Source organism: Pangasianodon hypophthalmus, chromosome 13 (assembly GCF_027358585.1).
Source record: "Pangasianodon hypophthalmus isolate fPanHyp1 chromosome 13, fPanHyp1.pri, whole genome shotgun sequence".
Taxonomy (NCBI): domain Eukaryota; kingdom Metazoa; phylum Chordata; class Actinopteri; order Siluriformes; family Pangasiidae; genus Pangasianodon; species Pangasianodon hypophthalmus.
The window spans coordinates 13,350,764-13,573,263 of record NC_069722.1 but is presented as its reverse complement, the minus strand read 5'-3'; the positions used below and the strand labels follow the sequence as shown (position 1 = coordinate 13,573,263).

The following is a 222,500-nucleotide window of genomic DNA, read 5'->3' as shown; positions in this document are numbered from 1 at the left end:
TGCTCCGCCAAAGCAACGCCAAGCCTGGCATAGCCACCCGGTGTAAATGTCCACACCCTCCGACTCAGAGATCCTCTTCACTCAACGAAGAAAACTAACAAACCAGACCAAACAGTTAAAATGCATCAAAAACAGGCCAAAAGACCTTGCAGCATTTATACTGATGGCTGATCAGATTAAATACATGGTACGAGGCCTCGTCTGACGTTACCGAAGGCCCTTACCATTTTATCAAACAGATGCAACGAGACGCCATTTGGTCTGCGCCATTACAAGAGGCCTTCACTGTTTTCCCACAGATCTTGGTTCTGATCAGCTCTGATCGTTTACTTGCTTTCCATCCAAAAAAGAGGGAAAAAATACGTTCTGTGGCTTATGTATATGCAGCCTCAATTATGTAATTTGCGCTTGTGTTCGAGTGTGTGTTCCATAACCATGGCAACAGCACAACATATCAGCAACCGCAGAGCCGCAGTGGAGCTACGGGCACTGCCAGGGCTCTGCCAAGGCCTAATCCGTGCCAGGAGTGACATGAGCGAAGGGGAAGGGAGGAGGACACACACACTCACTCACACACACTCACTCACACACACACACACACACACACACACACACACACACTGGATATCCTCCTATTCTTCTTGGCTGGAGACTCCCATGGCAATAGCAGCAGGAATCCATTCTCCACGGATACTGGGACAGCTGTGCAGATAGCGAATAAGAAGCGATCGATTCGGCCTCTCTGCATACAGCTTGAGAGAAAAACACTAAATAGTCTTTAATCCTGATCTTTAATTCCCTTCAGCCAACACCATTCAGCCAAATTCAGGCCACACAGTTCCTGCAACCAGCACAGTGATAGCAAAACAACAAAAGGTCTTTAGGATTTATTACCCAATAAAAATAAAACCTTGTATTGCTCTCTGTAAATGTCCATTCAGATAGGTACATTTAAAAATGTCCCTGAGCAGTTTATTGACAGTACTAAGAGCAACTAAATCAAGTTAATGATTTATTTGAATGAAATGATGCAAATTAAAGAGCCATCTTTATAAATAGCTAGTCATTTCAAGACCAGGAGCACCAGAATACCTCAGATGTTGCTGTTAATAATCTGCATAAAGCGAGCAGGAGGAGAAGCCATTGGGTGTAGAAGACAACGGGGGCTCGAGAGGGATGAATAAGTAAAAGGAACACAGTGTCCTGTTGCACCACTGCCATTATAGTCATCCATTAGTCCCTTTACAGCAATGAGCCTAACTTAGTACTGCCAATATCTGCTCAAGTCCAATCACAATACCTTTCTGCATTTCACATAAAATCATAATGCTGTGTGCTTTTGGTAAACAGGACAATATTGGTAGATTTCCATTTGTGAATCAGTTTTACATTGTATTTGAGGAAAAAAATGGTTATGGAACACAGTGTATTATTATTATTATTATTATTATTATTATTATTATTACTATTGTTGTTGTACAAAACCTTATGTATTCCTTATGTAAAATGTGTGGTTCTCTTTCTGTTCAAAATTTGCTACCAATGTACTAATCAGTCGACAGGTTCTACTGAGTTGCTGAGGAAAAAAAAAAAACGATCAAATGTAAATTGCTGTTCCAGTCAAAAAACTAGCAAACTGCAATGCTGACCAATCCCGTGATAACGCCACATGGGCCTAATCTGCATTAAGGCACTGGTCCGCTGCTTTGCCATTGTGCCTGTATGCAGAAGAACTAAAAAGCAGCGAATGAGTGAATAAGTGCGATGTATAGCAATATTTGTGAATTTACAAGCGAACAGTGCTGAATGTGTGTGTATGTGTTTGTGACTTTAATTCGAAAATGTCCAACAATTCTGTTTGTTCAGACCGTGGTTTCATCAGATTTTAATCCCCTGAACAGCTGTTTCAAATCATTTTCCAGGCCTGGGAAGCGAGAGAGAGAGCGAGCAGGGATGCTGGAGATTGATTTAACATTCACCTCGGCAAATGTGACTAAATGTAGTTTTCAGAGGAAGTCTATAGGAGTTGGATGACCACAGTCAAGAATATCCATTTAAGCGCAGTTTATCATGCATCGGCCAACATTTCTTCCAGGTACTGACTAAATGACTCTATAAATCATTCTGCAGTGATCAATACTGAATCACAGGCTAAACAGCAATTGCAAAATTGCAAGGTATCATAAGTAGAACCTTACAGGACACAGTAATTGTAAATTATTATTTTAATTAGACCAGTACTGTAATTTAAGTTCTTCCTTAGTGGGAATGTTTACAATGTGTCATAGCCTTAGTGATACTAATTACAGAACTTTCTTTTGAACAGGAACATTAGCAGGCTGCGCCCTTTTAAAACAACTTAAATGGCATCAGAGTTGGACAACTGTGGTCTAATAATTTCAAGCCGAGACAGCTGTAAAAGTTTGTACAAGTAATTAGCAGGCCTTTACGAGATGTTCCTGAGACTCCTGAAGCCTAATTTTATTTTTGTGGTGTAAATCTCATCTGACATGGCCATCTTCTCAGCACTTAAACACTTCACAGTAGCAAAAAAAAAAAAATTCTAACTGAGGCTCATTTTATTGGAGTAAGAAAACTGTTTAAAAAGATTTGCTTAAAATTACAGTGAAAATAATATGCACAACTGCAAGAAAACTGGAAGAAAAAACAGCAAAATAGCCAACAAGAGTTTTATATAATATTATATATTATGTATTATTTGCATTATGCAACAATTGTACTAATCCAGGTTAAAAACATGTGACCTATGTAGGCTGACCTGTTGCTTAGGTCAGTATCCTACTTATGAGCCAAATTCCTACATATACAACTATAGAAATTACACTAATTATTACAAAGACCTTAAAACACAACCTATGCAAAAAAGTCAAGCACTGATAGTGTTAATATTAATAATTATAGTATAATATTAATGGTATTAATGAAGTGAGAAATGAGAATATGACTAATTTCCTTTGCAGCCTTGTTTAAGACCAAAGCAAATGCCAAGCTATTAAACACTGGAAAGATGTGAATGCACATTTTTTTAACTTTATTTATTTATTTACTTATGTTTGAAAGAAGGATGAAGGAGCCAATAGACGTTTAATTAATGCATAACAGAAATATACCGAGCTCTCTTATTTATATATTAAGTATAATTGTATAACAGGAGATTATTTAAAAGACTTCTGCAAAATTGCTGGAAATAAACGGGAGATTAAAATGAGAAGTATGCTCTACGCTGTAGCAACAATGGATCTTTTGTATACCCTGATTGCATTTTTTTTTAAATTATTATTATTATTCAGATATCTTCCAGCACCGCAGACGGAAGTTCATCTCGCCTCTAACCACTCAAGTGCATGCATGTGAATTTTGGCATTTCCTAATCTCCATCATGCGCAGATCCCCCGCAATCCTGACCGCACTGTAGTCCAGAAAAGCTTTTATCCCGGCCCCATTATTCACTCCACTGTTTACACCCGGTCATCTCTGGCTTTATTACAGATCGGATTTTTTTTTTTTTATTGTTAAGCAAACACGCAAAACGCAAAGCCTCTGAAAGTCCACAAGCAGAGCCGCACAGTCGCGAGCGCTTCTGCAGGGGTGGGGGGGAGAAGCGTGCACACACACACACACACACACACACACATGCACACAAACACGCGCACACACACTGAAGAAAAGTTTAGTGCCACTCCAAAATTCTTTCTCGCTTAGGATGCCTTCAGAAGTGCGTGTGTGCAGCACGTGCGCGTTTGGCCGCCGCCTCTGTTATCAATTACTGTATATAATTAATGGAAAGAGCGCGCGCTCTATAATGCCTTCAGACTGCAGCATAGCCGCGTTACACTATAATGATGATGAGTAGTGCTAATGATGGACATTTATTAAATCAAGAGCCTTTACATAAAGCTGGTTTACATTACACTGAGAAAACCTCAAGGCTACTAAATGTTAAAGGAGCAAGGGGAGAAAGAAATACAAAAAAAAAAAAAAAAAAAAAATGCATGCACAGCAGTTCTCTCTACATCCTTTAGAAAAGAAAAAAAAAAGTCTTGGTCTATGCCAGGAGAAGCTGGAGGCCATTTGGTAATGTTATAATATTGTATATTTATTTTTCCAGTTTGATTTCACTCACTAATGCCGCTTCACCTGGAGCAGAGGAACTTAAGGGTTCAATGAAACATAAGCTGGTAAATATGTGGATTTCAGGCACAGGAGATAAATCTGCCCTGATCCGCTTACAGAAACAAAACCCAAGCTAGAAAAACTCCCAAAACGAAACGTGTGCTAAATGTCCAGCCTGTGCACAGTTCGTCGGAATAAACGTGCGATGGAGCAAATGTATATGACCTTAATTTTCCTCTTATTTACCTATAGACATGCACCTCTGATTAAACACTGAGACTCTGTGCAGTTACCTCTAACTGCAAGTGCACCTATTACCCGTTTCAGCTGATCGTGGCCATAAAAAAAGGAATTATTCACTGCTGAATTACACTGTTTCACTCAATTGGTATGCTAACTATTGTTATACGTTTTGGAAATAGAAAACAGACCACAGCCTGCTAACCAAATGAACTGGCAACAGAGGCATGTGAGCAAAACTGTTTTAATAAAACCACTGTAAAATCAGGAAGAAATTACACATCATATGGACACAACGGTCCGTCTTTGCAGGAATAAACCAGCATCCCTAAAAATGACCTAAATTTGTGCAGTAAATCTTCATAAAGCTGTTGTGCATGTGCCGAAATGCAGCAATTTGTCCCACATGCTGTGCAGTAAAAAAAAATGCGGCAGCTCTGATAAATGCAAGCAGAACAGTTAAATACAAGTACAACCACTTGAGTTAGGCAGGAAAAACCCAAGCACGGTGACTCTGTTATTTCAGGTCTAAACCCAGACAAAGTGTATAAAAGTGTTTAGAAAAGTTGATGAAGGAGAGCGCTCGCTTTCTGCTTGACAGAAAAGAAGACGTTACATGGAGGTATTTGGATAACTGTGGCATTTCTCAGGAAAACAGACAGTTTGTGGTCTGTCCACGTGTAAACCTCAGCCGTCTGCCCTACACACACTTGCCTCGAAAATTCACAGTCATAACTCTAAGATCATTCTGTACACTTCAAGCATACTAAAATACAAATATGGGTCTATATTTTTTTTTAAAAAAAGGGAGGGAAAGTACATCTATGCTGCATTTTTGAAGAAAAGGAAATTACATTTTGGCAGTATTTGAATGGAGAGCGGAAAGCATCGTTAATAATCTGATGTTAATCTGCTGCAATAATAAATATCTTCTAGTTTTCAGATAATTTTGTGTAATGCTACTTGAATACAAAACAATAAACTGTAATAAATTACTAGACTATGTAATAACTAATAAATAAGTTAAACAATAAGTGCAAAATGGTATTAAATGACAGGGCTGAAGAAGAAGCCCAGTCCATTGACTAGACCTGTGAGAAGAATTAAAAAATTAGTTGTTAAAAATAATATATATATATATATATATATATATATATATATATATATATATATATATATATATATATATATTCCTTAAAACATTTTGTCTATGAACAAGTGCTTATCATCAACAATAATTGCAGTGTATCTTTTATACCTTGTGCGTATGGATTCATTTCCTTTCATAGAAATCAAATGCATTAATTGTGAAAAGTAAAAATAAAACACTGTGTGTGTCTTGGGGTAAGCTCAAGAACTTGCACCGCTTCACATTTTAGCTACACACATCAAAATATTCAAAGTCATAAATAAAATAAGCAGTTAGAAAGAACTTGGCACCATATAAGAGTAATCAGAATAAAGAGCACAGTTGTTCGTGCATGGACTACATATCATATATTTGTATATGTAATAGAGATGGATCCCACATTTTTCCAGCTCAAACCATAGAATTCTTTCTTTCTGTGTACAGACGCATTTAAATTTCATCCAAAACCTGATTTAAAAATTATGACATTATGGGAATGCATGGAAGCATGTAACAGTTCATTCATTTTGTATTTGCATAAAACAATAGCTGGTCATTACAAGTCATAAACAAAACTTTTCAATCACCTGAAATGCAATGCACCATTCATTATTTTGTGTGCCAAAAAAATAAAAATAATAATAATAATAAGCTGTCAGACTTTCCCGGTTATAGAGCGACAGTGACAGTGACCTTTGGCTTGTCCAAAAAAAAAAAAAAAAATACAGCAATGAGTTAGTTATCTAAGAGACTGACAATCCAGCACATTCGATCCCAGACTGATCTGAGATCTGCTAAAGCCTTGCGTTTTGACTCATTACACACTTTCTGCTGAAGTTAAACCCCTAAAAAACGAGCTGTAACTTTAAAGCCTGGTTGTACTCTCACTCTTCCTCATCCTCTTCTCCCTCCTTTTTTTAAAAATATGAAACAGAATCGAGCGACGCGCCATTTTCTCTCCCAGGCGCGTTACAGCGAAACGCCTCCCGAAACTTATTAAAGTGTTAGAAGTGGAAAAGAAGCGAGTCAGTTGAACCGAGTCAGTGCAAAACGACACCCGAGCTCGAGCGCCATAATCACGAAGAATAACCCAGTCGCAAAAAGGTACGAAGGGGAGACACAGGAGGGGAGGGGAGAAAAATAATAAAAAAAAAAAAGATCAACAGAAAGCCAGACAGATATATATATTAAAAAAAACAACAGTGAGCATGGTGTTTACCTGTGTTAAGCAGTACGGGGAGTACATGGTTATTGCGTTAGAGAGTGAATTCGCGGAGCTTATTGCAGATGGAAGGCAGTCGGCCGCGGTCGCTGCATTGCAAGTTCGCCGCGCTGCCTCGCTCCCTCCACGCCGCACTGCTAAAAACCCCGCCTAGGCGACTCAAAGTGAAAGCTACACACACACACACACACACACACACAGGCACCATGCACACGCACACACACACACCCGCGCGCGCGCACTCACACACACACGCACACACACTAAAGTTTGGAAGAGAGGGAACTTTTTCCTCTCCCTCCCTCCCTCCTTCCCTCCCTCCTCTGACTTCCTTTCTCCTTCTCTCTCTCTCTCTCTCTCTCTCCCCCATGCTTTCCCTGAGTACACAACAGCAAACGGTTAAATCAACGTCGTGCTGGAGCTGAAGTGACTTTATAAAGATACCTTACTGCAGCTTTTGTTCAAATGCTATGAGCACGAGTTGCTAACCAACCTCACCCGAGTTCACTAATCTACCTCTAGATCAGAAGTTCTCAAGCCCTTTAACTCTAATCCCACAGACTCCTCAGTACAAAAATAATCCAACTATTCAAATAGTATGTGTACAGTCATATTCTGGGTGTTTGTTGGAGGGAATGAGGGTTTTGAGGGTTTCCTGAACGGTTTATTTCCACTCAGAACAATTTTTATTTTTTTTTTAAATTGTCATTTGAGTCAAGTTGATATTATTGCATTCTACATGTTTGAGTTATTGAGGTTTGGATTAAACTCATTCGATTCAAGTGACCAGGCAAATAGGATAATAGCTATACAAACTCTAAAATAAATACAATATCTTTGATAAGGACAGTTTGTGATTTCAGTTACTGTAACAAAAGGGGGAAAATAAATGAATAAATAAATAAAGAATAAAACGCATGGCTCAAGACTACAGCATGCCAAAAAAAAAAAAAAAAAAACAGATTGGCCTGTAGGCTAATGTACCTGGATGTTATACAATGTGTAAACTCTGCTCTTTATTTAGTTCTGTTTCCAGCCATATAGAAGGAAATGATGTCTGAGGCAATTTTCATCTTTAAGAAGATGTCAAAAATGATGTGTCAATTAATAACACACTGCTTTTGTGTCATATTGTGTTCCATTTGTGCTAAAATGAAGGAGAAAAAGAGCAAAACTGGTCATCTAGTCAAGTGTTAAATCATGCTCCAGGCATATTGTGGGCTGCCATTTAATTTCACATAGATGTATATTACTGTTTTGTTTTTTTTTTTCAGTTAGATAAGAGTCATGCAAGTACGGTAAAGTTCTTGCTACATGTGTCGAGAGTGTAAGCATTGATCTTAATAACAGAACAGTTGTAGGCCATACTGTCTTAAACCTATACACCATGTGAATTTATTTAAATATACAAAAGGATATACAAAAGGTCATTATATGATACGTATCTGTGTATAATAGCTAGTAAAATGTGAGAAAGTTGTATAATGTCTACACAAAATGTGTTGACAAGATGCATAATATGAAAAAATAGAATGCGAAGAATCCCACTTTGCAAATGAGATTTAAGAGTATGACCCTGACAGATACATACACTTGGAAGTTATAGTAGAAAAAAAAAACTGTAGTATAGGCACACTTTCATCAGACGTTGAAAGACCCAAAACATGTCAGGTGTGCACAGACATACACACCTAATAATAGTATTGTGAGTGCTTCTAAAATCCTAAACTCCTCATTGCTCCATGCAGTACACATTAACACAGGCAGTAAAATGGAAAGAAAGTGAAGTTGGGGAGGCTGCGCCTGGGTGGGGAGGCTTAGTGGGGGTGAAGTCATTGTGGGGAAGCAGAGCTGAAGTTTGGAACTGACAGCCGAGGCCTCGGGATTTATGAGGCCTGCTGCCTGCACAGCACCACCACAAGCCACTGCAGGGGAAACAACGAGCAAAGCCAGCGCTGTGTGGCCAATTACCGCACACAGCCAAAGGAGAGAGGGAACGATGGAGGGAGCAGTCGGTCAACGGCAGAAGAAAGACTGAGAGGGTGTGTGAGTGTGTTGTGTGTGTGGCATGGGTTAGGTCAAACCACATCAGCTGTAGATAGTGTACTTGATTGAAAGTCGGTATTGGTGTGCGGTCACTGGCAACAACAGTGACCATGCTTGACCCTTGAGATTGCGTACATAAGTGGCCCTAAATAGGGCATATGTTCTATTGCGGATAACCATCTCAAAGCACTGAGATGTTCTAAACACACTAGAGACCGTGGGAGAATATTATTTCTTTTGCCACTTGTAAATAACGAAGCATTTTTGTGGCAAAAGACAAAACCAGGCTAAGGGAGATTAAGGAAGGAGATTTTCCTACATTTCACCCAACACTTAGGAGCGCTCATGTAGCATCACTTCCTAAATGAGCCCGATGTTTAGCGGTCAGAGAGAATGAAACACTCGTTTACTAACACATGGCTAAACCATATGCCGGGCCTCGATTAGGAGCAGTCAGCCATCTTTCTTACGAGGCAAAAACGCACACATTGTTGTGCATTAAACTGTGATTGCTCAGCAGTTATGTGCATGCTGCAGCCAGCATCTGCAAGGTGTTACATTTACTGAATTACAGTTAATCTCTTCACCTTAACTGTTAGAATAAGTCTTGCACACTATACTAAAAAAAGCTCCTGGTGATCTGAGAACAATGGGCCAATCATTATAGGGGGTTTCAGTAAAAGGGCTTGTCATACTGATAAAAGACGTGATAAAAGTGTAATATAGTGAACAGATCAGAATAGGGAAGATTAAATTATTTTCACAAATTTTCTCAGACTGTCAGCAAACTCGTGGCTATCTCTTGATATCCAATATGGCTTTTAAATGCCCCGCCTCTTCCCATTCTTCCCACCAATCATGTTTTCCTGTTTTCCCTCCGTTTTCAGCTAGTCTCTGCACCCCGAGACATTCGATACGTTGGAGCAAGCCAGATTTTCTTTGAGAAACTTGGCAAAAGCTGCCTGCTGGAAACAAAAAGAAACAAAGAGCAGAAAACCAGCTCCCAGCTCATTAACAATCTCATTTTCAGTCATCCACAGACTCCTAGCACCATCCCTCCTTCCCTCCATCTCTTTATACCATCCTTCTATTTTTATGGCCATTTTATTTTACTCTCATTGCCGTAAATCCAAATGAGCTTGCAGGGCGGAATTTTTAAAAGCTAAGCGCTGTTTTTTTTTTTTCTCGGCTGTATGTAGTAGTTTTTAGAACCCCCTCGTCTCTCATTCCCTCCCCTCTCTCACTGTGGGCTTCTCATTTTATACAAGTGCGCTGCACATTATCGTTATAATTTTCATTCCCACGAGAGAGCAGGGCTTCGGCAGAGTTGTAAGGTTTCTTTTTTTCCCCCGAAAGTGAGTGTGGAAATAATGACGGTAATGGCTTGCAGCTGAGGAGAGCTGTGAATGACATTATGATTGTGGCGCAATTAACAAGAGTATAAAAGTGCACTGTCCGTCACTGTAATTATGGCTGACACAAATAACAAATCAATAATAACAACAATAGGGATAATAAGAACTGCAGTAACAGGGAAAATAGTAATAATGAGGCATACCCGGTAGGAATCAGACACAACAAAGCATTCCGGCATCCCAGGACCTCTGGACGGGTCTTCATTCACCAGAAACGTTTCGGTAGCCTGAAATGTAAAAAAAAAAAAAAAAAAACAAAGTCACACATCATCATTACAACACTGTCATTATAACGTATTATCTTGAATATGATTGTGGTTTTGATTCCAAAGAAATTTGAGGAAAAAAGTTCAAGTTAAGCAAAACTTAACAGCATTTTTTCTATAATTATCTTGCAGTTACCAATGAAGACACTTCCTGCATTATTTCTCTGCATTTAAACAGCCACCCTGAATAGAACCACCCATTTAACAAGACATCACACTGCAAGCGGGCTTTGTGCTCTACAGCCCAGGTGCTTGAGTTTCTGTGCATGTCTGTCTCAGTTTGTTTCGAAATAGCCCCTCAATACCACCGTGTCTGCCACACTCAGCCAGACCAGAGATCCCGACTGGTCCCGGTCCACACCTGCTGACTTTCCAGTATGTCTGTGACTTATTGGGCACCCCAGCACTCACACAGCGGGCCCTTTCTTCCTAATCGACCGTCAAGGTGGTTTGTTTTCCCTGAGTGTTGATCCCATTCATGCCAGTTCATTTGTATGCTGGGGAAGAGCCTTGCTGGGACCAAGGGCTGAATACGCTCCCCATTCCCATTTTAGCCATTAGTGGAATCATGTTAAATCACACAGAAAAGCATGGAATAAAGCCACGACCAGGATATACGGTGTGTCTGTGAGCAGCAGTGAGTCTCAGGATTTGCCCACTGAATTACACTGTTATATGATCAGTGTGTGTAGCAGGAAAGTTGTCCCACATAAGTACACAGAATTGTGTGTAAGCACACACCCATACTTATTTCATTATACAAGAAAATCTCTGACGAAACTCAGCTTTAGACTGAGGCCATAAAATCACTGAATTTAACCAATCAAATGTGCATCAAAGTTGAACATACGCATATAGAAAAGTTTAGTGCTCGGGCATAAATAGACATAGCATTAAAATAACAGACATGCACGCGCACACTCATACACACACGCACACACACACAGCACTATAATAAGTCCCAGACACTGGCTAACCAAGCTGTGGCTGCAACACAAGCTATTCATATCCACAGCAATGAGTGGTTACAGGCACTTTCCCTTTCACTCTCTCAGGCCTCTACAGAGTTATGAATGTCTAAATACGCATTCAAAGGCAAACTGATTAAACTGCACGCCGACATTATAACACTCGAGTACTTCTCATCTACACAATAGAGCATTATTCAGAAATTAGGATGTATCCATACACATACCTCATTTTCTTGAGGAAGTATTGCTTTCTTTGCTAACTCAGTCATCTCTAATAGACTGAAAAATCCAGAGGACATGGCCCAGATCAACTTCTATTAATTAATTCTGTAAGCATTTTCATGCAGTCAACAAACAAACCAGAATTCATATCACCAGCATATTGCAGTGTCACTTCTTGAAGAACAAGTTATAAATTGGAAGGATGAAAACACAATTATATATGATGCTTTCCCCTGAATGAGTATCTAAGACAATTTGAGTATATATTTATTTTTGGGTTTATAATTATTTAGCAAAAATTTATTTATTAGGTATAGCTAATAAGCATTGCTTAATGTAAAAAACCAAAATTCATGTACTCCCCTTTTTGGAATGTTGGTGCACGTGTTACAGTTTTAGTAACTCATCCGGTAATTTTGAACCTCTACAGTGATTAAGAGACTAAATCATGAATGGTTGAAATATACTGGATATTACATTAATAAAGAAGATACAGTCAAGAAAACACAATATATTGTAATAAGACATCGAAATATTCAAATATATTAAAATTATCCACATTATTTAAATTTATAGTGCAGGACTGCAGAGAAGTGTTTCAGTAGAGAAAAAAGACAGGCCTACAAAAAAGGTAAGATTGCTAGCTAGACATAAACATCCAAGAATTTGACGTAGCCCATGGCTGTCCACAAACAGATTTTGCAATGTGCATCCAAGCTCGGTAATGAAGTTTGATTTATATTAATCCAGGAGACAATGAAATGAGTTTGGGTAGCCACGAATACTGTTATTATTAGCTAGATATTTGGCTAGGCACAGCTAAGAACAGCTAGGCACAGGTAAAGTGGTGTATTGGGAGATTATGAGTACCTGTATGGCAAAACAAACAAACAAAAAATTACAGGTTTTACTTGAAAGAGTAAAATATAGGAGCGCTGGTACTTCATACCGGTGAGTACTTCCTACTGCAGACATTGTTAATAAGTAGTAAATTTTAACATGATAAATCAATATTGAGGAAACCAGAGTGCCCAAAGGAAACCCTGAAGCACAGTGAGAACATGCAAACACCACACACACAAGGTAGAGGCAGGAATTGAGCCCCCAAACCCAGAGGTGCAAGGCAAACATGCTAACCACTAAGCCACCGTGCCCCCTAATGAAGGATTTATGTAAGGTTAATGTTAAAACAGGCGAGTTTATAAAGTATATTGCTTTGTCTATTGTCTGATGCTTTGTCGATTTTAGAAGAGAAAAAAATACTCAGATATAATTATGGGTTAATTCTTCCTCACCTTGGAAGTTACTATCTTTGTTTTTATGAACTGCACATTAATAAAGCATCTCTTGTCTTTTGGGAAGTACTGCATATATTTCTTACATGAGGCAAGGTTCAGCATGTTGTGCGTTCTGAGATGCTTTTCTGCTTATCACGGTTATAAATAATAGTTATTTACTGTAGTTAACATAGCTTTTCTGTCAGTTACGTAGCCTTTCTGTCAGCTAAAATCAATCTGGCAATTCTCCTCTGACCTCTCTCATCAACAAGGCGTTTTTTGCCCACAGAACTGCGGCTCACTGGATGTTTTTTGTTTTTCACACCATTCTGTGTGAACTCTAGAGACTGTTGTGTGTGAAAATCCCAGGAGATCAGCAGTTACTGAGATACACAAACCAGCCCATCTGGCACCAACAATAATGGCACGGTCAAAATATTTTCCCATTCTGATGTTTGCCATGAACATTATCTGTAGCTCTTGCCCTGTATCTGCATGATTTTATGCATTGTGCTGCTGCTACATGATTGGCTGTTTGGATAATTGCATGAATGAGTAGGTGTTCCTAATAAAGTGGCCAGTTAACTGCCATACAACAGTTTCTCTCTCTGTCTTTCCGTCCTAGATTGCCTTCACACTTAAAAGGCGCATCATTTGTTTGAGTCTCTGCTGATTGTTTGATGTTGTTCCCTCTAGTACTGTCCTGCTTTTCCCCTTCTGTACATTTTTATGGAGGATTGTATGAATTATATATGGTAGCCTTTTTTGTTATATATAATGGCCAATCCTTACAGCCTGAGCAAAACAGCCTCTCTAAATTCACGTTATGACCACAAAGATGCATTCAAATGGCTTACAACCTAAATAAGTCTTCAAAAGGATGGAGTCTGCCCCTTGGATCTCCACATGTTGTATGTCCTAGGGATTCAAACTGGGATTTTGCAGTGAATGCTGTAATTAAAATGTATTTAAATGTTGCAGATTAGTGATTATTCTCTTACTTCAGTATACTTTCACACACATTGATTCACGTTACACTATATAGATGTGGATTACAGCGAGGCCTACTGGGCACTCAGTGAGGGCACTGAATAAATCACAAATCTGTTCATAATCTCTTTACTACATCGGGCTTGCTACACACACAACAGCCCGTGAGACTAAAATACAGCAAAATGTTCCCCTTCCTTGTGAATATTTTCTCATAACATCTTCAACTTCAACATCGCCATCATGTTGAAAACAATCAGTACCACTGTGGTCCTCTTGTGCTTTTTTGCATATTTGAAGAGGTTGACTGGGAATCCACAGGATACCTACACACCCATTAACTCTCTCTAGACTTAACAGGTAATATGGCAAATACATCAAAGGCAAAGGGAGGGGGGCGAACTTGTTTATTAAAAATGGTGGAGTTGGGGGGAGTATATGAAAGGAGAAACGCATGCTGTGTGAACATTTGCCAGGGCCACTTCAGGGAAAAAATACTGGAAAAATATGATATTTCATACCTACATCTCTGGAGGAGAGGGCAAAAGGAAAATGAGCGGAGTGGGGGATATAATAGCAAAAGAAAGGGGGAGGTGTCGGTGGGAGACTGCTTATTGTTTGTTGGCAAGGCTGTTGAAGCAGGGAATGCTGTTACAATTGCCTTCTGTATAAGCATTGTGGTCTATATTGGCAGTAATTTCCGATCATGAAGTATTATGCACAATAAAAATTGCACTGGATATCCAAAAGCTTTCACGGAACACTATGGAACACACAAGCCTGAGTCTCTGAAAGACTGACAAGGCAATTGACTGGGATGAGACTTAGTACAGTTATTGGGAGGTTATCAGGAGAAGGGCTCGCGTGTGAACAGAAATCAGTATGTTACCCGAAAAGAGTATAAAAGTCTCAAGTCAAAAAAAAGAAGAAGATGAGAAATGGCTGAAAATTGAAGCAATTCCAAAATTAAGGAGATGGTGGAGGACATTTTTTTCCCTCAAATAAGTGAATCACCAGTAGACTTAAGAATGCTGTGTAGAGAGAGAAGAGAAGGAAGATGTAAGTGCTACAAAAACTCAAGTGTTTGAAACTTAGATTTCACAAAATCCACTGTATGTGAAATTTGTTATTTACATTTACTCATTTGGCTGATGCTTTTATCGAAAACGACAAACAGTTGACAACTCACAACTGTAGACTAAAGCTTTAATCACTGAGCCACCATTTCCTAGGTTGATATACATCATGTGCATGGAAAATGTGTACATGCAAATGAGGTTAAAAAAAAAACATTTGAAAGCTGCAATTTTAAATGACACAAAAAATTACCTGTCAAAATGGTCTGGGTTTTGAGTGTGAAAGTTTTACAGAATTGAAAGGAAAATTGCTAGGATGATCACCTGAGATTTGACCCCTAGAGCTGTCCATGTGGCTTCCCACTTTCCATATTTGGTCTTTGGTTACCCCATAATGTCATGCTTTTCATGGCCCCTTAGTATCACTTTTTGAAAACGTATTCCTTCACTAATCAAGCTGCTTGTTTTCCTTCTGCCCCTTACATAGTCTTGTATATTTCTACAGCAATTCCGAGTCATATTTCCTGGTACCTATAGTATAGTATTCTGGACCCAGGCTATGATCTCTGACAATGATTCTAGGAAATGTTTGAATACAATTTTGCAAGAGGACCCACGTCACTACCCAAAGCCTTCCATGTAACAGGAGACTACGCCAAACACAGTGGATCCAATGGCATGCAACACTGGCAAATCAAGGGATATTACCCTTCAGTGACTAGTATGATGGAACTTTTGGAAGTTTGGCAACTTAGCTCCTTAGTACATCACAAGTGTTTTGAACATCCCCTTATAGATTTAGTCCCCCTTTGCTGTTATAATAACTTCCACTCTTCTGGGAAGGCTTTCCACTAGATTTTGGAGTATGCCCATTCAGCCACAAAAGTATTAATGAGGCCTGGGGCACAATCAGCATTCCAATTCATTTCAATGGTGTTCAGTGGGTTTGAGGTCAGGGCTCTGTGCAGGCTACTGGAGTTCTTCCACTCCAACTTTGGCAAACCATGTCTTCATGGAGCTCGCTTTGTGTCATGCTGTCATGTTTGTGCCCCTTAGTTCCAGTCAAGAAAAATTGTAATGATAGAGCATGCAAAGACATTCTACACAATTGTGTGCTTCCAACTTTGTGGCAACAATTTGGGGAAAACCCTCATATGGGTGCCATGCTAAGGTGTCCAGACGATCTACTAGCTGTGATTATTCATATTTAGAAAACTAGAGTCGCTGAACTATGGCCATTTTTCATACATTTACCAGCTCTGTAACAGAGTTTTTTCAAGTACATGGAAATACTTTTATGGTTCCGCATTCGGAACCCAGTCAGCCAGTTGCTGACCCCTGGGCCAGACCCATATTTTACGTTCAGGTCCAGGACCTGATGCTATACTGTGCTTTAGCCAAAGTATATCCAATATGTCACAGGTCCTCTTCATTTCCATGTGTTGCTCACAGGTCTTGCTCCTTGTGCTGTTTCAATTACAAGCTTGTGCTCAACCAGCACCGCTCACATGCCCTGCTCCTTCTCTCAGACCCTGTGTCAGTAAAAATCTGTTTCCTCCCTTTCCTCACCACATCTATTCATTCTCCAGTGTTGGTCAAAGTCTTTATCCAGAATCAGTTCCAGGCTTTTTCACTACCTCTGTCTCAAATGCAAGTTTCAGGTCCTGTCCTTGTATCAGCTGTGGACCCTACTATGGACACTGGCTCCAAACCTCCACATTTCTACAGTACAATAAACTGAAAAAATTGCCTTTCACAGATTTCAGGACACACATCTGATGTTTGCGAGCATAAATACAGTTCCATGGTATCACCTCCTCAGGATATTGTGTGAATATTCAGGTACTTCAGTACTTCATATTTGCTATTCTGGGGATTTGGTTCTGTTGATCCTATGCCTGAGAGAGAGGAAGCATAATTTGGGAATCTGTAATGAGGATTGTACATGAAGTACACTATTGCTCACTCTAAGAAAGAGGAAAGGGCAGACTAAGAGTGAAAGAGGCTGTATCTGCACTCAAAGGGTTTAACATTAGCGATTATGGAGAGTAACCCATAGTTGTCTCCAAAATCAGACAGGAAAGCATTCACGCCATAGTTTATTAGGCAATATTTGATGTGCACAAGCAGCCTACACATCAGAAAGCCTCAGTCTGGATGTTCTCAAATAACAGCATTATCAGAATGCTAAGGACTAGCTGTCATTTGAAGAAGATCTAAGCTGTGTCAAATGATGTATTCTACATTCTTAGACCATACCCTAAGTGTGTGATTATCCAGTACCTGTTCTTTTTTTTAGGGTTGTAACATCTTGAATTAACACTAATATTCTGCACCAAAAGGAAACAAATTACTGTATATACCTAATATTATTGTACCAGAACAGCCTTTAAAGGAAAAACTTAAATGTTCCAAAATGTCTGGTCTAAGCTTTTGACCTCTAATTTGCATTTACAGTCATATTCTCTGTCAGTAAATAACAGAAATTCAAACTGCCACAGCTTCTGATGGCTCCACACATTTATAAGCAGTTCTCAACCTTATCTGGATTTAAAGGTTGGCAGTAATGAAAATCGTTTTTTATTCATTAAATTGCCACCGTACTGGCTGGCATATAGACATAAGTTTGCTTTAGACTGAGATTAGGACTAATTTATTGCTCTCAGTGTTTTAGACCTGTAATGGCATTGTTGCAAACAAATGTCAAACTAGAAAACTGAGAAAACTGAAAGGTTACTAATTCAAACTGCATCATTCCTTCCCCCATATAAACATTTTAATCCAAACAGTTCTTGTTTCTCAAAGGTTGTGAATCTCAGGAAACCTTAGAGCCCTATACAGGAACTTCAATCCACCTTCACATTTCCTCACATTCGGCTGAACATTCCTTTTCAATGACACCAGGAGAAACTTTCCCTTGAATCTTGGTCACCCTAATGAATCCGATGCAAAAATCCAATGATGGAAATATACTGAGGTTCCTTCTAGGGAGTATTCCCAGGATGTATTTAATCTTTGGACCATTAATCTATGGTCAATGGCAGTCCTAAGCGATGCCTTTGCTAAGCTTCATTGCCGTGTCCAGTTTTCATCCAATGAACCTAACACCATACAAGAGGAACCATTTGGAAATCGATGCCAGGGGAAGAACTAAGAGCCTCCAACGTCTGTGAGTTTAACTCCTACACCATGCAATCATGAATGTGAAGATGATTTGTAACAAGAAGTTTATATGTTCTTTCTGCAAAAATCAGTCGAGGATCATTCTGCAAAATTGGAGGATATGGAACTCTTCCATATGGCTGCCAGTCTTGAACTGGTGTATTGGTGAAGAGCAGCACACCATCAAGTATCTCCTCACTAAAAAAACAGAGTCTCTCACTCTCTCTCTCTCCAAACATAAATATCAGTTATAATCATAGCAGTGTTTAACCAAACATCCCAAACTTTTCCTACTTGAAAAGTCAGACCATCCCCACACCAGAGGCAAAAAACATCACAAGATCCCATTATACGTAAGTCTTCCAGACTACGCAGAGGATACTGACCAATTGTCTTGTGGGACTGAAGACATATCTCAACTTGCATGAACTAACTTGCTATACCTGCATCCTGTGCACCTGTTGTCTTGGGCCCATCTGTATACCAGGAAAGATATTCTTTTGTTAGTTAAATGTAACAACGTTAATCAATAAATGAATGGAAATAAATCATAATTACATTTAACATTGCAAGTTTTTGTTGTTTCATATAAAACCTATTCTGCATAATAGGGAATACATAGGAATAAACATTTCAAATAAATGGCAATTTTATATGCTGCCATGAAATGTATGTTAATTGCATTCCTCTGTGGTTCAGCATTTAATTATTTTGAAGTTCAGTGAAAAAAATTCCACTTCCTATTATTTCAATTCATATTTCATCTGACCATGCTGTGAAGTGGGACCATTTCAACTGAAATACTCACTCATGGACTGAATGTGAACGGGGAATTTTTGCGCAACCCTGACGTTAGTATGTTATCAGAAGGGAACATTCTTTCAGTGAAAACAGAAATATCAGAAAAAAACATCTTACTTGCACTGTAGGAGGAAAAGAGTCCATTAAACAACTGACAACACTCCCAAACCCAGTACTTCAAAATGGATTAAGTTACACTGTACAGCAGAGCAACTCATTTTAAATGCAGATAGCCATTTTTATATTTCTGTAGCAACCACATAATAAAGTCAATCATAAGCAAACTGTTTTAAGATCACACACACATAGATGAGATGCAAATTAAGTGTAAGACTGTTTGATGAAGATATATTGTCATGCCAACTCTAGGTTCATTCTGACATGTATCCAGTACTACAATAGTCTAAGCTGTCTGCTTTGAACTATCAAAAGTTTATAGCTTTGACTGTTGTTTGAAGACAAGTAATTAAAGGCATCTCTGTCCCTGATTTTTTTTTTTAAATGTTAATCCCAAGTGGAGAAAAATACTGAATATACTCCCTCCCTTCCTTTAAGATTGTCCTATTTGGCCTGGTGCCATTTATAAAAGCAAGTAAACAATTAATTATCCATATTAATGTGCCGATATACTGGCCCATCTGGAGGTCCTCTGCAGCTTCAAGGTTATATTTCAAAAGTAAACACAGTCGAATGTGGGCGATGCAATCACTCCTCACAGTTCCAGACAGATCCGGAGCCAAATGACACATAGTCAGTTCAAAATCATTAGGATTTAAAGACACTGAAGCACTGGCATGTAGACTTCAGCTTTTGTTTTCAGTGATAATAAATAGTGGGAATAATTCATACGGTTCTAACAGATTGAGTTGTTAATAATGAACACAGTTCTAAAAGAAACATTTTTTTATAGGTCTTGGGTCAGCTTGGTGACCTTCAAAAGCTGGCTATCTCTTCTGATATTCCAGTATGGAGGAAGCAATTTGTTGTAGGGGTCTGAGGAAGAGTATAAATAATTCGCTGAAGTGCTCTTTTTTTGCACTGTATGCACAAATATTTGCAATAATTCCATCAGCAGAAATTAATTTAAAGTGCAGTCAACATCCTACATTTTATGGTCTTGTTGGCATCTTTACACTAGTTGAAATGAACAAGTCCGTGATTTTCATGATAACCATTTTCTCCACAATAAACAGTCTAGAGTGATTATTAGAAAGAGAAATAAAATTTCAATAATAATAATAATAATAATAATAAGCTGCAGTATATTGACATTGAGACTGCACACACGTGACATGCAGAAATGTTTGTTCTGAATAGTGGCATGTGCGTTAATATTGTTTTCATAAAAAGTCCGTAACGCACGCGGCATCGAAATACAGCGCGGGCCTTTCAACTACGGCGGCTGACATGTGACACACTCGGCACTGCAGGAGCGTTTCAAATAATGGCAGGATACAAGTGCATGTGGCAGATCAGTCCATGTGATAGAGGAAAAATAGCCTGAAACAAAAAATGTTTCACAATTCAAGTAGCCATAGTATGATATGATGACATGAGCAGGCTTGAAGAAGACTGGGATTTTATGATGTACTTAGGCTTTTATACAAGCCCCTGTTTTTAACCATCTGATCTTGGTTAAGAGATCGAACTAAACAAACAAGACCACAAATGGATCAAGTAAAATACCACAGTGTAAGCTGTTTTTCCTGGTGGTTAGACAAGTCTTCAGTGACAACTTGGGGTGCTGTGTAGTTTACTTTGTAGATAAACTTATTATTACCAAACCCCAGGCATGCCAAGCCACTGACAGCGCGCGCTTTTGAAGTGCCAGCAGCTATCCTGCACACATTCACATGACTCAGACCTGCTGTAGTCGCACATTTGCCCATAAAACCGAAGCGAGAAAGTATTTTCTTCTGAACAAAAAAATAAATCACGCTCATTGTTGCGGAAATAAACCTGATTACACAACATTAACCAAGTCAACATCATGCATAGCCTAATTTGCATTAAAGAAAATATTTTCTGGACTGTTCTACAGAGAGCTTGGGAGTGTCTTAAAGCAAGTAGAATATTATTCGAGTATCAGTGGAATTGCGCAGTGACTTCGCCTTATTTTTACAGAATGTAAGCTACTAAAATTAAAATAGCTATTATAAAGAGAACAAAGTGTTAATTTACACAGCACGTACCATTGTGGAGCGGGGAATAGTGCCAACAGTCTCAAAGACCCATTTTCCTCCTTCAGACAAAAAAAAAAAAAGTTTCCAAAAAAGTGTGGGAGAGTGAGCGCGAGCGTGAGCGCGAGCGGCTCGGGTTTGTTCGGATGATACCGGAAGCGAAAGAAGCTTTATTGCGGGACGGCCTGGGGTACACGGAACATTTTAAAACTAAAGTAGCCTTCTAGTATGATACGCGAACTCCGAGTGAAGAATGGGATTTTACGGGAATTTATCCGAGCCAGTGTGTTTTTTTTTTTTCCGGTCTCGTTCCTGTTCTCTGGCGTTTTTGTTACTTTGCCTCAAACGGTGAAAAGCGGCGAGGTAAGTCCGCGTCCGGTCAGTCAGGCGAACACCGCGCCACAACTTTCCGCTTTGAGTCGATTACAAAAAAAAAAAACCCTGTCGCTCTGTGCCAGACTTCATCCGTTATCAGCGCTCGATCTCCATCCCTTTTCGCCGGACACTTTTCTCTTCAATTCCCTTCCTCTTCCTTTTGAATTCGCCGCACGGATGGAAAGTCAGAGACGAGGAGCGCGCGAGCGCGGCGGTGACGGCGGCGGCGCAGAAATCAGGGCGCGCGACGCGCAACGCACACGCGCTTTGACTGACGCTCTGATCGCGCGCAAACAAATTCAGTGAAATAATCGGAAATAAGAAGGAGTGCAGTTGCCCCAGAAAAAAAAAAAAGAAAGAAAGAAAAATAACGTGATAGCCGGTACAACAGTGATGGCGGCCGGAGACGCACAGGAGCTGGTGAATTATTAATAACCGAGAGCGGCTTCGCAGTCTGTCGCTTTCCGCGCGTGAGCCGGTCGACAGCTGGGGGGTTTAGAGGAATTAAATACGGGCTCGGAGTGAAGCATGGAGGGCAGGGGATTACCATTCACCGGCAATGGCAAGCACAACGAGAGCGAGAGGGGGGGTGAAGAGAGAGAGAGGAGAAGAGAGAGGGGGGCAAAGAGATGTGTGTAGCGAATGCAGTGCTCGGAGTTTAGTTTATGACAAAGATATTAAAGTGTGAACTCCAGGAACTATAGAGAGGTTAATGTATATACACGTCATCACCTCGACAGATCAGCGCATATGCGTGAATAATCAACTTTTGCTCTACTAATGATATAAAAATACCATCAGTGGACCAAAAGGTGGTGATTATTATGAGTCCAGTGTCCTGTGAAGTAAAGATCTGTAAAGTTAATCCGTGCAGAACGAAAAGTATACACAGAGTTTGCACGGGTCACAGGACGCTTCCTTTCAAATGCTCAGGAAGCTGTAAGGGCTGTATGTGTGCACGACACTCTGCTGAAGGGATTTAAGCAAATAAATTCAACTAAATAAATCTTTTCTAGATTTCTTCAACATTTGAAAAAAGTGTAGGAGAGAAGCTTTGGCCAGTGCAATATGATCAGCAGATGCAGCATTTGTCTTAAGATCAGTGATGGCCAGTGAAGTGTGCATTGCATGCTGCAAGTGTGCTCCAACGCAGGAGAGCCACTAAAATAAAGATTAAAAAAATATATACATATACCAAGAAGAACACATTTTAAAATGTGTAGTCAGTATTCTAAAAATATATATATATATTACTGAATGAATTAATGAAGAGGCTACACCAATGAGCTACCTTCCATCACAGGAGACGTGCTTATTAATAAATAAATCAATATCATTTAAATTAAAACTCAACTAAATAGTTGTTCAGTGACTGTAGGAGCAATAGTTAAAAACGAATAAAGAACATTTTGAAATGTTAATGTTTTATAAATCCCCTTCACAAGCACACCTGCTTAAAATCGGCACAATTCCACATAATTAATCAGGATAATAAATGTGTGAAACCATACACTATCTAATATCCATGAAGTTATTTCCTGAACGTTTCAGTTAAACTTTATTTTGAATAATTATCTAGCTCCTTCAGGCCGCATTTTGGCCACAGGTCACTTGATTTGGAGAAAATATCTCCTTTATAATACAAAAAGCATGAAAGCCTGCAACTGTAACACACACGAACCTCACAAAATCCTCTTCATTAGAATAAACAGAATAAGTCAATAACACAACACATCAAATCATCTTTTCATAAGCACGTGAGCTTGAGGAGAAAGAATTGCACATTTTAAATGTCAAAACAATATATCATATTATATATAAGATAACACTTTATTGATCCCAAGATGAAATTAGAGAAATATTGCATACAGATAGATATATACATACAGAAACAGGCTTTATTGATAACTGGTATGTCGATTAATCATCTACCAACGAATATTTTTAATGGAAATAATAATAATTAAAGCTTTTTTTGTTTTAAATAAATAATCTGGGTGCAGATGTGTACATGAAAAGATGTAACTGCGCCTAAAATAGTTTCATTCCCAACTTTATTTGTACTACATAGTAGACTAGACCACAATCTTTACTGTACAAGAGAAAACAACAAATAGTTAAAAGAGTAACAAATGAATTCCTACAGAACTGAAGAGACCTCCTCTAAATATATATCTGTAACAAGGGGGAAGAAACTTTGTTTTTCGTTTCACGTTGTTTATATTTCATAAACAATTCAATAATAAAGAGCAAATTACGATTATATTTTCTTTTTCCATTTTCTTATTTATAATGATATGGTATTTAGATGAATATTCGGCAGTGATTTAAGCTGCTGGAAAATGTTAACCCTTTTAGAGTTAGTAATCTTTTAGAATAAGCAATATTTCATTTTATTTACCTGCATCATCAGTTTTGCTAGTTTCTATCATCTCAGTAAAAATTATATTTACAACAACTGGCTCGAGAAAAGTATTTAAAAAAAGGAGGAGGGAATCTTTCTTTAAAATATGAAGGACATTATATATATATATATATATATATATATATATATATATATATATATATATAATTTAAAATTAATTAATGCATTAGGTTTTCAAACTGTCTTTATACTTTATATCAAATAAATTACTGAATCTTTTTAGGTTGTTATCCAATTACATGTCCAATTACCTGTCTTTTTAAATAAACGATTTTCTGTTTAAACACCTCTGTTCTCCATATAACCAAATCCTTTTTGTTGTTGTCTTCCCGCCGTGCAATATTACAGGAAGAGAGAAAATTGCGACTTTGTCACTTTGCAGCCCCAATTAGACAATCCTGCACAATTAAAGAGGAATTAATTAACTCTCCAGCGGAATTAGACAATACATTGTAAAGCCAACATGAAAATCTTGCTTTGTTTCTTTATTTATTTCTTTATTTCAAAATATATATATCTTGTCTTTGGATTAATGAAGCTCATTTTGTGAAGCTGGAACCTTGGTCATTTGAGGAAAAATGTACATGACGCAGAAATTCACCTTCACACAGCTTTTGCAACGTAATAAAAAAAATTGCAAACTTGTCTGATACAGACTCAATCATTTTGATGAAATTAATAATCAAGATAATTTTCTTTATCTTGTCCTATAATAGATTGACCTATCCTTTAATAGATTTTTTTAAATAAATATTTGAATATAAGAATGAGCAATAAATTTGTGTTTCCCTTTGCTTCTTTGCTAGTATTATATTATATATATTTATTTACACACCATTTCTGGTATTCTATTCCTATAGCTATATTTTCTTTTTAATTATGGATGTGTAAAGTGTGTATTTTGTTCATTGTGGTGATAATAGTACTATGTCTTTTCTTTTTTTTTTTAATTATTGCCTATGAAAATGAGGCCAAAATAAGACCCTCTCTTAATAAAATATATACCTAGCATAGTTGATAATACCACCTGAGGGAATCACTACATGCCTAATGTTAGACTTCACCTACACTGTCCACAAAATTTGCAAGATCTAAGTAAAAGTGAGCACTGTGTATGTGTTGATGTGTCATACAAAGTGTTCAAAGCTCAGAGAGCTGAGTTGGGCTTTAGGCCAGTCCAAATTATTGATATATCACTACCTTTAAAATGACTGCTCATTCTAAGCCCAAAACTACCATACACTTCTAAGTGATGCATTTCCTTATTCACTTATCCAGACAAATATAGGAAATGTAGGAAATATTTTAGAAACAAATCAGGGCAGGGTCAGGGCAGTTGATGTATTTGCCCTTTAAAGAAAGACAGCAGTGACCTTCCGCTCAAGGACAACCTGATATGATTTACTTAACATAGCCTCACGACAAAACTTTTTGGATATTTTTGAATATTCCAAATCCAGAATTTAATTTGGAAATTTGAGTAACCTGTTGGTCCACGCTTTAGAGGACAGAGGCTGTTTCGGTTAGGGCCTATAGCCTGGGCAGAGAGGGTCTTGTTTGTGCAGTTCATGCTAAATTAGCTACGGACCTCCTGAGTTTCTTGGCTGGCGTTTCGCCTCAGCTCTGGCCATCTTTCCTCCAAACAGGCCGAGCTGAAAAGAGAAACCGGGAAAAGGGGATTCAGCTAAGCAACCACACGTCCAGGAATGCCGAGCTTGGCCAGGGTGCCTTTTCTTTTTCTAAACTCTCGATGAAACTGTGCTGTGCAAATTATTTAGCCTATATATCTGTAACTTACCTTAAAGTGTCAATAACAGGGACGAGGAGCCAGGCGACGGTTTTAAAACATGTAGCCTAGACATAATGCCTCAAAAACTACATTTTCTTATGAAATATAGTCTCTGAACATTACCAAAAGGCTCTCGTCCATGTTTTGCCTCCTTCATAGCATACACTCATGGGGAAATGGTACTAAAATGTACCATTCTTTGTCATATACACCTTTTGTACCCTTAGCATGTAGGCCATCTTTTACCTACTCATGGGGAAATGGTACTAAAATGTACCATTCTTTGTCACATACACCTTTTGTACCCTTAGCATGTAGGCTATCTTTTGAGGTGCATAATAGCGTACATTTACCTTTACTTTACTCTAAAAGGTAATTATAGTCCAATTATGTACCTTAAATCTTTTTTAAATTTACAATATATCCACATTTCCACGCGAATATTAAAGGTACAGAAGATAAAAGTACCATCCCAGTAACAAGGTACTGTGTAGTACCCTTTATTTCTGAGTGTAGCGTTTAACAAACACGAAAGTGAGCTTTTGAAAACGAAGACTAATCAAACACGGCCTATTAAGAAGTGATAGCAGTCGCCTTGTGGAATTCATCATTTCATTTGGCTAAGCTTTTCTACATTTAATATTAATACTCCTTTTTAAAGGAGCTGCTAACCAATAGTTTACAGTTTACAGCCATGTTCTGTGTATTTATTGTTTTGTTCTGTGTATTTATTGTCCTGCACTCGTCTCACACTGTTGTGTATTTGCACTTTATGTAGTCCTGCGTAGCTTACTGTTATGTGTTTCACCATGGTCCTAGAGAAACGACATTTCATTCCAATGTATACAAGCTATATGGAGGAATGACAATAAGAGCCCACTTGACTTGACTAAAGGTTACAATTTATGCTTTATAGAGGTTGGTAAGTGACAGAGGTCCTCTGTGAGTGAGTTAACACAGGTGTCTGTCTAACATGGTCAGTCAGCAAGAACTCAAAGCTTAATCTGTCAGTGCACAGCTAATGCAGAATGAGAAAGAGATTATGACCACAATGCCATAACAAAGACATTTAGCCGCGCGTCAAGTACAGCGTTCCCGCGCAGCGATGAGTTAAACAACACAAGCTGAACTCTGATTGGTCGGTTGCGACGCCGCTCTATCGGGATTGGAGCAGAGAGCAGCGCGCCCGTCTTATCAGGCTCGCGCACAGCACCGCTCCAGGAGAGCGCGTGCCGCGAGGGAACGCCTGTGAGCGCTGGGCTTATCTTCCACCAGCAAGGAGCGCTTACACGTCTGACTGTGTGTGTGTGTGTGTGTGTGTGAGCGAGAGAGAGAGAGAGAGCATAGATGCGTTACACATCTGTTTACTTTCCATGTATGCCACGAGAGTGAACTGTGTGCCTGTATATTTAATTGCTTTAGGTTTCCAGATAAACCTGATAAAACAGACAGACACATGCCAGAATTATGTCTACTGCATAGTTGTGGGTTTTTTTTATTCAAGACTGACTTGAATTTATGACTTTAAGTATTTCTACAAAATGCAAACTAGTTTGCACAAAGGTATCTTTCAAATTTGACTTCTGATAAGATGACAAGATTAAGACATTATTAAAATGTCAGAAATGCTAGGTAACCTTGTGTGTGTGTCTGTGTATGTGTGTATGTGTGAGTGGGTGAATCTGGGCATGATCCAGCCAGATCTGGAGAGGATGTGGGGCTTAAAAGGCTGGGGGAGTGGGGTTGTCCTACCCTGGAGAGACAGCGAGGTTAGGCTTGCTGTAATCTGCTTTCCTGGATCCCCATGAAAGAGAGAAGCGGACACACCAGAGACTGACCCTGTCAGTCAGATCCACCATTCCCCCATCTCCAGCTATCCTCATCTGGTATCTCTCTCTACCTCTCTGTCTGTTTCTCCACCCTCGCATGCAGGTCAAAGTCTGCCCATCTCATGCTAATCAGTATAGCTCCCTTTACAGCTCTACTTTCCACATCTTGTCCATCTGTCCTGTCTTTGTTTCTAACCCTTTCTGTCCTCCACTCCTTTTCTTTTTAATTATTTTTTTTTAAATATATTTGCTTCTCCATGAACTCATGGAATTTCTTAGTAAGACCTCTCTGCCTCCATTGGTTCTGGGATAATCAAAAGTTCACACCTCTCTCTTTTCCAGTTCATAGGAAGGTGAATACTTTTCATATCAGTTGGCTCAGTCAAATTCTTACAAATACTCATCTTCCTAGTATTTACACTCTGCCTCGAGCTCTGCTCGTTTACAGACCCTATTATGTCAGTGTATGTGAGAACCATAAATTGAATTATTGAAAATGCTGTCATGGTGAATGAAGATTTTAGTTTGGATTCTTTGAGGATCTTCCAAATACCTCATGCTCTGGAGTAATCATGACACTTTATGGGACCATCATATTCATTTTCTCTTGGCTTTTCCAATCCTTTCATTCTTCCTCAGTTTCCTGCGCTCTTTCACACCTCAAAGATGAGACGCTTGTTTGGTGGAATTAAGCCATTGAATCTGCTCTGTCTCTCTGTCTCTCTGTCTCTCGATCTCTCTCTCTCTCCCTCCCCAACACACCCTGTTAAGGGGAGGGGCTTCCTTGGCACTTCTAGGCTCTGTTTGGTAGAATGGGTCCAAGTCAACATGAATATTCATGAGCCAGCCCCCTCCCCTTCGTTAATGCCACGGCAACACTTGGTAGCAGCACATGGCGGGACAGCTGTTGCAGGCTAAGCCAGGCATCTGTGCACAGAAAGAGCGAGAGAGAGAGAAACAGAGAGAGAGGCAGTGGTGTGGACTGACGGCTGGATGGATAGATGATTGAATCAGGAGAGGTGGAGAGAGTGCAAACAGGCGCAGGGCAGGTGAAGGGTAAGAGGAGCCTCCGAACAGTAAGGACGGTGTTTAGGTGTCATTACTGACTCTGAGGTCAGAGGATTAGAGAGTTTAAAGAAAGTTCAAAGTTAGTGAGCTTTAAAGTCGTAAAGAGAAAGGGTAACTAATAGTAACACTTCTCAATGTATAGCCACATGGTTGTATCAAGATTTTATGACCACAGAATCAGTGTTTCAATTCCATTTAAAATGCTGGCTTTTACATTAGCATTATTAGGCCGATGAGGTTCTCTAGTAGTAAAATTCAGTTCCTCTAGCAAGCTCTAGCCAATCCTGACATTTCTCCATTATACACATAAGAGGTTACTTTACAAGAGGGTTAGTTTTAGGGAGTAACACGCACGCACACACACACACACACACACAAACACACATGGGGCCAGCATCTGGGCTGCCCTATATAGTAGGTAGTCCAGGGGGTTTAAAGCATGTCAGTTCCCCTGACAGAACTGCATACTGAGTGAGGGCTGAAAGGGTTTAGAAGCTGTCTCGTGTACATCTTCCCTAATTAACTAGGCTTAAGAGAAAAGGGCGCTAAAAGACTGCAGGTATACATAGTGTATATATATACGGCACTGTTAATTTATGGCCAAAAGTTTACATTGCAGTATTATTACTCCGGCAGAGTTTGATATATTTGTTGCATTTACCATTGAAATGAGAATTGTATAACTTTAAAATAAACTGTAAATAAAGGGTAGTGAGTTAAATCTAAATCAAATACTAATTTAAAAGAAAAATGACTTTGTTTCAGTGGTCCTAGCAGACAAAAATGGTAAGTAATACTGTAATGGTGTATTTGATTTTATGCTAAAAAATGATTTATTTAAAAATGACTTTAATAATGATTTAATGTGATGATACCTGTGGTGATGGTGACCTCTTTTTACAAAGACCACAGACCCCCTCAGTACAAATTTATTTTACAAATGTAATCATTTTGCTTATCTAATTATTCAAATATCAGTTTTTGGCTATTTATTGAAGCGCTAGAGTTTTTATTCCTGAACTTTCCACTCACCGTACACATTTTTATGAAAAGTTGACATTATTTATAGGCCTTCCTGTTTTTGATTTAGGATTGTAACGTTTAGATTGACCAGTGACCAGTCACACAGGCTAAAAGAGAATATGGATAAAGAATCCCCTGGACCCCACTTTGAGGATCATGGCTATACAAAATATTAAATAAGGTCAATGAAGTTCATATTTGCTCTATTCAGAGTTCATAGACATAGGAACACATATATGATGCTGTCAGCTGTATCAGTCTGTAATACGATTTCACCTAATAATAAATTTTACCTAGAAACAGAAAAAAAAGAGGCAACAACTCTAAACCTTAAGTGAACATAGGAATTTACTCTTTATGTAACATGACAGCTCAGATGCTGTCACCCAGACTACTGTGGCTTTACAATGAGTTGAAAAGTGAGCGAAAGAGAAAGAGAAAGGAAAGGAAATAGAAAAGAGGAAAAGTGGACATACCATCAGCCATGACCTGGCAGAGAAGTCGTAGCACAGCTGCCACCTGAGCCCTGGGTCAGCCTGTCTGTTTGCCGTCATTCACTCGCTTTCCCCGCCAAAAATAGAGAGGGAAAAAATAGAATCCTCTTCCTTGGATGGCTGAAAATTAATAAATAAAGGAAAATCACAAGGCAAACACCAATCAGAAGGAGTACACTAACAGGATGCAGGCAGCATGCATGGCCGTGTTTGCACGCGTGGTGTGTTAGACGTGTAGGATGTGTGTGTAAGAGGGAGAGGGAAAGAGGACATTGACACAGAAAAATGCCAAGATGTGCAGTCCAAGCAGCTGCAGCCATACAGAGCCACTCCAAGAAGTCTGCCATGTTGAGGCTTACAGACATACCAGCAGCGGACAGCCAACCAACACAGAGCTGTGGGTGTGATGGGAGTTCTTCTGCCGACATCAAAATATTTACTTTGAGGGCTGCATTTGCAGTTGAGAATGAAACACTGCTGATGTGCTGATATATAAATGTGTATATGTGCAAGACAGAATTGCCCTCTGTACAGAGGAAGATGTTTTTAATACTCCTTTTTACACAATGATTCAGGCTCGAATGAGACAACTACTTCCCTTGGGGTTTTTACGAAGGATCTTCTGGGCTTGCAGGTGTTAAGGAAGATTTGAAAACTTAAACCTGACTAGATTCCATTCAGCAGAGAATTTGTTACATGTACTGTTATAAAAACCAAGCAATTAATTCTTTATTTTATTAATTTTGCTTGTTATTTGTTTTCTGATTCTCTGAGTAAGATTTTCTCTGAGTAAGATTTTTTTCTAGCCACCTGTCTGATGGTGCTCCTCCTAAAACATCTGTGTATTCAGATATTTTACAGTGGAAAACACTGTAAAATACACTCCTTGAAATGGTCACCATTTCAACTACACTAATTGCTAAAGGTAATTTAACTCTTTAACCTCCGTCACTCTCATACATACCTTTGTTGTTAGTTTCACTCACTAGTTACTGAATGTTATGCTTAGATATTAAATGGATATTTTTTAAAATAACATTCAAAAAAAACTTTTCACATTAATTTGTAGTTCAATTTCCTTGACTGAAGAGACCCTGAAGATAATCCTGATAGGAACAACGAAGGAAACAGCCAAAAAAAAGGTGTAAATCTCTCTTGACCAGATGGATGAGATAGATCAGTAATGTTCCTGTTTTTCTCATCTCTTGTTGAATTTTATAATACACTTTTAGAACATACTTTTAGCCAAGACAAAGCCTGCAATGCTGTATAGGCAATATATATATATATATATATATATATATATATATATATATATATATATCAAACAAAATGCTCTTAAACATGATAGTGAAGGAGTAATTGTCTATGATTTTCCCAGACTCATAGACAATTACATAAAACAAACAATTTCTGCTAAATAGATCAATGTCTAATTAGTATACTTCATGTTTATGCTAAAAAATAGTTGACTTTTTTAGATTATTTGTCAAAATCCTTTATATATTAACACTGCTGGAATGACGAGAGGTGGCACGGCTCCATGGTCCAGGGGTGGTTGATCATGAGCTCCAGCTATTCTCTGTGAGAAGTTTTGTGTGTTGTCCCTCTTCCTTTTTTTCTCCCACCTCAAAAAATGTCACTAGAAGGAGACAAATATGTGAAACCTAGAAAAATATGTCGAACCAAAATCTTTTCATGAGAGATACCTACATTTCCACAGCACTGTATTCCATTAGACATTAGCATGTATCACTTTTTGTAATCACATGGGTAGGACAGGCAAGAGCACCAGTAGCTGACAACGTTGCCAAAGTCTTCCACGGCTGTTTCTACAGTTGAATTTTTGACACAGGGCTAATCACCAGATGAAACAGTGTTGGATGTTAAAGTAAACATTTCAAGGGCAATTTTGATGTGCCTTAGCCAAGCTAAGCATAGTTAAACCAATAACAGACTATTATCTTGAGCTATAAGCTGCATTGTAAGACATTTCAAGTTGGTTAAACTTAGAAACAAAAGTTCACCTGCTGCTTTAAAAATGTGAGAAAACTCAACTTGAAGATAACATTTGGTTCAGCTCAAAGTCAAGTCAAGCCAATGACTCAAAGTCAAGACAATGGATTACATTAAGTTTAATTTTTAAAATCTTATAAACTAGAGTTCAATATTCAAAACTTGTCATGGCAATTGGAGTTAAAGAGAAGAAATAATTCACATAACTTCAGGGCTATCATGTTTTACAATGTACATTTTAGATACAGATGCACCTGTAAGATTTTCATTCTTTCATAACTTCTAAGGCCAGTGTCTAAATGCCTGTACCTTTATGGTTCAAACAAGTGTTGCAGGAACCTTCTAAAACAAAAGCCTCAATTAAACAAAAAAGCAAACATTTTTCAGCAGGGGACCAAATTAAACTTATTTTGCAGATATGATTTTCAGCAGAGTATATAGGAGTGTCATTAAGGGCCATTAAGGAACTACCAATCATGGGCAGAGACACGGAATGTCACATGAGGCGTAATTATAAGCCTAGATACGGTGCAATGCCTGTTCCTGGCAGTGGCACTTAATTTTAGGAAAATAAAATGTGCTAGACGGGATCCCTTTGTGAACTTCATGTCTAACACACATCTCAGTTGTGTTCAGAGCTGGCACTCGAACGAAGAAGGCCCTTACCAGTGAGAAGTCTCCCTATGTCTAGATGACCCTTAGTAATCAGTAGATGGGGAAGTTGAAGTGTACACACACACACACTATATATATATATATATATATATACACACACACACATATAACTGAGATGTGTGTTACACACACTGTATTTTATAGCTGCTCAGGATTTAAGACAGAATTCCTGTGCTGTTAAATACATTGTATTATATTACCACTCACATTTGCATGCTAACTTTAAATAAATGGCCTGAATATTCAAGAACCTTGAATTCAAGGTTTACAGTCAATAGCAGGATGACATGCAGTACCAGATTTAGGAATCATAATTGACAGTGATAGAGGTGATAGATGGTGCTGCACACATCTGTGTAAAATGTTCTTTGAATTGTTCCATCACTACTGTAGAACTCACCGAGGCTCTGCTCATTCAAAACTAAACTAAATTTGTGCATTGAAACATGATACACTGCAATTGTCCACTTTGTTCTCTCTCGGCTAGCCTCAAAAACTCTCTCCTGGCCTATTCTGTGTACCCACTGCTTATTAAGTTTCAAAGGTTTCTGGGCAACGTGAATGGGTTAATAAAAAAAAAAAAAAGTTGCCAGGCATTTTTTTGGCACACAACTGCTTGTTTTTTGCCCAGGACAAGAAGGTTACCATGGCATCAGTGGGCACCTCATAAAGCAAATCATTGTTGGGGGTTGGTGTGTGTGAGTGCCACGCTAAACGCCCAAATGCCATGCCAGCATCCTCTAAATACTAAAGGGCACCTGGTGATGCCAGTCTGGTTTTCATACACATAATCTCACTCTTCTCATTCTTTCTTTCCCAAGCAAATTTTTCATCTGCCTGTCTATTGGCCTGTCAGCCTGTTGTCTATCGGTCTTCTGCAAAAATGTCACTGTCTGCCCTCTCACCTGCAATGCTGCAGAGGCTTGTCATTAAACTCACGTGATTGCTTTGCTATTAACACTTACACAGATAAGTCTGAGATATATGTATATAACTAAATTCTGCTGCATTTTTTTTAATCTTTCATTTCTGAGCTTGAAAAATAAGCTGTATGCTCTGTATATGAGGAAATTAGGTAAAGTAGTTGTGTTAGAAAAATATTGAGAGATTGAGACAAATATTGAGAGATTTTTTTGCTAGTGCATGGGAAAGTATGCTGTAATTATAATAATAATAATAATAATAATAATAATAATAATAATAATAATAAATTATTTATATTATTATATATTATATTATTTATAATAATAATAATAATAATAATAATAATAATATAGTATAGTAGCATACAGTAATAGTAGCATACATGAGCCTAAAATTTTATATCTATTTCGCACAGAGAACCTATAAATAACCACATTAAGGGGTAAACGTAGACTAGCATCAGTCAAAAAGCTGTACTCAAACTTCATTAAAATGAAATTGTATTGTTATAGCAATTTATCACCTGCCTATAAAATGATAAAGTAATATATACAAAAATCCAGCACACTGCACTAAACAATACTTGAACCTGTTATATTTAAACTTGTCTAGCAATATACATTGTCACTACCATCCACTACATTTTAATACATTACAAATGTCCATTTTTCAGTAATTCTTACATATTTCTTTTCATGATTCTGAAGAACATTAAATGTAAACTGATGAACAACGTTACAAGCATAAAAGATTTCAAATGGCCTCTCAGTATGCCAACATTACAGCTTTGAGAAACCATGTGTGCAAAAGCAGTCAATTCAAGAAAGGCTTAAAGGCTCAAAGGGCAAGTTGGTTGATTTATGTTATTATTATTATTTTTTTATTATTATTATAATTTAGTTTTATTTCTTTAAATCAGGCTATCTCAAAATAAACCAAAGAGAAATGTCTATTACTTAATAGGATACTAATACAGTTTCTGAAATGCAATCAGATCTGGAATTTGAAGTTGCAGACTGAATCTTGAAAAGAAAGTTTAAAAACAGGTTTAGGTTTTAAAACTATATTTTAGGACTGATTTTACATACTTGTGGTTTGTAGTTATTTGAATGCATGTTTCATTTTCAGACTGATCTAAATATTTCCTTAATGCTTAAAGTAATTGGGTTAAAATGCGCGTGCCTAAAATAGGCTTCATCAAAACACAATTTGTCCTATCTAAGTTTTCCTAAGAGTTAGGAAAATTATGGTTAGATTTTTTTCCGTGCACGTATACTATAAGTATAAGGGTTTAGTCTAAAACCACGCCCCCTTTTCACCTGACGTTATAGCGCAGAAAGTAAACATTTTGAGATTGCTGAGAAGTGAGCCATGTTAGTTCCCACAAACATTTAATTTTTTAGATATAAAGTTTCTGTTTCTGTAAAGAAATTAAAGTGTGGGTTTATTCGCCACATGATACGTTCGCTATGGTCAATATACCGGGCAGTCTCAGGTGTGAATGAATGGCTGCAGTTTATAGGAAGTGAATCCTCTCACGCCCTCTGCTGGCTGTCCATGAGCAGTAAAAGTCCGTCTTTTCACAGTGGACGCCACGTTCTCTGTCCTTATAAATCCTAAAAGATAGTCGAAAACATTTTTAGAATTGGATTTCTTACAACTCTCGGTTCCTGACTGTGTGCTAGGCTTTGCTATACAGATTACCTCGACCTGCAAAAGAGAAACGAGGCCTGCAGTTTGAGCTTTAGCTTGAGTTTAAAACATTTAAAGAAGAAGGGTTCAAACCATTATTATAGATGATGGGTTATTTCACGCGAGAGAGGTATCATATTCTGCTTAAAATAAGGGAAACCCCAGTGTGGTTTTTGGGGATTTGTGTCTGGCCTGTGAAATGTTATGCTTAGTTTTGGGCTTTTTGATAATAATACACAAGACACGTTTATATCATGCGCCTTAACAGCGTGTGGGGAACTCAGAGGATCACAGAGGAGACAACTAAAGCAGGCCAGAAATCGCGAATAGTGTGCAAAAACTAGGGCCCTATATGACTTCACATTAAATCTGTCAGTAAGGATAAAGCCAATCTGCTCCTATGGGTGTGAATACACACAGAAACACAGAGAAGCATGTTTTGAATAATCCCACACCATGTAAAGCCCAATTATAATGAGCGTCGACTGAGGGATAGGGAGATTTTAGCGGGTTAAACCTGAGATTGTTTTTGTCTTGGCACAAGAAGGTCTCGCCCGTTTTTTATACATGTGGAACACAGCTCCAAACAGATTTCAGAGCAAGACAGGTGCCAGCACAACCATCTGCTTTGAGTTTCACCCCCTCCTCGCGCGCTCGTAGGCCTATAAACACCGTCACCGCCTTCACAGCCAATCACATCTCCTCTCCTGCCCGCTCTCCACCAATCGGAACGCAGCGCGAGCTCTTGCGTTTAAGCACCTGGCTGAAGTTGAGATGAAATACAATAGTGAAAGGGAGCTAAAGTGCAACGCAGTGCTTATAGACTGCAAATGTCGAGGAAAAAAGTTGAGGGAAAAAAAAGGTACTAGGTTCTAGTACGTAGAAATAAATACACAAGCTATAGCTCGAGTGTGTGTGTGTGTTTGGTTTTTTTGTTTTGTTTTTGGGTTTTTTTAAAGGTAGAGGCAGGTTTAATAAGCTAGCGTGAATCTGCTGAGTGAGTTTGCTGCTGCTGTTGCTGTCCTAGAATGAACCGAGACGCTGCCTCCCATCCGAGGGAAAAGCAGCTCCATAAATCACCTATGGAAGTTATATGGGCCGTGCTGCAGCCAGCTCTCTGCACGGAGCCGCGGGAGTGCAGCCCAAACACAGGAAAAACAAGAGAAGATTCCAGCTTTATGTTCCATACCTAGTGCTTTCTGCTTGGCCCACAGCTTCACACCGGGTGAAGTGAGCACCAATCACATTTAAACACAGAACTACCCCAAAAAAAAAAAAAAAAAAAAAAAAAAACACCCTGCACTAGTTCCTCCTTGGGAATTTCAGCCTGAGCTGCGAATTCCAAAAGTGTGAGTTCAACGCCGAGCCTGAAGTCCAAAATATTTTTCATCAAAATAACCGTTTTCCGGGCAAGCTTTCCAGTGTGTTTTCGCTCAGACGAACCGGTGTTATATGCGAACGTGGTTAACGCGAGGTGACAGGGCTCATTTCGCGCACGGCGCCTGCCTTTATTAGCCCTCATTATGGCGGCCCGAGGCTCTCGTTTAGCAGAACCATGCTGTTCGTTAATGAGCTCATTCACACCAAAGGTGAGCTCACGAAGCGGGGAAGGAAAAAGAGAACTGCAAGGTGACAAAAACTGTTTGGGGGAAATGAGAAAATCCTATCGCTGGAGTGATCTGCTCAGGCTGTGTGTTTATTTTCTGTGCTTGGCACAATAGGTCAGGATTGCCAGTTCCATGGTCAGACACCCACTAAACCTGGTGTTTGCAAGACTTCACTTTCAGGAGAAAGTGACTCATGTACACTCAAACACGCGCTGGAAAAGTCACCGCATGACGTCACAAAGTGTATTTGCATATTCATTGTAATGATTATGCAAATACTAATATATTAATAATTGTCGTGATCATTTGCATATCTAAACTTTACTTGAAGAAGAAAGATTTTCTGAAGATACTTACAGTAGAATAGAATAATCAGAATAGAAATTATATAACATACTGTATTATAAAGAAGTTTTTGGTCATAGCAGTGCAAACTGTTAATTCCTCCACATGCTCAGGGGTCAGGGGCATGACACGGACCCTGTGAATGTGTTATAACTGCAAATATCTCTAGGCCTCAGATTTAACGCACAAAAAAAGTGTGTTAAAACAATAGAAGGACTACGCTTTGGACCCATGATTGCAGTCGATATTTTATTGCACTTTAAAGATGCAAAAATTTGAGAGAAACGCAAGAAAACACAAACTGAGAGACAAAACAGCAGGTGAGTGAGGCTGGCTAATACTGCGACAAAGAGCCTGGCCTCCACAAACAGAGTGCAGTCTGCAGTTCTGTAGTGCACTGAAATTTTTTTTTACAAAATTTACCTTTTTTAAATAAATTTGTGTATATATTTATGGTAATAAGTGATAAAAAGATTACTGTTTTATACCTATAGATTACTAATATATACCTATATTTTATGCATTTATGACTTACTAAACTTTACAAAACTCAAAATATTCCCATTTAATTATTGACGGTAAACTCGCAAATAATCAAATCCGTGAATGTGGAGGGCCAACTGTATATTTAGCTGCAAAATACAGTCTAACCAATTAGTTAAATATTTACAAAATACTATGATTTCTGTCCTGAATGCAGATGAAAAAGAAGCAGTGGTGGTCATTAGTTGGTGGTAATTAGAGTCAAGATTCAAGAAGTTTATTGTCATATGCACAGTGATAACACAACGGTTTAGACCATACAGTGAAATTCTTACTTGGCACGTCTCCCTAATAAAATATATACATAATGTATATAATATATAAAAATATAAAAATATACAGTCCCTGAGTTGGTAAGTAATTAAATTAGATATGAAAGAAATGGTTGTGGATGGAATAAGTCGCTTTTATTACTTGTAAATATAGCCATGAAGAGAATTTAAAACAGAATTAACAGGTGTGCAGATTGGTCAAACAAAGGTGATCAGTGATTGGTTGTTGGGAACATTGGTGATCAGTGATTGGTCATTGGGCACAATGGCTTGTGCAAGAGCAACTCAGTCAGGCTTTACACACTGGTGGAGATTCAGTGAACCTGCTCTCTCAACTCTTATACCAGCAACTGTGATGTGAGCTATATCAAGTGCAGAACAGTCACCAATGTTTTTTGTGTTGTTGTTTTTTTTTTTCTTTTTTTTTGAATTAAAGTTGCTAAAGGGGTCTAAAGACAAAGCCAGGGACTCCTGCCATTGAAAAATTTATTCCTGAATATTATTTCTGAACATAATCAAGCTATTAGCTACTTTGGGCCAATGTATTCCATTATATTTATTTTATTTATATGAACCATTAGAGATTTTTATTTCTGAATTTCCCACCCGTCGAACCTAAATCAGTTCCATGTTAAAATGAAAGAAAAAAAAATTGTATCAACAGCACTTTTTTAGTTTTATCAAATTTACATTAAATTCAAATGACAAGTCAATTAGGCTTATAACAAGTCCTACAATTAATTAGTAATAACTCTAAAAACCTTTATAATGATCGATGGGTGATGATGCTTCACGTCATGCCATATTCTTTAAAAAATACAGACCTCTGGCTGTGCTACACATAACCCACTTTGAGAACCGCGGTAAGAATGTACTAATGAGTTGAAGGTATATTTGTAGCATATTTGTAGCAGGGAAATCACAAAACCGGGCAGTGGTGTGTCCCAAATTGCATCTGTTTTACTCTTAATACTATGAAAAGGTAGTACTGTAGAATTTGAAAGCAAAATTTTAATCATTTATTAGATGAAAAGGCTACAGATGCCCTAATCTATTCAGTCCAAATATGAAGTCTGAAGAGGTTGGTCAAGTTTAAGATGTGTCCATGATTCTGTGAATATAGGTTCCTGTGTAAAGAGATTTTTTTTGAACAGCAGAATCACTGAAAAATGCCCCCATGGCTGTTGGGTAATAAAATAAATAAACCTGTTGTACAAACTGTAGGGGCTGTGAGGGTGACTAGCTGTGACATTGTATGATGTCTGAAAAATTCCACACTAACTTTAAGCCAACAGAAAAATATATTCGGTCATTGCAAATAAGCACGCTTTATGTTGTACTTGATTTAGGACGCAGCTCTGGACTCCTGGACAGAAGCTGGGCCCCCTGGCATAGACCATCAGCTCAGTATCTAAATCACAACTGACCAGCAGGGCTTTCAAAAGAGTGCCAAGGAAAAGAGTACGGATTCGCAGGTGCTTCTTTTAAAGACGGATTGTTCGCCAGGCCATATTGGCACAGCTCATCTAGCTCTAGGTGGCATTTGAAAATGTCCAGATTTATTTTACCTTTAGATTCACAACAGCCATCTTTTCAGGCTGTGAACAACTTTTCCTATAAAATGCTTCAGTTAAATCTTGTTCAGGATCATAACAACCATTTGGTGTTATTTAAAAAAAAAAAAAGCAAAATGAGCAAAACTGTGGGATTTTATGCAAAAAATTTAATATTTGGTATTTGCAAAATTGAAAGCTTGAAAGATTCTCTCTAAAAATTGTGCTTTTACATTTTGAAGCCTTAAAGTTATTTCCTCTCAGTATTTGTATTTAATTTTATATTTCTAAGTAATATGTTGGTGTAAAATATATTCAATGGCCTGTAACCTATTTATAATGGCAAAAAAGTGAGAGATAGAACCTTATAATTCAGAAGTATCAAAATTTCATACGAACATTTGCTACTGATAAAGACGTAAACAGATTTTGGCTGTTCCTAAGGCCACAGATATAACCAAAATATCTAGGTTATTTTGCTTAACTTTCACTGAGCAGTTTATGTCAAGAAGTAGTACTAAATAGTTGACTTTGTGTTGTATTATTTTTACATGTATATTTAGTACATACAGTCTATTATTTAAAGATTATTTACTGTGGTATCATGCAGTTTGGAACAAAGCCTATCCCCGGTAACCTATAAGCCAAGGGTTAGTATCCATATTTTTTCTCACAGAAAAATCCCAGCTGTCCAGTTGGACTTGTATGGATGCTGTAGGGGATAATTCAGCAATAGAAGCATTGCACTAGTTGAGTTAAATCCATTCCTGTGTCCTGTCTAGTACCGCTTTGTTGAATGGCTATTGAATTCATGTGATCAAACTTCCTAGAGGGTTTACTCAACACTGAACCTGATCTTATTATTCTGCTGCTACACAATCCCGCAGTACAGCAGAAAACAAAAGCGTGCTTTGTGTTCACATGGTTATGCACACATTGTGCAGCAAACCTGTACACGTTAAATTAAACATGCTCCTTGCTCTAATGCAATCAGTATATATAAACCGATTGCAGTGATTACATTTGTGCAAGAATCATACTTGATATAATGTGCCAGAGCTGCCAAGGCCTGCTGCAATCAGTCTATTTACATAAACTTTGTGTATTATTCCAGAATTTTTCCAACTGCAATATTTATCACTGAAGTACATAATGCAGGGGTTTATACACAGGACGAAACCACAGTGTGTATATAAATATATAATTTTCAGTGGTTGCAGTCAAATGAAATTGCATAATTTAAAAGGTTTATTTATTTAAATAAATTTGTTTAACATTTACAATTTGAAAAATTGAAAGGATTATACTTTCAGTTTTAGATCTGCATGTAAAAGGTACCTTATTATATAAGCAAAATTAGTCTACTGGTAGTCCAGAGCTGCATCCTAAATGAAGTACAACATATAGCATGCTTATTTGCAATGACTGAACATATTTTTCTGTTGGCATAAAAGCCAAAGTATCATGCATGCATATTATCTTCTTTTTCACCTAAATTTTATTAGATTTAATTTTCAAAATATTTCCATATAAGTAATAAAAAAATTTAAAAATAATAAAAAAAAGAAATAAAAAAATAAAATTAAAACAGAATAGCTAGCCAAGCAGAATACACTGCTGTTGCTTCCATCTAGCTGTCTTCTGTTACATGCTACTTGTTCCATGACATGCTATGGGCTACTCTTTTGATGTAATTCCTACATTGTAAACATTTGGTGTCACTTCGACAAAAAAATTTAGAAAAATTTAGAAATTTATAATAAATTAAAAATAATAATTTGATACATTCTGGGAGGTTTTTGTTGTTTCCTGCAAAATTTCATGCAGGATTGTAGGATTGATTTTCTGTTTTTGCCTGATTTGATTTTACAAGTGATGGCATGAACTAGAGTAAAATATTATATAGGGTGGAAAAACTACTTTATGGGACTCTGTTGTGCATGTTACTGAAAAGCCATGTATAGGCCAATGCCAACTAGTTTAGGAAGCTCATTTTCAATATGTTGCCTGGGATGGTGTACATGGAAATATAATTCAGAATCTCTTATCTTTATTATGTTATATTGTTGACTATGTTGATATATTTTATTTTGTTTTGATTTAGCTGTTTTCTATTGTTTTTTTTTAAGTTGTAGCTTGTAATTTTTTACAGTAGCTTGCCAGTAATTTACTGTAAAATCTACATTAAAAATGTTTACAGTGTTGTTATTTAATTTAAAAACAACTGTAACTTTGGTAGTGCTAAAATTATAATTCCTTGATGAGATGATGAAATAATATAATGCCTATAATTTTTTTTTTTTCTGAAACCTTCACATTTTTACTGATGAGAAAAAACAAATATTTAAATATTTTAACTGGTCATCACCATTTGTCTTAAACACTAATGCTTTATACATGTAAAAATACAATTTTTATGTAATTGTGTTGTTCTTGGTGACAAATATAGAGTGCACAGTGTGCAGAGGACGCAGGGAGAATCATCAAGGCCTCACTGGGATACGTCGCCTTGAATCTCATGGACGTTACCTGAGCATACTGCACACTCAATATTCAGTAATTCGCTTCATTCGAAATGACTCAAAGCGAACTGATGAAGGGAAGGGTGGGGGGTGGCCATCTGTCTGTAGTGAGATGTAGGAGAGGAGTGAAAAAAAAAAATCTGGAAACGGCACAGGAACCATAGCAACGCCGGAGAAGACCTAAAGCTTGTGAATGCCACTTTGTCTTAGGAAATGTGAACATTACTGCAGGTGTAGGACCTGCTTCTTATCACCTACTGCTGAAAGAGGATAATACTTTCAAAAAAAAAAAAGAAGGGAGCTGGTGAAAGTCATTTCCTAAACACCACAATTAAAATACGTTAAAGGGAAAGTGGTTTCAGATCAGCACAAAAGGAAGCTTTTGCCAACACAGTGACTCCGAAGACCCCTTGTGCCACTAGAGTATATGGATTAGTGTTCAGCCACGAGGTGAATTTGCTCTTTGGAGATGTGAAAGACCCAACACTTTACTGGTGGAGCCTTTGCCCGAGCGGCCTTCCAATAGAAACGCCAAGCGGCTCACAGTAACAGTGGGCGACAAGGGCACCTTGGGTTTGCAGATGTTCGGCCTGATGACAGATGGCTGTGGCACAGGCACGGGGAGCGGCGGGATGGCGTCTGCGCCAGCCTGGTGCCACCTGCACCCCTCTGCCAGTCCCCATCTCCATAATACCCTCCACAATGGAGCTGACAGAGTGGGCTATAGTGGGCATGGTGTGTGTGCACGTATGGGTGATGACTCAGCTCTAAGACATTTCTAGGTTCTACAGAAATCATCTCCTACGTCTGCATTCTCACTGAACCAAAACGATGGTGGGTATATGATCTGTTGCATAAGAGAGACTAATAAACACTAATACACATTTGAAATCTAATTATGTATTATATTAGAGGTCTTGTCTTACGAATTAAAGTGATGGTCATAAAGGGAAAGATTAAAGGGTCATGGACTGATTTCTAGACCTCTAGAGGGCACAGACCCAGACAATGGTGACATTTGAATTCACTTATTGACCATTAACAGTATTAAATGCCTTTGGCAATGCAGTTGTTCTCAGTGAACAGTGCTGCATCCGATTGGCTGACAATGCCTGCCAAATTCCCAGCGGTTGGACGCACAAGCGATGAAGGGCGAAGCAGACAGAACGCAGGAGGCAAGTTAGCGAAATGTCAAACTACTCATTAATGTGGACACACACAGACGGGACATGGTACAAAATTTGCTCTCAAAGGAGGAGGAAGCAAAGGAACATCATGATATTAACACTGCACAGATTATTAGGTATTAAAGTGGATGTTTCAGTGTCTAACTCACACAAAATGAACTTCTTTGGAGGTAAAGGTAAATTTAAGTAAACTTCTTACCAAATGGCTCATTATGCCTTCCTGAATGTAGTCTAAGGCATAAAGAATTCACACATAGCAGAATATGGTCATTCGAGAGAGAGGCACATTGGCAGTAATTACCCCATCCATCTTAATGGAGACTGGTGGGCACCCTCTTTCAGATCAGTCCTCACTAGGCCCAGCATTTTGATAAATCTCTGCTTAAATTAGCCACCCTTGAAGCCTAGGGCCTCCTTCACTCTCTCGGTTTCCATTCATCATCTCATTAAGGAGTTAGGGCAAGACTGGCTGTGGTTCTCCATGCCCAAGGGGAACTTTTGAGCCATTCTTGAGAAGACAGTGTGAGTAAGTGCTTTTAAATTCTATGGCTTCGGGGAGCTCTGACAATGAAGCAAATAGCGAAACCAATGCACACAGGATTGATTATGATTTGTTGGCATAGAGCGCAGTCACAAGAATATTTCTGGCTATTAGCAGTGACGGGTCTTCCTTTGAGATGTGTAATAACTGTAAGTAATTCATTTGATGACAGTGTGAGCACAGTGGCCTAAATGACGAAGCCGTGAACTTTGGACGGGATTTGCAGTGTGAGCCCATTCCTTTCTTTCTTCAGCCTAAAGCATAGAACCACCAGAGATTTGTTGTCTGAACATATGTATTTTTTTTGTACTGATGCCTGAAAGATGAAAGATAACGCCTTTATATCCTTTTCTCTTTCCTTCCCATGGATCGAGAATCCCAAACTGCGGCCAAAAATCTTTGTTATGTGGACATATTGTTTACTTTTACTTTATCAAGTGTGACATCTGTAATAAGGACAAGAGGACATCTTGGGTCTCACATCCTAGTTGTAGCTATTCTGAATCACCATGCAAAGAATTCCATTTCTTAAAAAAGTGATGAACTATAGTGGAAAAGAGCAATATTAAATCTTGAATGAGCAATGGCAAAAATATTGTGTCACCCTATAAACTTACTAACAAATCATTAGAAATATTAAACATTTTACTGGTGATTGTCATCATTTGATAAAATGAGTGATTAAAAAAAACTGGCAATTCAAATTGTAGTGATTTGCTAAATGATTGTTACACATATTTATGTCATGATTGAACATTAAATGAAAATTTTCAACCAGTATCTGCCATCATCGGTCATTATTCCTACACAAAACATAACTTTTTGTAATAGCAGTGGCTGGCCAGCATCTTGTATGTGTATTATTCTGAACATTAACTTGGTAAATCTTGCTTACATCTATGTTTATTCAGGTATATATTTATTTCTGTGCAATCTGCTTTTAGTTAGTCTGCTGCCTTCAAAAGAACCAAACTATGTACAAATCTCTTGCTCTTGCTAATGGCTTACTCTTGCTTTCCCTTTGAATCATGTTTTAAATGGCTCTCACTACCAAAATGGTTGCCAGAAGCACTAGCCAACAACATCCAGCTCATCCACTCCATAAATAAAGTACTAATTTATTGGCCTAAATGCTGTATGATCAGTATTTTTCAGTTGCCTAAGTTAAGTGAAAACAAAGTGTATATGTTTTTGTTAATTTGGTTAAATCATATCACTTGTTCCACAGGGAACAGTATGAAATGGCGGACATTGGACTCTATCTCTCAAACCACATGTAGCTGTGTTTTAGCAGCAAAGCAAGCAAAAATAAGCAATAAGCCTTCCTCTGGGCCCTTCTGGTCCTTATGAAAATCTACATTTTTCCATCTTTCTCTATATCTCCTCTGTCTCCTGCAGTGACAGAAACACACCACTAACTTCATCGCCATGTGTTACATCCATTACTGTAGAGCACTTCACTGCTCCCTGCTGAATTTTACCGTCCTGGAGAACATCATTTCTGTCTGTGGAGAACCTTTGGGCTTGTTCGATTTTTAACATTTAGTGGTGATGATTGTGTATGTGTGTATGTGTGTGTTAAAACTAGCCATCCACAAGGGCTATATCTCTGTAGTGACTGCCTAATCTGAGCAGACAGACACATGGAACACCCGTAACACATCAGCCTGAAACAGTGAACCCACAAACTATTTATCTTTTTAACTGACACGTCAGGTCAGTTAGAGGTGATTGTTATTGGAAGTAACACTTGTAGGATCTCAAGTTCTTCACAGTTTAAGCTTACTTCACACCCATTTGATTCTTCCAGCTGAATTCAAAACTGGACCACCTGTAGTGGCTGCGTCAGCACTAGTAAAGCTGCATAAAGCTAGTGAATGTGGCACGTACAGTATTATGGGTTATTTGTTGCTTTTTATGGCCCATTGTTACAGGAAATGCCTATTATTAGCATTCATAGATTAAACTCCTATATCTGCACACTGAACAAGCCTTTTTGTAGCCAAGTCCTTCTAATGATGCCAAGTCAAAAGCTTGTCTTTTCTTTGTTTATTAACAACATTTGAGAGCTATGTGCAATCTCATTTGATTGTAACACTGCAGGGAGAGTTTTAAAAAAAATGCTTACGCTTCCTGTTAAAATACCCAAACAGCTGCTAATGCACTGTTTACAGCTTGATCATGGTTTAATCTGTGATGGTGTAAGGGGAGAGGGATTGTGAACAATACTTCCTTCACTAATTCACATTTGTTATTCAATCAATTGAAGAAGCGGTTTTCATTTCTTCTAACAAAAATCGTTCTTATAAAAACTGTATTTTTAAAATAACAGTATCAAACTTGTCAAAAATGATCAAAAATGTGTGGTGAAATATTTTCAAAGTAAATGCAAACAAATTACCTTTCTTTGTGAATGCCATTTCTAATGGCATCATGAATTCTGCTACGTACCAGGGTATTTTAACTTAAATAATTGTTGCCTCTGCCAGGAGGTTAAGACTAGACTGTAAAGTGATCCACACATAAACAAGAAAGCAGATCACATGTGCAAACGTAAGAATACAAAGCATCTTGAAGTGTTCTGCATAGAGGAGTGTCTTCAGCATGTGTCTCCAGCCTTGTTAACATTTCAGGAAAAACTAATCATCTCTCCATTAATTATGGGAGACCCAATCATTTTGAAAACTATTTTTTGCTGGAGTTTGAAAGTAAAAAACTCCATGAAACTATACAGTGACTTCATATGTTTAAGTAGTCACCCATTGTGTGTTCATTTTATTTATTTATCTTTGAGGTGCCAATAATTCTGCACCCATAGAAAAAAGGTTTATTCTGAAAAGTTCTTCAGCTTCTCCATTTGGGGTCCGTACCACAGTGTTTCACTATAAAAGAGGGTTACAAGACTCCTTAAATATACGAAAAACCTGCAAGGAACCCTTTTTGTAAGTGTGTGGAGTTTGCAGAGTGTGGAATTTGAGTCTTCAGATGTCCACTACTTGATCAATCAACAATACTATTTTAGATTTATAGCTCTCCAATCATGTGCTTCATCCATTTCCACATTCTTTGGCATATTTCCTGCTTACTTGCTTTGATCTGCTATGAGTTTTCGACTAAAGTAAAATATTAGATTGGTGATCAATTAGAAGAATTTCCTTTGTTCATAAACACACAGTACGCCCTAGCTGGGGAAGAGAGCATTGAGGCGGAATATGACCATCCACATCGCAACTTTTTCCATAAATTTCTCATGAGTGTATAAAAAAATGTAGAGGCATGTAAATTTTTAATCACAGGGCCATATGGATGGCCTCAGATGGTATACACTAAGGAGTTCTGACACAGTGAAAGTCAGTCCACAGCTTGTATAATCCGACCTCTCCTCTTCACAGGAAGCCTGACTGAGGGCCTGAATGACTACCAGGCTGCCATGCCAGAGGACGATGCTGGGGAGCATCTGTTCAAATACTACAGTTTAAATATTATTTATATGCTGCATCTATCTATCTATCTATCTATCTATCTATCTATCTATCAGCTGACTGACAACCAGAAGCACATCAGTGCTTGATTTGAGCTAATAATATTAAAGTGTTAATAATATTCTATCAAAAGACCCTCATTATGCCTCACATGGTATGGGAATGACTCTCTATCTATACAACCTGTTATAAATGAGTATCTTTTTCTAACTTTTTCTTGGTATCTTCAGATAACTCAAGCAGAAGCAGGTCATTACCCAGACAGCACATCTCTTTAACACTCCTCAGTTGGCATGGGATCTCTTGTGCCAAAATTAAGCCCCATGTCATGCCCACCCTCACCGCCTCCTCTTTCCCCACCATGGGAACGTTACATGTTTAATGACGAGTGAGATCTCTCCTCTCTCCCCATGCCACAAAAGCCCTGACATCTGTCTCTCCAAGAGCCGCACTCCAAAAGCTGCACATTTGTTCCTATCTTCTCCTTCTTCTAAAGAAATCAAAAATAAAAGAAGAGAGGCGGAAGAGGGGAGGGGTGCTTAAAGAGGGAGGGATGCAGGGGTTAAAACAAAAGGCCTTTTTTTCTCTCTCCAAGTGTTAATTCCTCTATAAAGCATTCCGAAAATTCAAAGTAGGTGTTAAAGAGGCCCTTCCCTTCTCTGCGGCAGAGCTTATAGTACAGCTCATCTGCCCAGAGAAAGCAACATGTTTACATTAGAGGAAGGAAGTTGATAAAGTAAGCCATATTCTGGGTGTGACTATGGAAACACAGTCACAGGAATTTCTACAGGTTCAATTTAGACTTTATTCAGATGTGATTTAATTAATATATTTACACTATGAATATTACAGTGAATATTAATAGTTTTCAATAGCTCCTAAGATGTAGTCCCATCGTAGGCAGGTAAAAATTAATCAGAAAAATAGATACAACCATGAAGTATTGAAGTATTTAACGCCATTATGGATTAAAAATTGGGGTTATGGAATGTAATGTTAACATTTTTAGAATGATCCCACCGAGCTAAATCTGCCCACCTGCTCAAAACAAACAAACAAGCAAAAAAAAAAAAAAAAAAAATTATACCACAGCAGTAACAATAATGCAAAATAACAGCATCTGTAATTTCTAGTACACTGATAACCAACAGTGAGATCAAGTTTAGCACACCAAAGAAATCCTGTTTGTTTAAAAAGTAGACAAGATAGATAGATAGATAGATAGATAGATAGATAGATAGATAGATAGATAGATAGATATACTTTATTGATCCCATGAGGGAAATTCTTGTGTTACAGCAGCATGGTCAGTAGCAAGATATAACACGTACACATACAAAATATAAAAAATAAAAATACAATAAGTTAAATTAAATGTAGTAGTGCAGATATGGAACACAGTTGTAGATTTAACCAGATTTACATCAGTAAAAAATGCCAGCAATGTAATTAAAAATGTGTGAAACAGAACTGCACTTCCTTACAGAATGTTCAGAATTAAATTAAATATGGGAGGAAGCCTTTATAAAATAATTAGCACTCAATAGCCAGAACTGAAGCACCTCACAAATTCAGAGAAATGACTCTATCTGGTAGGAGTTAGCAGTGCTGTATGACTGGCAGACACACACACACACACACACACACACATTCTCTCATCATATCTACTAACCTATTTATCTCTCTGTTGTTTTGCTTTATTACATTGGTTTATCTACATAGAAACATCTATCTATCTATCTTTACAGTTCAGTACAAAATCTTGTATACCCTTTGGACAAAATAACCAACAACACATTTAGTGAGTTAGGCTTCACAGATTTTTCTCTTTTATTATTATTATTATTATTATTATTATTATTACTGTAAGTAACAAAAATGGTCAGAAAGGTTATGCTAAGATACTAATAATGATAAAATGTATGTGTAGTAAATATTCTCTAATAACATACCCTCACTATGCCTTTATAACTGTAATATCTTTGAGAGACTATTTCACAGACCTCCTTTTCTGTCATCATTGTTATGATGCTGCTAGATGAGCTCGCTAATAAAAAGCGGTGAATTGAATACCGGTGCCAGCAGTAACAGACTCCAGGCGACAGAGGGCGCTCTACATCTCTCACCGCATACTACAATACTACCATACTAAATAGTATGGGCAAAAACGTACGTCACCCATCACACAGAGCACACTATTTTGACACTAGTGCGCTAGTATCCTGTTTGAGACGTACAGACGCACTCTGAAGGACGCAATCAAACATGGCGGCCTCCTTGCTGAGCAGGAGGGGAGTTGCGCTTTTAGGCTTTTCTAGTTTAAAATCTTTTATCCCTGTTGTTTCTGGGAATAATGTCGTACAGTTGATAGCTGGTTATAACCCGAGACCTCTCAGGCTGAACTTAAAGGAGCCTTACATTCCGGACAGGAACAGTGAAAAGACCCCGGAGTGGCAGAAGACTGAGAAATATGAGCGCAAGCTTTTTGCACGTTATGGCTTTGCCTCCGGAGTGGATCCGGGTAAACTGTGGCCCACTGCCGCCCAGCTGGAGGAATTAATCCAGGAAGAGAAGCAATGGCACCCGCCGCTCGAAGAAATGCTGAAAAACATCGCGGCGAAGGAGAAGGAAAGAGCAGAAAAACGGCTGGCGAGGTAATTTAGCTGCTTGGTTAGCTCGCCGCGGTTGAAATCAATGTGCGCGTGTATACGGGGTTTTACGGCTACATGGCCACACGATGTGTCCTCTATGTTGTTGCTCTTGGTTAATTAACGTTAGCTTGACTTAGCGTAATTTATGTGGCGGTACAAAGTTGTTGAATAATATGAGTATGTGAACGTATGACCTTTATATACCACAGAGACCACATTAAATATATAATTTAGTGTTAATAGTTTGGCATGTTGAGTCACAACTCTCCATACATACACAGAATCCACACATGGGAGTCACAGGTGGAAATTAGAGATGCAGTTTGTAATTTTTTTTAAAGTCTTTCAAGGCCCATGGTAATCATGTGATTTCAAGCATGCCTTAGGAAACTGTGGTTTGCAATATTGCCAGATAGTGGATCTTGCTAGTTACTTTTTTTTTTCTTTTGCCTCAGACTTTTGTTTACATTTTTCTGGCCCATAAATGAGCTCCACCCAGAACAGACTGAAGACTATTGATGAAGCAGACATACACTACCGGTCAAATGGTGTATACCTGTCATACTTTCAGCATGATGGGTGTGTTCACACTGGGAAGCAAAAACCACTAAAATCACCTGAAGTAATTGGTTGTCATTTTTTTTTTTTTTTTAATTTAAACAAAAGGATATCATTATAATTTTTATATATATATATATATATATATATATATATATATATATATATATATATAATTGCCCAGCCCCCAATAAAGGATGAATTGTGGGCACAAACATTTAGTCCCAGAAAATTTCAGCTAGGTTACATTTGCTATTTTTATAAACAATAGTCTATTTATGATGAATTGTAGTATCGTTACTGGTTGATTTTTAAACAGGTACTCCCTGTCGGATGGCAGGTTTAAATTTTATATGGGCGTCGAGGTTACATTTCTTAACATACCACTAAATTCACATGCAGAATAGCAACTTTCTTAGTAGCTCTTTAAAAAGAAGCATTACACAGAGTGCAGACTGCGATGCCACATAATAGGTTCAAGGCTGTTGAGCTGTTTTGGCTGCTACGTAAGAAATAAATGTGACAGCACGTGCTGATAAACTTGCACATACTGCACACTATGACCATCTATCTGTTTCTCTGGACAATCCACACAGCACACACCTGAAACTTGCCGTGCTGTGCCTACCAGTGTGTGCTGTTGCCCCTTATGCGTCTTATGTCTTATTGTATTACACACATCTCGAGAATCATGTTTCCTGGTTCATGACTTTCTGTGCACCATTACCACTACGCACCACTCATGCGCTCAAATTCCTATTTGCACATATTGGATAGGGCTATGGTGCATAATCTTCTGTATAGTCTATGTGTACTGCTTTGTATATAGAACTTGTTTTCAGCCCAGCTCCCATGATTGGTGGTTGTCGTCATTGTTTGTAAGCACAGATCTGGAATTTGATACTAAGCATTTCACTACATTGAATATACTGTGTATACACTTGTATGTGACAAATAAAACTTGAGTTTGAATCGTTGTAGGCTAATCATCCATGATGGGGTGGTGTGATATGTCCTGACGTGAAGTTGAGTGTTTTTTTTTTTCCTCTTGTAGCTCAGCGATTTGCCAAGATTACAATTTTTCATTAGTTAGTCAGTGACACGTCATGATTTTAATCATTTCTAGTTACATGAAATTAAAAAACATACCTTGTCATGTTACCGAGAAACTGGAAAGTGTAAATTCCTCTGTCCTGAAGACTTTCCTGTGGTGGAAAACTTACTGATTGTTACAAAGCACTGACACGCAAGACTCCTTCTGTAAATGTTAAATATACATCGCCTTACGAAAAGCTTCAACTTGCGTGGCCTGTCCCTCTAAACAAAAAAGGCTATATTTTGACACATTTTGCTCATGTTAACTAAATCACTAAGAATATGACAATTCAAACTGATACTAAAATCCCACCTGTCTGTCCAATCGTGGGTGTCTGTGAGCTTGTGTATGTGGTAGATATCACTTTCCTTTTATTTTTTTCCCCCTCTTTTTCCCCCCCAATGAATTTTTGGTTATGTTAGCCTTGTGGCTTCAATTCAAACCTAAGCAAGTTTCTAACCTAAGTGGGAAAAGAAGTTACACAGCAAAGGAATAACTATATTTTGTGCTAATGATGGTTTTATTTCTTGTGCTAAGCTTTTAAGCACCTATTGGTGAATAGTCATACTCTCTGGAGTGGCTTTCTGTCTCATTGGATGCGTCTTTTTTTTTTTTTTTTTACAGAGAGAAGCTGATTGCTGCAAACATGGCTAAAATGCCCAAGATGATAGCAGACTGGAGGAAGGAGAAGCAGGAAGCAAAGAGAAAGGTGAAGGAGGAAAAGGCCAAAAAGGAGCGGTTGCTGGCTGAGGCTCGGGAGCGTTTCGGCTACGCACTGGACTCGCGCAGTTCCAAGTTCCAGGAGATGCTCGCAGAGATTGAAAAGGAGGAGAAGAAGAAGAGGAAGCTCCTGAAACGTCGAAAGAGAGAAGAGGAACAGGGGCTGACGACTCCTGCACCGGCTGCTGAATCCTCATAGAGACTCTGGCTGAGGGAATACACAGACTGTTGTATATACTGACATTGTAGTAACGTGTTTGACCATCGTAATGCATTTTGGAAAATCCATCATCATGTCATTAAAAGAACCGTAATTAAAATGTAAAGCCTGATTAATACTTGCAGTCAGTTGCATTTCCACTATTTACAGTGCTGCTTGAGATTATCCCACTGAAATACATTGATACTTTTGTCTCATTTCCTTTCTCCCCCAATCCCATTACGTCTGTCTTTTTAGTTGTCTTAATTATTGTTTTCTTTCTTTGATCTCTTAATCACTCCAGCTCCTTTCAATTACTGTGTATTTTTTCTTCAGGAAATGCAAATCATATTCAACATATGATTATGTATGACTAGATTTATGTATGACTCAGCCAGTGTCCCAATGACTGAAATACACTAGCCTTTACATAATGACTTTTATAAGTAATTGCTGTAAACATTTACAAACGACAATAACTACCGTCCATAAAAAAAAGTCATAAAAATGACCAATGGAAGTCCAGCCATAATGTATAGAACTGCCTTCAAATATGATTTACTGACTACCCTAAATTGCTAGGATTTATTTTTAATCAATGCCATATTAAAGAAAAAGGTATTAGTTTTAAGAGATGACAAAATGACATGAGTGTGAATGAGCAAATTCTTCCTCCAGTAGCATGAGTATTATCCATAATCCAATATTACTCCATAATCAGAATACTGTGTACATGGCATAGCAGATGCTGGTGCACAGTTTTAGACTGACATACAACCATACATACAACCAATCCCACAGCCACAAAAACTATTTTTATTTCATCAGTTATGAAAAGTTTGTCAAATTATATTTCTCAAACAAGATTTCTCAAGTTTTTCTTAAATGTTAAATGAATGGAAGTCAAAATGTGTCACTGACAGAAAGCATTATAGTGATTATAACGTGTAAAACAAAGGACCATACAAATTAAGTCAATATCCGGTGTTCTTTGTTAATACGTGGCCATTTTCAGTTCGTACTGGAATAAACTACACATACCAAAAAAGCAAACTGTGTGAACAGGGTATGAACAGGGTATGGGTGTGAACAGGTAACACGGTATGATTTCTAGGTTACAAGTATTGTGTCAAATGTATATTCATTTTTGATAACTGATGATATAAAAAGTAACTCTTGGTACTGGATTTATAATATATTTATTTTCTGCAGCTTATGCTGCATTCAAAAAGTGGCTCCACAAACCTTTGGTGCAACATTGTTAGTTTTACAAAATATCCTTTCAGCATAAACTCTGATAAGATATCTTAGAAATGTGTAGCCACTGCATCTTGGCTTTCACACAGAAATCAATTTAAAACAATTAGCAGTGTAAATTTGGCCTTCAGACCAAAGCTAGTCCTTCCTGGAATATATTGATCACCTTTTAGTGGAAGAATTAGCTCCTAGTCGAGAACAGTCATATGCTATATTTAGTCGTGAATTAGTATTTCTTTAACTTGGAAGATTGTACATGGTGTTTTTTGTAACTGAACAATAACTGCTTCATCTGATTTCTTAGAGAAAACGTCACCTCGCAATGCTTTCATAGTATACCATAGATGGCATACCTAATCATCTTCAATAAATCAAAAATAATTGGAAAAGCCTGAGAAATATTTCCTTCCTAAAAGTGCTGCTGTAGCTCAAGGTAGATTTATTACTATTTAATACTCTTTTCATGTGGAAATGTTTGGAAATCTCACCCACAATAAACTGTCTATTACTTATATATCTAAGCTATTTATCCTAAAATACACATATCATGTGAATTGGCTACGAATACAGTGTTTTAAATGTCCCTAAGATGTCCACAAGACTGTCTGAGTTGGGTCCTTTATATTTAACCTTCCACTGGACAGAATTAGGGAGTGAGGATGACAGTGTCTCTTTGGTATTGTAGTTCACTAGATGAATTAGTCCTCAACATGCCACTTCAGCTGGTAATAGTTACAGCGCTGTGATCTCGTCCTGGTCACTCGTGTCGGCCTTCAGTTTAGACAGAGCTGCGTGGATCCTGAACTGAGTGCGGGACTCCATTGAGTATTCTTTGTAGTTATTCCTGAGAGGGAAGGAAGAAATTGACAGTAAGGATTGTCTATAGCCTAGCTAAAGACATGCAGCCAGTGCAACATTGTTTTGCATTTAGATTTTACTTTAATGAATTAACACAGCCGTGGAAAGCAAGCCAATAAAAAAGGACTGATTTAAAGTGTTGTGCTGCATCCTGGCCTCTACTCACTTGGCTTTCTGCAGGAGTTTGATGGCTTGATCCCTCCTCCCTGTATCAGCGTAGAGCAGGCCCAGCTCCAACAGAGTGTTAGGAATCAGGTAGTGGTCATACTTCAACTTCTTCTCACTGTACCCCATAAGACACTTATTATTAACCTCCCTATTAACATACCACCACATGCCACCATACTTCAACAGGTATAGCTACATTCATGTTGCACTGAAATGCAACACCCATATAATGTAATTTTTCAAAATGAAAACTGAATTGGACAAGGACTTGTGATTGGGGACACTTATTACCTTTAAGTGGCATAAATGAAGCACTGTTTTGACTGGAGTGCATTGACGACTGTCACATTATTTACTGAAATGCAGTAATGTGCTTAGTGTGCACATTCACTGTCCACTTCATTAAGGAAGCCTGTACATGTGCAAATTCATGCATTTATCTAATCAATCATCCAGTCAAGGAGCAGTGCAATGCACAAAATCCTGCCAGATACACATACACATCAAATATCGGAATGTGGGAAAAATGTGATCTCGGTGACCTTGTGTCACGTTTGTTGGTGCCAGATGGGCTGGTTTTAATATTTCAGAAACTGCTTATCTCCTACAATTTTCACAATAGTCTCTAGAGTTCACATAGAACTGTGTGAAAAGTAAAAACATACAGTGAGAGGAAGTTCTGAGAGTGCAATGCTTTGGTGATGAGAGAGCTCAGAAGAGAATGGTCAGACTGGATCAAGCAAATGGAAAGGCTACGGGAACTCAAATATCAACTCTTTACAACCATAGTGAGCAGAAAAGCATCCCATGATGCAAAACATCTGGAACCTTGAGGCTACTACAGCAGAAGACCACAGTGGGTTCCACTCCTGTGAGCCAAGAACAGAGTCTGAGGCTACAGCGGACACAGGCTCACCAAAACTGGACAGTTTTGATTGATGATTTAATGATTAATTTAGGCTATGATCTTCAATCACCTGCAACCACATCATGGAGATACAGGTCAAAGTCACTGATTTTTTCCCGCATTAACTGAAGCGCTGGACCTGTACCTGCATGATGTTATATGCTGCGCTGCTGCCACACGATTGGCTGATTGGATGATTGCATGAATGTGCAGGTGTAATAAAGTGAGTCATTATACAGTAATCACATATACTGATAATAAGCTGGAGTCAAAAATCTATTAGAAATGGTTCGTTTTCTTACATTATGCCACCTTCTTTCTCATCTCATCAGCACTGTGCTAATTCAAGGTAAGTCTCTTGAGTCTGAATTTTTCATTAGATGTACAAACACTAAAGTTGATTGGCCACGTGTGTACGTGGACTGTATGTGGCAAGTACCACTTGCCTGCTGTAAACTTTGTTAAAACAATCTTCAGCAGCATGCAGTCGGTTTTGGTTCTTCAGACACAGTCCCTTCAACAGCAAAATCAGGCAGCTGTCATCCACACTGTACACATTCTCTTCAGGACACACAAACAGATCACATTTACTTAACACATCTGGTCCATTGCTTCCTGTTTTATATGTTTTCATACACAATGCCAGGATCTGTACACAGTCCATGGGCTGTATTTTTTCTGTTTTGTCACGCTTATAAACAGAAGAATTTTAACATTTACCTTTAATCCTGGTTAAAAAGTTTCTCGTTTAATATTTTTTTAACTTTTCAGAAATGAAACACATGTACACTTGCACATTCATGTAGTTATCTAATCAGCCAATCATGTGGCAGCAGCACAAAGCATAAAATCATGCAGATACAGGTCAAGAGCTTCAGTTAATTTTCACATCAAAAATCAGAATGGGAAGAAATGTGATTTCTGTGACTTTTTATCCATGGCATGGCTGCTGGTACCAGATGAGCTGGTTTGAGTATTTCAGAAACTGCTGATTTTCAGGGAATTTCACACACAACGGTCTCTAGATTTTACACAGAATGGTGGAAAAAAAAATCCTGGGAGCAGAAGGTCTGCAGGCTGAAACACCTTGTTGATGAGAGAGATCAGAGCAGATCATGACCAGACTGGGTGAGCAGAAAAGCATCTCAGAACACACAACAAACCTTGAGGTGGATGGGCTACAACAGCAGAAGACCACATCAGGTTCCACTCCTGTCAGCCAAGAACAAGAATATGAAGCTATCATGGGCAAAGACTCACCAAAACTGGACAGTTAAAGACCGGAAAAAGACCAGCTGATTTTTTTCTGATCTTCAACTGTCCAGTTTTTACTGTGTACCATTTTCCTCTGACCTCTCTTTTCAACAAGGCATTTCTGCCCACAGAACTGTTGCTCAATGTTTTTTGTTTTCTGCACCATTCTGTGTAAACTCTAGAGATTTTTGTGTGTAAAAATCCAAGAAAATCAGCAGTTTCTGACGTACTCAAACCAGCCCATCTGACACCAAAAACCATGCCACAGTTAAAGTCACAGAGATCACATTTTCCCCCAATTCTGATGCTTGATATAAGCATTAACTGAAGCCCATGACCTGTAGCTTCCTGATTTTATGCATTGTGCTGCTGTCACATGATTGGCTGATTAGATAACTGCATGAACATGCAGGTGTATAGGTGTTCCTAATAAAGTGAAGAAAAAAATAAATATCACACACACACACACACACACACACACACACACACACACACACACACACATATATATGTGTCCTTTCTAGTCACTGAATCTTAAAACATTTAAACACTTGTGGGAGATTTTGGACTATAGTGTTAGTGCTATCTATCACCTTAAATCAAAAGACTAATTAAGAGAACATATAGTTCCAGAGACGTATAGAACCTGTACTAAGGTGCACTGAAGCTGTTCCAGCAGCTTGTTATGGCTCATCACCTTACCCTGGAATACTACCAAACACCTCTATAAATTATATTTGCCTAGTGATGTGAAAATGCTATTGTAAAATCTATTGTAAACATGCTATTCAAAACATTGCTAAAATGTGGCAATAATTAAAACACATTGTGAAGTATGGAGTGTAGTACCGGGAGCAGCCTGCAGGGATTGCTCTGCCTCCAGCACAGTTTCCAGTATGCCTGCTGTGAGCTCCGGCTGCTTGCTTATCATGGAGAAGCCATTCCACATGTACATCATCTCCTGGAACAGGTAGAACAATCAGTCATCATATTTACTCACTGTAAATGCCATTTCTAACATTAGTTTGGAGGAAGTGTGTCACAGGAACAGTGTATCACAGATGCAGAATGTGCCTCTGCATGTGTGACTAAGCAATTATCTTTTGCTGACTTAGAATTTTCCAGGAATTGAGGGCATTATGTGAAATTAATAAGGTGCCTTACAAGCACAGGAACAGGGAGGGGTATGGGGTTGCTGGCTCTGTAGCGTCGGGCTTTGCGGATAGCAAACTTCTCTGTAGGAGGAGACTTCCCTGCTATCTTCTGTTTGAAGGTTGGCACCTGCCTGAGAGTGAGACAGAGAGAGAGAGTGAAAGAGACAGAGTGAGAAAGAGAACGCTTTTATGCAAAAGTGGAACAAACTGATTACAAAACAATGTTATTTTGTATATAACAGCACTTTGTAGGCTTAATGGGCCTCTTTTATCAATTTTTTCAGTAAAGTTGTGTGTAAATGTTTGCGTAAGCCAAACAAAACAAATGTCTGCTAAATTTACAAAAGTTTCGGTAATGCTGATTTTCTTCGTACACATGTTGATAAATGCTCATCACCCTTGAAACGCAAAGCACATTCACAGCATACTTAATTTGCAGTGTGACAGCACCTGAAAAGGCCAAAATCTGTAGACAAATTAGAGAAAGGTGAATTAGATGTGAATTAAGTGAGGTGAAAAGAAAATGGTCTGACATGGAAAGAGAGTAAAGATATCTACATTGTACCCAAGTGATCACTGTCACCAGACACATCACACAGGAAACCGCTATATTTAATTGTTTTAAGCGTCTTGGCAACTGTCCGACAGAAGTCTCTCACACTGTTCTGCACTTTGGTCTCTCGCGCACCAGTACACCGTCTTGGAAAAGCAGGAGGGCATGTGTCATAAGGAAACCTGATGTATTCGGGAAGCAGCCAATGATGGCATGCAGCACACTAGGGAGCATACGGCTCATTGCAGATTGAGACATACCAGATCAGTCACTTAGTGCCGGCTTTAAAGTGCTGCACAGCATTAAAAGAAGATGCAGTGGCAAACAAAACCGATTTGTACACCAGCTGAGCCCTTGTAGCCCATCTTCCTGTGTGTAATTGAAATAAATTACTTGACAATGTAATGTGGCAGTAACACATCACCAATTATATAATTTAAAGCAGATCAATCAATGTTTCACATTAGTGAGTTTCCTTATACATAAATTTACACAAAGTCAGGAGTTCTAGTAGAATATGAAAGTTGTTCTGAACTATTTCTTGTGCAAATGCTTCTTCAAATGATTTATATAAAAATTTGTTCATGCCCAGTTTGATAAATGAGGCCCCATGTTAGAAAAGTAAAAAAACTCTTAGACAGTGAATGCAAGTGTGTTTACCTGAAGAGCTCTCTCTCGTTCTCCCCAAATGGCCGAGGCTCCCCTTCTGGCAGCATACTGAGACAAGCAGCCTTCATGTACACGTACATAGCCTGAGAGAGAGAGAGAAAAATAGAGAGAGATGGCGCAAGCAGGAAAAACTATGTCAAAGCGATCCAACACACTCATTCAGCTTTTTAAATGAACAGTGTTCAACTTCAACTACCATTTCCACTTTTGGAATGGAAATAACTTTGAAGAGGTGTTGATTGGACAGATGGTCACTCATGGACATGTATCACTTATATAAAATCTTTCTCTTAACTCTGCTCTTCAGTCAGAATCTTAACTGCAACCTTAGACAGAAGTGCTGGCTGACCTTGGACCAGCGGCTTTCCTGGCTGAGCAGGTCGGCGTAGAAGTATGCCATCTTCCAGTGCCTCTTGTAGGTGAAGCACCACATCAGTTCCCAGTAGCACATGTGGTGAAACTGCTTCCAGGCCTGCTGCGCTTTACAGCCATCCTCAAACAGCAGCACTGCCTGGATATGGACACAAACTCAGTGATGCGAAGTTTTGTAATAAAACTAAAGAACTCTAGAAACCTTGGTCCACTCGCCTTGACATTCAAGTGAGAATCTTCACGTAGCATAGTTATTAGTTGCTTTGTTTACACTGCTGAAAAGCTTCAAACTGATAGATCAGTCTGTGTTTTGTCCTTGGATCAGTGTTGCTATAGTTTTTAAATGAACCTGGCTAATCATATTATTTCAAACAGAGGATGTTATCACAGAGAGTAAGTACTACATGCCTTATTTTATCCTCAAATACATTTATACTTAAAGTATATGGGACATGCCCAATGGTTTTGCAGATATGCCAAACAACCATGGAAATGTACAAGCTCTACAACACATAAAACAGAGGGGTTTAGCATGAAATTGCAGTGGAAATCACTTCCTGACACATAATTTTAATAACAGATTGCCTACACGAAGCCACTCTCAATTCACTCACCTCATCAATGTTGCCTTTTATTTCCTCCACTCTGCCTGCAAAGAAAAGAAATATCGCCCCCTGGAGAAGAGAGGCAGAGGGAAGAGGATAGTTTCATAAGTACAGCTATAGCATGTTTTTCAAGAATTTAAAAAGCCAGTTACAAATTTGTGAACGACAGAGAGAGAGAGGGGGAGAAACACCTACACGTGGGTATCGTAGCCGAAATGGTTTCAGCAGATTCTCAGCATCAGCTACTTCTCCCTCACCTGTCCCTGCACAGAAAAAAACCCCAACATTCCTATGCGAAATTTACTGGACATGTACAACCGTTGCTTCTCGGTCATCTCGGCACATAGAAATCACCTTTTCAACTTAAGCATTCTCTGGGGCACAAACATTTCTCCAGTAGTCATTTCTTGTCTTCTATTTCCACTCGGTGTCATGACTGTACTGTTACCATTACCTTACAGTACAGCTGACGTGTTTGCAGCTGCCTTGTCTATATGCTCCAAGACCAGTGACTAAGTAGGACCCCTCTCCATTTTGTAAAAATGTGCACTGTTACTACACATTCCCAAGAACAATTTTTGAAGACCCACTTTATCCTGTGGTGTTCTACATTTTGGCTAATGGTCAAACAGTGTATACCATTAATATGAAGGTAATGTACCACAACAGTAGGTGGGCGATATAACAAAAATATCATATCATGATACTTGTAGACATTTCTACCATTTTGACAACCATGACATGTACCATGATATAAATACATGAACTGAAAATGAGGAAAAATATAATTCTGTAAAAAAAATACTTAAATGATTTTAATTATTTAAATAAATTGGATTAAATAAAAAAATAATTAAACTTTTTTTTTTTAATCATTTTTTAATTTCAACATAATTTATCACAATATAGATATTATATAGTCATATAGCCCAACACTAAACAACAGTAGTTTACCTTTGAAGCACATCAGTAAGAAATAGTTAAGACCAGATATTCTAGGCTTTTTCATTTTGGTTTGTTTTATGCTGGTGCAGATCAGGTGCACCATGAAATCTGTCATTTTTTGTTTACTGTAAAATGTGAGTGCTTTACTACACAACAAAAATTTCAAGGTCTACATACAAATATATAGTGTATAGTTTAAGTATGTAGTGCACAGAACACCAATTGACATGCAATTACTGTTGTTAAGACCATTGTTATTTTAAAAGGAAATCACACTTACTATTGCGAATAGACTAAGTGTATGCAGCCACAACGCATTCTTGTGTAGCGAGAAGAGGTGGGAAGTAACAAGGTACAATTCTTACTGTACTTAAGTCTGTTCTTTACTTTTCTTTCACCTAATACATTTAACTTACTTAATTATTTATTATTATAATTGTTATTATTATTATTTAATTCTTTCACTCAATACATTTAACTTACTACATTTCAAAAGAAAATATCTGCGCTACATCACTACATTTCACTGTAATTATATATTTGTAAGTCATAAGACAGCTTCAAATCTAAACTTTACCAGATGTGACAGCAAAAATGACTCTAATCACTGGTGCTATGAACTCTTTGTATTTATCTAGGTCATCTAGCTAACATTTGAGACAATCGATATAAGGATATTGTTAAATAGCCTTAGTTAATGTAAACTACTTTACCTTCAGTAACAGAAATCAGTGTGTGATCTCTGGAAGATGTCTTTTTTTTGTGTCTTGTTTACACTTTTCTGCTTTAACTTTAGTGAAGAATTTGATGCTGTACTTCAAATTTTACCAGGTTATTGATTAATATGAGTAATTGGGATTTTACTTGAGTGAAGAATTTGGGTACTTGTGGTAGGAGGTATAAGAAGCAAGCAATGCTGTTACCTAAAATAAATGAGAGGAAGGTGTAGTAGCAGAGCAGCAGCAGGGCACATAGCATAGAACGCAGGTTATGGGAGATGGCCCCTTCATACAGCTGGGAAAGCCCATATTCCTACACACACACACACACACACACACACACACACACACACACACACAAAAGTGGCAAAAAATGCAACATGACGTCTTACAAAAACAAGTGTAAAAGATTTTGATTCTCTCATACATATAGTGCTGCTAAAAAGTTTGTGAACCCTTTACAATTTTCTGTTTTTCTGCATAAATTTGACCTGAAATGTGATCAGATCTTCATCTAAGTCGTAAAACTAGATAAAGAGAACCTAATTAAACAAATGATGCAAAAACATTATAGTTTTCACATTTATTTCAAATTATTTACATTTCACATTTTCACTAACCCTAACTCTGACCCATTAGAAATGTTGTGGAAAGACCTAAAAAGAGAAGTTCATGCAGGGATGCAGCAACATCACTGAGCTGAAGCAGCTTGTAAGGAGGAATGGGCCCAAATTCTTCTAATCCGTTGTGCAGGATTGATCACCAGTGACAGGAAAGGTTTGGTTGAAGTTAGTTTTGCTCAAGGGGGTCACACCAGTTACTGAAAGCAAAGGTTGACATACTTTTTCCCAACAAAAATATTTCATGTTGGATAATTTTTCTAAATAAATAAATGTAAAAACTATGTTTTTGTGTCATTTGTTTAATTGGTTTCTCTTTATCTAGTTTTAGGACATTTCAGGGTAAAGCGATCACAAACTTTCTAAAATTAAAATTACACACACACACACACACACACACACACACCATTCACTTTATTAGGAACACCTAATAAGGAATCTGATCATGGGCACAGGCTCACCCAAACTGGACAGTTGAATCACCTGGTCTTTTTCTAGTTTTCAACTGTCCAATTTGGGTGAGTCTGTGCCCATGATAGCCTCCGATTCTTGTTCTTGGCTGACACGAGTAGACCACATTTTTTTCCTCGTTCTGATGTTTGATGTGAACATTAACTGAAGCTCATGACCTGTATCTGCATGATTTTATGCATTGTGTTGCTGCCACATGATTGGATAACTGCCTGAATGTGCAGGTGTACAGGTGTTCATAATAAAGTCGATGGTGAGTATATCTATCATTTATTCATTTGAAGAAATTAATTTTGTTACCTTATCCCCAGAAAATCCAGCAAACTCCAAAACTTTGAGAATCCGTGCAGGGAACAAGGAAAGTGTCTGAAATAATGAGTGATAAACCAATGGGAAAATCAGTTTTACATAGTACGTCATTTAATCATTTATGAAGAGTGCCAAGCAACTTGTGGAACATACCAAGTTGAAAGCACCAATTCCAAACGCCACCCCTCCCTCCAGGTGCTTGTGATTTGGCCCTTTGAAGGAGCTATGTGACTCAATAAAAGAGTGGAGCTCCCTGTGTGTGGAATAACAGCATGATAACTTCCTGTAAGTGCACTATAATTGATCAGTGTGCTTTGGGCTTGACTGAATAGGAATTCATGGAAGGATATAGACATGTTTAAACCCTAAGCAGTTTGCCAGGCATCAATATGAGTAACGACAAACCCTTATGTACATGTGAGCCTCTTTATCTAAATTGCAGTCAGTACCGTCTCATTAGTTCCTTAAATACCTGTTCTGCTTTCTTTTACTAAAATTTTACATTCACCAATATTGGTTTGTAAAATTGTATTACTTTCCCCCCTTTGTCATATTTAATTCATCCCTAAAGAAAACATTGAACATCTTAAAGTTTAAAGGAATACTTCCATGTTTTCCAAACTTTATCTATGCCATAAGCAAAAACTGACACATTTCCCTGTACTGCAAAAATAACACATCCTCTAAAACTCACTTATTCAATAATTCTTCAGTCAAAGGTATTCGTAAATTGAGCTCTTGTTCTGTCAGACATGGGCCTGCAGAGTTTGTGGTTTACTAATGTCTTCAACCACTCAAAGTAAACATGGAAGTGCATCAGTTTTCACCTGATGGTGCAGAATTACTTCTTACTGTATTGCTCTAAGATATAACAATATATCTGCAGATCATCTGTCATCCATGCATTCTAAATTAATCCGCCTAATTAATAATTCTACCTTCACCTTGTTTTCACTTGGCCAATGTATGTAGTGCATCAGGAGGTGGGATCTGGAAGCACAAACACTTGGAATGTGCTTACACTATGTAGCGCATTCATTTTAAACATACATACCAAATGAAACCTTTTGTTTTGCAAAAGTCAAAGAGGAGTGTGATTTTTTTTTTCTGGTTGTTGAATCTACTTGCCCAACATGCAACTACGAACAATCTAATGGCCAAGATCTGAACTCTGCTCATTCCAGGTGCCCAGGCTTCTGATTTGTCCACCCCGATATAAGTGAGTTTTAAGTCAATGTGTCAAAATGAAATTCGTTTCTAAAATTCAGTGTGCCAAAATTGATTGCACATGTTCTGCAGATGTTGCTGACAGAGATTAGGCTGAAAAACTCTGGAGCATTCCTTTAATGATAATTAGGTCAAAAGCATACAAAGCTTACTTACTTGTATATGAGGTAGCTATTGCGTACTTTGATTCCACCTTTAATGAAACTCACCATGTTCTCATCCTGTCAGCAAAGGAATAGAGCAGAAAAGTTAGAGGAAAAAGGACAGAGAATGATAAAGCAAATCACTCTGAGAAAGCAAGAAAAAGGCCTGACTGGTTGAGGCATGTGCAGCATCACCAGTTCATCATGTAAATTGATAATTAGTGGAAATCCTATAAGATTTACTAGTAGGTAGGTGTGTGGAAGGTGGTTTTATGGACATTTAATTTAATAAAAAACAATGCACATATAGATAAAACCCAAAATCTAGGAGCAATGTTTATGGTGTACTTTTTATGAATTACAATTAGGAGGCTTGACAGTGTGTGGGTGAATGAGTGTAGGTGTAGTTTTCAGTAGAACTGTGTGTGTGTTATGTGGCTGTTTGTGTGTACACGATGGTTACTGCCTGAAATCTCTCTACCAACCTGTAAAAATGTGAGAGCAGCTCTTTGTAGCAAGCATTCGGCATAACACGCTTCAGCATGGAGCTCCTCTATAAACACACGTACACAATAAAAAGTAGACTTTGACTTTAAGCATACTTAAAAAGAAAGCATTTTTCTTGAAATGGAAAAGACATGCAGGATTTTTCACACATACATATGGAGCATAAAAGGTGCAACCATACAGGCTATTATTATAGATCTTTTACAATATTTCCAACACTTTCACAAATGGGAAGAGGCTCATATTACTTACCTTCAGACAACTCATCTCCTGCTGCTCTGGCTGCCAGACTGCCAGATCTCTTACGAAACCTATAGAGGGCACAAGCACAGACATTCTCACTGATCATTATCTCTAGATGTAATATACATATGATATTAAAACAAGCATGGGTTTATGTTGTCATGAAATGACAATGAAAAATGCTTCATGAAAGAGCAGTGGCCACTCTTCCACATAATTACACCCCAGTACGAGACAGAAAACAAAGACTGATCCTGGATCATCCTCATTCTTGTTCAGAGGCTTTGAAATCGCTTGACCGTACAATATATACCATAAACTGGATCAGAATGAATATAATTTTCTCCTGAAGCAGTATCTGTTGGAAGAACACAGACCCTACTCTAATCAAGAGCCTCTATACGACCACAGGGCAATTTTCATTATATCAGGCAGGGAATTATCAGATATGGTCAGCTGTCAGCCATTTAAAGCTATTGAGACAGGGCTGTGCTTTATCCCCATGCAAACACAGGCAAATCACTACTACTACCAAGTAACAGTTCTGTTTCAGCTCATGAAATTGTACCCATTTCCCTAAAGGTCAGAACAGCATGGGCTTTTTATACTGCTAACACGTGTGCATTGGGAAAGTTTGACAGGAAAAAAATAGCATATCTGCATGTGTGTGTATGCATACATGTGTATACCTCTGGCAAACCTCTTGAGCACTCTTCATTGTGTTTCCTGCGTTGACAATGTCGTCGTGTTGGAAGGTCATCATAGCCTGCATCTCCAACACTGTAGCGTAGATCAGAGCATGATACATACTCTCTTTACATCTGCAACATGACATCACATAGCATTATAGACAAACCCACACACCCACACCCAGCTTAAACCAACCTAGTCCCACATTGCTTCCTGATATATAAAGTTGAGGCCAAAAATGTACACATTTTCACATACACCAACTCCACACATTTCATGTTACCATACATGGTTACCATTAGGGTATCTACTTTATTTCTTTAAGAGGTCGTTTCAAAATAATTGCTAAGAGACATATTTCAGCTTTTATTTTCTATATCAGATTTTCAGAGGGTCAAAGGTTTACATACACTTATGCACGTATTTGGTGGCATTGCCTTTTAATTGCTTAACTTGAATCAAACTCTTGGGGCAGCCTTCCACAAGCTTCTCACAATACTGGAATTTTTGCTTATTCCTCCTGTTGTAACTCAGTGAGGTCTGTGGGCCTCCTTAATAGTTCAGACAGTACCCTTTTTTAGTTCATGGCTTCTTCATGCAGGTCTTGGAGTATGGGCTTCTTCCTTGCACAACAGCCTTTCAGGTCATGGTGATGTAGGACATTTTTAATGGTGGATATACATATTTTGGTACCTGATTTTTTTTCTACTATGGTACCTGATATTTTCACCAGTTTCTTTGTTGTTATCCTGGGGGTTAGTTGAACCTTTTGAACCCTTCATTCATCCTTGGGGGTTAATTTGTGCCTCTTTCCTGTCTGTGTGGTCCCAAGATTTTGCTGTTTGCATACAATTGTTTGTACAGATGCTTCTTGTACCTTGGAAATTTCTTCTTAGGTAGAACTCTTCTTGTGCAGAGCCACATTTTTTCTGATGTCTTGGCTGAGTTGCTTGGATTTTCCCCATGGTATCAAGGTCAAAAAGGCAATGTCTCTAAAGGTAGGCCCTTTCATAGCCACAGCTGTACTCCCAAATAACTCCTAAAGTTCTTCTAAATGTCAGTATGTCAGGTAGAATCTTCCGGACTTTTTAGAAAGAAAGTCAACTTGGTGTATGTAAACTTCTGACCCACTGGAATTCTGATATAGTGATTTAAAGCTGAAAGAAATCTGTCTCTAATTGATTGTTTTAAAATTACCTCTGATGTGAACAAAGTAGATGCTCTAATTAATTTGCCAAAAGAAATGTATGGTAATGTGAAATGTGTGGAGTTGTGAAAAACTGAAACACACACATACACACACACCAAATGCAGTGTAAAAGACACTCAAATCTTCCTGCTACAGTCATCCTGAGGACCACAAGCTCCCATCATCAGATCCATCATCCTGAGACCCACAAGCTCTCACCATCCCGAGGTCCACAAGCTCCCACCATCCACCAACTGACCCAATAGCTCCCATTACCCCATGGTCCAAAAAGCTCTTTTCATCCTGAGGTCCATAAGTCTCACCAGCCAAAGGTCCACAAGCTCCCACCATCCTGAGGACCAAAGGCTTCCACCAACCCAAGGTTCACAAGTTCCCACCATCCCAAAGCCCACAAGATCCCATCATCCTGAGCAGAGTGGAGAGTATGCAAGCTTGTAAACTTGCGTTGGTGATTTCAGCTTCTCACAACCCTTGTCAACTTTGTTTAGCTGAAAATATACCAAGGCCTTTAGGCCCATAAGGTCTCAATCCTGCCATGGTCACATACACACAGTCTTTTTCTGGTAGTGAGATCTACAAGGGCCTGCTTAGTTTGGCTAAAATGAATCCTTTAATCATCTCAAGGTATTATGAAATCAGTCTCTGTGTTCCCATTCACTTCCACTTTAAATACAATACAGGCATGCCCCTGTAGTGAAACCCTAAACCCAGTACACACCCACAGACTTTTGCAATCATGTATAATTCATTTGAATTCTAAACATTCTACAATAATGTACTCAGGAAGCAAGTATATTTCAGAACATACAAGCTGTACAATATGATCCAGATCTTTTAGAGGGTTGCTTTAGAATATTATTGTACTGTTTTAAAAAAGCTTTCTGCTTTACTGGAGAGAATTCTCTTTCAGTCAGGTTTAATTACAGTTATAGATTTGGTTTTATTACAAGCACAGAAACAAACAACCATTGCTATTTTCTCTGTAGTTAACTGTATTCCTCATTTGAGAACCCTGTGGTCCATATCATTTGGCAGCTTAGTTTAGCTCCAGTGTCAAAATGGCAGCCTCCAGCCGCTCATATCAAGTGCATTTAAAGCAATAATCATTGAAAGTAATAGACGGCCTATTCCACTGCCATCTCCAGTTATATATGAATCAGGATTTATTCAAGAGAAGAAAGTAGTTACACACATCTGTTAAAAATACTTTTCCCTGCACAAAACAGTGGCTGATAAGCAAGACATATACAAACTATCTTTGGGAGGAATTGAAGTATTCCTCATTTCCTGATCAAGGCAGTCTCTATTTAATGCAGGAGTGTGTGTCTTTGGGTGTGAACCTGGGTAAACACCTCACATCCTGGTCAAGGGAGTTGGCATTACGCACATAATCAAACAGACAGTGAAATGTTTCAGCAGAAAGCCATGTCACGGTTAAACCTAATCCCTATAGAAATCATTTTAGGCATTTAAAAGATTAAATGCACTTCACTACCATTGTAGTATTCGTACTTTAACACGTCTCTCTAATGGATTCTTGTATCAAGATCAACTGGACTATCATGTTTTTACCTGGGCATTGTGCCTGTGAGAATGACAGAACTGTAAAGAAGGGTAAAGGCAAAAGACAGGCAGAACTACTTGCTCTCACCGTGGCTGCAGTTTGTCCAGACTCTCGCTGAAGTGGTTGTTGAGGAACAGATCCAAGGCCTCCATACACTCTTCAAGACATGCCTTTAAGGACGTCTGTGTGGAGCTGAGTCAAGATAAGCACATAAAAACAGCACCAAATGATCAAATAATTTAGTTCTTGACAGAATGAAGGTTTGCCACCTGATGAAAACACTGAGCGTAAGAAGGTGATAAAAAATTAATAAGCAATGTCTTCCGCTTTGAAACATGCCCTTTATTAATTATAAATTATGCCTTATGACACAGTATACCTGGGGCTATAAAAAGCCCCCAGTGTAATAGGAGAAAGTCAAATGGTAGTGATTAGTGTAAGAGATTCAATAAAACATTTTAATATTTGTAGAGAGGAAGGATTTACTAAAGTGTAAGAGGATCCAGTGGGATTGTACCTGATATCAGTCCTGTACCATCTTTTAGAATACACACACACACATACATTTAACTGGTACACTTGCTCTTAGGGACACACAGAAATCTCATCACCATAGGATCACCATAGGATCAGCATGGTTGAAACACATGCGCGCACATACACACTCACACAGTTGCTGGGAAGTGCTGGGAATTTTGTCACATGTAGAGCTTTGTGAAACACCATGAAAAACACAAACACACACACACACTCTCTCTCTGTCTCACGTTCTCTCTCTCCCAGGTGTCTCATGTTTGCTCTGAGTAAGTAGCCTCCAGCTGATAATTACATTTCAGGTGCTTATGGGTCAAAAGTGCAAATAATAAATAAAAAATATATATATAATATTCCTAAATAAGTACTTTTTGTGTTGTACTTTAGAACTTATATAGGTTCTAAAGTGTGTGTGTATATATAAATAGATATATACACACACACACACACACACACACACACACACACACACATATGTGTGTGTATACACACACAGGCCACTTTAAAAGGAACACCACACCTGCACATTCATGTAATTATTCAAATCAGCCAATCACGTGTCAGCAGCACAACACATAAAATGCCATTCATCATGCAGATACAGGTCAGATGTTTTTCCCCACTCTGATGTTCACATCAAATGTCACAATGGGAAAAAAAAAATGTGATCTTAGTGACTTTGACCATGTCATGGTTGCTGGTTTGGGCAGGCTGGTTTGAGCATTTCAGAAATTGGTGATTTCCTGTGTTCTTCACACACAACAGTGTCCAGAGCTTACACAGAATTGTGCAAAAAAAAAAAAAAAAAAAAAAAAAACATCCAGTAAGCAGCAGTTCTGTGAACAAAAACACCTTTATGATGAGAGAGGTCAATAGGAGAATGGCCAGACTAGTTCGAGCTGACAGGAACGCTATGGCAAGTCAAATAAACACACTTTACAATTGTGGTAAGCAGAAAAGCATCTCAGAACACACAAAATGTCAAACTTTGAGGCAGATGGACTACAACAGCAGAACAGGAATTGGAGGCTACAGTGCGCACAGGCTCACTGATATACTCAAATCTGCGTCTGGTACCAACAACCATGCCATGGTCAAAGTCACTGAAATCACAATTTTCCCCCAGTTCTGATGTTTAATGTGAACTGAAGCTCTTGACCTGAATCTGTATCTGCATGAGTTTATACATTGAGCTACTGCCACATGATTGGCTGAACGGATAATTACATGAATTACATGAGCAGGTGTACAGGTGTTCCTAATAAGTTTATATTGGTGTTTTTATGTATATTAACATTACATTTGTGTACATGTACAGTCTTATTCAGATGCAAATCTTTGACGTTTATAATATAGGGAATAATAATAATAATAATAATAATAATAAACAGAACAATACTCTTAAGAGTGCCCACTTTGTGTTCCGGATAAAATAATCGACTCTCTCACACTCACACACACACAAACATAAGCACACACACTCACACACACAGCTCAGTGTGTACAAAAACCAATTACACAACGAGGAAGGAAGACTCGAGTAGCAGCAGGAGGGAGGGGTGTGAAAAAATGACCCAAGTAGGAAAGAAAAATTCTGAACAAACTGCAAAACTCACCACAAACCAACTGAATCAGCCGAAACGGAGCTCAGTACACGACAGTGAGGAGGCACTTTAACAGTCGCTAACACCTCCATCGCTGCTATAATGGCACAGGGTTGCTACGCTGCCAGTGTTAAGCATCACATCACGCTTATTTTTTTACGACAGAAAGCATTAAAGCCTTTAGTTTAATATATCTGTCACCCCACTGAAGAAAAGAGCTAATTAAGAGACCATACCATCCTGAGCTCTTATCAGTAGCGCGTGAGCGGCTGTTTCACACAGCAGCGCGTGAGCAGCTAACCCAAGAGCAGCTGTTGCTACTTACTTCGCGCTAACAGGTGCATCTTTCCCGTTGGACATGATTTCAGTATCGAGTCTCCTCTAAGTCCTGGGTGGAACCGAAACACCTGTCAGAAAGTGCTCCGGGCTCGGCTCGCTTCCAAATAGCCAGTGACTTGGGAGAACAGAGCCGACAATTGGTGCGGAGAAGCAGTTAGTCACATTGAGTTTAGGAATCCTGAGGACTTCAGCAGGAGCGTTCAGTCGTGTGAAAGAGGCGGCTCGCTTTTCTCCTGCGTGCTGGTGCTCCGGGAACACGAGCGCTTCTTGGCTCCTCCTCGTCACCGCCGGTTTGGCTTTCTGCCACGACTGCAAGAATTATCCACATCACCACCACTACCTTGTCTAGTTTAATTATTCAGCTGTGTAAGTTCTAAAAACTGATTGTCGAAGGCAAAATGTGCAGCAAAGCTTTAATACTACTGGGTTTGTTTAACTACTCTGTAGCAGGGGTCCTCAATTTTTTAGTCAGGAAGCCTTTATTTATTTCACAAATATTATTGCAGTTAGCATTATGTTGGCTATAGGCTTTATAACGTTTTTAATGGTGTGTGGTGATTTCCACCACTGTAATAAAAAAAAAAAAATCACCCCTGTGGTTCCCTAGACAGCACTTTATAGGACTATTTATTATTATTCATTCTAACATCTTTATTCTGGCCAAGTCTAGTGTGATAAATTGATACTAAAATGGATAGAAGAGCTGAAAGAATGTATAGCTGGGCAAAAAAAAAAAAAAAAAAAAAAAAAAGGGCCAAGCCCAAAATTGCAAACATTAAGCTTTTAATGGTCTTAACAACAACAAATCATTGGTCAGAAAATTAGCAAGAATTAAACAAATGTACTCCTGAGAGCTCCTGTGCCACCATTTGCTGGTTTACTTTTGCTGCAGTGAACTATTTAGGGAAAAGCCAGAAACAGGGAAATTCACTTAAATAGTCTTATGTAATCATTAACTAACATGTCTGGGTATAGAAAATCTTCCAAAAATATCTTGTTTATTTTTTCCTTAAATGATTAATCATTATTTGGTTATCTGCCACACTATACAGCCCATCAAGGGCCACAAGGCTTAAACATTTAAAGAAATCAAAGGGAAAAGCTCTCCCATACTAACTTCCTTTAGCTATTTGTTTAATTCTTGCTAATTTCTTGACCAGTGATTTGTTAAGACCATTAAAAGCTTAATATCTTGCCATTTGGGGCTTGGCCCAGGAGTGTTCATCCCCAAAAGCAAACATACAGTTCCTCTCAGTTCCCTTATGACCTCTTTCAATCTCCGCGCCTTTGTCATTTATCACTCCTTGACATGTTTTACATAACTTTTACGATTGTTGAGTTCAGTGACTAGTTCAGTGACAAGTTTTCTAAACATGAATCAACTCAGCTTCCATAGCAGATCGTCTATTGCATTTTAGCTGATCACACACATTTATGCAGCTTATTGGACCAGGGACTAGCTACAGGACTAAGTTGTTATTTTATATACCTTTTTTGGTCTGATTAGTGAACTGACAACATGGCTTGTTTAAAGAAAAATCTGACGATGAAAACAATGTTTAAAGAGTAACAAAGTGTACATTTCCCCCACATCAAATTTCAAACAAGTGTCTTCTTTATTCAGAGTCTGTTGCGCTAGTCAAAAGTGGTAGCATTAGATGTCACTAAACAAACCATAATCACTTTGAATTGTCTTTATAGTTTTATCTTTATAGCCATAAACTAGTTATTAATGGTCAAGCATTAAAAGGTAACTGCTCTACAAATTTTACTTGAATGCCCCTGCTCTAAAATATAGTGTTCTTGAGCTTCTGTGAGTCACCCTGCCAAGCCTGTATTAGTAATTCACATTAAGACCTGCTGAGGTACAGTTTGGCAGTAGCTTTGAGATGCATCAAGTCAGCACGTACTAGCCTTAGAAAGAAAGAGGGCTATGTTAGTTAAAATAGAGGCTGGAGAACTCAAATCAGATTGAATTACAAAACATACCAATCAAGTAACAAAATACATGGAGAGAACAGATCGGCTAATAAAATGCACACACCAAACATGACCAATCTTGTGAGTTTGGTTCTCCATGCTGTATTCTAACAAGTTAGCTGAAGTTAGGCAACTAGGGCACTACCATCAGCATCAGTATATAATAGGTGTGTAACGATATACTCTGGTCAAGATTCGATTCACGATACTGGATTCAATTCAGTTCGGTTCTCAGAATATTTTGACCAAAATTTGAATGAAAAAAAAAATTATGACTAAAAAAGACTCAGAACTTACTTTGGGTGGAATTGCTAAGAACAGAGGTTTAATATTGTCAATACAATGTATGACACCATATCTTAAAGATAAATAAATACATTTATAAATTCTCCTAAAAATTTGATTGAATAAACAAAGTCTGTGACCCAGGGAAAATCATTGATTGAAACACTCCGTAGCACTCCGTAGCAGTGCCTGAGGCGTCATTTTACCCGGAAATACAGCTCCACTGTCAGCTAAAATGACCGCTTCCATGGCCTCTTTATCAGGCACTGTAAATTTCAGTGGCGACTATGTCGTTTCAAAGCTAACAAAGAGTTCTTTTTAAGGGTTATAATGTGGTTGTGTATAATGCGTGTTGGTCATTGTGATCTGGAGCTATCGAGCACTTCACAAGTGCAGATGATTCCCGGTAATGGTGCTGGCTCTTCATGAACGAATGAGATCATGCGCCCAAAATGCTCTCTATATACACTCACTGAGCACTTTATTAGGAACACCTGTACACCTACTCATTCATGCATAAAATCATGCAGATATGGGCCAGCAGCTTCAGATAATGTTCCCATCAACCATCAGAATGGGGAAAAAAACATGATCTCAGTGATTTTGACTGTGGCATGATTGTTGGTGCCAGACGGGCTGGTTTGAGTATTTCTATAACTGCTGATCTCCTGGGACTTTAACACATAACAGTCTCTAGAGTTTACTCAGAATGGTGCAATAAAGAAAAAACATCCAGTGAGTGGCAGTTCTGTGGATGTAAACACCTTGTTGATGAGAGAGGTCTGTACAATTGTGGTGAGCAGAAAAACATCTCAGAATGCATAACCTGTTGAACCTTGCCGCGGATGGGCTACAACAGCAGAAGACCATGTCAGGTTCCACTTCTGTCAGCCAAGAACAGAAAGCTGAAGCTGCAGTGGGCACAGGCTCACCAAAACTGGACAGTTGAAAATTGGAAAAACCTAGACTGGTCTGATGAATCTCGATTTCTGCTGAGGCACACAGATGGCTGGGTCAGAATTTGGCACCAGCAGCATGAATCCATGGACCCAACCTGCCTTGTGTCAACAGTCCAGGCTGGTGGAGGTGGTGTAGTGTTGTGGGGAGTGGGGTGGTGTTTTCTTGGTACACTTTGGGCCCATTAATACCAATCGATCATTGCTTGAATGCCACAGCCTTTTTGAGTATTGCTGCTGACCATGTGCATCCCTTCATGGCCACAATTTACCCATCTTCTGATGGCTACTTCCAGCATGATAATGCACCATGTCACAAAGCAAAAGTCGTCTCAAACTGGTTTCATGAACATGACAACGAGTTCAGTGTTCTTCTGCGACCTTCTCAGTCATGGGATCTGAATCCAATAGAACAGATTTTAACTCTATGGGTTACACAGATTTGGACCTCTGGTGTTCAATCGGTGCAATTGCATTAGATGCATAATTAATAGAATGCTGATACGGTGTGAATCGCACATTCGTCACATTTTTGCATCACGCAGCATCGTGTCACAATGTATCGTTACACCGCTAGTATATAACTATAGTTCGGTTCAATTAAATCAGATTTTATGTGAACAGCACTTAACAATATACACTGACACTAAGCGGCTTTCTGCTGTTGAGAAATCTCAAAATATAGATTTATATCCCTAATGAGCAAGCCAGAGATGACAGTGGCAATGAAACCTCCCCGATGACATGAGGAAGAAACCTTGAGAAGAACCAGACTCAAAAGGGAACCCATCATCTTCTGGGTTAGACCAGATTGGGAGATTATAAATCATTACAGTATACAGTAGAAGAGTCAAGGCAAACAGTATTAAGTATGTTTACGAGATGTTCAGTAAAAGCATATTGTGAATAGAAGTCCTGGGATAAGCACAGGACAGTCAGCAGCAATTCTTAGATTTCAGATTAATTCATGAAACACAACCCATGTCAGAAAATGTTCTTACAAGAGTACATTACAGATAGCATTTTTCTACAAGAAACAGCTTTTAACTGCCACATTTTACATCCAGTAGCTTCAGAGAGTGATTACACCCTTGAATTTGGTTAGTCTTCACCCTCTATGCAGATTTTAGTGTGTGGATCACAAGTGTGTGACATGAATAATGGGGCAAGGAAGAAGGAAGGGTTGTCAACATTAGCAATCACACAAATAGCTTTATGCCAAAAAAAAAAAAAAAAAAAAATTGGAAGGGCGAGCAGAGATAGCAACACATCAGAGATCATTTGAAGTGGCACATTTCTCTTCACCAGACTCCCACTGATGTGATAATAATAATGAACTAGATAAGCAAACAGTCAGCTAGGAGCCTTATCAATTTGAGCCTCTGACTGAGAGAGCACATGCAGTTCCTAGAGATTTATATGGAGACTGAAGAGAGGCTCATAGTTGGTGAATGGTACAAACTATGTGTCGTCCTCAGCTTAGGTGTTTATACAGTAATATAATAATCAGCCTAATAATAAGTTTGTAGTATTTATAATATTGTCTATAAAAGTTACAGTGGTAAGTTACATATTGCACATTGACTGTATTAAATCATTCACAAGACCAGAAAGGTCTTCACCAGGGGGCAGTATAGCATTGCTTGACTGATTTGCCTTATGTGAAGTGTCTCAGTAATTGAGGGCAGAGACACATCATCCACAACTACAGCAGCTCAACCAGAGGGGTGCTACAGAAGCTGAACTCCAACCAATTTCACTTTTAATTAAATGGGGTGAAATTGCTCTTAAAAAGTGTTTATAGGCCTAGAATAAGCATATGCTTTAAATGATATCCTAGAAAAACTGCAATATTGCCATTCTGAGGATTTCACTAAAATGCAATGTTGCCATTTATTGCATATTGCTAGTTTCTTATCTTTATTATATTCTTCTGTCCAGGAAATTAGTTCCGTCCCCAGGCAGAACAGTGTTTCCATCTCTGTCCCTTTTACAGCTCTGCAAATCACAAGACATATGTAGTTTCAAAAGAGGGGTTGGTTGGAATGGAAAGCCTTGTTACCTTTTTCATTGTAATTGGAACTCTCATCAGAAGCAACACAGGGCTCAAGAATTGACAGGCTACTAGTTTAATATCACTGAATGACTCATACAGTGTAGGTGGTGCCATTCTGGATTTCAGTAATGTTAATTATATTTTTTGTTTGCTTTCTGCAACAGCTGTAAAGTGGACTAATATTTCAACACTAAACACACCAATAGATTAATTGCTGATAATCACAGATAGCCAGTTATGTGGATGAATCTGTAGTAAATGACAACAGACGCCAGGGTGGGGGGATTGAGGTCTATGCAGGCCCCTCTCAAACCTTTTTGACATTGAGGAGTCCTGCTAGACCTCCGAGGCAGACCACCTTAAAAATTAATTAATTAATTTTTTACTTTTTGTCAAATTAACAACATATATAGTGGTGAATAATGGAGTGCAGCAGAGCAGCATCAAAATACCAAATACTGGGGGGACAATTTGGCCATATCTGATTATTGGGGTATTATTGGGAATGTATCGGGTGGCTATGGTCCTGTATCTGTTGTTTGTAGGTTAATGAGGTTACAATTGATCTTGACGTAGGGAGGGGCGACATTAACCCGCCAGGTGTGCAGTGTGCTCTCAGTTGCCTGTTATTTTAAACCTCCGTCCAGTAACACTAGTAATTACTACTGTAGAAGTAATAACTATGGATTAATCGAATACATGCCTGGGATTGTATAAGATGTTTTAAAAATATAAATAAAAACCATTGAACAGAGGCCCCCTGATCACTGTGGGCCCCTAGGCTACAGCCTGTGTTAGCCTGTGCATTAATCTGCCCCTGGCGGACGCAACTCAGGAACACAACAGACTCAGGTTGAGATGGCTGGTGAATGTTTATTTTGGGCATGTGCCACTGCATGGTATTAAAAAGGAAAAACACAAAACAAGAAAACACAAGCTTTGTGACTTTTCAGGAGCTCTGTCTGTGCTCAGGTCACATGTCACGCACACTCCTACTCCTTGCTCACTGAATGGCAGAGAGTGAGAGAAACAGTTTTTTTAATAAACATTCACAATGCTTGTTCCCCCCGCTCCCGCTGCAGACATTCGCTAAACCATGCCCCCACCTGCCACAGTATCCCCACCACCCGATGCAGCCTGGGGAGCCATCCGGACTGTGGCCTACTCATCCCAAAGGGAAAGAAAGTCAGCTAGTCCCATTTGTGCCCCCAGCCTGTGGACCAGTAGATGGCTGTACCGGCTGATACCAACAAGTGATTCACATGCTGGCATACTGTATTTTACGTGGTGGAGCCACTGCAGGCAGTGTGGCTTGAACAGAGAGTGAGTGGGCATCCCAGCATGTAATATCAGAGAGTAAGCACTGCACATTTGATGGGCAGACATTCCTTCTCCATGGTGCTGTACTTTGACTCCCAGAGTGAGAGTTTTCTCCTGATGTACAGCACTGGGTTTTCCTCCCTCTCAGCCACCTGGGACAGAACGGCCTCTAGCCCCCTGTCTGACATGTGAGTCTGCAACACAAGAGGGAAAGAAATGTTAGGGAAGTGAAGCAATGGCCCCCCCACAGAGAGCCGCTTTAACCCTCACAAAGGGCCGCTGGCACTGCTCCGACCACAGGACCATGTCTGGTGCTCCCTTTTTAGTGAGATCAGTCAGCGGGCTGGTAAGGTCCGTATAACTAGGCACAAATCTGAAATAGTATCCCACCAGTCCCAGGAAATGTCTTGTCTCCTTTTAGGTCTTAGGTCTCAGGCAGGCCGCAATTGCTGTAGTCTTATTAATTTGGGGACACGCCTGCTCAAGACCCAAGTGAAAGCCCAGGAGGTGGGGCGGCTGCATCACGGAAAGGTGTGGGTGGTGTCAGTCACTTCCGCCATGGTGCTGGGGTGGGCAGAATTCTGGTAACCGGCAGTAAGGCGCACTGTCTCTCTGTGTCCGTGCTTATAGATATGTAGGCCTTGGCCAGTTGGACGGCATCGGTTAACGAGTCGAATTGACGCCAATGGATCGACTCAGATGTTCCCACCGGCAGCTGGGTGATGAACTGTTCCAGTGTCATTCACTTGATGACCTTCTCTGGGTGGGCAAGGTCCAGCTGCGTCCAGCATTTACAGGAGTTTAAGAGCTGCTGGGCATATGTGAACAGGTGATCCCCTCCCTGAGCACCATGGAACGGAACCACTGCCGATGTTCCTCTGGCAACAGTCCAATGTGCTCAAGCACGGCTGTCCACATGGCCATGTAATCCAGCTGGCACTCTGGTGGCAGCCTACGGGCTGCCATCAGGTCTTTTCCCATCAGGAGGGCATGGATGTGCAGCCCCCACTCTCCACTCTGCCACCCGCACACCGGGTTGGTACCTTCAAACATCTCCAGGTATGCTTCATCCTGGGGTGCCATCCTTGCCAGAGAGAAGGAGAATAAAGAGGGATTTGTGGGGGCTGAAGGGAGGTTATTAGGGTCTGGATGGCAGTGTGGTCTTCAGCTTGCTCGTTCACAACTTTTGCAAGATCTCCTATTGCTGCTGCTGCAGACTCACAAAAGGGCTGATGCTGTAGCTCCTGAATTTATGCTAGTGACTGGATCACCTGGGTGAGAGGACTGGAGTCCATGTCCACATGACAACATTGTCTGAGCTGCTTTCTCCCAGGTTTCGGCACCAGTCTAGCAAATTATAGCGGATACATCTCAGAAATACAGTGGACTCAGGTTGAGATGGATGGTGAGTGTTTATTCTAGGCATGTGTCACTGCACAGTATTAAAAAGGAAAAATAAAAAACAAGAAAATGCAAGCTTGGAGACTTTTCAGTGGCTCTGTTTCTGCTCAGGTCACACACCAAACACACACACTCCTCAGCGTCACTCACTGAGAGAGAAACACCTTGTTAAATATAGCTGCAAGCAGCAATTAAGGGGTCCAAGATCTTTCTGTCCCCACAGCAAACAGAGGAAGACCAGAAGCCACTGGGACCATCAGACCTTGATCCCAAGGAGATATACTAAATTTGAAAGCAAAACATCAATCTGTTGTTGAGATTCCACTTCACATCCTGTTTTTGGTAGCCTTTCCAAGCTGCAAATGAAGTCAAATCTTGTTTCTTAATTTTAGGTCATGTTGTTAAAAATATGACAGGTTTAATGTCAATATGTAAAAGAGTTGCTGTGATATCCCCTCACTTCCTGTTTGGTAGCTTAGCAATCAAATGCATTTGCAGGTTATAGTAAAAAATGTCTCAAACATCAAAAATCTGAATAACTGTTCACGATTAGACAAAATTTGTTGGAGAAGAAGAAAAAAAAAATGTTTTTATCAAATTTCAAAATGGCCAATTTCCTGTTCAGCAAATAACAATTTTTTTAAGTGACAAACTCCTGGCACCTTCCTGGGAATCAAGAGAATCTGGTTCAAATGTTATGAGAAGTTTCACTCATTTGTGAATTATAGCACCCCTTAGAGGGGATTTAGACAAAAATTATTTGAATAAGGTCATTTACTCGTCTACATAGTGTGGTCAAAATCTTTCACAGTGTCACTGAGAGACACCATTAATTCTTGTTTGGCGACTTTGTCATCAATTTGTTAGTGTGGACAAATCATCCATCATATCAAAAATCTGAGAAACAAGGTTTTTTTGGTTATGGGACATGGTTTCCATGGTTATAGGACAAAATTTGTAGGACAAGAAGTGAAAAAACAGCTTTTGTCAAAATTGAAATTGGCTGACTTCCTGATTGAGAAATCACAAATTCATTACATCAGTAAAAAAAAAACCTTGCACCCTCAAGGGAATCAAGACAACCAAGAACCTTCATTTGACGTTGATCAGTTATTAGCAATTTTATGCATTTGTGAATTATAGTGCCACAGATGTCTTTTAGTTGTCTACAAAGTTTGGTCAGAAAACGTCACACCATTGTTGAGATATGCCTTCACTGGCTGAAAGAGAGCATATTTAGACAAAACTTCTTGGAGACCTCTAGGATGAGGTCCTTAGACAAACCTTTTTGGAAACCCTTAGGGCAAGGTGCTTCAGTTATCTACAAAGTTTGGCCAGAATATGTTACACCCTTGCTGAGATATGCCTTCACATCCTGTTTGGTTGCTTCAACATCAAATTCATTTGCATGTTATGGACAACCCGTCCTGTATATCAAAAATGAAAGAAACAATTTTTTTTTGGGATAGTCTCACAATCCTGTGATTCAAAATTGGTGATGATTAGACAAAGGAGGAGAAGAAGCGAAAAACTGTTTTTGAATAAATTCAAAATGGCAATAGCCAATATGGCAAAAATTGACATCATGGTGTCTTGAACTTGGCTTGACCCAAAGAGTCAGAGGAAAGTAGAATTGCATTTCGATGAGATTGCGTTGTGGAGTTATTATTGTAAATGTATGTCCAAATTTGCCCTTTTGGTGCCACTAGAGGGCTTGAGTGGTGTACAGCACAATTGCTGTGAAGGTAGCTGAGACTGTCATCTATCACTGTGCAAAATTTTATAAAAAGCATACAAAGTGCAATAATAGTAATAAGAATAAGAAAAAGCAAACATACAATTCGTAAAGGGTGCCGCGCACATTCACAAATAAGCAACAGATGCGCCAGCGTAATTTGCTAGCTAGTTAGCCTTTTCTTGTGTGGCATGTTGATCTATTTATTTAAGCTAGAACTATGTGTTATATTACATTTATTTTTAACACAGATTATTTTTCACTAATTTTCTTACCATTTATGACCAGAAAGTCAAAGGTTTTGGTATTAGTCCTAAATAATATTATTTTTCATGCTGATTGCATAATTGCACATGTAATCGTGTCTTGTGTTACATTTGTGTTAGTTTTCTTTAATGTTTTTAATCTTTCTCTCTCCTTTTTAGTTGCTTGTCTTTCCTCAGGAAGCCTTCACTTATTAGAAATAGGCTGCCATGATTTCTGTCACTGCAACATGAAAACACAAGCTCTGCATAAACTAAATGTAAATTCAGTGTTTTAATGTATGCATATCAGTGTTGAGAAATTGGGTGCATATTACATTTTACTGTGTTAAGGGACAGTTTTATAGACAGAGGACCATTCAAGTGTCTTTATACTTTCTCCTGGCAAAATGGGTATACATGTAATAAGAGCTCTAGTAAAAACAATTTTATTCTCCCTTTACTTTTCACACATATCATATTTAAAGATTATGGTATATGGTATCTCTTCTCTCATGATACTATGTGCTATATGCCATACTATACGCTGTAATTCTACCAGGAGGTGGCAGCACAAGTCAATGAATTTGCATATTTGTCTCTAAACCAAGTCTTTTTATATTTTATTGGAAGGATAATGGATCTTTATGTGCTATAGTTTTTTTTTACAAACATAAAATAACTAAACTAAGATTAAATTAATCTAACCCTATCTTTGAAAGTCAACTGCTTTTTGTAGCCTTGTTGAATTACTGGAAAGCACACCAAAAATTTGGCTTTTTTTTTTTTGGTCACTATGCTACTCATGCTCATCCATATCCATCCTCCTATCAAGTTGTAGGGCAAGAATAAGAGCAAAACCCTGACATATATACAAACACAAAGTTTCTTTTCAGAAGTTTTCCCCATAACAGTGACATTTCTAGAAAGGTGGTTTAGACAATATGGACTCCACCCGCCTAAAGGCTCGACATGTGCAGGCCGAGATGCGTTTCTGCTCACAGTAGTTGTACAGAGTGGTTGTTTGATTTACCATAGACTTCCTGTTAGCTTGAACCAGTCTGGCCATTCTTCCCTGACTTCTCTTATCAACAAGGCATTTCTACCCACAGAACTGCTGCTCGATGAATGTTTTTGTATGTTTTTTGCACCATTCTGTGTAAACTTTAGAGACTGTTGTGTGGGAAAATCCTCGGAGATCAGCAGTTTCTGAAATACTTATGCCAGCCCTTCTGGAGCCAATAACCATACCATGGTCAAAGTCACTGAGATCACATTTTTGCCCCTCCTGATGTTTGACGTGAAAATTAACTGCGCATGAATGAGCAGGTGTACAGCCATTCTTATTAAACTGATCAGTGAGTATATATAATAAAATAACTAGACATAGAAGTGTTTTTTTTTTTTTTTTTTTGCATATGCAACACCTCACATTGTTCTTTCTCTCAGTTTTCTTTCAATCTTTCTCTCAATCCCTCTACACCATATTTTAAGGTGTGTATGATTTAGTGAGCAGGAAATGAAGCTCTAGGGAGATAAAGCAAACTGTAAGAAAACAATTTCACACCAGATTTAAGAGGTCATTATCCTCTTTCCAGGCAGCATAAAACTATTTAAGTTGATTAGAAAATGGCCGACATCCATGTTGAACCAGAGGTAGCCACTTACCTTATTCCTTTTCACCAGATTAAACATGACATTGGTAGAAATCTAGCAAAGACAGAAACAGAAACAGAGAAAGAGACAGACAGGGTTCTTATCACTTTTTATTGGGCTTAATCAATCAGAACATTGTTAAGTGTTGCTTAAATGTTGAGGTTTTTATCTTCTGTTCTATCATCAAGTGATTTTTCACATAAGCAAACACATTCTAATAAAGTTTGATCCATTTATTTTGTATTAAATTACTGTGATTTTGTATTTGCTGTTTTGGCAGCAGGGGGCGTGTTTGAGTGCCAGCTGTGATGCAGAGAGTGAGAAGGGGAAAATGAGTGAGTAATGAATCATTGTCCACACCTGTGTATGGTTAATGACAGCCAATTTATGTTCTACTTTTCCTCCACACTAGGCTGCCAGATGCCTAGCAGATGCTAGAGAGTGATGGAGCTGACCTTACCTGCCCTGACCCAGCTGAGCTAAACTTGAGCCGGATGCTGCAATTAATTTTAATTAATTTTGCTCATTTTTTATGTGCTAAAAAGGTGTAGAGCAGGAAAGTGCTGTTTAATAAAAAGAGGAAGAGCCCTGATCTGTCCATCCTCTGCCTCCTGTGTCCTTAATTCCCCTTCCCATTGACCAGGGGTATCACAGTACTATATGATATTTATTTTTTGTCAATCAAGACTCAAGATTTCTCTGTTATTTCTCTGCATTTCTGTACACAAAAATGAAATGCCAAACAGGGCAGAACAATTAAAGAATAATTTCTAGAATAGAGAAAGTCTATAAAAAGTTGCAGTGTAAAGGTTAAAAATATAGAAATATACAATAGAAATATCAAATTATATTATATCCAAATTGAATATGACTAAATAAATACAAAAAACTTTTCCATGTGGTAAAAGGGAGCAGCAGAGTAAGGGGGAAAAAAATTATAAAGGGCCAGCTGTAGAGTGTCAGATTGTACTACTGGTAGTCCAATGAGTCCAGTACTGGGGAGAGGTGGGGAGGGTTTGGGGTAGGTAAGGGAGTGGGTGTGCTTGTGAGGGGCACAGGGTGCTTATGATCTTAATCTTAATCATCTTACTGAGTTTGGCCATAAGACCAGCTCTAGGTCAGCTCTTCTTCCATTTCACAATGATGGAGCCCACTGTACTCCTGGAAACATTTTAAAGCTTCAGAAATGGTTTTGTACCCTTGCCCACGTCTATGTTTTGACACAATTTTTTAGCGGAGATCTACAGGGAGTTCCATGAACTTCATGGCCTGGTTTTTGGTCTGACATGCACTGTGTGTGTCTTTCTAAATCATGTCCAATCAAATGAATTTGCCACAGGTGGACTCCAGATGTCTAAAGACAGCTCAAGATAATCAAAGCAAACAGGATGCACCTGAACTCAATTTGAAGTGCCTTAGCCAAGGTTCTGATTACATATCTAAATAAGATTTCAGTTTTAGATTTTTAATCCCACTTATCCTCCACAGAGTTGCAGCAGAGCCTGGAGCCTATCCCAGGGAGTTTGGGGCATGAAGCAGGGCACACTTGCACGCACACTAGAAATGCCAATCAACCTACAGCACATATCTTTGGACTGGTGGAGGAAACCCCCAAAGCACAGGGAGAACATACAAATTCCATGCACACAGGGCAGAGGCAGGGCTTGATTAGGTTTTTTAATAAATTTGCAGAAATTTCTAAACTTGTTTTCACCTTATGCTCAGAGCTTTGCATAAATGAATGCCCTCAAACATCTATGAACTGAAGCAATTTTCTGAAGAAGAGTGGGCCAAAATTTATCCCAAACGATGTGAGAGACTGATAAACTCCCACAGAAAACGTTTACTTCAAGTTATTGTTGCTAAAGGGGGCTCTACATGTTACTGAACTTATATCTTAAACCTATTTCTGTACTTATTTTTTTCCACCTGGTTTCTGAATGTTGGTTTACTTTTTGGGACAAAATGACAACATCTTGAAATCTGTTTTTTTTTTTTTTTTTTTTTTTTTTTTTTTTGTCACCTGAGGTTGTTTGTTTGTTTGTTTCTAGAAGTTGGTGAGGACCACACAATTATTTGGCCCTGCTTAATAAAAATATAGAATTGCAGGAGGGTGTACTTTCTTTTTCCCATGACTGTAGATATTAATGCTTCATGTTTGCTGCTTTTTGTGATCTTCTGGCCTTAGTTATGTTAGTTACCTCATTTTGTTGCTCTTTTCACACCACAAGGAGCCACCAAGCAACTGCCTGATGCATAAAACTTTTTGTCAAGTGACAGTAGAGTGTGCTTTTTTTTTTTTTTTTTTTTTTTTTTGCATATCTATTTAAAAAAATAATGGGGCCCCTGCTGGTCCAGGGGCCTTAAGTGGCCGCTTATACCACTTATAGCAGGAAAGGTTCTGGCTTTCATCTCTGTGGAAGACTGTGTCAAATTTAGAAGCTAATAAGGGTGCAATGAGTATCTGTTTCAATAAAGCCAATGTAGTTACTAAGATTTTAAGCTGAGTTTTTTCGATTTGATTTATGCAAGATCAGCCAGATATATTCTGATGAAATAAATCAACAATGACAATGTGGCTGTCATAGCATAATTATTTCTATTAGTTTCATGCTGACTTGTCTACTGGGTGTTTAAGCATTATACACGGTATTGAAATTAACTAGGCGGAGTTTCCTAAATACATCACAAAATTAAGATCATCTTAACTGGGAGAATGAGTGCTCAATGTACGCTTGCTTTACCATTTAATGATGAATACAACCCCTGGCAAAAATTATGGAATCACCACACTTAGAGGATGTTCACCCAGCTTTTTTACTTTATAGCAAACAAACAAATCACAGATATGACACAAAAAAGGTTTTGTTCAATAGCTTAACATTCTGGTTTGTGAAATATACATAAAAAAAATTCAAGGACATTTTTTTTTATTAATGGCATGTCTTTTTCCAAATCAAGTAGAGGAAAAAATTATGGAATCACTCAATGTTGAGGAAAAAATTATGGAATCATCAACAAAAAAAACACAATTAATACTTTGTTGCTCCTCCTCTGGCTTTTATTCTTTGAGGCATAGACCTCAGTAATGAAAAACAATATTCCCCATCAATCTGGTTCCAACTTTCTCGAATAGCAGTTGACAGATCAGCTTTGCAGGGTGGAGCCTTATTATGGACCAGTTTTTTTTTAATATCCACCATAAATTTTCAATTGGATTGAGATCCGGACTGTTTGCTGGCCATGTCATTGAGTTGATATGCCTTTCCTGAAGAAATGCTTTACCACTGTGGCTCTGTGGCAAGATGCACTGTCATCCTGAAAAATTATTTCGTCATCACCAAACCTATTTTCTATGGATGGAATGAGAAAAGTGTCCAGAATTTCACTGTACAACTGTGCATTGACTGCTGAGGTAACGACTGCCATCTCCCCTGGTCCTTTACCTGACGTGGAACCCAATATCATAAATGAGTTGGGAAATTTGATTGATTCAGGCAGTCATCTTTATATGTTTCGTTAGAACAGCACCAGACAAAAGTTCCAGCATCATCTCCTTGGCCAATGCAGATTCCTGATTCATCACTGAATTTCACTTTCATCCAATCATCCATACTCCATGATTGCTTCTCCTTAGCCCACTGTAACCTTGTTTTCTTCTGTTTTGGTGTTAGTGCTGGTTTTCTTTTAGCTTTTCTATACGTAAATCTCATTTCATTCAGCCAGTTTCTTACAGTTCTGTCACAAACATTGACTCCTGTTTCCGCCCATTTGTTTTTCATTTGTTTTGTTGTGCATTTTCTATTTTCAAGGCTTAGTGCTTTGAGTTTTCTATCCTGATGCTTTGACATCTTCCTTAGTCTGCCTGTATATCTACCTTTCATAACCTTCCCATTAAGTTTATACTTGCAACAAATTTTAGACACAGCTGACTGGGAGCAACCAACTTCTTTGGCCACACTCCATGTTGAAATTCCTTGTTGAAGGAGTTTTATAATCCTTTCCATTGTTTCAACTGACAACTCTCTCATTGGAGCCATGTTTCCTTTCAATTAGCCAAGTCCAACAGCCCATTAAAGTGCGTAAGCACTCCCTTTTAACTGCTGACTTATTAGCATTTTTAGACTTGTCCCAGTATTTGTTTTAGAAATGGAAATTAAAAATTGATTCCATAATTTTTTCCTCAACATTGAGTGATTCCATAATTTTTTCCTCTACTTGATTTGGAAAATTACATGCCATTAATAAAAAAAATCTCCTTGATTTTTTTCAATGTATATTTCACAAACCAGAATGTTAAGCTATTGAACAAAACCTTTTTTGTGTCATATCTGTGATTTGTTTGTTTGCTATAAAGTAAAAAAGCTGTGGTGATTCCATAATTTTTGCCAGGGGTTGTATTATGCTGCGATGCTTTTGCGAAAGTTGACCCTGATCAGTATAGATAATATTGCTGACCACTTCATGTTTGGTGCTATTGAATCAAGTAATCCTGATCTAATATACAACATTTATTTGACTGAATTTAATTTTTGCAAGATAGTACTTACACTTTATTGCCAAACGTTTGTAGACACCTAACCAATTACACTCGTATGTGCTTGGGATAACATCCCATTCCAGATTTAGTCCCCCCTTTGCTGTTATAATAACCTCCACTCTTCTGGGAAAGCTTTCCATTAGATTTTGGAATGTGGCTGTTCCACTCGAGTTCTTCCACTCCAACCTTGGCATATGATGTCTTTATGGAGTTCACTTTGTGCACAGTGGCTTTGTCATGCTGGAACATGTTTGGGCTCCTTAATTCACCTAAAGGAGAATTCTTAATGCTACAGCATACGAAGACATTCTAGACAATTGTGTGCTTTGTGGCAACATTTCGGGGAAGACCCACATATGGGTGTCCTTATACTTTTGGCCATATAATGTATTTTGAGCAAATATATAGATCTAAGATCATGTAACAGGCTAGTGGTCAGCTGTGAAATGAAAAGGCCACTATGTTATCTTGACACTAGAGAGGAGTTGAAAGATGTGAAGAGAAAATAAAGGTAGAGAAGAAGAAAAGAGAGGCGGGTGAAGGGACTGAGGAGAGAAAAGAAAGGTAAAGATGACTGAAAAGAAGAGTGGAGGCTGAAGAGAGGTCTTAATGATTAAAGTGATTTAATGATTCCTTAGTTTTGTGAGAAATAAAATAATCCAACAGTATTACTTTGTATATAAGTACATACAGTACATTTCCTATTTAGTTTTTCACAATAGATACTGAATAATTCACAGGAGGTACTGAATAATATACTTTAGATAAACAACAGAATAATAAGCTGGAACTTTAATGGTTAAAAAAAGGACATTGTCTTTTAACCACAAATTACTGAATCATTTTTATAATGTATGTATTACTGCAATTATTGACTGATTTTTTTAATCTTAAAGGGAATTCATTATGAAAGTGCATATGTACACATATAAACAAGTAAATAAACATCTTTAAAATATTTAATATTGACATAAAATATACTGAACATTGTAGCATGACAACATAAAATATACTGTACATACAGTGTCATGCTAAAAATAGTCACTTAATTTGAAAGATTTATAGATTAGTTATTTTATTTGCTATTTATTTACACAGAACAATGTTTGTAAAGGTGCGTTTTAAGAAATATATAATTATCACAAAATATCATTAATATAATATTAATTGCAGATAATTTAATTGCAAAACTGGCTAAAAAGGCATTTTTAATTTTTATGTCATCTGTAACACAATGCCGGTAGACATTGAATTATCTGAAAATCACATTTCTGAATCAACATTAAAATAGTAAATCATTTATAGAATATAAATATATTATTGTGCATATATCAAGTGTTCCTATATTAAAAATAAACACAATTTAATAAAAAAATCTATAAAATCAATTCATTTATTTTTAAATGGTTTTCAGTAAATATGCTGTTGTAAATTTCAGATGTTTGGATGTGCTTTTGGTCAGGTTTCAGGCTTCTGTAGATTTTATTTGGCAATACAAGGTCATGGAGACAACCATGGCGAAGAGCTAATAGTTAAGAAAAACAGAAAGGAGAAACATTATTTCTGAGAAAATGACAAAATGACATGCTATAACCAATAACCCTCTCTTTACTCTAACACTAACTTTTGATACAATAATTCTTGTGATTTTGCATTATTTACTACTAGGCAGAGTTTAAAGATAGGGGAGTGGCTAAATTACCTCAAGCGCTGCGATTCCCAAGGCCACAGCTATGATGATAACTGAATTCGAGTCAAAAACTTTTATCAGTGCAGGGTAACATCCCTTAACATTCTGTGGAAGAAAAAGATAAAATCATATAATCAGATAGCAGACAAAAAAAGACTGGGATATTAGTCATTTTCACAGTCTAGCAAATTTGTTTTAGTTAAAGAAATGAAGAAGAGTTAATATGCAGTTATAAAATATGAGAATGCCAAAAACAAATGACAACACATGCTCTTCCTCCAGCTAAATAGTCCCTGTGTTTTCTTTGTTTTTAGGTCAGTTTGTGGAAATTGAGTCTTGCAGTACTTGCATCACTGTCAGCTCTTTTAGCAGCTAGATGAATAGATTGTCTCTGCTAACTGAAAGAAATAAAAATCAGTAGGCTTTACCGCAACTGTAGCATTGCTGTATTTACAGGGTTGAAGCTGACAGCACTGGTATGGATACAGATTGGTATTTTGGACGAAAGGGGAACCCGTGAAATCTGAATAGTTGTTGAATCCGCAGCACTTCAGCTACAAGAGACCCAGACAGAGGGGGTGTTAAACAAACACAAGACATAGATATTAGCATATCATTTAAATACGTTTATTTTAAGCAGGACTTTATGTCCTAGAAAGCATGTCTTTAATTACAGAGATTACTGACCAAACACAAGACATAACTACTCTTGGAATAGAAATATATCAGGCATGGCTTCGTTTACTGAAAATGTGTCTTTATTTCTTATCAACACAGGAAATGCAATCAAAAAAATGGTATCAAGATTTTCTGTAATTAACGACAAAGTTTACCAACCAAGTCCATAGTGGTGTTCCACAGACCCGTGACATCTGGATTAGCGCCGTAGTCTTTTCGAATGCCGTCCACTACAGCAACTCCCACTTGACTTATCAGAGATTGTATCTGAGAGAGACAGAATGTGCAGCAGACATCATCAAGCAACAGGTGGTCTAAAGCAGCTCTCTGCATCTATAAAGGCTGTGTTACTTACCAGTCCCTTGAAGACCACAATCACAATTGCTCCAGCAACCTCAGCAATGAAGACTATCAGGATAATGACAAAGAACTAAGGAGGAAAAGACCAAGCAGACAAAAATGGTTAAAAACAAAGCAAAGTGTGGGGACCATACCTTGAGATGTGCCTCACGTGTGATCTGTGACCACAACTGAGAAAATCGTCTCCCATAACTAAGGCCAGAAGATCACAAACCCCCCACCCCCAAACCCAAACCCCTCCCCATCCCCTCCCAGGAATATACATCTAGTGGGCTAGCTCAGCTTCATCATTCTTGAGCAACCCTCTGGTGCAGTACAAGTACAATTATTTTAGATCATTTAGTTTTGAGACCCAATCGAAATAAAGAGTTTCCTGCTGAAAGTCTACATTTCAGGTGCCAAATGCTTATTCAGCAGCAGCAATGTCTGAGACAGTCGAGACACATGAGCCTCCCTGGCCCAATTTATCAGGTATCTTCAGTTTTAAGTGAAATGCAAATTATACGAGCCAAATCCCTTGGAACTATTGACATTTTATAACTCATCATCCAACTGGAAAGATGTGCAGGTAAGCTGAGTGAGCTAGGCTAGCTAGAAAGATCTTTGGATGCTTTACAGGATTAAAGCTCTGTATTAAACTTAAGATATCATTTTTGATGTTCAGTATTATTGACTGCCGTGGTAATTATATTAGATGCTGCTACAGCCTATAGGTGATGCTCAGAATAATGTGTAAGAGCATCTTTGCTAGACAGCTAAGTAGCTAGAAACATGTATGAATTAACAAGCTAGTTAACTAGCTAGCTAACAAACCTAGCAAGCTACTGTTGATAATCGAGGTGGTTTTCACTTCAGCGTAGCTCATGTGGTTAGTTAACATAAGAACAGAGTAGAAAATAGAACATTTTCAGATTAGTTGTAGACATGAACAATTTTCACTAGATGAATTATTTACTTTTTTGAGTAATTTTTTTTAATGACTACTTTTACTTTTTTACTCAAGCGAATTATTTCTACAGTAGCAATACTTTTACTCAGTTAAGTATGTGTTGTATTCTTGTCACCAGGGTGGGAACATTAAGTTTGGAAGTGTGTGTGGGTGTGTGTGTGTGTGTGTGTGTGTGTGTGCGTGTATGTGTATCCTACTAAAATAATATAAAATTGTATTGTTAATTCACTATTATTAGCCTTTGTAGTACTTTCCGTCACTGCTTAATCCTCTTACAGGAACAAAGACAAGCATTTATAAGGATTAAAGTCTGCGTGAACAGAACGTAATGTCTGTGGTGAAGGTGATGTCATCTGTAGAGAATGAACAATTCCTTACGTCAAACTGTCACAGTATACTCAGTTGAAAGGTAGGATCTCTGAATGCCATTACTTGTTAAAAGAGTACTTTCTTTAATGAGTAATGAACGTCTGGGTATGTGATTGAATGTAAACAGTATTCTGTAGTTTCAAGCTTGAATATAAGCAAACACAGAATAAAACCTGACCCCAACCGTAAAGGACATTATTGATGGTGCTGTATTAGTGCAGTTACCTAGTAATAATATAACTACATGCCTAGAAAAAAAAAGTGTACCAAAGGTTTTTTTTGGATAGTTAAAGGTTGTCAGCTTCCTAATTCCTCTACGATACGATACTACAGAGTTTAAGTGTTCCCCCACAAGATGGACAAACAGATGAGCCCATAATAATGCTAGATGAAACCTTTGTTCTGAGACAGTAGCGGTATGAAAGTTTTCAGTTGTACTAAGAAGAGGCCATAATGAACAGTTTAACAGTTTTAGTCGTTCCATTCTCTTCAGAACTGAGAGTGGCAACATATCTTTAGGATTATAATACAATTCCATCCATCTGGACTTTCAAATTTGTGCTGAACACTGTAGCCAAGGCAGCACACCTACCATAAGCAGCATGCACCTGCTCTCGCGAACAGCGCCGCAGCAGCCCAGAAAGCCGAGCAGCAGCAGCACGCTGCCCACAGCAATCAGCAGGTAGCCTACATTCAGCACCTGCTTCAGCTCAGGTGGTGCCCCAGACAGGCCTTGTAGAACGGTCATGATAGAGTTATTATCTACCTTCACCCAGATACCTACAGCCAAGATACCTGCTCCGGCCAGCTGTGGAGGAGAGAGACAGAAGTAGATAGAGAGGCAAGAGTACATGAAACAGGGACACTAGATCAGATTTCTCCTTTTATTAAAATAAACATGACTACTTGATATATCATGTAGCTCTTTATTTCTGCATTATACACTATTTGTGGCATCCAGTGCACAATGGACCTCATTCATAAAGATGGATAAGAACTAATTTATTCGTACACTGTTCACAAGAGAGTTCATACAGCAGCTTTGCTATTCATGAAAATTCATTTAGTTCTGAAAATCATTCTTATCCAACGAGAGCTTATGAGTTTGGGTAAATTTCCACATAAGGAGACTCACTAATGTGAACCTCAATCGATAGGTGTCAGATCATATCATTTGGCTTGAGTTACTGTGCTTTTTTGGACAGTGACATAATTTCTTATATGTTCTTAAATGTCCGATGACTTCAACCCAATTAAGCATGCATTTCACTTACTGAAGACAAAACCGATGGCAGAAAGACCCAGAAAAAAGCAGCAGCTGAAAGCAGTTGCAGTAAAGGCCTGGCAAAGCATCTCAAGGGAGGAAACTCAGCATTTGGTGATGTCCATGGGTTCCAGATTTCAGGCAGTCATTGACTGCAAGGGATCCAAGTATTAAAATAATCCTAATATTTATGATTGTTAGTTGGTTTTTGCCAATTAAACGCCAATTGTTTTTGAGCCTGTGAAAATGCAATATTTTTGTTAAACCCCTTGAATTGAAGCTGAAAGTCTACACTTCAATCACATCTTGATTGCTTCATTTCAAATCCGCTGTGGTGGTTCACAGAGGCAAAATTACGAAAATTGTGTCATTGTCCAAAAACTTATGGAACTGACTATGTATGGATTACTGGGTCATTTAGGAGGCACTCTTTCACCTTTTAGTTATCATTGCCATTTTCGGTGAACATTGTTTTTAATAGAGATTTTGCATTCCATACGTCATGGAGCAACTAAATGTAAATGTAAATGTAGCTGTGTCACGAACACATTAATTACTCTAATTAATAATTTACGGGTAGTTGGCATTAATCAAAAACGCACATTTGTATGAAGAAAATCAGAGATACCAAAATTTTTGTATGTCTATTTTGTTTTTTTCCCCCGTTTTTTAAGAGATTGATAAATGACGCGCAATTAAGACACATTTTTAGCATTTCCCTTTAGTGAAATATGTTTGTTAACAACCATCATAAGAATAATAGTAGTAAGGTACATCATTAACCGTATCTGTCCACTGAGATGTGGTATTGAGAGACTGAACAATTTGCATGCATGAATAAAGGTCAGAAAACAAGGAAACAAATCTCTCACAACATAGATGACAGTGCAGGTTAATACAGTTACTTTGGTTACTAATTTGTGTAGTGATGCATTTCTAAACACAAAAACCCTCACACAGTTAATCCAAAATGGGGATATTTAAAGCTTTAGTAATGGGTTTGTAAATTCAGTTCAGTATCACCTTAAAGGTACAGGAGATGGTCTATGTAAGTATGAAAATTAGAGATCATAATAAGTAGTATATAATCATTCCATGGTAATAACAGACATGCATCATTTGTTATTAAAATAACATCATCCCCTTCCCATTCCCTTGGATGAATTTTAGGATAATAAGAACTGTTAACGTTGCGCTTTTTGTCTGTAGCCATGACTAAATATCATGACTAAACATGACGGAAAAAAACAAATGAGGTGGACAAACAAGCATCCAATCAGAACAAGTGGGCGTCTCTACCTGCCTGTCAATCATGTGTCCTGTCAATTGAGAAAGCTCTTCTAATGTGCTAGCACTCAGGCATTCTAGCCTAGGTATTGATTGGGTGTGTTTTAAGGGACTGGGCTTTGGAGACAAAGCGAAAGGGAGTTAAATTTGGTTGGAGTTTCAAAATCTGACTATACATTTACGTACACTTGGCAGATGCTTTTATCCAACAGGATCAACAAGCAAGACAAACTTCGACAGCCTTCTGTTCACTAGCATAAAACCTTCACAAAGCTACTCAAAAAAGTTCTGCCATTAATTATAAATCCATTGTACTTACAAAGATGATGCCATTGAAAAAAAACATCATTGTTTTCAAAAATCCAAAGCAGCCCATCTTCACAGTGTCTGATGTACCTGAAACAGACATGCATGAAGACATGAATGAACATAAAAAGAATTTACACTGAGTGCGAAATTGGTCACACACATATCCTACTGCTTAGTCTGTGTGTTTATTGTTTTATTAAATAGGATGAGGTTCTTGGTTTTAAGGATCTCCATCCAAAGGGCACTGAAGCAGGAAACAACTGTTATAGCTTACTGTGATAAGTTATTTAACTGAATTAACCTCAGTGAATCCTTCTCTGTCAAATATACACCACTAAGTTAATCTTCCTGTCCAGTATCTACCTAAGCAGAAGCAGCAAATTTCATAATGTTATGTTATCCTCAGTTACCAAGTTAGTGGTTACAGTATGGTCTGTTGCTAACTGGACAATGACAGCTTTAATTTGTGAATATCTACATTGAGTGAACCATATAGAAATCACTAACCATTTTATTCATAGGGTCTTGCATTACAGGAGATTCAGACAAGGCCTTTAATTGTTTGTTCACATGTAAACCATTTAGTTACTGAGATTATTGTTTATCACACTTAGACAACAGCAATGCAAAATTAACCTTTCCAACAACATCAAGATCTGTCATACCTTTGAACAATTACTGTAATTGTTGTGGGAACATTTTCACACGGTAGAGGGAAAGAAGACAAAGATGATGTCATGGAAAGAGAACGAGGGACACGGTGTAACAATGGTAGGAACTTGTGGTTATCAGCTTGTGTAGTCAGTGTTCACCTTTTGGTTGAATTCATTAAAGAGAAGACATTCAGGATTTTATGAAACTTTGACAAAAAGTAAATTACATTGACAAAATCAGGAGGTCTGATTTTGTTCACATACACACACACACACACACACACAATTTTCAGGCATGTAAGCAATTAATTTGTGTATGGGGGTGATAAACCTCTAGATTTTTCTGATAATAAAAATCCGGTCACACTATTTGTTTCCCAATATTACTTTATTATAACATTTGAAGTCAGAACAAACCATCTATTGCAGGCTTTCTAGGGCCGTGCACTATTAATCCACTAAAGAGTTGCAAAATGCTAATGAAGATTGCAATCCTTAGCTATAACTACAGAATACAAAAAACAAAGAAAACCCCTATTATTCAGTCCACGATACCTTTTGAAAGGCACCATTCTGAATACAGTTTATAATTGTAGGAGAATACTCTTCCTCTCTGCTTAATAAAATCCATTTAAGTAAAATGTTGACTGTGCAATTTTTGTCTGCCAATTTTCTCTTTGAGCACAAGATGAAGCTGAAAAGTCTAGCTTAGTCTGACCAGATGCCAGCTGCCTGAACACAGGCCGGGCTGATCAAACCTGGTAGACCATCTTTGCCAGCAGGTTAGTGCTGGTAGATGGAAAGAGTTTATGAATTACTGCTACTGAGGCTAAATCATAGTTATTTTTTAGTTATTTTTAAGAAAATACCACAACAGTAACACAAATATTCGATCATTTATTGATCACTTTAGTCATGTAACAAGAAAGTTGGTAAACAAATGAAAAGATGGCGTACCAGTTTGACCAGCTCGGCCTGTGTTCAGGCAGCGGGCATCTGGTCAGACTAAGCTGGACTTTTCAACTTCATCTTGTGCTCAAAGGGAAAATTGGACAAAAATTGCACAGTCAATATTTTACTTAAGAAATGACAATATAACCAAGGAACATCATGACCTAGGTGTTTTACATCGCTGTTGTTCTTTTGGCTCGCATTAAGGGTCATCACAGCAGACCACCTTCCATTGTCCACATATTCATATGACACAGGTGTTATGCTGGATGCCCTTCCTGACGCAACCCTCCCCATTTATCCGGGCTTGGGACCGGCAGGGAGAGTGCACTAGCCTCTGCACCCCCAGTGGCTGGGGTTAGCGCCCAGCATGGGGAGATCAAGAGTCCCATGCTCTATCAACTGAGCTAGCCGGGCACCACCTAGGTGTTGTACATGTCTTTTAGAAATATATTTTAAATGTATTCTAAATTCTAAATAATAATATAAAGTTACTGTATACATTTAATATAATGTATTTAGTATTCAGCCATCTTTACGTTTTCAAAGTATTCTGCTCCACCCTAAAAAATATTAGGTTATGCTGCCTTGTCTGATGTTTAGGTTCGTTGTTTTCCATTCATCATGCAAAGAGGTGGTTTTAAAAAACCTCGAACCAGGAATGTGCATTTAAATGCCTACCAGACGCATTGCAAGCATGCAAACAGTCAGTGCATATAATGAAAAGGGCTCTCATAATCTATTCAGCCTATACCACACCTATTAATTAGGCCTTATCCACAGTTCTTAATCCAATAAACTGAGATAAGTGTTCTACCAAATCATTTTACAAATTAATATCTGGTTTTTATATTTATGCTCTTTATATTTAATAAGTGCCTCTAAAGCAGGGGTGTCCAATCTTGTCCAGAAAGGGCCATTGTGAGCGCAGATTTTCATTCCAACCAAGCAGAAGCCAAACCTGAGTCTACACCCCTGCTCTAGAGTGTAATGGCAGTGATAATGTAATGTACTGATTTGTAAAAACACTTACTGTGTTCATAAGCAATACTATTAACAGAGAAATTATAGCTACACATTCCATCAGGTTACTCACTCACAAACTGCATCAGAATCATGATGCTATAATATTTCAGGCAACAACTTTAAGTAGATGTATGTTTGCTGTTTGGAATTTATGTTGACACAACAATTAAAAAAAGAGGGATTTTATTTGACACATCTGCTTTCACACTGGGATTGTGGTGAAGAACCATGAAGAACCATGAAGAATCATAGCGTGTGAGCCAAGAGACAAGGTTATGATGAAGAGCTTCCTCTCCCTTCTCATTTCCAATAAATGACAGTTTATATTGAATATTCTGAATTTGAGGCACTGATGTTTAGTATCACTAAAATTCTGACCAGAGTTATCACTTTCATCACAGTCAGCAGTTACTATCAGCTACTGTCGGAAAAATTCATCTGGTAATGTTAAACATCTTAAAAAGCATGTAATCATATGTTACTGAAGGATTCAAAACTTACTAGATTCCACTTATGGAAGTTTCTCTGCCAAATATGATCTTGTTCACTCCACCAGTTCACTCATCCTATGAGTCACAAAGCTCTCCAGAAAAAGATCATTACCTGATCATAATTTGTGTATGCCACAGGTCAAATGTCAGATGCAGAATAATACATTTTTTTGTACTTCCCTTCACAAAAGATAGCATGAATTACATGGGCTTGTTCTGGTTATGTCAATGTTTATCTAGTGTTAGGTTAATCAGGGCAACACTGAAATCTCAGGAGCTTTTAGTTGCAGAGGTGTTTTTTTTTTTCACTGTCTCCCTAACATGGCCTATATGCATAGAAACAGGAAACTCCCAGTGTCCACGGTCCGTTTCGGCATCACACTTGACCAGCTGGTGAGTTGCTTCAGTGACTTATTAAGTACCCAGTCATATGTAACCAGCCCGAATATCAAAAGACTCAGTGAAAACAGAAACTGGGAACTGGAGTTTTGCTTTATCAACAGCATTTGTTTTACTTTGTACATGGCATGATGGTCTTCCAGGTTTTGCATGAACATTTGAATTAGTGAGTAACCTGATGAGATCAGGAACATTCATGCTTCGTATAAACAAAGACAGCCGTCGAGATTCAGTTTCTATCCTATTTAAAAATGACAGTTCAGGAGCTGGATGTTTAATTGCAGTAGAACTGACACATATTATCCAATGCCACTGAGAAAACATGCTAATGAGGCTCTCCTTTCTTAATTGAGGTTTTTTTGGATTTATTTCCTGTTGTCCCTTTATTTAATCTCATTGTTATCGCTCTTTTTTTTCTGAGGAGCAATGAGCTGGAAGTCCTGGGCACACCTGGTGACGGACGTTTCCTGGAGATGGCTAAACCTGTGGAGAACCCTTGAGATCCCATAGATGGAAGCGCCAAGCCAATTACATAATGCCAGTTTTTAACTTTTTGTTAAAGACACCTCCATGATATACATTAAAAAAAACTAGACGATACTAAAAATAAACAAGAATCAGGGTCCACTGTGGTAAATGTTCACTGGAAATGTAGAGATAGGCTTCAAACTCAAAATAATGACAGAATGTCTATTTGGGGTAGTTTCTGGGTGAATTTCAGAGAAGAAGCTTAGTGCAAGTATAAACAAACCTGCTCCAGGGAAAGTCATGTAATACAGAGCGAGAGAAAGAGATTCTTACCTTTACTGAAGACTTGAAGAGATTGAAAAGAATGTAAGATCACAGGAGGCTGCGTTGGAGCTTAGAATTTCTGAGTGTCCACAGAAAACAGGGCTGAAAATACAAAACGCCGGCTAGTCTTTTCTATACTTCTGCCTCTATCATTCTGGCTCAACTGCAGCAGGTATACAATTGCCAGAGGGAGGGAGGGAGGGAGGAGAGAAGAGATGAAAGAAGTGAGTGGGAGTGACGGTTCTTTGTTCCCTGTGGAGAAAGTCCCACCTGAGAAGGGAGGGGGTGCATCGCAGTGGTGGCCATGACAATGGACGGGCTTGCCTGTATACACATCATACATCTCATGTTTACTGGTACAGAGTAGAATTTTATTAAATGAAGCAAAGCCAAACAGTATGATGTCACTGCCGGGCATGTGACTGCTATTGAGATACAGGAACTACAAAGAGATTATTTAATACGGGAATATACACACACACTATACTATTTCTAGGTCAGCCTGTTAATGTAAGCAAGTTTGTGATATTGATGATGTGATATTAATAACTCCTTTGTAGAAAAGATAAGATTTTCCTTGAGTCTTATCCCTTGCATTGAAGCACATGGGCCTATGCCCATGGTAGCCTCAGATTCCTGTTCTTGGGTGACAGGATTGGAGCAAGGATTGGTCTTCTGCTGTTGTAGACCATCAGTCTCATGGTTCAGCATGTTGTGCATGCTGAGATGTTTTTCTACTCACCGTGGATATAAAGAGTGTTTATTTTCAACCAGTGTCACTTTGAACCAGTCTGACCTCTCTCATCCTGTTGCTCACTGGATGTTTTTTGTGTACACCCTTCTGTGTATACTCTAGAGACTGTCATGCATGAAAATCCCAGGAGATCAGCAGTTTCTGAAATACTCAGACCAGCCTGTCTGGCACCAATAACCACACTGAGGTCAAAATCACGGAGATCAAATTTTTTGCCCATTCTGATTTTTTTTATGTGAATATTAACTGAAGGTCTTGACTTGATTTTATGCACTGCACCACTGCCTTATGATTTCCTGATTGGATAATTGCAAGGGTACAGGTGTATATAGTGTACTGAAAAGGATGAAATGTTCATCTGCTTTAAGTGTAAGTGAAATTCAGTACATAACATTATTGTTTCTATGCCCATCCAATGTCAATGCAGAATTAGATAAGGCTAATGGATTTACTATTTAATATTAGCTTAGGAAGACCTATGGGATAGCAGTGAGGTTTATTAGTCACGAAATTAAGTGCCACTGTTTATATCTGACATACAGTACAAAATATTTTACTCAGTTGTACCTGGACAAACAATAATGATTCAACTCTTCATGATGTATTCATTATAAAAGACTGATGGATATAGAATAAAGCATTATAATCCTGCAAATATCTTCATCATATTAATTATTTTCTACAAAGGCTCATCCAGTGTTTAACCTGGCAGCCAAGCCCACAACTAGAAAATCTGGTTTCACTATGATAAAGCCCACAAAGAGGTTTTAAGAAAAGCTGGTCAACAAAGCAAGGCTAAATCTGCTCGCCAGAATATCTTTTGTTATTCCACATTATATATATGCCCATTAAAAACTACACGTTCATTTAACTTGGAGGTGTGGCTGAAACTTTGACTTCAAAGTTGGTATAGAAAAGTGAATAGAACACAAGAGAACAGAGAAGTTTGCTATAAAAATAATGTGAAACAACATAGTGGACTAAATGGCATTTTGGCATTCAAAATAAAATAGCTCAAATGAAGTTCAAATCCCTGAGAAATGTTATGAAATGAACAATGACTTATGCTTTGTTAATCCATTACCTTTCAACACTCCTCACACAGATGTTTGAATCCATGCAAATTCTTGTGTATAATAATTTGCACACCCACACACAGTCTGGATAAATGCTGTATTTGGTGTAACAAATATTCAAGCTCTCTGTAAGAGTTTATGCGCATGTAAAGACAGAAGATCAAGATAAATGCAGTTCAGTTGTAGCTTATTCTGCCTGTTCAAAAAGGGCCACAGTTTCAGATAAAGCACAAGCAGAACATCATATAGTAGAAAAGGAGATGGTCATTTTTCCCCAGAATAAACTGCTATTTAATAAACAGTATTAATACTTTCCACCAACTTCAATATAATAAGATTGCTATCATAATGAATCTTACTGAAGAGAAACACCAGAAATAGAAGTGCTGAAATGTTATTCCTCATTTGGCCTTTAAACACAATGATTGTCAACTCAAAGTGCTTAGACGTAGCAGAAATAAATGAGCTGGACCATAAAAGCTAAAGGTTTCAGAGAAATATAATAGTTGGTGACTGTTTCCCCTGAGAATTGAAGTACTGTAATACAGTCACTTCCTTGTAAGAGCAACCATTCAGTTCTATTTCAGGATATTATGCACGTAAGTGAGAGGTTACATTTGAAACACTTCCTGCTTTCTGGTTGGAGAACAATTAAAATGGGCTGTAAACATTATATGCAAATGTATAACACTTTTAAGGGGCTACCAACTACAGTGTTTACACCTAATGAATGACTGGCAAAAGCATGAGACTTCAAACACCTTGAAAACACACATCTGCTCTTCTCAGTGTATCTAGGAGTATAAACTAATAAGGTACCACTGCTGAAGTGGTTTCATTCAAAAATGAGAAGAAAGATTGAGGGGAAAAAAAATAGACTTTTCTCCAGAAGCTAGAAATAATCAAAAAATGCCAGCATACACTGAAGATTGAATAAATCTGTTTAAAAACATATTGGATAACAGTCTCATGTAAAAATCTATTCTACAAAGAAGTATATTAATAAATAATACAGGTTCATAAAAGAACAAACAAGATCAGTTATGATAAAGCAAATGCAACCTCACTGACTGACTCTTACTTTCATTCACCGTTACACAGTATTGCAATAAAAGTCCTACATATTCCCACAATTCACTCAGCTGTGTGTGTCAAGCCTTTCAGTCACTAATTAAAAAGCAAAGTTCAACAGAATAGCTACATGTAGTCAGACTGTTACACAAATATTGGCACCCCTAATGAACAGCAACAACAATAACTGTATGACATGAACATGCAATTAGTGACATTGTGAGTTTAAACATACAGACATACTGTATGGTTATATTATAACATAATATTTATTTAAAAAAAAAAAAAAAAAAAAAAAAAAAAAGTACTACATATTCTGCAAAACAATGATTTCCAAATTATTGGCACTTCCACAAATTAATATTCCATAAAACCTTTCCTGGAAAGAATAACAGCTCTGAGCCTCTTCCTGTAATGGCAAACATGATTGGAGACATTTGTAGATGGATTTTAGATCCTCCATTCAGAACATGTCTTTATATTCTTAAGTTTGCATATGTGGACTATTCTCAGATACTGAGGTCACCACTGCAACTCACTGTGTTCCTGTGGATTTTGGATTTGGATATATGATTGGGGTCATTATCTAGCTTAAAGACCCTTATAAAGCCAGGCTTTAACTGCCTGGCAGAGGTAGCCAGGTTATGAATAACAAATGTTATGATACTTGGTGGAATCTTCAACAACCCCAAGAGCCACCACATTTATAGCAGCTATGGTGACTTTTCCCTTTTTCTTCTATTTTCCCCCAGATATACTGATGGTGTTCATGACCAAAAAGTTTAATTTTGGTCTCATTTGACTGTAACTGATTTCAGTTGTTGTCTTAATGACACTATTTTTTTTTACATCTATTACCTGACACATGGAGGTCAACAAGCATTCTCTTCTGTTGAGACTGCTTCAGTTCCTGAAGACTAAGGGCTATTAAAACGGAACGTTTTCAGTTTGACAATATATTTGCATCTATTTTAAATAGTTCAGCCCTAAACAGCTGAAATGCTTCTGTACACTTTAAAATGAAAACAGATCTGAGGTTGTGCTTGTGTAGTCAATCCAGATTCCATAAAACCACAAATGTGAAACACAGCCAATCTTTCAGTTTCCACTCTTTGCTATTGGTAAGCTGGTGTTGCAATAACCTGCATATGCATATTAGAACATTCATTCATCTTCAGTAATGTTGCTAACCAGGATGAAGTGTTGCTATCTGAAGCGTATCCTGGGAACACTGGGCACAAGGTGGTGCACCCTGGCTGAGACGTCAGTCCATCACAGTGGAACATAATTGGCCCTTGTATTTTATGACACAAAAAGATATTCACCTGTTACATGTTGAAAAATAACCATTCTCAGCTGCAATACTTCTTAAAAGAATTCAGAATAAATTCTGTAGTGGCAATTTCCACACTCTACCCCTTCTGTGCACTTAATTCCACCTAAAAGACGTTCATCATAAAAAATTTCACACATAAAATGTGTTTAAACACATGAATTAAACACATTTTATAAAGCTCAAGATGACGATTTAGAGTAGAATGTGAACATAAACACTTTGTAAACAATACACACAAACATTTAAGAATCATGCAACACCAAAAGCTGGTGAATGAAAGCTGTGACCAGCACAGCACACAAAATAATTATGCCTCACACATACAGGTTTAACTTCTGCTGCTATTGGCCTCTTTAGACCACTATTCTTTTTAGGTCTTTCCTTCATGCTTTGTTTCATTATCTCCTCCCCCCTTGTGCACTTACTCAGTGCCCGGACCACAAACAGTACAAGCCAAGATAAAACTGGTGTTAACAGAAGCCCATTATATTATATATATATATCTCCATCTTTCCTCCTCTCTACACACACTCTTTCAAGTGGTCTGTCTGTCTGGGTGGCTTTTGAGCTTGTGGAACTTGACACTGTCAAGTTTCTCGAAGCGCTTGCCGCAGTGCTCGCAGGTGTAGTTGTAGTGTGCCTCCGACGTGTGCTTCTTCATGTGCCAGTTGAGGGAAGCCCGCTGACGACACTGATAGCCACAGATTTCACACCTGCAAGGATGAAGCCACTATTTTTCATACAGGTTCAGAGGGATGGCATGCCAGGTGATTTAGTGATCTATTATTATTGACAAGTGCAGTCAGAAAAACCCTGCATTGATTAGAAATGCATAATTTAAACCAATGTGAAAGAATGTTAAACTCATGTGATGAACTGTAAGGGTGTTATCTATGCCGTCAAAGCACACGGCAGCCCCCTATGTGCTGATAAGACAGCACAGATAACTTTATAGCTGGTACAAATACAGCAGACTGTTTTGGTAAGGTCTATACGGGATGTTGGAATGACATCATAGCTTGCTGAACATGTTTCGTTTTTCTAAAAAAAAATAATAATTATGCAGCATATTGATATCAGAATAATGCTGGCCTGAACACTAGATCAGTATGAGATCAGATGTGACAAATTTAGATTTTATACCATCAATTACCATTATGTTGACTGACACAGCAGATCTTGTACAAGAACAGAGGACACAGCATACCATAAAGCCTGTCTTTTAAAGCTCAGTCACCTACAGATGTCAGAGATCAATTAGAATTGAGTATTAGCCAATATCCAGAGCTCTGATATCAGTAACTATTAGAAAACCAAAAAAGTGGGATTGATGCATCCCAAATAAAAAATTGTGTTGTTACGTTTTCACACAGGCCATTTCTCAGCTTTTCCATGGTACTTTCTGTTGATAGGGGTGGGATAAATTGAGCAGCAAGTGAACAGTCAGTTCTTGAAGTTGATGAGTTGGAAGCAGGAAAAAATGGGTAAGCGTAAGGATCTGAGTGACACTGACAAGGGACAAATTGTGATGGCTAGACGACTGGGTCAGAGCATCTCCAAAACGGAAGGTCTCGTGGGGTGTTCCCAGTACGCAGTGGTTACCTGTACCTACCAAAGGTGGTCCAAGGTGACAGGGTCATGGGCACCCAAAGCTCACTGATGCGTGTGGGGAGTGAAGGCTAGCCTATCTGGTCTGATCCCACAGAAGAGCCACTGTAGCACAAAAATGTTAATGCTGGCTATGATAGAAAGGTGTCAGAACACACAGTGCATCGCAGCATGCTGCGTATGGGGCTGTGTAGCCGCAGACCAGTCAGAGTGCCCATGCTGACCTCTGTCCACTGCCAAAAGTGCCTACAATGGGCACATGAGCATCAGAACTGGACCACAGAGCAATGGAAGAAGGTGGCCTGGTCCGATAAATCACATTTTCTTTTACATTGTGTGGACGGCCGGGTACATGTGCGTTGCTTACCTGGGGAAGAGATGGCACCAGGATGCATTATAGGAAGAAGACAAGCCATGGAGGCAGTGTGATGCTCTGGGCAATATTCTGCTGGGAAACCTTGGGTCCTAAATTCATGTGGATGTTGCTTTAAAATGTAAAGCAACCACCTACCTTAACATTCTTGCAGGCAAAGTACAACCCTTCATGGCAACGATATTCCCTAATGGTAGTGGCCTCTTTCAGCAGGATAATGCTTCCTACCACACTGCAAAAATTGTTCAGGAATGGTTCGAGGAACATGACAAAGTGTTCAAGGTGTTGACTTGGCCTCCAAATTCCCCAGATCTCAGTCTGATCGAGCAACTGTGGGATGTGCTGGACAAACAAGTCCGATCCATGGAGGCCCCACCTCACAACCTACAGGACTTAAAGGATCTGCTGCTAACGTCTTGGTGCCAGAAAACACAGCACACCTTCAGAGGTCATGTGGTGTCCATGCCTCGATGGATCAGAGCTGTTTTGGCAGCACAAGGAGGACCTACACAATATTAGGCAGGTGGTTTTAATGTTAGGGCTAATCGGTGTGTGTGTGTGTGCTTTTATTGCATTGGGACGTGAACAAATAATTCTGAACAATCTATGAACAATAAACCTAATAGGTTAAACCCACACAACAGGTCTTTGAATGAGATCAGGTTAAACTCACTGTAATGGCGTCTCTCCTGTGTGAGTGCGCCTGTGCACCTCTAAATGGTTCTTGCGTTTGAAAGACTTGCCACATGTCTCGCAGATGAAGTCTCGCACTCCTGGACACAACATAATGGACAATGGCCCTTATTCATCAAATAGTACAGTCAAATTTGGTCGTAAACCAAAGTATACGCAAATTCCACAGTGCTGCTTTTCATTTGTACGATCAGTCTCTGAATGAATTGCATGTAAATGAAATGCATGTAAATATGAGCATACTATTTTAACAACCCAAAAACTTCTTGTTAAATAATAAAAATGAATATATTATACATCATATATACTCAATATCAGTATAGCAAGATAAGTAGCATAAGTAACAACATTAAAAAAGCAAACAAATTGATAACCTTGAACAAAAGCATGCCTAAAAAAAAAATTTGTCCCCTCTTCTACTTAATTTTTCCACAGCTCTCCACAGCCTACTGAATGCTTTCGTTTAAGTGCCTCACCATTACTACACCTGCATAAATTAGGGCGTGTTTAATGCAAATTAAGTGTATATGAAGATAAACTGGGGTGAGTTATATGCATATGACATGTAAATTTTGGGCTAGGAGGTAGAAACCTGCAGCTGAAGCCGAGTTATTTCAGCTAAAAATCACCACTCATTTTGTTGATGTACAAAAGTGCAATGAAGATGCAGATTTGTTCATATGTTATTTTGTGTTCTATTTGATAAGTAGTGTAGGCAAGTGTCCAGCTTAAACACCTTTTTCAAAAGAATCTCATACACTCACTACTAGAAAAATAATTTTCATATGTGAACGCAACCATAAGCAGAAGAAGTGGAAGTGGGCTTACCCGAGTGAATAATCATATGCCGATGTAGATGGTTAGATAGGTAAAACTTCTTCCCGCAACCGGGGTGGGGACACACTTTTGTCCTGCCTTTTCTGTGTACCAGGTTCACATGGTTCTGTGACAGACAAACCCGAACATCAATTTACAGTTACAGTCCCTTCTTTTAGAAAGAAAACCAACAGAATCAGTGCATCTTATGTCTGTGGTACTGTTAATTATTCCTAAATTGAACTTATAAGAGCCAATTATCTCCTGTAGCAGGTTCACACCCAAGTGCTCATTAATGAGAGTGAACTAACACTTTTTGGTAAACATGTCGGGCTATTACACTTACGTTTCCAGTGAAATTAAACCAACATAATGACTTTAAGGATGTCTGCAAATTCAACTATGATGACCGAAAAAAAACTCCACAGTTATAGGTACAGGTAACAGAGACATTAAACAATAAATCAAACTACAATAAAATCCAAAATAATGTTTGTACACCATTTATGCTTGCCTTTAATGGTAAACCAAATTTCCATTTAAGTGTGGCAAAAACAATAACAACAACAACAACAACAACAACAAAAAACACATTACTTTATGAAGGCTAATGACCTTTGCTTTTTCCCCAGGCTACTTCCTATTCCTGTAAGCATCAGGAAGGCAACAATATAATTACAAACAAAACACCCCTTAGTGTGTATTAAAGTAAATTCCTTAGTGTAAATTCTTTAGTGTAAAGATTTGAGCAATTTAGCACATGACAAAAGCAGCTGTAACCAGTCATAGGAGTGTTCTTCAAGCAAGCTTTTAGTTGCCCATTTATGCAGTGTAGCACCAGAGTAGTGTTAGTTGTACCCACCTGGTAGCTGCTGAGGGCCACGTACACCTGGCTGCAGCCCTCATACGGACAGTGGAACATTTTCAGCATGCCATCTGCCTCGATAACTGGACCCTGACGACTTCTCTTAGACCTGAAGGTTGCATCCATGCACACACACAATTTTCATCCCTAAAACTTGCATCATCTCTATGAATAGGTTGATATCAAAAATCTTAACAATAAGGAAGACAGATAGTAAGTTTAAAGTACGCTTCATGATCATGAAGGCAGTGACTCAGAAATCTCACTTTGTTGTATAACAACCCAATTGTCCCTCTATAGATTCACACAGACCTGCTGAGAGAGCACTGAATATCTTTCTGACTGCGTGATTCTTCACTAGGCTCCAACGCCGGCTTCTCGCTCAGGTCTAGAAAACAACATATTAAATTACTGCTTTTTACAATGAACAAATGGATGTGTAGTATTTTGTAAGAGTTACATTTCAATCATATATTAAAAGGTACATTTAAGACCACAGGTGGCACAAGTGAACTGCTTTAATAGTCACTGGTGTGGCTTTGATCACAAGCTTAGCACAGTAAGTAAATAATATATTGAGCTACTAGACTGCAGCGCTACTCATGATGTGTATAAATTGATATGCAGCCTTTATAATGATGAAAACATAGTGCAGCTCCATCATACCCATCATGGTATCTGTAGGTGAGACGCTGTTCTGGATGATTGCTTCTGATTGGCACATCTGATTGTAAGACATCCCCTCTATCACGGTGCACGTGACCCCCTCGACGTCTCCGCCACCCACGTTGAGCTGAATGCCTTCAGACGTCATCGCTTCATAACTGGATCCTGTGATTATGATCAGCTAGAGAGAAGTGAATTTGAAACAGGAAGGAACCAATGGAGCAGGGTGGGTATGTATGTATGTATGTATGTATGTATGAATAAAAAAATAAATAAAATCTGACTTGCACTTAGACTTATAAATTAACTATCAACACTACAAAGATGCAAAGTAGGCTTTGTGTGCAGTGTAAAGTTGGCCTTACAATATATGATTTTCTGTAATTCAGCAATAACATATCTCCAGAGTGACCTACCTGTGAGCCCTGCAGTGTAGCATGCTGGTCTGGTAGCTCACAGCTTCCCACCATGCTCTGCAGTGCCTGTGTTTCATAGAGCTCTGCTTGTACTGGAGTGGCGGCTGTGGGCGTGTGGGTCATTCCTCCCGAAATTGGTCCGGCCCCATTCTCTTCAATGTCCCCCGTCAAATTACTGGCTCCGTCCGGTCCCTGCAGATTTTCCATCAAAGCCGCCGTGACCACCACGCATTCATAACCATCTGTCCCAGGACCATGATGACCTAAAACTTCAGACTTTGAGTCGCTTGCCTCCACCAAAGAAAAGTCATCTCTCACTTCATTTTCACAGTCAGCCATGGCCAGCTCCTGTTCTCGTTCTGCTTCCGTTTCCCACATGACCTGGTCCCCCAGGGAGGGTGAGGATGTGACAGCTTCGCTGTGGGATTCTGGGAGTTGACTGAAAGCTGTGCAGGACATCTGTTGAGCCACTTTAGAAACCTCTGCTGTGGCACTCTCCAGTTCATCTTCAGTATCTGGACAAATGATGGACATTATACAGTGCATTCAGAAAGTATTCAAACTGATTCTTTTTTTTCCCACATATGTTGCAGCCTTATGTTACAATGCTTTAAATTATTTTTTTTTCTACATCAATCTACACTCCATACTCCATAATGACAACACAAAAAGACAGATTTGTGATAACTTTGCAAATTTATTAAAAAGAAAACTGAAATATCACACTGACATAAGTATTCAGACCCTTTGCTATGACACTTGAAATTTAGCTCAGATGCATCCCATTTCTCTGGATCATCTTTGAGATGTTTCTACAGATTGGTTGGAGTCCACCTGTTGCATATTCAATTGACTGGACATGGTTTGGAAAGGCACACAGCTGACTATATAAGGTCTAAATGAGGAGACAAGACACACAATTTGCCACAGGTGGACTCCAATCAAAGTGTAGAAACATCTCAAAGAAATGGGATGCACCTGAGCTAAATTTCAAGTATAGCAAAGGGTCAGAATACTTGTGTCAATGTGATATTTCAGTTTTTTATTTTTAATAAATTTGCAAAGTTATCACAAATCTGGTTTTTGTGTTGTCATTATGGGGTATGGAGGGTAGACTGATGTGGGGGAAAACAAATTTAAGCATTTTAGCATAAGGCTGCAACTTAAAACGTGGAAAAAAAAAATGAAGGGGTCTGAATACATTCTGAATACACTGTATGTCCAAGCAATGACTGTAAAGCTACCACATTGTAATTATTTCTAAGATTCTACAAATTTTCATAATTCTAGTTTAAAACCATGCAATTATAAATAACTGCAGACATCTAAAAAAGTCACATATGCAAGCCAAATAAAACAATTTGTGAATACAAGTGTTAAAAAATGTTAAGTATTCTTCATTGTCTCACACACACATGCACACATTTTGCTATGTTTTAGAGAAAGTTGGGCTTTCTTTGATTTATGATTACTCATACAACCACACCTGCCAATGTCCTTTGGTTGCTCACAGCTGTTGCTGTAGTCTGGACAGCTGTCTTTTTCTTTGGCTCTGGATCACCACTGTTGTCCTCCTCATCAGACTCGCTACTGCCTCCCACAGGCCATGAAATGTGCTGTATGAATGAATGTTCAGCATCACACTGCCAGACCACAGTAGTGGACAGGCCCAGCGTTGGCTCTACAGACCGCAGCTCAGGCTCATGAGAGCACATCTGGCAGTGCTGCTGATACCAGCTCACCAAGCTGTGTAAGCTCGTGGCAGCCACCTTCTTCCCTACATGAAGGAAAAAAAGGGATGCTCTTCATGTACATTTACAGCATTTAACAGACGCCCTTATCCAGAGCGACTTACAGAAGCACTTTGTAGACTCCATCAGAAACATACTCTCATGCTAGTTCAATAGTTCAGGGTCTAAGAATGCCATCAAGCTAAAATACTGTTAGAGAGAAGTTAGTACAGATCAAAAAAGAAAAAAAAACACAATTCAATGGATATTGTTTACATTAGAGTTCATTTAAGTGCTTGGTGGTAGGTCTTCAGTCTTCAGTTGAAGACAGTCAGTGACTCAGTTGTTTGGACAGCCACAGGATGTTCTTTCTACCAATTGGTTACCTGCACACAGAACAGTCTTGATGCATGTCTTCCTTGTAGCTTGAGGGATGGTGGGTCAAATCGAGTCATGCTAAATGCTTGAAAGGAACATGGTGCAAAGCAGGGATTAATAAGTGCCTTCAAGTAGGCAAGCACTGGTTTGTTTTCGGCTTTGTATGCAAGCATCAGCAATTTAAGTCGATTTAAAGGCAGCTACATGAAGGCAGTGGAGAGAATGCAGAAGTAGAGTGATGTGGGAGAACTTGGGGAGACTGAAAACAAGTCTTGCAGCTGAATTCTGGATCAGTTGAAAGGGTCAGATGGCACACAGGGGAAGACCTGCAAGAAGCCAGTTACAGTAATGCAATCTCAAGATGACAAGAGACTGAACAAACATCTGAGTGGCCTCTGTAGATAGAAACTGCCAGATCATCCTGATGCTCTAAAGGAGAACCTTGCATGATGGAGTCAGGTTTGTAATGAGAAGAAAGAAGGACAGTTAGTTGTCCCAAACTACTCCGGGGTGGCATGTGTTGCCAAACGGTGTGATCCCAGAGTTGATTTTCTTCAAGGATTTTTACTGTTCATAAAGATGATCTCTGAACTGAGTTCTGTTGCACCTGCTGTGTGTGTGTGTGTGTGTGTGCGTGATTTTAATTAATCCTGGTTTAAAACTTCTTAAATCCATCTGACAGTGCCTAGATTTATGACACGCAATGAATGGCAAATAACTTTTTTCTGCATGAACCTTTAAGAATTATTACATTACCTTTTTTCTGATTTCTGCACAGTTCTGGAAAGTTCTTCCTGCCAGGATAAGAACAAAAGACAAGAGCGTTATTTTTGTGAATCAAACTTTAAATTGTTTCAGATCAGTCTGACATAATTTGTGTGGATAATTCTACACCGTTTTTAACAGTAAAAGACATTTTACGTGAGCTGTTAAGAGGGAAGAAATGTTGCACATACACGCAGTATTTCTGCTGGTATCTTTCTCCGTAAGCCGAGTTCAGCAGGATTAAATACTCGGCGAGTCCGGCGTCGCTCATGCAGGTTTTCTGTCGCAGGTCGCTCCAGACCTTGTGCGATTCTCCGAGGTACACTCGTCTAACATCGTACTTTTTCCGGGATTCGAGTCGTCTTCGAGCTCGGTCTGTGTCTGACAGCCTGGGTCGACCCCTGCACCGCCGTAAAATAGCATGAATTTCATTCCCCGGGTCTTTCGAGGCCAGACTAGCGGTCACTTCTGAGCACAGAGTCGCCATCTTTACATCAGCTGTTGAGTTGTTGTGGTTTTTCTTAAAGGGATTTGAGCTGAGCGGAAATACGAAAACACCTTTAAAGGAAGTGGATTTTTTTTGTGCAGAATATGAAATAATACAGTTCACACACGAACATGTTGGTGTTAATTGTTTGAGTTGTTTTTATTATGATATTAATATCGAAACTACATAAAACACCAATAACGCAAATAGATGACGTTGAAAAGCGGCGACACACCGCAGTGCATTGACACATTGACTATCCAATCGAAATAAAGAGAGTCCTTTTAACTGTCCAATCACAGTGAGGTGGGCGGTGCCCTCTCAGTTCGCGGGGGAAACAAGTACCAAACTTAGCCTGCTATAGCGTCAGGTTGTACCTTTCTGAAAACTGGCACACTGGCTTATTATCTCCTGTGGTCACAATAACCTATATATATTTGTGAAGTAAGCATGGTTGACATATTGAGTGTCGTTTTCCGACGGTTTGGTTCACAGCTACACGCATCAGGTGATATAAAACTCTCTTCTCACCCGGAGAGCAGCACTTTGGTGCTTGGGGATGAAAACATCAACAGGTCGCTGTTACTCCTGACAGCTATAACAGCAGCTTCAGAAATGGGATACAAAGTGCTGTTTTTCACACCAAATCAAATTCAGAGCCTTCCAGTGACTGTGCAGGATTCATCCGTATCTCTGAAGCCTGACAGTCTGAAGGTAACTTAAAATGTCATAATTTGATTTTCATAAATATGGTTGTTCAGTCTAAATTCATTAGTTTTGGAAGAACTTCATTGCTCTAAATGAACTTATTACGGTGTATTTTTCATAAACAACCCTAAGGGTAACTATTAGACAAAATGCTCAGTGTGATGCTAGGCCTACCATTTGTGCTTTTCTTTTGTGGTGTGATGCTTTTGGGAAACTGGCCCCTAAACTCAGCTTAGCTTTTTAATGTGAGAACGGCTCCGAGTGCTCGCCCTTTGAAGGCCATAAATGGAAATGTGGGCGTGTCTTTGTGTCCATATATGGAAGTTTTTAAGTATGAGGAACGCTACTGAAGTCACTGATGTATTCATTTATTTTGGATACAGCAACATGTCAGCCATACCGAAGAGTGGTTATTGTCACTGATTTTGTTAGCCAGTTGGCTAACGTGAATAACATTGCCAGGATTTTTTAAAATATTTTTTTTAAAGCACATTCACGAATATCCATTATCACCACTATATAGAAACTGCTTAGAAAGATATGAAGGACGCATCTTTGAGTTTATAGACGGACTCAGATGGACTCCTGCAGATCCTCCTGCCCAGATTGTTCCTTTTATTTAAAGGAAAATTCACCCATAGACATATTTAATGTGTTTCCGGGTGAATTTTCCTTTAAATAAAAGGAACAATCTGGGCAGGAGGATCTGCACGTCACGTTGTGACGTGTTTAGCTGTGATGTCATTATTATTTCTGAGAAGTTAGCGCTTATCTGTTGCACTGACGTCACAAGATCACGTTGCTAGGGCAGATACAATGGCATTTAATAGGAAAAAATATTTAAATGATCTCACATATAAGTGATTGTCAGGTTTCATTGTTGGTGCCTAAAAAAACAGAGCAAGAATTTCTTTTCTCACTCGCCATTCAATGCCACCCTAATAAGAAATTCAATGATTAAGTAGTGAAGACAACTAAAGTTGCAGTGCAGCTGGACAACGCAGTTGCTTACGCGTTATTGCTGCGACATGACTCAAGTAGTTAGCCATCTATGAGATAACAACCTTTCAAGAACAGTTGTATTAGCATCATTGGAAGGCTATTGGTTGAGGCTTTGGAAAGGGATCTGTTTGAGCAGAGTGTACAGATGAGGAAGTGAGAGAGCTGGACAGTCTAAAGGACTAAAGAGCTGCTGCATCGCTCTCGCTCTTTAGGTAGAGATGAATTCCCACTCGTATCGCTATCTGCAGGTAGTCAAATGCAGCACTGTGTGTAATTTAGGAAACCAGTAGCCAAAGTAAAAATAGACTAAATTCTTGATGAAAAAAAAATTTAAAGCAAAAAAGTCAACTCAGAATTTAATCATAATATAAACCTTTTTCACAGCTGAAGATCACTTATTGATATAGATAGAGAGATAGGTAGATAGATAGATTGATATTCAAGCCATTTATGGTGGATTTTCCTTTTCCTTGAAGAAAATCAGGTTCGTGTATCCCAAGACATTGGAGGAGCTGCTGGAGGACGTGGCGTCCCTTCATGAGCTGGTGCCTGAGACTGCACCGCTTCCTTCCTTGTTAATTGTAGATGGAGTGGAGCGGTATGTGCGTGTTCAGGACAGGCCACAGCAAGATTCTCAGAGCACAGCTGCTCACATCGTAGCCCTCCTGCACGACACGGCTGCCTTCCTCAAGGCCAGAAGTGAGAAAAGCCAACAACCTCCATGCAGGGTCATTGTCTCTTATCAGCCTGAGTGGGAAGGACGAGGAGGTGACATGTTTGCCCCGGATTCCATCCTCTTAGTCCTGGAGCGCTATCTGCAGGTGAGGTGCAACTTACACAAAGTGATAAATAGCGGAGAAGCGCAGAACGAGTGGCTGCTGTATCTCTCGGGTCCAGGACTGCAAGTTGATGGGTATGGTAATGGAGAGAAATGTCTGGGATTGCAGTGGCGTGTGGTCATGCAGCCTAATGGGGCACTGGAGTTCAGGCCAGAAAGTGCACAAAAAGAGGAGACCTTACAGGTACAACATTCTGATTGTGGAAATGAAGCATGAATAGTCACAGAGTTTATTGGACTTTATTTTAATAAATATACTTGAAGAAAAAAGACTTCTGTGCTGCACACTCAGACACAATGTAACAAACAAATCCTTGTAAATTGTAAAAATAAAATGTACATTTTCATGGTTTTACAATGAACCATCCTCTTGTGCTGAGATAAAGTTTTCAGTCAGTTAGGATTCAACTGGTTGTCCAGAAAACACAGGCTACAGCTGGGAGATATGATGATGTGATAAGTTGTCACAATGTGCTTTTCTGAGATATTGTGGATAACATGATATCTTTTTATGCATGTATATATTTTTTAAGTCATTTTTGTTACAGACTGGCTGGAAGCAGAGGATGGTTTGTTCAAATTCTGTACTTAATCTTTAAAGTTGTAAATTGTTAAATAAAGATAATAATACTTGTTCAAGTAAGATCCCCCTCCCCCTTTTTGGTACATAGACATGTTTGTATGAATAAAAAAACATACATTTTTAAATACAAAAATACATTTATTTTAATTTTTCTAGTATAAAGTATCATCAATTTATTTATTTTTTTTGTATCTAACACTACTGTAGGTGGTTTGTGAGCAAACCTATATATGGTGATACATACAGTGGATATAAAAAGTCTACACACTTCTGTTAAAATTGCAGAAGTAACAAACAAATCCTTGTAACAGGTTTTTGATAAATCATGTCAGATATTTTTCCACCATTAATGTCATATAGCAACCATCAAAATTCAAGTGAAAAACAAATAGAAACATTTTAGGAAAGAAAAAACTTACAATAACTTAATTGTGTAAGTGTGCACACCCCTGGGGCATTAACCATTAATTAACCAATCACGTTCACACTCATGTTCAAGGTACTTATATATACATACATACACACCTATAATCAGTGAAGTGATTCTGATTAACTCCAAATAAAGACTAGGGTGCAATATTGTGCAGCTCCATTATAATGTCAGATTTAAGAGATTAAATAATGTCAGAAACCTAAGATTTAACACTGGTAGCTGACTTTAACAGAAATCACATTGCTTTCTAGTAACACTTGTGTGTGTGTGTGTGTGTGTGTGTGTGTGTGTGTGTGTGTGTGTGTGTGTGTGTGTGTGTGAGTTTCCATTTAGGCACAATTCAGTGCAATAGAGCTATAGAACACTGATAGAGTGTGGGAACTGGAACAGAACTATCTATGTTGACTTTGGTCTGACTGTTTTATGAATCTTAATAAATTAAGACATTATGGCCTCAAAAATGACCTCAAACAAACATAAAACTTGCCTAAGAACATTTGAATCTTTATTTTATATGAAGATATAGGGATGCGTGCATTTAACAGTTTCAAAATATGACATTTTAGCAAAGGGGTTCTACAGGGTGTCCCAAAAGTCTGCATAGAGAGGAGACTATGTATGCTAGTACCATGTCAGTTGTGCCTTTGTCAGAGGATGTTCGCGGATGTCCCCTTCTCGGCTGGTCCGCAACACTTCCAGTCTTTTTGAATTTGCTAATAAGTTTGGCAACAGTGTCATGTGTGATGTGCTTGCCATGTTTCCTGTTAAAGTCCATCGCAACCTTGTGACAGCTTCCCAATGCAGCCATGAGCATGATTTAAATACATTCTTTTTTGTCAAAGGCTTTCTTAAAGGCTATCTGAAAAATATATATAATATAATATAAACTAAGTAAAAGTTTACTAAAAAGTGTTAATTTCCCCTTTTGGTCCTTTTGAGACACCCTGTATTTGGAAGAGCTAAGCAAGGTATAAATGCTCTTTTATTACACATAAATGTATTAGACTTACAAACGAAACAAAAAAGCTTAAAATACAAATATCTTTTTTAAATGTAGTTTTCACCATCAATGATTAAAACTGATTTCTCACACAAAACCTCAAACCTGAGAAGGTTTTAATAGTAAAACAATCATTCTTAATTATAGACTGTTTACTTAAAAACATGCCAAATGATTGGGTGCTACAGTAGTATTTACAGTAGGTTCTAATTAATCTATAAAATTATATTGTTTGACATTAAGCATTAATACATTTCTCAGACTTAATTAAATATAACATTGTGTAAGGTTGCAAATACTAATTAAAAAATTTGACTACGAATTGTATGAATTTATTTATTTACTTACATGACTTTATGACATAATTACTGTGTGTTACACAAAATACAGGGAATTTAAACAGTCACTTTCGTCCCTTTTTTGGATGGTGCATTGACTTGATAGAGCTGGGTTACTCAGTTAACCTTTAAGCTCTCTGGAAAGTAAAGACTCAGTAATTAATGAAATACACAACATATTTGTAATATTTAGTGCTGTTGTGTTTTTATTTATTTATTTATTGTCACAATCACAATATATATTTTTGGCTGTTTTCATTTATTTCATTTTTTAGTCCAAAAATGTCTCTATAGTTAGGTAGAGGTTACAGATCTTAAAATAGCATTTGACAGACTTATACATTTCAGCTGCTATAGTAAACAGTTTTAGAACTTGGATTTTTTTTTTTGTAGAAATAAATTGTAGATGAATGATATCTGTATTATGCACCATACGTATTGCAAATCTACAGAAAGCACAATATTTGGGGACAAGCAATTGAACTGACTGTTAGATTTTTAAGAAGACCAAGTCAGATGCACTGTTAGACACCCTTGCTTTTGGTATTTGCTGACATAACTGAAAAATATGATAGCACATGTGATCTATGTCAAAATCTTTTTTTTTTTTTTTTTTTTTTTTTACAACCCATATAATGCCAGCTGAAAAATTATCTACATATTTTACAACAGCTGAACCCTTTTAATATTATGGGTAACCAACAGACACAAAGTGGATGGACACACAGTCCTACAAACTCCAAAACAAAATATAGGAGTTGAAAACCAACCACTATTTACATTGGCAAAAAAAATTTAAATCTTTTCAAAGGCTATAGGTAGTATTTGGTGTTCTATACAAAAATATTTTAAACCTCAACAAACCTCATCAAAAATGTAGTACAGAAGAGAATGTAAGCTTATTTATTATTAATCGAGGTATGACTGTCTGTCTCCAGGAGATTCTTACATTCCACAACTGTTGCATTGTCATTCTGAAAGTGTCAGAAGGAAGCAGTGAAGATACCCTGGTTTGAACTCCATTACCATCTCCATGAGAATATAAAATCCAGTCTTTTGCATGACTCCCCAAAGGACATACTTGGACATCATTTTTCAACATTGGTTTTGAAATTGTTATTTTTTTTGTTTTTTCAGAAAGATTTTTGATCAATATCCATAGTGGATGGGACCAGTAAGTGGTCGCTTGTGTCCAGGAATATCATTTTTGTAATCATTGGCATAGATGGTGCCATTACCCATGTCTGTTATTCTGCTAAAGCTCATTGGACTGTAGTCCATGGAGACTCCAGAGTCTGCCACAGCCATGTAGGTATATCCTGGCCCTTTGGGAGGCCATGTGTGGTGTGGATATTCAAGGCTTGACTGTGATGAAAGTCTTCCTGACCCGGAACTTTGCGGGAGGGAGCCGATATCAGAATCTGAGGCAGCCATCAAGGAGGACCCTTTGCTAGCGAAGAGAACCTGCAGGGGCAATGACTCCTCAAAGCTATCATCCCTTTGCACTTCTCCCCGGGCACGCTGAGAGTTCTGGTTGAGGGTGACGTACGTGTCTTGTGACTCGAGTAGTGATGAATGGGAGAGGACTTCCGGGTGCTCTTGAAAAGCCCTCAGCTGCTCCATCAACCAGTGGCTGTTTGGAGGTTCTTGCCATCTGTCAGTCAAACCTGCATCCACATCCTGTGTCTCTATCTGATCGTCTGCTTCTTCTATAGCCTGTGGTTCTTCTCTCAGGAAGTCAGCTGCTCTGAGTGTTGTTTCTGGCCTCGGGGGAGATGTGCGACTTGTCAGTGGTGGCGCTAGACTGACTTCGGACAGCACCTCCAGAGAGGAAGGAAGCTCCTCAGTGCATATGTGAACTGGCCATCTGCTGCCACTACTGTGGCCAAGCCACTCCTGAGGGTACAAACAAAATGGTTACCGCAGAGTTCTCTGAAGGTCCCTTCTGAGACCAAGACTTTTGTTTTAACGAGAATGCTGTTCAGGCAGAGTTACTGGTTCTGCAATTTGCTGATATGACAATATGAAATGGAAAAATGTCCATGCTTCGTCTGAAAGAAATTTATTTCAAGCAAAACACAAGGCTTCTTTTGCTAGTTATAACTTAAAGGACCTGTCTGTGCTTGTATGTGAGTACTCAACAGCAATACTAATTCACTAAATTAGCTGTACCTGGAAGTCTCCTTTGTAGACTGTGAAGAGGCCTGGGAATTTGTGCTCAGGTGAAGGGATGTCAGGCCACAGTTTCTTTAGCAGGAATCTGTAATGGTTCACACAAACTCTACATAAGACTCCACTTGTTCGTCTTTAATATTGTCACTCAAATGTAGATTCTGTGCTGTGCTCTTATTATAAAATGGTACTACTTTTATTGTTCACAATAAAAATGTCATATTGTATATTATGTATTTACTGACTTGTGGTGGGACAGAAGCATAGTGAGAGACAGCAGGATGAGGATCAGAGAGATGATGAGAACCAGTACCACAATCAGGGGGTCTAGTGAGGAAGAAGAGCATTATGGTCATTATTGTGACACTAAATTGGATCCAGACTGATTAAACAGCACTTAAATAACATTTACCACTTGGGGATGTAGTCCCAAACTCCGGGTCTGACCAAGCACTCCAGTAACCATCATAGGTGATGCCGTCAGGTTTGACACGGACCAACACCTTGTATTTGCTGCTTGGTTGAAGTCCACGCAGGGTGAATTTTGTGCTGGCTTTCACTATTTCCTGAAACAGAACCAAATTTTACAATCTACTTCATATTAATGGAAGTGGTGTCTGTGGTTATACTAAACATCCATCCCTTTTCTGTACTGCATATCCTACACAGGGTCATGGGGAGCCTGGAGCATATCCCAGGGGACTCAGGGCACAAGTGTGTCCCATGGACGGGGTGCCAGCCCATCACAGGGCACAACTGTACACACTACAGAAAATTTAGAGATGCCAATCAGCCTACAATGCATGCCTTTGGACTGGGGGAGGAAACCGGAGTACCACGAGGAAGCACGTGCAAGCTCTGCGCACACAGGGCGGAGGTGGGAATTGAACCTCCAACTCTAGAGGTGCAAGGCAAACATGCTAACTACAAAGCCAACCACGAAGCCACCACGCCCCCTGATTAGTGGAAGTCCAGGTCAACTGGACATCCTAAGTTATAAGAAAGTATTAACAAACAGCTGTAGGTCCACTAAGATTTTGTTTGTTTTTAAGAAGGATAGCAGGTGCCATATTCTGAAATCTAGGGCTATAACAATCTGATGATTTGGACTAATGCATTGATTTAAAAGGCAGTGACTATTATCAACAACTAGTGTGTAAGAAATTATTCATATTTTTAAAATGATGTGTAATCAGTTTTAAAATAGTCCTTCTCTAGGTTATAATCTTTTGTGAATTATTGGTGGGTCTACCCCAAATTCTGAACAAAGCTGGTCACATATCAATCAGAGGCTACGTAATCAAATAGTATCATATTGTATCATAGCAAATTCAGTGATACTGTCAAATATCGAAATGTTCGTATGGTTTAGGCTCTGCCATGGCTCCAGATGTGACATCAGTGAATCCAACTAAATTACTAAGTTTTTAACACTTTCAATATCAGAATGTTTCAAGAATGTATTCTTGAGAGGAAACGTTCAAAAGGTGAGCACTTTTATGCTTACCTTCCTCATAGGACTCCCTTTCGCCACATATCTGATCTCGTACATCAAACTGTCATCAATGTACTTCACAGCAGGAGGCAGCCAGCTCACGATCAGTTCCCCTTGTTTTCCTGTGCTCACCACAGTCAGGTTAGCAGGAGGATCCAGCAGAACTGAGAAACAACAAGAGAAAAAAAATTAACCTGGTTACCTCCTGTAGAACAGAAAGTATCTACTTGAACTCTGTCGACTCACCAACATTGTCAATGAAGAGGCTGCGGTTGTAGAGTTCTTTCCCCCCCTGAAACACACGCAGCTGGAGAGGAGCGAAGTGTTGAGTTTTGGGGATACTGGAGAAGAACAGCCTTTTACCACTAGTCCCCTGTATAGGCAGTTCAGACACAGCACACGCACTGCTGTTCTCATTCCTAAACACAAAGGGCTTATTAGGTGATTGTTCTCATAGTCACACCAAACAGAATAGATTTTTTATAGATGGACTATAGGCCTATATACAGTCTGATACTACAATGACAATCTGGGATTTTTTTCATTTAAAATAAACAGAATAATTTTGAAAAAAAACAAAACAAAAGGTTTCAGAATTTTGAAATATTTTAAAACAAAGACAGTAAATGATCAATATCTTGAATATTTACTATTCAAGATTTTGCACTCTTTCTAGATCCCCATTTAAATGTAAACAAATTTGTGATATTAACCATGTTAACTGTTTTGTAAAAATATGGATGGCTTTGGATGGATTTGAGCTAAAATGGTTCATAAGGTTTTGCACAAACTTGTCGAGTCCATGCCAGCTCGAATGTACACTGTCATTAAAGCAAAAAGGGGATGCAACAAATACAAAAGAAACTCAGAAATTCATGTAAATATTTCAAAGATTCTATTTTTCATTCAAGTTGTGGTCAGTAATATAAATAATGAAATGATAGTAATGAAAACTGTTGTATTAAATAATCAAATAATGCAAAATAGAAGCAATTTCACTAGTGCTCTCAGACTTTTAGACCCCACTGTACATATATATGAGGTAATAGCCTGCATATAAAGTTAACGTACAGTATAGATCCCTCTTTTGCATTGCATAAACTGACACTTGGTTAGATATTATGAATTCTCAAATTCATAACATCAGTTACTTACTGGTATTGGTAAATGAAGGTGAATGTCTGTTGACCGACGTAACTGTTCTTGCTCTCCTCTTCCCAGAAACAGGTGAAGTCCCTCAGCGTCTCAGAAAAACATTTAATGTTCTCCGGCTCATCACGAAGCAACTGAGTAACTGTCAAATGCGATTTTATTTACATTATTGTGTCATAAACTGCTGAGGTCAAACATGTCCTACAGAGAACCATGATGCATAAAACTATGTACAGTTCCATGCAAAAGTCTTAGGCACCCTATTTTTTTTTAGTACAAACTTTGCTATAGATTTTTATTTTATGACTTCTACATTATTGATTCAGTACAAAAACATTTTAGATTTCCAAACATTAGTTTTCCAGCACAAAATTAAATTACAGAATTTTGAAAAACAATGAAGGCTGCTGGGTTTTGCTGCAAAAATTAGACGCAAGTGTGACAGTCAAAGTCTCCAGAAGAACTGTGGCTGCTTCTGCAAGATGCTCGTCACACCAAATATTGACTTTGTTTCATTTAGTACTGTTTACTGTTCTTTATGGTATTTTTTTTTTAATGTAGAAACATTTAATTTCATTATTTTTGAAGGCATCTTTGCCCTACAGCATTTTTTGCATGTGCCTAAGACTTTTGCACAGTACTGTATACACCCAGAACTGGAGATAAATAATGAATAGAAGACAGCACTGTTACTGAAGGAACAGATAAAATCGCGTCCTACCTTTGCTTTCAAAAGTTTGCCCTGCAGTCGCGACTAAAGCCAAGGAAAACGCGCACAACACCACTATACTTATCCCGTCATTGGACATTTTTTGGTCGTGTAGAACAAAAGCGGTGGCGCTTTCTGTTCCTCTGCATAATTACGCAGTTACAGTTGCCTTGTCGTGTTGTTTTCTGTACAGCTTGTGCCTCAGATACCGCTTATGCAGCGCGTCAGATAAAAACGCAAATACGCGACTGAAGTGTTTACTACTTTTTTTTTTATTTTTACACTAATAAGGAGGCGGGGCCTTAAAGTGAAGTTGTTTGTGGGCGTGGCTTAACTGGAGCCTATAAATTCTGTGATGGCGGTAAAACGAGTGTTTAGAAAGCGCGTGCTGGTCTCGCGCCTTGCTGTATTGAGAAAAACAATTTCATTTAAAAAATGTGTAGATATTAACGTATATATGAGCTATAAATAAAGTCGAAATGCACAGGTGTATAGGTGAATTAGTGAGTGTGGGCACTGGGAGGCTCAGATGCAGTGTTAGTACAGAGTGAAAGGGTCTCGCTGGTCTGTAACCGGTCTTCTTATCAGCAGGTATCAGGCGCGCTTGTTTTGCGCTCGCGCGCGTTATCGCCTGTCCGAGTGCGTCCTTACCGCGTAGATAAAGTCAGATGCAACCAACATCACCCGCCCCTGCACTGCCAGAATCCATCTTATTGTTCAACCACATCGCCATTTCTTTTCATTACTGACATCCAGACTGAACCGTAAACCTGCTGAGTTGGAACTACACACCATGCAGTTACTAGACCTATCCAAATTCCAACACAGTTTGTGTTTCTTTGTTCTAACACACCTCTGCTAAACCTGGTAATTAACTGCTGGGTTTTAGTTTCTGTCCAAGAGCAAGAAAATAACCAAACTATCTAAACTCTATAATGCTGCTTAATTTTATTGAAATGTGTTTGAGTAGTCTATATGGCTCCCCTACCAAAGATTTTCCTGCACTTTCATATTACAGATTAAAAAAGGCCTTTGCTAGGGATTGTCTCATGAATTATTAATTGATACTACTACTACTGTAACTACTACTACTACTAATAATAATAATAATTAACACAGCACTTAATATTAAGTTTATATAATCTCATTTTATATATAAACATTTAAAAGACGAGAACACAAGTATTTATATAATATAGCTTAGTCACATTAATGAACCAATTTATAATCACTAATTAATCACAAATCTATGATACACTATATGGCCAAAAGTATGTGGACACCTGACCATCACACCCATATGTGGTTCTTCCCCTAATTGTTGACACAAAGTTGGAAGCACACAATTGTCTAGGTTGTCTTCGTATGCTGTAGCATTACAATTTCCCTTCACTGTAACTAAGGGGCACAAACCTGTTCCAGCATGACAATGCCCCTGTGCACAAAGCAAGCTCTATGAAGACATGGTTGCTGTCAAAGAACTTGAGTGTCCTGCACAGAACCCTGACCGCAACCCCACTGAACACTTTTGGGATGAATTGGAACACTGAATGCATGCCAGGGCTCCTCACTTGACATCAGTACCTGATGTCACTAATGCTTTTGTGGTTGAATGGGCAGAAATTCCCACACCCATGCTCCAAAATCTAGTGGAAAGCTTTCCCTGAAGAGTGAAGGCTGTTAGAGCAGCAAAGGGGGACCAATTCCATGTTAATGCCCATGGTTTTGGAATGGGCACATATGGGTTTTGATGTCAGGTGTCCACACATTTTTAGCCACATAGTGTATTTACTACAAATCATAAAACGTATATTTGACAAGAACAAATTAATAGGTCATATTAAACAAGTATGTTTTTCACTGGGGCAATAGTTGATGGCTGAGTTTCTTCACAGATATTTTAATTCAGCAGAAGACCAGACTTTGTGTTCCAGCTACCTGATCGACAGAAATGTAGTTTCCATATTTATGGTGTGGAAAACAATTGAGTCTTGTGTTTATGTGCCTCAGGAGATTGTGGGTTACCGGTGGCAACCAAGAAAACATGCTGCAGGAAGCCCCATTTGTCATGTGCACTTCTCTGGATAGTTAGATAAAACACAGCATGGCAGCCATGTGGTGTACAGTCGTAAATCAGATGCTATCAGTGGCCCTCTGCACCCCAAAGTTCTTTACCAAAGGAGGAGAAAAACACAACAGCAAAGAGCTAATATTAATAAAAGGTGGACCAGCTTCCTTACCATGTGAGGAATTATAAGCTTTATTAAAGGTACAGTATGTATGAGACATTCCAGAGCCAAAAAATAAACAGCAGATTAAAGAAAAAAATTGAGACCAGAGTATCTCTGCTGAGTGGTGCCAACGGATCATAACAGTTAACTGTATGTTTGGCAATTGATAGAGAAAAGGGAGAGGGAAGGGGTGGAGGTTAGTTGAGATGCTGCAGAGAGTTTTCTCTAGTTTCTGTTATCACACTGACCAGGTCACATCTCAAGGATATAATTTAGGCCTGGAAAGCATTCTTGACACCAGAAAAGTTTATACAAGCCAATATGTCAGAGGTTTTGGTTGGCAATATGTACATTCTGTCACAATGATGGCACTAGCTGATCACATGAGAGTTTAGTACAAATATAAAGATGAGTAGAGCCTGAGTCATCACCATACTGCAGGTTTCAGAGCTGTCCCTGCATATATAAAGCATACAAGCCATATGATCTGCAAAATTTTCACTTACTGAATGATTCTGCCACACAACAGTACAGTTTCTCTTCTGTACTTCACAACTGTGACGAGTGATCTGGACACAGGTATGGGTGGTATGTTGTACAAAGAAACACTGGTAACAAATTAAAGAAAAACAAGGTTTACAAGTACAAAACATGTGACACACATGACCCTCTTTTTCACCTCCACAAGCCCTTAGCATATACATCTGATCTTTATCATACATTACAGCCTCAATGCATTGATGGTTTAAACACAAAAACAACACTTAAAAGCTTAAAAGTTTAAAGCATACTGAGTCCATAAGGTTCACCTCAGCAGATTGTACATTAATGTAATACTTAAAAATAGTGAGACTGGATTTATACTGAAATGAAATGTTGTGAAAAGAGCTGACATTTAACTGAGAGCTTTGTATGTGAAATACAAAAAGCAGGAAGAGTTCAAGGTATTCAATACTTAGTGTAACAGGTTTAGAACATTAATTCAATGGTTATGTGATGGTGCCCTATTTATTCCCACTGAGCCACATGCAGCATTTTACTAGAAATTTTTACTAGAATAAACATTTCCATCATTCCCATTAAGAAAAATATTTGACATGAAATGTAACATGATCATATTACTGTAAATTTTAACTTCCTCTTGTCTTCATTTGGGTTTCACGCTTGGTGCAATGACACGTGGTTCCTCCTAAAACTAAAGTTTTAAACAAGACAGACAGTACACTGGCCAAGTCTGGTACAGATTGGCAGTTGAAAATGGGGCTATCCACTTGCATGTGACACAAACACATCCATTGTGGGCTAAGCCACAGAGCTCTCCCAAGCTTTTTTTCAGAGGATAGGAGAGACACAACCAACAGAGAGTGTGAGGGCTAGAGGAAAATGGATGGGTGTGGATGGACAGATGTTTATCTCTGTAAGCTGCTAACACACAGCCTGTGCATTTCTTGGTGCAGTCGTGAGAGGAGTTAAAATGAGCTGCAACAAGGTTTAAGAAGATTTTAAGTGATTTAAGGCACTCTGCACCTTAGTTCAAGTTCAGAGAAAATGCTTCCACCTACTGTGAATTTATGATTAGCTAAATCACAAATCACCCCTTTTCTGATAGCAGGAATGCTTTAGAGACATCATGCATATAGACTGCTGTACAGACTAAAGACTTTCACTTGATTGGCTGAATGAATTTGAGTTAGAATACTGGTTTGACAGATATCGAAAAAATATGAGAAAGGTTTACAGAATCTGAATCAGAACACATCTTAATACAGAACAGTAAGTCTTAGTCAGAGAGCTAGTCTGAAGTCTTTGAAGACAAGTGTGTGGCAGGGGGACAGAGACAAGGGTGCAGTTTGTAGGGTGGAATGCAAGTAAGATGGTGTGTGGTTGGTATTTTAACAGGCACAGCTGCTATGTCCTTCAGTTGGAGAGTCCTGCAGGTTGGAGTCTTTGAGGCTGAGTGGACCACCATCTCCCTCCATAGTTTCGTTCATTTTCTCACAGATTACATCCACCAACCGCTCAAACACCTGCTTCACGTTGATGTTGTCTTTGGCACTGGCTTCAAAGAACTGGAAACCTGGAAGAAAGGAACGGTGGAAATAAAGTGTATATTATTGGAGTACAGCAAGTGAAATTGTGGAATTTAGTATGTTAACTTAGGCATTTGTGCAAAGATGTGAGTGTAGTCTATTTGCCATATGTACTGTAGTGTGTCGAGATGCAAATGTGTATTCTCACCTAGTTCATCAGCTAGTCTCTGGCTGTCTTCTGTTGGAATAAGTCGGTCATCCTCTAGGTCACACTTATTACCCACTAGAATCACCTGTGCATTGTCCCATGAGTATGTCTTAATCTGGGTAGCCCTAAAGGCAACACACACACACAGAGAGAGAGAGAGAGAGAGAGAGAGAGAGAGAGTGTGTAAAGAGACCAGCTTATTATGTGTTCTTCTATCACAATATACAGACTACTGTACAGAACTTTCAATACTCTTTTGGTTAAAACTCATTGAACCATATAGATTGACTGCTCTCTGTATATGAATTACTGAGTTGGATTGGATTATTGACAAATGTAACACTGGGCACGTGCTAAGAGGCTCTGGCCACTAGGGAGCCCTCAACAAGCAGAGATTTGAAGTGACCCATTAGGCCACTATGCTGTAACACATCTAATGAATGTAAAGTCACAGAATCTGAAATAAATTCAGAAATTAGTGTGTGGGCCTGAATTTCTCCCTCCATTTCTCTCCCCAATTTGGTCACATGCTAATTCCCACCCACTAGCCAGCTTCCCACATCATGCGACAGACAACCAGGAGGATGAAGGCTAAATGTGTGTCCTCTGTGCCACGTGAAGCCAGCCAATCTCAACTTTTTGAACTGCTGCTCATGCTGTGTCACAGGGCAGTGTAACATACTCAAAGGAAAGCAATATCTACCCTCTTCTGCATACATTACTACATAGATGTTCACTATTGGCTAGTGTTACTGTGATTGACAGGGGAGAGAGTATGCAATTCCTCCTACCCAGAGAGCAGGACCAATTTTGCATGACTGGGATTTTGTCACTGTCTGCTGACGACAGGGTGTGCCACTTCTTCTCTGCCACTCAGGAGCTGGGTCTGGATTTGTAGATTTTATGGTCAGTTAGGCCCTTTTTTTAATTAAAAAAAAAAAAAAAAAGGATTGTGTTGGGCTTTGGGGCAGGGTGGTCAGGTCTCCTGCTTAGGATCCTGGGGGGCCCTGCTTAGGATTCTGCCTAGGAGCCCAGGATTTACTAATCCATCCCTGATTTGTACAGGTATTCAATTCTGCTTCTTCCCTTTCCCCTCTGCCCCTCACTTACCAGTCCTGTACAGCATTGAACGAGTCCTGGTTGGTGATGTCATACATTAGCAGGAAGCCCATGGCTCCTCTGTAATATGCTGTAGTGATGGTTCGGTAGCGCTCCTGTCCTGCTGTGTCCTAGCGCAAAACAAACACAAGGTCATGGTCAAATATACAGCACAGTACAATGCAACTTTGCTCTGTTTTAACAAGACAGCTATGGGTTGATTAAGTAAAACTTGCTCCATTTTCATCATAAAGCCTTGCTTTGTTTACCTAGGTTCATTCAGGGTTTCAAACATGTTGTGGACACTTACTGCTGCTCGGGCTAATTTTGAACTGGAGGTTGGGTAGGGTATAGTGAGGTAAATGCTACTGTGAACCAGCAGAGGGCAGCCACTTCTAATTTTCCAGTGTTACATTGACAGAAACGATAGCAATAAGTGGTTCTCAAGTACTTAAATAGTGTAAACGTTATTGAAACTATTAAACATTCTATACCTTTATTCTGGGTGTGTTAATCAATGATTATACACTCATCATACACTCTAATAAGAACATCTATACACCTGCTCATTCATGCATGTGGATGCAGCACAATGCAAAAAAATCATGCAGATACAGGTCAAGAGCTACAGGTAATGTTCACATCAAATATCAGAATGGGGAAAAAATGTGACTTTAACCACTCTGTGACTTTAACCATGGTATGGTTGTTGGTGCCAGATGAACTGGTTTGAGTATTTCAGAAACTGCTGATTTTTTGGGAAATTTCCCACACAAGAGTCTCTAGAGTTTACACAGAATGGTGCGAAAAACCAAAAAACATATTGTGTGCAGAGTGTCTGCAGGCTGAAACATCTTGTTGATTAGAGAGATCAGAGAAGAATGACCAGACTGGTCTGAGCTGATAGAAAGTCTATAGTAACTCATATAAGCACTCTTTACAACTGTGGCGAGCAGAAAAGCATCTCAGAATGCACTACACATCAAACCTTGAGGTGGATGGGCTACAACAACAGAAGACCACATCAGGTTCCACTCCTGTCAGCCAAGAACAAGAATCTGAGGCTATCATGGGCACAGACTCACCAAAATTGGACAGCTGAAGACCAGAAAAAAAACAGGTGATTTTTTTCCCCCCTAATCTTCAACTGTCCAGTTTCTGTGAGTCTGTGCCCATAATAGCCTTGGCTGACAGGAGCGGAACCCAATGTGGTCTTCTGCTGTTGTAACCCTTCCACCTCAAGGTTCGATGTTTTGTGCATGCTGAGACGCTTTTCTGCTCATCATGGTTGTAAAGAGTGATAATTTGAGTTACTATATACTTCCTGGCAGCTAAAACCAATCTGGCCATTTTCCTCTGACCTCTCTTATCAACAAGGCATTTCTACCCACAGAACTATCACTTACTCAAAGTCTTTTTGCATTTTTTGCACTATTCTGTGTAAACTCTAGAGACTGATGTGTGTGTGGAAATCCCAGGATCAGCAGTATCTGAAAAACTCAAACTAGCTCATCTGGTTAACAACAGCGAGAGTATGAAAATATGCTATGGCCTTCTCAGTCACCATATCTCAACACAACTGAACATCTATAAGATTTTGGACTGGCATGTTAGCACTCTACACTGCCATCATAAAAACACCAACACCAAAACACCAATATCTTTTGGTGTTCATCTAACCAGAAATGTAGAATCTGTACTAAGGTGCATTGGAGCTGTTCTGGTGGCTTGGCGCATCACCTTACTATAATGGCTTTTTCCTTAATTTATCACCAGTGTGTACAAGTGACATGAATTTTATCATCTACTTTACTTATTCTACTTTATTTTAATACTTCTACTTTATCAGATCAGTGAACCACTGGTCACAAAAAAAAAAATAAAATAAAATAAAAAATAAATAAAATACTGACCTGTCTGTGTGCCTTTTTTTCATTTTCTTAAAAGCTGTAATGTGTCCAGCCAAGGATCATGTGTGTAATAGCATAATGTAGAGGCTTTGATTTCAGATGTGGCTTGGAGAGATGCAGCTCTGGCTAAAATGCATCTCATAAGTGAAGTGGTTAAATTAACTTAAATTATTGTATTTTACGTGAAGTTACACCCACAATTTATATAGTCCCTATCCAGATGTAATCATGAAATGACCAGGTGTAAACATGGTCACTGAATTATCAGCAGAAAACATTCAAATTTGACATCAGAGACTTTTGTGCCTAAAGTTTACCAAATAGAAGAGCTGAGCTCAGACAGGTAAAGGGTTGGCACGGCAACTATCCCACTGTCGCCTGGAAACCTGGTCTGGCACCCTTATTTGCATATGAAAGAGGGTTGCTCAGGTAACCGTAGTGTATCACTCAGGTTGGACATCAAGCCCCTGTATGTGTGTCACATTAATATTGTGTTGCAATAAACATATACATACATACATACACACATATAAAGTTGCCTATAGCACTACACATAGCTTAGTTTTCCAATAAAAAAGTGTTTGTAAATGTCCATGCCTTGTTCCTTTTGGTTAACTACTCACCTAAGAACAGATACAATCAATAAACAAAAAAAGGACATTGGCTTTCCCTGTGATAACGCTGTATGCTGACAGAGAAGTCAATAGCGTAAACGTCATCGTGGCCTTTACAAACGTGTCATATCCTGTTTTCTGTGGACAGTTCCAAGCAGCAGGCGTGGCACCATGCAGGAGAGACACCATGTTTGGATAAACACACACTTACTTTATGGAACTTTGCATAAAACTGTTCTTTCTTTATCATATCTATCTGTCCATCCATCTGTCTATCTATCTATCTATACACAGTTTTATCTCTCTCTCTAACACACACACAGGTGATGAAAGTGCTTAGATGTTTAAAGCATTGAATCCACATCTTATAAATTATCTGAAGCATTTGACTAGCAGAAACCTAGCAAGAGCAAAAGCAGTTTTAATAAGATGCCAAAGGAATTATATGTTTACTTTCTTGCAAATTACTATGTACACTACTGGGCAGTGAAGCAAAGTGAAAGTACTTGTTCTCTGTTCCTTGTTGAAAGGCTGTGAGTGAGTCATGGTTCAATCTCCTACATCTACTAAAGATTCCTGTGAAAATCAAAGAGGTGGTGGAGAAATATCGAGGCAACCTACAACCGCAGATAACTCGTGATGACCCTTGCCAGCTAAGCTTCCTGGCATTAGAAAAGAATGAACAGAGGCGTGGTTTGGTCAGGAAGCAATTCATGGCAACCATTCTGTGGGCCCCCTGGAAAAGGTAGCACAAGCAAATAACAGGCCATTTCAGCTTTGGATTGATGCCACTGAGCACATTAACAAGACTCTGGAGTCTGTGAGGGTCTGCAAGCAGTGCCACTTTATTTCATCTCCCTGCTATGAGAGTGCACATCAATTATCCTACCTGCTATTACCGCAATACTGTAATACACAGCTTTCTGGATAAGCTTAAAGTATACCTAATATTTCACATGGTAGGATTAAAAGGTACAGAGATTCAAATGTAGATGAGAAATTTACATCTTAGCAACTTATGAAGCAAATAGGGTTAACGTCGGGGTCTAGAATGTTGTACCATATTTCACAGAGTTAGTTGAAGAAAGGTCAATCATTTGCAGTTTGAAGGCACAGCAAATTAGAGATCCTTCCTTTCCAAGGGGACAAATGTGACTCCCACACCCTGATCATAAAGTAGTATTTGAGCAGCAAAGAAAGCTTGCTAAAGCACATGAGCTGTTTCAGTTAAGATTTGTGTATGATGGCCTTCAATAAATTATAATAATAAACTAAAAAAAGCAACAATTAGACAAAAGATCCGATTTTTGTCGTTATTGTTTTAGCATCAGATTTACTAGGAACAACAGGTTTCAGGTTTCTCATGAATGGGAAGAATTAAAATGCAACAGTACTGAAAAAACTATAAGTAAAATGATATAAATGTAATCACAGTTATATTGCTTAAATCAAATATGTTTGGAAGTTATTTTCTTTCTTTGTTGGTATTGGTCTTATATCATTATATGAACATGAATTAACTCATGTATTCACTCACCTCAATGCAAGCAATAATGCCGATTTATGAGAAGATTGCATTTTTTTTCTTCCAGTTATATGGACAATCGAGAATTCAGAACTAAAATCAGCCATATTAGTTTCATAAACCTGTACAAAGGCACAAGGCTGCACAAGTCCAGACAATCTGTTATATTTCTGGCTCTAAAATTGCTGTTTGAATGCATGAGCTAGCCAATAATAGGTTTAGTTGATGTATCTGAGCAAAAACAAACAAACAAACAAGCAACAATTAGCACCTGCTCAGTTGTCGCTTCTAAATAACCAGATTATAGAACTGAAAAAAACAAACCTGAACAGGCTGCCTCAGGATTATATATATATATATATATATATATAATGTACACACACAAAGAGCAAAAAACAACAACAAAAAAAAAAAAACAGAGTAATAGCAGCAATTTTGCCTACACTGTAATGCTAAATTGTGTGTACTTGGCACCACATTATAATTAGTATACAAAAACTGTATAACAAGTAGGCTAATGTTTGGATTGATTCATAGTTTTGCTAAGCAGTCATAAGGTTAGTGCCAGGTTTTATATTTCAACTTCACTGTAGCCAACAGGAAGAAAGCAGAAAGGCCTGAGTAAACAAAGTGCCAGTACTGATTTGATAGAAATGCTGATTTGTGGCTTGGAAAAAGAATTGTCTGCCGTCTGGTTTGGCATCTCTGCTACACAAAGTTAACACTGGCAAAAAAGGAAAGCTATGATGCATTACATTACAGATCATTTTGTTTTTGTAAGGTTGTCCAATCAGGAGCGTAACTGTATTATATAACTTTTTACATAACTGTTAAAAAACAGCTTCTATGTCAATTAGAGGTTTGATTGAAAATCACAATACCGTCCCTAATGACTGAACCTATGATTGTATTCTCTGATTTTTAGACACTGTAAGTCATTTTCCAGGTAAATTTCAGATCTTTGTATTTGTAATGATAAAACAATGAGGAGTATCAAACATGACATGAAAGAAACCTCTTCGGAGAGATATCGTTTGGTTTTGTACATTAGATCCTTTACTTGGTCTAAAACCATTTGCATTTGCAGGGATGCATTATAAATAGACTACACTGTAATTTCTCGCAGAAACCAGAGAAGGCCAATGAATTTTGCGGAATTCTAGTTGACTCTATAGCCAATAAAACAAAACATTGTCTTAGTCTCAGACTCTTGAAGCCCCAACAGAAACAAAAGACACTACAGATAATTGGAGCTTTATATAGATAGTATACGATAACAGTTTGAAGAAACGATAAATAAATGTTTACTCAAACATACCCAGATCTGTAGCTTGATCCGCTTGTTGTTGCGGAAGACAGTTTTGACTTTGAAGTCGATGCCTACGGTGCTGACGAAGGCTGAGGTGAAGGAGTCATCGGCGTAGCGGAACAGGAAGCTAGTTTTGCCCACGCTGCTGTTGCCAATAATCAGGAGCTTGAACATATAATCAAAGTTCTGATCAGCTGCGTCCTTCTGAGAGGGCTGCTGCAGCAGGCGCGAGTCGTTCACCGTCGCCATCTAGAGGACATGAGACACTGGAACGTTAAACAACAGATTATCATGACCAAGTTAAAAAAAAAAAAAAAAAACCCTATCAAGTTCTGCTAAACTGCATTTTATTCTCACATATAATTTGACTTTGTTCTAGTTAAACCACAATTACTCTGCACTAATTTTGCTCTAATCTTTAAACAGCAAGAGACATTTTCAAACCAGACATTTTCAGTTTTCGTTTGTGTTTCCTAAGCAACATAAAATATCCAGTTAATTCATCTAAACTGAATACTTTGTTACCCTCTGAGCATAACCTCCAGAGTCTATCATCTCCAGCATGCTAGACACCCCTACTAAAGCCAGAGCTTTATAGAGAGAAGAGGAAAACCTCTCATCCAGCCCTCCCTTATCCACCCTACTCCTCTCTCCACCCTTCTCCTCCTCCTTCCCTCCTGATCATTTAGGGCTATACAGTGCTCAGCTGGCCTCTGGCAAGGTGTGTCTCCATGGTGACAGGCCCCGAACAAAACATGCAGAGCCATTAGAGAGAGAGAGAGAGAGAGAGAGAGAGAGAGACGAGTGCACTGGGCACGACTCCCCTCCAGAGGTGCAGATATTATTACATAACAAAGAGCCAGGATGGACAGTCATTGTTCTGAATGGAAGAAGAGGTCTTGTTTAAATGCTAGCTCAATCTGAGCACATGCTTCTGGAAACAGATGAGTGTGTATGTAGGAGTTTGATGGCAGGCCCTTAGCACTGGAGTGTGCCTGCAAAAGTGAAGTTCAAAGAAGCAGCAGATTGCATTAAATATCACCTGCTTGTTGATGAAGCTTCTCATATGTGTCAAGTGTATTCATGGTTTTCTTAAGAAAACCAGTTCCTCATAAGCAGCCCGTTTTGACAGTTAGCTAACACTGCATGACAAGAGTGAAGTTTGCACGTGGGCTATATTGCAGGAGGTGTTGCAAATGTTTAAGGAAGAGGGCAGTAGTGTGAGGGAGGCTTTGAAATGTAAGCTAAAGAGAAGCTCTTCTTAACATTATCCAGTGGGTAGCTTCTACAAATACAAATATTGCAATAAGATCTCATCGGTATCCAGCGAAGAATTAAGCATTAAGATTTCATAACATGGAGTTGTTTTTTAACCAAACAATTACATTTGTTTCTTCTTGTGCTTCTTCCCAAGCCCATAAAAGATCGTAACTGGATCATAGGCAGCTTTTGTAAATCAGCAAAAAAAAAAAAGGTTACACATGCAGTGCACTGACCAATCTGCAACCAGCGGCCTCCAGCATTACCATGCACAAAAACAAGATAACAACAGTTGTTTCTATCCTGACTAATCAATAAACCTCAATACATCACTGACTTAATTGTCTGTTGTTCATTTAATTCCCTTTTGTCTGGCTAAATAAAACCAATAAAACTGGGTACCAATAAAAAAGGGTCAAATACTGGTTTCTTCATGCAAAACCTTCATTTTATTGCTTGGACCACTATAGTGGTGATCAGCTGATTGATAATTATCTCAGTGAAGTCCTTGATCTTCCAGGGGGCACATAAAAACAACTTTCAAAAAAAAAAAAGAAAAAAAAACCCACCCATTACACTGTATTTGTGGCTTATCTGAAAAACAGACTTGTCCATATTGCTCCATACAAACTGTCCTGATGGATTGGTGATGAATTTCAGAAGGAATGAAGAAGGAGGGCTTTTCTGAAAGCCTAGGTGCAAATTAGTACCTTCCATAGTTCACAAAGAAAAATTCAATTCACCTCAAACAACCCAAAGATGAACCGATGGGTTCTTGGTCTGTGCATCAGACTGAATAATTAACACCCAAGCACCAAGTCTGGATGGAAATGGCCTCAGTAAGGATTTACTTTATTGATTATTTGACAGATGGGGCATCTGTCCTGTAATTGAGCAGCTTGTAGGCAAGATATATCTCCAGAACAGCATAATACACCTTTAAAAGGGGTTTCTCATGGTTTTTTTGGATGGTTAATGGTTCTAGCTTTCTAAAGCAGATGGAACATTTTGGAACATTTTATAAAAGAACCCCTCTGCTGTAGGGTTCTGGACCTTTAAGGGTTCATAGAGACAAACTGCACAACCTTTTAAGATGCTACTTTTTCCCCCAAGTCTACAGTACAAACAATGTGCGGATTTGAATGTAGTCAGTTTTCATACACTGGCCAACATGGACGAGTAATACTTTAGTACAAAATGATAAACGTAGAAAGTTTTATAGCCCATGCAAACAGTTATACTATTTCACAAACTCTGTATTGAGTGCGTGCGTTTTTTTTAAATAGTCTCTGTATCTTTTGCTAGTGTTTTATTTACAAATGAGCTAATCCAGGCGGAAGTTTGGACCGGAATTCAAACGCCTCTCCTGGATACTCTTTGATGCGACAAAACAAAAACAAAAACGTGTGTATAACAAACGCTAGCTAGTGACTATCCCTAAAATGTAAACACAACTTGTGAAAATCATTCAGCCTCGAGGAGTTAACGCAGGAATTAGGCTAAAAACAAAGCGTTACGCAAGTCTTAGGTTGGTTTCATCTTCTGACTGCGCCAAACTGAAAATAAACATGACACGCTACCACAAAAAAACCCTAAAAGTTCCAGTGCCTACCTCCTCACAGTGAGAAACGGGAGAATCCGCCTTGTGCTGGTCTTACCGGATATTTACAGCTCAGCAGGGAGGGTGCTGTGCCGTTGCTAGGCTGCTGCGTGCACGCGGACCCCAGCAGAGCGCGCGGATCTGCGGTGTGTCAGACAGTTGCCCTGCTCCGAGCCTCCCACTCCACACTAATCCACCTTCCCTGCCTCGAGCCTCCCACTCCACACTGATCCACCTTCCCTGCCTCGAGCCTCCCAATCCACACTGATCCACCTTCCCTGCTCCGACCCTCCCAGTCCACACTGATCCACCTTCCCTGCTCCGACCCTCCCAGTCCACACTGATCCACCTTCCCTGCCCCGAGCCTCCCAGTCCACACTGATCCACCTTCCCTGCTCCGACCCTCCCAGTCCACACTGATCCACTTTCCCTGCCCCGAGCCTCCCAGTCCACACTGATCCACCTTCCCTGCCCCGAGCCTCCCAATCCACACTGATCCACTTTCCCTGCCCCCAGGCTCCCAGTCCACACTGATCCACTTTCCCTGCCCCCAGGCTCCCACTCCACACTGATCCACTTTCCCTGCCCCCAGGCTCCCACTCCACACTGATCCACTTTCCCTGCCCCCAGGCTCCCAGTCCACACTGATCCACTTTCCCTGCCCCCAGGCTCCCACTCCACACTGATCCACCTTCCCTGCCCCGAGCCTCCCAATCCACACTGATCCACTTTCCCTGCCCCCAGGCTCCCAATCCACACTGATCCACTTTCCCTGCCCCCAGGCTCCCAATCCACACTGATCCACCTTCCCTGCCCTGACCCTCCCAGTCCACACTGATCCACCTTCCCTGCCTCGAGCCTCCAAGTCCACACTGATCCACTTTCCCTGCCCCCAGGCTCCCAATCCACACTGATCCACTTTCCCTGCCCCTAGGCTCCCAATCCACACTTATCCACCTTCCCTGCCCCCAGCCTCCAAGTCCACACTGATCCACCTTCCCTGCCCCCAGGCTCCCAATCCATACTGATCCACCTGCTCTGCCCCGACCCTCGCAATCCACACCGATCCACCTTCCCTGCCCCGACCCTTCCGATCCACACTGATCCACCTTCCCTACCCCGAGCCTCCCGATCCACACCGATCCACCTTCCCTGCCCCGACCCTTCCAATCCACACTGATCCACCTTCCCTACCCCGAGCCTCCCAATCCACACCGATCCACCTTCCCTGCCCCGACCCTCCCAATCCACACCGATCCACCTTCCGTACCCCGACCTTCCCAATCCACACCGATCCACCTTCCCTACCCCGACCCTCCCAATCCACACCGATCCACCTTCCCTACCCAGAGCCTCCCAATCCACACCGATCCACCTTCCCTGCCCCAAGCCTCCCAATCCACACTGATCCAGCTTCAGCCACGCCCCTCTACTGAACTGTAGAATGCAAGTTTAGATGTAAATAAAATAAAACGGTAGGCAACTATTCGCCAGTTTATTAGGTACACTGAAAACGAGACATGTTTAATGTAGCTGCAGTGTTCAGTGTAGTGAAAACAACATCTCTTTTTCAACACAATGCAAACAACACAGCCATTCGCCAGATGTTTGTTTGTGTGTGTGAGTGTGTGAGTGTATGTCTTTTACAATATTCTGTGCAAATTCTAGAGACTGTTGTGTATGTGAAAATCCCACGAGATCAGCAGTTTCTGAAATATTCAACCCAGCCCATCTGGCACCAACAACCACGCCATGGTCTAAGTCACTGAAATCACATCCCCTGCCCTGCCATCCTTTTCATGTATGAAGTGAACATTATCTGAAGCTTCTGACCTTTATCAGCATTATTTTATGCAGTGCTCTGCTGCCACATGATTATCTGATTGGATCCTTACATGAATGAGCAGGTGCACAGTAGCTCCTTTTAAAGTGGCTGGTGAGTGATGGTCCATGGAGAAGGAGAATAAATCTGCACTAGTTCATTTGTAATGCATCCATAAGCACACTGACTTCATACATGATCTTAAATAAGAATACCATCTTTTTACTATACAACTACTGTATATGTGTACTTTGTATCTGACCACATAGGTCCTCTGTTGATCAGGGTCAGATATTATTTGCCTAGTGGACCATTCCGTGTTCATGGTAATGTGTGTTACCCTTAGCACTGATATTGGGATCTTTAAACACCAAATGTCACTGCTGGGGTACGAAACAGTCCACCAACCCAAAATATCCAGCCATCAGGATCCTGTGGTCAGAAACTGAGGCAGAAAAGGGGCAGTAAATAATAATAATAATAATAATGATAATAATAATAATAATAATAATAATAATAATAATAATAATACATTTTATTTATAAAGCACTTTACATTTTAAAGAAAATCTCAAAGTGCTACAGAAAAGAATCATAATAACATACAGCAATTAAAACCAGCTGCCAACTGAGATTAGCACAGAAATTTAAACTCTAAATATTAAAACACTTTTTAAAAAGGTACGTTTTTAGACCCCTTTTAAAACCATTGGTCTTTGAGTTTGTGGAGCCCTCAGATGCTCAGGAGGGCATTCCACAGGCGAGGAGCAGCGGCGCAAAAGGCTCGATCCCCAATGGTGCGGGTCTTAGTCCTAGGGGGAGGAGACGATGAGTGTTTGTAGAGTGGAGGGGACGTGCTGAAATCTTTGGGGTGAGGAGTTCTTTAAGGCAAGTGGGGGCATTGCCATAGATGCACTGATGTGTGAGGAGGGAGACCTTGTATTCAGTCCGAGCGGAAATGGGAAGCCAGTGTAATGATTGAAGAATTGGTGTGATATGTTCGTATTTACGCACCCTCATCAGGATCCTAGCGGCACTATTCTGTATGTGCTGGAGTTTCTGGATGCTCTTGCTAGGGATCCAGATGAGAAGAGAGTTGCAGTAGTCCAGTCTGGAGGAGACAAAGGCGTGGACGAGTTTCTCAGCATCATGTAGGGTGAGTGTAGGACGGAGTGACAAATGACACTGAGCATGGAAAACGTGGAATCAGTGTATTCTCTAACTGAACACCTACGAGTTGTGCTAAGAAAATAAAATTGCCTATAAATCTACAGTGTTTAAAAACTCCAAGGGATACACATGTACCAGGAGTGCACACACAGCCATGCAGGTATACCATATCAATGTCACTGCTTATCCACCATCCAAATAATACTGTATATGGCCAGTGCTGAATAAATAACTAAAAATAAATAAATAAAAAATTAAGAGTTACAAACAAAAAAATTCACCTAGTCCTAATGTAGATAGTTAATGTTTTGATGGTTGCTGATAAGGAACTGTTAGTTATATCACATTTGTCAAAGCTTTCTTAACTGGGAGTACTGCATCCCTTCACTTTCCTCCTCAAATCAAGTCCTGGGTATTACTGACTGATGTACAGCACTTTCTTGATGAACTGGAAAAGAAGGGGAAGAAATAAGCTTAGAATTCTTGGCTGATTACTAGGGGCAACATTTCCTGGAGATAAGTTTACACCACCTTTTTTTCTCAAAGGACTTTATCTTACACTTCCTCATGTTTTTGCTGAGATAGTCCTGAAATCAGAGGAGTTTAACAACAATATTTAGGTATGCAGATTGCCTACAGAGGGATTTTGTCAGAGGCATTTTAGTTGACTAGCTATTAAACTTTCTTAGAGACACATGTAATGCTCTCTCTCTCTCTCTCTATATATATATATATATATGTGTGTGTGTGTGTGTGTGTGTGTGTGCGTGTGTGTGTGTGTATATATATATATATATATATATATATATATATATATATATATATATATATATATATATATATATATGTAGAGAGAGAGAGAGAGAGAAATACATTGAGTATATGGACAAGGAACTTTCTTTTCTCTTTGTGCTTTCTAATCCAGATTTTCCATCTTGTTCAAGGTTTTGAAGTAGCAGCAACATTTGATTTAATGACAATATTTTATTTTGCATCATTTACTTTGCATAAGACTTCCTTTCTGTTCACTTTGTTTTAAAAGCTTAGCCTCTTCCCTTTGCCACTCTGTCTTGTGCAGTTTATCTCCCATTAGAGTATTCCCTCATCGTTGATGGAGATGAGAGCAGTATACAGTGAGCAGACTCTCCAGTCCACTCTCAGTTAGTGAGTGTGCAGTTTCAGACGTGAGCACTTCCAGCACCCCTGCACTCCAGGCTGCATCTGCATCACCACTAACCACATTAAATCCTGCATTTAGAAAGCTGGTCAGATCTGTTTTAGCTTCATGTACCCTATATTTAATGGACCTTCATATCCTTCTATCTAGCCAAGAAGCCACAGAACATACAGTTTGATATTATCTGATTTGAACCAAATGCATAGACTTAAAATAAAACAGTAGGTTTGGGTAAATGTCTTTAAAAAATACAATACCTGCATTTTGAAAGTCATAATCTGATTTAGGAATTATAATCTGTCGCCAAAGTGACACACTGGTTATCTGCTTTGGATTTGATTGAGAGATTGGAACATTAGACTATTTTTACAAAATGAATAAATATGGATTGTATTAAAATGAATTTCAACTCAAGATAACTCAAGATAACTGAATTGCAAAAGCAGAATGTCTTGATTAGGGTTACACATGTATCCAACCACCAACCCATGTAACACTGAAGGATAAATATACAAACTCTGATATTGGGCTTCTTTCCTGATGATGATAAGAATAGCCAGAAATATGAGTATAGCTGGATGCAGTGTAAAGCATTTTTTTTTTTAAATTTACTCTTTTAGGTTATTTTTCTGTTTTAGCTCCCTGATAAAACTACCCAATCAGTTTCACCAATGCTAATGCATTTACTTAAAGATATGTTTCTCAGATCTACAGTGCAGTTTGTGTAGAATAGATCCTGTATGTCTGAACTTAAAATGATCAAAATATACCCAGATCTATGTGAACCCTGCACTGGTCAATCATACCTATTAAGGGTTAGGGTTAGGGTTATACATGCCTGATCCTTTCACACCTCCTTCTGTGGCTCCTCTCACCCTCCTTGATTCATGCCTGATTCATGCTGATGCTCTACTTCTGCTTGGAGCTTCTGCACTTGTGACTCACTTTCTGCTGCTGTGGATAGCCCTGTACTTCACAAAAAACAATTTATGGCCAAGTCACACCCTTTCTTCAGTGAATAATCTGACTTTGGTTACAGTAGGCTTGTACTGAATAACTGCTGCTGTAAACATAACGACTATGGTGCTGCTGCATATGGGGCTGTGTAGCCGCAGACCAGTGAGAGTGCCTATGCTGACCCCTGTCCACCACTGCAAGCACCTACAATGGGCACGTGAGCGTCAGAATTGGACCATGGAGCAATGGAAGAAGGTGGCCTGGTCTGATGAATCACGTTTTCTTTTACATCATGTGGACGGCCGAGTGCATATGTTTCACTTACCTGGGGAAGAGATGGCACCAGGATGCAGTATTGGAAGAAGGCAAGCTGGCGGAGGCAGTGTGATGCTCTGGGCAATGTTCTGCCCATGAATGGATTCATGTGGATGTTCCTTTGACACGTACCACCTACCTAGACATTGCTGCAGACCAAGTGCACCCCGTCATGGCAACGGTATTCCCTAATGGCAGTGGCCTCTTTTAGCAGAATAACACACCCTGCCACACTGCAAAAATTGTTCAGGAATTGTTTGAGGAACATGACAAAGTGTTCAAGGTGTTGATTTGGCCTCCAATTTCCCCAGATCTCAATCACATCGAGCATCTGTGGGTTGTGCTGGACAAACAAGTCCGATCCATGGAGGCCCCACCTCGCAACTTAAAGGACTTAGAGGATCTGCTGCTAACTTCTTGGTGCCAGAAACCACAGCACACCTTCAGAGGTCTTGTAAAGTCCACACCTTGACAGATCAGAGCTGTTTTGGAGGCAGAATGGGGACCTACACAATATAAAGCAGGTGGTTTTAATATTATGGCTGATTGGTGTATAGTTATACAGTATTATAAAAGCATAATAATTTATAATCCCACTATCCTGCATTACTCAGAAGAGGATGGGTTCCCTTTTGAGTCTGGTTCCTTTTATTGTTTCTTCCTCATGTCTTCTCAAGGAGCTTTTCCTTGCCACTGTCACATCCGGATTCCTGTAAACCAAATTTGTGACCCTGTCTATTATTAAAAGTCCTAAATAAATGTAAATGAAAATGATATATATATATATAAATATAAATGAAAATTTGTATGAACTTTTGTATCATCATTAGCACATATACAATTTGCACATGTGTTACACCATACTATAAAAATGGGATCTAAAATACCTCCCTTCCCTTCCTGTATCCATCAACTAACAGGGTGTATAATTTGTTTATTCTAAAATTATAGTGCACCTTTAACAACCTAAAGCAAACTAGTTTTCGCCAAACACTTGCTCTGGTGACATCTGCAGCTCTTTTGAGACTTATAATTAGGGATGTGTTACTGAAATTAAGTTTGCTTTATGCTTTGCAAACAACACTGAAGGTAGCGTTGGAAATTCGATTCAGTTCAGAACACTCTGCCGCAAATATAAAGCCTTGAAAGTTAATTTTACAATGGAAAATCAGTGCATAGACACTGGTAGATTAATTAGAGCTCCTCTTCCTGAACTGTATGATTAATGGACATAGCTGAATCAACATGGTGGCTCATCATGGAACATTATGGAAAAGCTCAGGTCTTCAGGTTGCTCAGAGATTTTTACATGAAGGCAGACAGAGCCCTCTAGTGTAAAACACACGTACACAGAACATTGCACAAGTATTATTCTAATTTTTTTTTTTTTTTTTACAAACTACACAGATTGTTATAGACATATCAAACTTTACCAGCTAATCCTGAAACAGCCAGAATCTAATGTACACAAGCTAACAATACCAATTTAATTATACTTAAAAATCAATACCTTGAACTGTGACAAAGCAAATTTACTGTCTATTCATAAAAATAACACTTAATATGCACTTACAATACAAATGTGACTTATTGACAATTTTAAAATACTAAAAGGTATTTATAAATTTTATTTTGAATATATAAATGTATAAAATCATAAAATAAAATGTGCTAATTTCTCATAAAATGTGCTAATTTCTCAACATACAGTGACTTCAAACTGCAAAATGAATAGAATCAGGTTCTGTTTTCACATTAACTATACGCTTTCACATTAATGATAACCAATTATCAATTAGGGTAACTTTAATATTGCAGGCACTTGAGTCAGTATTAACAAGTTTTAGACACTGTAGCTGTATAATGCAAACCCATAGCTCTTAGCTATGCTATATTGAAAATCATCATAAAATAACACAATAAATGTAATAAATGTAAAACAAAACTTTGTAAAAGCCAAATTTGTGTATTCTGAACATTAATATGCTTAATTTTTAGGATTTAGCCACTTGTTATTATTGTACAATTATCTGAGCAGTGTTAATGTATAGTATGATATAGAATGTATATAATAGGATAATATAATATATAATATAGGATATAATAGTCGATGCAAGAAACTCGAACAGAAAAAAAACATCAGGATCACAGCTGCACGGTTTCACCGCGAAAATGACACCAACATTTTGAAAAAAATAAAAGTTACCTAATATTTCACATTATGAGATTATTACATGACAAATATAAAACAGTTATGCCTATTTCTAAACATATTTACTAGACATAAGCTTAAACCTGTCTTAAACAATTGGCAGATAATTTTGCTTATTTCTAGGAATAAGACATTTTGAAGCATGAAATTCAGAAATATGTTTGAAATGGGCTCAACAATCTTCAATTTATTTAAAAAGTCTAAAAAAGAGAAATATTCATATTTTACTTGCTAAGATATAATTTTTTTGCAGTGTTTGTATTTTCATACCAACTAATTCCCAAGCCTGTTCAAAACTGAATTAGGTGTGTTAAAATGACATAATTTTGTTGTGCTCTGGCCCTCAAAACCGGACATATGCGTAGCAGTACTTTTACAGGTCAAATCTGTTGTATGTTGTAGGCAGACAATATTATATCGAAGCCAGATGAAGTGCCAGGTAGATGAGATTGATGCTGGTGCAGGCGAAGCTGATGAGGTTGCTCAGGGTGGACAGGCCGTGGTAGCGGCTAAAGCTGTTCTTGTGGGTCTTGTATTTTGGATCCTGCTCACGGAGTTTGATGTAGCGCTCCCTGTTGGTGGAAAAGCCAATGTCTCCACCAAGACCATGTTCCTGCTCGATCTCCCTCATCACCTGCAAGTGCTCAATGACAGCTGGAGTGAACCACTGCACATTCAGCCCTGTCATGATCACAGCCACGAAGAACAGAGCCATCTGTCAAGGAAACAGAATCAGGTGTTAGGATCAAATTATCTAGGAAGAGAAGAGAGGGAGAGGGGGGAGAGAGAGAGAGACAGGGGAAGAGAGGGGGGAGAAAGGAAGGAAGAAAGAAAAAAATAAAGCTTTATTACAGTTTTATTACATTAATAATGTGATAGTAGATTGAGTTAAAAAAAACAACTACTAATGATAAAATTTAAATTTGTATTTAAGATCATTTAATTAGAGCCTTGAAACTGATCATTTCAGGAACAACTGATCATTGACTTTTTAAAGACCCACAGACATCCTGAAAGGACCACTGCTGAGCTCACCTGTATAGTCTCGTGCCAGTTCAGCAGCTCTCTGGGATGGTACACAGCATATATGGCCAGGCTGACTGTGTTACTGCCCAGCAGGCAGTAGAAATAGGTGGGGAAGAGTTTGCTCTGAACTAAGCCAAATGTGTGCACAGAGACCTTGGACAACAACACATACCCTGAAAGAATCATATCAAACCACTGTGAATTAGAACTGCACAATATATTTTGGCCTTTGCAATATTCATATTATAGAAGGCTGCAGTTCAAAAAATGTCCCTGTAAAATCACTCTTTATTGTGTACAGTGAACATCCTGATTAATTTCAGACCTGATAATCATTTCTCTGGGTGTTTTGGTGAATAACAGCTCCAACATGAAGCGGCAAGGTAAGTTTAAATATGTCACATCTTAATGTATTGCAAGGTAAATTCATTACGTGCAGCAATATAATCATAATCTAGTATGTTGTCCATATTATCTAGCCCTAGTATGTATGGACTGGTGTAGCTGCTAGTAACAGTGATGGAGGAGGAGGAGGATGGTGTTACCTGCAATGAATGACACCCACACCTGCATGCCCCATGAGAACGCCATGACCAACAGGTGAAGCACCTTCACAAAATCTGCTGGGTCTCCCTCAGTGGCCATTGTAAACTTCTGAAAGACAGATATTACACAGAATATTAATCAAAAGTATTATAGAATACATACACCCATATGTTATTATTTGGGCAGCACGGACATCATGGACATCAAATAAGTGGGTGCTATGAGATCTTGTGATATTTATTTATTTATTTTAATTTTGGTTGTGGTCAGTGGGAAACTGGGACTCACAATGCAGTTGAGTGATCAAGGGTTACAGAGCAACAACAAGAAGATATGCTGCTGTTGTCACACCTATAACCACATAGAGTATTTATTTGCCGGTAAATGATAGCCAAGTAATAATCAAGGAATAGCTACAATAAGTCAGTATTTTGTATGGCACTCTATGGCGAAGACGTATTTCTTCTCACATTAAGTGAAACTATGTAAAATCTGCTGTAGAAAATTGTATATAAAAGAAAAGAAATAAAAATCAGCCCTAAAGCAGAAATTCTCCAAGTTGTTTTAAGACAAATAAATCACCATTTGTTTTTACAGTGCCTCCATAAAGTATTCACAAATTTAAATATATTAGAATGAGGCTTTTTTGCTCATCACTTTTTTGAGTGTATACAAATATAAAATAAAAATATTTAGATTTCCTCAGAATTATTTAAGCATTTATTATTGATTAGTATTTACACCCCCCCCCCTTTCTTTTAGCAATCTAAATTAGGACTTTTATTTCATTTTTAAGAGCTCACACTAAATATGTTAAACAAGGTACAGCTACGTTAATTTTAAATCCACTGTGTCCAATTGTAAAGATAAAATGCTTGTAGACTTCACAGATGGCACAGTTAAAATGGTAGCTGTCATAAAGACCAAGGAACTGCCCGTGAAGCTTCAAGGTGAAGTACTTAGAAGTAAAAAAAAAGATGGAGAACATTGGCAATTTTTAAAATCTTATTAGGAGCCAGAGCACAGGGCAAAAACTACAAAGACATGGCTTGAAAAAGAAGAAGAAGAAGAAGAAGAAGAAGGTTTGTGTTTTGGAAAGGCCGAGTCAAAGCACAGACTTAAATCCAAACCACTGTGGAAAATCTGTGGCAAGTTACTGTAAACCAACATTATCCATTTAGTTTGGCAGTGTTGGAGAAAATTTGCATAAAAGAATGGAAGAAAATGCCAAAATCAAAAAAGCTCAAAGAGGAATGTCCGAGACAACTCAAATCTGTATGGGCTGCAAAAGGACAATTCACACCGAGGGGGTGAATACTTATCAAAGTATTCTTATTAAAACTACTTATTAAGCAGTTTTTAGATTTTATTTTTCAGATAATTCTGAGGATATCTACAGTGCATTCACAAATCTGATTTTTGCTTTGTCATTGCAGGGTGTGGAGCGTAGATTGACATGAAAAAAAAAATTTTTTTAAAGCATTTTAACATAAGGTTGCAAAATAACAAAACACGAAAAAAAAACAAGGGGTCAGAATACTTTCTGAATGCCCTGGAAATACTTTATTTAATTTTATTTCTGTAGAGACTCACTTTAAAAGGAGAAGAAAAAAACATTCGGATATGATAAAATGTAATGTTACTATATAGCAAAAAGAGAAATAATCATTGGGGGTGAATACTTTACTGTATATACTTTACTGTATATGTGAATACTGTAGGCACTGTATGTCTTTTCAGTAAAAACAGTATGTGAAAATCTCTTAACCTGACAAATACCACAACCTTGTAGTTTACATTTAAGGCAAGATTAAAGAATGAATTAGTGTTGTATAGATGTGTGTGTGGCACTCAAATAAAAAGCCATGCTCCCTTTCTCATGCTCACTGCACATGACTTTTTTTTCTTTATTTTTGGGACGAAGGAACAGTCAGATTAATAATAATAATAATAATAATAATAATAATAATAATACAGTTTGATACAAAGTTCAGATCATTTTTGTGAACCTGGTGCACTGATGTTGGTCTTTAAGTGGCTTTTGCTCAGAAGCCAGACAGCATACACCCAGTTACAGCTTACAGGAAGTACATTTACTCTGTTTGATGCTTTAATGTTTGCTTGTCAGTATTTTGCATTAGCATACAGGGCTTTATGTCGCGCGCGCAGGAGGAACAACATGCAGTCTGATCTAAACCCAGTCAATAACAGGCTTCCAGTAAAGATAACGCGCTGTTCCAGATAAGGCCTTGCTGCCTGTCAACATGCATGCTATCTCCAGAATTATGAATACCCTGTACTTCCTAGCGTATATATACAAACATACATACATACACAATCTGTCATGTAATCGTTATGTTTGTAATGTGAACGCTTAAACCCCTGTGCTCTGTCCAACCGCTGATCTCACCATGTTTACTGTTTCAAATAGACCAACTTCATTATGTGTGGCTCCACACAATTTTAAACCATACAATGCTATTACCTACTCTCACACCACTTTCTGCACCAGGTATTTACTAAAATTACTTACCTGTTTTGTTTATTTAGACCCACGTTTCTATGTTCAGTGCTTTCAGATTCAAACCTGATCATCTGGCAACCTCTCCTCTTAGTGTAACTCACCCTTTCGTTTAGACACGCCTCCAAATTCAGGACCGCCAATCAGACTCCTGTATTTAAATACAGACGACTCATATTGTTCAACCATAGGTTAGAAGAACTGAAGACTGTCCTTAGCTCCGCCCTTAATTGTGACATCGCGGAAATGCCAGAGTGTATTTGAGGTTAATATTTCGTCACAATGTTCACTCCAGATTAACAGCATGGTTGAATTTGGTGTCACTGTAAGTTCAGATAACGAGTATCTTTGTTTGTTTTCTGTTTAATGTAGCACACAATGGATATAAAAAGTCTACACACCCCTGTTAAAATGTTTTTTGTAAAAGAAAGTAAAAGAAAGAGACTAAAATAAATCATGGCAGATCTTTTCCCACCTTTAGTGTGCAATTCCAAAGTATATAAATAAAGTGAAAAACAATCAGAAACTGTTATAGGGAAAAAAAAGAAAAATAAAAAACTTACAATAACCCAGTTGCATAAGTGTGCACACCCCTAAACTAATACTTTGTTGAAGCACCTTTTGATTTTATTACATCACTCTTTTATAAACTTTTTGGCTAAGAGTCTATCAGCATGGCACATCTTAACTTGGCAAAGTTTTCCCACTCTTTTTTGCAAAAAAACATTCTAGATCCATCAGATTGTGAGGACATCTCCTGTGCACAGCCTGCTTCAGTTCACCCCACAGATTTTTAGTTGGATTCAGGTCTGAGCTCTGGCTAGGCCATTCAACAACACTGATCTTCTTTTGGTTAAGCCATTCCTTTGTGTATTTGGGGAAATTCTAAACTAAAATTGGCTAGTATTTGTAGCTATTCATGATTCACTCCACCTTGATAAAACCCACATTGCTGGCTGAAGAAATGCAGCTCTAAAGCATGATGCTGCCAACATCATGCTTCAATGTGAGTATGGTGTTCTTTTATTTATGTGCTTTTTTGTGCCAAACATAACTTTTGGAATTATGGAATTTTATACCTTTTGGAATTGGTCTCATCAAACCATAACACATTTTGCCACATGGTTTGGTTTGATTTAGTTGGACTTGGATGTTTTTTGTGAGAAAGGGCTTCTGTATAGCCACCCTACCCCATAGCCTTGACATGCGAAGAATACAAGAGATTGTTGTCACATGCAGAGAGTAATCAGTGCTTGTCATATGTTCCTGCAGCTCAGTTAATGTTGCTGTTGGTTTCTTAGCAGCCTCCCTGGTAAGTTTTTGTCTTGTCCTTTTGTCCTTGCCCTAGAGTAAAGACACCCATACACTATATGACGAAATACCTGACCATCACACCCATATATGGATCTTCCTCAAACTGTTGCTGCAAAGTCTGATGCACGCAGGAGTATAGGATGTCTCTGTATGCTGTAGCATTAAGATTTCCCTTCAGTGGAGCTAAGGGGCCCAAACTTGTTCCAGCATGACAATGCCCCTGTGCACAAAGCAAGGTCCCAGAAAAAAAATTGAGTCAGCAATAGTAACACTTGATGCAGATAATGCATTTGATAAAGTCAACATTGAATAAATTAGGCTTTGGAGAATTCATTCAATGGATTTTATTCAATGGATTAATATTCTCTACACTTCACACAAGACCACAGTTATTACTAATGGACTAATGTCACAAAGTTTCACAGTGTACAGAGGCACCAAACAAGAATGCCCACTCTGCCCATCGCTATTTGCTGTTGATACTGAACCATTAGTGTTCAACTACAACTACACAGCTCAGCCATACCCTACTTGGTTTAGGTCACATGACCCTATCATCAGGAAATTCTGCTGAAAACTCAAACCACCCAGAATCAATTATCCAGTAATTATCTCAGTAATCAAATACCACCCAGGTTCCAACCATTGCAGCAAATCTGACAGCTTGGTGAAGATTTTATGAAATCACAAACTCTCCACTTTTACTAACTGAACACACTCTTGTATTGCCCAATCCTGATTTCTTAACCACCACAAAAATACCAAATTTCTCCACAAGTGATTTGAGATTCTGGTCCATGCTGATATGATTGCATCACGCAGTTCCTGCAGATTTTTAAGTTGTACTATCATGCTGTGAATCTCCCATTCTACCACATTCTGAAGGTGTTCTATTGGATTCTATTGGTTACTGGGAAGGCCGATGATGAACATTGAACTCATTGTCATGTTCATGAAGCCAGTTTGAGATGACTTGTGCTTTGTGACATGATGTATTATCAGCAACAATACTCAAATATGCTGTGGCATTCAATCGATGATTGATTGGTATTAACGGGCCCAAAGTGTACCTAGAAAACATTCCCCACACCATTACACCACCTCCACTAGCATGAACTGCTGATACAAGGCAGGTTGGTCTATGGATTCATGCTGTTAGTGCCACATTTTGACCCTACCATCTGTAAAGAAATACTCAAAAACAGCCTGTCTGGCACCAACAATCATGCCATGGTCAAAATCACTAAAATCACATTTTTCTCCCATTCTGATTGTTGATGTGAACATATCTGCATGATTTTATCATGTTTGGCCCATATCTGCATGATTTTATCATGATTGGCCCATATCTGCATGATTTTATGCACTGCACTGCTGCCAGTTGACTGGCTGATTAGATACTTGCATGAGTGAGTAGGGGTACAGGTGTTCCTAATAAAGTGCTCCTTGAGTGTATATCATTCCCATATCTAACCCAGAATTATGGATTGTAGAATAAACATAATAATAAGCTCCACTCTTCTGGGAAGAATTTCCAATAGATTTTGGAGCGTGACTGTGAGTGAGTGAGGTCATTTTAGTGAGTTCAGGCAGTGATGTTGGTTGAGGAGGCCTGGGGCACTGTCAGTGGTCCAGTTCATCCCAAAAGTGTTCACTGGGGCTCAGGGCTCTGTGCAGGTCATTCGAGGTCTTCCACTTCAACCTTGGCAAAAATTGTCTTCATGGAGCTCGCTTTTTGTGCACAGGGGCATTGTCATGCTGGAACAGGTTTGGGCCTCTTAGTTCCAGTAAAGGGAAATTGTAATGCTACAGCATACAGAGACATTCTATACAATTGTGTGCTTCCAACTTCGGCTAACAGTTTGGGGAAGAACCGCATATGAGTGTTATGGTCAGGTGTCCACATACCTTTGGCCATATTCAAGATTCAAGATTCAAATAACTTTTTTAATCCCAGCTGGAAATTGTTTAGGTTTGTTTGCTTAATTGCTTATAGTGTGTTTAAGGATAATGCACACTCTATAAAATGTTACCTACTTACCATTTTACTGACTAAAGGTTAATCTCTATGATTTTTTTACGGGGGTTATGTACAGTATGAACATTTGTGCTTCATAGATGACTTGGCTATAATGAACTTTTTTTTTTTTTCTGACCATGTTCTCACTTCAAGTAAATTGTAGAGATGTTGCTTCCCACCTGAATTTATTATGAGCAGCTTAAAATACAACAGCTAAATAAAGGTCTCTGTTCAAATTTTATACATTTTTATGCAGTAGGAAATGAGTGATTTATCACAAAACAGGTTTTAACAGATTGTAAGTCAGCCTACTATACAGTTCCTCAGAAATCAACCAAAACAGAATACAACTGTAATAAATTTAGATTTTATTATTATACTTTTGTGATATTTTTATGAGCTCACTATTAAACACTAACAGATTTGTTATAGTTGTTATAACTATTATTTAGTTACAGTTGTGTTCATAAGTTTATACACACCTTGCAGAATCTGCAAAATGTTAATTAAAAAAAAAGTGGGATTATAAAAATTGCATTTTGTTTTGTTTTTTTATTAATTATTACTTATTTAGTTTCTTATTACTGCCCTGAATAAGCTATTTCACATAACAGATGTTTAGACGTAGTCCACAAGACAAAATAATAACTGAATTTACACACATGAACCAGTTCAAAAGTTTACGTACGTTTGATTCTTAATACTGTGTTGTTACCTGAATGATCAACAACTGTTTTTATGTTTTGTGATAGTTGTACATGAGTCCCTTGTTTGTCCTGAAAAGCATATTTGACCCCTTTCCAACAGTGGCTATGTGATGTTGAGATCCATCTTTTCACACTGAGGACAACTGAGGGACTCATACACAACTATTACAAAAGGTGCAAACATTCACTGATGCTCAAGAAGGCAACACGATACATTAAGAACCAGGGGGATGTAAACTTTTGAACAGGATGATTGGTGTAAATTGTTATTATTTTGTTTAAAGATCTTATTTTTTTTTTCATTTAGTACTGCCCTTCAGAAGCTACATAAGATATTAGCATGTTTCCCAGAAGACAAAATAATAATAATTTACACTGCGCCCAGGTTTAGAAACACATATAGAAAGTATTTGAATCTAAGTGCAGTTTTAATAAACGTGGAAAAATAGCTATGTTACAGAATTTAAATTTTAGCACAAAGTAACTTTTAGGTCAAAGTTCAGGAATTAAAAAAAAGTTCCAGTGACTCTAAGTATCTATTTGTCTAACATTTTTGTCTAACATATTTGCTTTAAATTTTGAATCGAGCAGTTTTGGATGAAGCCTCTGGCGGATGTGGCGATGGACACTAGATGGCGCTCTACAACACTGTAAACGTCTGCACACGCTTTATTAAACCGAGGAAGAATTTCTCCGGAAGTTTGTCTTGTGTTTATTCGCCGTGTTGTGTGCTCTTTGTGTATTCTTAACCGGTAAGAAATTATAAGTTGTTTATCTGGTTGTTAGAATGCAAATCCAATGGCACAGCATAAAACTCCTGTAGGCATAGATGATGTAAATGAAAAGGAAAGTTGACTGCTTTGCTAGCTAGCATTAGCCGGGGCTCCTGTTCTCTGGGGTCTAACCGGGCAGTTTGTCTGTGTGTTATGTAGTGTAGCTTAGCAGGCTAGCTAACTAACAGCCATGCATTTCATACCTCGCCAGTTAATGCAGAATGAAATTTAACCCATCAAATGAACCGACTAATGTAATTAAACATGTGCTTGTCAGTTTATTACAAGTTGTATTTAAAGTGTCATTATTAGCTAACCAATGGCGACTAACTTGTCTTGTACCTAAGTAGATACACAGCTACTACAACTGTACTCCAGCTCTGTGATATATATGTATGTGTGTGTGTGTGTGTGTGTGTGTGTGTGTGTGTGTATATATATATATATATGTATATATGTATGTATGTGTGTATATATATGTATATATGTATGTATGTATGTATGTGTGTGTGTGTGTGTGTGTGTGTATATATATATATCTCACACACACAGTACTGTGCAAAAGTCTTAGGCACATGCAAAGATGCCTTCAAAAATAATGAAATTAAATGTTTCTACATTAAAAAAAATACTATAAAGAGCAGTAAACAGTAATAAATGAAACAAAGTCAATATTTGGTGTGATGATCCTTCGCTTTAAAAAAAAATAGTAGTCTCAGGTACAATTTGTGCAGTTTTATAAGGAAATGAGCTGTAAGTGTTACTGAGGATCTTACAGAACCAGCTACAGTTCTTCTGGAGACTTTGACTGTCACACTTGCTTCTTATTTTTGCCTCAAAATCCAGCAGCCTTCATTATGATTTTTGTCTGAAAAGTGTCTCTTATGTAATCTGCTGCTTTCTTTACTGACATACAAACATTTTTCTGTAACATTTAATTTTGTGCTGGAAAACTAATGTTTGGAAATCTAAAATGTTTTTGTACTGACTCGATAATGTAGAAGTCATAAAATAAAAATCTATAACAAAGTTTGTACAAAAAAAAAAAAAAGGGTGCCTAAGACTTTTGCACAGGACTGTGTGTGTGTGTGTGTGTGTGTGTGTGTGTGTGTGTGTGTATATATATATATATATATATATATATACACACACACACACACACACACACACACACACACACACACACACAAAATAAAGGAATGGGGCCCTATTCAGTGTTTTAACACTGATATTTAAATTCTCAGCATGTATTACTTCGCATTAATAATTAAAAATATATATAATTTGCATTTTATGGGGCCCTCGGCTTCTGGGGGCCCAAAACGGTTGCCTTTCATATATATATATATATATATATATATATATATATATATATATATATATATATATATGTACACATATATATGAATGATAGTGGATCATACAGGGGCGGTTTACCTAGTACTAAGTCTGCCCCTGTATGATCCACTATCATTCACAGTCTCCAATGTTTCACCATTTTTCAGCAATTGTCTTGTAACTTCATCTAAAATGATATTTATTTTGAAGGCTTAATGCAGATGAATGGAGAGTTTACTGGGAAATTGAGGTCAAAGTTTCAAAAAAACAAATGTTTCGTAAACATTCACGTTAGATTTCTTCAGTCCAGCTCTGGCTGTGTTTACACTGAATGAATCTTAGGTTAAATGCACCTTGCGTGTAATCCGAGCCAAAGTTATGCGCCTGCGTGGAGCGAGGTGTCACGTCAATGTTACCATAACAACGAGGACCACGTGAGGGCAGTCAGCACGTTCAGCTTTCTAATCCCACTGCTTGTGTTTTTAATGAGGTTTCAGTCTCAGCAATATATAATCCATGTCTAATTATATGAACAAATTCTCTGGCTGTTGAAAATAACCTACAATGCACAGAGCACAGGTTTCATAAATGAGGCCTACACATTTGAAAAACAGCACTTGATCTTTTCGTAATCTCTAACTGTCCAGGTTTGGGTGAGTCTGTGCCCACTGTAGCTTCAGGTTCGTGTTTTTGGCTGACAGGAGGGGGACAGGAGTGGTCTGCTGTTGTAGCTCATTTGCCTCAAGGTTTGTGTGTTCTGACATGCTTTTCTCCTCACCACGGTTGTAGAGTGGTTATTTGAGTTACTGTAGCCTTCCTGTCAGCTCGGACCAGTCTAGCCATTCTCCTCTGACCTCTCACATCAAGAAGGTGTTTCCTCCTGCAGAACTGCTGCTCACTGGTTGTGTTTTGTTTTTCTCACACCATTCTGTGTAAACTCTAGAGACTGTTGTGTGTGAAACTCCCAGGAGATCAGCAGTTTCTGAAATACTCAAACCAACCCATTTGGCTCCAACAGCCACTAGATGTCAGAACTTGTAGTGACAATTAAATCATTATATTGCACAAGCCTAATCTGCCTCATGAGAAAACTGCCTGGAAAGCGAAACAAAGAACTTAAAAGGTTTTATGCTCACTAAAGACAGCTGTACAAATCTGTATGTCTTGTGGTGTTAGTAGTTCTGTTTAGTCTTACTCTACAGTATTCTTTATTCCAGAGTAATTTCATATCAATGGGTCGCAGAAAGTCGAAGCGAAAGCCTCCTCCCAAGAAGAAAATGACTGGAAACCTGGACACGCAGTTTACCTGCCCATTCTGTAACCACGAGAAGTCCTGCGATGTTAAAATGTAAGGCTACAAACCAACATTGAACATCAGCAACTGTTTTAACACTCATAGCAGTGACATTTAATACGTTTTGGCATAGTGTGTTTAATTGTGAGGCGAAGAAATAGTGTAATGAAGTTCAAACAAGTTATAGCTGAAGTTCCTTTGAAACCTGGTTCCTTTATCAGAAAACTGTCGTGCTGCATTTCCTCACTCTTGGTAAGAAAGCACAGAAATGAAGCTTCAGTCTCAGTAAATGTATTTGCAAGCAGTGTGAATTGAAAAGCCAGACCTGGAAGGATTTTTTTTCCCCCCATTGTTTGGCACTGAACTTTGGTTGATGTTAAATGTACTTGAAGGGGCTTTACTCAACACTTCCAGGTGCTGCATGCTGCAGTCAGGAAAACAAGATGAACCTATAAAAAACTACAGAAACAAAACCGAAAATGTGCTTCAGATACCATGGCTGCATGTGCAGCAGTTTTGTAAGAGGTTCAGATGCCTCTGTAGCTTTTTCCACAGTAGAAATGGGATTTGAAATTGAGGGGTTTCTCAGTTTATAGCCTGTTGCTGGCCAGGTAGATGAGTACATAGATGTGTTTTGGCAGTGTAGGAATGCCGAGGCCACAGTACATGTACGTGTTAAGCCACATCCAAGGCCAGCCCACAGTCTGTTTATTTTATGTAATTGATTTTTATTTTTGTAAAATCTGATTGTAACATGGCATTACTTTTGTTTAAAGTAAGAAAGGATCAAAAGGAGCAAATGCAGTATAAAATAATGTTTTTACTACATTTTTCATAAAATCTGCCAGTGTTTCTCTGTAAAAGACTCAGTGCACTTTCTCCCCCCTCTTTCTTAGGGAACGAAGTCGAAACACGGGTATAATATCTTGTACTGTGTGCTTGGAGGAGTTCCAGACTCCCATTACCTGTATCCTTTTAACCAACTATAAATCATGTTCCTTGTGATGCGGGTTTTAAGCCGATGTGTTTTGTAAAGTGACGTGTTTGTCATTAGAGTATCTTCGTATGTGATATTTAGAGTTTATCCCTAACACTAGGATTTGCTAGAAGATGCCAAGAAAACAAGCAAAAAAAAAAAAACATGAAGAAATAAAGTCTGGGGAAGAGATGGCATATATGAGTGCTTGAAGAGTGACTAGAAAATTAAAAATGTCGTAACTTTGTGTCATTCTAGCTGCTGAACTTGGCTAATGATGTACTAGCTAATAAGCTAATTGATCATGAGTTAGCCATAAATCCACATCCTCACCACAGACCTGACAGAAAGCTGTACAGTATATTATATATAAATATGACTAACCTTATGCTTTATTAAATATTTATTTTGTAAATCAATGTTAAAACGGATGTGCACTTACAGTGCATTATGGGTAATCCCATGGTCCTGCAGTGAAAAAGACTACACTGTATGAAGGACACACATCTTGTTAGAACTGTTTAAGAAAACTAGGCATCAGTTTAGACAGGAGCTCAAGTGTTACTCTTCCTTAAGCTCTGCCTCAGATCTCTCCGAACCCGTGGACGTCTACAGTGATTGGATCGATGCTTGCGAAGCAGCCAATCAGTAGCTCATCTCCTAGGATCAGAGGTCACCGAAGACGACACGGCCCTACAAGACTACAAGGTGTATTTTTATATCATGAAATGTATCCTGTAACATCCCATTTGTCTCCTGATGTAAAAGGAATCATTTTCAGTCACGCATAATCACTGTGTTCCCTTTTGTTAGTATTACACAATGTGAAGACACAAAGGAAACTGGGTGAATTCGAGAGTTGGTGCATTTGATAATTCCGGTTTAGACCCACACTTTTGAGAATTTGTGAACTTTTAGTTTGTGAACTTTTTGTTGGAGTTCAGGTTTTTATATGTTTAATGTTTGTTGGAGTACATGTCAATAAAAATGTGTGCATCTTCCTTGTTAGGAAGTTTGTGATGAAATGAGTGTGACTGTGCAGTTATTTCTACACATCAGTTATTTCTACAGTTATTTCTGTTATTTTCTGTTTTTCTGTTTTACATGTCGCTGCTCTTTATGAGCCTGAACACATAATGATGCATATGAATGAAGGGTAGATTGTAATTCAAATATCTAAAGCTATTTTTTTTTTTTTTTTTTTGGTCAAAAAAATATTCCATTTCAGTATCCAGAGCCTGTGCTGGCCGGGAACACACCCTGTATGGGACACCGGTAGCACACGATACACACACTACTTGATACCTAGGGTTAAGTTATCTTAGCCAATCCACCTACTGACATGTTTGTAGGAAGTGGGAGAAAACCAGAAGGAAACCCACATGGACGCAGGGAGAACACAGACAGTAACCTGAGCTCTGGATTGAAATAGGGACCCTGGAGCTGTGAGGCAGCAATGTTACCCACTGTGCCATTGCCGCTAGACAAAAAATACTAATGCAGTCATTAATTTGAAAAGTGGTTTAATAACTTGCAGGTGCTGCGCCACTAAAGAAAATCACATGAATAAACAGCATTGTTCCATTTAAGCATTGAGTCGAGAGATTGAATAATTCAGAATCATCAATCAGTCAGTTAATATCCACTTTTCATTGCTCTGGAGTCAGCTGATCATAGTTTCTTACAGAACCTTGACACAGAAATGTAGCTTCATTTTATAGTAATTTTATTGCAAAGCCTTGGCATAAATAAAGTTTCTGTCATTAGTAAGTAGCTGTGGTAGCTAGGCAACGCAAAGGGAAGTATGTAATAAATTAGGATTGTTCCAGTCCCATCACCAAGCTATGCTTCTTCCTATCAGAGTGAAATACAACCACAAGATGGCACTGATGAAACACTGGAATGAACACAAAGGGCCACGTGCTGCATGAGAGAAGTATTCATATTTTCAGCTGGAAATGCATTTCCTCATGGCAGTAAGCACAGCACAGTTCATAAGATTTCCTTGCTGAGTTATAGTGCTATCAGTGTGCATACTAGCTAGCAGAATAAAGTAATGAGGTCATGTGAGTTGTCATTACAGATTGAATATTGGGCTTAATATCCCTCCTTCCTCTAGAGCGTTGTAAGTCACATAAGTCAGCAATGACCTATTCAACCTGTCCTGGAGCATATGACTGTTGTGTGTTTGCACTTATCTGTGCTGCCTTTTCACAATCAGGGAAACACTGTACTTTATATCGCTGTTAAATGTTCCAATCTGATCCTTCTGATACTTCTGTAACGGCTCTGAGAGCAGTGCAGGTTGTAATTCAAATGATAAGTTTATATTAATGTGCCAGCTCTAATACCTTATCATGTCTGTAGAAACAACTCATTCAAAGCGACTCGGATGGCAGGCTGTCCACATAAAAAACAGATTTTAAAAATCAAGAGTTTATGAGGAGACAGTGTCAGCACTTTGTAACAGCCAGAAGTAAAGGTGTTCTGAGTCTTCAGGATGGAGGGCTTTTCAGGTTCTCTATAACATCACAAGCTGCATTTTTTTTGTCTTATTATCTTTAAGAGAGCTAAAAATAGATGTTGGTGAGAGAACGACTGTTTATAGCTGCTATAACGTAAGTGATAACAAGACCTTGTTTCATGAATGCTCTACAATATTAGATGTAACTATAAATGGATAAAAAGTACTATTTGCCATTCTTTAATAAATAAAAAAATGTTAGCCCTGACAAACAGCTGTGGTATATTATATTGTAAAATAATCAACTGCACGGTGGTAGCAGATGACTAATCATTGATTATTTTCTTATATCAGCATGCTGTTGTGTTTTATTTTTTACTTAAGGATGCTTTTCATGGTAGACAGCAATTATTAGCAAAGTGTCAGAGAAATTCAGTGCTGTTTGTTTTGGTACATTAAGCAATGATAAGCTTTGTTTTTTGTTTTTGTTTTTTTTTAAACATTTAAGTGTTTTAGAATGTCCCATGCAGTTTAATGAGCAGATGATTCACTGTAAGTCTATCAGCATCTTTTCTGAAAACATATATTTTTAATAATGGTCATAAATTGCCCAGCTGCAATCAGTCTTTTAGTATTTTTAGGTCCGGTCGTGATGGTCTAGGTTTAGTATTACCGTCTGCAAACCATCTTCCAATAATGACCTAGACTTCGTTGCTCTGAGTGCATGTGCTCATATTTAAGATCATCACAAACCCATGCATTTTTGCACTGACTTGCTGAATTCCAAGTGAACTTGATAAGTAGTGCAGCACTTCTGTAACTATGTGTAAGAATGTTGCTGTCTTCTCTCTTTGGATGGGATTTACTAATATGGACATAAGCACTTAGCAATTCTATGCTCAGTGAAACCCAATCTGCACCTGATCTTTCACTTAAGGTGCCGTCTGCCCAAATGTCATCTTCCATCTAATCAGGAATTCTTTTGTTGTGAAAGAGCCAGTTCACATGACTCCACTTAACTTTGTGCATTTTCATCTCATTCTCCTCAACCTTTGTGATGTTGGAGACTTACCCAACAGATAGTTAACATTACTATGCTAATGCACGCTTTGGTTTGTCCGTCTGGAGGTGGGAAAGTTTAAAGATTCTATGTAAAGACCAACTTCTTTGAAAAATGCTTCCACATGGAACCCCTTTAGAAACCTAGAACTTTTCACCATTTAAGGAATGCTTTTTTCCTAACAATGTATGTTAGGCAAAAATAATAAGTTCATCTATGGGCCAGAGTCCAGCACAGTTTCATCTCAGCCTCAGACGCGCTCTCTTTTGTGCACTTTTCTGGCCACAAGCTTCAGGACCTTGAAGGTTGCAATCTGCACTCGTGTATACAAACTTCCATGTGCTGATTTCTAACAGGAAAACAAACTTCTTAAATTCTGTGCAGGATATTATCACTCGAATGAAGAGATTCATGGAATGACATCTTTACTCTCGTGTGTTTGCCAACAGACTACAGGAAAAGCTCTACGGTGTCAGATTGCCTCTTTCTGTGAAAGTAGCTATTTTGTTGCCATATTTTGCACAAATAAACTCAGTCTGATTTTCCTGCTTGAAGTCATCTGATTTAGCTCTCCAGTTAAACACTAAGCAAGGAAATCACCACACACTGCTGGACTCTGGCCTTCTACTACTAGTTCTGAACCCTTGACCCAAGTCCTTTTTAAAATTCCCAAAAACTTACTTCATAGAAACTTACTTAACAAGTGAACTCTAGTTACTCTGTACTGTTGCACTGTGTTGTGTTTCTGCATGTGAACAGAAGTGATGCAGGAGGAATTTATTATTCAAGGCACAGAGTGTGTTTTAGCAATTAGCTGTAATGGAAACAATCTATCAAATTTTACACACTTCCAAAAGCCATGCAATACTGGAGTGGTGTACATTACATTCTTCGCGTCATGTTGTACTGCACCTGTAGATTTTAGCTTGATTTAAAGCCTCGCGGCTAAATGATATGTCCATCTGTGAGCCATCTTCTTATGTATCTATGGTGTAAAAGACAGAAGACAAGAGAGAACACAACACTGACTGCAAATTGCAAGAACCAAAAAAGGACAGAGTTGATTTTGGATGTCCGACTGGAATAACGTTGTGTTTTCTCAGGTGTCCTCTTAGGCAACAAAGCTTCTCTCATAAAGGTGGATAGAATTCTTAGATGTTAGTCAGTGTCCTCAGCTTCGCTGTGCTTGGTTAGTACCATAGCATCCTCGTGGAACCTTTTTTTTTTTTTTTTTTTTTTTTTTCTCGCTATTACTTCCTCTGAGCCAAATGCCATGTCTGAAGACTTGCGATGATCAGCAGCAATAGTGGATATTTGGGACTATTTCAAACCAAACCAAATTATAAGGCATCATAAATATTCTCGATTTTTTTTCACTGTCATATTTGAAGCATAGTTTTGTCCATTTGCTAAAACAGAATGTCATGCAAAGTGGTGACAAGAAGCTGCTGCACTCAAAAATAAAAATATAAATGATTCTGAGTGAGAAGCAGGGACAGCCCGTGGCAGAAGAAGATAACAAACTTCAATTTTTTTTTTAAAATTCCATCTTAAATTAGACCTAATGTTCTGGTTTGGTGGACGGCTGTTAACAGTTCGCGTGGTCTTGCGGGATGAGGTTTACATTCTTAAAAAAGTGGGCAAGAAATGAGTGAATTAAAAAAAAGCAGCGGTGCGCGGGGGTCTTAGTCAGAGTACTGGTATCCATCAATCTGCATGTCCTGGCCGTTATCCATGTAGTCTTCGGAGTAAGTGCAGTACTTTTTGTCGTAGACCTGACGCGGGAGCCCGTAGACAGTCATGCCTGACTGCGATGCCACCTTGTTAGTACCCATCTGCAGTGAGACGATGGAAGTGTCACAGTTTTCCATGTCCAGCTTCTTATCAAAGATCTGTCGCTTGGTGCCCGGTGCCGTCATACCAGACTGAGTAGCAAGAACAAAAAATAAAAGAAGAAGCTGGTAATACTCTTAATAAATGTTAGTTTAGGCCTGTACACTATATGGCCAAAAGTAAGTGGACACCTGACCATTACACCCATATGTGGTTCTTCACCAAACTCTTGGCACAAAGTTGGAAGCACACAATTGTATAGAATATCTTTGTATGCTGTAGCATTACAATTTCCCTTCACTGGAACTAAGGGGCCCAAACCTGTTCCAGCATGACAACGCCCCTGTGCACAAAGCGAGCTCTATGAAGACATGGTTTGCCAAAGTTGGAGTGGAAGACCTGCACAGAGCCCTGACCTCAACCCCACTGAACATCTTTGGGATGAACCGGATCACAGACTACATGCCAGGTCTCCTTACCCAACCTCTCTACTGCTCTTGTGGCTGAATGAGCACAAATCCCCAAAATCTGGTGGAAAACCTTCCAAGAAGTGTTGAGGCAGCAAAGGGGGGACCAACTCCATATTAATGCCCATAGTTTTGGAATGGGATATTCAGCAAGCACATACTGTATGTGTGTGATGGTCAGGTGTCCATACTTTTGGCCTTATAGTGTATATGAAGGTTTTAACAATAATGTAATGGAAATAAATTACAATGGATAATTTAACTGTTTCCTGCTGATCTTGAAAATAAAGCTTATCAACTTGTGATTGATAAGCTGTCAGCTAGTTAAACATGTGACCTAGCTGCTGAGTTAAATTACAACCAAACATTGCAAATTTTTTTGTTTGACTAGTCCACAATACCAGTGTGTAAACCTAATGTGTGTAAAATACTGCAAATAAACGCAGATTACATTAACTGTGTGAAACACTACCGAACAGATCATAGTTATAATAACATGAAGCAGTGATCCACACTTTATAAGCACCTGATTGGCTCCTTTGTTAGTTCCCATCTGCAGACTGATTGTTGACTGGTCCAGAGGATTCTCCATGCCAACTTTGGGGTCATAGAGGTGACGCCTTGTGCCATATGATGTCATCCCCTTCTGGCTGGCAAACTTGTTGGTCCCCATCTGAAAGAGTTCAAACAAGAAAACAACAAGCATTATCAGTCTTAATAAGAGTCAAAAAGTCAGTAACCAATAAGAGTAAAACTACATATGCTTAATTTTATAAAATTATTTACAACATATACTCTGCATGTTCACCCTTGCATAGTATGCTCTACACATTTTCTCAGACGCTGGATCATGTTTTTGACGATTTTGCTAAGCATATTTGGATTGAAATATTTGCTCAACATATTCCCATTGGTTTCTAACTTTTCAGACACCCTGTGTACAAAGAGAATATAAAGCCTTTAAAGTTTTATAGACAAAAGATAAGACGTACAAACACAGACTGACCTGTAGGCCGATAACATTGCGCCCCTCCTTCAGTTTCTCAGGGGCAAACCTACGCTGCTGTTTCTCTGCATACTTCACCCCGATGTCAGATTTAGTATGGACACCTTTAGATTTAGCCTGCACACAGTAAAAAGAAGTGAAATATGTAAAGGGAGCAATTCATGATCTGTATTACGGAATGTATTGGCAGTCCATTGAATCATATGAAGCTGCTATTGGGCCTTCTCATACAAACTAAGCTATTCTTTGGAACATTTTCAAGTGTGCTATAAGTACGTTATGTGCATATATCATGGTATACTGAAATCTACTTAAAGTTTACTCCTTTAACACATTATCCATGCATATTATCCTGTATGTCTATAATTACTTTAGACCAAGTTGCGGCTAAAATGATATTACTTGTAAGTAAAATTATACAGCACCACTTTTGAATTCTCAAATCTGATCTGGTCTGAAGGTGTTGATTAATTTTTCTATAACAGCAGCTCTGACAATAGTGCTGGCTGTAATTCAGATCACAGCTTTATATTAGTGCACTCAATCTAATACATCATTATTTCTATAGTAACAATTCATTCACAGGCACCTGTATGGCACATACTCCACATAACTAATAATAAATCAAAGGCAAGACACTACAAGTGAATAGGGTAGTTTTTTAAACAACAGACCAATCAGTTTATATTTTTTAAGCAAATCAGGCTTGTAAAAAAATTGTATATAATTTGCATACTTAATAAATAAAAAATGTAGTCTTTTGATGAGGTTAGGATTTATTATTTTATTTTTTTCACTGTGAAGATGCTGTCAAGACTTTTACAGGAAAGTTTGTTGAATTGTATGCCATTTTTCACTTTAAAATCTAACATAAATCCAACATTAGTCAACAGTTTGGGAAATTTCTCTGTAATACGTTTCTAAATAGTGATAAGAATGAATACATAAAATTCCGTGAATGCAAATCATCTAGATTTCTGGTTCTAAATATAGAAAAAATACAATACAATTTGGTTTAAAAGGTTTCCACTCTAGTTAGTGGGTTAGGGTTAGTAAGGTTAATTATGTCATAGTTGCACATAAATTGAAATATATCAGCAAACAAGCTTTCAGGCATATATGAGATATGGGTGAAGCTTAAGTCTTCTGCAAAGATCAAAGTTTCATATAATGCAGTGGTCGAGAGTGGACAAAACAGTGAAATAAATATTTTTACACATTTTTTTTCTGTGGAATTTTGATATTTTTATACAGCTTAAGACATTTATAGATGCAATTTATCAAATATCTGAAACATGATTGCTGTGACCTGTAGTATCTACAGTGACATGTTATTTAACAAAGAAAAATGTATAATATGTAACTGATATGGTGAAACTTTCTGTAAGGAGATATTTATTTAACTTTTATGTAAGGACTCTCCAGTTTTGGCACTTTGTAACAGTCAGTATGTTTTTCTGCCATAGATGAGATCCTCAAGTCCTCTATCCTCAAGAGGATTTTCCTTAGTAAAATGACAAGGTGAATATATTTTTTGTCTTATTAATTTCAAGAGTGAGAAAAAAAAGACGCTGGTGAGGGAATGACTACAAAAGTCCAGAAAGGCCATGAGTTATTTATTATTTTTTGTTATTTTGAGATCACAACTTTTTTTTTTGTGATTTCAAGTTAGCGAGGTCATAACTTATTTTCTCAATATGTATAAATGCATTTTTTTTTTTTGCTTTAATGAGGTCCTAATACAAAAAATACTGTAGCTGGTGTTGTGTAAAGTTTCTGCCTTGCAGCTCTGAGCTCCTGGGTTTGATCCTGAGTGTGGGTGACTGCATGGAGTAGCACTAAATTTTCCCCTAAATTCCCCTTTGGGACCAGTAAAGTATATCTATCTAGCCTTATGTTTATCAGTGCTAGACGATTTCCAAATTAATGTCTGTCACTTGAGAATGAGAGTCAGAAATCTGCAACTATACTGTCATGGACTCTATCGTGATCCTCAAAGTATGATCCTTATAGGTCATTGCCAGCCAGTTTGAGGGACCGGGACATCTCCATGGTTATCGCATGATGTTTGAGAGATGCCGCTTAAATGGTATGTAGCTCACAAGACAACCGGGGATCATAATGTTCAGAAATAGGATGTAATGACAGCGTATCACTGGCCACAATGATGGTAGTATGCTACGTGATCACGGCAAATAACTTTTGTTATCGCAAGATCACAAGAAAAATAACTTATGATCTCAAGAAAACATTGCAAAAAAGTTGTGATCAAGTAAACAACTTTTATTATCTTGAGATCACAAGAAAAATAAGTCATGCTCTCTAGATAACAGGACAGAAAAAAATATATATGGCCTTTCTGGACTTCTATAAACTACTGTTTATAGTTGCTGTAATATAAGTGATACAGGAAACTTACATTTTGCAGCCATCCCACACCATTAAATGTTACTATAAAAGAATAGAAAGTATGGCATGATATTCTTTAATAAATAATAAAAATAATTGTCGGCAAATTGATGTGGTATAAGAGGAATAAAACATGCTGCGTTTGGAAGATAATCAACCACCCTATCAATGAATACTTTCAAATATAAAAACATGCCCCCATTGTGTTTTCCTTCCTTATTACATGTTTTTGGTTTATTAAAATTTTTTTGTGACACTATTAGTACACTAGCCATATTCTTATTTATTTACTAGGAAGTACACTATGTGAAAAGAAAATCACGAAAGCCAGCTAGTTCACCACATAACACACAAAAGCCATCAATCTGTAAGAGTTCTCTGTGAATTGAAATATGAGAGTGCCCAGCCACAGGCTGTACACTACACCACTACACCACTGTCCCACTTGGCTCACAGACGGGTCTTTAAACCAGTTTTGTATTCATTCTGACATTTGCAATTTGTTCTGCATTTTGTTCCGTGGTTAGTTTCATGTGGTAATGGACATTTATTTATACACCACATTTAAAGACACGTTGGTCGAAGTTTTGCAAAGTAAAATTAAGTGAATATGATTTTGAAAAATCTATTTTACATTTACTATTTTACAATGACTTTATTTTATTTTACAATTCCTAATGCACACGATACATTGCTCACATGCAAACCTAACTAATAACACTCTACAGGGTGTCTCAAAAATCTCCATACATAGAGGAAATTAACAGTTTTTAGCAAAATGTCTTCCAAAATTTTTCATTATTTTTTTCATTATTTTTCATCATTATTATATTTTATATATATATATATATTTTTTTTTCAGATAGCTTTTAAGAATGCTTTGGACAAAAGGAGAACATATTGAAATCATTCTCATGGCTGGATCAGGAAGCTGTCGCAAGGTTGCGATGGACTTTAACAGGAAACGTGGCAAACACATCACACACAACACTATTGCCAAACTGGGAGCCAAAGCTGCGAGAGACAACTCCCTCTGTGTTTACAAAGAAATCACAATCATGTAGAGGAGGTTTTGTGAATAAAGTTACATTTTGCTAAAAAGTGTTAATTTCCCCTAAGAATGGAGATTTCTGGGACACGCTGTATTCTTAGAAATTCTAATATATCAAAAGTAAACTGTACATATACTTTACATTTCATGTACTTCTGTTACCTTAGTATACCAGTAAATATGTAGTAACTTGCAGCATAACTGAATGAACGTTTTTGCAAGGGATGTTAAAGGTTTGAGTTTGATAAACTTTTTTTTTTAAGGGAAATAAAGATTGAATAACTACAGGAGTTATAAAGAGCAAATAATTAGGTCATATTTCTCTGCTCTATGATTTGAATTTTCTGGTCATTATACCAGCTTTCAGTTGGTTAATGTCTTGAGAAATCTGTGGTAGCTGGTCTGCCAAAAGAATGTAAGCTTTGTTAATAAAGACACAGATCTGACTACTACAGAAACTTGTTTGTGTAATTAACCAGGCTCTTATACCAAAATTACTTGGATTAAAAATTCAATTTCATCATTTTTATTAATTGATTAATTATTCATTCCTCAATGTGTTTATTAACACTTTATAATCTATTTATGATGAATGATTTATCAACAGATTTATTGATTAATAAATGAGTTCTACAAACAGGCTCGGAGATACTGGGTCCTGCCAGCAGAAGGAATTAATATCTTCTCTTACAGTATATCGAAGAGTAAATTTTTATTGATATTGAAAATGATAAACACATGCACACAGTATAATGAAATCCAAGAACATTTTTCTTTTCTATACTTTCTTTGCTATAAGACTGTCAAAACGGTTCATTAACCAGAGTTTTACTGCGAAGTCTGTTTTCGTCTGGTCTTTCCATTATTTTGTCTACCTCACATAAACTTTAGCAAGAACTCTTGAGCACAGAAATGGAGGGATTCAGGAAGTCTCTGCTTCACATGCACAAAAGCACTTATACAAATAAAGCTATTATTAGCATCCAAAAACTGCCAAAAAAGCCCTTCAGCTCAGAGAGCTCTAAAAAGCCTGGATTTGTTTGGATCACGTGAAAGCAAATGATCACGAAAAAAAAAATTGTTACACACTTGCATTCTCCAGTACTGCCTATGAGATCACTGTTCATTCTTTACTCTATTCCCACAAGCATGTCTGCATAATGACTGAGAGTGGAGCAGAGCTTCTAGTTCATCATCATGCAAAAATGTTATGCACGTGTTGCACATGCGTACACATGCTGCAAAGTGAGCACGTTCACAGGAAATAGATCTGCATGAAAATACAATATACATGGAGGAAAAAAAATATGTCCAAAAGTAACTAAATATACTCAGGAATGCTCGTAGTTCACTTACCATCCCAGCCAGTGCGATCAGAGTGCTCTGAACCTGCGTGTGGTTGACGTTCTCAAACAGGTCGTTAGCCTCAAAGATGTCATGCGGCTTCAGACCGTAATCCTGAATGGCTCGGACAAAATTGCCTATGTTTTCCAGCTGCAAAAAGAGAAGCATTTATGTAAAAAAAAAAACACAGCTGTCTTTGAACAATGTACTCAATTATAAAGACAGAACAGTGCCACAAGACATTCTGTTCAAATCTGGAATTAATGAGCAGTGTCCTCTTTACTTTATGGAGGCAGAAACTGCACAATATGTGTTACAATCAGATCTGGTTTTCAGAAGATGAAAAACCAATAATACACTAATTGTCTGTTTAACTACTTAGAGAAAACATAATGCATTACAAGACAGAACTAAAATGACAAATATTTGAAATCTGGGATGTCTCAGATTATCTCCTTTGATTTTATAGACAGCTTTATTCAAGAGATATTAACTAAAGTTTCAGCAGAAATCATCAGACAGAATCATCACGTGTATCTACGGCTTATATGCATATCTAAGCCTCACAGCTTCAGGGGTCCCTGGTTCAATCCTGAGCTCGGGTTACTGTCTGTGTGGGATTTTGCATGTTCTCCCCGGGTCTGTGTGGGTTTCCTCTGGGTTCTCCACCTTCCACCCACCACCCAAAAAACAAACTGCCTCTAGGTGACAGACTTCATCTCAGGTGAAGTGGATTATTACCCCTTTCATCGTATTTTTTTTTTTTTGCTAAATGTGTTTGGAGGAGAAACTAAAAGTTGATAGGTTGAGCACACGTTGTCTAATCATAGTACAAATTACACAAAAGTACAGATGACAAAAAAGTAAGTTTAGTGGGTTTTTTTTTTAAATGAAAATGCTTACAGCTTTTACTGTGCCCAAAGTAATGTTTGCTATTCAGGGGAAATGCAGCATGTAAAAAAATGTATAAATCATTAATGTAACTTCCCATCAGCCTTTAAGTGTATATGTGTGTGTGTGTGTGTGTGTGTAATAATTTGCCCCATTTTTTTTTTTTAACTTAAAAGCATTTAACTCACACATACACGTCTAGAGGGACTGACAGATTATTATTATTATTATTATTATTAATTACTATTATTATTATTATTATTATTATTATTATTATTGTCCCCAATAGTTTAATTGCTGAGCTATTGATAGCTTAGCCCTCCCATCTAATATTACCACCAGCCACCACTGATCACACTCATATTTGCTTTTTGAACATCCCATTCCAGATTTAGTCCCCCTTTGCTGTTATAATAACCTCTTCTGGGAAGGCTTTCCACTAGATTTTGGAGTGTGATTGTGGGGATTTGCTCACTCAGCCACAAGAGCATTAGAGAGGTCAGGCACCAGTTTTTGAGGAGCTAGTCTTGTGCACAGACTGCATTCCAATTCATCCCAGAGGTGTTCAGTGGGGTTGAGTTCAGGGCTCTGTGCAGGACACTCAAGTTCCACTCCAACGTTGGCAGATCATGTCTTCATGGAGCTCGCTTTGTGCACAGGGCATTGTTATGCTGGAACAGGTTTGGGCCCCTTAGTTCCAGTGAAGGGAACTTGTAATGCTACAGTATACATAGACATCCTATACAATTGTGTGCTTCCAACTTTGTGGCAACAGTTTGGGAAAGAACCATATATGGGTGTAATGGTCAGGTGTCCACATACTTTTGGCCATATAGTGTATATACCGATATTGTGACCATTTTAAACTATACCATAATAGACATTTTTGGTCACACTGCCCACTACTAGTGCAACTATAATTATTATTAGCCGAAAATGTATAAAGGGTGTCAAACTAATTCAGTGCATAGAGTCCTTTAGGTTAGAGTTTATTGTGTTATGTACGGAGAAAACCTCCTCAGATGCAGATTTGACCCTGTTTTACAGCAATTACATCAAGATATTTGGCTTACCACTTGGCTTTACACTGAATTATTTTACAGAGGGCTGAATAGGCAGCGTGTGTTGAGCAGCCGTACCGTGTAATATAATCTTTGTAGGAATTATTATACACTCATAGGAAATCATAGAGTATGTTGATTTTTTTGCTGTTATTGGAAAAGAAATTCACCTGATGCCAATTCTGAGTGGAGTTGTTGATCTTTCTCACAGAGCCAGGCTGGAGAGCGTTGATGAGTCTGGTAAAAAAAAAAAAAAAAAAAAAAGGAGATTTATATTATTTATTCTACAAATGACTTTCAGAGCTGTTACATATAATCCCACAAATATGACTGGTCAGAAAGTGTTGGTTAATTTTCTATAACAGCATTTCAATAAATTATTGTTTCTGCTGTAACAGAACAGTGAATTCACAGGGACTTGTATGGCAGACGCTCTAAGACAAATAATGAATGGATTAAATATGAATTGCTATTTAATAAAGAGAATGTATAATCAGTGATACGATGAAGGGTTTTGTAAGGAGACGTTTATTTATTTTCAAATCTTCTGTGCTTTAACACAGAACCTCAGCTGTCGAGTTTTAGTTCTAACTTACAGAACTAAAATGAACATTTCTACAGCACATCTATGTGATCATCATAAACATACAGGTACGTGCTGTCCTGACAAATTCTGCACATCTCTTCTCTGATACCTTAAGACAAACCATACAATGTGCTCATTGTCTGTGATGATTATTATTCTGCAGCAATTCTGGAGCTGTTACTCACTCGCACAGGATGACTCCATCTTTCAGGCCCTCCATGAAGTTGTCTGGGACTTTGCGCCCTGTGAGCTCATGGATCCAAATCTTGAGCTCCTCCTCCTTCTGAAGGTCGTACTTCTGTGCAAGCTGGAGGTCAAATGTCGAACAAGGGTCATTGTAGCACCTTTAACACATTTCTATCAAATTTCTAGCTGCTTCTTCTAAAAGACAACAGGCATGGAGCTTCTCTCAAAATCTACCTTAGTTTCATGTTGTTATTACTGACTTATTACATCAGGATTAGCTGTAGGGTAGAACTGCACAAAGTGTTCATAAACAAAATATATACTATTTAACTTACAGCCCTTTAATTATAGCAATAATCAGTTGCATAAGGTCATCACAACACAAAAAATCATCACACCAGCCAACAGGATGACGAGTTTTACAGAGTGAAAGAGGACATAAACTGACAAGAGCTTCCCCGAGATAAATGTGTGTTAGACCTAGAACTGTGGGTTCTTCCAGACTTCACAAGACCATCTCAAGAACCATCATCCCATCTTCCTTTCTGGAAAATTCCAAATACTGTATTTCCAAGACATGAAAAATTCAGTTACACAATAGTGTTTAACTGTATTGATATTTATAGTGACCACAGTTTATAAACCAATATCCCATTAGGACGTTTCTGTCCATAAATGTCCACAAATGTCAACACCATTGTCTGTCCATAAATGATCTTCCTTTCCTTCTTTTTTTTCAAACAAGGAGCTTCTTAAAATACCAGTCATGAGATGGAGGGATATGAAAAAAGGCATTCCTGCATAAACAACTTCAAAATTTTGTTGTATTTTTGTGTCCTGTTTCTCCTTTTCTGAAATGTTTGTGCTCCCTGTGTCTGACAACTGAGAGAGAAAAAGAGAGAGAGGAGAAAAAGAAAGAGTGCCAACAATAACACTGATTTCAAAGCAGCAGGGGTTTGCTTGGCTTTCACTCCAGCACACCAAACTTGGGAGTAACATACTTCTCTCTCTCTCTCTCTCCCTCTCTCTGTCTCTCGCACACACAAAATTTCTCTGACTCTCAGTCTTTCATATACATACACACACACACATCTCTCTATGTCACACCCCACACAGCTGTCTATGCATCATTAGCTGACTATCCCACCATATCACTCTCTCTCTCTTTCTCTCTCTATTTGTTTATCTGTCTCTACCTCCAAGCTCTGCTGTCCTTTTAAAGTGAATCACTTACACACGCTAACCACGTCCGTTTAAGGGATGCAAGACGGACAGCCGTCGTCTCCGGCCAAAGAATTCTGCTCAGGCCTTCATTTGTTGTTTTTCTCCCTCACTGTGGACATGAGGAATGCAATCAAAACCGGCCTCTCTCCTGTGTTTCTCTTTCTAAACGGTGTGCATGCTGTTATGGGTTATCTGAACCGAGGACTGTTTAACTATCAGTCAGAAGAGCATGCTCCACTTTAAAAAGTGCATTTTTATAAATGTGTTTATAAAAAGTATGGCAGCCCATACTGAAATTACTGGAGTATCTCTCTCTGAGCTGCAAGCCTCTGTCAACTCATTTTCAGATTCTCTAAATGCTGAAGCAATGATGATCCAAAAAGCAGCAAATGCTCATTTGAGCTTAGGGCAAAAGTTTCTCTCTGGTATCAATCTCTCCTTTCTTAGGCTAGGCTGTTCTGCGGCGCTCCACCTAAATCACAAACTGTTTTACAATACGCCACTTTCCTGAGGCTGTGGACTCAGAGAGCACTCTGTTCTTCCTTATTTGGGGAACAGAAAGTCACAGGCCTGTCACTCAGATGGACACTAGAGATCTATATACCATGGATACACCCCACATCCACTGGGTCCATCAATATGATGGGTTAAAACCCCTGGAGCATTCTGGAAATATGGCAATGTGTATCCTGAATGTGTACCTATGTGTACCTCATCACAGTTTTCTGCAAGCTTCTTTGTTTATATATCCTTGTAATAGCCTCATTTGAGGATGGCTATTACTCTTTTCCAAAACTTCTTCCTGTTTGAAGACATCGTTATGATGTGCTAATAAACAGAAATAGTGAGGAGCAATTACAAGACACACATTATTATAGTTTGGGTCTCAAGAGGTTGGGGCATACCACGGACTTTACACTGTGTGTGGGTAATATTGTGATTTACACAGAAATATATAGAGAAACTCTTGACCATTAGCAGACTCCTGTTGACTATTTGATGTGTGTGTGGGTCGTGCCTGAGTATGCCGTGGGTCATAAAGTGTAGCTACGATACGATAAAATGGATTCTGTCAATTCTGCTTATTCAGGGCTAATGATGCTGATGTTGATTGGTGAAGTTTGCATTACCTGTGAGGTTTGTCAGATGTAGTTTATATAATGTATTATTTCAGGGACTACACTCACTCTAATCGACATGTGGAACATTTTGGCTTGAAGTGGTATAGTACAATTGGACATGAGTTCCATTCATTGTGCGAGCCTTAAAAAAAAATAAAAGTGCATAGACTCAAAGGTTCTAATGAACCTTTAATGATTCCCTCAGAGGAACTGAGCTGAAGGAGTCAAAGACCTCCTTTCATCCTTTTTAAAGGTGAATAAAATACGCTGAAATCCAATGCATCCAAATGTTTCATAAGCTCAAGGTGGGTTCTATATAGAACCTTGAATTTTTAATGAACATTTTACTTGAATTGATTCCCCATAGGTTCAAATCAAAAACCCAAACAAATATGAGTGTGTTTCGTCACTTTCTCACAAAACAATATAATAAACATAAAAAAACAGAATACAGGGACAGAAATCGGTGTTGTTTTAAAAGGAACCAACAATCACAATCACATTCACGCATGGCTTTCACACAGGCTTTGCACATATCCAAATATACACACACATAAACACACTCTCAGAAATAAAGGTACCAAATTGTACTTCTCCTTGTTGCTGGGGTGCTATCGTCAAGGGTACATTTGTACTTTTGTACCTTTGGTATGTGTAGTTTTAGTGTATTTATACCTGGGGTAGCGCAAGTACTGTTACTTTAATTATCTTTTAGAGTAAAGATTTAAAGGTAAATCAGTGGTCCAATTACGCATCTTACATCTGTATTTTTAAAAGATACACACTAAAGGTACAAAAAAAAAAAAAACCTTGATGGCACCAGACCAGCGACAAGGAAAACTACCTTTACTTCTGAGTGCACACACACACACACACTCACACACACACATATAATGATCACTGTAGCTAAAAAATTCCTAAACTTACACTTATCCCTAGCCTTAACCTCAGTAACTACATGGAAACATTTTGGCTTTTATAGTTTTTCAGATAAAAACATTAAAAACACCATATTGTTGTGAGGAGGCCTGAGTGACTGTGAGGACATTTGACACTCTCCTATCACTGTGACGACATATAGTCCTTTTACGTCCCCACAGAGGCCCAAACATGTGTAGAAACCAGAGATACACACATGTAAGGCATGGAAACACTTTTTTGTTGTTTTTTACACACAGGCTCAGTATAAATTAGGCCTGTCCTGAGGACGGAGTAACAGCGCCATGGTTTGGCACTCTGGCGCGTCAAAGCTAAAGCAGCCACCGCCTCCTGGTTTAAAGCCCCAGTGCGCCTCGCGCGCTCCCGCCACACACTGTACACACTGTTATCGCGAGAACACGGATCCTACCTTGCTTTTCACCTCCGCTGAAAGTCCGAAAGCTGGCCCGCTTCTGAAGTGCTGTGCCATTTTTTTTAATATTTATTGGAGTCGAGCTAAGTGGTGAAGAAATGCGTCAGTTGGAGACTTAGTTAAAAATCTGAAGAACAGTTATCCTGCTCCAGCAGCTATCGGTGGTAAAAGTTGAGCCTGGTGCTGATGTTGGGGGGATTTGCTTCCTCAGTTACTATCCCGTTTTTCCCCGCATGAGGAGAAGCGTCACAACGCCACACTTTTCCCCCAATCTTTTTTAAACTCTTCCCGTCTGCGCGTGTCCGTCGTGCGCGCTGATTGGCCAGGGCCGTCGTCCAATCCGCGCGTTACGGCTTCCTCTCGGTGATGTCAGCAGCATGGCATTAAAACTCGGCCGCTGTCATTTTTTCCGCTCTGACTAGAATTTACGGATGCCCCTTATTTGTCTTTAAATATGCTGCTCTCATACTTCTGTTTACATTAGCTGCTTTACACAGGCACAGGGTTCATTGGATTAAAAAAAAAAAAAAAAAGACTAAAGATATTTTGTTTGCTTTGGCAGACACACACTTGAGTAAAATCAGCATCCTTACAGACTAAGGATAATGTAAGCTTAAAGGGAAAATCTACTCTCATCAACTTGCATCCATCCATCCATCCATCCATCTGTACTGCTTATCCTACACAGGGTCACTGGGGAACCTGGAGCCTATCCCAGGGGACTCGGGGCACAAAGCAGGGGACACGCTGGACGGGGTGCCAACCCATCTCACAGTCTCACAACGCCTACTGGGACTGGGGGAGGAAACCAGAGTACCCCGAGGAAACCCTCAAAACACGGGGAGAACATACAAACTCTGCACACGCACGGCCGAGGTGGGATTCGAACTCCCAACCCCGGAGCTGTGAGGCAAACATGCCTTATTCAACTGAGTTTATGATGAAATTCTGCATTGACCTCCTTCATAGTCTATTTTCACTTTGGTTAACAGTTTTACCCACAATGCCCTTTGACTACCTGCTGAGGCAAACGTGGCACCAACAGGATTTGGCCGTTACTTCATCCTCTACCTACAGAACCTGATGCAGCAGCACTTTAGTCCTTGAGTCTTCCCAGCTTTCTCAACTCTTCATCTGTACGCTCTGCCTCTAACTTTTTAATGCTAATACTGCTGTCAGCATCAGTTGCTATTCTGTTATATAGCTGCATTGCATTCTGGATCTTTGAGTCCATGGTTTGCCGTTTCAACTACTTCTATGTTGGATTTCTCATTATTGACGTTGAACATCACTGGAAAATGGTGAGTGAGAAAAGAATCTATTGCTCATTTGTTTTTAGGAAGTTGCAGGAAAACGTGGCAGTTATCCCTTATGTCCGAGATTGCTGAAAATCTTTCTCCTATTAAACACCATTGTAAGTGCACTAGAAGTGTCCACCTGTGACATCAGCACAGCACACAACCATGCAATCCAGGCCTCCTCACCCAACATCAGTGCCTGACCTCACTAATGCACTTGTGGCTGAATGAGCACAAATCCACACAGTCACACTCCAAAATCTAGTGGAAAGCCTTCCCAGAAGAGTGGAGGTTATTATAAGATCAAAGGGGGACTAAATCTGGAACAGGATGTTCAAAAAGCATATATGAGTCTGAAGGTCATGTGTCCACAACCTTTGGCCATATAGTGTATGTTTACAATAAATAAATAAATAAATAACACGGAATGCATGGTAATACACCGGTTGTAATATTTTATTAGTGGACTATTCTATATGACAGTGGAAACCAGGTGGACAATCCAAAATAGAAACAGTAGGCTTAATCACACGGTCATTAATCCCTGCTGGACATGAGCTCCTTTTCAAAAATGGTTTGATAGTTGGTTTGGGCTACCTCCCTTGTGAGCTGGTTTTCCTCTTTTACTCTGATACGTCACCCAGTGAGCTGGAGCGCCCTGTAGTTGAGATATTCTCAAATAAATCCAGTGGGCTCACACACGTCACCTTGTACGAGGACTGTACAGTGCTCATGAGGTGTATGTGTGTTAGGAATTTCTCTTTATGGTCACAATAGTTGAAGCCAGAACAGGTGATAATATGGTTGTTTTTTGTCCAAGAAGTGAACAGTGATAGCCGGTCATGATTTTGTCATTTTGTTTTATTTGCTCCTTTTGTTGTAGAATGTTCTTATTCATGGATAGCTTGTGTTCCAGTGGATTTATTGTAAAAATCATTAAGGATCTTTGATCAATTGGGGGCACAAGGGTTAACATAAGGATTTGTGAACACCATTCTCTTTGAAATAGTGTTCGAAACACAGGTGATATGGAGAAGCAGGTGAAGACTAGAGTGTTCTGTTTCATTTTGTTCCAAAAAAAGAAAACTATGTAGACTTTTGTGGCAGTTAGATAAATGAATCATTTCCTCAACCCTGCTGAAGAAAGAGGTGTTTTATATCAAATTCTCACACATCACACACATCTGACAACTCTGAAAATGAACCCAGAGTCCTACAGTGGAGGAGAGTCTGATTAGTGTGCCTCAAGCCAAAGTCTGTCTGTAGCTCTGAATGTTTCCTAATATGTGCCACTGGATGCAAAGCAAGTGATACTGTGGATGTATGTCATAAGTAAAGAAAGTGGTACTGCTGTGGCACTGGATCAGTTAGAAACTGATATACTGCATATACTAGATGTGCAAGGGTGTCTTTAAAAGTACATTTTTATTACTTTTATGAAGGGTTCAGCAGAACATCAGAGGAAACAGCCCACTTCATGGCTCCTCTTTTTCCTTCACTTGACTCTGTATGAGAGGTAAGATAAATAAATAGCATACCATGAAAATTAATTTCCTCTGACTTATTTGCTTAAACTTTTGTTGGAATAATGTTCAGATAAAAACCTTCATCTCTTTGTTCCTTCATCAAAAAACACTGCTTTATGTACTAGGCCTAAGGCCTAGGTGATTTCTTTCTAAGACATTGTGCAGGCTTTTTGTGAAACCTAAATTGACCTTTGTTCTTATGGCAAAAGCAAACAAGTAAGGGGAAACAGTTTTTTTTGGTATTGTTGGTGTAATCGTGTGAAAATGCTGGTCTGGGATTTAAACTCACATCCTTCTAGTCAGTAGTGCAGAGCCTTAAATGAACACTCCAGCATTTTCAGCCCAATCTCTGATCTACTAGGAGTGTAAACCTCAGGCTTCCACACAATACAATATGATTTTGATCCTTAAGGGAATAATTCAATATTTGCTGATATCACTGATACATATAATTTGATTAAGTAGCCGCCGATCGATATGCGACATTCAGAATCTGGAGTAAGCCTACCATTAATTCAAGAATGATGATAACGAATCCACTATTAAATATTAGCGTTATGGGCAGATCACCTTGCTAGCCTATTAATGCATCAGTTAAATCCAAATTGTCTGATTGTTACGCTCCTATTTACTGCTACTGTTAATCTATCAGGGGACGCGGTGGCTCGGTGTTTAAGACTCTGGGTGACTGATCAGAAGGTCGGTGGCTCAAGCCCCAGCACTATCCATCTGCCACTGCTGGGCATATCATGTCTGACCCCAACTTCCTAACAAGCTGGGATACACAAAGAAAAGAATTTCACTGTGCTGTATTGTACAGTATATGTGAAATAAAGGCTTTCTCCTTTAATCAGAATAATTTGTGCTTTCTCAGGACAAACCTTTAGAAAGAAGATGATGATCCACAGATGCCAGAAGGAATAGTGTGAGTAACCAAAATTGACTCTTTTTACTGGACTGCTCCCGTGTACAGAAGGTTAAAACTACATTAAGGATAAAACTACATTACTGCAGCTTTGGTAAGGGATTCTATCATGTTTGTCTCATCAAAACAACTTTACTGTTATTGGAACACTGATTTTGAATTTCTGCTAAAGAGTCACATATTTAAAATGTTTATTGATGGAATTCCAGAATAAATTAGTTTTCAGTCAACAGGTTTTCTGTTTTTTTTCTCATTACAGGAAATCACATCCAGTTTATTGTGTCGTAATCATACAGTAGGTTGAAACAATATTGGAGTTGACCTTTAACATTTAGTTTCTTAAAACTGAAATGATGTTCAGTTTTAAGAAACTTTATAAAACCCAACTTTTTAAAAATGCTTCTAACATCAGTACTTAGAGTCTTCTCTGGTAGCTGTGACTGCCATCATCTGACATGTTATATGCTATTGCTTTGACATGTTGGGTGGGTTTTATTGTAGCACTTTGGGCCTAGAAAATAAATTAAAATGGAATTGAATCAAATAAAATTATTATTATTATTATTATTATTATTATTATTATTAGCTAATAAACACTGGGCTACAGTTGCTTCCTAATGCTGCAAATCAAACACAGTGGATATAAAGAGTCTACACACCTTTAATGTAATATAGCAATCAACAAAATTCAAGCAAAAAACTAATTTGGGGAATTTAGGTAAAAAAAAAAGAAAAAAATTACAATAACCTGATTTTATAAGTGTGCACATGCCTTAACTAATACTTTGCTAAAGCAGATTTTGCTTGTAATACAGCAAATGGAGCTATCCATGATTCCCTCTATCTTGACTGGAACCCCAGTCCCAGCTGAAGAGAAAAGAGAAGCTGCCCCATAGCACGATGCTGCCACCACCGTGCTTCACTGTGGGTATGGTGTTCTTTGGGAGGTAAGCTGTCTTGCTTTTGCACCAAACATATCTTTTAGAATTATGCCCAAAATGTTATATGCATGTAAGTATGGTTGTATGTATATTTTGGCAAAATTTAGGTGGACTTTCAAAATTTAGGTGGAATTTTTTTTTTTTTTGTGAGAAAGGGCTTCTGCCTATCCACCCTACCCCATAGCCTAGAAATGTGAAGAATATGAGAGATTGTTGTCACATGCAGGGAGTGACCAGTATTTGCCAGATATTCCTGCAGCTCCTTCAGTATTGCTGTAGGTCTCTTGACAGTCTCCATTTGTTCTTGGTAATGTCACTGTGGTGCCCCATTTTCTCTACTTGTTGATGATGGCCTTCACGGTGTTCCATCGTACATCTAATGTTTTGGAAATTCTTCTGTACTCCTCTCCCAGTTGATAAATTTAGACAGTGAGATCCTGTACATGCTTTGTAAGCTGTTTGTGGACCATAGCTTCAGCACTCAGATGAAACCAAGATGTCAAGAAAATCCGACAGAAACAGCTGATCTTTATTTGGGGCTAATCAGAATCACATCATTGATGACAGCTGTATGATAATTACTTTGAATGTGAGTTAGAATGTGATTGGTTAATTCTGAGCACAATCACATGCCCCATTATAAAAGGGTGTGCACACTTATGAAACCATGTTATTGTCATGTTCCTTTTTTTCACTTGGATTTTGTTGGTTGCTATATCTTAAATTCATTTTTTACCTCACAAAAACCTACGATTTTAACAGGGTTATGAAGACTTTTTATACCCACTGTAATATACAAAGACCTTTGAGAAGGGGAAAAGGTACACAAGATACACATCAGAAAAGAAAGAAAAGTATGAAAAAAAAGAACTTAGCTGTAACATTTAGAGATTCATTGCTCATGTCACCCATAGACATAGATTTGTTCACATTACAAAAGAATGTTTCCGATATTAGGCTACAGGAGAGCGTGAGCAGAGTATTACGTCACGTCTTTGGTACAGTAGCACCAGAGAGCAGTAGGATCTAGCCTTCTTGTAAACATTCTGAGGACGGAGATGAAGCAGCAGAGGAATTCGGTCGCTTTATTTGGTCATGGCTGAGGCTGAACCTTTGCTTGCTCTGGGAGGCAAAAAGAGACTGAAAGCTAGTTACATTGTGAACTTTGATATAAAGAATCCAGTCGGGAGGTTTAAAACAGATGTGGGTTTATTGGGTCAATGTGGCTAGGCTATGGTACACTGAACAGCCTAGGATGAGAGTTATGCAGCAATTTCAAAACTAGGACCAGCTCATCTGTAGGATTAAACTATGTAGGGTACTTATTTATTTATTTTAAAAAAATTTTACATTGCGAATTTCACAGTCTACCTAAATACATGACTGGAACACTGACATACTTCAGTTGGTACATCCAATTAAACTCATATAAACTAATATAGCACCATGTCCTAAAACTAAAAAAATAAAAACGCATAAAATAACAAACTGATGAGGCCAAGTAAATCCAGCATCACTCTATAGTTAAGCATATCTATCTTTAGTCAGTCTTTTCACATAGGAAATACCACAAACAAGAGCACTCAGCGAGCTTTTAAAATAAGTGTTAATCATTTTAATGAGTATCGTATAATCAACCTTTAAAATCACATCATTAGTCACAGTTTACACAGTCTTCAAAGGAATACTCTTTCTCTTTTTTTAAACAAACTTGCATTAAAGGCATCTTTATTGTATGTGCGATTACCACAGACAAGAATTTCTAAAGGTTTTCCTGTCCTGAGAAACTCAAAGGCAGTCAAAGCTCCAAATCTGTATAATTTACCCTTTGAGAGATGGGACTCAGTGAGACTGCTATTTCAAAGGGAACAATTTGTGAACATGATTTGCCAACACAGTTGGCTCTAATCACAGGTGGATACCTCATAATCCTGAGGAAATAATATAACCAGAATGAATTCTTACTGTAATGCTGTACTGTTACATATGGACAGTATTGGTTGGACATTGTCTCCCTGTCTGACTCATTTTAAGACAATTATTGTTAGAGTGTCGCTTTTGCAGCTTTGAATTCATGTTATATCATTACATGTTCAACAGCTGCCCTTAGATTTACTTATAAGTGAATTTCATATCAACAGGACTTCCATTTTCTCAGTTCAGGGAAACGTCTTGAAATTCTTGTCTAACCTGCACTACACACAAATGTGATAGAGAGTCTGTTGAAAATAGCTCTGGAATCTTCTTTTTTCATCCCCAATTCTTGTGAAATGTTGTAGTGTATTGTAGTTTATACACTGTCCACCATGAACTGAAAAGCTGAAGAGAGAATTATTTAGCTAATTTAGGAAATATAGAGAAAATTCCAGTTACGCTCATTTTGATGAAATTTTGTGTTGTAAAAGTGTTTGAAAATTGGCAGGGAATCTTAGCTGGTTTGCTTGCTGTGACAGTAAGCAGAGGAGTGTTTTTTTGGATATCATGGCGTTAGAGAAAGGTCATGAAAAATGGCGATTCGCCGAGAAAGTGAGAAATGCTGTGGCAGCATCTGAAGGGGGCCTTTCCAGAGATTCCCCCCTCCTCCCCTCTCTCTGTTCTGCACTTCTAGGCTGCTTGGCTATTTATGGTAGAAGGCTTCCTCAACCTTCGAAGCAGAGAGGAATTCAGTAGGTTGGTTCAAAGCTGCTAATCATCCGGCCCTAGTTTACTGTGTGCTCAGTAGGTGATAACAGCCACTCGTTACAGACGGATACACAATAATCAAATGTGCTCCATGCAAAATGAGCAGGTCTATACAATTTCACACTGGGACGACATAACTGCTGATTGGAAAATCATTTAAAGAGAAGAGCTTTTAAACATTTGTTTTCAGAATTTTAAACACTTCTTAGCTTCTTAGGACTTGATAGATTTCAGTGTAAGTTTGGGATCTGCTAACTTTATAGAACCAGTCTGTAATCTGGCATGATGAATAAATACGCTCTGGAAAATGTCTTCCAAGGTGGATATACATGCAATTCATGTGTTTATATCACGCACTGTAAGATATGTAAACAATACTGAGTAAAGCTCTGTTTGAGTAGACTGTCTGGAAGTTGAATTAGATTTGTTTAATGTAAGATATAATGAGATATACAGTTGAAGGCAAAAGTTTTCACCCCCCTCCTTAACCCCCCCCCCCCCCCCCCCCTTACCCCCCCCCCCCCCAATATTTTGAATGTACCTTTATTTTACAGTGTATCTTTAATAAAATAGACTTCCATAATGTTAAAAACACAAGGCAGGTGGATGCTGCAACAAAACAACCATCCAAAGCATAAGACAAAATCAACAGGAAAATGATTTTCTGAACAACAGCTGGACTCTCTCTATGACTAAGAGGGTCCAAAAGGTGCTCAGAGAAAAGGAAAAAGGTTGGATGTGTTTCTAAAGGCAAATTAAATAGGTACTGGATGGGATTCACCAAGCACTGGATTAAGATATTCTGTCATTGAGGGTCTTATCATCATCAAAAATGACCAGATGTAAAAAAATATTTTTTTTTCCATGACGATTTAAGCTTGATATGAGTGACAGAATAGAATAAAATAGAATCGAACAGATGCCTGGTGTTAGCAGTCTCATGCACTGTACAGATCTAATTAATCAGTTGTTTAATGACTTTACTTCATCCTTATGTGTGTGAATGAAGTTGTCATCAAATCTGTCTCCACTGAAAGCTTTACATAAGCGATTTATGGGTAAATCGTTGTTATGAAAACTACGGTGGAGTGTCTATGTAAGCAGCTACCAACTTCAGTATGTGTACAGATTTTTGCAACAGTTGTAACTGAAAAAGTATGATGGCATCTATGATGTGAGGGATTTAGTGGAGCTCTGTATATGCGTGTGTGTGTGTGTGTGTGTGTGCTGAGCAGGGCTGATTTTCATTGAGAATGTGATACAGTATGTGACCATGTTTGGTAAAAGCTGTGCAGACTCTGACCCAGCCCCATTGACCAGGACTGCACACGCAGGACTGGATTCAATCAGGGCCTGGTTCGCTACCTCACACATGCCTCTCCTCTACCTCTCCTTCTCTCTACCTATTCCCCCCCCCCCTTCCCCCCCCCTTTTTTTCTCTCCTGCTCTATTTCTGCCTCAGCATTCTTCTCATTCAGCCCAAAATCTTTAGGAGACCAGTTTGGCCTGTCTTTTTTCAGGTAGCTTACTGTGTAAAACCATTATAATGGTAAGTATGCTAAGGAATTTTATAGAGTATTCAGTCCACAACCAATGTTTAAGATGCAACTATCCAGGGGTTGTCCTCTTGGATTGGACCCAAGTGAAAGCATGATGTCACTGGGACCTTAATGGTCTTTCTGTATCTGTTCATTGTATCATTGTCTTCTTTTGATTCATAGACTAACAAGCGGTGCAAGGACACATATAAACAAAGGATAAAGCATTTGTCCTAAATAGGCTACAGTGTAGTTTCACTCTTAATATCACTGGTGTGAATCCCTGCAGTGCTGGAGGAAATCGGAGTGGCCATCATCAGCACTGCACCACACCATGAGTTGGAGATTTCCTGATGCAGTTTGCTCATCATCAGAATGCTCAGTCTGAGTCAGCATCTCTGGTCTACTTATAAATAATCTCCTCAATCTATTTTTTTCTCAAGCGGTGGTTTAACAAGTGCTTCATTTCAATCAAGCTTCCATTCATCTCAAGACTGAGTAAACAACAGATTTCTGCGTATGACTTGAGTACTGCTAAATCACTTTTAATGTGGAAATGGGTATTTATAGAGCCAAAGAGCAAATCATAATGGGCTTTAAAATCTATTTTATAGACTTATATAAAGTGAACAGACTGATAAATACAGTGTAAAAATGTATACAGATGTTTTATGAGAGTAGATTCCTCTTCTATTGCATTTAGGACAATGACTCAATTCATCAGCGTTTTAACTGTTGCTGAACTTTCTAGCAGGATTGGTTCTCCATAACATTCTTACAAATAAATACACATAGTTGACTATCAATCATTGTTAGTTCTAGCTAGTGTAATGTGGTATGACTCAGAGTCAGACTGAAGGGGAGAACTGTACATACGACCCACACGATCATGTCCCATTAGTGTTGATGTAAAATGAAGACAAAAAGCATCATCAACATTTTGAGTTTTCAATGCCCTTGGATTTATTGAAAAGCGACACTTTCAAGTAAGACAAAACTGCTGTTATGTCATAGTCATGCTATTTGAGTTTTGAGACAGAGTTTTGCAGTGCCCAGTTTAATTTACACTTTCATGTTAAAATCCCGAGACTCAAAACAAATGGGAAATATACATGTTGCAATAAAAGACAATAAAATCGATTTAAATGCAAAATGAAGTACAATCATTATCATTCTATTCTTACTTTTACTCACTTATTACTTTTTTCCATTTGTTATTGCTGGCTTAAGTCTATTTTTCCAGAAATACAGTTACTTTTCATTCACATTCCATATATAATCAGATTACTTGGGATGTGCCTGGCCAAACGATTGCACAACATGAAAATCATTGAGAGAAACTCAAGGTAATCAAGAATAATTCTTTGTATATTCTACGCATGCAGCATGACAGCATTTCATTGACTTTTCTTTCTAAAGGAATAAAAAACATCGGTAGCAGAGATGCTAAGGCTAATGCCCTGTGCTAAATTTACAGCTATAGGAGACTAGCTGTACCATATTTACCATTTAGATCTGGGACAAGGCAATGTTAGAATTATCCTAACATTATAATTGATGGAGAATCGTGATCATATTAGCTAATAAATTCCCCCCTCCCCAAACTGAAATGCATGCCTTGTGCAAATAACAACTTAAAATACTATCATCCAAATACTATAAGGTTTCATTTCATTAATGCATTGTCTATAGTTGTACAGAAAGGAACACAATCTCTAGCAGTAATTTCCAGTCAACTTGCTGTTCATTCTGAGCAGCTCCACACAGGTGCACTCAAGAGAAATCCTACAAATGCTACATATCACAGCGTGCAACAGTCGTTTGCACATTGTACCGCCAGTCATACGGAACCATCACCCATAGCTTATGTCAGACAGCATCACTGGATATAAATTGCACTATAATTCCATATTAAGACCCTGGAATTTGCTCTCACAGCTCAAAACAACTTTAATTGTAGTGATAGTCTGATTCTTGTCACAGCTTTAAATACTGAAGATCTGAGGAAGAATCTCTTTACTGACAGAGTAAATGTAAGGCAATAAACTACATTTTCCATGATTTCCACTCACGACCCACTTTATGGACTTTCTGGCCACATTTCTGAGTGCCTGGTTATATATAATTCCAAACAATCAAAAACTAACATTTGGGAGCTATACATGCATTTTTGTGGCAAAATAGTTACTCTCATATGGGTTATAGTATCTTGAAATACTAAGAAAAAAAAAGAACTGGATTGAACAATAAGACAATCAGAAACCCCATATAATTCAGTATAAATTCATTAAATCAAAATGAATTTAATGGAGGTACTCAGCTGAGCAGTGTTTAAATTCACAGGAAAAGTAGCAGTCATGCTTGGTGTTCAAATGTCTAACGATCTTAGTATATAATATGAAGCATATGTATTGCCATGTTTATGCATTATTGGACTTACGAATCAGTCCACATTATTGGTGAAGGGACACCCTAGTGCAGCAGTGCACAACTCCAGTCTTGAAAGGCCAGAATACTGCACAGTTTATTGATTCCCCTGCTTAAAGACATCTGATTCAACTTAACAGTTAATTACCAGGTTTAGGAGATGTGTTCAAGCAGGAAAATCCGTGCTGGACCCAGGCCCTTGAGGAGTTGTGCACTCCTGTGCTACAGCATGTGTCCTTTTGCATTAGTTAAATGTCATGATATCTGCGAATATAACATTTATGATTGATACATTTTTATACCCAAGGTGCTGAACTTAAATGGCTGCCATTACTTGTGCTTAAGTCAAAACGTGGACAAATGGGCTAAAACTGCACTATCAGCAAATACACACGGAAATAATAATTATATGTACATCCCGACTGAATACATTCTGAATAAAGGACACAGTCGGCTTTTACATGCTAGAGCCGTCAGTTCAGACAGCTGAAGCAGATGTACCATTTAGACGCACCGGCTGGTAAGTAGGAAGCACCATAGACTATGAGAAACAACAAAAATCTCACAAAGTCTGACATTTAAAAATGTCACCTACTGAGACCAATCCAGGGAAAAATGTAAAAAAAGAATACAGAAATCGTGGTAAAGGTGAAACTCGGGTCCTACAGAGGCTGCAACTTAAACAGAAGTACTAATCAAATTGAGGGCTTGTCAGCCAAGAAAGACGGGTTTGCCTGAAGCAGACTGAAAGAACCGATATACAGCACTGGGCTGAAAATCAAGCTTAAGTATCCACCTAATGGACGTGTATACAGGCTTTATATAAGCATGATGCTAATGTGCCTGAAGGAGGTGATGTTTAATGAGCATTCCACTGGCATTGGAGAAGGCACCTGCAGGACCTCTTATTTAGTTTCTCACACCCCACTAAGTGAAGACACAGCGACAGAGACATACTGTGTTGTGAAAGGTTCCCAGGGAGGCTTGGACGGTAATACTGAGCACAGGGAATCTATCAGATTATGACAGAACATGACTGAAGATCTTGCTGTGTCTATTTCAGTCAATAATAAGAGCCTTGGTGCCAAGAAAGAGAGGTAGAGATGACATTTTACCAACGGATGGATCAGATCTGAGGATACAGTGGTGACTGTAAATTACAAACATAGTGTGATATTAAGAGGTGTAGTAAGCCTTTAGTGCTTTTCAAAAAAAAGAGAGATGATGGGGTAGACACAACAAGATGAGCATTCAAAATAATAATAATAATAATAACAATAATTGGAGTTAGTTTCAAAGAAAAACGCTCCAAAACCTGTAGGTAAGAGGCACAGTGGTGTGTTTGAGTGAATGTTCACTGTGTCTAAAAACAGGAAGACCCCAAGAGGTGGTACATCTGTCAGACAACTGACAAGAAAATCTTTAGGTAGCTTTCATAATTCGGAGGTTGTCACATGTATATCTCGATGTTCCATTTCTGGTCCTTGGGTTTTGAGGCACTTGTGGCTGAAGCAATAGGGGTCTATACTGTATGCTTATTGATGTTCATTTCCACAATGCCTCTTGATGATCTCTAACCCAGGCAACCAGAGAACACTGCAGACTCCACTCTCTCTCCATTTTAGAGCAAGATAGCAAATAAGCAGCAGTTACCATGTTCCTGGTCTGGCAGGGAAGACTGAAATCTAAAACTGTGGTCCAGTATGCCACTTTCAATTCCGTCTCCTGCTTACAGCCTACACTGTTCAGTCCATATGATTGTTGACATGGTTGAACTCATCGGAACTTGCCTTGCCACCTTTTTTCTTGCCACTTGTTCCAGTGATGACCCTGTAGCAGCCACGGGCAATTTTATACATCCATACGACGTTGAGCACATCCAGACACACACAGGAGACAATCCAGGCCACCTGCGCGCCCAGGCCAAGCCTCTCGAAGGCGGGCGTACCAAACGTGCCAAACACTTTCGCCCAGTATGGCGGCATCACAGCGATGCGCACCAGGAAGAAGGCCACGGCCATAGCCACACCGTTAGCCACCACCAGCCGGTGAGAGCGAGGGTATGCCAGCGACTCAAAGAACCACCTGGAGAGAATGAATGTGTAAGTAAGGAACAGAAACCAAATATAATGACCACTGCAGCTCATATCAGAGAATTTCTCACCTTTGGTTCACAAATGGTGTTGATAATTCCGAAATAAGTCGGAAGTTTGCAAAATATGGAAGCACCCCACGTGTCTATAATGTTGGACCGAAATACAGAAATGAGCAATACGTATGAAAATAATAAAAGAAAAATACAGTTGGAAATTATTTCTAGTAAAAATAAACATTCATGTTATCATCAGTTTTGGAATTCCATACTGAATGACGATGCATACCAGCACATATCCATATGCATAGAGTGCCGCCAAGTGGTGACACACAAAAAAGCTGTCTCCCATGGTGCTCCAGTTGCAGGCTAGCAGCAGAAGGTCTGAGAAAGGGGAGGGGTGTGTGTATATCAGCAAACAGACATTATTTCCATCCATGTAATGGTAAAGCCTGAGTGAAATGCTTACCGTAAAGCAGGTAGCCACAGGTAATGGCGACATTGAGCTTTACCAAATTGGGATCTCCCCTATGAAGACAAAAAGAAAAGAGTAACACAAATAATACAGGAGTTAGAGACTAATATATATCTGTCAATTAAAATAAATACATCACCTTCAATAGCACAGATAAAATTATATCAAAATGTATATCAGTATAACAATATATCAGTCCACTGAGCGACACAAGCCTACTTCTTTGTTTCTATTACATTGCCTTTCAACTGACAAAATGTACTTTTGAATGCTCAGAGGGCTTAACATTGTAACCACCAGAAAAGCCATGTGAATATTAAATCTATTTGCAGAATGCACATAAAACCAAGCATAACTTAATCCCCACTCACAGACGTCAGAGTCTGACAAGCATTAGGCAGCACATGACTAGCTACTGGTGTGCTACTTGAGCTCCCTTCCAGCTCAAGCAGCTTGTTGACAGTCCTTTACTGGACAAAGACAGGGTGTGTGAGTGTATTGTGCCTTTGCCTGCCAGCTGCTCTTTGTGTTAGATTCAGTGCTCGCCCACGGAACTCTCTACAAAACAGATGATGTAATACCTGAGCTGATTTTATTGCTTTTACAGTGAGAAAGGATTTACCACACGTTGCATTTTCTCTATAAGATTTCCACACAACTAAAGGGAAAGAATACATTTGCTAACGCTGTTCTTTGAAATTATGAACAAATCAGCAGTGGCTCAAGAACATAGATTTTGATGCAGCTGGACAACATTAATAATGACACAGCCTCAAACAAAATTAAGTTGAGAGTCTATCACAATTGACTTACGCTACAGGCTAGTGAATTTTTAGAGGAATCCTGTAAAAGGCAGCTGAGAGACAATATATACAGTCATCATACAGTCTAGCAACTCGTTTTGAGTGGGTTCTTCAACTGTGTCTGATACAGCAAGTGTGTTTCCTGTGTGCAGGGCACACACAGAAGAACAAATATGCATCATTAACCTGGGTTGTCCAAACTGAAAAACACACCTAAAACTAGCTGAAACAGTCTGTGCATTAGAAAAGGGAGACACATTTTTCTTTTTTTTTTTTCTCAGCACTTACATGGGAAACAAGGTCCACTGTGGTGCACACGCATTTCTGATGTAGCCTTACTATCCACTCCATAATCCCTCTCACAATCTTTGCAATATCTTACAACAGAAATGGTTCTGTGCATCTTAGCAAAAACTATTTCAGACATCTTTTTGTATCAATTTCAAAATCTAATCAATGATATTTTCAAAATCTAGAATAATACTTGCACATAAATCCTACAAACATTCAATTACTTGTTCTTAAAATATTGTGCTAACAACTATCTTGGATGGACAAACACACAGATGGACATAAATAATGCCTCTACCAAGAAACCACGTCATTATCTGTTATGTTCGCTCCTCATTTTCCAACTGAAAACGTTCAACGAGCAATCATAGGGCAGCGTGATTCCTGCCCCAATGGGCTTTTATTAGTGCGTGTTGCAGTTCCTATTTTTAACCACTAGATGGAATAATAACTCTATGGAACTATATGGGGCCGTGAGCATTTCGCCCCACGTCAATGTCAATTTTATCATGTATCATGTATTTGTTGTCCAAAGTGCTTTACAACAATAATTACAGAAGCTAAAATAGAAATAAAATAATATCTGATTGCACAACATCAATGGAGATTCAATGGAACACTGGCTTACGGTATATCTGTCAATTACCAACATTTCTTTAAAGTTGTTGGCCACTCACAAGAGGTAATTTAAACTGAATTTATTTATGGAATTGTGAGTGAGGACTTTATAAAGTGTAACGTTTCTTAAAAGGCTGATCTAAATGGTGAAGCTCTGTTCATCTGCCCCATGGATGAGCCGCCACACCAACTAATACTACTTTATAATGTGTTAAGCAGTTACTAACCACTGTCACCTTCACGGATCCTTTTGCCCCAGTCAAAGAGGAAATCTCTTTCTGTCTGTGCTATATTACCTCCCCAAAAGAGTTTTTAGACTGATGGTATTCTTAGTCTGTGAACTAGTGACCCAGTATCAGGATGTATTTATTGATAGAGACCTCAAAGCACTTCTGTAAGTCGCTCTGGATAAGGGCATCTGCCAAAAGCCATAAATGTAAATGTAAATGTACTAAAGGGAGAAAGTGAAAGAGGAGTGTTCACAAACTGAATGCTTCTGCTTATCCTAGACAGGGTTGTGGGGAGCCTGGAGCCTATCCCAGGGAACTCGGGGCACAAGGCGGGGGACACCCTGGACAGGGTACCAACCCATCACAGGGTACAACTTCACACACATTCACACACTACGGACAATTTGGAAACACCAATCAGCCTTCAATGCATGTCTTTGGACAGGGGAAGGAAACCCCCAAAGCATGGGAAGAATATGCAGGCTCCGCACACACAGGGCAGAGGTACAAGGCAAACGTGCTAATCAATAAGCCACCATGTCCCCCTGATTTTATTATATACTAGATATAATTGAATTATGCTAATTCAATATGCTATATGCAATATGCTAATAAAATTTAAAGTCATTTGTAAACACTCCCCTATACATCATCTGTCCGTTTCTACTCTGCTGTTACTGGAGCACCGAGATTTCCTCACATACATACTACCGAATGCATGTAGGAGTGGTATTGTGCGAAACATGCGTCAGCCTGCCTGAGATTCGAGATCAAATAAATAATTGAACATTTCAGTCAAGTAAAAATGTTATTGTACAGTGACAATTATTAGGTTATTTCTTAAAATACATATTTTTCTTTATTTTTTCTGACTTCCTGTCTAAAGTCTGCTAGAACTGCTACACCTTTCTATATCCAAATTATGCACTTTATGGTAACAGTATTCTCTTGCTTCTTGGGTTGTTTTTGCATGCTGTGGCCCGTGTGTATAATGTGTAACATGCATTCTTAACAGTAAAGTGACTCTGCAATCGATATACAGTAAGTGGCAGGTGTCCAGTGGACGAGGTTGTGTGTGAAACCAGACACCACAGTGAACACCGGGCTCAGTTACACCTGTGAATGGTGCTGCTGTCACCTTCACTGACCTTTTCGCCCCAGTGAAAGAGGCAAACTCTTTCTGTCTGTGCTACACTAAATCTAAATCTCACCTGCTCTCTCTCTCTCTCTCTCTCATTCACTGTCTCATGCACACAAAGTTTCGAGCTCCATTTAGTCACCAGGCACCAGCAATAACAGACTATTTACATAAACAGCCATATTTACTATTTACATCTCCATGTCTCATCACCTTCCAAATCAATTTACTTCATCAGACGAACAATTCATGTCTGATGGCTTGATAATCTGATCTTTCCTTTCTCTCTATGTATGTATATGCACACATTTATTTAGATGTTTGTGAAGGACACACCCTAATCAGGCTACATACTATGTGACAACAACACACACAAGGCCCTATTATTTTTTTAGTCACCATGACGAAAACACAACAAATCCTGATAACCCTGTTCTGTCTGTAACCGATGTCACACATACTGTAGCTGTAGAACTCCTGGTAAATCTACATATACAGTCATGTCCATAAGTATTTGGACAGTGACACAACTTTCATAATTTTGCCTCTGTATGCCACCACAATGGATCTGAAATGAAGAAATCAAGATGTGAGTGAAGTGTAGACTTCCAGCTTTAATTCAAGGGGTTCAACAAAAAATATTGCATTAACGATTTAGGAATTACAGCCATTTTTTTTTTACATAGTACTTCCATTTCACAGGCTCAAAAGTAATTAGACAATTGAATTGATAAGCAGTTTAATGGCCAGGTGTGGCCTGTCTCCTTGTTATGTCATGACAAATTAAGGAGATAAAAGGTCTGGAGTTGATTCCAAGCGTCGAATTTGGTAGCTGTTCATGGGAACTCTCAATACGTGATCCAAAGAGGTGGCGATGCAAGTGAAGGAGGCCATCATTAGGCTGAAAAAACAAAACAGACCTATCGGAGAGATAGCAGAAACTTTAGGAGTGGCCATATCAACAACTTGGTACATTCTTAAAAAGAAGGAATGCACTGGTGATCTCAGCAACACCAAAAGGCTTGGAAGACCACGGAAGACAACTAAAGTGGATGATCCCCGAATTCTTTTCTTGCTGAAGAAAAACCACTTCACAACATCAACAGAAGTCAAGAACACTCTGGAGGAGGTAGGCCTACCATTGTCAAAGTCTACAATCAAGAGACACCTTCATGAATGTAAATACAGATGGTTTACCTCAAGATGCAAACCACTGTTAACACTCAAGAACAGGAAGGCCAGATTAGACTTTGCTAAAAACCTCTAAAAAAGCATGACCAGTTCTGATGCAAGATTAACTTACCAGAATGATGGGAAGAGAAGAGTATGGGGAAGGAAAGAAAGGCCTCGGGAGCCAAAGCATACCACAATTCTTAAGTGTATACTTTCTGCTCAGATTCAGTGAAATGCTGCAAAACTGATAGGACGGCACTTCACAGTACAGATAGATAATGACCCTACACCTATCACGAAAGCAACCCAAGAGCTTCTTAAGGCAAATTAAATGTTCTTAAATGTCCGACTTCAACTCAACTGAGCAAGCTTTTCACTTACTGAAGACAAAACTGAAGGCAGAAAGACCCACAAACAAGCAGCAACTACTGAAGGCAGCTGCAGTAAAAGCCTGGCAAAGCATTTCAAGGGAGGAAACTCAGCATTTGGTGATGTCCATGGGTTCCATATTTCAGGCAGTCATTGACTGCAAAGGATTTGCAGCCACATATTAAAAATACTCCTAATATTTATGATTATGTTAGTTTGTCCAATTACTTTTGAGCCTGTGAAAATGGAGGGACTCTGTAAAAACTGGTTAATACAATATTTTTGTTAAACCCCTTGAATTAAAGCTGAAAGTCTACACTTCAATTACATCTTGATTACTTCATTTCAAATCCATTGTGGTGGTGTACAAAATGATGAAAATTGTCACTGTCCAAATACTGCTGGACCTGACTGTATGCTAGTGTGCAAAACGATAACCCCATGGCTTCTCGGCCAGCAATATTTCAGACTTAGAACAAACCTGTATCTTTCACCTACCTAATGTACAGCATTTTATCACGTTCGAAAGTTCATCCCAAAGTCTATTTGGCCACGTACAAGGTCATCTTGCTTACACACATTATCTTCATTAGTACATGTTAAAGCATAATCTTCCTCCCAAGCCAGCCTCATGCTCATATAACTGAAAGTGTATTTTTGTGTGGGTGTGTGTTTGTGTGTCTTCTGTGTCTTCTGCAAACCATGGTGCCTCCTGCATAGAATAGATTAGGTTAATCTAAGTCAAAATACATAGCCACATGCTACTGAACTTTGTCATAAGTCAAATGTTCATAGTTGTTATCAGACTGTTTCTATCAGTGTGTTGCAACAGACATGATACAGAGCTCTACAAGGTAACTGGCCTTATGAACCTATTAACTAGTGTGTAAAAGGAAACCTACAGTACTCTAATACTGGTAGTATTTCCAAACTACCAGTGAAATACATTACAACTTCAGAATTAATAGCACCTTCATGAAAATGAGAAACAGATATTACAAAAAATAAAAAACAAACAAAAACAAAAATAATTATCATCAAAACTTATTTTTGTAAATAATATTTTCTGCTAAAATCATGTGTGGCAAAATTACTGGCTCTGTAATGAATATTAAAAAAAATGGAAACAAACTGTCATATTTTGGGAGGAAAAATTCTTTTCTTTCAGTCTCTTTAGGAATCTCTAAATTTCCATGGAAAATATTCACTATAAGGCCAGAAATTTATAGACACCTTTTATAGATTTATAGACCATTAGGCCCATATGTAAATTTTTGAACATTCCATTCCAGTAGTCCCCCTTTGCTGTTATAATAACCTCCACTCTTCAGGGAAGAGTTTGCACTAGATTTTGGAGTGTGATTGTGGGGATTTGTGCTCATTGAGCCACAACATCATTAGCGAGGTCAGGTACTGATGTCAGGTGAGGAGGCCTGGGGTGTATTCGGCATTCCAGTTCATCCCAAAGGTGTTCAGTGTGGTTGAGGTCAGGGCTATGTGCAGGCCAATCGAGTTCTTCCACTCCAACTTTGGCAAACCATGTCTTCATGGATCTTGCTTTGTGTACAGGGGCATTGTCATGCTGGAACAGGTTTGGGCCTCTTAGTTCCAGTGAAGGGAAATTGTAATGCTACAGCATACAAAGACATCCTATACAATTGTGTGCTTCCAACTTTCTGGCAACAGTTTGGGAAAGAGCCACATATGGGTGTGAGCAAACTCGCAACCCACTCAAACCCCACAAACTTTTGGCCATATAGTGTATATGTGGTTGCACACATCTAAAACCCCTTTATCATTCATTAGCACTGGGGAAAACCAAAAAGCTTTGTTGCTGATATGCACAAAAATACACAAGCATTTCATGAAGCAATGTATAATTCGAAAATGCAATTAAGCACAATCACAGCCATAATAAAAAGTTGTAAAAGTCTGTAAAAGCTGAAAATCTACCAGGAAGTGGACACATGCATTACTTTGGCTTCAGCAAATATTAATTGTTTCAATAAAAAAAAAAAACAGCATTTTCCAGAAACAAATGCACACCCTGAGATATAAATACAACTGTATATACAAAATGTGTTAATTATTTCTGCTCATTTTCTTAAAGGTGCCAATAATTCTGGAGTTGGCTGTAATGCGATATTCACCACAGGAAGCTACACAGTGGGCTTTTGCCCTTTACCAAAATTGTGCAGAAAGACATACAGAAAAGTGTGAAACCATGTCTAAAACTGACTGAGTGAATAAATGCTATGCTTTTAGTAAATCAGTGATGTGACATGTATTCACAGATTGTAGTCAAGGAGACAAAAGAAAAAGATATGAGAAAATCTCAGGAGACACAGAAAGGTGTGGGATTGTGAAGGGAACCTTTCTGACTTGTTCAAAGGAAAAAAAATGCACTTCAGAACATCACATAGAAACATACACGCCACAAGAAGCGTCATGACAAAAGCACAGACGCGCAGGCAGGCAGACAGACAGACAGCTGTTAGAAAGGAGCGTGCACATGCTTATGTGTGTAAAGGTTTTTCAAAAGCTCTGACAAGACAAGCTTCTTTCACTGAAGGTGTGGTGGTGATGGTGGGGGTTCACCGCAGCCTCCCTATTTCCTTCAGTCTCTCATTTTTGCCTCATAAGCATATGCTGGCTGAGGCAGCTCTGAGGCACAATGAGACAAAGAGTAGCGGGGGGCAAGTGAGGGTGTCACATGATGTGAGTGAGAGGGAGAGAGAGTCTGGGCATCTGAGAATGAGCCAGAGCCAGAGAAAGAGAAATGGGGAGGCTGTTGTGTGCTGTGAAAAGGCACGTTGTTGGGAGAACTAAGAGCTCTCTGATTCAGAGGGGGACAAAAAGTACAGAGACCAATATAGAGAGACAGCAAGATGACATACAGTAGCTGGAGGAAAAACAGTAATATGAGAGAGTAAATCAGAGGACTAGGAAGAGCAGAAGGATAGATAGCCAGATAGACAGACGGAGCATAAAGAACTAGATAGGCTGAAGGGTGGAAAAAAAGAAAAGGGACATGGAGAGATTGGGGAAAAGAGGGAGACCACAACGGAGACATTACCATTCTTCTCTCTCAGGATGCAAAGATGCAGACCAGACAGGCAGCAGGCAAAAAAGAACAGAACAGAAAGGAACAGAAGAACAGAAACAGAGAGAAAGACAAGAGGACAAACAGATATGAGAGAGCCGTTCTGTGCTTAGAGAGGTCAAGACACACCTCCAAAACTCCAGCCTCACAATGCAGGAGCACTCTAACATACCCATTAGGCGTGTTTCCACTGCAAGAACCTTTTCAGGAACCAAGGAACTTTAGGTGCATTTCCACCAGAGGAACCAGGGCCTATTTTAGTTCCTGGGCCATAGATTATTTTCAGCAGGTCCTTTTCTATAGATGGACACTAGCATACTGTTCTATTCGGGAAAAACTTCTGTGGTGAAGTTTGCTGTAGTAAACATCACTAATTGGTAAACTATTCCCTCTCAAGCTAATGACCGAGGCTAATGGTTTACAGAGTTAGAATGTTTTTATAGGAACAGTTAACAATCGTCCTCCATGCCTGTAACTGGTTTAAAAAACTCATTGATGCATCATTACAGATGTATCAATACCAATTTCTTCAGACTGTTTTTTGGTGCTCGTTGATAGTGGTAATGATACCAAAACTGAAATGAGGAACCTACTCAGTACGTAGAAATCTGGGTCATCATGGATGCTTTCCTGGCTTGAATAGCGGCTACAAAAAAAGCATATGTTAGCTAATAGGCGCTCATTATTTATACTGTTAGCTTTAATTTCCTTAAAGTGCTCATTTTACTTGATTTCATGATTTAGCTAGCTATGTTAGTTACCTTGGATCAAAGAAGGCTTGCAATGGAGAAGGGTGACTTTTGTTTCACTTAAGAAAAGCATTTATGTACAGCTGTAAAAAATAAATAAATAAATAAATAAATAAAAATAAAAATAAAAATAATGCTTCATTGTGCGGGAATTCCTCGTTGTCAAGGACCAATAATGGCTGACTGTCGATAACTGATTTTCATCACATTATTTTGTCTAGGCCTGTAGACATTTCACATGGATACCTGATACCATTATTGGTAATGATGCATCCCTAAACATCATCATATATCAACAAAGCAAATGTAATAAAGAACCACAAACACCTCCACGTTCTCTGTGTGGCTGTCATTTTGCTGTGTTCTCACACTTTGTCTCTCTAATTTTATATTATACATTACAGTCTCTGCAGTATGGTAGTGTAGTTCTCATTGAGCATAGCCCAATATCTGTTCCTCAGAAGGTTCCAGAATCTCAGTGGAAACACACCTACTGACGTAAAGGGGAACCTGTCTCACTGAATAGTCCATAGAAAGCTATGATCCATTCAGACTTTAGCAATCTTAACAGACATTGGTAAATTATCACAATTTAAATTTTGGAATCTTTTCCAACAATTTGAGTTTCCACAGAAAAGCAGTGCTCACTGGTAAAATTGACAAATGTTACATAACCAAATTAGTCTCAAGCTCTCACTAAATGCTTGGAGGGAGATGGTCAGTGTGGAGTGTGGAAGTGAATGAGCAGCATTCCCCTTTAAGCTCCTTGTCTTCCTCTTACCAGACTGGATCTGCGTTGACGGCGTCATCAAACCACAGGATGTAAAGGCAGAAAAGCCCAACAATCACAGCGTGGACAGTGGACACAAGCCTAGGGACGCAATAACATGTCAGTATTTTGGAGACAGACAGAGAAGTTCACTAATCTGATAGCTGACCAATGCACTGATGGGGGTTTGGAATAGCACCATGTAGACTCTGGAGAAATTCTGCTTTGGGTATTAAAAAAATAAGGCTTAAATTTGCCTCTCCTGTCCCTGAGGTTTCAATAACAGCAGCTGAAAGTGAAAACATTCCTTTTTTCATTGTATGAAAGAAGCAGGATTGACAGATGCTTATCGCACTTGACTACAGTGTCAGGAAAGCTGCAGATGTGCTGAAGAAGTCTTTGAGTGGCACACATCTGCCAGAAAGACATCAGCTGAGAAATGATGGAGTGCAGCTTTAAAATGCTTTTTATGGCCAAAATGTATATGAAGCTCTTACAGAAATATGCGTGCTGAGTGCAAAGGTATACCCAGCTGCATTCCACAAAAGCCAACAGACACGTTTCTTTACTAACAGACACACTTTTAGTTCAAATACTGTGCAGGTTAAAGGTAAAGTTTGGGGCCTCATTTTTTAAAAGTTCAGTATCACTTCCAATAGCATATTCTGTAAAACCAAGCCTAACACTGGGCCTGGTCTTTTTCTATCCTAAAGGAAACCTCCACCCTGAAACATATTAAATATTTTTATGTTGAATTATTTGTGATGTGTTTCGCGATTCTGGTTCTGTGTTTTCGTTATTCCTGTGAGAAGTTGGCTGTTGTGTTCTGGTCTTATGTCACATTGTAATCTCCAGCACAGCTCCAGAACAATGATGTTTAATAGGAGAAAAATTCCAATGATCTCAAAGACAAGGGATAACGGACCACAAGAGCTAGTTTTCTCACTAATCATTTCCAGTGACACTGAATATCATATTCAGGATCGACGCTGATGTAATGAAAACAGCAAACATTGGACTCAGAGTTCCAGAATTCAATGCAGCTATGTGATGAGATAAAGAAGAGACTAGACTCAGCTAGTTAGTGATCTATGAGACGGTGGTATTAGAATGAAAGTTGAAGCTTGTCTGTTTGAGTGGAGTGTAGAGATGAGGAGGTGAGAGAGCTGGACAGACTAAAGCACTGCTGCATCACTCTCTTTAGGTAGAGATGACGTGAGGGCTAAAACTAACGCTGCATTCGTGGTGCCTTGTAAGTGGTTATTTGCATTTTGTAATGACATCATTTCCCACTTCGGCACGTTCATCGTGCGAAGTGAAAAAAAAAAACCCTGGGTGCCTCCATGAAAGCACATTTTTGTTTGCTCCATCAGAGCATGTAAAGCTCATAAAAAGCTATGCACACTTGTACTTTTAAACATTCATGCAATATTTTGGACTGAAATTGCAGTACAGCAACAACAGCAGATAATAGCGAGAAGCGTTAGCAACAATTGAAGAACACGTGTTAATAATTAAGATGATCATGCAAGTCGTTCAGGGTGGATTTTTCCTTGAACTCTCATCCAAATACTCAAGTTTCAGCTATAATGTAATGTGTAAAATGTAATGTGACTATTTATGGGTGTTGAATCTGCCATTGTGATCTTTTACAGCTCGCTTGCTTCAGGAGACACTAGTGTACCTTTCAGACATGAGACAAAGACTAGATTAGAGACTGTGAGACACATTTAACAACATAAAGGGAACCAGAGGCGTGAGTTGATGATACATGGTATATTATGGGAATAACTAATAATAACACACTGACTTAACACAAACATAACAGATCATTTTAAACACCTTCAAAGCAGGATAATGTTATACTGATGTTATTGTGCACTGAATGTGATTTATTATGTTTGTGTTGAGTCAGAGTGTGTGTGTGTGTGTGTGTGTGTGTGTGTGTGAGTTGTACCTGGAGTTCCACTCGTTGAGTTTGTTAGGTGGGAGTTTCCCATAGCCCTGTGTTAATGTAGACGACACTAATGGGCTGACTCCAGAGAAGAACAGCTGGAACCCGATGAAGCTTCCAGCCACCACGTACAACTCTCTTGCCTCCATCACTCACCTGCAACACACACAAATCAGATAGTGAGCAGAAGTAATGTGTGTTTTTCTTTAAAAAGAAACAAAACCTACAGATTTTACACCTGTCTCATTGTCTGAGTCACTGAATTAAAACAATTGCGTGTTCTCTAAAGCAATTGCTCAACTGTAGCAAAACCGAGTTCAACTGTAGCAAAACAAACGCTTTCTCCAGAAAACAACACAGACTGGTTCAGCCAGCATTTTACCTGCAAGGGAACATGTTACTGCAATGGTAGCTGAGAATGCACTGATGAAAACAACTATTCAGGACTGATATAAGAGAGAACTAATTGCTGTATTTTTCTTTATAGACAATCAGAAAATGTACACCATGTCTTAGCAATCATGATACAGATTGAGAAATAAGTGGGGTTGAGTTAGCAGTAAAGGGAAGAATGTATGAACATACAGTTACACATGTTAGAACCTGAAGTGAAATGGTTTGAGAAAATATGTGAAGGTAGTACAAGGAGAAATGTTGTACAATATGTAGGAGTGAAATTAAAAACAGACATGCTATGTGTGTGCTGTTGTAGAGTAGGGTCAATGTCTCTCAGTACACTGTAAAAGCTATCCTGAGTGCTCTGGGGTTTCTTCAGTTCACTTTCAAATTTTCTCCCCCTCTCTCTGTTTTACACACACACACACACACACACACACACAATGTGCAAATATAAGCACAGTCTTTTACATATACTTTTTCTCAACTTCAAAGCCAGACTGCTAGAGGACATTACAGTAAGGAACAAAAATGCCACATTAGCTCGGCAACACACACTGCGCTAAACAATAATTCTGAAATAACCCTAAAATGCTCATTGCTGAAGAATTCTGGTAATATGTGTTTCCCAATATGCTGCATTTACATGCACATCACAATCTATGAGGCTTCATTTAGACAATCTCACATATCCATCACTTATCTTCAATCTTCAGACTTGGACCACATTCATACACTGACACTTCAGTAAATCTGATCTCTGTTTAATCGCAGTGTCTAATTCCACCAATATGATCTGACAAAGAAACAAACAAACAAACAAAAAAAAATCAGGATTTCATCATTTCCACATGATGCCCCAACACGGCCTTTTCCTCAGAGTCAAATTCCTGTGTTACAAAGCTCCACACAATCAGACCCTGTCAGCAAAAACAATGGACTAAAATCCCAAAATCTGATTAAAATACCAGCATAAACAAGGAGCAACACCTTTTCCCCTAAGAAAGGTTTAAATAATTAATCTAACTAGGTAAGCAGCTGACAATGCAGTAACAATAGGCCATTGATTAAGGAGCATGGAAAGACCAATGATCAAATGACTCGCTGCCATTCTTTCCTTTATCATGAAACGGAGATATGGTTGTCCTGCACAGCCCTTAAAAAAGGCTTTAAAAAAGTCCACCATGGCTGTTACATACTGAGACACTGAGGCATAAAATTCACAACAGATACTGCTAGTGTAAAATGACTGGATGTGGAATTGTTTGATTAATGCGATATGATCGATTATAGTGTTTCATGTTGTAAGATATGCTAATGAACTGGTGTAAAACAATAAAAGATGACACGAACGAATTAATGACACAAAGGGAAATAAACCCATCAGTTGTAGAAGCTTTACTCTGCCATATTAAGTGAATAAGTAAGGTTAAAGATGCACCACAGTGAGCATCAGATGCCTTAAAATGGGGTGGATATATAGGAAGAACGCTAGCAAGGTACAGTATAAGACTTCACACAGTATAGAATTTCATAATCACTCCAGGTTTTTATTTCAACCCTCGCTCGTTTAATAGAAAGGCCAGAGAGTGAAGATATAGCAAGAATGAAGCATGCACTGATCCAGTACTGTGTACTGCCATCAGGGCTCACACTGGCCTAAAACGCTGGAATGGTATCAAACCAGATGAGACAATTTTACAATCTAACCCATGCTATGAATGTGTGGAATGCTGACTGATTGACATAAATCATGCACACACCTTGTTTTAAAGAAAACCAGCAGGGAGTCAGTATTATTGAGGATGAGGGTGTATTGTATTGCTATCAGGTATCAGCTGAAATCCAGAGCTGTATTGATGGTATCTTGTCAGAAATGGAAAAAGGTCAGATCACTGCATCATTATGCAGAAGATCCATGCACATACTGAGCCTGTGGGAAATCTCTTTGTTGGCTGTAAGAATATATTTTAATGAACCACATCCTGTATTAGCTATGAGCTTATTACTGTCATGTGGCATCTTCAGCTTTGATTATGCTATTCATCTGATCAGTGCAATCCTGATTGCTGACACTGCTGATATTCCGACACAGATATAAGGCGCACGTCACATACACGTCCACACAGAGCAGACTGTAATTGAAATGCCAGAGAATGCGACACTGATAGTTATGCGCGCGCACACACACACTCGAACACACACATACACACATTTCTAAAGCTGTTACCAGGGGCATAGTCGTGCATTCCACATTTCCTATTGGTACCAGCAGATCTAAGATGCCAAATGTGTGAAAAATCTTTTACATTGTCTAACCAGGCTGAGCATCTCTTTGCCCAGAAGCGCTGGATTGCAGGCGAAAAGCGCACAAAGCTGCCAAACAACAGCCGCAGCAGCAACACTGGAGCATATCAGAAAAAATATATCTCTAATGTAATGTTGTTATCGTGGACATATCTCCCTGAATATGGGAATATGGACCAACCGAGGCTCGTACAGTAGCGCTGCTCAGAGAGACTTATATAACAAACAAACAGCTAGATGTAGCCTCACCTCAGCCTGTTAGAATGGCCTGATATTTTCTAAACAAATTGCTAGTCAGTGCTAGCTACCTGCTTTCAGTCGCATAGGTCTGAGTACGCAGCACTCGGTCCGGTTTTCCTTCCGTCTGTCTTCACTTCCCAAACTTAGCTAGCCGGTCAGCTAAAAGAAAGGAAGAAAGAAAGAAAAAAACACACACACATCCTTCACGGACTACCGGCAAAAATGAGAGAGTCGCGAGACCCTGGTCATGTCGTACCTCCAAAAAACAACTGCTAGTTCAGTTAGCATTCGTCGCATTTGTACGCTAACTTCTTTTCTGCAAAAGAAGTATTGACAGCTTGAGCTAAACGTTAGAGCTAACAACACAAACTCACACTCACACTCTCTCTTACACACACACACTCACACACACACACACATACACACACAACCCGCCTCTCAGTACACACACCCCTTCGCCAGGCCAATCCCACTGCATACAAGGGGAAATTGAACACAGGCTACTTCTGAAACCGCATACTACCGTACTAAACAGTATGCCAAGTCCTTACCCAGCGTACTATTTTGCCATACTGTTTAGTACGGAAGTATGCGGTTTCGGATGTTGCCACGCACGAGCGCAAAGGCGCTCAGCACTATCTGAGAGAATGGTTATTCTGTAGTAAGATAAAGCACAGATCATACCTGATTAAAATCCATGGCTCATACACAACTCTGCTCGTCTACAGGAGCAGGAGCAGTTCAACTAATGTCAATCTTCATAAAGTGCTCATTCATATATCCATACATTTTAAATTCCATTAATATACTGATTACCTCTTTTGAGTGATTAAGGAAATGTTGCTATTTCTCAGATTTGACCCAATGTTCCATTGATTTGCTCACCTTTCTAAATGATAATCATGGAGATGAGTGCCAATTAGCTCCATAGAGCTATTATTGCACCTAGTAGTTAAAAAAAAAAAAAAAAAAAAAGGGAACAGCAACAAGTGCACACAGAGGCCCACTGGGACAGGATTCACGCTGCCCCATGCTCACTTTATGAATGACGAAGAAGAGAAGCGGACAAGACAGATAATGATAGAGTTGTAAGGGATGTGCTTTCACGCCAAATTGGGCTAGTTTAAAAATACTCAGAGGCTGCCAAAATCTTTTTTTATAGAAAATAATCGGTAATAAATCTATACATGTCTCATGGGAAACACACCTACTGTATCAAACACACTTGAACAAAGGAACATCTAAAACCACTCAAAATGAGCTGCTAGACTGCATTCTGTATGACTGCCTATTATGGGCTTACTACTTAATTTTGTTTGAGGCTATGTCAGTTATTAATGTCATTAATGTCATCCTGACCCACTGAAATCTACGGTCACGAAACACCGCTGCCATAACTAGTAAAGTAACACTCTTTTGGTTCACCTTAATATTGGTTCTGTTAATATTAATAGATTGCCACCCTGCAATCTATTGAAATATAGAAAAAAGCTTAATTTTTTTTTTTTGTGCCAAAAGTGTACAAGTGAAGTCATTTTGGGAAAACTGGGTGTTAGATTAGACTTTTTATGTTTTTCCTTTGGCCCCTGTTCCTATAAGGTATTTTAGTGCCACATAAACATATCCACTCCTTCCCTTTATGGATAGTTGGTAATTTAATGTATTTAAGAGCTGATCCAAAAATGACCATGATCAGTTCTTTTCATTCATTCATTCATTCATTCATCTTCAGTAACCGCTTTATCCTGGTAAAGGATGCAGTGAATCCAGAGCCTATCCCGGGAACACTAGACACAAGTCGGAACACATCCCAGATGGGATGCCAGTCTGTTACAGGGCACCATGCACACACACATTCACATGCTTACTCATACGTAGGGGCAATTTAGAGTAATCCACTTACTGGCAAGTTTTGGGAGACAGGAGAAAAACACAGAACATAGAGAAAACCCAGAGAGAACAAAAACTCCACACAGACAGTAACCGTGTATTGAACTGGAGACCCTGGAGCTGTGAGGTGGCTACATTTGGTTCTTTTCCCAGGAATAATACTAGTGGTACAATAAATATAGTTAGCCATACTGCATATGTAGTCATTATTGCATTTACTTTTTTACTTTAATTTTTCTATTACATGTGGTTGTTGCATTATTTGTTAATAACATAAGACATTACTGAAAAAAAGTGTTTTTTCCCTCAGGTAAGTAAGTACATACCAGGAAATATATTACCATGCCTTTCTCTATCCAAGTAATCCCACACAACTTCAGTTTCGTTGTGGTCAGTGGTCCGAGGAGGCCAGTTTTCTCCACTCCAACTGGATTGGGGAGTGATTGGATGGTTGTTATTGTTTTGAAATCAGGTTTTTACTACCACCAATTATAATCTGTTTATATTCCAGAATACCAGAATCAAACAAAATTTACACTTATTGCTCAGATAAACTGCTTTAATAAATACACTATGTAGCCAAATGTTTGTGCACATCTGACCATCACAACCATATCAGGGTCTTCCTCAAACTGTTGCCACAAAGTTGGAAGCACTCAATTGTAAAGGATGGCTCTGCTGTTGAATGCTGTAGCATTACAGTTCCCCTTCACTGGAACTAAGGGGCCCAAACCTGTTCCAGTATGGCAATGCCCCTGTGCACAAAGCGAGCTTCATGAAGCCATGGTTTGCCAGCATTGGAGTGGAAGAACTCGAGTGGCCTAACCTCAATCCCACTGAACACCTTCGGGATGAACTGGAACACAGACTGTGTGTCAGGCCTCCTCACCTAACACCAGTGACTGACCTCAATAACACCTTTGTTGCTGAATGAACACAAATCTCCACAGCCATGCTCCAAAACGTAGTGGAAAGCCTTCCCAGAAGGGGAACTAAATCTGGAATGGGATGTTCAACAAGCACATATGGGTGTGATTGGTCAGGTGTCCACAAACTTTTGGCCATATAGTGTAATTTTTTTTGGATGGCTCAAAACCTCTGCACAGCTCTATATACCACTTGAATATACAATTACATAGTGTTTGAGGTAAATACTGTTTATAGGCCAATATACAGCAACTGCTTGTAGTCTGATATGATTTCTCTACGCTCAGTGTGTCACCCTCTTCTTCCCTGCATAGGACCTTCATGTCTGACCAGATATTATTTGGGTGGTAGGCTATTCTCAGCACAGCAGTGACATCAGGTTCACAGAAACTGGACAACTCAAAATTGGAAAAACAGTACCTGGTCTTTTTCTAATTTTCAACAGTTCGGTTTTGGTGAGTCTGTGCCCACAGTAGCCTCAGATTCCTGTTTTTGGCTGACAGGAACCTGATGTGGTCTTCTGCTGTTGTAACCCAACCTCCTCAAGGTTCAACATGTGCATTCTGAGATGTTTTTCTGCTAGCCACGGTTATAAAGAGGGGTTATAAAGGGGTTATAAAGAGGGGTTATTGTGTTACCACAGCCTTTCTGTCAGCTCGAACCATTCCCATCTGACCATTCTCTTCTGACCTCTCTCATCAACAAGGCATTTCTACCTTGCTGGTGTTTCAGCCTGTCTGGCACCAACAACCGTGTCGTGGTTGCTGAGATTGCATAATAATAATAATAATAATAATAATAATAATAATAATAATAACCACTACATACACACAACTTTGAATCAATGATTTTATTTGTTTGCTGCAATGCCCCACATTTCCTGCTGTGTACATACTTAGCCATGGATTTAAAGGATTTAGACATGTAACAGAATTTTTTAATCTTTATTTGTCTCATGAATACAACAGCCATATAGTCAGGCAATGTTTTTTAGTCAGGTAGTCATGTTTTATGTAATGTTTAATAGTCAGGTAATGTTTTATACCTTTATACCTAGGGCAGTGGCAAAGTGACATGCCTGACATTTTTATAAAGAGTGTACCTTCAAGTGTGTTTACAAAACACGAGGTATACTTCCATCATGTGTAGCAGCAGACTAAATTCTGTGAAAAGCAACGACTCTTTCTTGTATTTTACTGTTTTTCCACACATAGGCCTAAGACATCCCCTTTCCTGCTTGAACCCATTTATTAGATGTGTCTTGATAATGAATGGTCTTATTGCTTCAGTGCAAAAGAGACTCTAAAGGTAACCTTGCCTTGGCCCCAAACATTTCTTAGAACCTCTTTTAAAACAGCTGAATGTCCTGCTCAAAGATTTCAGGTCATTTCTTTATTCAGCGTATTCCTGCTAACATGCACTCATCCTGCCCGTAATTGCAAGATGTCTGGCAGGTTCAGTGCTTCCTCAAGTCCTCAAAAAGCATGTGGCCAAGTTTGCTATTACAGACCTTTATTTTCATTTATAGCCTTTTAAAAGGGAAGGGACGTCAAAAGGCTCTTTTGAAATGACATATAGGTATTATTTCACTGCCACTGCTTCCTTTCATTTTCATGAAATTTGTCAAGACTGCATAGTCAAATATAGGCTTATCCGATATTCATTTTTCATTTCTGGCAGGAATCAAATAACAATTTCATAACTTCATTACCTTCCCAGTTCTTCATAACTTTCATAACTATACTCAATCCACATGATCAATATGAATAACAGATATAAACATATATACAACCTTCATTTATCTTATCTGCCATGTTAGATGTATTTAATAAAAATGTAAATGCATTGCAAACAGGCATGCAAAATTGTTGCTTATTAAGTCAATTAGAGTCAATTATGATTACGGAGGAAGACTATTTTATGGCTTATAAAGGTAAAATGTAAGACTCATTCTGAGAATGTATTATGTATTATGTGAGAATGTACTAAATTGGTAATATACTGTGTAATTATTTAACCATTGGGAACATCACAAATCACAGCTAACAATTCTGGTCATTTTTTTTTGCCATCGCTGCCGCATTATGAAGGGAACATTATGAAGAAAATCCAGTAGGATTTTCAGAACATGACAGAAATGGTATTTTGTAATTTTACAGTCAAACCTATTCAGACATATTACTTAAGGTATATGGAAGTTGACATACAAAGGGTGTCTGGTGAGGAAAAACTGCCCTGCAGATGAATACATGAACACCAGGAGGCAGTCTTGTCAGATGCAGGAGCCACAGAAATCAGCTTGCCAATAACTTGCATAACAGGAATCATGTTTGTGTGATAAGCCCTGTGGCAGCACAGTTTTGAAGTCTTATGTAGCCGGAACATCACATAACAACCAGCCTCATTATTGTACTGTGAAAACAGATTTGCTAAATGCCACTTCACATTAGAATCAAAAATCCTCGAACCCCTCAAAATCCTATTTGGTTCATACCTATTTATTGAAAAAAAAAAAGAAAAAAAGAAGCAGAATCCAGTGGTATCTAGTTTTTAATTCCTGCATGACAGCTCTGTTTAAGCCTGGACTGTGTCTGTGCGTGTGTAGGAGTGTAAATCAGCATGGGGTGTTTTTGTTGATGGTGCTTTGCATAGCATTGTGCCATAAAACACCTACACAGAGCAAAAAATCTCCCCTTCTGCTCATGACACTTTACACATCTACATCTATTTTGCAGTAATTATGCCCTCTCTTCTCTCGATAAACAATAAACAGTCATGAAGGGCAACTCATGCATTTAAATGCATACAATGAGCCTCCTACAATAAATCCTTGTCGAAGAATTTGTGCAAGAGTACTGCAGTTTTCCAAGCAAATAGAGAAAAAATATTTTTCTTTTTAGTAAGCTTGATCACCTCCATTCCACTTGAGAGAAGAATACAATTATTGCTATTATAACTAAGATTTTTTTTTAGATTTTCTGCTTATTTATGTTAATATTGCATTTTTTACTTTTTCCTTTCCTCAGTTTTATATAATTAAGATGAATATTATCCTTCTCTCCCCTCCTTTCTCTTGCTCTGTCCCTATTAACATTTTACTCTTTTTGTCATCCTGGCACTTGCATTCACATTTTCTTCAACACCTATAAAAATAACATTCTGAAGAGAAGAACAGTAAGGTAAATAAACAGTTAAGGTAAGGCAAAGAATCGAAATGTCTGTGCAAAGCTGCATTGTGCTAAATGTTTTATACGCAATATATTTGTTTTCAGCTCGCTGCATAATATAGTTTAAATTTCATTCTAATGATTAATTAATGATAGAGCCAACCAGTTGTATTTATTTCATTTAAGACCATAAGGTAGAAGGAAAATGAACTGTCTGTCTATAACATCTGTCTCAGTGGAGAGCCGTCGTGCAGCGTGATGTCTGAGCGACGAGGCTGAGTGCTAGGTGGAATGACAGAGGACGCTCGTGCTGAGGGACCTTTGGCAAGCTGTGGCACATAACACCTGTCAGAGGGCCTTACCTGCCCGCTCTCTCCCTCCCGCACAGTCAGCCAGCACACATCTGTCAGTCCCGTCTCAGCATGGAAGGAGTGAAATACAGTTTACTGTGTACAGGCTTAGAAAATAAACCACGTGTAACGAAGCAGATTTTACACAGTGCTCGATTTCATCTTCGACAGCCTTCAGTCCTGCAGACGAACATCTGTTAGCTGTTAGTTTATCTTAGCAGAAACATCTTGTATCTTATTGCATAGTGCTTTTGAAATGCATTACATAAATTCCTTTGTAACTACACTGCATCATTCATAATGAAATGATGAAATATATACATACAGTGTGTGCAGTGTTTATATACACACACACACACATATATATATGTATATTATATTTTTTATATATATATATATATATATATATATATATATATATATATATATATATATATATATATATATATATATATATATATATATATATACACACACACATACATACATACATACACACACACAAACAAACATACAGCACTGAGCAAAAGTCTTGTACAAAAGGCACACGTAAAGCAAAGAAGCCATTAAAAATGACGCAATTAAACATTTCCTGCATAAAGACAATCTTCTAAAGATTGATAAAAAGCAGTATACAGCACTAAACAAAATAAATATTTGTCTTAACAACACTTTAAAATGGATCACTCCTCTACACTTTGGTAGTTCTTTAAGGAAATTAGCTTATATTATTAGTTCTTCCGGAAGCTTTTTTTTTTTTTAGGTAAACCCTCACAGCCAGAATTAATTTTTTGTCTGAATATGTAATATGTTACTTTACTAACATACAAACATTTTTCCTGGAAAAGTACAGAAATCTTTGTTGTTGTTGTTGTTTGGTTTTATTAATTTCTTATTTTTCCCCTAAGGATAATTAACACAAATGTTTCCATAATGTTGTTTTTGTCTAGTGTTTTTTTGTCTTTGCGTTACGTTGTAAAGACATGGTGAAGAACATTATGAATTTAGATTTTCTGAACATGGCAGAAATGTTACTGTGTAATGTCAGCGTTCTGATGATGTTCTGTATTAGGGTGTGTTATCAAAATGTCAAAACCTGGTGCCACTTGCTGCACAAACCCTGCCATTTGTTGCACTTTAGAAACAATGAACTTTTTGTACTGTATTGTGCCTTGAGGACGGAGTTATTACTAAATAGGCCACAGCCTTCTTGAATCTGATTGGTCATCAGGTGTTGATTAATTTTCCATAACAGCAGCTCTGACAGAAGTGTCGGCTGTAATTCAAATCACAGCTTTATATTAATGCACTTGTTCTAATACCTTATTGTTTCTATAGTAACAGCTCATACACAGGAACCTGTATGGTGGACACTCCACATAATCTAAAGCTAATAACTGTTGTGACCTAATGTTAATGGTCACTACATTAAATGTAAGTATAAATGTTTAAAAAGTATGACAGATTGTTCATTAATGAATTAAAAACTGGAATCATTAGTACTTCAGATCACACCACCCCGTCTTTCCTATAACAGCAAATCCTGTCCTGTTTTATTCCTTACATATAGTATTTAAACATCATCTTTATTATTTCACAGTGAATGTATACCCACTCATGCCATTTAGTGTCAATTTGTGGAAGTGAAAAGAAAGACACAGGCACACACAGGACATCATTACAGTACACAGAAAGGTAAGGAGGGACACAAGGTGTACATGCCAAAGTGATGCGGTGAGGGAAAGTTACTGAGATGCTGAGACGTTGCTGCCACTGTTCTGTCCTGCTGCAGTATCTCACTGCTAATTAACACTGATTACAGGGCAATTACAACACCGTTCATCACATCCTTATTAGTTTAGCCATGCAGAGAGACAGAGAGAGAGAGAGAGAGAGAGAGAGGGGGAGAGAGAGAATTGTCATGTATATGTGTAGACAGGAGAGGTGAAGGAGGAAATGCTGTATGAGTGTGAGAGAAATTGTGAAAGTGGTAGAACAAGGCTTCGCATTTCACCAAGGTTCTGCTGAGTGTGCATGTGTCAAAGAGCGAGTGCCTGCGACAGGTTTTTGTCCTATAAGACTGCACATGTATGATGAAGCACATCTACATTTCTGAATATTTCCCCTGTGCAAATGTGTTTTGTGTCTATCTGTGTGTGTGTGTGTGTGTGTGCCTCTGCATGGTGAGTGGGAGAGTTTTTCGAATGAGGTGAAAAGAGGCTGTATTGAATGAATATTTATACTATCGATTGTTGTGCTGTTTCCCCCTTCTCTCTCTCGCTCCGTCCCTCCTATTTCTTTCCTCGCCAGAGAAGGAGGTCAAAAGTCACTCCCTCCTCGTTGTCACAGTTGCCAATCACCTCCCATTCTGCAGCACCCGTTGCCCTGGCAACCAAGGGATTCAGTTGCCAAGCACCCAGAGCTATGCACGTAATAGTTATTTATATATTTATTTATATCTTTTATCTATTTATTCATTCAGTGAGAGTGAGGATGAATGCTCACATACACGCAAACACACACATACATGCAGACACATGCGCGTGCACACACATACATACGCACACACACACACACACACACAGAGGATGTGTAAGAGGTACAAATGGGAGCCTCAGGTGACTAATAGTGATTATCATTATAATAACAGTGATGTGGACAGGAGCAGAATCTATGCACTCTCTCTCTCTCTCTCTCTCTCTCTCTCACACACACACATACACACAGATTTTGTTCATCTCTTTGTCTCTCCAACACGTAGAAGCCCAGTCCTTAGATAAAGAGAACTCGGATGATAGAAGTATTCCATAGCGATTTCCTCTGCACACACACACACACACGCACACACACACACATTATGTATCTTACTATCCTTTTGAGGGGATCGTTCATTGACATATTTACTGTAGCTAAGTAATGCTATTCCTACACCTACAGCTGACCCAAACCTTAACCTTAGTGGCCAAAAAGAAACATTCTGTCTCTTTAGGTTTTTCAAATAAAAGTTGCAGTTTGTAAAAAGAAAAAAGCAGTTTTCCTCTTGGGGACCAGCCAAATTCCTATCCTTGTGGAGACATTTGTGCCCCACTCTCTCTCTCTCTCTCTCTCTCTCTCTCTCTCTCGCTCTCGCTCTGTCTCTCTTATCTGGCACAAGACACTACAAGATAATTACAATGGTCTGACCTATTGAGAAGTAGCTACTACTGCACTGCAAACAAACAGAATAGCAGGGGCTCTCACACATGCTGTTGCTGTTGTGTGTGCGTGTGTGTGTGTGTGCGTATGTGTGTGCCTGGAGGCAGTCAGTGGCTGAACAGATGTGAGAAGAGCAGGTGGAAATATGAGAACTCTGCTCTGTAGTACAGGCCGAGACAACAACCCTACACTCCACGGATAACAACCGGTTCCAATCAAATTATAAGCATTCCACCATCTGAAATGAATTAATAATGCATACATAAAGATTGATATCTTAAGAGGCTGTTGGTCTCATTTGGTCTAAGCAGAAGCGTGAATTCAAGCTGATCACAATGTCTCTCAGTGAGCAGAGGACCACATGGTTTTAAACCATAACTTAAATATCCTTTAGTATGTCATTGGAAATGATCACCAGTACATATCATCATCTGATATCTAGACACTTACAAATTAATTACCAGTAATACGTCATTGATATGTTTGTCTTATCTATGTCTGTCAATGATCACTTTTTAATCATGATCACTATTTTTGGATTCCTCAATTAACTAAACATAACTGACTAAATTGACAAATATTAGACATACTTTTTAAATTTACGCGAATGCATTAAATCAGGCACATTTCTACTTGATTGCATGCTGTAACTATATAGTTTACCTGTGTTTATATTTAGCACTTAAAAGTTTAACACCCAGGTAATGTGTCTAAGCAGCAGTTTTATTGTGATTCAAAGAATTACACATTTGAAGGAATATTAGTTTATACTGTATAATGTGAAAAGAGGCTGTTATACATTGTTTTAAATTGATTAAAGAAGCAAATGTAAAAGCTATTCGACAGTGATTAATAATGTGGTTTCAGTAATCAAATCAGTATAACTGTAATAATCATTGTAGCCATTATTGTACAGCTAGTTTTTCCCTATAGGTGTGGAAGCGTAGGCTTTTTCTTCATGTGCATGTTCTAATGCATAAATACAGAATACAATGCAGGAGCATATACGTATATACAATGCTGTGCAGAAGTCTTTGGCACTCTATTTTTTATATTAATTTTGTCTTAGATGTTTATTTGATGACTTCTGCTTTATTGCGTGGTAAAACAATTTACCACAGTTTCGAAACATTACAACATCTGTAAGTCAGTAAAGAAGGTACCATATTATGTAATAGAAAATAATGAATGCTGGCTGTCAGGGATTACTTGAAAAATCATGAGCAAGTGTGAAAGGCAAACTTTCCAGAGGAACTGAGATAGATTCTCCAAGAAAAATTTACTAGCCAATGTTCTCATATAAAATGTACCTGAAACTGCTGATGTATTTTTAAAGTCAAAGGGTTGTCATAGCAAAAACAGTTTTTTACAGCATCTTTGCTGAACAGCATTTCTTTGCATGCACCTAAGACATAATATATATATATATATATATATATATATATATATATATATATATATATATATATATATATATATATATATATATATATGAACACCCACACACACTTGGCTCTCAGGGGAGGACAGCGTGGAGAATCCTTTTCCGCTTCTCCTTCTGCCAGCGTATGAGCAGGGGTCTGGCTGCTGTCACGGGCCTGTCTGCGCCTGAGCCTCTCCCTCCTCTCACAGCGTAATGGAGGATTTAGATAATCACATTACACCCCATTAAATATGATGCCACAGATAACACTGGCCTCACAATCAGAGGCACAACATAAGCAAATGGGGGAATGTGTTTCACCTACCCTAAGCCTGGAAAATCACATTCAATTCACCACTGCATTACTAACAAAAGGCCAGTGAAGGTTTCTGAATACAGTGCTACTGCATATCCAGCTTTGATCACGCCTGAGCAAAGGTTAGTGTTAAATGCAAGAAATTACATTATAAGCCAGTGTTGAATGTAAGAAATTATACACAAGTATGTTAAAACAAAGTGAGATGGGCTAGATACAGTAAAGTCATGAACAGCTTAGTAACCACACGGAAACTAACCTAAAAGTGACGCATGTCATTCAAATGTCATGCCATCAGATTCTGCTCCATTATGTTGCAGGTTGAAAGAGCTTTGGCTCCCAGTGTTCCTGGAACAGGCTCCAGACCCAGCGCAACCCTGATCAGGATAAAGCAGTTACCGAAAATGAATGAATGAATGAATTTAAATCTCAGACATTGGCTTTTTTGTATACTGCACTGTCCCATAAACTGTGAAGCTAATTAAAATCCTTTTTAACTTACTATTTCTTTAACTTCTATAATTCTACAGGTAACATACATACATACATCAGTAATCTCCACTCTTAAAGCAGAATGTAGGACCTTATAAAGGCATTCGCATGTATTTACTATTAGGCAATTTATTATTAATTAATAATAGACTGACCTGATTATAGATTAATGTAGGTTAATGCCATTTTTCAATTTGCCAACTACTGAAAACATAAACAAAGACATTTTCAGTTTTGGCACTGTAAAAAGAAGGTTCTTCACAAATAATAAATCTTCACTACCGTAAACACACCCTGAACTTTTAGTTCTGCTCATGAGTCAGGTTAACATATTTCGCTTTGTGACATAATGCTGATATAAATGGTATTCTTTCATGACTGCTGCAGCTTTGTTAAAAAAACAAATCATATTTCTGTATCTTTGCTAAAAGCAAACCTGTACTCGGTCCAAATCTCTATTGAAACTGTCTAGTAACTCTCTGTGTTGACTTTTTTTCTTCGTAGCAGGTGCTTGGGAGAAAAAAAAGACAAATGCTAGCTGTCAGGTGCTGTTGTGCACATGCATCTGATAGAACTGGTGATGCATTTTGGGATTTGGAGTCTGTCATATGATAATCCTCTAATGTGAAAATGCTGGATGGTGCACTGCAGGCTTCAATATATCAATATTGAATATGCTTCAGTATTAAATTTCACAAGTTTGTGTGGGCCGAATGAAATTACACAGCGTGTCTTTAGTTTGGTCCATATCTATAATTGGGTTGTATTTGCTCTGATTTTATTTAGCTTTAGATCACTATGACTTTGCAATTCTCAACGTTAATACCATGTAAATACACCGATGCTGTGACGCATAAACAAGAGCTGCAATGCTCCTGGCCAAGCCTTTAGTTGATTTCAAACAGGCTGAATCATGTTGAACATTGAATCCTCCACACATGAACAATAGGATTCTCCTGGTAGACTAATTCCTGGAGTGACAGAATGTCACCTCTTTTGTTTCCCTGCCTCTGGCTCGAGCTGTCTCTGTTGCAGGCTGTATGAGGATTGGAAGCTGCCATTGTGATGGATCTCTGGGCTTTGATGCAGCAGCTCCTCATGGAGCTGATCTTTCCCTCTGACCTTATTTACCTCAGCCCCAGGAGCTGGAGCTGGACCATCCCTAGGCGCCTTGTGCACATGCACACACACACACACACACACACACTCACACACACACATGCATGTATGCACACTCAAGCACACACACAGACTTATTGGATTTCCTCTCTGGTCCACGAGCTTTGATAAGGGCACCTGTCCACTCCAGGCTCCATCAGCACACAATAAAACACATGATGCCATGCTGGATGATCCCAGGCTCCTTAAGAGACGGAGCCAGAAAGAGTATGGAGTGTGTGTCAGAAAGAACGAAAGAAAGAAAGAAAGAAAGAAAGAAAGAAAAAGAAATAAAGAAACTCACCCTTGATACACAGGAGAAAACCATCAGGCTTTTTATCTCTTTAATTTCCTTGGCTGTGTTATTTGATTTATTCCACCGTAGGCGTCAGATGAATACGGCTTCCACTCAGCTACGCGTATTCTCAAGCAATAACATCGACATCTGTATTATCAACCCAAGAATACCCGTAGTCGAGACAGGAGCACAAACAGGGGCCACCGCCCTCCACCATCTATTTAGCTTTTTCTCTCTTTCACTCTCTGTTTTTCTTTGTTTCATCTCTCGTTGCTCTCGAGGTTCCTCTAGATGGTGGGAGGGCAGGAAGAATGAAAGATTTGGAAGCAAAATCCAAGGTCTGAAAAGAGGAAAATAAAGAAGCGTTTTAAATAAATGGAGCCATTCCAATTTCTAAATGAACTAATAACTTGAAGCAGCTTTCAGCCTGCAAAACCTTAATCCTTCTTAATAAGTAAAGATGAATAAACATGTAGAAGTAAAGGAAGTAAAGTCAAGATACACATAATACAGACTGCACACATACTCCTTGGGAATAAATATTGTAAAATTATTTCAAATTAATGACGCATCATACTATTTTTTACAGCTTCTGTGAGATTTACTGAGGTTGTAGGGTTATAGAAGGCAATCTGTCATTTTAACCTGAAATGATTTGTCCTACAGGAAAAGCAGAATAACCCACAAAGAGCAATATTTGGAGCTGTATGAGTAATTTTTTAAAATACTCAGCAAAATATAAATAATAAGGCAATTACATACAGTAGTCAGTAGATACAGTCAAGTGCGACATAAGGAACAAAAGAAAGAATCAGCTAAGCAGCTTGTGTAATATTTGCCAAAACTTTTTTTTTTTTTCCATATTTATTATAACACTGCCACTACCAGATTTCATACACTGCTGGTCTGGTGACTGAGAATGACATGGCAAAACATCATCATGTTAATTTTGCTTGTTTCCCTGTTGCAGGATACATCTCCATTTTCTTTTTAACTTATTAGAATTAGTCTGTACGTAGAATAGAGCTATATATCCATTTGTTTCCATTTACAACCATGGGGAATAAAAACATTACCTCTCAAATGCAGATACGTTAATATTAATTTGACTGGAAAATAGCTTCGTTAAAAGCTGTGGGAAAGTTTGTTAAGGAAGACAGGAACATATACTATTTGCTAAACAACAAAAGGTGAGAAATATTTTTTTTTATTTATCCTGTAATCACGTATGGTTTCATGGGAATGAGTGAATGGAAATTCACACATGCCCACCTACAACCAGGAGGGCTGATGAGGACAACACACTGCCTCCCCTACTCATCACGATGCCAGCTTGGCACAGTTGAGTACCACAGTCGCCTCTCGTGGGCAGACAAAAAAGAGAGAGGAGGAAAAAGGGAGAATAAAGCTTCAGGCAGGAGCTAAATTCAGCCGCATATTTAACCACTGTGTGCAAATAAAGTTGTGACATCCAGAATTTAGTGTTTGCAAGTATCTTAACCCCAGGCATTGTCAACAACTATTCTGGCATTTAGCTGTGAGTGCGACTCACGCGTAAACTCACACATCACACAATCACATGCAAGCACACACGCATGCAAACACGCACTTCACTGGGTGTGCAGGATACACTGACAGCACACTACTGAGACAGAGAAATATAAAAAAAGAGAGACGGAATAGAATTTGACATATGCCCATTCTGAATGCCCCGACTGAACTCATTTTCTGAAGAATTCATGCAGGTCTTCTTCATTCATCTGTAAATCAATGCAAAAGGAAAACTCCTTTCCCTGCATTGAGCAGAGCTAAAATATCAAACCATAACAACAGACGCAGCTTGAAAAGCAACTTGTGTGCATCCTGAAAAACACATCTTTTTAAAGGGTTAGACTTCTACAAGAAACACTCACGCTCATGAAAAGGTTACATTAAAGGCAGAACCAAAAATATGTCAGCTTCTTTGTAATGCTGAGCCACAGATTCCCCTTTACCTTCATCTCTCTCTGTCTTTCAGTAAAGACCGTAGACTCTTTTGTGTGTGTGAATATGTGTGTGTGTGTGTGTGTTTGAGTGCTGCTATAAGACTTTGTCGGTTAAAAGCTGCAAATGTGGCAACTTTGATGATGCTGAAACAACATATTTAAGCAAAAGACTTCATAGGACTGCTGTAAAAACTTGCTAGGTATACATATTTACAAGAACAAATTGCCGAACCTCTACAAAGACATACGTTTGGTCTTATGTATTTCTAGTCAAATGTAAATTTCATATTTCTGATATATTCATACAAGTGATACTGACGGCAAGAAATTTGGAAGGAATAGAAATGGATGGAGTACCTTAAAAATCACCATTTAAAAAAAACAACATTATTTTCACCAGTTTAATTAGAGTTCGACACATAATTTTGTCTATGGCAATATTCAAGTGACAGTGGTACTGGAATATTTGTTAAAAAGATCATATATCATCAAATTATAGACAGGGGATATAATTTGGCATGCAGAAACTAGTATTTGGAAACATGAAAACAGAAGTGATTGCTTGCTTCTTGCTGGAATTATCTACATTCCAATAAGTGAAACCCACAAGTGGTGAAAAGATCTCGACCATAGAATATGCTGGGGTGCCTAATAGGGACAAAATCGCAATTATATTGCTATATATTGTAATTGAATTTGCCTTGTGCTGTATTAAAACACAGTGTTAAGCCCTTGAGGTGGTATAAAGACTGTATTGCTATAACCAAAATTATTTTCATTTGTAATATTATGCTGTAAAACCATCCATAGAAATGCTCATGAATAGTGAGGATGGTGAAGATTACAGTGTATGATAATAAAAAAGACTAAGCTATACACAGCCACTTTAACAGGAACACCTGTACACCTGCTCATTCATGTAATTATCCAATCAGCCAATCATGTGGCAGCAGCGCAATGTATAAACTCATGCAGATACAGGTCAAGAGCTTCAGTTAATTTTCACATCAAACAACAGAATGGGGGGAAAAATGTGATCTTAGTGACTTTGACCATGGAATCGGTGCCTGTTGATCTTCTGAGAATTTCACACACAACAGTCTACACAGTTTACACAAAAAACATTGAGTGACTGACAAGTTCCGCGGGTGAAAAACGCCTTGTTGATGAGAGAGGTCAGAGGAGAATGGCCAGACTGACAGAAATACTATGGTAACTCAAATAACCACTCTTTACAACTGCGGTGAGCAGAAAATGATCTTAGAGCGCACAACACACCGAGGTGGATGGGCTACAGCAGCAGAAGACCACATCAGCTTCCACTCCTGTCAGCTGTATATATCTATATCTATATATACATATATAAAGTTGTGTTTCTCTGTTAGATGGGTTATGCGAAGGTGAAGTTTAGGGCCACACATAGCACCAGGATCACAGATGTCAGGTCTGCAGCCCAAAGGCTCCCCTGTTCCCTCATGCTACATCAATTATTTACAATGTTTATCTGTGCAATTTGAGGGCTGCTGCAATTTGAAGCAAAGCTGTTCACAAATTGGTTGAAGCAGAAACTTGAGGCTGAATTCCTTAAAAAAAAAAAAAAAAAAAGACCTGGGTGAAAGACGCATTGTCTGTTTTTATTGTCTTTACGAACCACTGTTCTAATGAAATGTTACAGGTTACAGTATAGCCAAAACACACCGGATACTCTGATTTACATCAGCTACTTTCTATTTTTAGCAAGTATGCACAAAAATGTTGAATTATTTTATAATTTATTATTTTACAGAAGTTCTAGAGAAGTAACGGACAACATCCGGCCACCCCATTTCCTATCCTCATTACTCTCTGATGTCTCATTGCAGTACACAAAGAATCATGAAAGCATGAATTAGGAAAAACAGAAGAATAACAAACTCTTTCAACTGTAGCTTATGTGTTCAATAACGTCAGGCATAATTGAGCCCGCATGGACTGTTCTAATCGCAGCCGCTGAATTGAAACAGGCGCTAATTAAGGGTTCAGCCAATAGACACCTTGAACAGGTGAAGCGGAGGAAGCTCAACTGTGAAAACAGAATGCTAGATTCTCTAGCAACCCAGGAGGTCTCGTGTGGAATGCGAGGGATAGGAAAAATGCTTTTTGTTGAGCGCACACAAAGATGCATGCACACACATACACCTCTCTCTGCAGATTTCTCTTTTTTTTTTTTTTTTTTTTTTTTTTTGGAACGCCAAAGCTGGCATTTAGCGGAACACAAGCCGAGAGAGGATACAGGGAAGCCAATTACCAGACAGATGTCAATGTATGCACTACAATACTAAAGGGAGTCCAATTACCACACAGCTGTTCTGTTTTTCTTTCCCTCTCCCACTCCCTCGCTGCCTTCCCATATTCCCCCTTCTCTCTCTCCCTCTCTCTCTCTCTCTCCCTCCAGCTCCCTTTCTTTATTGCTCCTCCTGTTACTCTTCCTACCTTACCTATTACCCTCTCTTTCTCTCTGTGTCACCCACCCCCACCCCTTCTTCATGCCAAATGGAAAGGGTGAGGATGTCAATCTCCACACTCAAATGCAAGCAAGGCTGTGTGTGTGTGTGTGTGTGTGTGTGTGTGTGTGTGTGTGTGCATGTGCATGTGTGTGTTTTAGAGAGAGAGAGAGAGAGAGAGAGAGAGAGAGAGAGATTTGTTGTGGGGGGGTACACACACACACACACACACACACACACACACACACACATCAGAACCAAGGACAGCTCCCAGAGGAGGAATCTCACTACTGGTTTGCTGGTTGCTTAACAGGAGGCTCTTATGCCTTGATACACACGTGTGCACACATACATAAGCAGCCATTAATGTGGGAGCACGCACACACCCACACATCTGCCACACATACACTACTACTTTCTTTCCTCTTTTTTCCTCTCACTTCCTCCCTCTGTGTTCATCTCTTTTGCTCTAAATTGGACCTGTCTTCATTTAGATCTTTTGGATCTATTAATTATCCTATTTTCTGCTCTGACCCCCCAATTTTAGACTACACTAAGAAATGATTACTGATTAGCAATTCAGTATTCAAAAATATCTAATCACTCTTTTAAGCTGAAAAAAGTACGTTTCTGACTCAAAGTTTTAAGGTGATATGATTACTTGGACATTTGCACAATTGAAATCGGAGTCCACCCTTTAATTCTAGAGAACTAGAAAGACACTTCACAAAGTCAATTTCATTTCCACTGAACGAATCAAGTAAGCACAGACCTTCCTACCGTCAGTCAGCTCATTTGTTGTATTCCTAAAGAATTAGATTCACTCAGTTCCACTGAGAAATTATGCCATATCCAGATGTTCTTGCAGAGCTCAATATAGCTGTACTCAAAGCTTGGTACGCTTTTAGCTCCGGTATGCTGTGCTTTCCTTTCTGCATTCACAGAAAAGCTGTATTTAAGCAGAGTCAAAACAGTGAACTGAACTGAATTGAGCATTTGAATGCCTTTTGTCTATATCTAAATCTGCTTTTCTCTTTCGGTCTATTACAAAGAACAATCTGAGAGTACGCAGGAAGGCAAGGGACTGCCAGAAGCTAGAACACAGAGAGAGAGAGAGAGAGAGAGAGAGAGAGAGAAAGAGAGCGTGTGTGTGTGTGTGTGTGTGTGTGTGTGCGTGTGTGTATGCGCTTATTCTCTCCCCCTCCCTTGATCAATATGAATCTAACTGAGCAAGGAAGGAGTTCAGAGAGTTCATCTTCACCCTGCCATGCCTACAGGCGCACACGCCACCACACACTGATCACACCATGCCACCTCTCCCTCTGTTTCTCTTTCTAACTCACTCGTTCATTCATTTCTCTATACCTACCTTATCTCATCACCTCTCTTTTCTACACCCCTGCTTTCACTGCTAGTTATCTATGAACTAAGTAGGCTGAAGTAGAAAAAAAAAACATTGCAAAAGAAGGCTATTTGAGAAAAACGCCCTAATCCAATAGCATTCATCCTCTGCGACCCAAACAAACCATCTGACCATCTGCCACGTATCCATATCATAGGGCAGAGTAATATGATCCCGTGCACCCTTCTGGCCAATTTCAAGTGTTATGAACAGAACGGGCCACTTGCTTACTTACCGCTGCGGTTCCAGAACAGGCCAGTGGTCAGAGCTCATCTGAATGACAAGCTCATATGAAGCTGTATATGGAGTCTCACAGCAAAATCAAAAGGGACTAGACAGAATATGCTGATGGACTAAAATAAAGTATGAACAGACCTACACGTTTCATTTACAATGTCCATCACTATGCCTAGCCCAGACTATCCGGCATAATCTGCTCTCTTTTGTTTGTTTAGCAGGTAGTTGGATTTGACCTGCTGGAGTTTACCTAGGCCACTCTCAGAAATAAGAGGAGCATATGGTTCCTCGTCGCTGGAGTCGGACCGTTACAGGTACATCTTTTGTACCTTTAGTATGTATCCTTATACCTTAATCATTTAAGGTGCAGAACTGAACCTTAAGGACTGGACCCTAACTTCAGCAAAACATAGCACACCTTCTCAGGTAAAGGTGCAAAAGATGGACCATGCAGGAAACAAGGAAAAGTCCAGTTTGGTATATATTTCTGAGAGTGTAGTGCACACTAGGTGTAGTGCACAGTGAGAGTGCAGAGGGTTGAGGAGCGGCGGAAGGCGCATTGAGCACTGAGCGCTCGGCTACTCTCATGGAAAACGAGTAGTGAATACAGCACTCAGCCCGAATACAGATCAGCG

General features: G+C 38.6%; 12 protein-coding genes and 2 long non-coding RNA genes across 31 annotated transcripts in view; 5 read left to right on the top strand and 9 right to left on the bottom strand.

Moving 5' to 3' along the window:
• nfixb (nuclear factor I/Xb) overlaps positions 1–30,209 on the bottom strand; it is a 143,615-nt gene extending 113,406 nt beyond the window's left edge. For 8 of the 11 annotated variants that reach the window (XM_026916656.3, XM_034310244.2, XM_053239050.1 and 5 more), the window contains exons 1-2: positions 30,117–30,209; positions 10,330–10,413 (exon numbers count right to left, since the gene is read on the bottom strand). In XM_026916656.3, coding sequence (XP_026772457.2) covers positions 10,330–10,413; positions 30,117–30,194 — 162 coding nt within the window. In that variant the 5' untranslated portion in view covers positions 30,195–30,209. Of the gene's footprint in view, positions 1–6,722; positions 6,991–10,329; positions 10,414–21,143; positions 22,054–30,116 lie in introns of those variants that run through there. The other 3 variants (XM_053239049.1, XM_053239052.1, XM_053239051.1) reach the window with 3 other exon arrangements.
• Positions 30,210–49,712: 19,503 nt separating this feature from the next.
• gadd45gip1 (growth arrest and DNA-damage-inducible, gamma interacting protein 1) lies at positions 49,713–52,856 on the top strand. Its single transcript, XM_026916843.3, has 2 exons — positions 49,713–50,147; positions 52,423–52,856. Exons 1-2 carry the CDS (start codon positions 49,759–49,761, stop codon positions 52,715–52,717), a joined length of 684 nt encoding a protein of 227 aa, XP_026772644.3. The 5' UTR covers positions 49,713–49,758; the 3' UTR covers positions 52,718–52,856.
• Positions 52,857–53,510: 654 nt separating this feature from the next.
• Positions 53,511–71,909, bottom strand: zgc:158403 (tetratricopeptide repeat protein 39A). 2 transcript variants are annotated; one of them, XM_026916842.3, is made up of 18 exons: positions 71,626–71,909; positions 69,250–69,354; positions 66,388–66,519; positions 65,708–65,766; positions 65,434–65,501; positions 64,962–65,026; positions 63,732–63,831; positions 63,570–63,635; positions 62,383–62,491; positions 60,710–60,777; positions 60,524–60,583; positions 59,887–60,048; positions 59,529–59,620; positions 58,326–58,446; positions 58,011–58,122; positions 56,354–56,468; positions 54,999–55,115; positions 53,511–54,818 (listed from the first exon to the last, which is right to left on the bottom strand). In XM_026916842.3, the coding sequence occupies exons 1-18, from the start codon at positions 71,658–71,660 to the stop codon at positions 54,707–54,709; spliced, it is 1,698 nt and encodes a 565-aa protein (XP_026772643.1). In that variant the 5' UTR covers positions 71,661–71,909; the 3' UTR covers positions 53,511–54,706. The 2 variants fall into 2 exon arrangements, with proteins under 2 accessions (XP_026772643.1, XP_026772642.2); XM_026916841.3 differs by lacking the exons at positions 53,511–54,818; positions 54,999–55,115; positions 71,626–71,909 and adding an exon at positions 71,313–71,596 and having other exon boundaries at positions 55,867–56,468.
• On the top strand, positions 71,886–83,853 carry LOC113528343 (uncharacterized). Its single transcript, XR_003402926.2, has 3 exons — positions 71,886–72,005; positions 83,551–83,605; positions 83,683–83,853. It is a non-coding gene; the product is annotated as an uncharacterized LOC113528343 (long non-coding RNA).
• Positions 83,854–88,416: 4,563 nt separating this feature from the next.
• tspan34b (tetraspanin 34b) lies at positions 88,417–99,219 on the bottom strand. Its single transcript, XM_026916251.3, has 8 exons — positions 99,038–99,219; positions 94,727–94,803; positions 92,449–92,664; positions 90,534–90,608; positions 90,338–90,445; positions 89,929–90,054; positions 89,513–89,605; positions 88,417–89,335 (listed from the first exon to the last, which is right to left on the bottom strand). Exons 2-8 carry the CDS (start codon positions 94,781–94,783, stop codon positions 89,276–89,278), a joined length of 735 nt encoding a protein of 244 aa, XP_026772052.1. The 5' UTR covers positions 94,784–94,803; positions 99,038–99,219; the 3' UTR covers positions 88,417–89,275.
• A 2,562-nt stretch (positions 99,220–101,781) lies between these two features.
• znf653 (zinc finger protein 653) lies at positions 101,782–112,201 on the bottom strand. The gene is made up of 10 exons (XM_026916100.3): positions 111,767–112,201; positions 111,567–111,604; positions 110,189–110,479; positions 108,703–109,217; positions 108,287–108,467; positions 107,933–108,008; positions 107,618–107,729; positions 106,768–106,882; positions 105,920–106,019; positions 101,782–103,978 (listed from the first exon to the last, which is right to left on the bottom strand). The coding sequence occupies exons 1-10, from the start codon at positions 112,060–112,062 to the stop codon at positions 103,801–103,803; spliced, it is 1,902 nt and encodes a 633-aa protein (XP_026771901.1). The 5' UTR covers positions 112,063–112,201; the 3' UTR covers positions 101,782–103,800.
• A 79-nt stretch (positions 112,202–112,280) lies between these two features.
• On the top strand, positions 112,281–115,244 carry swsap1 (SWIM-type zinc finger 7 associated protein 1). Its single transcript, XM_026917009.3, has 2 exons — positions 112,281–112,776; positions 114,249–115,244. Exons 1-2 carry the CDS (start codon positions 112,513–112,515, stop codon positions 114,825–114,827), a joined length of 843 nt encoding a protein of 280 aa, XP_026772810.2. The 5' UTR covers positions 112,281–112,512; the 3' UTR covers positions 114,828–115,244.
• Positions 115,245–117,278: 2,034 nt separating this feature from the next.
• epor (erythropoietin receptor) lies at positions 117,279–122,750 on the bottom strand. The gene is made up of 8 exons (XM_026915989.3): positions 122,505–122,750; positions 121,787–121,925; positions 120,878–121,050; positions 120,644–120,795; positions 119,549–119,702; positions 119,382–119,463; positions 119,137–119,224; positions 117,279–118,860 (listed from the first exon to the last, which is right to left on the bottom strand). Exons 1-8 carry the CDS (start codon positions 122,590–122,592, stop codon positions 118,114–118,116), a joined length of 1,623 nt encoding a protein of 540 aa, XP_026771790.2. The 5' UTR covers positions 122,593–122,750; the 3' UTR covers positions 117,279–118,113.
• Positions 122,751–124,728: 1,978 nt separating this feature from the next.
• Positions 124,729–136,564, bottom strand: rab3db (RAB3D, member RAS oncogene family, b). Of its 4 annotated transcripts, none has more exons than XM_053239214.1 (5): positions 136,290–136,564; positions 133,427–133,683; positions 128,072–128,190; positions 126,962–127,086; positions 124,729–126,800 (listed from the first exon to the last, which is right to left on the bottom strand). In XM_053239214.1, exons 2-5 carry the CDS (start codon positions 133,664–133,666, stop codon positions 126,616–126,618), a joined length of 669 nt encoding a protein of 222 aa, XP_053095189.1. In that variant the 5' UTR covers positions 133,667–133,683; positions 136,290–136,564; the 3' UTR covers positions 124,729–126,615. The 4 variants fall into 4 exon arrangements, with proteins under 4 accessions (XP_053095189.1, XP_026772967.1, XP_026772966.1 ...); XM_026917166.3 differs by having other exon boundaries at positions 133,427–133,666; positions 136,336–136,563; XM_026917165.3 differs by having other exon boundaries at positions 133,427–133,666; positions 136,290–136,562.
• Positions 136,565–143,322: 6,758 nt separating this feature from the next.
• tmem205 (transmembrane protein 205) lies at positions 143,323–148,145 on the bottom strand. The gene is made up of 4 exons (XM_026916150.3): positions 148,035–148,145; positions 145,501–145,609; positions 144,965–145,128; positions 143,323–144,644 (listed from the first exon to the last, which is right to left on the bottom strand). Exons 2-4 carry the CDS (start codon positions 145,598–145,600, stop codon positions 144,342–144,344), a joined length of 567 nt encoding a protein of 188 aa, XP_026771951.1. The 5' UTR covers positions 145,601–145,609; positions 148,035–148,145; the 3' UTR covers positions 143,323–144,341.
• A 4,532-nt stretch (positions 148,146–152,677) lies between these two features.
• Positions 152,678–157,469, top strand: elof1 (elongation factor 1). The gene is made up of 4 exons (XM_026916221.3): positions 152,678–152,815; positions 155,392–155,522; positions 156,365–156,435; positions 157,032–157,469. The coding sequence occupies exons 2-4, from the start codon at positions 155,407–155,409 to the stop codon at positions 157,094–157,096; spliced, it is 252 nt and encodes an 83-aa protein (XP_026772022.1). The 5' UTR covers positions 152,678–152,815; positions 155,392–155,406; the 3' UTR covers positions 157,097–157,469.
• A 481-nt stretch (positions 157,470–157,950) lies between these two features.
• Positions 157,951–174,737, bottom strand: cnn1b (calponin 1, basic, smooth muscle, b). The gene is made up of 7 exons (XM_026916534.3): positions 174,496–174,737; positions 170,802–170,923; positions 170,201–170,267; positions 168,091–168,228; positions 163,275–163,391; positions 162,795–162,941; positions 157,951–161,893 (listed from the first exon to the last, which is right to left on the bottom strand). Exons 1-7 carry the CDS (start codon positions 174,553–174,555, stop codon positions 161,654–161,656), a joined length of 891 nt encoding a protein of 296 aa, XP_026772335.1. The 5' UTR covers positions 174,556–174,737; the 3' UTR covers positions 157,951–161,653.
• A 159-nt stretch (positions 174,738–174,896) lies between these two features.
• Positions 174,897–178,623, top strand: LOC113528601 (uncharacterized). Its single transcript, XR_003402958.3, has 3 exons — positions 174,897–175,799; positions 177,239–177,312; positions 178,197–178,623. It is a non-coding gene; the product is annotated as an uncharacterized LOC113528601 (long non-coding RNA).
• A 5,723-nt stretch (positions 178,624–184,346) lies between these two features.
• On the bottom strand, positions 184,347–203,045 carry tlcd4b (TLC domain containing 4b). Of its 4 annotated transcripts, XM_026916483.3 has the most exons (8): positions 202,799–203,027; positions 202,611–202,701; positions 199,603–199,755; positions 197,658–197,747; positions 188,397–188,455; positions 188,217–188,311; positions 188,000–188,073; positions 184,347–187,920 (listed from the first exon to the last, which is right to left on the bottom strand). In XM_026916483.3, the coding sequence occupies exons 3-8, from the start codon at positions 199,746–199,748 to the stop codon at positions 187,581–187,583; spliced, it is 804 nt and encodes a 267-aa protein (XP_026772284.1). In that variant the 5' UTR covers positions 199,749–199,755; positions 202,611–202,701; positions 202,799–203,027; the 3' UTR covers positions 184,347–187,580. The 4 variants fall into 4 exon arrangements, with proteins under 4 accessions (XP_026772284.1, XP_026772283.1, XP_026772285.1 ...); XM_026916482.3 differs by having other exon boundaries at positions 202,611–203,026; XM_026916484.3 differs by lacking the exon at positions 197,658–197,747 and having other exon boundaries at positions 202,611–203,045.
• Between the last annotated feature and the right edge of the window lie 19,455 nt (positions 203,046–222,500).

Excerpts from the sequence above, each read along its gene's own strand:
- znf653 (XM_026916100.3), bottom strand. The coding sequence starts at position 112,062 with ATGGCGACTCTGTGCTCAGAAGTGACCGCTAGTCTGGCCTCGAAAGAC. Across the intron at positions 106,883-107,617 it reads TGGCCCTCAGCAGCTACCAG|AACCATGTGAACCTGGTACA; the intron begins GTGGGTACAACT and ends TGTCTGTCACAG. Across the intron at positions 103,979-105,919 it reads ACAGGAGAGACGCCATTACA|GTGTGAAATCTGTGGCTATC; the intron begins GTGAGTTTAACC and ends TCATCCTTGCAG.
- tmem205 (XM_026916150.3), bottom strand. The coding sequence starts at position 145,600 with ATGGCCACTGAGGGAGACCCAGCAGATTTTGTGAAGGTGCTTCACCTG. Across the intron at positions 145,129-145,500 it reads GTGGGTGTCATTCATTGCAG|GGTATGTGTTGTTGTCCAAG; the intron begins GTAACACCATCC and ends TGATTCTTTCAG. Across the intron at positions 144,645-144,964 it reads ACTGGCACGAGACTATACAG|ATGGCTCTGTTCTTCGTGGC; the intron begins GTGAGCTCAGCA and ends TTTCCTTGACAG.
- tlcd4b (XM_026916483.3), bottom strand. The coding sequence starts at position 199,748 with ATGGAGGCAAGAGAGTTGTACGTGGTGGCTGGAAGCTTCATCGGGTTC. Across the intron at positions 197,748-199,602 it reads CTCAACGAGTGGAACTCCAG|GCTTGTGTCCACTGTCCACG; the intron begins GTACAACTCACA and ends TTGCGTCCCTAG. Across the intron at positions 188,456-197,657 it reads GTCAACGCAGATCCAGTCTG|GGGAGATCCCAATTTGGTAA; the intron begins GTAAGAGGAAGA and ends TTGTCTTCATAG.
- swsap1 (XM_026917009.3), top strand. The coding sequence starts at position 112,513 with ATGGTTGACATATTGAGTGTCGTTTTCCGACGGTTTGGTTCACAGCTA. Across the intron at positions 112,777-114,248 it reads TGAAGCCTGACAGTCTGAAG|AAAATCAGGTTCGTGTATCC; the intron begins GTAACTTAAAAT and ends TTTTCCTTGAAG.
- tspan34b (XM_026916251.3), bottom strand. The coding sequence starts at position 94,783 with ATGGGCTGCTTTGGATTTTTGAAAACAATGATGTTTTTTTTCAATGGC. Across the intron at positions 90,609-92,448 it reads GCAGGTGCATGCTGCTTATG|TTCTTTGTCATTATCCTGAT; the intron begins GTAGGTGTGCTG and ends TTTCCTCCTTAG. Across the intron at positions 90,446-90,533 it reads TTGTGGTCTTCAAGGGACTG|ATACAATCTCTGATAAGTCA; the intron begins GTAAGTAACACA and ends TGTCTCTCTCAG.
- epor (XM_026915989.3), bottom strand. The coding sequence starts at position 122,592 with ATGTCCAATGACGGGATAAGTATAGTGGTGTTGTGCGCGTTTTCCTTG. Across the intron at positions 121,051-121,786 it reads ACCTTCATTTACCAATACCA|GAATGAGAACAGCAGTGCGT; the intron begins GTAAGTAACTGA and ends CTTTGTGTTTAG. Across the intron at positions 118,861-119,136 it reads TCTACAAAGGAGACTTCCAG|GAGTGGCTTGGCCACAGTAG; the intron begins GTACAGCTAATT and ends TTGTACCCTCAG.
- rab3db (XM_026917163.3), bottom strand. The coding sequence starts at position 133,981 with ATGCTGGAGATGATAGACTCTGGAGGTTATGCTCAGAGG. Across the intron at positions 133,667-133,942 it reads CTGGAGGTTATGCTCAGAGG|ATGGCGACGGTGAACGACTC; the intron begins GTAACAAAGTAT and ends CATGTCCTCTAG. Across the intron at positions 127,087-128,071 it reads TTCAATGCTGTACAGGACTG|GGCTACCCAGATTAAGACAT; the intron begins GTAAGTGAGGGG and ends TGTTGCCTTTAG.
- gadd45gip1 (XM_026916843.3), top strand. The coding sequence starts at position 49,759 with ATGGCGGCCTCCTTGCTGAGCAGGAGGGGAGTTGCGCTTTTAGGCTTT. Across the intron at positions 50,148-52,422 it reads GCAGAAAAACGGCTGGCGAG|AGAGAAGCTGATTGCTGCAA; the intron begins GTAATTTAGCTG and ends TTTTTTTTACAG.
- cnn1b (XM_026916534.3), bottom strand. The coding sequence starts at position 174,555 with ATGGCACAGCACTTCAGAAGCGGGCCAGCTTTCGGACTTTCAGCGGAG. Across the intron at positions 170,268-170,801 it reads GATGGAGTCATCCTGTGCGA|ACTCATCAACGCTCTCCAGC; the intron begins GTGAGTAACAGC and ends TTTTTTTACCAG. Across the intron at positions 163,392-168,090 it reads TGATCGCACTGGCTGGGATG|GCTAAATCTAAAGGTGTCCA; the intron begins GTAAGTGAACTA and ends TACTGTGTGCAG.
- zgc:158403 (XM_026916842.3), bottom strand. The coding sequence starts at position 71,660 with ATGTCCAACGGGAAAGATGCACCTGTTAGCGCGAA. Across the intron at positions 63,832-64,961 it reads AATAGCTACCTCATATACAA|GGAGCTCCACTCTTTTATTG; the intron begins GTAAGTAAGCTT and ends TTCCACACACAG. Across the intron at positions 58,447-59,528 it reads AACGAGAGAGAGCTCTTCAG|GCAGGTGCCAACCTTCAAAC; the intron begins GTAAACACACTT and ends TCTCACTCTCAG.
- elof1 (XM_026916221.3), top strand. The coding sequence starts at position 155,407 with ATGGGTCGCAGAAAGTCGAAGCGAAAGCCTCCTCCCAAGAAGAAAATG. Across the intron at positions 155,523-156,364 it reads AAGTCCTGCGATGTTAAAAT|GGAACGAAGTCGAAACACGG; the intron begins GTAAGGCTACAA and ends CCTCTTTCTTAG. Across the intron at positions 156,436-157,031 it reads GTTCCAGACTCCCATTACCT|ATCTCTCCGAACCCGTGGAC; the intron begins GTATCCTTTTAA and ends GCTCTGCCTCAG.